The following is a 285487-nucleotide window of genomic DNA, read 5'->3' on the forward strand; positions in this document are numbered from 1 at the left end:
CTTTGTGTTCTAGAAGGAGTAAATCAGACAGCGTAGTGAGTCGGTGGAGCGCTGACTGTACAAAGCTAAAACACACATTTGGGATCTAAGTTGGTAGTTCTCAGAATAAGGAGCAGAAAGGCTATTTCTCCCTCCTGATTCCACAGATGTGAATGCTGCTTTCCCATGGCTGCATTCCCCCCCTCCTCGATCATTGTTTAGACAGCTTGAGGCCTGCTCAAGAAGGGAAAGTTGATATTTATATTGAGGCTTTCAAACTTGACCACAAGTCGGAGAAGCTTTTGCTTGGACTCACTCTGCCTCTGCTACAAACGTTCACCCGTAGCTTCCTGCGACGAGTCGGGCAGGTTCAGACAGCGGCCTTCTGACGCTACAGGTGAGGCGGGATCCACGTCTTTTGTATCCCACAAGCGCCAGCAGACAAATAGCAAGCGAAAGCACATTTTCCAGGCTGCTGCCCTCAATACTGCACTTTGTCTGACTGCCCCAGAAAGAAGTTCTGCCTCCATTTAGCTCTTGAGTGCGTTCCAGCGGTCTGATTGGCTGAAAGGGCAGTTCATCTTGGTGTCAGGGGCATCTGCAGGTGCCATCTTCCGCCCACACAAACACAGATGGTCCGACTGGTGTGTCAGACCCAGCATGATAATTGAATAGGTGATGACGAAGCTGATTGACAAAGAGCCGCCATGCAGTGAGAAGATCAGCAAAACACGGTCCAATCTCACAAATACAACAAGCTATTGACGACAATTCACCTACAGAAAAATGATGAACCGGACAGGCAAATACTTGGTCGGCTGACAGAAAACAAGACAAGAGCAACAATTTGGTAGTCAATGGAAAGCTTTTATTGTTTGAGGAAATGACCCCTGGTGGCACTTTTGTTTAAGTCTTGACACTGAGCCTCCAGTCCAGGTTGTGGCAGAAAAGAAAACTGGCATAAACATTATGGAGTGGATGTACACAGCAAAAAGCCCAGAGTTGAATTAACTCAGTGTTTGACTCAAAGAAACACTGTGGGAGTGAATTCAACTCTGGGCTTTTTGCTGTGGAGAGGAGAGATCTTACCATGACGGAACAAGAGAAACACCTAAATGTTATAAAAGAGTAATGAATAATTGTCCTCATTTAAATAAGTGGTCTTTGCAAGCACGTGTTGTTGGTTTTTTTTTTAGCAAAGACGAAGAATTTAAATTCTGTTTTAAGTGTTGATATTTTCAGCTATATTCTCACAGACGTTGTATAGTCCACATCAATACAAATCTAACTAGAAACTACATTTTTGCTGTTGATGAAGGACTACTCCTACTAAATGAATAAATGTACTTGGTGTAGTTTCCTAAAATAAGTGAAGACTAAATAATTCTTGTCAAGTGCCTGTTTCACACAAAATGTTTTTTTTAATGAAAACAATACACTTTCATTACATTTCTGGTGTGTATGTTTGCTAATATTTTTCACACCATCATCTACAAAAACATGTACCCTGACCCAGCTGCCTGCCAGTGTTCAAAGCCTGTCCGTAAGGTGACTGTTACTGAATTATTGTTTGTACGTGAAACTTATATGACTTATATAACTTAATAATGATAATGTTCAAGCAGATCAGTCAGTGGGATGCCTGGTGGCTGATGGGTGCAAACGACATGCATAAACACAAACAAGCTGTGAAAAGAAAATGCTGCAAACATGTAAACACACTACAAAAGTTGCCGAATTATTTTTCACAGATGTGCTGTCCATTCTGGGGTTATAGCAGACAGTGGAAGTTTTGTTTCCCCAAATCTTTAGGAATTTTTAAAAGGGTCATATTATCCAGCTTCTCAATACTTTCACATGGTCTTGTTGGTGTAAAAACATTATATTCAAAGTTTATTGCCCCAAATCCAGCTTTTTCTTGATTTTCCTCCATTTGAATATTGGATCATAGAAGCTTCATTCAGAATCTGCTGTGTCTGTGTGAGCTGGACTGGCTCCGCCTACATATGCCCATCTTGAGAAGAGGAGGAAGTACTTCCTCTCGTGGTGCCATGTGCCAGAGCAGGGCTGCCTAATTGAGTCAAAGGGGAGGAGCCTACCTTGATTGTAATTGGCACGGTTTTGCTTTTTTGCAGCATTTTCCCTTTTGCAGCATGTTTCTGTTTGTTCAGCTCATTGTGTACAAGCACGTTGTTTGTATCCGTCGGCCATCTTTTTTCTCCCCGGAGTTCTAAAAAAAATCCCGTCCACACGTCACTATGAACACGGCTCAATACAAGACTGTCCCTCCTGCGTGTCCGGACGGCTCCTCCTTTATGAGAGGTGAGGCAGCACACCTGATCCCCATCGGGGGCTCAATCACCTCTCTGCCACAGGCATGTAGTACACATGCCAGGCCTTTAGGGGCACTGTGACTCACCAAATACACTACAAGTGCACAAGAAGACAGAGCACATATAAATTTAGAAGTCGACTCCTGCTCACAGACGTCTATATAACTCAGAGTTGTATCGGTCTATGGCCCTGCTCCTCTTCCTGCTAGCGTCAGTGGCTTCTCCAGCTCCACCGGAGCTTGTTGTCCCTGATTGTTGTGGTTATTTGATGACCTTTCAGACTGCAGTGGGGGGGGGAGTGGGGACGATTGCGTCATCTTTTTTCTACCGATGATCGTCTTTACCAGCCACACCTCACAGCCGAGCCGTGGTTTTAGAATTTCCCCACTCTGGGACCTGTGTTAAAAAAAAAATAAAAAATTGGGCTTCTAAAACGCTGCGTCTTGTGGATGAGCGGGCCAAAGACGGTGCATTTATGTGAACTGGCATTCTCATGTGGACGGCCCCTAAATGATGTAATACTACAGTGAAACTAATCTCCTGGGAAGCTGATTGTGACTCTTCCTTCTGATCACCACACTGCCAACTGTTCACGTGATGTTCAACTACAACACAACAAATATTATCAGTTTTCACTTGAACGAAACATAATTGTACCCCTATAAGATTGCACAGATCAGGTATTTACACACTCCTCCCTAATTCCTGGGCCACATGATAGTGCAATCCAGCAGAGACACAATGTCACCCTACCCCCCTTCAGAATAAAGTAGAAAAGCTTCACAGCTTCCTGGAGGCCATTCCCCATCCAGCAGACAATCACAGCCAGGTAATAAAAGATGTACGGTGTGTGTGTGTGTGTGTGTGTGTGTGTGTGTGTGTGTGTGTGTGTGTGTGTGTGTGCGTGCATGTGTGTGTGTGTGGCTTAAAAGCAAGATCGCGTTGACTCTTCTCCCACGGGAGACGCTAAACCATTATTAACAGTAGCAGCTGACACGGCGGCCGAGCGTTTTTCAGATAAAACGTGGCGAAGGCGCTGTCAGACGATACTTGTGCGATCACGACGGCCACAAATTAAAGTTCCTAAGGTCCAGTGGCTCTCAAGTTACAGCTGCACGTACAACAAAGGTGGGTCAACGGTCTAAATCCCTCCATCTTAACACAAAGAAGAATACAGAAGAAAACGTTATTTACTAAAACAAGTTTCTTTAGGATTTTATTAGGTGATCTCCATTTCCCTCTTCAGACAATAAACAATGAATGTAACATGCTTGTTTGCGGATGATAGTCGTATAATTTACAAAACAAACAAACAAATTAATATTCTGGGTACGGGCTGGATCTTCAGGATTGTCAAAATGATATTTTCTTTGGAGATGGATTAAGTGAAGTGAAAAAAGTCTGTCATCTGTGTCACTTGCTCCACCTTTTAGTGAATGTGTGCTCATACAGACCAATCAGAGGTTTTCCCTTCATGATGTAATGAGGAGAAATAATGGCTGCCTCTGGTAGTGGATACTCAGTTTTATCCCTCATGATTGATGAGCTCTGCCCTCTAAAATCACGAGAAGGCACAATTCCATATCTTCTCGAACACCACTGGAAAACAGCCCTGGAGTCGGTGCGGACAGACGCTCATTCGCTTTTAAAGGTTGACACAATAATGGCCTGTGATCAATGGTGACACAAGAGGGACTTTTAAAGTGGCTGGATTTGGGGAAATACACTTTGATTACAATATTGTTGGATATCTGACACTGATGTAGAATTGTTGAAAAAGTCAACTATATCATATGGGACCTGTAAAATTAAATGAATGGCAGTTTTGGGAGGGGGTTGAATCCTGGTCGTAAAAAGGAGGGGCATCTTGTGATGACTGGTTGTCGAGATGACTGGAAAAAAAGATAGAATCGTTTTTGAAATACCCTTTTCTCTCATTTTATTTCTAACATAATAAATACAAAACAAAGGAATTACTCCAATGAGTACACTGCAGTCAAAACTTATAAAGCGTGTGCAAAATCATGTTGGAAAAGGAAGTAGCATACGTTTATTAATCCCCCCAATCAGTCTATTTGAACCTGTTTTTTTTTTTATGGCGGTAGCGTTGGGGGGGTGTTAACTTACAATAGTATAGAATTTTCATTGTTCATTTCACAAGCACAGTGAAATCGGGTGCATATTTTAGAAAGGTGCAGTTTTCATATTACAAGACATATAGATGAATGAGTTGCTGTTGGTTCAGTATATTCTGTGTTGCACCACTCTATGCAAACTGTTGAATTAATGAAATATTCTGTGAATTCTGTGATTTTTTTTTTTACTTCGCCTTTATTTCGCCAGGAGAACCACACTGAGACATATCGCTTTATCGTTGTGAGCAACATGTGTCACAAAAATCTGACTTAACCAAATTATATTTGAGTACTGCGCCATCAGGCCCTGCAGACTCAAAGTAACAGGATATCTACATTTATTTGTGCAATTAAATCCGATTTTCTTAATTTAAAAAAACTGTGGATGCAATGTGATGGAAAGAACCTGCAGTGAATTTGTGAGAACAAATCTCAAAGCACAACAATTTTAACATCGTCAGCATGAAGTGTTTGATTTTATTGCTTCACATGACATGGTGATATAAACACATACACTGAGGGTTGTGGTGAAGTGTTCTGCACTCCAATGTCATCTTGCCTGACTTCCTGGTTTGAATCCTGCTCTTTTCTGTTTGGGATCTGCAAATTCTTTGTGTGCTAGTGAGAAAAACTGACCTTTGAGGTGACTGGTCATTTTAAATGATGACCACATGACCCTGAGTTGGAATAAAAAAATCATAGAAAACAAAGTTAAACATTAAAGCAGTAAAAACAGGACATCTCAGCCATGTTGGTGATTTCTCTCACAGATCATTAAAACAATCTAACATGTTCCTGAGGCTACTCTTGTGATCAGATCTGTTTTGCTGCTCGATGAGATCATTTCTCTTTTCTATTTAAAAAAAAAAAAAAAACCCAACTCGCTGCTTAATCCTTGATACTTAAAACATTTCCCTTCTTAATTTCTCCTCCCTGAGCGCAAACCTGTGGGTAATCCACAAAGCAGGCGGGCCGACAGCCATAAAGCTAGTCCGTACATGTGTGTTTTCTACATGCCACTTAAATACATAGAAACACAGCCGTTTGTTTTGTCTCACCCGCCTGTGGCATTCGTTAGTGTAGAGGTGGGGGGGTTGGGGGGTGGGGGGTGGAGGTGGGGGGGGGGGTTTCTGCAGCAGAAACCAGAGTCTTACTGGTGATCCTGTTTGGCTCCAGAAAATGATGTTTGTGTGTGAGCGCTGCAGTTCAGGCAGTGCAATTTGCCAAATCAGGGATTATGCAAAGGATTTGAGTCCAGGACATGTTTCTTCTTTTTATTGCCTTTAATGAATGAAATCCTGATCAGTGTGATTGTTTATAAACGAGGAAATATAAATAGGTTTGTAGAGTCACGTTCAGTTGAAAGCATATTTCTACATTGAGCTTAAACAAAGTGAAACAAGCTTTTTTGACTGGATTTACCACTTCTGTGCGTGTGTGTGTGTGTGTGTGTGTGTGTGTGTGTGTGTGTGTGTGTGTGTGTGTGTGTGTGTGTGTGTGTGTGTGTGTGTGTGTGTGTGTGTGTGTGTGTTACCTGTGGACTCTGTAGGTATGCTTCATGCTTCTTTGGAGAATGACTCTGTTTTGTTCCTCCAGGATCAGGACGTAGATTCCCAGGATTTCTTTCTATTTTTGTTGTTGTTGCAGTATTTATTTATTTTCCCATCTACTCCCGCAGACCTACCAGATTCTGCTGCGTTTAAACTTTTAGACCTGATTCACTAAGACTCAAGATACAAACTGTGCTGAGTTGATTTGCTCACACAGAGAGATTTGCGCCTAAATGCATGTTTAAGTACATAAACGTGTTTTGAAATCCAAATAATGCAAATTGCTTGTCTCACACTGAGATGAAAGCTTTTATATTTTGCACATTTAAACTAACATAAAACATTGAGAACTGATCAAATGTTGTCTAACCTACAGAGTGTTGAGGACAGCCAGGCTCTCTGTTACACATTTTCCAGGATTGGGTAGGAACGGACTGCATGTAATGGCGTAATGTAATTAGGATACAAAAAAATGTAACTGTAATCCGTTACAGTACATAAAAAAATGTGTAATCTCATTACAGGTATATTCAATAAAAATGGGATTACTGAGGGATTACAATAGAAAATCAGATCGAATAAACTAGAACTGCAGCTGACGTGTTGCCATGGATACTGAGCCAGCTGCTCTCATCACTATGTTATAAAGTGGGAGGAGTCTCTTCACCTCTCTGTACAATGCTAATGACGCCTCCCAGCAGTGAAAGTGTTATGAACGTCCAGGAATTCGACGTCTCACCTGAAGAAACATCTGGTAGGATAAAACCTGCTCACTTCACTGAAACACACCTGGACTCTGTCAACTAGTTTTATTAGTTCATAACCTGCCAGTAACCTGCCAATACCAGTACTGGTGCTGATGGTAGGAAGACGTTCTCAATATGTTTAGAGGATCTCATGTTTTAGGGATTCATTGGGGCAACACGACTTTTTCTTTTCAAAGTCTGCTCATTGACTCAGTAGCAGGTTGTTCAGTTATTATCAATCAGTGATTCATGCTGCCAGATACAACCTCTCAAACATAGCAAACATTTATATTTAGTCCGGAAAATAAACAACATTAAAACCAATGAGGAAACGGACAAGAGAGAGAAAGCGAGAGGGAGAGGGGGAGAGTGAGAGAGAGAGAGAGAGAGAGAGAGAGGAGAGAGAGAGAGAGAGAGAGAGAGAGAGAGAGAGAGAGAGAGAGAGAGAGAGTGTTTTGGAAAAGATGAGCACATTTTGTTGAATAGAAATTCAATTGAATTGTAATAGAGTACAGTTTTCAAGTAACCTTCCCAACCCTGACGTTTTCTAATGTTGAGCAGTAATTAAGTGTTGACGGATCCACAGGCAATAAATAGTGTAACCCTGTTAATGCCAGATCGGGGATTTTCATTTAAAACCTGCTTGTTCTCTAGAGACCGTCTATGAATGTCCCATCTGTTGCACTTATTGAATTCTCATTCACTAATTACACTAGAAATCCAGTCAATGTGTGATTTAATTAATGAAGTAAGGTCTACGCTAAACTTTCCAGGGGCAGATGGTGGCCCTGTGATTCCTGTGCTGATTGCTAAAGTCGTTTTCGACTTTGTCTCAGTATGAATTTGTTCCATCCTCTCCATGTCAAGAACAAATTCATACTGAGACAAGATTTAAAGTTGAAAGATGTTCTGTTTGGTTTTGTTCAGAAAGAAACACATAATAAATATTTTACGGAATTGACAGTAAAACTGTTGAAATGAAATCCAAAGAAGGTCAACAGATCACATGAAAACACTACAGAGACAAGACAAGGATGATCCAATCCAACACCGAGCGAGGAACCTCTCCTGAGGCCACGTTTCCACGAACCCAGTATGTAAAAAACAAACAAAGTGACATTTCTCTGTTTGGGCCTTCCACACATAAATGCAGCTGCGACTCACTACAAACAATGATTCCTGAAAACTCCGGCCGCAGGAAAGATCTCTGTTTGCATGTAAAGCCACGGCGCTACCTCACTTTTTGTGCCTGGACGGGCGACACGGGTTTTCACGTGGTCGCACTGAAAAACTTGTGGATGGTCCGGAAAGAAATGCGACCACCTGCTACGATTTTTCTTCACCCCTCCGTTGAGATAACTAGCATTGAGGAACGGGTCTGCGAGGTCCGCGTCATGCTTCTCGTTACACTGACCCCTACAGGTTTGGCTACTCATAGCAGCTCTGACCAGGTTAATATGCAGGTCCATGTCAATGAAGATTGGTTTTGTAAACGTAGAGGAGGGAATATTCGTTTTTGTAAAAACTCAGTTATGTGTAAATGTGGCCTGAGTGACTAATGAGACACAGGTGAAGACAATCAACGCGAACTGGAGTTTACAGGACATGGAGCCACAGGCTGAGGCCTCGTTTACACAATTTTTCAAGTGAAAAAGCAGTTTTTGCATTTTCATTTCTGAAAAGTTTCACGTTTACACAGCAACGTCCTGAAAACGACGCCGAAAATGAAAAATAATGCAGTTAGCACATTGGGCCACTTGATGACACTGTTGATTGTATTTGTAATGAAACCACACACATGCAGCCGAGAACAATTCGCTGTAAACATTAACAATGGGAGAACACGGATATTCTAGTGGACAGACGACCAATTTGGATTGTTATTATGGTGACTGTCAAAATAAAACTACTAAGTCCAGGAGAATGTGGACTGAGAGTCAGGACACCACAGAGGAAACGTTGCTGTGACTGTCCATCATCCGATCATGAGCACAACTGCTAGTTACCAGGCTGTGGAGACCAGGACCAGGAGCAACGCTTCAGAAAAGTTGCGGTTTCCCCCATTTCCACAGAGTTGGAGCAGTTTCCAAAATGTTGCGTTTCCAGTGGCTTGGAGCACCGCTGTAGTGTAAACAAACAGCCAAAATGCGACTAAAATGTTGTGTTTTCACTTGAAAATGTTGAACATTTTTCTACAAAAAACACTGAGGTGTGTGGAAAGAAAGGAGAGTACCCGGAGAATATCCAAGCATGTGTAGAGAAAACATGCAAGCCTGACATTGGCTGAGAAGCTTTAAGGTCTGTGCATTACTCTGCAAGAAGCAGGGACTTTCTCTCTCTCAAGAAGTTCTGGCTTCTTGTGAAGAATGAACAGAACTCACTTTTTTATCATTTTTGTATCCTACTGATCTATCATAATTTAATTTAATTTAATTTAATTTAATTTAATTTAATTTAATTTAATTTAATTTAATTTAATTTAATTTAATTTAATTTAATTTAATTTAATTTAATTTAATTTAATTTAATTTAATTTAATTTAATTTAATTTAACCAATTGGTCCTTTAATGATGACAAATCATCCCTGAAAATGTCCTGAAATTTGGGGTAGTAGTTTAAATGTAACGTAAATGTAAAACTCACACATACATACATACATACAAACCAATAAATACATGCAGAAAAAACCTAACTTTCTCGGGGACAGAAGCCCACCATCCTACCAGCTTGACTTTATGATCTGGAACAAATTGTTTCCATTGACTGAGACATGAAGGATTCACTGAATCTTCTCATATGTCACAACATAAAACACCTGACAGCCCCTCTTCAGATCTGTTTCTGTCAAGCCTCCACACCCAGAGCATGTTGCCTTACAGGAACACACACGCTCGTCACACGATTTACTACACGTGGAGCTGAACTTAACTCCCAGTTAACGACCCCATCGGTCTGAGTCTGGCAGGTCGGTGGACACGCAGTCCGCTAACTCGTGCTTCCCTTTTTCAAATGGCCGCTGAGCGCCGGGACGTCCATGTCAGTGGAACAACGGCCCGCGGTGAGTTATGGCGGTGGACACGTGTTGAAATGTGCAACAAATCAAGCTTGGATCTGAAATGATGTGAGTGGATTTCAGTCTGGATGCAGGAACATGTTGAATGTAGGCAGAGACAGTTAATCCTCTGTGCGCCAATCAGGAGCCGCTTCACGGCCGTGCAGATGCTAAACAGGCCGTTGTGTTGGGTTCGACCCCCCGACGGAGGCGGGGGGGCGGTGGGAGGCGGTGGGAGCGGTGGGAGCGTTTGGGTTTCAGATTGTCTGCTGATCGAGCTGCGTGTCACATTTTTCTCCATGACTACAGGGGCTCCCTTTCACCCGGCGCCCCCAGACCCTCCAGTAGCCTGCACGCCTCGTTTGCATTCAAATGTGACAAAACGAAGAGGTGACTCCCCCCCCCCCCCCCCCCCCCCCCCCCCCACACACACACACACACACGGATTAAGACAAAGTGACGGCCTCTTGGAGATCCAGCAGCGTCTCGTGGGACAGTCACACCACAGAAGAAGAAAAGAAAAGCCTCACTAAGCCGAAGCTTTGCGATCTCTTTTCACACTTTTCCACCACGGAGACCGGCTCACACGTTGCTCACAACCCCCCAGCACCACTTTGCATGCCCAAGTATTATGATTTTGGAGTTCTGCTGATTGAGTGGAAATTTTAAAACAGTCAATCAAGAGAACATTTTTCTGAAATTACATGATTCAAATCTTTTTTTTTTTCTTTTTTTTGAGGTGGGTACATACACCTTTCCAAAATAAAGACATACATATCTCGATATTTTCATTATATCACCTGCCAAATGCATGTAAACCAAATCACCATTTGATTTGCTAACTTAACTGCTGACTGTGGATTAAACACATTCAGGGGATGAACCAATCACTTACAGGAGTCACTGACTGCTTGTCTGCAATCATTCACACTCCATGTTGACTGAACGTTGTGAAGAAGTAATAAATCATTGGTTTTGATTGTGAAATTAGTCTTTTGTATCCAACATCCAGATTATAGAGCTCATATCAGTAGTAGTTTATCAGCATTTAATCTGCAGTAACTAAGAAAATATCTACATGTTTTTCAATAAATAAAGTAAAATAAAGGACTTTCAATAACGTTTGCTACACTGCTGCTTGGACCATGCTACAGCAATAAGCACCACAAATCATGCAGAGTTGATGAATGATAGCAGTATGGAGGAAGCAGACCTGCCACATGTTCTGTTTATTTGGACATATATGACAACATTAGATGCCAGCTACTGATGTTAGAAGGAGGATATATTTAGTCCGCTGTCGTCCTGCATGGAGGTGTTTATCTTCCAGGGGATCCTGGTTCTCAGCTTGTTGGCGCTGGATTACGAGCAGCTGACTGGCCCTGAAGCACAGTTTGTTTAAAGCTCAGCTCTTTGTTGACTTTGGCTTAATCTGCTGGAAGACACAGGATGCGTCTATTTGAAAACAAGCAAACATGGCTCCGTTTACATGTTACAAGACAGGAGTTCACATTACCACATGTGCATAGCTCTTTTTGTTGTTGTTTTTGTTTGTTTGTCTTTTACACATAATACAGCACTCGATGGCAAATGTTGTATTTTATCAGAGGCTTGTACTCAAACTCCTCTTATAGTTGTATTAAAGGAAAATGTGTCGGATTGCACATCTGTTTATGAACTCTCCTTGATTCCATAATTGCAGCTTGTCTTTATGCATGTAACTTGTTTCAGACTGGGAGTTACAGGCTGTTAAGCCGGGGCGCCATCTGCAGGCCTTGTGTTTCTGAAGGGGGGGGGTCCTTTATGTCCAGGGGCCTCAAGCAGCCCAGTTTAATCCTGAATGGGCAGGGTGACTAAAAAAGTATCGGAAACACACTTCGAACACAACTCCCACGTGATTTCCATTGTTTGAGTGCAAAGGAGTGTGAGCACGTACTGAGAAGGTTCACATTTAGTTTGACATCTTTCCACAAAACCCGCAAAAGCTTAAACTTTTGAAGAGAAGAGCAGCGTCTACATTTCAAAGTATACTCTTTAGTGTAAAGTATTCGTGTACTTCATCTGCAGGATTTTTCAGCCTTCAGCATGTTTTTATAAAATCCTTATCACAGTGTGTTTTTGCTGATGCTACTTCACTAATTGTTAGTGTGTTTGTGACACTGCAACCCCATTTAATTAAATAAGAAACAACAGCTTGTGTTAATGTGATTTTAACCCATTGCCAGGTTATCCAGTCAAATAAGACCAGTTTTGGTCAACAGGTCATAAGTTGACTCCCCTGGTCACTGCTCCTGCTGCCATGTAACAGCAATTCAAGCTAGAGTAGCAAACATAGACTTCATATTTAGTTTTATTTAATCACAAAGTTTACACAATTAAATACAATCATGAAATAAGCTCCCAGACACCCACTAAAATTAACCCCCTGTGCTGTAATTTGTTAGTCTACGTAGCTTTTCTGTCGTTAAAGAACAAATAAAAGCAGTAAAAGCTTCAGAACAAACCTTTAAAAGATGGAAACATGACTTACCACCACTCTGTAATGCATAAAAGAAGAATTAAGGACGTTGTACACAATCAAGTCAACATTTTGCATAATTTTTGAGCTTTGACAATTTAATGGACTATTTGACAAAAACCTTTTAGAATTAAAATTCAACTGCACCGTTTAGGTCACAGCACAGCAGAAGATCAGTAGACCAAAACAAAACTTGTAAATAAGAAGGGTTTTGTGCAACAGAAGCTTGAAGTCGGGTAAGATAGAATGGTACTGAGGTTTTGTGGGTAGGAAAAGGCTGAAATGGAGTGTCATTTCAAAGGAAACCCCCTCTTGTGCCTTGTGAAGTTGGAGCTGTTTGTTATCGGGCGACTGACGTTCGTCTCGCCAGAAGAGCTGCGAAGGTGTTTCATGATCTGAACAAATATCAGAGGCAAGATTTCACCTCCGAGCAGCTGTGTGTACATCACCGTGTCATCACTCACACATTACCTGTCCACACACACACACACACACGCACACACACAAACACACACACACACACACACACACACACACACACACACACACACACACACACACACACACCCACTCTTTCTTTGTACATAGTGTTTGCTGTTTAGTAGATTAGATCTCCGTGCTAACTTCAGACACTATCCACTTTGAATTTCACTTTGAACTTTAAAATTTTGGGATGAAGGATATTGGATATGTGCGGATATCTGATATTTTTAAATCTAAATATTTTCGAATACTGATATCGATATAATCTGGAGTCATTGGATGTGTCAGCATCAAAATAACGTGTCCACAGGATCCATCAATGTCCTGCTTCCCATTCCTTGTCTATGTAGAACGCATGGCGTTGCATTCTGGGTGCGGTGCAGCATGCTTCAACCGGGCGCTGCCCACAGCTGCCCACAGCTGCCCACAGCTGCCCACAGCTGCCCAAACCTGCCCACAGCTGCCCACAGCTGCAAGCTCAGTTTCTATCTAAGCACGGCCCTGTTCTGTACTGTGGTTGAAATGGTCATTTCAGATGCATTGTGCTTCCGTGCCAGAAACAATGCCCCTGTAGACACAAACCACACGCTTATTCACGTGATGAATGTCTTTTTTTTTTCTTTTTTTTTTTACCATTAAAGCCTCGCATGCTCGTGGCGTGCTGATAGTGTGCTCGTGGCGTGCTCATGATATGCAGTAAAAAAAAAAAAAAATCAATCAGCATATGACCACTAGCGGTTCATGTGTAACCGCCGATGTTGTGCTGATGTCATCATTCATCCCCTTTAAAACGCTCCATTCTTCCAGTTACAGTGCCGACTTGTTTTAATGCAGAGGACTGGTTTTCATTTTTATATTTTATTCAAATAAGAAATGAATTCATTCTTGTGAGATGACAAAATGTCTTGTTTTTAATATGTGATATGTTGTTTTAGTATAAAACTGGGAGACATTTTCTCCCCTGCAGCTGAGCTCAACCTGCCAACGACTGCTTCCTCTCCCTTTAATTACTTTTTATTAAATTGACACTATTGTGTCTAAGCATATTAAAAAACTTTGAGCTTCCAAGTTTCCCTACGAGCAGTCTTTAAGTTTCTTTGAGTGAGACACCAATCTCCAACTTGTTTCCAAATATCAATCACGAACGGTTTTCTGTCTGAAGGCTCTACAAACGCCGGGGTCGTCAAATCCTTCACAACCATATGAAATTGTAATTTAAATTAACATTTTGAATAGAATAAGCCTGCTCCAGGCATTCAGGAAAAATAAAGGCGATAAACATGGATAGAACTCTCGCCCTTGTGGTATTCTTATGTTTGGAGAAAACAAATCAGCCAAAGAAGAAGAGGAGAACATGGACGTAGTTGTGGCTCTGAAAGAGACAGGAACTGGAGATGCCAATTTTGCAAAGAAAGCTTGACGTAAGTAGCATAACTAGCATTTTACGTTAGCATTCCGATGTCGCACAGGGAACTCCGTCATGTCATACTGCTCTGCTTTTCTATTGGTTTGTTTGAGCCGACGTGGTCGCAGCTGCTGCTCTGACAGTCCGAATAGCAGACACAGTCCGACACTGACCGCGGGCTTATGACCGATACTTCAGCTGTCCAAGAATTGAGCACAAAGCCCGACGGATTTGAGCCGCGACCGTGGAATTTACTAACAATTCTCCCACAATCTGATCTTTCATCTCAGACAGCCGAAAATCATGTTTGTGAGACCCTGGAGGAAGATTATGCATTTTTACTTATGTTTTGTCTCTTCTCTCAAGCATCATCACCAATTTTCCAAAACCATTCAGAAGTCATCACCTAGATCCTGAACAGACTTTTATACTGATGTAATTTCAGAGCTGGTCGGACTCTTTCACCCAAACAGTTTTGTTTCTGATGACGGATGAAAGGAAAGGATCACAAAGCAGTGCGGACTGACAACACGCGCTAGATCACTTCTAATGAGCACTGACATTAGAAGTGGCTGTAATTTAACCATTTGTCTTCAAAGTTGTGAGGATTTGAGATGTGGTCCGGAGGTATAGAGTACAACTCTATAAAATTCAGCTTTGTCACAGAGGCTTTGAAAGATGTTTGTTAAAAAAGTGTGTTTAGCCCCATGATGGTTGTAATAGTGAGGTTAATAGAAATGGTCACGTCTGACATAACTGCAGAAACGTTCATTTATATATACACACAACAAGTTGTGTCGTCTCAGTGAGGAATTTCTAGTCCAGGGGTGTCAAACTCAATTGCGCAGAGGGCCAAAATTCAAAACACACTTTAGGTCGTTAATTAAACTTAAAGTTTAAATAACTTAAAATATCTTGCTCTTTATAAAAATATATCCTGTCAAAATTATAAAGTCAGAAATATGAACATACTGCAAAAAACGTCTCAAAAAATAAATACAAATTGCGACAGTGCTTGTGCTTTAAGTAAATGTTAAAATAACAAATCAAATGAATTTCTTTGCTTTTATGTCATGTTATATAAAAAAAACGTAAATTTTTAATATCCCAAAAGATTTTACTCTCCATAAAAATATCTCTTGTCAAGATTATACAAATTCAAAATATGAACATGCTGCAAAACAAAACAAAACCTGGAACTATAAATAAAATGTGTGCTTTTCAGCAATAACAAATCAAAACATTCAGTTTTCTTTGCTCTTATGCCATTTTATCAGAGCTGGATGCTTGGCATCTTCTTTTGGAAACAAGTTGGTTTATGTTTGGTGTGAGGTCCCGCGTTGTGGAGATTCTCAGGATGGACTGCAGGGGCTCATCAGTGAGACGAGTCCTGTGTGCTGTTTTGTTAGTCGTCATCACTGAGAAGAGCTTTTCACACAGATATGTGCTACCAAACATGCACAAGGTTCGAGCCGCATGCAGACGGAGCTGGGGCATTGCTGCGGGAATGGAGTGAATAAAGGAGTGTGGACCCTGCAGTGTCGTACTTTGCCTTTAGTGTCCCATTACACTGCAGCTCAATCAGCTCCATCTGAATCTGCACAGGTGCAGTTTCCACGTCGACGGCAAGTGGGTGGCGAAGTAACTGGAAATTATTTTTTTGTTCTTCAAATTCACGCTGTGCGAACTCAGTGCGAACTCAGTGCACTCAGTTGATCAGCAAAGTGTGTATTTGGGAACACCGTTGTGTGGACTTGCTTCAGCATCACTTGGCAACAGGGAAAGTGGGGCAAGTTGCACTGGTGCATTTGTGTCTCCCATAAAAGCAGCTTCACTTGAAATGGCTTCACTGCGTCATACATGTCAGTGATCATGCCGTCACGTCCCCGGAGCTTTAAGGCAATGAGATGAGCTGTTATCTCAGCCAACAATGCCAACTCACATTTCCACTTTTCATCCCGCAAAATGGTGGAGTCTTTTCTTTTACTGTCCATGAACTGACAGATTCCATTGCTGAGCTCAAAAACTCTGTTGAGAACTTTTCCCCGACTGAGCCAACGCACCTCTGTATGATGAGGAATGTCGGCAAACTCTGAATCGATCTCCCGCATAAAAGACTGAAATTGTGATTTAAACCTTTAGTCCTGATAAAGTGTACGGTTTGCATTACAGTTCTCATTGCATGGTCCATCTTCAGGACTTCCTGGTGTATGATGCAGTGATATGCTGTTAACTCACCAGTACAGTTCTCCTCCTGCATCTTTACTCGCATTCCTTCCCACTAGTCCACTTTTTTCACCGTACATCAGTTGTAAGCCCAATACGTTTGTCCCAGGGCAGTTTCATGTCGGCTACACTTTGGCATACATTTTCAAAAATGTCTATTCCAGTCGTTGTCCTGTGCATCGATTTAATGTCCAATATTTCCTCTGTAACGCGCAAATTGGAGTCCACCCCACGGAGGAAGATGGCGAGCTGTGCAGTGTCAGTCATGTCAGTACTTCCATCCACAGCAAGAGAGTATGCAATAAAGTCTTCTTTTACTCAACTGTGTTCTTAAATCAGTGGCCACCTCACAAACTTGATTAAAATATGTATGTTTTGAAATGTGTTTTTCCACTCAAGTGTCATTTTGTGTTCATTTAGTTGCACTCTATGCTTTTTGTTCTACACACCTATGTCCATAGCTCTATACTCACACATGAGCCAGTATTGTTGTTGTGGGCAGTTACATCTGCCAGCATCTGCTTTTTGTCTGAACATAAGACGTCGCACACCTTGATCATGCAGCTCTTCAGAAATTCTCCCTCGGTAAATGGCCGGGCTGCTTTGGCGATCTCCTCTTCCACGATAAAACTTGCTTTCACAGCAGCTTCACTTTGTGATTTTGCACGGGTAAAAAACATCTGCTGAGATGTCAGGCTCTTCTTTAACTCTTCTACTTTCTGTATCTTCTGCTCTGCATTCAGGTCTTTCAGGTTATCCCGATGTTTGGTTTACCGGCAATGTCAGTAAACAAATACTCAGCCTCCCATCAGTTTTGAAAGGCTCTGTTTTAGAATCAACTTTTCTCTTGGGCATGGTGAGGGGCTAGCTTCGCAATAACTTGCAGCAACGGAAGCTAGACTTGATTGACGCAGGAAGCGTTCGGCAGGGTAGCTGAAGCGCTGCATTATGGGGTCTGTAGTTTATTGTGTTATCAGCGCTTCATATCACTGGGCCATTAGTAACAATAATATAAAATGATCTCGCGAGCCGGATATAATTGCATGTCGGGCCGGATGTGGCCTTGAGTTTGACACATAATGTTATAGTCCAACAGAAAATGTGCTCATATGGAGTACGGAGCCTCAAAACAACTGGATGGAAAATATAAACTAAAAGAAGAGCAGTGATGGAGTTCTGACCAAAACGTTTTTGCTGTAATAAAATAAAACTGAGTTTTTCCATGTTTGTGATTGGTCAGATGCTGCAAACTCTGCCCCTTTCATGCGCACACGCACAGATCCAGATAGGAAGACCCTGGGTTGGATTACTAACATGATAACCTGCTTTGTGTCAGACATCAGGATGATGTCTGGGTGAGTTAACCAGGCAACGGAAAGATATCTAGCAAGAGTCGTGGGACAGGCCTCAGGTTTGTAGTGATTTTGTTTGTATGTGTGATAGCTGTCTGTGTCAGAGTGAGTGCTTGTAGCTTTGTGTGGATCTTCACTTCTTGCTTCAGGTGGAGGGTCAGAGGACGATCAGCCTCAGAGGATCAGTCGGGAGTTCCAGTGTTTAGCTGCTTCTGGATTTGTATTTGTTTAGTGTTCAAGTGATTGTTTTGTTTGTGTGCAGTAAGATCAACCACCTCAGGACATTAACCTCAGTTCATGCCCTTTGATTTGACTCATTTTGTGGATAATATTGTCACACATATTACTTGTTTTATTTCTTTTTTCACCTTGAGGTATTTTAGGTTAATTCAAGAGAGTTGTTGACACTGCACCAGTGTAAATAGTTCAATCTGTATTTATTGGAAATAACTGTGTTTACTTGTGATTTTGGGACTTCTAAAGGAGATGGCTGTGTAACATTCCTCTTCTGGATGTTCATTGCTTCCTGTACCAGAGGCAGCAATGCAGCCCGACGGCCTGATGGTACCTCCATCATGCTTTACTGTCATAGGCAGGACTTTGTTCTTATAGACAAACTGATGCATTAAGAAGAGCATGGTTTTTTTTTTATGGAGACATTTGTGGATGGAGACATGTGTAACAGTGTGTTTGTTTCAGTAGACTTTAGATTTGTGGCACAGCCAACGAGTAGAAGTCCACATTGGTCCAGCTTGAGGTAACGCATCTGTCCAGGATAAATCCTGTACCTGAAAATAAAAGTGTTCTAGTACTTCTGTCCAGTAGATTTTGACATGTTTGACATTAAATCTACAACAAGCCCTTAAATTGATGCCAGAAACATAAGAAAGCAAGTGCTCCTCTGTTGTTGTAAGACTTCAATGAAAACCGTGGGTCACAGTTCACATCTGTACCTGGTGACCTTAAAGACATAAATTATGTGAATCATAGGGCACATTTGATCTATTCTCTCATTGCCTGCAAATAGTGGCACTTTGGAGGTGAATGTCTGCCTTTGTTAGGGTCCGTGATGAGAGAAGGAGGCTTGCAGGTGAACATACTGAGATTCCCTGAATCAATCAGTCTAATCAACGGCAGATTGCAGATCCACACCTGTTTTTCAAAGAGAACGTAAAAAGTGAAATAATTGTGATGAGTATTGCAGTCAAAAACCACAGCTTGCACCCTGACAGTAATAAACTTAATTATGTCTTCACATACACCTGATGACTCAGCGGGAAAATTACTGAGTCATGCCCATCAGTCAGAGAGTGTAAGAGCGGCGCTACATCGTGGAAGAAATGCAGGCCGAGCCGCTGCTTCCTGCTGATGGACCCTCGCTGTCCTGAAACCTGCTGAGGCTGACGGCTGAGGCGCCACAAAGGCCACCACATCAAACCTGTCAGTGTCCAGGTAAGCATGGTGGGCGGTCACATGGAGACTAGAGGAGATGAATGCTCGGTCAGCAGATTTCCAGAGGCAGGTGGGAGTGGGGTTTTGTGTGTGTGTGTGTGTGTGAAAAACAAGCCATAAAATCTCAGTAAGTGATAAATAACAGGGTTGAAATGCCAGCAGCTGGCATCAGATCAGTCAGCAGTTCACCCCAAATTGGAAGCAAAACTTTTAAAGGTGAGTTTTTTCTGGGAAGCAATGACACCGTCTCCAGCTGAAGACAGGGAAACCGTATTTACCTCAATGAAACGAGTAAATAAGCTATAGATACTGGAGGCGTTTGTAGGACGCAGGGGAAAGAGGAGAAAAATATTGGCATGAAAAGAAACACAGAGGGGAGCCGACAGGAAGTATAAGTGTTCAGCAACAGGTGAGTTACAAAATAAAACTGGAAGGGCAAAGACAGGTCAGATGCAAACACTTTCCAGAGACGTGGGAGGAGACCTGCCACTAGCAGTGTGCTAACTGCTTGAGAATCTTCAATTGATTCAAAAAGCTGCAGCAAGAGTCCTGAGAGATCACATCACAACCTCAGCTTCTCTTCATTACGCTTCAATCTACAATAGAGTTTAAATCCATCTTTTGACCTATAAAGCTCTTAACAACCAGGCTCTATCGTATCTTAAAGACAACTTGGTTCTTCTTAGGTTTTCTAAAAGTAGAATAGGGTTAAGCTTAAGACTCCTATTTAATAAAGCTTACAGTGAGGCTGATTCCGGACACCCTGGACCACTTTGTGGTGAAGCTGCTGTGGGTTTCGACTGCAGGAGGACAGGATTCAACACATCAAAGTCTCAAATTAACATTTTCTCACATTTCTCTCTTGTTTAAACACAAATTTCAAACCTTCGTAGATTTTAAAACATAAACATTTGCCTTTCGGCTGCGACCGCAGGTGCTTTTGTCGGCGCAGAACGTTTTGTCAACATTGAAGTGCTGTATGTTTGCAAGTTTTGTTCCTGATCAACCCCACAGAGTCACACTGCTATCGATCAGATATTGATGTATATGCAATGTGTATATGTATATGCAAGTCGAACGCATTTGCATACATGAGACAAGGCACGGAGATCGATTGGCAAGGGTTGACAGTCCCTTAGCCAATCAGGACACAGAACACAATGTGCAGGTTCTCCCTTAGAGAATCAAGACGCAGAACACTGTGGCGTTCATACGCCTTAAAAAAACCAAAAAAAACATGCAAAATTGCACACAAAAAAATCTGCGAAACAGCGAGGCCATGAAAGGTGAAATATATAATTATAGTGAGAGACCACTGGACATCACAACTGTGCTCAGGTTAATAAACAATAGGTACGAGTTACTCCTGGAACAAAGGAGTGTTTTTTTGTTATCAGCAAATCATCTTTTATTCAAAAGTTATGGTCTTTGCCATGATAAAGAACTTATTTATTGTGAGACCTGCAATAAAGAACATTTTGTGAGGCTACAGTTTGTTTGAGCTTTGTACTTAGCTGCTTTTTAAACTTTTCTACAGACTGTGGTTCTGGCTCAGGCTGCATGGTGGCGTACCTCGTGGACAGAAGGTCACAGGTTTGGGCCTTTCTGTGTGGAGTGTGTATGTTCTCCCTGTGAGTGCTTCTGCAGAAAGCCTGAACATACTTTTTTCTTAAGCTGGTTTCAACTGAAGTGTTTTCTGTTATTAACAGAGATTTGGATTATTTCTTTACGTTTTCTTCGTATAAGATTGTAAAACGTGAAAAATGTTGACATCTCTCCCTGTGGGTGGATGTGGGGGATGAGGAGGGGTGAAAGTGGGCGGGGCAGCTGTCACGTCCGTGTTGAATATCTATATTCAGGAAGTTCAACACCTGGTCCACGCTGCTCATTGTCACTGTGAACGCATCAAGACCCTCTCCTCAAATTATCCCATCCTGGCTGACATCCCCTCATTGATCCTGCCTCCACATTAAGTCATTAACTTCTCAACCTGAGTTATTAATAGACTTCATTTGGACTTAATTACACGTTTATAAGTCAGCAGTAATGATAGGAAGCAGGTTCTCTTTGAAACCGGACCCTCGGTGATCAGCCTGCAGATGGAGCTGATATCTTCATCCTGCAGGCTGACACGCACGCACGCATGCACACACGCACGCACGCACGCACACACACACACACACACACACACACACACACACACACACACACACACACACACACACACACACACACACACAGAAATAAGCTGTTTACCTGTTTTACAGTGTGAATGTTGAGGTGTTTTAGAGGACGCCACTTTGTCTTCATCCGTGTGTGTGTGTGTGTGTGTGTGTGTGTGTGTGTGTGTGTGTGTGTGTGTGTGTGTGTGTGTGTGTGTGTGTGTGTGTGTGTGTGTGTGTGTGTAGGGGTCATTAGTTGAGGAATTTGAAGCCCTTGGCATGTGAAGCTTCAGATGTACACACCCTGTTTGAACAATATCAGTGATGGATCATCAGATTGTGAATTCTCTGCGTGTTTCACAGAAATCTAAAAACACTTGAGTGAATCTCACACTGGCTGGTTTCTAAAAACAGAAACATGGTGACTGGTGGGGAGAGCGGGGAGTTTTGCTCAATTTTCCATTATGTGAGGGTCCGTCTGCCCTGCAGTGGTCAGACGGTCAGCCTTGCTCAGGTGGTTTTTACCTGTGGATGAACTCTGGGCCACCTCCTCCTGTAGCCAGCAGCAGCGGCTTCGCTCTTATCCGCTAAACAAACGGTGAATTCCAGGTCTGCGCCCCGAGGCTCTGATACCTCCGACAGCCTGAAACAGAGACAGACACTGTGCTGTCAAGGAAGTAGATCATGTTGCTGGTTGTCAGAACGCTCTTCTGCTTAAAGTTCAATTTAAAACACGTCAGGATGCTCGCGGTGCGGTTGATCCAGCGCTAACAGAGCACCAGGACAGCTAGCTTCAGAGGAGTTCTTCCCTCGGCCAGTTAGCACAACTTCCCTGTGCCTTTTATTTGTCATTTATGATGAGTGAAGAGTCACGAACACCGACATCGTATTATATGGCACATTGTGACTGAAAAATCCCAGATCCCTGTTTGGGAGTGTATGGGAGTACATGGAAGAACATGGTGGAACATTGGAGAACATCGGAGAACATGGTGGAGCATAGTGGAACATGGAAGAACATAATAGAACATTGGAGGACATGGTGGAACACGGGAGAACATGGGGAACATTGTGAAACATGGAAGAAAATGAGAAAAAATGTTGGAACATGGAACAACATGGGAAAATATGGAAGAAAATGGGACAACATGGTGGAACATGGAAGAACATAGGAGAACAGATGAGATGGTAGAACATGGGGAACATTGGAAAACATTGGAGAATATAGGAGAACATGGTGGAACATGGAAGAACTTTGGAGAACATGGGGAGCATTGAGAACATTAGCGGACACAGGAGAACATGGTAACTTCTGCTGCTGTAGCTGGATGTGGAGCCAACAGATCCAAAAACATGAGTATAAACACGCAACCAGGTGATTTTCTGCAGGTGTTTGAACTCATGACTGTTCATATATTCACTGTCCATTTTGAGCCGGACTAAGAATTCCCTCCTGGCATAATCTAACTGAAAATGACAAATGAATAATAAAAAAAAATCCCACTCAGATTGAGCTAAAACTTAATTTCTTAATTTTTGGAATAAAATCTGAATTCCATATCAACAGATTAAATCTGATATTACTCAATGTTAGTATCAAAAGTACACACATCTAAATGGTCAAATATTCAAATATTTCTGTATTTTGTGTTGCATCATGAAAACAATAATCACATTTCAGACTGAAAATATTACATTCATACATTAATCCCCAGACCAAAAACCTCTCAAAAAGGTTGAACAACACTAAAGTTTATACCAGAGGGGGAAACATTTATCCTCAGTAAATATTAACCCAGGTAAGGAAAAACAAATCAACAAATCCTTGGAGGCAAACAAGCTCTGACACAAAGCAGAAAATGTAGATATTTCATAAGTTGTCCGGGGCACTAATATGTATTGAACCTGCCTGTTTGTGGGAATTGGGGAATGACAGCTGCATTTGGCGGTGGTACACACTCCGTCTGGCTGATGGGGTCATCTGGTCTGGGGGAAGCCTGTTCTGCTGGACACACAGAAAGCTGTGTCAGCTTTCCAGGACCGATGCTGCAGTGTCCACACATGCTGGACAGGCACAGCCATCCATCTACCTACTAACATGCCTATCGCCCCCTCAACCATGGCTCTTTGAGTGCGTATTGACCAGGTTGTAGTGTGGTTCCTGCCTGATCTGTCGGCCAGATCATACTGTCCATGTCCACAGGGTGTGGGTTGGTGCATGTGAGGTAAATATTGTAGCCAACCTGAAGACCCAGGCCACACCCTTTGACCTTTGTGGAAGAATTTTGATACTGTGTTCATTGAGAAGGACAGTTTTTATATGCAGGCCAAAATGTCGATCTCTTGGATTTACCCTGTTGGAGGAGTTCAAAATAAGATGTTCACAGTTAATGCCAAACGGCAGACTCACCAGCTACCAATTCTCCAGCACTTTCTGCTTGGAGATGCACACCCATGGAATGTTCTGCACAATAAACAAGTCCTGCTTTTCGCCACAGCGTTAATTAGCAACTAATGTGCAACACAAATTAGCTGAACAGTGACTGAATGAAACGCCTTTCTATTAACATAATTACATTTGTTTAGTGACGGCGCTTTCATTTCAGTCTATGTCTCCAATTATGTTTGGTAATCCAGCGACGGCGTGAAATCTCCATCTGATTCAGGCTTGCTGATGCTCAGGAACCTGGATGTAGGCCCAGACCAGAGAAATGATGGCGTCCAACACTGCAGCTCTGATGGAGAAGTGATTCCTTTTGAAGTCAATAAAACTGTGTATTGTTGTATTATAATGCAACATTTTCATGCAATAACTTGCTTTAATGCAACATGCAATGCATATGTTCACAATATTATATATTAATGTGCTGATTACAAAATGTTCCTTTTTTCTATCAAGATTAAAAAATATTTTGCAACAACCAACCAGAATACATGTCTTCAGCCATAAAAATGTGTATTATTAACATGATATCATATTAATAATATTTTTTGAATTCTATCGTGAATAATTGCTTTAATATTCCTTCAATGATATATATGATAGTACTAAATAAATGGTGATTTTTAATCTTTGGTGCGCACACTGTTTTACAGTAGACATCAATATTTGACCTGGAGCAGACTCAGAGTAGAAAATTCATGTGTCTTTAAATGTGTTTGTTATTTAATGGTTGGTTTTAATATGAACAAGAATGTCTCAGTGTTTCAGCGTCAGGTTTCAGCTGTGACACACGTTCACACACCCCAGACACAATAGCAGGATTCATCCCAGTGCTCAGACGTGACAGCAGACAGGAGAGCAATTCAGGGTGTTGTGGGATGAGAATCCCTGCCGGTGATCAGAGGGATCCATTTCAAACAGCTTTACAGTCCAAATCTAATTTTTACAAGCTCACAGGAATATTTCAGGACCATTCTGCTGAATCATCTGTGTGTGTGTGTGTGTGTGTGTGTGTGTGTGTGTGTGTGTGTGTGTGTGTGTGTGTGTGTGTGTGTGTGTGTGTGTGTGTGTGTGTGTGTGTGTGTGTGTGTGTGTGTGTAAGAAGCTTCCAGTTTCCAGGTTTCCAGATTGAAGAAGACCCTCCACACACAGGCAGATTTGCCTGGTGAGGAATTCCTCAGACACACACACACACACACACACACACACACACACACACACCCACACACACACACACACACACACACACACACACACACACACACACACACACACACACACACACACGCACACACACGCACACAGTGTGAAGTGCTCATGCATCCCGGTGGATCTGTCACCAGATGCTTAGTGTGTCCTGCAGCCGCTGACGGGCCCCCCGGCTCTTTGTCTGCCCTGACACCCCTTCCTCACCCCTCCTCACCCCTCCTCACCCTTCCTCACCCCTCTCTACCCCTCATCACCCCTCTTCACCCCTCCTCACCAACATGCAGCACCATGAGGATGCCTCCTCACACGCACTCCTTCAATTTGTCATCCAGTGAAAGGGCCGCCAGTTCAGACTGGAGCGCCTGCAGCTCTGGTCAGGCTACATTTAACCTACAGTACCTTCTCCTTCGGAGGGGCGGGGCAGCTGGGGGGGGGGGGGGGGGGGGCAAGCTGCTCTGATTCGCAGGCAGCCAGCAGCTATCAGCACAGGCTGTGACCTGGTGAGGACTGCACATGGAGAAAGCACAAGAACAAAACCTTCAGTACAAGCAGACACTGCCAGTGAAACTCAACCTGTCTGTCCATTACTTTGTCCTCTGGACAATTTATTTGACCTGAAATCCATTTGTGAGCGACAACAAGCATTCCAGAGCTCATTTGTTCTGACTGTGAGGGAGCAGACAAGAAGTGAAGGCTAAGGGAGAGACCCTTTTCCATCACCACACTCATTCATTCACATTTTACTTCAGTGGTTCTCTCTGTGCTCTGGGTTCATGTGAAGTTCTTGTGAGGAGAACATGTCATCTCCAGAAAGTCCTTCTGAGATGTTTTTCATATCAGTGATAGGATAGAGTATAAAACCAAGTCAATGAAACTCTAGATCCTGCTCTCATACATGATAAAGTCTGTACTACCAGCAAATTAAACATCCTACACACCGTTAATTTATATTCAGAAGCATCGCAAACTTTGTACATAATACCTTTCTTTTTGAAGGTGCCAGCATGGTTCATGACTGGGCGTCTGTTTCACTATGATGATTATTGAAACTATAGCTTTTTAATAAACGATGTATTCATAATTAATTGAATTAAAGGGCCTGGCCATCTGAGATGAAGATCCTGTCGCCTCCGGTGAAGAATAAATTGTTATTAAACTCGTCATTAGTTAATGAAAGTGATCCCTGCAGATGCAGGTGGAGCTGCAAACAGTGTTTTACAGAATTACCTCTCTGTTTTTGCTCAGATCATATAGAGCAGGTTTTCTCTAATTCCGGGCCTCGAGGGCCGGTGTCCTGCATGTTTTACATTTCCCCCAGTTGCAACACACCTGGATGCAATAAAGGGCTCGTTACTTGGTTTGTTTACAAGTTTGATGATGACATCAACATCAGATTGAGGCGTGCTGAAGCTGGGAGAGAGCGAAAACCTGCAGGGCACCGGCCCTCGAGGCCCGAAATAGGGGAAGCCTGCTTTGGAGTGTGGAGGACAGAGGAACTTTGCAATGTGAGTTTAACATCCATGAATCTTTACACTGAAGCATTTAACAAGGTGCTCAAACCTTATTATTAAGATAAAGTGTAATTTTACAGTTGGTTTATGCCAATCACAATCACACTATACATCATTTGAGGTACTATTCACACGTGTTTCAGTTTTTACTGCGGCTTTAGACATCAGACAGTTTTTGACCTGGAGCATGACGAATCTCCCAGAAATGTCTGTATTATGATTCAAATGTGAAGAAGTGCTCTGCACTGTTGAGTAACCCGCCTGCCGCTGGATCTGAGCATGTAGCTGCTGCAAGAGTCCTGCCTGCGTGATTCACCTGAATGCATCGGAGTGTGGCGGAAATCTTTACCTGGAATAAAATAAATCACCCAACTGACAACTGAGCCGAGCTTTCAGACATAACTCTGACTTTGTGTGCGTGCGTGTGTGTGTGTGTGTGTGTGTGTGTGTGAGTGTGTGTGTGTGTGTGTGTGTGCAACATGCCACACAGCGAGCCAGTGCTTGCGTCCGTCATCAGGACCATTATCCTTTGTTGTAGCCAGACCGGCCTACGTCAGGCGATGAAAGTTCAGGTTAAAGTGCAGCCAGCCATCAGTTCTCTCTCAGCCACACACCCATACACCTTGTTACTATGGAAACATGGTGCTTTCACTACATTAATGCACGAGTGAGCGTACACAAACTTCAAAACCTCAATGGAGAAAAAAAAAACCTGCATCTACATGTACACACAGTAATAAATGGACCTCCATCTCTACAGCTGTATAAACCTGCTCACATCAGAAATGCACACAGACCCATTCCATCATAAACATACTTTTTTGTTCCAATTTACTCTTTAAGATGTGACTACATCCAGTGTGTTTGCTTATAATATATATTTTCTTATTCTAACCAAATCTAGCTTATTTTGTTGTTGGGATTCATGGTTCATGAAATTACTGTAAGTAACAGATTACTGAAAGTAATAAATCACTAGAAATAATTTATGAAAAATGTAAATTATTAATGGAAGTAAACTGTCATTCACTCATTAACAACTCCTAGAGTAATTGGGTAATTACTTAAAAGTGAATAAATTATAAAAAATAATTTATTAAAGGTATACAGGAGGATTTTCAGGAATTTTAGGAAAGAACCGCCCTCTCCACCGTTTGAAAAAAATGCGCATGCGCAACGCTGTACCTGCTCCCGAGACGGAACGCCTACTAAAACGCGTGCGAGAGACGTGCACGAGCCCAGTTCTCCTCGTGCACGCTCTGTTTACAAGTCACAAGTCGGCATCGCTCACATAAGCTCACTTTACAAGAAGATTTGCACCAGAGGGGGTGAAACTGTGTAAAAATGTCGGAGAATAATGCGTCGGGTCGGCCACCGGCATGATGAGGACCGTGTGGAGTGAGCTGCGCGCAGGGACGAGCACGTACGACGGCCTTACGTCATATATCACCAGAATGATTGACAATTGGGAGGACCAGTTATTTTGATGATCCACCCGGAAGAAGAAAATCCTCTACTATACCTTTAATGAAAAACTATTCATTAGAATAAATTGGTTATTAATCAAATAAAATGAAATATATAATGAAATTGGGGCACCACCAGCTAAACTGGAAATAGCTAATACCAAAATATCAGTCTCATTTGTAAAAAGGGATATTTAAGTTAGTTAATATTTCTCTTTAAATATAACAATCTTAAATAACAGGGAAGGCGTGAAATTCAAGCGCAGACTGTTACAAACCAGTGAATTGTCAACAATAAATACACAATAATGACCAGTGTGTGTGTGTGTGTGTGTGTGTGTGTGTGTGTGTGTGTGTGTGTGTGTGTGTGTGTGTTAATTACACACACACACCAAGTAAAGTGTCCACCAGGTGGCGGCGGACCTTTACGGGTCAGTGTGAGTCGGTGTAGTGACTTCGAACCTCCACCGGCTGATGAGTGAGTTGGGTCCTTATCCAAGATGGCAGCTCTGGCGTTGTTTACAACGAACCAAAATGGCGGATCAGTTTCCCTCCTGAGGTGAAGGCAGACATTCTCTGAGGTCACGTGACGAATGGACGGCGTAGTCCAGTCCGGTTCTAGCTGGATGTCGGAACATCCAGTTTTAACTCTGGACGGGATTGTGCGGAGGTGGTTTAGCGGCACAAGTCAGCAGTTCGGATGCTAAACGTGGCTATATGTATATTTATCTAATCGAGATAAGCCACGTGCGCAGGGCGAGGTCAGGTTAGTGAAAGAGAGAGAAAAGAGGATAGAGGAAGAAAAGTTCTGACGAGGTTTCAGGTCTGCAAGTTTTAGCTTCAGGCTAATCTAACAATGCTGCCCAGACAAAAGCTTGCTTACTGTTTGTGGCGTGCAGTTGTTCAGCACCGTTTGTGGGCAGTGTGGTGCTGTGTGTGTGGCCGCGGTAACTTGTCCGTGTTACCGGACCAGACTTCAGCGATCTGAAGTCCAGAGGTGGGTGCTCCAGCTGGTGATGGAGGCCTTGGATCCCCTGGTGCTGGAGAGCAGTGCTGCAGCTTGTGGACAGTGTCGCTGGGGGGCCCCAGTGGGAGTCACGTGACCAATGGCGAATTTTCCAGGGCTGACCATGCGGCCTCTTTGTCCTCAAAGAAACATGGTTCACCCCAACCCCCTTCTTCCTAAGGATGAGTGAACTATGGATGCCCAGGGCCCAACATTGATATTCCTTACTTAAAGCAGATATACGTACATATACAAGTATAAATATCTTAAGGAAAAGCTAAACTGAAGCAAAACTATGATCAGTTCTATAAGCTCACTCTCAGTTGAAGGTTATAACCTTTTGTAGTTAATATCAAACAGAGGCGTCAAACACATTTTAGTTCCGGGGCTACATTCAGCTCTATTTCATCTTGAGTGGACCACACTGGGACAATATTGCCACAGTCATCTGAACATTTTAATTTTGAAGTGTATGTGATGGAAATGCCAATATTTTTGCAAAACCAAGCAACTCCTACCAATTTTATTTTAAATTTTGATGAAACCTTCTTGTGGAGAATACAGTTAAATATCCTAAAAACATCTCATGTTTGACAGAATTCCCCTGACAGCTTGGCTTTCAGGCTAGTTTGGTAGCAACCAGGCAGCTTTCACAGCAGCACCACTTATATTTCAGGTCAGGTCTCGTGTTGTGTTTTGTCTACTACTCTTAAAGTGGTCTTATTGAACAGCTTTTCAACACTTTCACTTTCAAATTTTATTACCTTTAATCCAGCTTTTCCTTAATTTCCACCATTTGAGTATTGGATCGTAGGACTGGCTCCGCCCACACATGCCCATCTTGGGAAGAAAAGAAAGTACTTCCTCTCGTGGTGCCATGTGCCAGAGCAGAGCTGCCTGATTGTGGGAGGAGTCAAAGGGAGGGCACGGCTTGATTGTGATTGGCCAAAACCCCGATGACCTTTTGTTTGGTACCTGAGATATAAAAGTATGGTGTCATTTAAATTTGGATTAACATACGTTTTCCTTCACAGGGACTCTTTGCTGCTCTCTGCATGCTGAACATTCATCTGATTCTGCTTGTACTTTCTGTTCACTTTACTTCATAAAAGAGAACAGAATTAGGGCATCTTCCTCCTTTGAATGTGCCTTCAGCTGAACTTTATGAGTGAACCAGTCGCTGCACGGATAACACTAATAATAGTTTATATCTATGTCTGCATTTGATGTCTTCATTTGAAAACGACGATTGAAAGTAATGTCAAATTTACTTTCCTCTGTAGTTTTTTTTTACAGTAGTTTGCAGACAATTGTCAATATCACGAGTTTATAAATTTATAAAAGCGAAATAGTGTTTGTAAAATATCTAACCACTGAATATCTACCTTCACTGAAGTGGGACGAGATGATTTTACGCTGGAGCAACTTTCAGTATCCAAAAGTGGTTTTCTGTGTTGGCAATAGGGTTTTTGGCACTGACGCCTGTTTAATCAGATTTTTTTTGTGCTTGTTCTTTGCAATATTACTGATTAGATGCCATGCAGCTGTGAAGGTGACTTTTAAGTGCTTCTATAAACCTGTCAGACCTTCAAAATCATTTTAATGGTTCTGTAGATGTGGCCCCAACCCAAAGAGTTTCCCAGAAGAACATTACTCAAACCATCACCACGTAAACCACACACACACACACACACATGCACACACACACTACGAACTGGGTTTGTTTGAATAAAATTCCATTGCTCGTTGGTTGGTTTTACTTAACTTGATCTGTGAAATCAACAATAAAAATGCTAGTCACCTTCACGTGTGATATCTGCACAAAGATATCTGGTATTGAATTCAGAAATGTTTGTTCAAAATACACCGTGACATGAATAAATTAAGTAATTTGAGATCATCTTTTTAAATGTCTCCATATAACACTTTTTTTTTAAATCTTATTTTATTTTTAGTTATTTTTACAATGTTTCATTCGGTATTTAAAAACACCAAATACTACAATTCCCAAAAGCCATCAGCGCTCCCAAGCGCCACAGACCTATAGAATGAAGATATGCAAAGACAAAATCTAATTAATTTTACTTGGATTTTATTTTTCATGGTATAAGCAAATTAAACAAAGAACAGTCTTACTTGATCAACATAAATACATTGTGCAAAAAGTTGCTTTGTGTGTGTGCCTTTCAGGCACCCATCCATCCATCCATCCATCCATCCATCCATCCATCCATCCACTCCTCAAAGCCTCCCTAACCCTGAAGCGATACTCAACCAGGGGACTGTCTGGATTGACAAGAGGATTTTTCGGTTCCTCCTCTCAGTTTAACATCGGGTACAACAGTCAGACCTTTTACTTTCAGGACCTCGATGTGATGTTCTCCTAAAGATCATGGATTTCCTCCAGGTACAGTACTCCTACAATACTAAACGTGTCTCCGAGAACAATGTGCCATGTGATTTACTGAAAACACTTATGTTGTTTATTTTTGTGTCTGTTTTTCACACATATGAAAAGAAGTTATAAATCAGCTCAGCTTCTAACAGCTGTTTGCTGTTGTGCTAACAGACATTGACTCAACTACTCATTTACCGCTTTGAGTTGGTAACTTTATTATACGATATTCTCACTGTTGCATGTCCCATTTTGAGTTCATGATTAATCCTAATTTCTTTTCCACAAATTCAGATATATTTGCTGTCATGCTCTGATGTAATTAATAACTCCTTCAACCAACACATTCAGCACCACATGTTTGTACTTGTGAGGTCTCAGCAGTCCATCCAATCGCTCCATGGTCAACAGGGAAAAAATACAACTTCCGGCATAATGTTCTTGTGTTAAAATGGCTCAAAGCACAAAAGGCTTAAACAATGACAAACTTTACCCGTCACCTGCCAGATTCAGGACGAGGAGGATGGATCAAGCGTACAGACCAGCAACAGCAGACTGCAGTTGATTCTCTCCAAACCACAACGCAAGAGAGGCCACCCACAAAAATGTTTCTCATAACAGCAGCATTTTCTCCTGATAAGCTGAGGGCCAAGATAAATAAGAACACGTTCCTCTGCTAGCCTCCCAGTTTACTCTGTGGATGCTGCAACAGTCAGTCAACATTTCCTCTTTTCAGCCTGTCACACTCCAAATATCTCCGTTTTCAGTCTTCATTATAGGTCACGTCCAGCAGAGACGTTTCGTAACCTTCAGTCGTCTTCGACCTGACCCCCGAGAGTCATTATCACCAGCAGTGTGTACGTGTCAGACGCATGAAATAGATCCTCCAACCCTCTTTGTTTATGAAACAGTGAGCGCGGTTAAAAAATCTGCCACTTCAGAGAGCGAGAACTCCGAGTGGTCGCGTCTTGAAGGGGAATTAACAGGAAGCACCAAGTCGAGCGCCGAAAGAGCGTTGATGGAACGGAAGCTGCTACGGGCTTTGTTGACCGGTCAGGTGTCGCTTCTCTGACCCCCGTGACATTCACACACACACACACACACACACACACACACACACACACACACACACACACACACACACACACACACACACACACACACACACACACACACACACACACACACACACACACACACACACACACACACATTGCAGATTGAGAACTAATTCTCACAATAAATACAATTAATCAAACGACTTGAAGTACCAAACACATCGGAAGGACTTGAGCTCTTGAATTTCTGTCAATTCTCCCCCAAAAATCCTATTTGATGACGTTACACTTCCCACCCTGGCAGAGCATATTTGTATTTTGATTTCTTGTGCTAAACTTCTTTGAAAGCTGCTGATTTTGTTTGATTTCGAGGATTTGATCAAATCCTGAAAATATTTTTGTTTCACTTAAGTGATGCAGACTGTGGAGACATGACAGCATCAGACTCAAACCCTGACCCCTCGATCACAAAACCTCTGCTCCACTACACCACCACTCCAATTAAAGCTTCAGACAAGAACCTATTGACGCTTTAGTTCAAACTCAACCTATCTGGCATATATTGATATTGAAGGTTCCGAGTTAGCTTTGTGTGCTGCACAGAAAGGGAGGAGTTAGTTGTTTCCTGTTCGAGGTATACGATGTGTGACGAGCCAGAACTGAAGCTGGACTGATTACATCTCATGAGGTTGGTCGATCCAAACCGACTCTGACAGATTGCTCACGTCAACAAGTGTTCACAGGAAGATACACACAATAAGAGACAGAGGTAAACACTCATGTCCATGTCGTGTATTTTGTAACTTCGTTACTGTTATCTTGGACAGCAGGAGTAAAGTCTGTCCCTCAACTGTACCTCCAACAACAGACCCTTCAAACTCAAACACAGCAGTCCGAAAGGAGAAGTTTGGAACCTTCTCAGAGTGGCCTCGACGTCATCCATCAGACATTTCTTCAAAGGACCCACTCTTCAAATTCATTCAGATTTATTTGGAACACATTCTTGCGTCAGTGCCAAGCGGCCTCACTGTAAAGAGTGTTTCCATGTCCAGGAGGCGATGTCTGAACACCAACGCCAGCAAACCGGAGCTGGAGCCTTTCATCTCCTGCACCACGATAACGATCTGCAGCGTTTAGCCTGCGAGCTTCGCATCAATGCAAGCATGAGCGTGGGGAATGCCCCAACAATCCAAACACTACACTTCCTATACGAATCAGAATGGAGGTGAGTCTCTCCATGGCCTGCAGCTCAGTACCTGTCTGTCCCCCATCTCCCGTCGGACCCCTAGCGCAACAACTCAAGCAGTCGGCTGGGACAGTATTTCAACACGAATCGGAACGATAACACATCAGCCCAGTCAGACAGATCTGATTAATTTACTTTCTAATTGCTTATCTTTTCAAAGTGTTTCATATGATAACAAAACACTTTCTCTGCTTTTAGAACTGTAGAAAGAGGCGTGAGAAGGTCGAGTGTCTTACAGTGAGGTTCATGACTGGTGAGGCAGGAGCCATGTTTATATTATGACTTCATCAATCAATCAGTCTGATTGAATTCTTTCTGATTGGTCCATTTACATGAGTCATGAATGAAGTTATCAGAATGTTCTGCTGGTTTATGTGCACCAGGCTGTGACCTGATTGATTTCAGTGCATCAATCCCATAATGCTTTGCACAGAATCCCAAATCTGGCTTTACCTGGAAGCCCATTAGTATCAAAAATGGAATTACCTGGAGTGATTACACTTGAGGTGCTTCTTTTTTCTTTTTTTATGACACTACAACAACAAAGAAACTTTTACTTGGTTCAGAATATAATCTGGAAGAAACAAGGACAGGTGGCTTTTTGCCTGATGTGTCACAGATTGCTCTGCTTTGCTCCTGCCATCGTTCTCAAAACACAACCATGTGTCATGACATCACTTCACCATGTGTTCGGTGAAGTGATGTCACAGATGTGCACGCAAAGCTCAGATGAGGAAATATCTCAATGTTACGATTACATGGACAAAGATCAAAAGAAAAATTAGTACACCACCCCCAACGATCCTAGAATCATAATTTCAACCGGACGGTAAAAATAGAATCAGATTAAAGTATTTATGTGGTGAAAATTAAACAATATTGTTTTTGGCCCGAGAAACCACAAAAACTGGCTCCATCAGAATGAGATGAACAGATTAGGGATGCGCCGGTCCATGTTTTTTCACTTCCGATTCGATCTCAATACCTGATTTTGGACATCTGCCCATACAAGATACCAGAGCTGTGTTTGCTTTAATATTATTATCATTATTGTTGACTTTATATGAGTAATAATAATAGTAATGAACTCCTCTACAGTAAAGAATGAAATGTACAAATGTATGCATGTATTCTCTTAAAATACAACGTGAGGTTTAGTATAAGGTCATAAAAGGAAGCAGTACAAACTATTGTTGTTCCATGTGGACAATGTGAGGGTCTGTGTGACGTCATTATCTCATAATAATCTAGTTCTATCTTTAAAACCTCAGAATCACTTTATTAATCGTTGGGGAAATTCTTTAGCAAAGCAGCACCAACAGGAATTAAATTTTTTTAATGCAACACAAATGATTGGGACTATTTTCACTGAGTTTTACGTGGAGTAGGAGTAGCCTTACAGAGGTGTGAATCACCTGCTACCGCAAAGGAGCTGCTGTTCATTGTTTTGATGCCGCCGTCAGCGCGAGCTGGTGTTTTAAAACAGTGACGTCTGGCTGCAGAGCGTCCGCCTCGCTGTACAACGGCTTTGCAAACATCCACGTTGCTGTGTTGCCTTGCGGTGTTTTGAGTGTAAAATATGTCCAAACATGTCATCATGAAAAGTTGGGTAACACAGTACGACTTCCCGAGCCTGCTGGCTGGCTACAAACTCTGGAATGGATTTCCTCACGAGTTATTCCATGTCATTGAGACCCGCCTCCATTCAGGAAATCCATTCCACATTTTGCAGCCAGTGAGCAGAGCAGTGGGAGGGAAACACTAGTGCAGTCATTTCAGCAACAGTAAAGCACAGACACGCAATCATGGTTCGGAACTCTCCGCAGGTTGGATCTGTGAATCAGAATCAGAATCAGAATCGTCTTTATTGTCATTGTAACAGGTACAACGAAATTGCATAGAAAGTTTGGGGAAAGAAGGACAAGAGGTGAGGAGAGGAGGGGAAAAAATGACAGATTACAGACTGTGCTCTAAGGAGCACTGTCTGTAATCTGTCTGTAATTGGGAAAAAAATTGGGAAGTGAATTGGTTCATATTCAGAACCCGATACTGATAATGGATCGGATCAGCCCCGTCCCTAATAGTTACATAAACCCAGCAAAGTAGATTATTTGATCAATGTGAGTTAACCTTTTTTGTTTCACATCTTATATTAACCTGATATAAGTGCTTTTTTTAAGTGTTACAAAGTGCTTTTACAATAAAATCACAATAAAAGTACATAAGTACATAGTAACATAATGAGATCAGAGTGAAAGAGCAAAAAAACAACAAGAATTTCAGTTCATAAAAGCCAAGCGATAAAAGTGAGTTTTAAGATCTGACTTAAAACAAACTAATGAGCAGTGTTGGGCACATGACTTGAAAAAAGTAATTAGTGATAGTTACAAGTTACTTCTCCCAAAAAGTAATTGAGTTAGTAACTCAGTTGCTGCACCTTAAAAGTAATTAGTTACCCAACAAAGTAACTAGAATGGGAAAATTGAGTAATACAGCAAAAAAAGTGTCTCTTCCCAAAGATGTTCAATAGGGTTGAGATCTGGGGAACGAGACGGCCATGGGAGCACATTGATGTTGTTTCCGGCGAGGAATTCCCTTGTGACTCGTGCGGCCTGGCGTTGTCCTGTTGGAAGAGTTCACGTTGGACGTCAATAGCGGGCAGGAGGTGTCTCTGTAGCGTACGGCCGTCAAATTTCCCTGAACTTGGATAAGATTGGTGCGATCAGTGTACGGTAGCGTAACGCTGCCGCCACCAAATCTGTCCACCTGACCAACACAGTTAGGGGCATAATGTTCGTTCACACGTCTGTAAACTCGGTTTTCTTCCATCACGTCTCTGCAACAGGAACCTGGACTCATCACTGAACCAAACTCGTCTCCAGTTGCGTAGATTCCAAGCACTCGCTGTGTTACACCAATGACGTCGATCGGCACGGTGACGACGACATAGAACGTTGCTGAGGTAGAGTCTCCTGGCTCTCAGTTCATGCTCCCTCAACCTGTTCCGTGCAGTCTGGCCTGAAATTCTTCTTAGTCCGGGTATGTAGGCTGCAGTACTCTCGGCAGTAGCTGTGCGATCACGCAAATGGAGGCCCCGGATGTAGCGCTCTTGAGCTGGTGTGGTGACACGTGGCCTGCCTGAACGTAGACGGTCATTTGTCGTGTTGCTCTGGATGTACCAGGAAAAAAGGAAAAATCCTTGAAATAGTGCTCTGGCTAGCATGAAGACGTCTAGCCACCGAAGATTGGGTCTCTCCAGCCTGAAGTCTTCCGATGGCGATGTTTCTTGTGGCAGTGTCAAGACGTGGCGTGATGAATGTTCTTGTAAACAACCTCTAAACGAGTGACAATTCCGAAAGCAATCTTCCTTTTCATAGCCAGACACTGTTTGCATTTTTGGCACAACTTGCACATGCGTAATTGCACGTGTTGTGTTGTGTTGTGGCAATGCGTTTCTTTTTTTTTTTTTACAAGGAAATGAAAGCAAATTGACAGCTTAACCAATATTATTACTTATTGTGACAATGAAATTAATAGAAAAGTTTTCCTTTAGTTTTTAAGTATGAAAAAAACACCTATACGTTTCTTTTTTTGGATAGTAATTAGTATTTACAGCAATTTATAATTTAATAATATTTATAGTATTTACAGTAATCACACTGATCCAAATATTTTCCAACTGTTATGAGATTAAACCAGCCTGAGCAGCTCTATCTAGACAGTAACATGATTTTCAAGCAGGGGTATAAACTAGCAAGTAGGCAATACAACAAAACACAAGAACAAAAACAAAAACAAAAAAATATTTTCATAATTGAAAGAATAATAGCAGAAAACAAGAAAAATAAGCAGCAAATCTCATTGATGAGGAGTGGAAGTGCATGTGTGTGTGTGTGTGTGTGTGTGTGTGTGTGTGTGTGTGTGTGTGTGTGTGTGTGTGTGTGTGGTTTGTTCACTGGGTGTGGTTGAAACTGTTGTGGGGGGCCTGCAGCACCACCCCGGGGCCCGGACGCCACCACCCCAGCTGAACCACCCCAGAGAGCCACGCCCCAATTTGGAAGACACGAGATGGAGAGTGCAGAGAAGAACCCCCCCCCCCCCCCCCCCCCCCCCCCCACCCAGGCAAGAGGGGCCCACAAGAGAAGGATGTCTGCAACCATGGACTGTGACTATGGACAAGCTTGCCATCTCTTATTCTGCAGCTGTAGAATAACACAAGTCTCTGGACTCTTGAGTGCCCCCTACCATGAGGCAGAACAACTGCCCCCCCCCCCCCCCCAAAAAAAAAAAAAGCAAAACAAAACAAAATGTAATCCAGTGAAGCAGATCTCTGGTGTTTCACCATTATTTACACAAAGTAGAAAAACCACACAGAAGCAGCTCCATTTTTAACATGTTGCACAACTATTTCTTCACATCCTGTGAGGAAATGACTGAATATGATCATTTTATAAATGAAGGGTTTATAATTCACATTCAGTCAAATAATTGTATTGACTTTATTTTACTTTGACATAAAGTGACATTAAATATCATGAGAGGAATGTGTAACTTTTATATGTAAACATTTCATATTTACTGCTATCAAGTGAAACTGAGTATTCTTCACTCTTTCTTCTCACATCAACTGAAGTTCTAAAGTGTTGCTAGTTTGAGATCTACAGCTGAAAAAACAAACACTTGTATAAAAATGTGTTTGAGAAGTTAGTGTGAATTGTTATGAATCGCAGGTCTCATAAAGAGTTAAGAAAAATGGGTAAATTTCATCCTGGAAAAACAAAATAAAGCACAAAAGTTTCAGTAAAATAAACATCGTGAGCTGCAAAGAAAACAACGGTGAGTGGATTGAAGGTGCTTGATGTCAAAAGAAATCCCCGAATTAATCATCACCACAAACTCATGACAGGGAAAGACCAGGAGGATCACAACTCCACTGCACCATCAACAGTCAGTGATTGAAAACCTGTCCTGTCCCGTCTTAATGAAGTGACCAGCGCTGTAGGTGGAGGTGAGCAACAGTTCTATACATGAGTCATGAACTTGAGCTTTTTCTGAGGTTTTGACTCCTTCAGGGAAAACTAGGCTTTTCTGTGGGAGTTCGTGTTTTCTTTCTTTCTTTCTTTCTTTTGAGTGGTGGGAATGGTACGGACAAGTTAGGACCAACAGATGGCAGTATTGCAACTTCACGGATGTCAACTGACCGTAAACCCTAAAGAATACAACTTTGCAAGTTCAACTTGAGCACGTGTGAGGTTTCCCGAAACTCTCTGGCCCTTGAAAGAGCTATTACAATAAGTTCATGTACATGTAGTCTGGGGATGAGCCGGACACTCGTTTCAGTATCAGTACAGATTATACATTTTTTACGAGTACGACTATAATACGAGTTTGCTCGTCAATATCTGTGCTCGAGCTGAAGGAAAATGCTCATTTGATAACTGACTGTCTTCACGCTCTGTGATTGGCCAGTCACACACAGAGCCCGCCCCTCCCCACACACATCTCTGCAGACAGCTCGCACACACAGAAAGTGACTGCTGCTCTCTATAGTATCCTTACATTTTCTTCAGCTCGCCTCTATTTCGGTTTGTATAATATTTAAATTTCCTTGGTGACCTTGTTTCGTAACAAACGCAGTGCATTTGACAAGACAGAGCTGAAAACGCCTTGTGTCGTATCTCCAATCCGGGCAGGTTTTTTTTTTTTTTTAACCATCTGCTTGCTCTTAGTTTGGCTGGTGATGTAAAGTCAGTTGGAAAACTTTGCTCGTACTGAACGTGGTGCTTTTAAGAAGAATACAGTGAACAAGGCTGACATATTATTTCCCTGTTTGCCATCACTGGATGTTTACATGAATCACCAGGTTCACACTGATCATTAAAATATAAACAGTCTTACGGACCACTTACACACATACAGCTGAACACACAAAGTAGCCTATATTATTATGTTTATTGTACATGGCTGTTCATAAAATAAATATAATATAATAAATACTACAAATTAAGCTTTATATACTGTATATAGTATACAGTGTCTTTATACATAAAACATTGAATCTCAATTCTGAGGCTGTTGTGAAAATAGTTTTCAAATAAACAATAAATGAAGCAACTTCTGATCAATCCATATCAATTACAGACTTAAAATAATGAACCGATTTAAGCCCCACCCAGTTTCAATTGAGCCACGTCCACTTCTTGTTTAGGCCCCGCCCACTCTGAGTACAGATACGGATACAGATCATTTAGATGGTTGAACAGATACAGATAGTGGTGTATTTCCTCATCCCTCGTGTAGTCATAGTTTTTTAATTGGGCTTGAAATTTACAGGAAATGTTTATACTTTTGATATATTCTCATAAATCGTATTTCTCGTTTTTTTCCCTTGAATTTATTTTCGAGTAGGACGGTTGGAAATCCAATAACTTTAAACTGAAAACACTGGACCGTAAGTTATAAACCTGTTATTTTTCAAATGTTAGGCACTACAAATACTCCAATCAACATCTGAGCTGAACTGTAGGGAGAGAATCATCATTTCCACACCCCTGGCCCAGCAGAACCAGGATCAGGCTTTCAGTAGCCTAATGGGTAAGGCACTGGCCTCCTCAGCCAGGGATTGTGGTTTCAAGTTCCATCTGGGGTAAAACACTTAATTTGAAAGTTGTGGGTTTGAGTCCCAATACCTACTATGCAACATGTGTCCTTGTAAAACCACTGAAACTCAGACTGCCTCCAATGTGTAAACTGTTTGAGGATCTTTATATACTCTTTCTGGACTTAATGCTGGAATTCAAAGTAAGAGCCTTATGTATTTTTGGGTTAAGGAAAAAAATGAGGAAGAAGTTTTGCAGATCTGATTCCAGGTGACAAAGAAAGAAAAACTCCACTTTGTGCTGAAAATGATCTCCTTTGTGGAGCCTTTGTTTGAGAGCAGCTTTGAGCTGTTGACCACAGCTCAGTGATGACCTGCAGGTGATTTGGCTGACCCAAGGATCAAAGTGGCTCTGAGTACCTGTGCTGTGCGAGCATCACTTGTTGAGTACAAAGCCCCCGTGCTGTCAGTCTGCGCCCCCCCCCCCCACCCCCCCCACCCAGTACCTGGTTCGAACCCACCCGGCCTCAGCAAACACACAGCTGGTCGACTTCAAACACACAACTTCATTACCTCACATGAAAGACCAAGACGGGCCTTCCTCCCGTTTGATGCCATGCACTGACCGGACATGGCCGTGGCAGTACATCTCAGCAACACGCAGCACAATGCTTCTCATGCCCATTCCCACACTATTCTCCTCAGTATCTCTCTGCAGGGCTTTGACAGCGTGCCCTCATCAGGCACCACCGTGGGTGGAAATGTGGAAGCTCCCTCCCTTATGTTGCTCTCAGAGAAGCCCTTACCTGGCAGTTACTCTTCACTGAACCTGCGAAGCAAAACATATCAGAGCTGGAAGAGGCTCATTTTTCTCACTTACAGCACAGAGAAGCAGCACGTGAAGCTCAACAGCAGCTTAGAAATGTCTTTGAATTACACCGTAGCTCCACTGGTTCTTCTGCAGTTCTATATATATAGTTCTATATATATAGATTAGATATATATATTCTATATAATATAGTGCCACTATATGGAAATATTCACCTGCCTGATCATTATCTATAAACATGCTATGGACTGTAGGGATTTTAAGCCATTAATAAACAATAAGATGACATTTTATAGCGTTTCAAAAATGTAAATGTCCTATAGGACTTTGGGGAATGGCTCCTGACAATGTATTAAATTGTTCACAAATTAGGTGCATTTTCATTATGACAGAAAAAGTCCCATGCAAAGTGGATGAGAGGCTCCTCGTGGAGGAGATCAAAGGAGCCATTGTCTGTTGCCATGGAGACGCTGCATGGATCAGTGCTTCCCTACTGGGTATGACATCACTGGGTGTGGCTTTGATCTGAGGGCTTTCAACTCAAGATGAAAGTGAGACCATATGATGTCATCACATGGTCTATATAAAGGAGAGGCCAGCCTGGATCTCCACATTTGAACTGTGGAGCTGCAAAGACAAGCAAGGAGCTGCGACATTAGCCACAACGGTGATAGTTTTATTCTACTGAAAAAGATGTCAGACAATGTCTCAAAGGTACATGAGGTGGCCCTGCATGAGAAGGAGACCATCCAGACTCAGCATGAGGGGGTCCTCCATGAGAAGGAGAACCTCTACACTGAGAACATGAGGCTGGTGGAGGCCAACAAGGTCTTACAGGAGAAGCTCCAGGCAGAGGAAGAGAAGAAGAGTAAGAAAGAAGAGTGGTGGATGAAACTCAGAGGTCTGGAGGAGAAGCTCCACCAGGTGGAGGAGGAGAGAGACAGGCTGCTGCATGAGAAGGAGAACCTCCAGACTCAGTGTGAGACGGTCATGAATGAGAAGGTCAAGTCCTATGCACAGTGGGTCTTCCTGACGTGTGAGCAGGAGAACCTCCAGACTCAGCATGAAGCGGTCCTGCATGAGAAGGAGAACCTTCAGACTCAGCATGAGGCAGTGCTGTATGAGAAGGAGAACCTCTACACTGAGAACATGAGGCTGGTGGAGGCCAACAAGGCCTTAGAGGAGAAGCTTCAGGCAGAGACAGAGAAGAAGAGTAAGAAAGAAGGGTGGAAGTGGTGGATGAAGCCCAGAGGTCTGGAGGAGAAGCTCCACCAGGTGGTGGAGGAGAGAGACAGGCTGCTGAAGGAGAAGGAGAACCTCCGGACTCAGCATAAGGCGGTCCTCCATGAGAAGGAGACCCTTGAGACTCAGCATGAGGCAGTGCTGTATGAGAAGGAGAACCTCTACACTGAGAACATGAGGCTGGTGGAGGCCAACAAGGCCTTAGAGGAGAAGCTCCAGGCAGACAAAGAGAAGAAGAGTAAGAAAGAAGGGTGGAAGTGGTGGAAGAAGCCCAGAGGTCTGGAGGAGAAGTGCCACCAGGTGGTGGAGGAGAGAGACAGGCTGCTGAAGGAGAAGGAGAACCTCCGGACTCAGCATGAGGGGGTCCTCCATGAGAAGGAGAACCTTCAGACTCAGCATGAGGCAGTCCTGCATGAGAAGGAGAACCTCCAGACTCAGCATGAGATGGTCCTCCATGAGAAGGAGAACCTTCACACTCAGCATGAGGCAGTCCTGCATGAGAAGGAGAACCTCTACACTGAGAACATGAGGCTGGTGGAGGCCAACAAGGCCTTAGAGAAGAAGCTCCAGGCAGAGAAAGAGAAGAAGAGTAAGAAAGGGCAGAAGTGGTGGATGAAACCCAGAGGTCTGAAGGAGAAGCGCCACCAGGTGGTGGAGGAGAGAGACAGGCTGCTGGAGGAGAAGGAGAACCTCGAGACTCCGCTTGAGTCTTCCTGCATGAGATGGAGACCCTCCAGGGAGTCTTGGGTCTTAGGGTTAGGGCATATGGGTTAGGGTATAGGGTATAGGGGTTAGGGTTCAGGTATAGGGGTCAGGGGATAGGGTGTAGGAGTTTGGGTTAGGGTACGACTCATTTCTACTGCCAACTGTGGAGAAGACGTCCAGACGAGACACTTCAGGGACCCTGGATCCATGAGGACGTCCAGGCAACGTTTAGGAAAGAGGAACAAAGACGTTGATTCTGGTTCCTGAGGACCTTCTGGAGGAACTGAGACGACGCCTTCAGGATTTGCTCCGTGGGTCTCGCTCCTGGGAACTTGTCCTCCGTTTGCTTGGTGGAATATCTGTGGTTGATGTCAGTTATTGATTTGGACGTTGAAAAAAAATAAAAGTTCCAAAAAAAATGACTGAAAGGAGTTCAGAGTTTAACTATGAAGCAAAGCGCCAGCAGAAAAAAACAACAACCCTACAATAATGCCAATTCATTAAAAAAAAAGAGATTTTATTTTGTCCACATTTTGCTAAAAAAAAAAAAAAAAAAAGTTCTGCAGCTTTACATCTTCGTAATTCAGTTTTTACCTGGAACACAACACCAGACACTTCATACTTTACAAAACTAAGTGTGATGATAATAATAATAATAATAATAATAATAATAATAATAATAATAATAATGTTAGTGTGAAACGTATGGATGGTTGCTAGGCAACAGGGAAGGAACATTTTAAATTCAAAATGAAACAGATTCATGATTCAGCAGTAAATGTTTTTGAGTCTCATCTGTTTTTACAGAAACTTGCTAATTGAGTCCCGAACATTTCAGTCACGTTCGGTTTGATATGAAATCCTGACACCTGTTTTTAAAATGTAAATGTTTTAACAGCAGCACTTTGGGGTTGAAAATAATCGTCACTGCAGAGAATAACTTTATGTAAACTGGTGTTTTGCTGGAGAGGGTGTGACCTTCAGAAGGTGGTGTGGCCTTCAGGAGGGGGTGCGGCCTTCAGAAGGGGGTGTGGCCTTTGGGAGAGGGAGTGAGCTTCAGAAGGGGGTGTGGCCTTTGGGAGAGGGTGTGGCCTTCATGAGGGGGTGTGGCCTTCAGGAGAGGGTGTGGGCTTCCGAAGGGGGCGTGGCCTTTGGGAGAGGGTGTGGCCTTCATGAGGGGGTGTGGCTTTCAGGAGAGGGTGTGAGCTTTTTTAGCATCACAAAACAGGTTATTAGATTTATTTTGAACTGTGTTGCACATTTTTCAATATTTTACAGCAAATAACATGATGAAAGTAAAGTGGAAAGACAGGAGACACATGTCTTAATCTATAGAACAACCCTTTAATGTGCTTGGTATTTGTTTTTTACTTTTAATATGTATATTTGATATGGTTCAGCAGAAATGTGTCAAATTATGCAAATTAGGCATTGACGTCATTTAGTGACTTCTTTTACACTGAGCTGGTTCCAGGTTGAGTTCAGAACCAGATCCTGACTCTAGTCAGGCACTAGTTCTGTGTGGTTCCAGCTCCAGGCTTAAAACTGGTGCTTCGCAAGCACCAACTCTTTGCTGGTCCTGAGTGAATGCATCAGCGCTAGACTGATACGTCAGCGGCTGGGCTATTGAGACCAGTAAAAATGCAGAACTTCCATCTTTGAAACTACAGCCGAGCGTCTTCATTCATTGATTTCATTTGCAATGGACGGAGGTTGAGAGCAGCTGTAGACTGAAGCTGAAACCCAGAGCCTCCTTGGACCTGTGGTTCACTAACCAGTTAAAAAAAACTATACGGTGTTGTTGGATGGACCGCTTTGTACGTCAGTCGAAAAAAGAATGAATGTTCCTCTACCAGAATCCACATGGGAAAAATTAACAATTTAGGAGCCAGTTTGAGTTGTTGATGTTCATCTCTAAAAGGTTGTCAAAACCTTTCTGAAGGAAATTTGTCATTACACTCAGGCAAACACGTATTTCCAGCATTAAAATTTTTCCCAAGATGACGTCACTTAGCAACGCATAAACATAGTTTGATGACTTCAAGTGGTGATGGTCTGGTTTTCCTGTATTACTTTATTCTCTGTTCAGAAGTGATACTTTTTATAGGGAGTAGATTTTAAATGATTTTTTTGTCAGACTAAAGTCCCAATTCCAGCGCACAAAAAGAGCGGGAATGGACAGGTGTAGTCGTTATGGTTTGGGTTTCCACTGCAAGAATTTGTGATTTTCTGGAAACAACCGCTCCAAAGGCAGTCGCTTTTCTGCTCCCCCTCTGTTGGGGTACCAGGACCATGGAACGGGTCTGAGTTTGAGCAGCCGTTTGCTGATTGGTCAGTGATTTACTACACGCCCTTAATATTTTAATATGTAGGCTGGATGAATCCACTTCTGTTAGCGTGGTCAGCTTTGCACTGGTTGTTTTGGGTTTTTTTTTTCTTTTCTTTGCTGCTCAACTTTCGTGTTGGTCGTGAAACAGCGGATGTGAGGCGGGGGGAGACTTGGCCTCACATCCGAGCTTTCTGTTCGCAGCATTGTGTCCGTGCTGCCGTTCGCGATGCATCGCGTCCGTGCTGTCGGTGGTCAGGCTGAAGGCGTGGTGCAGGGACGGACCGTGGACGCGATGCAAAGAGACGCTCAGGGCTCCGCGCCATGTTCCAGCGTGGAGCTCCCGGCGCACGATCAGTTGCAGCTGCAGCTGCAGCTCTGTGGCTGCAAAAAATAAAAGTTAACAAAACTAGTGCAAAGCGGAGGATGTAAACTACAACAACAGAGGATTCATAAGGTCCAGATCTTCCACCTGGCTGAGACGACTGTTGTCACGTCACATATCTGCAGAGCTCAAAGCCCCGCCTACTTTTGAACCTACTTTCTGCAGTGGAAACAGCCACTGGATTTAGCTCTGGTTGCGTTTTGCCATAGCGCTCCGTAAGGCTCCGTTCCATCCATGCACTTTTTGTGTGGTGGAAACACGGCTTTTCTTTAACAACACTTAAAAACATAGTAAACACCTACAAACTGACTCGAACTTGGATCTCCCACATGTGAGGCAAGAACTTGACCAGTGTGTGTCATCAGCTTCATATATACAGTAGCTTCTTGGAAGGTTTCATATATAATGCTGACGCAGTGACATGGCTCTCACTCACTCAAAGCAACGGGTTCCAGAGGTGCAGGATTCAAACCAACTCAGCAACAGTGCCTGCACTGAACTATCACCTGGTTCTTCTGGGTGGAAAAGAGGTATGTGAGTCCTCTGTCCAATTCTCTGCTATTCTTACGTCTCCCCACTTGTTTACCTTCCATTGGCTTTTTCTCCTTGCATCCTCTCTTCCTCTCTTCCTCTCTGTCTCTTCAGTCCCGTCTGCTGATTGGTCAGTCCATCAGGAAAGGTGCTTGAAGGCTGCATCATAACAACATAATGAATGCTCCGGCAGGAAATAAGGCAATAAATTCTTATAGAAATAGAACCCAGAAACTCATACAACAGAATAAAAGATGCAGATAAAAACACAACAATAAAATCGTGCACAAAAGTAAAACGTTACTTCCGCTACCCATCTGTTTTCCTCAAGCTCTCCAAATCCTGCAGAGGAGACGGAACGCTCTCCGTCTTCTTTTGCTCTTTTAAACCTGTTGAACTGTTTCAACTGAAGAGTTGCGAACAGTTTCGTCTCATTACAAATAAAACCCGTAACTCATATGTGAATTGTTCAAATGTCTCGGAAACTGTGCAGAACACTCATAAAATCTTTACTGTGAAAAATAACATTAAAAAAAATAGTGTCTTGTACTCAGTCCAGTTCTCCAGCTTCTGTGTCTGCTCAGATACAATCGGGCATATTGAAGTGAGTTCATCTCATGTGTCTTTGAGTGTGTTGCTGTTGAAGGAATGATGTTTCTTGGAATCATCTTTATGTAAAAAAAAAAAAAGAAAGAAAAAAAAGCAGGAGATGCCAACAGCACTGAACTGTGTGTCAGCCAGCTTCCCTGGAGGCCGGAAACCAGGATGTTAAAGCGTGATGAAGAGCACTTTCAAGTCTCTGGCCCTCCTTTTACTGTCAGTGCCGAAGGGGAAGTCAGTCAGATTGGTATGAGAACCCCCACCCCCGCTCATATATCCATGTACATGATGCGTTTGGACTTATTTCGCCTAGTTTCAACATGAGAGAACTTGCAGTTCTGAAATGTTTGACACCTTCAGATCCATTGATATATTTGTAACAGATTGTTTTCACCCGTTTTCCAAAAATGATTTTTCTAGCTTAAAAAAGATCCACGGGTAACTTTGTGTCTCGTTTTTGATTGGATTGTGCACTAAATGTTCCCATCAGAGGAGCAGGCATGCAGTGATCTAGGAAGCACAAGAAGAAGAATAGCTCCTTGGCTTTAATGCAGCTCGTCTCTCGCTCTTATATGGAATTATAAAGACACTGAGTCCCACCTGGTAAAGGGCTGCATCCAAAAAACAGATAAACAAAATATGATGCACACATGTCATCCTATGATGGACACGCTCAGACTGTTTGACTCTCTGATGTGTTCCAGGTCCAACACATTATTGGGAGGAGTTCATCATAATAGATGAATTAACTCAAGATCTATTCTATAACTGCATCTGTTTTTATTGCTTTTGAAGAGGAGGCATAACTCTGCTCAGTGTTCCGCTGGCTCTGCTCGACTTTTATCTGCAGACTTTCCTACTAGATACTTTCTGTGTTGTTCTCCTCACGTCCAGAATCACTTCCTCTTCAACTAATTCAGATTTATTTGCTGTAAAGCTCCTAAATGTTTGACATCTTCCGCCACCCACACATATAAATAAACTCCATGTGTATTTTGTTCTTTTGGAGAGCCCGCGCTCCGTCAATCACTGAAACTAAACTATGTCTCTACAAACATGGTCTCATGGATCCTAAACCCTCATTTAAATCCTCTTCAACACAATTCAATCAGGATGTTAGTAAATCAGCCTCATGGCCTCCCTCCTTCACGACTTTCTGATTTGTGTTCCTCCAGCAGCATGAAATCTCAAGAATGCTAATTACATGAGTGTGAGCACGAGTCAGTTTTCAGGATGTTTAGGTCTCAGATCCCTCCCCAGTGTTGTGCTTCATGTGACTGGATCATGCTGTGAAGTCTCCAACAATAATAGTTTCTCAAAATGTTAAACATACAAACTTCAGATTAAACAAACCCAGACTGGTTTGGCTGCTCCAGAGGTCCACTCAGACCGAAAATGTTTTAAAAATGTGCAATCTTTTGTTTTTTCCATTGATCCTGATCTAATATTTAGTACATTTCTAGAACTCCATGTGGCGCAATGTTACTTTTTTTTTTTTTTTTTTTTTAACTGTGCTTCCTTACTGGCTGGTATTAACAGTGGGGAGAATATCAAAGGTGGTATGTTTCCAGTGCTGTTTTGGCTGGTCTTCTTTTATTTACCAGTTAATAGTTTGAACAGCCGTTTCAATCCAGGTCCTCTCATGACATGTTTACAATGAAAAACACAACTGCTTCATATGAGTAAACCAGATCAAAATGAAAAACTCCCTTTAAACAGGAAGGAACCTGGAGAACCAGCCTGAGATTCTGTAGAGTTGGAGTTGGAGACAATATTGTGTATTTGTCCCTTCAGAAGTGTCTTTTCATTAATGATGACTGATGGTGGATGGAAGGATGGATGGATGATCCTTCAGCTACTCAGTAAGATGGGGTAGTTAATAATCTTTAACACAACAGAAGAATGAATCACTACCATAATAAGGGTGAATCAGTGTATTAACTCTCCTGGTTGCATTATGAAATTACATGTTTAATCTTTAGTTTTTGTCTCACGTGTCAAAGTTATTTCAACACAGGTTCCACATAAAGTCCAGTTTGATCTTGGATGAATGAGAACACATTCATTTTTCAAAAATGGCAACTCCAACTAATATGCATGAAGAAAAAGCCCAAATTTAATTAAATGCAGGTGTTGTTGTGTTTTTACAAACAGTAAATTAAAGGATTTGTATTGTACTAAATCGACTTTTCTGTGCTTTAAACATCATTAAAGTGCTATTTGGGGTTCATATACATCCCCAAAGTGTTTTTTTTCATTGATTCCCTCCAGTTTGAGTTGGATGATGATCTTTCTCTGTTCTAACTGGAGGGGAAGCTCAACATGTTGATTCAATTTGATGAAGCGGCACCACCTTGCTGACGCTGCACAGAGCTGGAGAAGCCCCGCCTCCAGGAAGATTGACATGCGGAGAAACCAAAACAAGACACGCTTATGAATGTACCAAGGAGCGCAGCCTCTTCTCTTCTCTCTCAGTCTCTGCTGCTTCACATTGAACTGCTGGTTTTGTTGTGTCCAGAACTGTTTTCACCTTCATGTCCACTTGGAGAAAATGTGTTTTCGGGTGCAAGTATGTGTCCACACTATTTGGCTTCCTGAAAGAAGAAGCACAACTTTTTTTTCTTTTCCGCAAAGAATGTGTTTGTTTGCGAGCGACACTTCACCAAAGAAGCTTCCAGAACTACGGTACTTTGAAACTGGACTTACTCAGAAGTCCTCTTGAAACCTGCTGCTATTCCCACAATAAAAGACGCTAACGAGGCACCGGGATCTGTATATACATTACTATAACTATGAGCGTGAGCTGCTGGCTACGTCATCGAGCAGTGCAGCAGATAACTGCAGAATACTTCGGTTTGTGATGCAAGCATGAAATTTGGTACAAATACTCTTTGAGGTCCACTTTTTGTAAAAAAAAAAAAAGGCATTAGCCACGCAAAATTCCAAGATGGCGACCATTTTTCAAGATGGCCAGCATGTGCACCGTAAATTCCTCTTCTGCAGCAAAATATTTGAAACAAAATGCAACATTAAGGGTAAAAACCAAAGATTTTAGTGTCTAACATTTTAGCCTGATTATTTTTTGTTATGTAACATCACACAGCATAGTTGTAACAAAGATGGCGTCCAAAATGTCTGCCACGAAACCAAAAAAATGCTCATACTTCAGGAAATAATAGACATAGAAGTGATTATTGATCTATCACTGGTTTTTTGGGATCAGTTCATTAGATGGACACTATTCTAGACTCCTAGTTATCATGTGTATTGCTGAAACAAAGATGCGACAGTTCTGGCCCATGACAGAACGTGACACAAGCCTACAAACACATGGTCAGTTGGCCTACGGTGGGGTTGCCGTGGTAATGGCAACGTGGAAAAGTCAGAATTTGTCTCAGGTCTTATTCGCGTAAGCCACAAACATCACACGACTCTGCGTAATCAGGATTGGATTTCTGTGTCCCTGCCATGTTCAGCACAACCTGGGGCTTGACTCCTGCCACACAGAGCCCCACAGGGTACACAACCAGTACCGCTGTTACAGACCACAGGACATTTATGGTGGTACAGAACACAAGACATACAGGGTGCTACAGAACACGAGACATAGGGTGGTACAGAACACAACCCCGGAGTGTGGGTGACCCTGACACGCTGACACAGGGTATTCAGGGTAGGGTTTCTAGGTGCCCCGAACCTGCTCAGCACAAATTGGGGCTTGACTCCTTATATATTCTGATATATTCTGATGAACATAATGGAAGTAGCTTCAGCACAGTTGTTAAGACATTGAGATTTATAGATTTCATGGCAGCCATCTTGGACGCCATCTTTGCTTTGATCATTTGATTAGGTACTCTAGCCCAGAAAACCTTTCTTTTAGATACTTTAGTCCATAAAACCTAGATATACATGCAAAATATAATCTTTCATTCAAATACTTGGCTTGAAAATTGAACTTTTCAATCAAGATGGCGGCCATCTTGAAAAATGGTCGCCATCTTGGAATTTTGCGTGACTAACGCCTTTTTTTTTACAAAAAGTGGACCTCAAAGAGTATTTGTGCCAAATTTCATGCTTGCATCGAAAACCGCAGTATTCTGGGGTATTTTGCAGTTATCTGCTGCACTAGAGGGGGTGGGAGGAGGCGGCTGTGGGCTGGGCCTCAGTCTCCGTGTGGGTGGGGGAGGCAGAGGAGCTGAGAACCACCCGTTTCATGAGAGGTGACGTCAATCCAAGAAATAGCTATAATTTCACAAGGTTTGAGTGTTGTATATTGTATCACCCAAATTATTATCCCACATGAGCATAGGATGGACTGTGAAACATGAAATATAGACAAATATGGGTCCTTTAACCTCTTCAGCCTTCAGAATACATGCTCACAAACATCCTCATAGTTTGGCTTTGTTGATGCTAATGGCCAGGCTTGATGACATCACTGATCTGACATGTTGTTGGTCTTGGTTGATATCTGCTAATCTCGTAAGACAACAAAATCCCCATTAAATAGACAAAGAACAGCAGTTCATTTTTAAGATTTGGAAACTAAAGAGGTCAAAAGTGCCACATCAAACATTCCAAGCTGATTTTCCTCTCTGCAAAACAAACACAAATCTTGCAATTCAGTTCAAATGAGGGGGACTTTTCTGCTTTAGGCCCCTCCAAGAAAAACAGCCAATTACTTGCAGCAGCGTTTCGTCTACACTGCAGCTATAACGGAGAATTGATGAAGATGCGACGCAACATCCAGCACAAGGAGTTGGACTCCAGGATCTCTGACTGACCAGGCGAGAGCGTGACATCATTAAGCTGCTTCCTCTCCTTCGATCCACAATGGAGCTTTCACACGTGGAGATCTCCACTTTGGAAGATCACGGAAACGCTGAGTCATGATTCAACTGCTGATAGCTGGCAGGTTAATGTCTGCAGCGCTCACCCTAGCAGAGCGTGTTGGAGGCTGCAGGTGGAGGAAGAGTCAGGAGTGCGAGGAAGAGGCAGAGCGTGTTTGTACTCACAAGTATTGGAATGGAAAACGCTCACGTGCGTTTGATGTGCCGATGCTCAGACACGTTATGCAAGCATGTTGTGCAAATGGGCCCTCTTGTCAGGGGGAGGCAGGGACTGGGGCCCTCTGCTGCCCTCTGTTGGAGCTTGAAGGGAAGCAAGGTGGAGGAGAGGATTCAACACTGTCAAGTTTAGTTTTCTCTCCAAGTCTCATCAAATAATAATAAAATAAATCCAATTTATTTAAAAGAAATGACCAGGTTGTGAGAGTCAAAGCGCCGTGGCCCGTCATCACTCATCTGGTCCAATGCGTCATTTTGCATCACTTGATTGTCTGAAACGGTTCTGATATCACGGCCCAACTGCAAATGAATGAGTGAATCTATATGATTTGTGATAAATAAGGCTGGATGAGTGACAAAACCATCTGTGTACAGATCCCCAACATCTTCAAGCATTTTGGGAATCATTCTGGAGATTGTGTCGGTAATAAAATGTCTAAACTGTAAATGTTTAAAGTATATAGACATAGACCTCTTCTCCATCTTCTTTATTCATTTGGATGTTTTTCTTCTTTTTTTTTTTTACATGTTTGAAATAAAATAAATATAACAAATAAAAAATGATAAATAAAATAAATATAGATATATATTTTTCCCCATTCAACATACATCTAACATCCTGGTACAGTCAGAAGAGAAAAGTCTCAGTATGATAAAAGATCAGAACAAGCTCTATGTTTCATTTCTTTTCCTAACAAATTTAAAGAATTGACCTAAAGACAATTTAAGTGAGACTAGATACATCAGAATACTAGATGATGACTACTTGTAATGTCCTGAACTTCAAAAGGCTCCTCTGAAAAAGTGCAGAAACTGTTCATAACAGCCCCAGTAAAGTGGAATGAATGCAACCACTGCGGGGACTGACCCACATTACAATGAAAATAAAACCTCCACCGTTATCATGCTACCTTTTTTGCTTTTCCACCTTTACTAAAATGACTTCATTCAGATCGTTTATGAACTCTAAAGACTAATAATGATGTCAGAAACCAACTAAATGAAGTGGAACCTGCCTGATGGTGTGGTTTCAGTATAAAGCGCCTCTGGCCCTGCAGTTCCAGCCCATGTATGGAGGGTCCAGCACCACACAGCCAGTCAAGTGTGGTTATTTGGTAAACCTGCTCTCAGCTTAAAACCTGTACATTCTCCTCACAGCACACAGCCTCTGCTCCACTTTCTTCACGTCTCTATTTGAGATCAAAGCCGAGCCGAAGGTTCGGCGTCAGGGTCACTGATCACTCCAATGAGCTTTAATCACGGCGCTCTGAGGGCCGTCCCTGCAGTTCAGTAACTGATATTCTCATTCTTCCTCACAGGCTGGAAGCCACACACATTTCTACTCCACTGAACAAATGAACAGTCGGCTGCTGGTGGAAACTGAGCACAGCCTTCGATTCTATTAGGAAACAGAACCAGTAGCAGCTGCTGGTCATTTTCTGAGGTGAGGCTTCATTAATATTCAGTTTCAGTCTATGTTAACTTCATTTAAATACAGTGCATTTAGAAACCACATTTCAACAATCTTGTCCATATTAGATTGAGAGAGGACCCAGTGATGAAATGTATTGTAGTTTTAAACAGCCAGTGAGTAGAGAGGATTTATTAAGACTCTTTTATTAACATGCTTGTAAACAAATGCAAGCAGAAGCTTCATTTGTCCCTTTTGTAAAAATCACCGAGTTTTGAGGCTTGTTTACTGGAAAGTTAGATTGAGTTTAGGGAAAACCGAATGTATATGAGGTATATTTTCAAACAACACATCAATCCATCCTTCAAAGCATTTTACGATTGTGCCTCAACAATGGCTTGTAAAACCAAATCAAAAACTCTTTGGGCTTCTTTAAGCTCTTAGATTGTCAATCATTAATAAATATAAATATAAATATATACATATGATGCGGCTCTATGATGCGGCTCAGCCAGCTGCCATACATGTCCGATACTTTTTCACATTCAAATGAACTGAATTTGGGACTGCAGGGACTCTCCATCAATGCTTTTGATGTGCAGGACTAAATTAATGCTCTGCTGAAAAAGTTGTTATTTGAAATCAAAGTCAAGACAGGTGATGTTTCAGCTTCCCTGCTTTGGAGAGTTTTCTGTCTGACAATGACCTGGTGCTTGATGATGGAGTCAGGGAGAACATGGCTGCACCCCTCGCATCACTCAGACAACAGTTCCAGTTCTTTCCCAGTGATGGCTGAAGCTCAAGCTGGCAGCTGGATGAGAAACCCTTTCAACATTGTCACCTCTCACATGGCCTCAATGGATTGAACTGCTGTTGAACAGGAGAGTTTAATAGAGCTGTCTTGTATGAAACACTGAAGGCATCTTTCAGAAAGCACACTTTGTTGGACTTTTGTCTGAAGCAGTACAGTGAAGACCCCGTGCTTTGTGACAAGGCCGTGCGCTTTCTCCTTCTGTTTGCAACCACCTATCTCTGTGAGAAAGGCTTCTCATTGTGTGTGTGTGTGTGTGTGTGTGTGTGTTTCCATTTCATAAAGCAGCCATACAGCAGTGTGTTTTTTTACTTAACATTAACATACAGTACAGTTTTGTTTCATCTTTACTAAACTGCTTTGTATTACTTTGTTTATTCATTTATTTGTTATATATTTAGCTTTTCTGTGCAATATATTTTAATTGAATCATTATTTACTTACAGTCTTTTATTTTCCTATATTTAAGCGCAGTGTTACTGTTCAAACTCTGTAAAATGTTACAATGGTTGACAATATTAAATATAGTTCTTGAGGAATAAAACTGCTGCTTTGTTTTTGATGAATGCTGAGGTCCACTACACTACTGTATAGTGTTGGTCATTAAGGTGGTACTTGGAGAGCCAAGTATTTTCTGGGGTGGTACTTGGTGGAAACAGTTTGAGAACCAAAACAATACACCCTTCAGGGTAATTGTATTCATTCTGCATATTCTATTATAGACAATTGACTCAAATGAACATCTTTAAAACTCTTATCTCCTGCTAAACTAAAGTTTTAAAGATTTTCATTTGATTCAATTGTATTCGTTCTGCATATTCCATCATATACATCCGTCATACTTCCATCCCCGTGCTCCATCGTGTCTCCTGTTGATCACTGCACGTCTGTTTTTTACTTTTCCAGGATATGTACTTTATTACGAGCTTCTTAAAGCACAACACCTTCAGCGGCCTCACAGCCCAAACCCTGAAGGTGTGGTTTCCACTCAGCATGTGGGCGTTTCCTATTGCTGGATGTCTGCTTGTTGTCATGTCGGGGACATAGTGGCTCCTCCCGATTCTATTTAGGAGCCTCGATAAACCTTCTGAAGCCGACACTGGTAATCAGCTCCATGCCAACAGAGTGGGCGTCGCCTCCATAGAGGGACCTGCGAAGCCGAGAGATGAAAGAACGCTCCCAGTGCAGAGACATTTTACCACTGCACTGCTGACTCAGCAGTTTCCTCAACAAAGTCATACTTTATAAACAGCAATAATGTCAGTATGTCACTGTACTGATGTAGTTTTCTGACATAACCTAATGCATTTCTCTTCCGTGTTGAACACGTCAGAGATTCTTCAGTGTCTTTAGTGTCACCACCGTGGTTCAGAACATATCTGCTTCTCTTTTTTTTATTTAGCAATCTCTAATCACACTGGCACTCTGATGCGAGGCTTCACCGTCCACAGAACAGGCCTGTCGGACCTCCACCCCTTGGTGGAGGCTATTACTGCAAAATGAGGTTCCAGTAACGTTTCAGTTTAGGATTCATTAACTTCTTCCATCTGCACTGTGGAGCTCTAATGAAGTCTGTGTGGTTTCACGTGAAGAACATTGAGACTCGGATGAAGATCTGGCTACACTGAAACACAATGAAAGATTTTAACAGGCATCACAGTTTGTTATTGAGTTCTTGAAGCATGTGTCCCTCTGGAGAGACGAAATAGTTGAAACTACAGTGTGAATCTATCGAAGTCCTCTATTTAGTGAATTAACAGGCTCCAAATATCGACGTTATCTGCTGAAAACTTGCACCAGTGGTGTTTGTTTAAAGGTGGACTCCACCTTGGTTTTCCAGCTGGAAGGACACTGACTGGAGTCTATTAATAGTATTAATAGGCTGAGTGAAGCGACGCCTGCAGTTTCCGGGTGGAAAATCACGCAGGGCGGAACATTCCCTCAACCTGGAATAAAAACACGAGAGATAAGAAAAGCTCAGTGTGAGAAACATCGTTTTCTAATTGACGCAGAAAGGAAAGTCGGCCTTCATGTAGTGGATGTTATTGACCAGCAGAGGGAGACATTTACTCATCAATATCAATCCAACTGGACAAAACGCTGTGATACTAAGGGAATGACTACATTTTATTAGTCTTTTCTTGGCAATTTGAAAAAGCTGCTCCTGCAAATCGCTCCTCTTCAAATTGCACTGACTCAGTTCTGACAGAGGAAACTCTCTCTCTGTCTCTCTCCATCTATCTATCTATCTATCTATCTATCGATAATACATTTATCTATGTATCTATAGCTTATATCTATATCTATATATATATATATATACGAGTGCCACTGGCGAGATGATTTGGAAAAAAGGAACTTAATCTAGACAAAAGGATGTTTTTACTTTTTCAAGAGAATAAATACAAAAACATTGTAAAGAACAAGTGAAAAATACTATAAAGATGACCTTCTATCAGAAACACAAACTTTAACAGATTGAAAATATTAAGGCTCTCAACAGGCTAAATAGTGCAAAAAAAATCGAATGAATAAAATACAATATATCTCAACACTGTCGAAATCAAATAATGTCAAAGCATAAAACAACTTAATGCTTACCTTTCTTATAATTTACAACACACACACACACGGTCTATTTTCAAACAACACATCAATACAGTATGTCAGAATGCTGAGATAAAACCAAATGTCTCCTATCAGATGGTGATTGGAGGAGACAGAGTTACTAATCAGAGACTCAGCGTCCTCTACTGACCAGTGCTGCTGGTGGGGACGATGATAAAACTGAACCTGGACGCTGGACAAGAAGGTCCCAGTCAGAACCACCAGCTCACTACATCACACACAAAATGTACCTTTAAACCACACTTCCAATGATCAACAGAAGAAATCATGAATTTTTGAGAAGTAAAAGCTTTATTTTAACTTCTCAGCACAGTTTTTGAAACTCTGTCTTCTTTGGTCTCTCTCCTCTCGCTCTCTGCTGCCTCAGAACTTGCTCCATCATCGGTCTCGCTCTCAGCTCTCTCTCTCTAGCTGCCTTCTCCCTCTGTTCTCTCTCTCTGCGCTCTATCTCTCTGTCTATGCTCTATCTCTCTGTCAATGCTCTCTCTGCGCTCTATCTCTCTCTCTGCGCTCTATCTCTCTCTATGCTCTATCTCTCTCTCTATGCTCTCTCTCTCTGCGCTCTATCTCTCTCTGCGCTCTATCTCTCTCTCTATGCTCTATCTCTCTGTTTATGCTCTATCTCTCTCTGTCTATGCTCTATCTGTCTTTTCTCTCTCCACTCTATATCTATGCTCTCTCACTCGCTCTCTTTCCACTCTCTCCTGTCTCTCCCACTCCTCTCCCTCTCCTCCCTTTCCCTCTGGATGTCCCTACCAGAGAGCTGCCGTCGAGCTTTATTGAGGCTCTCCTCTCTCCCTCTCCTCCCTGCCCTCTCTCTCCCTCTCCCTCTGCTCCCTGCCCTCTCTCTCCCTCTCCCCTCTCTCCCTCTGGATGTCCCCACCAGAGAGCTGCCGTCGAGCTTTCTGGAGGCTCTCCTCCTGTTCCACCCGAGCCTCTTTGTGGACCTCATCCAGTGTTTTGGGTCCCTGCTCGGTCTTCTTGGAGACCCAGTTGTTCTGAGAAAAACAAATGATTTTGATGAGTCGTGTTGTTTTCTGCAGTTTCAGTTCAGATACCAAAGCACATTCTGCTCATGTTGCTCAGACTTCAGGGTTTCTATTGAAATCACACTTTTGAATTCTAAGGACTGAAAATGTTCACAACTTTTCAATATTTATCAATATTTCTAACTATAACGTCACAAAAACACTGTTTGGGTTTCTATTAGTTTTACGTGGCATCGACTCCAATCACACTTTGTTTCTTCATGAATTAAACACGACTTGGACTTCAAGTAGACGAGCAATCAAGATGTGAGCAGGACACAAATATTGTGTTTCAGGAAGTTCAAGAAATCATGAAAATGACTCAATGGAGGGTAAAGCATGAGCTTTGCAGGACTTCAGACTCCAGCAAACATGTAAACAAACGCTCACCTTTCTGAGGTCTTCCAGGTCCTGAAGCATGAATCTGGTCCTGGAGGACATCTTGTGGGTCTTGAGGAGGATGTTGATTCCCTCAAAAACCTTGTCCAGTTGTGACTGGTGGAAAAAAACACAGAGTAGTTGAGATGTACGTTTCTTTTTGTTTCTGTTTCATAACAACAAAGGAGTCTCTGCAAACTGTGCTGAATCCACAAATCCACGTTTTCAGTCTCACCTTGGTTTTCCCGGCCGGCAGTCGTGGTCCGCCGACACAGACCCTCCAGAGACTCCTCGGTGGCGTCCTGGAGGAGCCGGTCCATGCAGCCGACCACAACTGCCTCTCCCAGGAGCCCAGCCTTGAGGAGCTCCCCGATGAAGGTGAGGTTCCCCAGGGCTCGTCTCCGGTTCTTCAGGCTCCGTGGACTGAAGAAAACAAGAATTAATATGAATCAAATAGCAGCGCCACCTTCCTTCCCCTGGAAGAGCTCCAAGAGGAGGGTGCGAAACCTCACAGAGCTCCCATCATCCATCTGGACGGTGATCTGTGAACCAGAGACAGAGGTGGAGGTGAGGAGAAGAAGCGGACCGCTAATGGCGTTTAACATGGAGGACGCCAACTGGTCTCAAACTGTATCTTGTCTTTCATACCGGACAAAGACAGTGAGCAGACCAACAGGGACATGGACATTTCCTCTGAGCCAGAAATGAATCAATCCTCCTTACAGCAGCAAAGCTGCCACACAGCGTAGCGTAGGTGGAGGCGAAGCTGGGCTCCGAGATGGCCTTCTGGTGGACCAGCTCCACCACCCCCTTGAAGCCTCGCCAGGCTGGTCATGGGCAGTGTGGTCACCTGCGCTGAGAGGGAGTCCTACTTCTCCGGAGTCATCTTGTTAAGGATGCTCCGGAGTTTCCCAAGAAGCTCCTGGGGGGAAATGGATCAGAAAATACTGGTTAATAACTGAGATCATCAATCAACTGGCTTGCTCACGTGCACATTGTTGCGTCGAGTGGCGTTAAGCCAGCCCACATCTGGCCCCGTGATGAGCCCACCGTGCGCACCAGGTGTTAATTTAGGGTGGAAGCAGCTTCCGGGGGAAAGTGATCAGCTGTTGGGAGGTGAAGAGCGGAAAAACAAAGTTGACTGCCGCGATCAAGGGATCGATCAAACTGGTGAGCTGCACGGAGGATCACTCACCAAATAAGACTGGAGACGACTGCCGGTAAGAAGCCGATACCCTGGCTTTCCACACGGACATTTGGTGCCGACGCTGCATGTTGTGTTCGTGTGCGCTCAGAAATATGAACTTTTTCCAACGCGCTCGTTTCACTTTAGGTGTGGACAGTGGCTGATCCAGCCTAAATGTTATTTATCTCACCGCGGTGTTGTTGTTGTTTGGGTTGTAAAGAGCTGCTACATCAATGTGTATATACAATATGTGGAATCTATTGTTAAAGAAAATGAATTATTGTGATGAATTGCACTTGAGCCGCTGAAATGCACTTTAAAGAATGTCTTGTATATTTATATTACTTCAAATCTCATAATTATATTTTATACTGCTTAATGAATTAAATATCATGATTATTTAGGTTAAATGATTAATTGAGGAATAGGTAATAACTGGACTGAAATAGTTTGTATTTTAAAGTAAATGTATTTAATATATTGGATACTTGGTGAATTTACTATAATTGTTATGCCATATTTCTGAAATATTGTTGATTGAAGTGTTTATTGTATTTTGTATAGTTACACTGGTGTTTGCTTGTTTAAGGTTTTTCACCTGCACAAATAAATGAGGAAAAGAAATTAAAAGCCTCATCATTTGGGAGTGAATCCCAGCAGAAAACCTCCAGGAGTGTGAGAGGCGTGCACAAACAACGCCAGGACTTAACACACATCCAGTCATATTGTATTGAGGAATATTAAGTGTGTTCCTCTTGTGAACTTGTGTCAATACCTCGGTGGCCTGAGCTTCCGGCTCCAGCGCAGGGACCGGCCTTCCAGGCCTTGGAAGCTTTGTGGAGCTGAACGTCCCGACCGGACACGTCGATCTCAATCCTCCTAGGCGGACGAGCGACAGCAGTCACCCCCTGTGGAGCCACAGGAAGACACAATACACACTCAACCCACATGGAAAGAACCTATATAAACATAAATGTTTTAAAATAGGTTTTGAATATATGTGACATATATAAAATTGGCCGTTTTCCTATATTATATGTACCTATATGTCTACATATAGGTACATACATGTTTACACATATATGTACCTATATAGATACCTATATGCACATATGTTTACACATATACATGCATATAGGTACATATATGCACGTATATGTTCACCAATAGGTTTACCTATATATTAATAAAATTATTAATATCCATGGCTACGAGGCAACATAAATAAAAGCCCAAAATGAAATTTACATTATTTATTTACTTAAGAACAATCAAATAGTACAAGAATAAAAATAAGACAAAAAACTGACCAGAAAAAAAACGCAATTGATCTTGTTGATCTTAGAATTGATAGATGTGCTGATCTGCCCTCGGCTGGCTGCCGGACACTTCTTCAATGTAGCATCTAGAGAAGACAAAAATAATACGACAGTGTAATAATAATAATATAGTGCTTCATCAGGAACCCAAAGTGGTGTACAGCTGCAATCGGACATATATTTTGGATATGCTGATCACATTAAAAAACATCTCTGGGTAGGCCTAAAATGTGTATGATCAGAAATGATGATTTTCTGGCCTTGAACAGCATCAGCAACCTCAGAAATAGTGTCCCTGTGAAATATTTTTGCAGAGTAGTGGTTAATGGTGAAATAGTTCATTCACAAAACTACTGGCGTACTTTTCGGAGAAACTCGTGCACTGTCATTCTTTCTGATGGAGAGGAAAGCATTTCCTCTGTGAAGACATTCATTGTCTGTGATGTGGGGCAGGGGGAGCCGTGTGATGCAGTGGGGACCCACATGGAAAGAACCTATATGAGGATATATGCACATATATGAAACCTATATGCAGCATATATGCACATATATGACAATATATATGCTGTATATATGCACATATATGACCATATATATGCTGCATATATGCACATATATGCAGCATATATGCACATAAATGCTGCATATATGCACATATATGCTGCATATATGCACATATATGACCATATATATGCTGCATATATGCACATATATGACCATATATATGCACATATATGCTGCATATATGCACATAAATGCTGCATATATGCACATATATGACAATGTATGGGCTGCATATATGCACATATATGACAATATATGCTGCATATATGCACATATATGACAATATATGGGCTGCATATATGCACATATATGACAATATATGGGCTGCATATATGCACATATATGCACATATATGACAATATATGGGCTCCATATATGCACATATATGCACATATATGCTGCATATATGCACATATATGACAATATATATGCTGCATATATGGAAAGTCCCACATGGACAGAACCTATATAAACATATATGTTTTAATATAGGTTTTGAATATATGTGACATATATAAAATTGGCCATTTTCCTATATTTTATGCACATATAGGGACCTATATGCACAGATAGGTACATATTTATATATATGAGCAAATAACAGCATCCAGTGTGGGCCCACATGGAAAGAACCTATATAAAGGTTAGGATATATGTGGCATATATAAAATTGGCCATTTTCCTATATTTTATGTACATATATGTGTGCATACATGGGCACATATAGGTGTGCATATATGCGCATATAGGTGTGCATATATGGGCACATATAGGGGTGCATATAGGTGTGCATATATGGGCACATATAGGTGTGCATATATGGGCACATATAGGTTTGCATATATTGGAACATATAGGTGTGCGTATATGCGCATATAGGTTTGGAATATATGTGACATATATAAAATTGGCCATTTTCCTATATGTTATATACATATATGTGTGCATACATGCGCACATATATGTACATATATGTACATATATGTATATAACATATAGGAAAACGGCCAATTTTATATATGTCACATATATGCCAAACCTATATCAAAACCTATATTAAAACATATATGTTTATATACGTTCTTTCCATGTGGGGAAGTACTACCAAAAAGTGAAACAGGACATCTGCGGTCCATTTAAGAATCCTTGTTATTTCATCCCTGTAGGGAAAAGTCTGGGGCCTTTAGTTGCTATACAAGCGTCTCAGATAAAAGAAAAGTGTCTGTTCGTTAAAACTGCGAACAGAAATGTTGACATTGTCTTCAAATCCGTTAACCACAGTGAAATGCTCAGATAGATGTGGGATGATGATGAAGATTACTTGAATGTATGTTCTGTGTACTTTTTTTCCCTTGTTGCTACATTTAGACTGTAATGACCTTTCAGCCATATTCATCTAAAAACTGCATTAAGACAATACAGAAAACATTGCATTTGTTATTCCTCTGGGGTTCAGAGGGCATACATGTGAATGTGTGAAGCAACCAGCCTGTCTCTGTGATAAAGAAAAGAGAGAGCACATGCGTTACTTCATGATAGAGGATGTTTTCTTCCTCTCATACATCAACAACAGTAATCCAGAACACAACATGCTAAATGGCCTTAAAGAGTCCAAAAGTCCAGGTGGTCATAATTAATAAAACTTACTCACAATCAACTTACATTGCAATTCCACAAGATAACAGAAAATACAAACTTACATACCTTGTCCTTTAAACCATGTATTTTACTGTATCTAATGTATGCCTTTTAATCATTCAATTATCAATGAATTACTCTTTTAACCTCTGTGTAAACACAAAAGCTTTTCACTTGTACAGTATTTAGATATTTTTACAATGGAAATATGAAATCTGGTTTTAACCAAGTCACCATGCTTAAAATGTGATTAACTAAGCTCAGGAGGCAGTGATGGCCTTCAACCTCGAATGTCTGTCCTGCATCCAATACAGTTTTCAACAGCAATACTGGTATTTGGTAATAAACTATAAAATATGCACATTTAATCACACATCAAGCCCAGTAAATTGCACATTGTATGAAAAACGTTTCAAGATTTCGTGATCAAGTGGTTCTTTGTACCAAACTGGTCTGGATGAACTTTTATCCACATTGTACGTTCCTTATACTTGTCAATTATTAGCTTAGCAGGTTAGCATCAACACGGTTCACATTTCACTCAAAAACTCCGGTACAACTCAGTTTTACGACTCCTTACTCACACAATATTATCCTGAACATACTAAAACCCAGATAATATTCTTTATATTTGCGAATCTTAAGTATTTACTAACCTGTGATAAAGAAAAGAGAGAGCACATGCCTTGAAGCTGTTTAGGATGTTTTCTTCTTCTGCAGCGCCTCATCTGATCTGATCTCTACCAACACGCGACATGCGCCGTCTAGTGGACAGTATAGGAATTACACTTGACTCAAAAGAGCTTGTATTTGAACGAAATGATTCTAAACAAATAAAATAAAAATAAGTTTTATGGGTGGGGTGTCTATTTCCATTCTTTCTATAACATAACTATATTAAAGCCTCTACACATTTGATGGGTGTAACGGTGAACGTGTATGAGCTGGAATGTGAATCTGGAAGTGACTTGAAATTGTAAAAAAGGCTTGATTGACAAAATCAAGAAAACGACAAACCATTTTGTTATACATTTCCTTCTTTTCATCTATCTTCATACAAGAAAGAATTGTCCTTATAAATGTTTCTGGAAAACATGTAGACATCATAGCTGTCCATCTCCTCTCACTTAATTGCCATAGTTAAATTCCATAACATGCCAATTACATGTGATACCAATTTCATGTGTTCGCATATACATAAGTTCTTCTTGCATAATTGTTTTTTAGTTAGTTCTTAGTTATTGCCTTGATATGACAGTTGCCAAAGTGAGATATGGGCTATATATATATGTGGAAATAAAGAAGCAGTAAAGGAGACCTACAAGGCCTGTATATTCACATATATGCACTCCAATTTTGCCTATATGTGGCATATATACACATATATATGCATATATATTGTCAAACATGTCCATATATGCAGCATATATGTGCATATATGCTGCATATAGGTTTCATATATGTGCATATATCTTCATATAGGTTCTTTCCATGTGGGAATGTATGCACAAACAAAAAAGGAAAATAAAACAACTTTGAAGCAAATGCCTGTTTTTATTCCTCAAGTCATAATATAATGAACTCTCCTCTACATAAGTGCACAGGAGAGTATTAGGACCTCTGGTGAGGAGGGAAAGTATAGTTAGATATTGTTCTGATTGATAACTTGCCTATTGTTTTGTATCTTACGTATGGGTTTATAACGTATTCATATTATTTTATAACTTGTTCAAATAAATCTCGTGCGCCATCTGGTGTTGATTAACGTCTCCGACGTCAAACACACCCAGCGACCGGACCAAGATGGCGGCAGATTCTCGTCATTATAATGTCTGATTTCACCACTATAGTCACACTTTTCTGTCATTTTTCTGCAGCGCCTCTACCCGCGGGGGCGTCGAACGTGACGTAGCGAAGCAAACAGTCGACGGCGACACCGGCAATTACCGTAATACTGATCTACGTTCTGTCAACACCTGATGTGGTAGTAATAAGTTGCATTTCTTAAGTTGCAATTATTAAATTCTAAGTCTTCAAATCCTAAAAATTGAATCAACTTGTCTCACCTGTTGGTTTTGGAGGTTGGTCATCCCAGCTGCAGCGAGAGTGATGGAAGACGATCTCATCGTTGCAGTCAGTTGTCGCAAAAATCCAAGAAATATCCAACAAAAACTGAATAAATCCTGGTTCGCTGAGACACACACATGAAGACACACACTATGACACGCACACACACACACACACACACACACACACACACACACACACACACACACACACACACACACACACACACACACACACACACACACACACACACACACACAGTATGCAGGAGAGCCAGGCAAAGAGAGAAAGAGGAGAAATTAATATTATTATACTTGGCACTATGCTGCTCTGGAGTCATGGTGCTGCATCCAGAGACGCTGCACATACTGCTGCTCTGGTAAGGGAGTTTAAAAAAAAAACTAGAAAATTCCCGCGGAAATTTTATTGTGCCTGCCACCTGCTGCCCCCTGCTGCCGAGCGAGGCCCCCTAAATACTGCAAGTTAGGTTGCAAACAAAGCACACATTAGCCAGTCCAAAAAGCACACATAAGCATATAGGTAGTCCATAAACAGCACATTAGCATGTCAGGTAGTCGAGAAATTACACATTAGCATGGCAGGTAGTCGAGAAATTACACATTAGCATGGTAGCTTGCGAATAAACCACACATTAGCATGTTAGCTTGTGAACAAAACACACATTAGCATGTTAGCTTGTGAACAAACCACACATTAGCATGTTAGCTTGTGAACAAACCAGACATTAGCATGTTAGCTTGTGAACAAACCACACATTAGCATGTTAGCTTGTGAACAAAACACACATTAGCATGTTAGCTTGTGAACAAAACACACATTAGCATGTTAGCTTGTGAACAAACCACACATTAGCATGTTAGCTTGTGAACAAACCACACATTAGTATGTTAGCTTGTGAACAAACCACACATTAGCGTGTTAGCTTGTGAACAAACCACACATTAGCATGTTAGCTTGTGAACAAACCACACATTAGCATGTGAGGTGAGAAAAATCATGGCATCCTTGTTATGGGTGGTAAGAGCCTTTATGTGAGGGACTTTAGTGTGTGAAAATCTTATTTTGAAAGGCAAAGTGCAGATTTCCTGTAGGATTTAGGTGAAGGGTGTGGGTGCAGGATGTGTCGGTCGTGATGACAGGAACAAGAGTTTTGGTTTGAGTTCTCCACGACACGACTCCAGGCCGTGGTGGTCATGTCGTTGGTGCTAGAGAGCACATAGTGGCCATCAGGGTGGTAATTGTTTACATTTTGTTCAATATTTCCCCCAGCCTTGATGAATGTACCAGAGTAGTAAAGCTGTTGAGCATGTTGAGGGCTCAACATTGGAGCTGATAACACATTGAGTGTAATAATAAAGAAAGAATCTAATACAATAGAGTGTTGGTGTTTTGGGCTCGGTGCCTAATAGCCTGGAACAATGAGTCTTGTTGTTTTATTGTAGTAATACTCAGTGAAGTGAGGATGAATAAAACTGCTGCTCTAAAGTTTGCCTTCAGGGGTGCTTGTGTATCAGAGAGCTTGTGTGAAGAGTTAAAATGAGATGAGATGAAACGCTGACCTGAGAACGATGAGGTGATGAACTGCAGATCAGTGGATGGTGGTGATGGTCAACGGTGATCTGATGATGAAGGTCGGTGACGATGAGGAGTGTCAGGAGGATGAAGGGTGTGTCTGTAAGAAGACAGACATTAGTTAGAATGACAGACATGGAATATGACGAGTTCAAATGAAGAAACGTCATCAGATGTGATTATTATGACTCTCAACAACATCAAACATTAAAATCCTAAGCTGGAGAAAGCTGAGCAGTGATTGTGACTCAGTATTCTTTACAATAGAAGCTACATATTAGTGAAGTACAAGTTATAGAGTTGTAGAAGTAATACAGTAGTAGTATCAGTGACTAGTATCAATGAAGTAAATGTTAGTATTAATATGCTTTGTCAGTGTTTTGATCCAGTCGTGCCAATAAAGAGAAATGAATAAAGTAAAATGCACAGAGAGAATATTTCAGTATTAATGTATACAAAAGAGGAATACTTGAGTCATTAGCTGCAGGTTGATTGTAATACTCAGTGACAACATGTACACACAGACTGGAGGAAGTAAAGTGACAGAAATGAATGAAGGCAGGACTTCAGGTGAATCACTGTTGTTGTTGGTGAAAGAAGTAAAGAAAGCAGTGCAGTTGTGTGTAGTCAGAGACAAAATGTGTAATGTGCTCAGGAAATACACACTGTGGCAGTCACCCCGTCCTGCCTAACCCTGATGTAATGTAGTAGAATTGAGGGAGATGCAGTACTTGACACACATTAAAGTGAAGGTACTGTGAGAGCAGCAAGTGATGGTGCTGATGGTGCTGATGGTGTGGTTCCACTCACCTCGAGAACTGCTCAGAACTGTCAATGTGTCAACCAGCTGTCAATCTGTCAAACCTTGGTGCTGCAGACACTGTATGATAACACACAAGTCCCTGCAGCTACACAACACACACATGACTTGATACAACTCCCTCCAGCTACACAAAACACACATGACTTGACACAACTCCCTGCAGCTACACAAAACACACATGACTTAATACAACTCCCTGCAGATACACAAAACACACATGACTTAATACAAGTCCCTGCAGCTACACAAAACACACATGACTTGATACAACTCCCTCCAGCTACACAAAACACACATGACTTGATACAACTCCCTGCAGCTACACAAAACACACATGACTTGATACAACTCCCTGCAGCTACACAAAACACACATGACTTAATACAAGTCCCTGCAGCTACACAAAACACACATGACTTGATACAACTCCCTGCAGCTACACAAAACACACATGACTTGATACAACTCCCTGCAGCTACACAACACACACATGACTTGATACAACTCCCTCCAGCTACACAAAACACACATGACTTAATACAAGTCCCTGCAGCTACACAAAACACACATGACTTGATACAACTCCCTGCAGCTACACAAAACACACATGACTTGATACAACTCCCTGCAGCTACACAAAACACACATGACTTAATACAAGTCCCTGCAGCTACACAAAACACACATGACTTGATACAACTCCCTGCAGCTACACAACACACACATGACTTGATACAACTCCCTCCAGCTACACAAAACACACATGACTTGATACAACTCCCTGCAGCTACACAAAACACACATGACTTAATACAAGTCCCTGCAGCTACACAAAACACACATGACTTGATACAACTCCCTGCAGCTACACCAAACACACATGAGTTGATGATAATACACAATCAGCCACAAATCTCAGCAAATATATAAAAGACATGCAGCATCTCACAAAGTCACAATAAACTCTATGGTAGTGTGTGTGTGTGTGTGTGTGTGTGTGTGTGTGTGTGTGTGTGTATGTGTGTGTGTGTGTGTGTGTGTGTGTGTGTGTGTGTGTGTGTGTGTGTGTGTGTGTGTGTGTGTGTGTGTGTGTGTGTGTGTGTGTGGCCATTCTGATATTATACAATAATGTGTGTGGATTGACAGCAGGAGTTTGTAGTTGTAGATAAATGTATTGACAATGTATTGTGAATAATCAATCAATCAATCCAAAAAGTAGTAATACATTGAGAGTAGACAGTGGAGGATGTATTCTGCTGTGATATGAAATTATCAGAGCTTGTGAGCAATCTTCCAGCTGAGCAATCTCAGAGAAGAGCAACAGAGCAATCTGACAGCTGAGCAATCTCACAGGGAGCAATCTCAGAGAAGAGCAACAGAGCAATCTGACAGGGAGCAACACAGCAATCTCACAGGGAGCAACAGAGCAATCTCACAGGGAGCAACACAGCAATCTCACAGGGAGCAACAGAGCAATCTCACAGGGAGCAACACAGCAATCTCACAGGGAGCAACAGAGCAATCTCACAGGGAGCAACACAGCACTCTCACAGGGAGCAACACAGCAATCTCACAGGGAGCAACAGAGCAATCTCACAGGGAGCAACACAGTAATCTCACAGGGAGCAACACAGCAATCTCCCAGCTGAGCAAAGGAGCAATCTCACAGCCAAGCGGGCAACAGAGCAATCTCCCAGCTGAGCAATCTCACAGGGAGCAACAGAGCAATCTCCCAGCTGAGCAATCTCACAGGGAGCAACAGAGCAATGTCCGAGCTGAGCAATCTCACAGGGAGCAACAGAGCAATCTCCCAGCTGAGCAATCTCACAGAAGAGCAACAGAGCAATGTGACGGCAGAGCGGGAAACACAGAGTGACTTGATGGTGAACAATGAACGATGTGAATATTAAACATGAAGCCGTCACACAGTGAGAAACCAGCCAAACTCTCAGCCGGGAGTGAAAAGAGGTTTGTTCAGCTATTTGGTAGCTGTCGGTGGACGGGAAAACCGTGAATATGAAATGAGAAGTGTGCGCAGCAGCGAAACACACCCGGCCACCTCAATACCACTTGTATTAAACCAGGTCAAGAGAGAAAACTATGAAGAAAGTTTCCACCGTGAGCTTAGCTTAGCAATTAGCATAATTGTTCGTGTCACACAAAACTGCGGGAATAAATGGTCCGTCCTGAAAACGAGCAGCTTCAGTCAGACACAGAGCGTCACGGCGGCTTATTAACCAAGAATGAGGAGTAATAAAGCAACAATGAGCAGACTAACAGGGTGTAATAGCATGTTAGCAGCGGGAACAAGTGGAAACAGGTCCGTTACTTGCCGAACCCGGAGCAGAGAGAACGAGGTTCACGTGGGTCCGGAGACAAAATCAGTGTTGAGCCAATCAGAGTGAAGCAGAAACCATAGCAACGCTAGGTGATTGGTCGTGTCACTGTCCAATCAGCGTCCGTCCCTCCACCTGGACAACTTGTGAAGAGTCACTTGGAGGAGTTTGACAGTTTGACAGGAGCCATTTTGTCCCGCTGAGCCGGTGAAAAGGTAAGATTCAATATATTGAATATAGTTCATATGTCAGTGAGCAGGCAGATAAAGAGGAGATGAAGAAATAATGTAGTGATGGACTTGAAGTTCCTTCTGGTCCACATGTGATCTAAATGAAGAATGTTTGTGACTGTGTGACGTTTGTCCTCAGAAAGAAGAAATGTCTGTGAGGACAGTAGAGCAGCTGCGTCCACTGGGAGACACAAGTAAGTGGACATGTTCTTCAGTTCATGCAGTGAGGAAATAAAGGCTTGTCTTTAGGGATTCCAGCTGCACACATGGAATTAAAACCTGCAGATGAAATAAAAAGCACACGTGTGAAACTCACCGTCAGAGGCTGCATTGTGGCCATGAATGAAGTAACTTTGACCTGCATCATTATATTTATTAACCATTGGAGGTGGGCCGCGGCAATATCAGGCTCCACGACTACAAATCCCACAATGCACTGCTCATGTCAGCGCTGAAAGGCAGAAGCTGTGTGTGCAGCCTCATGGAGGAGGAGGAGGAGAATGAGGATGATGAGGAGGAGGAGGAAGGAGGGGAGGAGGAGAAGGAAGATGAGGATGATGATGAGGAGGGGGGTGATGAGGAGGAGGAGGAAGGAGGGGAGGAGGAGAAGGAAGATGAGGATGATGATGAGGAGGTGGAGGCAGATGATGATGATGATGATGATGATGAAGGAGGGGAGGAGGAGAAGGAAGATGAGGATGATGATGAGGAGGGGGTGATGATGATGAGGAGGAGGAAGGTGGAGGAGGAGGAGGAAGATGATGAGGAGGGAGGAGGAAGATGAGGATGAAGGTGGAGGAGGGTGATGATGATGATGAGGAGGAGGAGGAGGACGATGAGAATGATGATGAGGAGGAGGATGAGGAAGATGATGAGGATGAGGAGGAGGAAGATGAGGATGAAGGAGGGTGAACCAGGTTGGACACCACAGCAGCACAAGGGTTGAGGTAAAGGTGATGTTAATTTATTTCACATTCAACAGGAGCCCAGGTCTTCATCATTGGAGACAGCTACGTCCGGCGTGGAGCAGAGCGGGGGAGGGGGACGGTGGGGACCAACCTGGGTCTGGACGCCCAGGTCCACTGGTCTGGAGCAACCTGCTGCCCTTCTTGTACCAGTGCCTGGGAGGACGTCCTGGTGGTCCACTGTGGAGGAAACCACCTGGGCTCCACCAAGGGAGTCCGGCTCAACAGTGTGATGGACTTCATTCATGTCCTCTATTGATGGAGTCATGGTGTCTCACCGTCAGACCAGGTTCAGTGATACTCACCATGTCTTACGTGATGGACTTCATTTGACCCACTTGGGCAATGACATGTTTTTAAAAGATATTGCCCTGAGTGTGAAATACCACATCCAGTAGGTGGAGTCTGGATTTGGATTTCACACTAAAGCTTTGGGAGAGAGAACGATGAGGCACTTTGTTCTTTGTCTGATGGTTGGTGTGCAGTGTATATATTTGTATAGATTAATTTTGTTAAAGTATTTTCATATACAGATGCAGCCATCACACTGTTGTGTTCCATCCCAGTTCTTCCCTCTCCCCTTCTCTCTTTTTACATGTGTGTTTTGTGTGTATTTTGTAATAAGAATAGTTACTGTAGCTGAAATAAATGTATGTTTGGACAGTGAAATGCATCCGTGTGCTTGAATGTAACATTACACACTCCAACAAAGAACACAGTATGTACCAAATCATTCCAGAGAAGAAGTTTATAGTGAAGAAACAGACATGTACCTCACAGTGTAAAGAGGACAGTTGTCACAGGGGACGTGTGGAGGAACATGCTGGACACAGCTGGTTGAGGTATTGTGTTTTATTAGAAGGAGAAACACATTGTGGAGCTAATCCAGAGTGGTGCAGGCCAGGCTCACATCCTGAAGGTCAGAGGAGGCTGGACAGGAATGTTGGAGGGACAGAAGAAGGATCAAACACCTTGAGACAAGAAAGTGAGTGACAGGCTGGAAGGACTGGTGGAACAACACAGAGGAAGTGGCAAGAAGACAGAACAGAAGGCCAAGTGAAAGAGCAGTCACCTGGTGAAACAATCACTAATCAGCCACAGGTGAAACACATCAGGGCAGGAAGCAGCGTCACACATGAGGAGGGGAAGTGAAGGAGCCTCAAACCAGAGACGGCATGAATCTACAAAATAAAACAGGAAACAGACGAGACACAAATGTGCAGTGAGTGAAATACACATGAAAGAACTAATGGAGTACATTAGCACAATGTGTGTGTGTGTGTGTTAGTGTGAGTGTGTGTTAGTGTACTTGTGTTGTGTGAAGTGTGTGTGTGTGTCTGTTAGTGTGCTTGTGGGTGTGTGTGTGTGTGTCTGTTAGTGTGCTTGTGGGTGTGTGTGTGTGTGTGTCTGTGTTAGTGTGCTTGTGTGTGTGTGTTAGTGTGCTTGTGTTGTGTGGAGTGTGTGAGTGTGTATGTGTGTGTCTGTGTTAGTGTACTTGTATGTGTGTCTGTGTGGTTGTGGTGTGTGTGTGTTATTGTGCTTGTGTTGTGTGCAGTATGTGTGTGTGTGTGTCTATTAGTGTGCTTGTGGGTGTGTGTTAGTGTGCTTGTGTGTGTGTCTGTTAGTGTGCTTGTGTTGTGTGTGTATGTGTGTGTGTGTGTGTGTGTGTGTGTGTGCGTCTGTGTTAGTGTGCTTGTGTGTGGGTGTTAGTGTGAGTGTGCTTGTGTCACATTTAGAGGAAAAGAGCGAGTATACCTCCCAGGTGTGGCTGAGCTGGAATGTGGAGTTATATCACATTCTGAAATGCTGAGCTAACTAGCTTAGCGCGGCGGGTAGTTAGCTAGTGCGCCATGATCGCAGCGCCACCACGAGGCCAACCTCCAAATTTCAGCTCATTTGAACAAAGTTGTTAGCATGCGATGCTAACACCTGTGATTTGCCTGAAAAGTGCAGAGGATACCTCCCAGGTGTGGCTGACCTGGAATCTGGAGTTATGTGACATTCTGAGATGGCAAGCCAATTAGCTTCGCGCGGCGGCTAATTAGCTAGTGCGCCGTGATCGCAGCGCCCCCTTGAGGCCACCGTCCAAATTTCATCTCAATTGAACAAACTTTTTAGCATGCCAATTGGCATGCTAACAAGTGTTGATGCTAAGGCATTAGCATCAGCCTTAAAATGCATTGAAAAGTATGCTGCCTCAGACATTGTATATGTGTGAGCACTGTGTGGTCAACCATCATGTTACTGGTCCAGCCAATCAGAGGAGCCGTGTGTGTTGCCAGGCAGATTTGCTGCTTGAGTCTGTGATGTCATCCTGATTAGGTGCAGCTTGTGTGAAATGGAGTTTGCTGAGTCACCCACATAGGCAAAAAAGCACAAACGCAGGTCCCGAACAACTGCTTATAGTTGGAGAACCGTGACACTTGGGTGAAAAATTTCTTCCCCGTGGGCGTCGGGAGAAGTTGAAGGACGTACGGTGTGGTTTTCATGTCCTCACGAGGTTCCGTCTCCCCGTGAGGACTTGAAACAAATGGCTGAACTTTGGGGATTTGGGGAGAAAACGTCTCCCCAAAATACATAGGAGCGGGTTACAGAAAATCCTGCGCTCCCTATCAATTAAGTCCCCTGGAGGGAGAACCGTGTCTCTCTGAGACAAAAGTGTCCCCTCGTGAGAAGCACAGCGCCTGTAGCTACATTTTGATGTATAATATGTTGAGAAAGACGAAGAAATGTGTCTGTGGTGACGAGATAAAAACTTTTTTTTGTTTGTAAAACGGCAGTTTCTCTCACTCTGACCGAAATCTCCTCACTCTAACATTTCCACATACACACCCATACAAAACTGGAAAAAGGAGGGAAAAGTTGATGACATTTGAAGGCTTACAATGTAAAATTGGTGAAACTTTTGGTAATTCCGAGAACATATCTGAATAGAGGACAAGTGCGGCAACGTTTTAAGAATAAGTTGGAGTCTGTAGCTGAAGATTTGGCGACGTGATGTGGCGTGGAAAAAGTGTGATTTTTTTCTGTTTTTTCTTGGCTCCCATGTTAAGCGGATTTAAAAATCATCGCCGTTTTTTACGTGTTGTTCGGAAGCCGTTTGCGATATCCATAATCCAAATGGATGCACAGGATTCCCGATAATTCCCTACGTAGCGATATGCTTTTTGTCTACGTACTCCAAACGGTGCGGGACTAGTAGTCCGGCAAATTTGTTGGCAGAGGAAGAATAAAAAAAAACGGCGCTTTCCCAGGATTGTAATAATTGTGCGACGCCTCTTACAGAGGCAGGCACAATTAATAACAATAACGGAAGTTCACATTTCACTCAAAAACTCCGGTACAACTCAGTTTTACGACTCCTTACTCACACAATATTATCCTGAACATACTAAAACCCAGATAATATGCTCTACATTTGTGAATCTTAAGTATTTACTAACCTATGATAAAGAAAAGAGAGAGCACATGCCTTGAAGCTGTTTAGGATGTTTTCTTCTTCTGCAGCGCCTCATCTGATCTGATCTCTACCAACACGCGACACGCGCCGTCTAATGGACAGTATAGGAATTACACTTGACTCAAAAGAGCTTGTATTTGAACCAAATGATTCTAAAAAAATAAAATTAAAATAAAGTAGTAAGTAAACAAAATGTGTTAATTACATTAAAAAGTGCTTTTAATGAGTTAACATTTCAAATAAATTAATTAAATTAACGCATTATGTTTGACTGTTGTTTCTCTCCTTTACCTCCTCATGTGGATTATTTAGTTGTTAGTTTGTTTAAAAAAAAACAAAAAGAAAACTACTTTTAGCCAGTAGTACACCACAGCCATTACCAAACAGATTTCCTAAATAACACTTGAGGAGAGCTTTTCATAATAAACAGTAATAATTCTTCATATTAGCTCAAATGCAAACTTTTTCCATTAATACTTTGAACTCATACTAAACTCATTTGTAGATTTAGATGTACATTTTCTCTACAATCCACTGGGAGGTGCTTCCTATATTTTTGCAAATACTAAATATTTTTTGAACGATACAACTTTGAAATGGTTGCTAAATCAGACACAAATATATCCTCAGGTACAAAGTGGACAGGGACTGAAATGACCAGCAGTGACCAAGAGATTTATTGGAGTGTGAAGCTTAACATTTCTGAGTCCATCAACAATTCTTGGAGCTCATAAAAAAAAACACGATGCATTAGCTTAGGAAATGAGGAATTTCATTGGAACAACACTGAAAATATTGATACAAAACAGACAATATTATAAATATGTACAGCATCCTGGGTCAAGACAATGTGCTGCCGGTGTGGAGGCTGCGTGTTCTCCCTGTTCTTTCTCTGGATTCCTTGATTCCCTCGTCTCGTCCACAGCAAGGGTCATCAGGTGGACGTGCTTTAGTGTCAGAAGATTGTCTCTTTGGAGTTTATAGTTACATGAAACTGTATGAAAAGACAAATAAATCCAAACCAAAACAAGAAAAATCAAATATAATAATCAAATGAAGGTAGCAATACTTGACGAGAACAGACGTGGAATATTTAAAGTAACTTCTGCAGGTAAGTTCCACAAAACCATTAAACTTTCCATTGTTTGGCAACGTTCTACACAATCCCGCCATCATGTAAAAAAAAACCAAAAAACAAACAAATGTAAAAAATGTGCAGCTGTAGAAGTTGAGCACCATCTGAAAGATCCAGTGTGAGTCTGAGTGCTGGTCACACAGTGCTGGGCGTGATGAAGACGTAGATCTTTGCGAGGAAGGAGGTGAGCGAGCCCTGTCGCAGCAGCTTCATCTCCACGTCGATCTGGAAGTCTCTGGGCTGCCGGACCTGCCGCTGCAGGTACACGGCGCCTGTGAAGCCATTGAGCTTGCGGGTGCTGAAGTAGCCCTCCCGGTTGCCCTTGGTGATACTGATGGCGATCTGGTCGCCCGAGTACGCCGGCGACGGGCCAATGCGGAAGATCTGTGCCGGGATGACGATGTTGGTCTGAAAGCTGAGCTGGTAGAAGGTGATCCGGACCGGAGAGTTGTGACAGTCTCCAGAGTTCACCGGACAGCTGTTCCGCTCACAGCGTCTGGAGAGAAGGAAGACAGAAGACACGATGAGTTTTACATTTTCCAGTGAAAATGACAAACTTATGTTGTGGTTTGGATGTTCATCAAAACATTCCAGAAATGGGAAGGGAAACTAAAGTTTCTTCATACGAGGATCACAGTCTTAATAAATAGTTGTAGTTCTAGTAGATTGACAATACTACACCATCGTCTGCATAAATACAGACACAATTCAGATACTGACTGTGTCTAGACCACAGGTCTGCAACCGATATCACCAAAATGTACCAACATTCTTTGTGGACGGAAACGCTTTCATTTTCTTTTCTTTTTTTGGGGAGAAAAAGTAATTCATTTATTGCCGCAAAACAAAAAGGAACCCTCTGGACTTGTGGGACAATTGTGGTCCCTGAATGTAAATTAATTGGACACTGTAAAAATCTAAAATTTGCAGGAATCAGAGAATTTGAGACGAGAGCCCATTCAGACCAGGATCCATTTTCTTCTCATCCAACTGAATGTTTCTGTTCTGTCAAGTCTTTTCTCGATTAACAAATGCTTCTATGGCAGCCGAGGCAAAGTCATGCTGAGGTTCATAAGTCAAAGTCAAGTCAAAGTCAGCTTTATTGTCAAGTGTGTTAATATGCATGACATACAGCACAGATGAAATTTCAGTCCGCTCGGACCCACAGTGCTAAAAGGCAATAAGGCAATAAGGCTGACATCACTGGGAACATATGTCTCTCGAGTGTGTGTGTGTGTGTGTGTGTTGTGTACTGTTTCTGTCCAGAACAAGGCATGGAGTACAAGAAAGACAGCTGATCAAAACCATTCAACTTCAATGTACGGCTCAATGAGAGTCGTGCTCAGAGACTCACTGTGTGTATAGAAGTTCACACTCTTGATAAAAAACCTTGAAGAAAACAAGTCCTTCAAGCGTACATGTCTGTGGGTGCTTAAAAGAAAATGAGAGTAGCGTACACGCTTGATCACTTGAGCATAGCCATGCACAAATTCAACTTCACAGTATTCACCACTGCCTGAAGAAGAAGCTTCATGTCTCTCTGTGACTTCACTTCCTGCAGTCCAGTGCTGAAGTCTGCTTCACCCTCAAAGATGCTGTAGTTCTAAGGTCCACAATAGACAGTTCTTCAATAATCTCACATCAGTGTCCAACAACATTGTATTCAAAGTGTATTTCCCCAAATTAATTTCAGCCAGTCTCACAGTCCCTCTTGTAGTGAGAACAGACTGTTTATGCATCTGTTCCTTTAAATTTTAATGAACTGTCTGTCCATGCATTCTCCAGGTATTTTTGCCAGCAGTGTTTGCATGGAGAAGAAAATGGCACCCGCTCGTCATTTTCAAGAGCAGAGCTCATCTCCCTGTGGAAGGGTTAAAGTGGGTGTCCACTTCCAGAGGTAGGGGTTATTTCCCTGCATGATGTCATGAAGGGAAAACCTCCACTGTGCGCGGGAAATGACAGACTCTCTTCACTTCTGGGGGCCTCATACACAGGCTATGGTGTCACTTATTACCGATAGAAAACCATTAGAAAGTGAATGTTTCATAATTTGGGACCGTTAAGGTCAGAGGGAGTCACACCATCCAATGGGAAACTAACTTCAACAGCAAACTGGTGAAGATCTGTCAGATAAATGAAGAATGATAGAAGCTAGTTACCTGGATTATCATTTTTCAAAAGAGTTTCAATTGAAATATGTATATTTTTTGTCATAATACTGAAAACAATTGCAAAGCTAAAAACTTTTAATGTACAGTACTATTCAGTATGGCCAGCTTCAATACCTCTGTCACTACTTCATCATACGTGTTTGTGAAGAAACCCCCAGAAAGAAGATTTCCTTTCCTATTGAGGCGAGAAATTAATCTACATGAGAAAAAAAAACCCCAAGAAACAGAATGAGAAGTCCTTACGTGTCGGACACCTTCCTGTAATTGTGAGGACAGTCGTAGGACAGACACCTGAACGACCCCTGCAGGTTGTAGCAGGTCTGTGTGACAGAGCAGTTATGGGTTTCTGCGGTGCACTCGTCGATATCTGGAAAAAGAGCCGAGAAATATGAGGAATTATGGGAAAAATGAAGCAGGATGATTTTTATCATTATTGGATTAAGTTGAAACTATTTTAACTTATTATATTATATTCCTACATGTATGATCCTCGAACAGTTAATTAGAGACTTCATCGATATGTTCTGTTTAGAAATTGTCCAGTTTTGTTGAGATTTCAATAAATATTGCAAAAACCAAGAGAATGACATTATTTACAATCTTGTGTTTCAAAGATAAAGAAGCAGAATCTGAACCTTTTTTCAAAAAGACCCAGAAACTCACTTATATATATATATATATATATATATATATGTAAAAAATATATAAAAATTCCCCTCTCGCCCTCCGCCGGCGGTCACCTGTTTTTCTATTCCAAGCTCGGGTCCTCTACCAGAGGCCTGGGAGCTTGAGGGTCCTGGTCCTCTACCAGAGGCCTGGGAGCTTGAGGGTCCTGGTCCTCTACCAGAGGCCTGGGAGCTTGAGGGTCCTGCGCAGTATCTTTGCTGTTCCAAGTACTGCACTTTTCTGGACTGAGATGTCCGAGGTTGTTCCAGGGATCTGCTGGAGCCACTCCTCCAGTTTGGGGGTTACTGCCCCGAGGGCACTACTGTCACCTTCACCTTCCAAGCCTCTCCAGCTCCTCTCTGAGCCCTTGGTATTTCTCAAGTTTCTCATGTTCCTTCTTTCTGATGTTCCCATCACTTGGTATTGCTACATCCACCACCACGGCTTTCCTCTGCCCTTTATCAACCACCACGATGTCTGGTTGGTTCTCCATTACCATCCTGTCTGTCTGTATCTGGAAGTCCCACAGGATCTTGGCTCGGTCATTCTCCACCACCTTTGGGGGGTCTCCACTGTGACCTTGGGGTTTCCAGCCCATACTCCGCACAGATGTTTCGGTACACTATGCCAGCTACTTGGTTATGGCGTTCCATGTATGCTTTCCCAGCCAGCATCTTGCACCCTGCACTTATGTGCTGGATTGTCTCAGGTGCCTCTTTGCACAGTCTACACCTTGGGTCTTGTCTGGTGTGGTAGATCTGGGCTTCTATGGCTCTGGTGCTCAGAGCCTGCTCCTGTGCAGCCAGGATGAGGGCCTCTGTGCTGTCCTGTAGGCCAGCCCTCTCTAGCCATTGGTAGGACTTCTCGAGATCAGCCACTTCAGTTATGTTATTTATATTATATTTATATATATATATATATATATATATATATATATATATATATATATATATATATATATATATATATATATATATATATATATATATATATATATATATATATATATATAAATAACATATTACATATCGACTTCTCCAGCGCCTTCAACATCATCCAGCCCAGACTGCTGAAGGCCAAGCTGGAGAACATGCAGGTTGGTGCTCCCCTCATCACTTGGGTGGACGACTATCTGACGGGCAGACCGCAGTTTGTGAGATTACAGAACTGTGTGTCTGGTGGTCTGATCAGTAACGTCGGGGCCCCCCAGGGAACTGTACTGTCCCCCTTCCTCTTCACCACATACACATCTGACTTTAAGTACTGCACTGACTCGTGTCATCTGCAAAAATTCTCTGATGACACGGCCATTGTGGGGTGTGTTGGGGGCGGGGGGGAGGCGGAGTACAGGGTCCTGGTTGAGCGATTTGTGAAGTGGTGTGGGGAGAAGCACCTGCTGCTGAACGTGGAGAAGACCAGGGAGATGGTGGTGGACTTCAGGAGGAACAAGCCCCTGCCCTCTCCAGTCAGCATCAGTGGGAAGGACGTGGACTTAGTGGACTCTTATAAGTACCTGGGTGTCACACTGGACAATAAACTGGACTGGTCCACCAACACACAGGTTCTACAAGAAGGGCCTGAGCCGGCTTTACTTCCTGAGGAGGCTCAGGTCCTTTAATGTCTGCAACAAGATGCTGCAGATGTTCTATCAGTCTGTTGTCGCAAGCACCATCTTTTTTGCTGCGGTGTCCTGGGGTGTCCTGGGGTGTCCTGGGGGGTCCTGGGGTGTCCTGGGGTGTCCTGGGGGGTCCTGGGGTGTCCTGGGGTGTCCTGGGGTGCGGGCATCAAGGCAAAGGACGCCAACAGACTGAACAAAGTGATCAGGAAGGCAGAGTCTGTTGTTGGCTCCAAGCTTGTCACCCTGGAGGAGGTGGTGGAGGACAGGATGCTGGCAAAACTGCTAGCAATCATGGACAATTTCCATGGGAGCTCCAATTTCCACTGCTTTAATGTGAATGGGTTCTTATATTGAGCCAAAGCCAACCTTTGAATAATTGAGAGGCACCACGCTGAATGCAGAGGCCTGCATCTACAAATGCATTTAAGTCTATTTAGTATTTAGTCTCGTCTAGTTTTTTTTTTTAATGTGGTTCATCAATAAAAGCCATAGTGGAAGACATAATTATAATTAGTTATTAATTACACAAACTCTACAGCACTGAAATGTTTGCATTATTTGAAGGTCTATTATTATTGGTCCCCACGAGGCGGCTGCTCCCCCAGTGCCACCCAGCAGGGGGCCTCACCTGTGCAGGTGCGTCCGTTGGCCGACATCACGTAACCCTGAGGAGGACAAGCGCACTGGTAGCTGCCCGCAATGTTAACGCACTGGAAGGAACAGAGGTTCCCAACACTCTGAGAGCACTCATCGATATCTGGAAACACACACACACACACACACACACACACACACACACACACACACACACACACACACACACACACACACACACACACACACACACACACACACACACACACACACACGCACGGTTAAACAGAGTGGGTGACAGAAGTGTCGCATGTGTACAGTGCATAGTGACTTTACACACACTATCTCACATTGTTGCTGGAAATCATTCAGTTTATTTTCTCCGTTCAGTTTTTAATATTCATGTTCCTATAACTTACTAATTGAATGTGAATCTTGTGATTTTTAAAGAGGTAACTATTTAAATTTTTTAGACTTAGCAATATTCCAAATAATGTGTTTAGAAATTTGTGGAAATACCAATGCATTCATTCATTCATTCATTCATTTATTTTCTGTGTTCGAGGGGCACCCATAATCTTAGTTAACCATGTTTTTGTGGGGTTGTTTTATTGCATGCATGATGAAAAATACAAAAAACAACTACATTGATAGAAAACGCTGATTGTAATACAGAAGACTGATACAAAATATTATCATATTATTATTATTATTACTATTATTATTATTATTATATCATATATTATTGTCATTTTGGGGGTTTTATTGTAGTAAAACCTGACAATCAGCAATTATTTGATTGGTAGAAGATGAATTATTCAGGGTTTTTTAGATTTTATTCCAAGTTTCTTTTGGAACATTGGCAAATAAAAATCTTGATAAAGCATTTTTATTAACTTTTTTGCAGCCTCACTGATCTTGTAGCTTTAGTTATTATGTATAGAGTATTTATGACTGAAATAAAACACCTTTATAAAGTAAAAATCATTTTCATTTTGTAATATTATTTTATAAAGAGCATTTCATTGTTTTGATTAATGTCTGTTACACCTGCAACACATTCTGTAGTAAAAATGTTGCTTTTTAATGAAATTCTTTCTTTTACCTTCAGATTACTGCTTTTTATCATGATTTCTTTCATGTTTTCTCCTGGTGTGCTCCAGCTGATGCTAATGCTAATGTTAATGTGAAGAGGTGTGAGGGTTGGTTATGAGCTGGGGTAGAGACGGCGGCTCTGCAGCTCTTCTTCTGGTTTAACAAGTAAAATCCAGAGTAACACAGGTGTGATCTGGCCACAGCGACATAACGTTTTCAAACTGGTTTTGTTCCCGACATGAGCGGCACATGTTGAGGGTCTCCGCTGCTATGAGTCAAACAAACCATCTGCACAAAGCCTCTCGTCTTTCACATGACGGACTCCAAGACATCGTTGTTGATGCACACAGTTATTGGACAGCCGGTCCTGAGACGGTTATTCCGTCATTGATTCTGCAGTCAGCTATCGTCCATCACTTGTTTTGTCTCTGAATCCGAGATCGGGGAACAGGAAGCAGAATCGTCACTGCGGTTATGGTCTCATTTATGGTTATTTAATATGACTGCTGCTACTTCTGTTTTTGTTTAGTGGCCTGTCAAATCAGCAAATTTAGGACTGACTGACTGTTTCAGGCTCACTTCAAATTTAATTTAAATAAGATCAACAAACCAAACTGTGAGTGCACAACATAAGAATCTGCACAAAAACCCAAAGTAGCCTCTTTATGGTGCACTCTGAACAACAAATTGTTAGATTTCACTCCTGCAGAACCTCGGGGTCTCGCTGGTCTTTAATTTTTTTTAAAACTTATTAATAATAATAATAATAATAATAATATTAAACAAGTATATATATATACACACACACACACACACACACACACACACACACACACACGCACACACACACACACACACACACATAAATATATATATATATATATATATATATATACAGAGCCTTTCCAAAAAATTAGAATACGATGGAAAAGTTTATTTATTTCCATAATTCCATTCAAAAAGTTAAACTTTCATAGATTATAGATTCAGGGCCCACAATTCAAACGATTTCAAGTATTTATTTGTTTATTTTTACAAAATTTGGGCTTCCAGCTCATAAAACCCATGAAAACAGGAATTCAAAACATTAGAATACTGTGAAGAAATCACCATTTACTTCTCAGTTTTTGCAGAAAAAACAAAGAAATTAGATCATATCAATCAATCAAAATATGGTACTTTCAAAACAATATGTCAATCTTCAATACTTGGTTGGGAATCCCTTTGCCTTAATCACTGCCTCGATGCGCCGTGGCCTTGCCTGTGAGTTATGGAAGCCCACATTTCCTTGATGCTTGCTGTCAGCTCTTCTTTGTTGTTGGGTCTGGTGAGCCTCATTGTCCTCTTGATAATACCCCATAGATTTTCAATGGGGTTTAGGTCTGGCGAGTTGGCTGGCCAGTCAAGCACTGTGATGGCATGGGCATCAAACCAGGTTTTGGTGCTTCTGGCAGTATGGGCAGGGGCCAGGTCCTGCTGGAAGATGAAATCTGCATCTCCATACAGATCCTCAGCAGAAGGAATCATGAAGTCCTCTAAAACATTCTGGTAGACTGTTGCGGTGACCTTGGATTTAAGAAAGCAGAGTTTACCAACACCTGCACCGGACATTGGACCCCAAATCATGACTGACTGTGGATATTTCACACTTGACCTCAAGCAGCTTGGGTTCTGTTCCTCACCCGTCTTCCTCCAAACCCTTGGACCTTGATTCCCGAATGACAGGCACACTTCACTTTCACCGGAAAACAGGACCTTGGACCACTGGCCAACAGTCCCAGTCCTCCTTCTCTTTGGCCCAGTTGAGACGCTTCCTGTGTTGGCTCAGGCTCAGAAGTGTCTTGACCCGAGGAACCCGACCGTTGCAACCCATCTCCCGGATGCGTCTGAATGTGGTGCTTTTTGAAGCTGTGACTCCCGCCTCATTCCACTCTTTCTGAATCTCTGCCAGATTCTTGAATCTTCTCCGTTTGATGATCCGCTGAAGCCCACGGTCATCTCTTTTGCTGCATCTTCTCCTGCCACATTTTGCCCTTCCACTAGACTTGCCATTGATATGCTTGGACACAGCACTCTGTGAACAGCCAGCCTCCTTCGCTATGAACTTTTGTGGTTTACCCATCCTATGGAGGGTATCAATTTTGGTCTTCTGGCCAGTTGTCAAGTCTGCAGTCTTCCCCATATTGAACCGAACTGAGACAATTGAACCAAACTGAAGCAATTTAATGACACCTGGGGAAACCTGTGCAGGTGCTCTGAGTTTAGTAGATGATTTGTATGTGACACACACAATTTGGGCAGATTTTTTTTACAGTATTCTAATGTCTTGAATTCCTGTTTTCATGGGTTTTATGAGCTGGAAGCCCAAATTATGTAAAAATAAACAAATAAATACTTGAAATCATTTGAATTGTGGGCCCTGAATCTATAATCTATGAAAGTTTAACTTTTTGAATGGAATTATGGAAATAAATAAACTTTTCCATCGCATTCTAATTTTTTGGAAAGGGTCTGTATATATACAGGTTTTTTTCTCCACAATATTTCCCTGCCAGCTGCTCTGCTCACTGGCTTCAAACTCTGGAATGGATTTCCTGACTCATTACTCCACATCTCATTGAGACCCGCCTCCGTTCAGGAAATCCATTCCACATTTTGCAGCTAGCAGAGCAGCCGGTGGGGTAACACTGTGGAATAATTTCAGCAGAAGCACAGATGAGGCTTCATGGATCAGAAACCTCCACAGGTTGGATTAGAAATTTCCGATCTGTGAATTCATATTGGAAACCGATCGGCCTCGTCCCTAATAGAAACGCATACCAATACACATTAGTCTGATCGTAAAAACAGTAGTATCATCATATCACATACATATGATCATATTACCGACATAGAAGTGTCTGAATCAGTAGTATTTTATCTTAAACATGTCTCTCAAAGTGTTTATGGCCATTATTAATCAGCCCAAAAGTGGTAAAAAAGATTGCTTGTAGAATTTCCAAACTACTAACTTATATGTTTAATTCAACATTGCAAAGTAAAAGATTCCTCAAAACACTTAAGTTCGCTGAAATCATTCCTTCAACTTTAACTTCCTCTCTAATGATTTGGATTCAGAGGTAGCTGCAGAAATCAGACACTACATAATTTTGTGTCACTTGGAGTTTCTATGGAGTTTCTACTCATTTAATTTATTAAATGAATTAGACCTGTGTGGAATTCAGATGTTGCATTGGATGAGGTGAGAAGCAAAATAAACACGTGTTTTAAAACATCATAGTGAGACGTTTTTTCCACTGGCTCCACGTGACTTTACTTTGCAGACTTTAATGTTTTCTCATAGCAACAAAGCTGTCAATGTATTTCCAGTCCAGCCTGTTGGCCTGCGATCGGCTTGCAAACCAGCGTACCTTCACAGGTGTGTCCGTCCTCCTTCAAGTAGTAGCCCTGCTGGCAGTAGCACTGGTAGGAGCCGTAGATGTTGGCACACTCCTGGCTGCAGGGCTTTTTCTCACACTCATTCACATCTAAAGGTAAAAAGCAAAGAAAATAGTTAGAGCGTTCATGCTCTCACATGGGAAAATGAGGACACAGCACTCGGCCTGTCACGATAACAAATTTTGCTGGACAATAAATATGCTGCGTGAATCCAAAAAGTTGGATAGCAGCAATGCTACTTCCATAGCCTCCTCGCTGGCTGCAAAATGTGGAATGGATTTCCTGACGTGAAATAAATGAAAATTTCGGAGATGACAATGGTTTTAAGAGGATATTAACCAGACGAAGAGCATTTTTATCTGTAATGACCGACTGTCTGACGTATTTTGCGATCACTGCTTCTCCTCACGGGGCTCTCATGCTGCACTCGTGGTCGCCAGGAGCCCCGCCTCCCCACAAAAGAGTGAACAAGTGAGTTCATTACGCTGAGGAACTGAGAGGAGTCAGTCGAGACGGAAGCGGCAAAGTTAACTCATTATCCAGTGTCTTTGGTAAATGAAAAATTATCGAGCCTGGCAAACTTATCCAGCTCATTTTTAATTATCGTGCAATTAATTGATTTATTGATTATTGCAACAGCCCGACATGGCACAGGAGCAAAATCCCGCCTGCCAGAGGTCTGATTCAGTCTGAGGAAGACGTCATCATGTTGCATTTTTTAAATTAAATGTAACACCATTAAATTGAGCAATTTTTGGGAAAAGTTGTTTTTGTAAGAGTAGCTGACATAATATGGAGAGCCAACCCAGTCTCACGGCAGTTCGTCAAATGGTCACGATATGGTCAGGAAATTGAATCTATTTTTCATGTTCTGTGACACATTTTCCCCCTTTTTTCTTGTTACACATAATAAAGTTCTCGCCACATGTGAGATGTTGTGGGATCACCTCAAATGCATGTTAATGTCAAGGCTGTATTTTGCACCATCTGCACCATGTGAATGTACATTGATATGCATATATATGTATCTGTGTATAATATTATCTGATACTTGCGATATTGCACTTCTGGTTAGATGCTAAACTGCATTTCGTTGCATTTGTAATGACGTTGAATCTAGTCTAATCAATGCCGTTTTTTCAGTATAGACTGACTGACAAACAATAGCATTTGCAGTAATGTTACTGATCTCCTTGAGATAGAACTGACCTATGTGTGACCTGGGCTAAAGACAGCTTGACACCCTAGATGTAGGTTATTATGGAGGTTCAACTCCAGTTTTTTCAAATAAGGGTATTAAATCCAAATAAGGGCAGAAGGGCTGGAGTCTCCCACTTCACCACACTGACCTTCCTGGAACTAAAGTTCATTTCTCAAAGCTTAAAATTCAAAGTTGCACTTCGTCTGTCACTTTAACGGCACATGTCTAACGATAGGCGTCATTAACTTTCCTCCTGCAGACGGACCCGCCTCCAGTGTGAGGAACGAATTCATCTGAAGGGTGCTGGGCTTCACCTTTGGGCTGGGTTATAAAAAAAAACCTTTCCATTTGTATTCAGCTGTCCTGCAGTACAGAACCTACAATACAGACTGAGTACTGGTCAGCGTCGCTCTCTGAGGCCTCGCTGTCAGCTTCACGTACCATAAGCACCGTCAGCACCGTCAGTGCCATCACCAATGCCCCAAGACAGAGGATGAATTAAACCCCAAGAGAAAACAGTTTCCACTGATAACAGCCTGTGCTCGCCATTTCTATTGTGGGGAGTTACAACCAGGAGTGGATCGTACCTTCACAGTTCTTCCCATCGAAAGCGAGCGAGAAGCCAGTGGTGCAGGAGCAGTGGTACGAGCCCGGAGTGTTTTCACAGGTCTGAGCACACAATCTGCTTGGGTAGCGCCAGCACTCATTTACATCTGTCAGAATGAAGAGAGAGAGAGAGAGAGAGAGAGAGAGAAAGAAACAATTGTTTAACCTTGGCGTCCAGTCCAAATGCTTCTTTATAAGGATCAAAGGCAAAACGTTTGGCGAAAGAATTGAATGAAATCGCTTGTTTTAAAAGTGTAATGTGCTCAACATCCTTCACCGTCCCATGCCTGTCTAACAAGGACATGAAGAATATATCTGAGGATGTTCAATGTTGTAACCATAATGATAAGAACCACGATGACGTTTCCTCAGCTGGCTTTTATTTCTGCACTTTTTATTAGAACATATTTCATGAGTTTCTTTCTTACTTCTCACAGTCTTCCCTGAATCTCTTCTGTTGGAGGTGTACATCTGCTCAGCCTTATGCAGAGATTATTGAGCTGAGAGAGATTTTCTCGGCTGGACTTCCATGACTGGAGATGGGAATGGAATTCCTTGGAATGGTTTGCAAATGATTCCATGATCGATTCCAGAAGACAAGAATTATGCCACCACGTACGTTGTGTAACTAAACAAAGTTGATGCTAACTACCTGTTTGTTCTCATTCTCTCCAAATGACAATTGATAAAATAATTGATGAAGAACTGAATCATTAAGAAGAATCGAACATGGAATCGGAATTATAAACATTTTCTCGATCCCCCTCCTTATCCATGACTTTTATTTGCTGACTTTATTATCTATCTAATCCACCCCCCTACAGCATTGACTTTATGACCAGTCATCTCCCACATTTCCTTTTTTTTGCCAAAGTTAGATTTATTTTCGGTGAATCTCCAATGGGTCTGATCATTTTATCCAAGTCCAACTCTGTGGTGTTACGTTTAAATTTCCTTCTCATGCAAATAAAGCCTGACAGAGACAAATCCCTCATTTAAATTCTCTTTTTGTAGATGATATCACTCATGGTTTGATTCTTTGTTCACTTCCTGCAAAGCGAATTCAAACAAGTGATGTCTTAATGAAGCTTCAATGAAGATTCATGAACTCCTTTCTATATTTTCTGACTCCACCAGATGGCACTCTTGGTTTGAAGATAGAGGCTGAAAGACTGTCAGTGAAGTGTGTTTTCAAACATTTATTGAACAGACAGTGCCATCTCATGGCTTCAGAATATATAGAAAGTGGTTCATGAATCTTCATTGAAGTTTCATTTGGCCATCACTAATTCAAACCACATATGAACCATTTTCTCATCAATGATACACTCGGCACATCCACACAGGTCTAACTCATAAGTTAATTTTACAAGTTTATTGGCAGGAATAAACTACTTCAGCCACAGTAAATCAGCTCCTCAATGCTGAACCCCAGCAACGAAACGTACCCACGCAGAGTTTCTGGATGGTGTCATACTGGTAGCCTGTCTGGCAGTCGCAGCGGTGCGTCCCCGGGAGGTTGTGACAGATCTGGCCAGCTCCACAGCGGTGCGTCCCCATCAGACACTCGTCAATGTCTAGACCGGACCAGAGAAGACACAGCACCACAGTCATGATACGACCCGGATTCTGAAGACCAAGCTGAAACACTGAATGTCAATCACATGACCAGTATGGTGATTAGAATGTATGAAAACACCATCAAAGGCAGTGTGTGTAATGTATTGAGTTTCTTTAACATATAGCACTTATGAAGAAATTCAATTGATTGTGAAATATTAAATCATTACAGTGTGATTTGATGCACAACTACAACCTGCCCTATGTAGAGCGCTGACCATCGCCAACTCCACATTTCTTTGAGGAGCCGAGTTACCATCACTAGCATGTTAGCTGTTAGCGCATACTGATGACAACTCACCTATCATGGGAAAAAACTGAGCCGTGGCACACAGATAAACCACGACCTGAGTTAATGTGCTGACACTGGTGTTTGGATACTTTCCAAACCGAAATGTTAGCTGTGAGCGCCGAAGCGGCGTTAACAGTGTGCTATCAGGTGGCTAATGGCGGCTTCCTTACTGCAGCCCTGAGTGACGGCTCAAAGCGGAGCTCCAGTGTTTTGACAACGGAAGAAATATCTTCCTCTGGGAGCTCTTCATCCCAAAATCTAATGGATTGAATGTCTTCGGATGATGACAATAATCAATAGTCAATAGTTTTTTGAAAAGTTGGTAAAATACACACATTAGGGCTGCAACTAACAATTATTTTAATAATCGATTAATCTCTCGATTATTTTTTTGATTAATCGGTTAAAAAAAACCTTTCAAATTGTAGGACCAGTTGATATTGAACGAACCAAACATCAAATATGTTATGATTATTTAAAAGCATATAACTGAACCAATACAAAGATGTATACAATATAAATACACACGTATACATAAATTATGTATATAAGATGTATACAAGATAATTATTGAATAAGATTTAATGTACTTCAGGGACCACATACAGTCCAGTTTCCTCCTGAGTGACCAGACTGGTAAAATATTGCTATAATAACCTTTAAATTTACACTTCAAAGTTTTTCTTTGTTGTGGTCACAGTGTATGGAATGGAATTTTCTATATTTCTGCAAGATCAAACAGCGGTACGGAGCCGTAAGGCAAATCAGAGCCAAATCTGGTGTGTTTCCTCCGCAGAAGGTCGGTTAAAAAGTAGGCGGGGTTGAGCGCTCCACAGATATGTGACGTTACAAAAGTAACTTCAGGGGCGGCACCTTTTGAATCCTCTGTTGTTGTTTACATCCTCCGCTTTGCACTAATTGTTTTGTTTTGTCAGCCCGCATTACCGCTTAGCGGCTACCCTCCGGAGCACACCCTGGTGATGTCTTCCCGCGGCTAGCCGGTTAGCTCGAGTGCAGCGAAGCAACTTTGGTATTGTTTCCAAGAGCAAACACCAGTCAGCTTCGGTGATGTCGCCCCAAATTGGAGCGTGCTCTGCTGGCTAGCCGGTTAGCCGGAGTGCTGTGCCGCAACTTTGATGTTACCGAGAGAGCGAACGCCGGACAAGTGACGCATAAATCGTGCGACACAACAAATCAGCGAATTTAATCGATTTAATCGATTCGTTGTTGCAGCCCAACATACAGTACATACAAACTAATACATGTGTAAATAGACCAAAACATAACCTTTAACACCAATGTTTGTTGGTGAAGGTTGTAACTGAATCCTGAGGCTAAACAGAAACTCTGAAAGGATCAGAGACTCAATTCTTGTTCAGTCACTCATTTTCTTCAGTGTAGCATTTTTTTTTTTTTTTTTATCATCTTTTAAATTGTTTTTTGACCAAAGCTAAAGAAAAATACAATATTTTACTTCAGCTGAAGTAATTTCCTGTCATGGAACTGAAATCTCAGAAGTTCTCATCTTCTACTGATGTGCTAGTAAAAATTATTATTATGGATAAACACAGGAAGCTCGAGGTGTCGCTGTTGGTACCTCTGCAGACCTTGTTGCAATGGTTTATGGGAGTTGCACTTTATGGGAGTCCTGCTTCGTAAGAAGCCCAACAGTTCTCACTAAATTCATTAGTGTCTGCTAATTGAGAACATCGTGGGGGAAAGTAGTGCTGTCAAACTGTTTAACACAATTCATCATAACAACCATCATTTCTGTAGCTTTTATACACATTCTATACAACGTCTGCAGTTTTCTGTGGTCTTTGACAGCGGTAGTGTGACGTGTACATGCGTGAGAGGTGAAGCTCACCGACACACTTGGCTCCGTCGGGGCCGGCGTGGTAGCCATGGCTGCAGGTGACGCTCTTCTTCTGGCAGGTGTAGGAGCCCACTGTGTTGATGCAGGTCGAGCCCGAGCTGCAGGGCTCGCTCAGGCTGCTGCACTCGTTTATATCTGTAGGGTCACAAACGCTCCATCAGGCCTCAGAGCAGCTGCATGGAGACGCACAGCAGCTTCATATTTGGACCTCAGTTTTCTGCTGAGCTGGTTCCAGGTTGAGTTCAGAAACAGAGCATGACTCAGCACCAGCTCTTTGTGTTTCTGGCTCCAGATTCAAAACTGGTGAGTGAGCACCAAGTCTTTATTGGGCCAGAGCAAAGCACCGATACACCTGGGGGATATGGAGACTGCTGGAAACACAGAACCACCATCTTTGAAACCACAGTCTTTATTAATTGATTTAATTTGCAATGCACAGATGATGAAAGAAGCTGTAGGCTGAAGCCGAAACCCAGAGCCTCCAGGATCTGTGGTCTGCAAACTGGGGTCCAAGATATGTTGTAGGGCGCCTCTGGGACCAAGTCTGTGGAGTCTGAGGAAATCCAGCATGAGATGGCTGCAGCAGAGTCGTCACCAGCTCCTCAACTAGAACAAGTTATATGCTATGCCTTTAGGTGGCGCTATAACTCAGCCTCAGAAATAGTCCAAAAATGGAGAAGAAGACACTGCTCCTCCTCGTATTCAAGAAATCCAACATATGTATTCCATATGTAGTCCACCGTTTTATTTAAGTGAAGTGACGGGGAAGTTATCGACGGGTCGTTCTATGAGGCGGAGCTGCAAAAAGTGGAAATGACTGAAGACAAGGCTCACCACGTGGAGGAGATTTTAGTTTTTTTTATCTAAGATTTGAGCATTAGATTAGATTTGAGCATTCCCGCGTTTGCAGAGCACCACGGAGCAGACTGGTCACGGAGGGTTTTACGTCACCCTGCCCTCTCACGCCTGCAAAAGGCTGGTTAAAAACAAAACTAGCTCAAGTTGCACCGTGGAGCTGGCTAAGGCCACTGAGCTGCAAGGGGAGTTGTTAGTGGGTCTGGGCTAATCGAGCCCCGTTCCCACCACACAAAAAGTGCTGGAATGGACAGGTGTAGTCCGTTACGGTTCGGCTTTCCACCACAAGAATTTGTGACTTTCCGGAAACAACCGCTCCAAAGGCGGTCGCTTTGCCGCTTCCCCTGTCCTGGTATCCGGGACCATGGAACGGGTCTGAGCTTGAGGAGCCGTCTGCTGATTGGTCAGTGATTTACTACACACCCTCAATATTTTAATATGTAGGCTGGATGAATCCTCTGCTGTGAGCGTGGTCAGCTTTGCACTGGTTGGTTTTATTTTTCTTTTTTTCTTTTGTTTGCTGCTCAACTTTCGTGTTGGTCGTGAAAGAGCAGCCATGAGGCAGGGGGAGACCGGGGCTCGGGACTTTGCATCACGTCAGAGCTTTCTGTTCGCAGCATCACGTCCACGGTTGCGCTGCCGGTGCGCCTTGCCGGGTGTGTCTTTGCATCGCGTCCGTGGTTTCTGTTCAAATGCGATGCAGCAGTGGTCAGCGTTCTGTTCAACCACGGTCAGCGCTGCTGCATCGCGTTCGAACAGAACGCTCGGCGTCTGCGCTGTCGGTGGTCGGGCAGAAGGCGCGGTGCGTGGACGTGATGCAAAGTGACACTCGGAGCAGCCTCCGCGTTCCGGTAGTGCGATCAATGCCGGAGTGGCTGCTCCGGCATTTGAGCTCAGGGCCACCCGTGTCCCGGTGGCTCTGTGCTGCAGCCAGCCGGGATGCGCTCGTTGTTTCGCTTAACACAACTAGTGCAAAGTGGAGGATGTAAACAACAACAAAAGAGGATTCGTAAGATCCAGATCTGCCACCTGGCTGAGATTATTGTTGCAACATCACATATCTGAGGAGCTCTAAGCCCCGCCTACTTTTTAACCTAAGTAAGTAAAAAAACTTTAATTGCTGTGACGAGGGTCTGTGAGCACAACTGACCGTCTGCTTCAGATTGAAATGGGGAAATAGAACATAAGGTTAAAGCAACAAGATCAAAATACAGATACATCTGTAACCAACCATCCCACACCAGAGGTCCGTTTCACGAAGCAGGTTTAAGAAGCCCTGAGCTTAACACCGAGCTCTGAGTTGAGTCACACTGAGACAGAAAACGCTGAGTTTTCGGTTTCACAACACCGGATTTTGATCAGTTTGATGAACTCAGAGTAGTTTCACCTGGAGTCAAGCGCGTGCACCACGACTCTAAAAAGACCGCATCAATGGAGCCCCGATTCAACCAGTCACCATGACAACTGAGACGCGGAGGGCGGAGTTTTTGACGCCAGTGGAGCAGGAAGTATTGATCCCATCATATGGCGAATATGAACATATTAAAAAAAAAAAAAAATAATGCAACGTTGCAGCGGCTGCTAAAGAGAGGGAGGCGGCGTGGAAGAAGATTGCTGCTCAAGTGAATGTGTAAGTTCAAACGTCTTTGTCATCACAACATTATTGCAAGGGAATACTGCTTGATGGTAGCTTATTAATTTATTTCTTTTAGGTGCAATTCCGCGGGGAGAAGCCTCTTGGCAGCAGCTGAAAGTGAAATATAAAAACATTGTCCAATCGGGTAAGACCGCTGCTAATTTAATTGTTAATCAATACATTTCTTAACGTAATGTCGATCATGTGTGATGATGTACAGTAAATATCAAGTGGCCATTTGACTGTGAGGTGTTTTATTCCAACATAATGCTGTTTTCAAACACATAAATGTCTTCTCACCCATATCATGTGCTGTCAAATAATTAAGGCTAAACTAACGCAGACTTTACTCAGCCAACAGAAAGAAGGCAGATGTAAAACGGGTGGTGGCCCAGCACCTCCACCTTTAACAGAGGCAGAATGTTGGGAGGCCAGTGGCTGAGGGAATCCCTGGAGGAGCTCCTCTTCAGACCTCACCCCTCAAGATACCACTTCCTTCATAATATATAATGTGTCGAGGCCTATATATCTCTTTAAACCTATTTCTGTTCATCTTTATTTCCCCATCATGTCTTTGTTTTTGTCCCCCAACAGATTGTGATGGTGCTCTCTGCCTGCTGGACCCCCTCATGCCACAACAGACCTTGTAAGTAGGCAACACTCCAAAGATCTTGCAAAATGGTAGTTTAAAGATACTGAAACATATTCATGTAGGATGAAGAGTACAGGAAACCCTGTCTGCTGCCTTTACAGAGGAGGATCCACAAAGGCCTGTAGAGGTATGATAGTTCTCATCCCGTTTACATTTCTGAAACATTGTGGTGGAATAAAGAGTGATATTTTGTCTACACTGAAGTATTGACACATTATTTTTAACAGGGCCTGGCTGGGCAGCATCAGGAGGGTCCCTCAACATCCACTGCAAGGACTGACAGTGAGACAGATGTTCAGTAAACACCAGAGGTTCATTCTGGGGAATTCATGTCCAACTGTAATAATTGAATGTCCTCCTTATGTCTTCCCAGTTATCTGTAAAACAGTTCTATAGACTCCACCTGCTCCAGAAGATGGAAAACACTGCTAAGGAAATGCAGTAGTTGGACCACCAGATTAGAAATGCAGATCTGTAAATGGAACTACTGGAGCACAAGTTAAGGGTGGGTGTGCAGTCCCAGGTCAATTATGCTAACTACTAACTACATTAACTAAACTAGCGCTTGTATTTGTAGGAAATAAAAAAGACCAAATATTAACGATTATACGCCTGGGAATGATGATGATGATGCTGGGACCACTTTATCTACGACGACTACTCCGGTCAGAGAGCAGATATGGACACCAAGGTGGACTTTATCCCTTTTAATTCAATCAGCTGGCAGTACAACGATGAATGAATGAACGAGGATGAATGAACGAATGAACATATACACGATGAATGGTTTTCTACAACACAGAAAGATGTACAAATCAATAACTGGTGGCAATGCTACTCCACAAACCGAATTAAATCTCTTATAGTATCATACACACGCAGTTAGCCGATTAGCATTAGCGTCATCCACACCCGAGCTAACTGACACATAACTACAGCCAAACACACATCTACCGACCTATACACTTAAAATGAACATATGTAGGCATGCTTGGTGACTATTAAAGACTCACTTCTTCACGAACACATTCACGGCGTAACGAGGGGTTCACTACCGTCTTATTATTACACCAGAAAAACTCCGTCCACCGGGACGTAACGCGAGGACCCCACCACCTGACTGGGCTGTCCAAAATAATGCCTGACGAAAACCCCTAATTTAACACAACACACACCATACTTCACAGGGAATTTGTAACACCAAATGAATTGTGCATCATGTCTTTATTTGGTGGTGGTGGTGGTGGTCAGACCCCGAAGTGATGATGGCATATAGTGTCTCTGACAGCTCTGCCATTTACGAGGAAACGCAGCACAACACACAATATCTGCTATGACGTCAGGGCAAGGCTCAGCTGGTGATGTTGCTAATGTACAGAGCGATTAAACTGTGGATGTACATAATGGTCTCTGCAGTAAAATGTACCGCTCAAAAAGGAAGGTGTCTGCAAATGCCAGTACATCTATGGTCTGATGATGCGAATATTATCTGCCAATATTAAATTCTCGGCGAAGTAACGCTGCGCCTTCATCAATCGGATCATTATCAAAAGCACATTCCATATTGAGGGAATAAAGTTGACGTCTAATTTGCCTCTGGAATAAGGCACTGCAGAACTGTTTCACCAAAACTCCCCCGCTGAATGAGGAAATGAAATCCCGTGTCCGTCTGAAAGGGGGCGGAGCCAGAGCAAAACTCCAGGTTCACTGACAAAAACCTGCTCCCGACCAGGTTAGTTCTAGAGCGTCTGTTGCCCCGGTAACTGACCGGGAGTTGACGTTACACCACTTCGTGAAACAGGCTTGAGTTACCCCGCTTCCTCTGGTTTGAGTTACCTCCCGTCGTGAAACGGAAAACCCCGCATTTCCCTCAACTCGGTGTTCAATAACCTGGGGTAATCCTTAAACCTGCTTCGTGAAACGGACCTCTGGTCGTTGTAGCATTGTATGTAATTAGGGCTGCAGCTCCCTAAGATTTTTTTTCAAGTATCAAAAAACATTAATAAATGCTGCTTTTAAATTATGCACTGTCACATTCAGAATGTGATATATATATATATGCAAACAACACAATAGTTAGACTGATATAATGCAGAATGTAGATCATGGAAACACTGAAATGTCTCTTACCGATACAGTTTCCGTGGGGGTCCTGCGTGAAGCCACTCATGCACTGGTGTTTGGCAGTGCAGAGGAAGGAGCCCGCCGTGTTTTCACACACCGTGCCCACACCACAGCTGTGGCTTCTCAGCGCACATTCGTCCACGTCTGAGGACAGAAAATAACAAAAGCATATCAAGAGTATCAATTTTGACCAGGAGACTGCAACTCTGGAGCCACATCTGGCTCTTTAGCACCTCTGCAGTGGCCCCCTGACATTTTCAGAAAATGTATTTAAAATAAAAAATTTGCTTAAATATTTTTTTTTATTTCCGTACCACCCTGGTTTTCAAAAATTGTTAAATAAAGGCTAAACAAAGTAAAACAGCCAACCTATTTAGAATTGTAAAAAAAAACAAAAAAACAGAATAACTAAAATGACTCAATAGATAGATAGATAGATAGCTAGATAGATAGATAGCTAGATAGATAGATAGATAGATAGATAGATCGATCGATAGATAGATAGATAGATAGATAGATAGATAGATGATAGATAGATAGATAGATAGATAGATAGATAGATAAACACAGTAAAAATGGGTAAACTCTAATTATTAATATTAGGGTTTTTTTTCTTCAGGAAAACTTTTTAAAAAAGTTAAAATCTCTAAAAATGTCTACAACAGCTAAACATTAGTGCTGTCAATCGATTAAAAAAAATTAACTAATTAATTGCAAAATTTTCTGTAATTGTGATTCATCGCATTGTTTTTCTGTTTGAAACTTGTAATGGATATTTTTTCAGGGAAAACCACGGAATTAATGTCGACTCGACACACAGAGGCTATATTTAAATTAAAAGACTTTTTAAAACGTGCTTTTAGCGTTTGGTGAAGCTGATACTCGCCAAGATCAGCAAAATAATGAAAACATAAACAAATCAATTAAAAAACGTCTAACATAAGTGTGGGTTTTGTTAGACTGCAGGTCCACCACTTTGACAGTTTTAATATTTCTAGAAACAAAGTTATTAACTTATTAGATGAACAAAGGCACTGGCAATAATATACTGTAACACACACACACACACACACACACACACACACACACACACACACACACACACACACACACACACACACACACCAAAAAATAACCGAAGTAAAACAACTTTTTAAAGAATTAATAATTTCAAATCAATCAACTAAATTATTATGCTGTTATTTTGGCAACACTACTAAACATGTAAGTTAACACATCTAAACTGTACGTATGGCACTTTATCAATGAAACCTATATTTCTTTACAAGCTTTGCAGCTTCAGAGAAATTTTACGTGGTGGAAAATTGCAAAAAACGTCTCTTTAGGTGATAAAAGTTGCAGAGGCCTTAATGTTGACTGACCACTTCCTGTGCTGCGGGACCTGGAGCAGCTCCTCCAGATCGCCAGCAGATGGCACTGTGGCTCAAGATAAAACCAAACCTGCACTCCAGCTCACACTGTCAGTGTTTAACTGGAGGTAAAATCCCAGAATATAAACTCTCTTCATCCAACTTTGCAATTAACGAAGTCGAGTAAAACTTCCTAAATGACATTTATTGAATCTGGTGAGCGATGGACGGAGTCTCGCTCTGTTCCTCCATCGTTCCATCACGTCTTCATTTCAGTTTTTCCTCTTCATATAAGGGATCTCATCCCACCTTCCAATCGGCTAATTGCTTTCCCTCCTCGATGGATGGTCGCTCTAAATATTGTCTTCATCATCTGCCCACACAGACCGGCCTCTCCTGTGCCAAGTGCTGCCTGAACCTCGGCATCTGCTCCAGCAGCGTCATCACTAACGTACCCAATTGTCCTCAATCAGGTCAGAGTCGCTTTGGACACTTGTGTCTAACATCAATACTGCGCTCCAACAATATTGATGCTCTGCTTCAGTTCCTTTAAGGACACGTGAAGATCATCTTTCAATTATTCAGAAACTTACAACACGGAGAATCGATCACCAACGCAAACCTCTGCCAGGCCTGGAGCCAGATCAGCTTGTGTGTTTGTGGTGAATCGTTGTTTATGGGCACAAAGTCACAACCACGTGCCACAGGAAGAGGAGCATTGGACTCATTTATTGTACAGATTTCTTTTTGATATTTCTAAAAGCCTGAATTAATATGGGTACTGCTGTAAGAAGACATCAAATTCCCGTTTCCACCGCACAACAGTGCAGGGATGGAATGGAGCGTTACAGTAAAGTGTAAGCGGAGCCAAATCTGGTGTTCTTCCTCTGCAGAAAGTAGGTTCAAAGTAGGTTAAAAATTAGGTGCGGATGAGAGCTCCACAGATATGTGACGTTACAACAGTCGTCACAGCCAGGTGGCCAATCTGGACCTGATGAATCCTCTGTTCACACTGGGGCTCGACTCGGCTCCGGTGTCCTTGCGCACCGTGTGTGGTCGCGGTCCAATTCCGATCATCACGTTGCATCACGTTGCACACACTGGCAGGTTCCAGAACGGCCGTAGTGTCAAAACAAGAAAACAACCAGTGCAAAGCTGAATATGTTAACAACAGAGGATTCAGACAGACGACATATTAAAATCAGCCTGACCAATCAGCAGACGATTCCTCAAAATCAGACCCTGAGGTTCTGTTGTCCTGAGTCCCCCAACGGAAGGGTGGTGGAAAAGCGTGAACCTTTGGAGTGGTTGTTTGCAGAAAATCCATGAACATCCACTCTATCCCTTCACTTTTAGGAACGAAACTTCATAAGTTAATGATTTGAAACATGTTAGATAATAATATATTACAGCATGAATTTCAAAAGTTGTAATGAAGAAAAGAAATCAATAACATTTTGGGTATTAATTCTAATGCTTTCTTCCTAAAAATAGTAAAAAAAAAAAAAAAAAATCACCAAACAACAATGAGGACGCGGAACAAAACTGACAAGCTCACTGAATTCAATGTGTTTCAGGCTCATTTCTTAGTTTTCGGACTAGTTTCCTGAAAGAGTTGAGCTGTTACAATATATTGGAATGATGTTTGCAATAGTTTGATTTTATTCCTTGTGCTGGTATGATCTGATCTCTGTTTGTTAGTTTGTGGATTGTTTTCAGTCTCGTTCTAAGCGGTTCCTCTGTTTTCGAAAGTGATTTAAGGTGGTTCCTTTATTGGCTATTTGAACCGTGTTAAGACTCATTTCTGACTTTTTAAGTAGGTTTTTGTGTTTTGAGTTTAGTCTGTAACTGGTTTTAACTGTTTTTTCACTCCTCTTTTGAATAGAATTTTTCTGGGGATGCCCCATCACACTGTATGTCCCGTGTCACCGATGGACTGATATCGACACTTTCCCCATCCGATATTTACATTGCTTTTAATATATTGTGACTATAATTAGAGTATATTATAGTAGCAAACAAGCTTGATTGGGAGAAGCTTTGCTTAGTTAATATTATTGTATAACTCACATCAACAATTTTCTGACAAAGATGTAAGAACTTATTTTAACTTTATTTTGTCACAACAGCAAAAATCACAATTCCACCCTGAGCTGCATCTGAACTAGGGTTGCAAAAGGGATGGAAAATGTCTGGTACATTTCCAGAAACAAGTTGGGGAATTTTGGAAATTCTCAAAATTAAATAAGTATCTATAAATTAACTGAATTGTCACTGAGCTGACAATGTACGTGTCCACCTGAATAAAATGGTTTTTAGAACAAACGTACTTTCAATAATAATTTTGAAAAGTCACTTAATTTTACTTGATAGCTGCAATGCTATCTCCATAGCCTCCTCGCTGGCTGCAAACTGTGGAATGGATTTGCTGACTCATTACTCTGCTTCTCATTGAGATTCGCCTCCATTCAGGAAATCCATTCCACATTTTGCAGAGCAGCTGCAGGGACACACTTGTGGAGTCATTTCAGCATACAGTGACGCACAGACACGACTTCACGGATCTGAAATCTTCACAGGTTGTATTGGAAAAAATTTTCAAAATATCGCAAAAAAATCCATGAGCCCATTCGGTGGGTAGATGATTCAGTTACCCGAGCAAAGCTTTTACTAGCCCCAGACGTTCAGGCAAGCCTTAATGTCCAGCTCTGAGAGTGACAAACAAAAGATTCAGACATGAGACCAGTTTTAAGAGGACATTAACTGGACCAAGGGCATTTTATCGGTAATGACCGACTGCCCCATGTATTTCGTGATCACTGCTGGTTGTTTGGAATACATCATTGCCTGCACATGCTACTCTTCTTTAAATGTTTAAAAATTTAATAATTTATGACAGTTATATCCTTTCCATTGATTTGATCAACAAAGAGGCTTTATTTATCTCTTTAATCACACTATAGTTTCCGTTAAATTTGTCAACATGTGAACGGGTTTGAGGAAAAGTCAGAATTTGTCTATCTGAAAAGTTCTTACTATCTAGGAATAAGTACACTCATTAAACTTTAGCATCACAGGCAGTAGTGCTTTCTGGAGGGCTGTAATTAATCACAATATAATCAGCTTGTGAGATAAAAAGAACCAGTTGTATTTGTGTAATATACAATCTGCATAATTAGAGGAACTACTGTGCTCCTTTTTGACAACTTTAAAATGCACTTCGCTACCTAATTGTCACATTTATCTGTAAACAAAATCACTGCATCAAGCATCCAATTTGGCTTAATAAAATACACAAAGGGCTCAATTTTCCAAAGAAATGACAGATTTAAACCGAAAGCACACGGTGTCAACTCTTGACATGGTGATAAACATTTCTGTAAGCTATTACTATTTGTTGCTGTTTTTATTTTGTTTACACAAACCCTATGTGCACTTTAGTTCCCTTTGTGTGCCCAGTGTGTTCAGTGACATACAGCATATATTCATGTATATAGGCTTTTTATGTTCATACCATCTTATGAGTTCAATGTTCAATCAGCGACACAAAGGGAGAAACAATATTGGCATAACTCAGGGTACTACGTACGTCCCTCATGTTTCAGTTACTGTGTGGGTCAGTTGAAGGTATTGCAGGTTAAAATGTTGTTATTGTTCTGTTCAGGCAAAGAATTATAGTCACTTTTACACATTTACAGTTGTCTCAGTTGCAAGAAAGTATTTTGTGATTTCAATTGCAATTGTAACCACATTTTAATTTGTTTTCCATTGAAACAGATTTGCATTGATTTTCACAATAAAATGTTATATTTTGGCTTAATCTGTCCTCTGAATGAGCAATATCATTTGATGCATACACAGTAGCATCCATATTCAATATGTTATAGGTTTACAAAGGGCTAGGATAAATAAGTTTATACTTCTTCCTACTGCTTGTTGATCATGTAAACACAAATTAACACGTCAAGGAGAGATGATGTTATATCACATTGTGACATCATATCATGATATCTTGATTCATATCGTCAAACTATTGTATCAGGACCCAATGATGCGTATGGTGAGGTCCTTGCCAATACTCACCCTTATGGTATACATGATATATGAAATCAGAAGTCAAATTATTTTTCTAAAACGTATAACATTGTTGGTTGCCACAGGAAGTGATGCACAAGAGGAGAAGATGGATTATTGTTGTTATGCTCCAGGGTGGTATGGGTGTAGTTTTACTGTCTTCTTTCTCATTTCTGTTCTCTGGCTACTGAAACGGTGCAAAATGCAGCGACCTAGACCTTTACCTTCCGACGAGCCGGAGATGACTGTGGGTTCAATTGGCTTAATGAAAGGCACCAAGAACAATGAACTCACCCTCACACATGCCGCTCCTCAGCCGGTAGCCTGCAGGACAAGTGATGTGCAGCTCGCATACGAATGAGCCCAGCGTGTTCGTGCAGCGCTCGCCGGGCCGACAACTGTGGGTGTTGGTCAGGCACTCGTCCACGTCTGCGGGAGATGAAAGGTGACGGAGGGTGGACAAACATGAAGCAGTGTGACTTCACAGCCGGTGTTGTGACGGTGTGTCTGTGGCGTCATGAGCTGGTGGCGAAGGCTAGAGTCAGTAGATGAAGAGGCCCTTCATGTCGCTCCTCCCCGCTCGTCCTTCCACTTTCACTGACAGTCAGCAGTGCGAGGACATCAGAACAAATACCCTCAACTCGGAAGAATCCATTTTTTGACAGTAAGAACTGATATAAGTGCTTGCACTCTGACAGCAGGAAGAGGTTGGATTCCTGACTTGAGTATGCAAGTTCCCATGTGCCTGAGGTAGTTTTCCTCCTTATAAATGAACTTTTATCATCTTGGTATAGCACTTTTTCCACTGACTTAACATCCCCGTAAGCCTTTTACACTGTCAGTGACATTCACCCATTCATTCACAGCCATTCAAAGTGCCTCCACTGGGAGGGGTTTGGGGTTCGGCGTCTTTCTCTGTCAACATTTGGACAGACAGAGAATCGAACCTGCAATCTTTCAAATGAAAGACAACTCTACCGGTAGTTGGGTATTTAAATACTGTGAAACATCTAATACTTGGATGGTCACAAGTCAAAGGGAAATGACGGAGACAACAAAGAACAAAGAACTTAATTTCAGAAATGTTGTTAATGCGTGGGGTGTTGTCTGCCTCTGTGTTGATCTTGTGAAACTTTATGACATAGTCAGAACTCACCCTGCTGCTTAACAAACACCAGAGAGGATACGCTGGAAATACATCAAGTCGAGACGCTGCCATGAAAGACTGACATGAACAGCCATGGGCTTGTTTGACAACATATTTGCCATTTTTACAGATATACACAAATATTGCCATTCCATCCAGCGTCACCCCGACTGTCATGGAACTTGAGTCAGGACTTAAACATTGACGTGGGGGATTCAAGTTTGTATAATGAGGTGGTTCACATCCGTCATCAATGGAAGATCAGGCAGGTTCATAGATACACCACTACTATTGGTCGTATTTAATGGGCACAGCCATCTAAGATGAAACTCAAAAGTCTTCCAAGACTTTCTATTCAACAAAGGAATTAGAGTTAGACTCTTACTTAATCAACGTACTTTGACTGTACTATCAGTGTGGGTTTTGAAAATGTACTCATTTTGTCATACTCGGCATTTGAACAGTCATTGAGTTAATGCTGGAAGTGTGGCCATAGTTTCTCACAGCACGCATTTCAAAACCTTTTTCTTAATTAGCAAAAACACAACTTTATGGTCCCTTTTTGCTCAGCTATGACCTGAGCAATCCTTGTAATAACAAAACTGTAATATCAAAACTAAATTACAGTGAAGTAAGATGAATTACTCCTGATAAACTTACCAGGCCATCTTTAAAAGACAAGATGATCCAAAGAAGTTCTTTGTTCAATGAATTTCTTTTGTAATCATGCACATAATGGTTAAGACAGTACACTAGGTTTATTGAGTTTTGTAGCCCATTATATTAACAATTACACTTTGAGTGTATAACCTAAATAGTTTTTTTTAATCTGTTTAAAAAAAAAATCATTAGAATTAATGTATATAGTTTAACGGATCATCTTCACTTTCCTCAACCTAACTTATTCCAAGCTAAACAAAAGAAAGCATAAATAAAGACTGCTTCAGTTTCTTAGCTCGCCTGAGTTGATGAATGAGTGAAACTACAATAAAATACTTTGTTTGTACTGTGTGTTCAGAATATGAGGCGGCATTACAAATAACCTCTGGCCCCAGTTACAGACTATGAGTGTTTTACAGTTTGGTATTAAATTATAACGTCGATGTTGCGTAAAACCTAAATATTTACTGAATTAGTGTTACTGCCAGAACATCATTATCCTCCAAACCAAAAAACTACAAGTTCAGAAGCATGAAGGAACCTGAAATGCAGAAAATGCTCATTATTTCTAGGTTTTGACACTCACACACACCTGAAACTTTGCAGTGTTGTCAAGTGATTAGTAGCCAGCCTCGCGACTTCAACCAACCCTGACTATGTTAGAGAAAGGATGATTTATAGGGAGCTGAGTTTGTTTCTCGACGCTGTACAGTCAGCAGGAGACAGACCTCAATAGAAAAGCCAGACTCGCTCCTGTTTAGCCTGACAGTGCAGTGACGTTACCAGCTAACTGTTATAGTGCACGTGTCAAACTCAAATGTGGCCCGACACGTTGTTTTTTGTGGCCCGCGAGGGCTATAAGGGCTGATTGTCTTTTAAAAAATACTGTGTTAGGGAGTGCACGAGTGCAAGCGTTGGGGTACGTCTACTGGGAACATGTGAGCGCAGGATCAAACATTCTATAAAATCGGGTAATTACATGTCCCTTTGTTGATACAGAAGTAGGGCTGCACTTGAGGCCCCTGGTATCTTCACATATCCAGTTTCCCTTAAGTTGTCTTGAATCAAATCTTAGAATTTATTAGGAAAGAAATCAAACATGGAGCTTGTTCTGACCTTTTTCAAACCGCAACTCATCTCTCAAGAGTCCATGTGAGATTTTGACTGGTATGGATGTAAGGCACATGTTGATTGGCCGCAGCATCTTTCCATCATGGTTAGCATAGCGGTCCTTTGCTCACATGAAAAATAAAGATAAAGAACGATGGTGGAGCCGTCTTCAAACATCTGTGCTGCAGAGCAACGCACTCCAGAGATTTAAATTGAAATACAGGGTGATTTGTAAATCACATGGTGTTCAACGTTCGTACCACTTCTGCTAGTGAATAACTGCTAAATTTAACAGGCAGATTTGTGATATTGGCCTCCTGTGTTGACAATAATAAAAGTCGCCCCTTTGTGGGCATTTCTGGTTTGAACCAAGAGCAAAAAGAAAACAAAAGAAAACAAAAGAAAACAACAAAAAAAACTCAGCCACTTTCAAACTCCAGATTTTCAGGCAAGTTTCAACTGAGGTCCAAAACCTACTGTTTTTCTGTGTTTTATCAAGGAAATATGGAATTCACTCCTCTAACAAACTCAAAAGTAAAAACTTTTTTTTAAAAATATACTTTAGACTGGGTAAGGGAAGGAAACAAGTTTGTTTTGGCTTAACTGAGTGAAGATTTATTTTAGCACCATTGACAAGGCGCACCCAACACTCCAACTCACTGAAATGTGTTTTAGCGCCGTGTTGGCAGGACCACTGAGTCATCTCTGAACTGCCACAGCTTTGTAAATCCCCCAACCATTTGGAAGTATCAGATCTTGGCAAAAAGCTAAGTGATGCTCTGCTTGTTGTGCATGTTTGTTTGAAATAGAACCCACAGTTGCGGACGTTAAAATGTTGATAAGTTGAACGACACCACGGGCCGGTAAACAGACGCTGTTGATTTATGACACGGGCCAGCTCGTGGAGCGCTGCTCTATTGTGTCTCCTATTTATCAAACGGCTGCATTCCCTTATCAAGCACTGTGCTGCATAGCCGATTAGCTGGGCGAGCTGATAGGGTTGCACTGGGATTATCGCCTGCTTATGTGAGGGTGTGACAGCTGTCCAGATTTTGAGGATCAGCCTCAAAATATCTACAAATCCAAAGGGAACATGGTTAAAAAAAAACAACAAAAAACTGCCTTATAGGAATCTGCCTGAAGGAAATAAACCTCTGGAACAAGAGAGGGAACAGTAATCTCCTGTGGTGAACGTACTCTACATCCTCGCTGAAGCACTCTTGTCGACTTTCAAAGTTTGCGCAGCAGGGAGTACGAAGGAATCATGTACTTTACATCGTCTTCCCACAAGGAGTGTGATGAGGGAAGAACACTTAGTGAGCCCCGTGTGCACCTCACGTCCTCCTGCTTTGTTTCTGCACAGTACACCTTTAAAAACGAGAAGAGTGTCACCCCTCACAGCGGAGAACGTTTTCCTTTATTGTATAAAACTAAGCCTCCGACGGGCCGCAGCAAGCACATTTGTGTCACTCACTAAAACTACCGTCGTATTCTCTTTACACTGTGGCCTTGGTGGGACGTGTGCAGCGTCGTTTGTCTGAGACATCTGTTATCTGTATTTCCAGGGGCAAATCACACCCCGGCTGAAACCCGCCCTGTCCACCGCCCTGGGACGGAGGGGAGGGCTTCCAGGGTGTGCAGAGAACCGGTGGTGCAGAAAGTGGCAGAGCTCCAGTGACCGGTGTTGTTTTCCAGTGCGTCACTGGGAGGGGGGGAAAAAAAGCTGGTATTGCCTTGGAGTGCCGACACTTTCCCTAAGCAGGTCCTCTGGAGACGGCGGCATCACACAGCAGTGAGGCAGAAACAAAGAGTTCGTTTTTGAGAAATGCCTGGATGGGCCGAGACGGCAGATAGAAGTCTGAGATAAACTCCATCAGCAAAGCGCAGGGAGATGTCAGACCGGCAGCAGGATGGGTCAGAACTAAACACACACCCTGTTGTTCTCACAGTCGACCAGGGGCTTTTCTCTGCAAGTTCAAGCTGCGGTAAATGAAGTCAGCTTTGGCTTATTTAGACAAATTGGTTCTCGTTGTACAGCCTTATACAGCCGACTGGGACAAGGAAGCTGTGAATGCAACTTCTGTCATCAGCACGTGACAATGAATAAAGAAGGAGCCACACTGAGCCTGCAAGAGGACTCTGGTGTGTAGCTTAGAAATATTTCTTTAGGTTTATTCCACACTGAGCTAAGGTTATTATCTCAGTCTGTTCTGACTGGTAAAATGCAATAACTCAATAATGTAATACAATTTGAAGATGCTATAACTACAGTGAACTGTGTTCGGCTGCAAGGTAAATGATTTCAATGTTCAAAGCTTTTCTAGAGATTTCAAGAAGAGAAAGAAAGAATTGCTCCTGTGACGTGTGCAGTCAAAGGGCAGTTTTAGATGTGCTTTCATTAAAGTGAAACTGTAAAAGTCCATTTTTAGGAGGTATTACATTTAACAAAATGATAGAATCAACTTCACAATGATATTTATCTTGAAACTGATGACTTCAGGTTGGATTCACAATGGGTAGTTTCAAAGATATCAACTTTCCCAATATTGAGTTTGCATCACTACATTTGGAAGCTTTAGCATCAACAATACCAAGAGAGAAACAGATACAAATGTTTCCATCCTACAGCTGCTTCTAAAAAAAGGTCACAACAGCTGTTGGGCAGTTGGTGGTGCAATTGTTAGCACATATCTGCTATCAGTCCATACTTGGAGCATTTTCCTGAATAATTTGTATGTCTGAGGTTTAATAGAAATTGTAAAATTGCCTCCAGGTTCACAGGTTGCTCCCTGGACACAAAGGTTGGATATAGTGGTGCTGAAGACAGATGGAAGTTCAATAACGAGTCTGAATATACCTGTAAAGAATTGTTGACTTTTCATGAAGACATCAACAGCACAGATCATGGAACGGCGAGAGCCTCAGCTGGAAGGACCCACTCTTTGAGACTGGTTCTGATTATTGGCTATAAAAACATCCTGATAGTTGGAGGAAGGGGCATTAACTAGGCTGGGAAACCATCCTTGGCTGTTGGGACTTCAAGCAAATGTTCAACCACATGTTTCCAAACAGAGGAAATTCCTCACAGAACAGCAGAGGCCCGAGAGGACTGCGAACGTCCATCTACATTTCAACAGGTCTGCAAATTCATTCAAACACTTGCCTCCAATTGGTTAATTCTTGGCAAGTATCAAGTTTGAGCTGCAAATATATCACAAAGTGAAAGTGGGCATAAGTTTTAAAAGGAATAAGAAATGCCACTCTCATGACTATGAATGACTCATAGAAGAAGTTGACCTGGGCCCGGTTCCAGGAAGCAGGTTATGTGAAAATGCAGAGTAAGTTGAGGGAAATGAGGGAAACTCTGATTTTTCCGTTCCAGAAAGGGCTTAATTAAGCTCAGGGTCAATCACCACAGTAACAGCCTCTGTGAACTGAACCTGCTGGCTGGCAGGTTTAGTAGAGGAAACCCTGAGTTTCTACTGTCTCCTCCCACCTGAAGCAGGTTTAGTAGAGGAAACCCTGAGTTTCTACTGTCTCCTCCCACCTGAAGCAGGTTTAGTAGAGGAAACCCTGAGTTTCTACTGTCTCCTCCCACCTGAAGCAGGTTTAGTAGAGGAAACCCTGAGTTTCTACTGGCTCCTCCCACCTGAAGCAGACTTAGTAGAGGAAACCCTGAGTTTCTACTGGCTCCTCCCACCTGAAGCAGGTTTAGTAGAGGAAACTCTGAGTCTCAACTGTCTCCTCCCACCTAAAGCAAGTTTAGTAGAGGAAACCCTGAGTTTCTACTGGCTCCTCCCACCTAAAGCAAGTTTAGTAGAGGAAACCCTGAGTTTCTACTGGCTCCTCCCACCTGAAGCAGGTTTAGTAGAGGAAACCCTGAGTTTCTACTGGCTCCTCCCACCTGAAGCAGGTTTAGTAGAGGAAACCCTGAGTTTCTACTGGCTCCTCCCATCTGAAGCAGTTTTAGTAGAGGAAAACCTGAGTTTCTACTTGCTCCTCCCACCTGAAGCAAGTTTAGTAGAGGAAACCCTGAGTTTCTACTGGCTCCTCCCACCTGAAGCAGGTTTAGTAGAGGAAACCCTGAGTTTCTACTGGCTCCTCCCATCTGAAGCAGTTTTAGTAGAGGAAAACCTGAGTTTCTACTTGCTCCTCCCACCTGAAGCAAGTTTAGTAGAGGAAACCCTGAGTTTCTACTGGCTCCTCCCACCTGAAGCAAGTTTAGTAGAGGAAACCCTGAGTTTCTACTGGCTCCTCCCACCTGAAGCAGGTTTAGTAGAGGAAACCCTGAGTTTCTACTGGCTCCTCCCATCTGAAGCAGTTTTAGTAGAGGAAAACCTGAGTTTCTACTTGCTCCTCCCACCTGAAGCAAGTTTAGTAGAGGAAACCCTGAGTTTCTACTGGCTCCTCCCACCTGAAGCAAGTTTAGTAGAGGAAACCCTGAGTTTCTACTGGCTCCTCCCACCTGAAGCAGGTTTAGTAGAGGAAACCCTGAGTTTCTACTGGCTCCTCCCATCTGAAGCAGTTTTAGTAGAGGAAAACCTGAGTTTCTACTTGCTCCTCCCACCTGAAGCAGGTTTAGTAGAGGAAACCCTGAGTTTCTACTGGCTCCTCCCACCTGAAGTAGCTATGAGAACAGGGTTGTCCTTTATTTCCAAATCTGATCGACATCAAAGCACAAATAATCTGAGACAACTGATGTCGCGAGTGAGTCTTCTGGCCCATGAGAGCTTGGTTTGTGGTGGTGGGTTGAGAGTGCGCATTGAGTGATTCCAGTGTGACGTCATTGAGTACATCCCAACATGGTGACACCCAGGCTGTAAAGCAAACTTCTCCAACCACCAAGGGAAAAAAAAAAAATCCAAAAACCAAAACTAAACTAAACAAAGAAACAATGGGTAAATTAAGCTAAATTATAATTCTGGAGGAGGACACAATAGAAGATCTTCAATTCAATCCTTGAGCAGTGATGTGTTAAATCTGCATTATCGAATAGGAGGGGTGATTGTTCTATTAGTGTCATAGTGACAGGTGCATGGTCACTAGTAATACTTGTGCTCTCATTGATGGGCCTGACAGAGTTGTACTTTTAAATGAACTGAACAGTTTTTTAAGATAGATAGATAGATAGATAGCTTTATTTGTCATGGTACCGGGGAGTACAATGAAAATTGGGGGGTACTCCTGCAGAGCCACCGTGCACCACAGGACATACAGACAAGACAAGACAGGTAAGAAAATGCACTGTGATTCCACTGACTTCTTGTTTTTAGGGGGATTTTAACTGTACTCAGGATGACCTTTTAGACAGGAACCACAGGGAGCCTCACAAACAGTCCCAGAGAGTTTTTAACAGCCTGGCTCAGACACATGACCTGGTGGACGTCTGGAGGAGGAAGAATGGCAGGACCTGGAGTTCTTTTTGTCAGGATGTAGGCTGAGGTCCCCTTTAAGAGTGGGTGGGCCATAGGTCTGGGCGGTCCAGCACCACACCTGTGGCCACTTTCTGTAATCACCCTGCCCTATATATGTCCTGTCTGTGTGTTTCGTCCGTCCGGTCCATTATGTCGGAGTTCAAGTCTGCTGCGCTCCTCAGGTCCAGGAGCGACCTACAATGCATCAGTCTGTACAGTCGTCGTTAATAAAAGACTTGTTTGAACTCAGCCTGCCTCCAGAGTCCTGCACTTGGGTCCTGTCCGTGATCCGTGACACTTTTAGAGAAGGCTCCATCTCACTGGCCAGACTCGACAGGTTTTATTGTTTTACCCACCACTTTTGGGGCAGTTCAGGAGTGTTTTATGTCACCTGTAGGTTTTATAGATCACTCATTGGTTCTTAGGAGTGTTTTTAATCACTAATATTAGGCCACGGAGCGCATACTGCGTTTTTAACACTTCGTTACTTGCTGACTATAATTTTAAAGACACTGTACTGTTTTTTTGGTAAAGTTTTAGGGGTGAAAAGGAGGATTTTCACTCTCTGAGGCAGTGGTGGGACTGTGGCAAGATCAAGATCAAACAACTCTGTCAGCAGTACACTCGAAATGTCACGAGGGACGTCACACGATCTCTGAGAAATCTAGAGATTGACTTGGTGAACCTTCACACTGGTTCTACTGGAAATCCGGAGCATTTTGAAGCTCTGAAGACTAAAAGTAACATGATGGAGCGCCTGCTGGGCATACAAGCCCAGGAGGTGCTGGTTCGCTCCAGGTACCAGGGGGTCAGTCTGATGGAAGTGCCTACTTTGGTCTGGAGAAAAGAAACGGGCAGAGTCGCTTTCATTCACTCATTGAAGTTGGCTACAGGAGAGGATCCAACAGAGTCTGGGGAGATCCGGAGGGCAGCAGCTGATCTCTCTCCTCTCAATCTTCTCTCTCCTCTGTCTCTATACGCGTTCTCTCCGGTCGTGTATGGCAGCCATGCCAACTTCTAATAAAGGCAGCGACATGGCTCCCCATGTTTCTGCGTCTCTTCCTGTTGCAAGAGTAAAAGCTGTTCTGACATCAGAAGGCTCTCAATCACACTATATTGTCTGCCCAAGCTGCTGAACAGGACAAGGGGGAAAAAAAAGAAGAAAGAAGTTTGTTTTGTTACCGTATGAATTCCTTCCTGAATCGCCCTGTGTCTCACATCAGAGCACATTTAATACACAGCGTTACATTTTTTTGTGAAATGGAAGTTTTCTTTATAATATTGGCAAAGCAAAAGTGTGTAGAGCAGTTAGAGAATCACCCTCACTCTGAAACAAGTGACTTTCTTTTGGGGGAAGAAATGCCTATAAGTGTGTGTGTGTGTGTGTGTGTGTGTGTGTGTGTGTGTGTGTGTGTGTGTGTGTGTGTGTGTGTGTGTGTGTGTGTGGTATTGTATTAATTTATTGACATTTTAAATGACTCCACTTTAATAAAAATGTGTAAACACTGTGTTAATCTACTCAGTAGGATATTAGCAGAGGACAAGTTCAAACAACATTTTGTCACTGGTTTAAATTACTATTTAAAACAAATTTAAAAGCCTACATCAATTCAAATATTAAAATTAAAATCAAAATTAGGTACAATCAGAGCATATATACATATAAGACTTTTTATTCTGAAAGATGTCTTTCTATTTCATTTTTAACTGCTTCCAAGTCCAAGTCGTCTTCCTCCTGTTGGATGCACCTCAATGAAATTCAGATTTACGCGTATTTATTATTTGTACCTGTTATTTCTACTGCGATCTTAAATTAAAGGTTAAGTCAGTGTAGTAATGCGTTCAAACTTGTGCATAAACTCTGGCAGCAGTTTTCTCCAGTCGCCTCTCTGCTGCTGCAGCGCCGGGACTTTTTCAGCACAATAACTGGGTTTTCAGTCTGTTGCCATAGTGACTCATGATATCGAGGCTCCATTGATGATGGCTTTTTACTGTGGCTGTACACGCGCTTAACTCAAGATTCACATACTCAGAGTTGATTGAACTAATTCAGATCAGTTGTTCTGGAACCGGAAACTGAATTTCCATCTCAGAGTCAGACGACTCAGAGTTCAGGGAGAAACTCAGAGATTGTTGAACCTCCTGTCTGGAATACCCCCCAGCTTTGAACCAAGCAGTCAAATCTGTGCACAGAAAAACCGCCAGTCAAAAGCAAAAATGAACATGAACGTGGCCACAAGGGCCAGAACTTTAAAGTGTGTACTGAGGTTGGTAAAAAGGGGTCCTTGTCTCTTTATTTTTGTTTTGTGAATTGAAAGTTTGAGAACATACTGGAGAGACCTTTCATCACTCAGTTGGATTAAATGTATGAGGTGCTGTGTCTGCAGCAGCTAATGGAAGTGACCTTTGACCTGGACGGGACCTCAGTGTGTCTGTCTGGGGGAGGCCATAATTCAGAGAAGTTAGGTGGAGCACAATTAGGTATCTGACTATCTCAGCCATGGAAACCAAACAGATTGTTAGCAATGTGACCACAGAGAGGATGAAGGCAGCAGCTCTGATTACTATCGACTGGAAGAGCTCTTCCCTCGTTGATTCATTTAATGACTTTAAGCTCTCCATTTCTAGGCAACTTTTGGAGGAATTCAAAACAAACCCAGATCTTCCTGAGATGGTTTTGATTTGGAGGTGAAGTTGGTAACGTCATGCTTCAGAGCCCAGTGTGTCTTTGTTCAAACCTGACTCTCTCTCTCTCTCTTCCTCTGTGTGTGTCGCTCTCTCTCTCTCTTCCTCTGTGTGTGTCGCTCTCTCTCTCTTCCTCTGTGTGTGTCGCTCTCTCTCGCTCACACCTGCAATTATAAAAACGTGCTTATGTGCACATTTGGCACTCTTCAACAGTGCAGACTGGCCGAACTTGTGATCTACAGCCATCTTGTCTTCATCCTCCTGCCCCCACTGATGAATAATTTAAGAAGAGATACATTTTGTCAATAAACACTCGTTAGCAAAATTGATTCCTGGTGGTTTTTGTGTATTTGTTGTAACACTCAAACATCAAAACTCCTCTTTCGTTGAAGTGTATCCTGGTAAAGAATATAAACAAACTTTAGTGAGTCCTTGCAACTGAAATGGCCAGACTGAGTGTTAGTCCCTGATTCCAGCGGGGTGCCCCACAATTATTAATAAACAAATGACAAATTTTTTATGTTTGCATTTCAGCTTTTGACTTCCTGTGCAGTCTGCCTTTACTTAATACACGTGTCCATGAGAAACACAGCATGTTCAGACTATAACATTGGTTCCTTTTCTTCAGTGTTGCCTCTTATTAAGCCATCAAGCTGCGGTGAAGTCGGCCGGACCACAGCGACATCTCTGCCAAACTGCTGCTGCTCCAAGGTGTTAATGTTTTTAACTGGTTTCCAGTCCATACCATCCGTACGCCTTCAACCAGTTTATTTCACAGTCTACTTATGTGTCTGTGAAGTGTTCACCTCTCGTATTGTTTGCTTTGTTTAACTCCAGCCTAAACCCAACATGGGCCACCCACACATCCACATGTGGGAACACTTTCGGGGAGGGAGTGTTCACTGAACGAGCTGATAGGAGGTGAAACTGTAATTCTTGTACGGTGCTGAACTATCCAGAGGGATTATACCGTCTGCTAACATACTGACTGATTAAATAAACTCCGACACGTCTATTCACTGAGGCTCAGCTTGCTCGGTCTTTCACTGCAGCCTTCTGGGCTCCAGGGTCACATGATCAGACTATTAAACTGTTTTCATGCCTGTATCTGGTCTCCCTCTGTCTGCTCACCTCCGTAATGCCAACGTGGAATGTATTGAATTCCACTGGTGGCCCATAAATCACTTCCACAAACCAAGACTGCTGCCAAGATTTCACTCCTTTCACAGATCCAAGTATCGATTTCCTAATGACTTCATGGTAAGGGCATTCCCGGGAAATTGACCGTGACATGATAACAGAGCTCTTTTTGGGGGGTTTCACATCCATGACTGGTGAGATGGTTTTTATGTCAGTAAAATATGAAGTTGGAGCACATGCAGGGCTTCATTTGCCCCCCCCCCCCCCCACACACACACACACACACACACACAGTTATTGGTTATCCAGTGTATGTTTTCTAGCACCTGGTTTAAACCATTCATCTTAAATGATAGGTTATAGGTACAGGTTATGCGTACGTTTTTGTGATAAAAGGAGCTCAGCTTGACAATGTGCACAACTCTGACACTGTTTCCTTTTCATCAGGAACTGAGATTTCTACATCACACTTATTATGCTCACCAGTGTCTTGTTCCCTGATGGGCAGTAATGCATTAGAATCAACATATTACTTTTTTCAAGTAATGAATGGCGTAAGTAATTGGAAGCAGTAGATACTTTTACTATCTTGCAAGCAGGCCGAGGTACTAAACTGTGGTATTGTTTTGTGACACTGACTCATGACATCAGTGGTAAACAACAGACATGGTGACAACATGGAGCTTTGGAGAGAGTAAGACCTGCAGAGTGTAATTATTGAATTAAATAATTACTTTTCAAAATAAGTAATAAGTAAAGTAACTGCATTATTAGCTTGAGATTCAAGAGATTCAGATTCAAATGCTTTATTGTTACTGTCATAAATACAGTGAACTTCTGTGAGAGCATCACAATCTAACATAGTGTGTTGTAGGGAAAAAAAAGTGTATTAATGTTGCAGAATCCCAGGAATAGTCTTTATAATAATAGAGTCCAGTGCAGGCACAAGATATAAACAGTCTTAGTTTTAGCAGCACGAGGCAATCAGAATAACAGATAAGGACAAAAACAGAAGCACCAAAAAGAAGTACTCGGTAATCAGTAGCTAATTACTATTTCCAAATATCTTAACACCACTGGTCTTGTTATCACCACAAACGATCCTGCTGTCTGTTGTCAGTTCATGTCAACTAGAAAGACTCACCTTTGGCTTACTGGAGGTGCAAATCAGCAGCTTCATCACAACATGATACAATGTCGACGTTTGGATGACGATATGATGTTTGCCGATATCACAAAGTCTGTCACAATGCAATTTTAATTCAATTTGATTCACAAGCCTACGATCGATATGATGTGATATCATCTGCCCATCTCACACAATCATTTACATTCATATAAACTCAAAAAAACAACTCAAATATGATTTGAATATTTTATTTCTAAGGTCTTTCAGGTATCAGGAATTTAAATAAACAGTGTAAACTGTTAGGGGTGTAACAATAAAGCACTGTAAGGTCTTTACAGTATCTTTACAAATGAAATATGAAATGTCACCTGTGATACTTATACCAAACATACTATTCATTTCACAACATTCCTTTAATGCTTTGTTCACACTGCAGTTCCCCAGGCTGTGTGCTTTGTGGTCACAGTGTCGTTTCACATCAGACCGCGGCTGGGCAAAAATCGATTTAATCAATTCATTGAATTGATTAAACCTCCCCAACCCACACACACACATGCATTTTTTGCATTCCGTTCTACCATTCCCTATGGGTTTCTGTAGTTGCTGTTGCCCTTTTGCTTAAACCTGGGTTAAAGCTTGAATTTGTTGAAAGACTCAGCCTCATTTACTTTTTTTTCTGGGATCGTTTATATGCATTTTAGTTCTGAGGACAATCAGTCATGTCTGCAGTCATTTTTAAGTGCATGGAGAAAAACAAATCAAAAATTGAATGGAAGTGAAATGTTTCTTTAAATAATCCAAGATCTTAGTTTTTAGGCCAAATCATCCAGCCCTTCATCAGACCATAGATTTTCAACAGAGTTTGTTCAATGTCTTCAGAGCCATCATTCAGGGGAGTCTCTTCAATAATAGTGTGTGATGGGATAACATATCTTCAATATCTTCAACACCCATCTTCTGTCTTTGAAGGTACTTGGGACAGGAAATTGCAGTGCTAACCAAACAGAGGAGCCACTGGTTGTACTTAAGGTACCTCACAATCTAAATCCTGTTTTCTACTCTAAATTGACCTTGTAAATGTGGTGATTGTCTGTGTGTGTGTTAATCCTGTGGCATACTGCTGCACAAACAAGGTGTACCCTTCATTTAACCAGTGTTTGCTGGATCGGTTCCAGCTGGATGTTACAGGGGAAAACGATTGAAACAGTGCAACAAATATCAGTGGAAGTCAAACTATGTGTGGAATCATCAATGGTTTGATTCTTGACTATGCCTCTTCATGTGTTGGAGTGTCTTTGCACAGAAGCTTTACTGGCAATGAATGTTTGTAACATAACTTCAATGATATTAATGGCTTTCAGGAAACATGGAAATAAGGTTAATTTTAATGGTTTTGCTTGGTTTAGTGTGCAAACATTGTGATTAATAAAGAAGGTTTAGGTGTTAAGTGTACAATTCCCTTTATAAATGAGCATCAGGCAATAATCTTTAAATTTATTTAGCTAATTTCTATTTCACTTCATCCACCTCTCTACTCAGCCTCGGTTGTTTCCATTACAATATAGTACCACCACCACGTAGGCGCAGTCATCGGAGATTTTCCTTGTTTTGCACAAGTACACCCTCGACATGATGCGGAGCGAACATTCATTGGATATCAGCTCAAGTAATAGATTAAAGAGTATATATTTTTATCTGTTTATTAATAATAAATATTACAAAATGTGCATCGTTACAAATATGCTTCACTGTCCGGTGGTTTGGTTTCACTGGTGCCCCTGTTAACTAGTGCCATCAGTCCTGAGCAGCAACTGATGTGAAAATAATACAAACAAATGCTACAATACTTTAAACTTTAATAGAAATGTGGTTAAATGGCATCCACCAGGACAGCTACGGATTGTGGTCGGGATTTTAGCATCGAGGGACATGGAACATCAAAGGAGACGCTTGAGGAAGCCAGTCACCAGTTAACAGGGACACCAGTTCATCCAAAACAGCAATACTCGTAGCGATTTGCTCCGTCGAGCTCCCGAATCCTCTGGTCGTCGCCAGACAAAGAAACACCTGAGCATCTTTGTTGCTCCATGGGGTTAATTTCTGTGCATCTATTTCTGTTGGTGAGCATTCTCCTGATCGGGTTTAAGAAATGGCGGGGTGATGATGAGCCATCCTCTGACTCATCTGTACCCGGTACCGGGTACCAACATGGAAAAAGCCTGAACAGCTCGTAAAGGTAAAGTCAAGTTGAGTAGGGCTGAGTAGGAACTAGTGGAAAAGCACCATTAGAGTGACCATTTACTTTCCATTTAAGTATTTACTACTTATTTAATTTCAAACAGACTTTAACCAGAGACCTTCTTGTCAATACGTGAGAGTGAAATACAGTCCCACCGTTTCACTACATGTGTTCGCTTTAGTCATTTCCCAGTATTACAGGTTGTCTCTGAGCTGTCAGATTGGACTCATGCAATCACACTAAAGCCTCTGAGAGGAAGCCGCTACATAAACAGATGCTGCGTGTAGAGCCAGATATTGATTCTAGAGCTGCCAGGCGGTAATTGGCTATGGTTGACTTGTGCTCCAGGCAAACATCTCCATCACAAGACCCACATTTTATCCCATCTTGTGCGAGTGAATCCAATTAAAAATGGAGAAGATCTCAGTAGAGATCACTCCTTTCCTCTGGGCTGCATGTCCTTGTTTGTTTTTGATTCAGCCAACGTTGACTGGTACGGTCAATAATGGTTTGTTGATTTGTGTAAATGCAGGTCAAGAAGGGCAGTCATAGGAAGTTGTTCCAAACAGTGATGACGAGGAAGGAGATAGCAGTCCCTCTCTCTCTTACCTTCACATGTGCGTCCGTCTGACTTCAGCCTGAAACCCGGGAAGCAGGAGCAGAGAGCGCGGCCCGCCAATGCCGTGCACTGCTGGCTGCACCAACCGTTTCCTGCAAGAGACACACAACCTCCATCAACTCCACAATATATGGACATCCAGCGACACTCGGAACAATGCAACAACATCGGCTTAAAAAAATATGAAGGTGTGACTTCATTGGAATGAGCTGTCAGAGCATTAGAAATGCTCCAAAGAGCAACATTCATTCACAGTCATCCAAGTCTTTAGTTGCTTCCTGGAAACAGAATAAGTTTAATTCTGAGCTGAAAGAGTACAAAGTGTTGTTTTCAGTTTGCATCAGACAAAAAGTCCCCCAAAAACCAAGCAGGATTCAGAGAGGCACCACAAGTTATTGGCGATAGAAGTTAAATTAGAGCTACTTGCAAAGACACCTAGCCTAAAAACTGTATAACATGGTGGGGGTACATCATGCTTTTGGGTTGCTTCTGTGGCAAAATGAGACTTGTAAAACAACATTCGAAGGCCATTTTAGAGAAAACTGTGCTTGTCAAGCCCAGACAATGTGGGCCAAGGTGAAGCTGTTTGGTCCAGTAGCACTCCAAGAAAGAGGGCACACTTTCAAGTGGCTATTAATGAGCTTCCATAGGTGAAAACCACTGAGTGTCACAAACCTGCAGCCTCAGGAACCAGGAAGTGTGTAACTCCATCTTACCTGAAAAATCTTCAGGAGCTACAAGTCTTTATATTTAAAAGTAAAGTGCCTGGACTTTGCGTTAGAGCCACTGCGACCAGAAAGTTTTCATCGATCACAGAGCTTCGTCCTGGATTTAACTTTTGACTGCGAGACAACAGTGGCCCTGTCAGCTTTCCTTGGTCGAGTCAAAAGCAGAAGAGCTGATGTCTTGAGCAGACGCATCCGGCCTCGAAGGCTTCCACTAAGAGGTGAGCAACTGTACGTCATCGCCTGGAGGAGCCTCAGCCCCGAACCTACAAATCATGTCCGGTATTCCTGCAGTCAGGCACCGGGGAACGCCCCGATCGCAGCTCCTACCGACCGTCACACAGTTGCTAATGCAATTTAGGTGAATCGTTAATCATGGAGACTTAAGATGTACTTTCACAGTTTGACAGTGTCTCTGCAGTGATTCAACCCTCAGAGACTGTTCTGCAGCTGCTTTCAACACAAAAGGTTTGGATGTCTGCCGCTCAGCTACAGTAGCTGGACTGTTACTGCTCTTTAACAGGTGGGATTACAACCTGACACTTCTATGACTAATGGCTGACAAGAGTATGTGTGGTACCGGTACTGCTGTAAAATGCTGCACAAAGCCTTTGTTGGTCTGAGTTAGCTCACCCATTTCTGGTGTCGGTCTTCTTCTACTCACAATTGAAAAAGGAGCCCAAAGGCTCTCACAAAGTTTCACCTCTGAGCACCATTGTTGTGTAAAACAGACACCTAAAGCACAAGAAACGTTTTGCGTTTTTGCTTGAAAACAAGGCCTGAGCCTGTAAAAAATCCACAGAAATGCCTTTGACTTTTTAAAAGAAACAAAACTCAACTGATGAGGTTTATTTGATCACGTTCAAGAGTTAGCTTGTACTGTCTTCCATTGGTTGCTAAATATTGTGACGAGAGCTGAAACGATTCCTCGAGTAATTCGATTACTAAAATTCCTCGAAGCAAAATCCTATGACTCAATGCTTCATTTAAGCAACTTACGCTTTTCATGACAACATGCAAAATGAAGGAGACAGACAGAGACAAGCGACAGGATGAGCAAAGAAACTATGTAAACTGTTGAAAGTGTGGGACTCGGTCTGCAACAACGAATTGATGAAATTGGATTATTAAAAGTTTTGGCAACGAATTAAATCATCGATTCATTGTGTTGCGTGATTTATGCGTCACTCAGCCGGCGTTCACTCTCTCGGAAACGTCAAAGTTGCGGTGCAGCACTCGAGCTAACCGGCTAGCCGTCAGCGCGATGGGGGGAGACGCCACTGAAGCCGGCTGGCGTTTGCTCTCGGAAACAAAAGTTGTGGCGCAGCACTCGAGTTGCCCGGATAGCCGCAGGAGCGAGCTCCGATCCTGGAAGACATCACCCGGGCTTGCTCAGATGCGGGGATCAAAACAAAACAGCTAATGCAAAGCGGAGGATGTAAACAACCACAGAGTCAGAAGGTCTGAGATGACTGTTGTAATGTCACACATCTGTGGAGCTGGGAAGTGTCCATTTAAAGGTTATTATAGCAATATTTTACCAGTCTGGTCACTCAGGATGAAAGTGGACAGTATGTGGTCCCTGAAGTGCATTAAATCTTATTTAATAATTATCTTGTATATATCTTATATATGTATATATGTAGCTATATTGTATTGGTTCAGTTATGTGCTTTTAAATAATCACAACATATTTGATGTTTGGGTTGTTCAATATCAACTGGTCCTACAATTTGAAATGTTTTTTTAACTGATTCATCGATTGATCAAAAAAATAATCGACCGATGAATCGATTATTAAAATAATTGTTAGTTGCAGCCCTAATTGTGCCTTAACAGTCTTAATCTGTTAACCAGTTTTTCTTTAAATTGCAGAATAAACTAATCACCCATCCTCCTCCAATCTCACAACAGTTAGTAGACTTTGATGAATGTCAGAGTTCCTTAAATTTTTCACATTATAAAATGTTTTCACAAAATACGATTTTCAGAAAACAAAAAACATTTCTCTTCTTATGCTCGAGATTTTTTTAAAAAAAGGAAGTGAAATATACAGTAAGTCTTGTCTAAAGTCTGTTACTGTTGTTAAACTCTTTTGAGCACAATCGTATCATACTTTGAAAATAATTTTCACACAATAAAGGCAAATTACGGCCCAGACTGTTTTTCCAAGGCTTCATCAAATATTTCCTGAACTTTCTCCAATTTGTGGTGAATGTGAAGGTGCAGAAGCAGACTGAGCCCACCGTTTTTGGACGTCCTTCTTCTTGTTTTTGTTTTTACAACACTTTTCAATGTACAGTTGGATCCAGACCCTGTTCGGATTATTGCGGGACATTTGGAGCAACTACAAGAACGCACAGCTGGTCAAGCATGTCTCTTTTCACATGGTCTAATGTAATGTTTGCTAAAAGACTGACAGGATTTCATGTATTTTAAAGGACAAATTGGCAAACTTTGAACATCTATGGAGACCTGGGTGGATCTTTCTTTTGCTTTGTGTTTTTTTTGTTTTTTTGTGTGAATGTCTATCTCTTTTTTGTGTCCTTTACTTGGATGTTCAACTTTGGCAAAATGAAGCCATGACATCATTTTAACCGATATTTAACTCCTATTCCCTGGCTTCTTAATAAGACATTGAAAATGAAGGTAGTATTCTGTTGTACAAATATAAAATCAGTTTTTTTTCTGGAGACATTTGTTTTTATTCCTCAAGAAATATTAATTAAAACATATAAAATATAAATGAAAAAGACCTTTCCCTGAACCTTGGGTGTTTTTCTGGGGAAACGTCCACGATGAGATTATCAGATCATTAGACCATTATGAAATACCTTCGCTGTTTAAAATAGCTGCTTTATGATGGAGGCTTTTCATGCTTCTGCTCAGCCACGGAAACTTTTACTCTGAAGCGTGTGAGTTGATGTTGAAACCAGGAGAGGTTTGGATCTCTGCAGTGACCGAGTCAGCAGAAACTTTGGGACCTTGACGCGGTCCGACAGACGAGGAGCTGCAAATCTACTTAGCGGCATCACGGCTTCAAGTTGAAGGTGGAACATGTGGAAGAGTGAAAAACAACAATGACCTCTGAGCGACACGTGAGGAAGACTTCTACCTGGAAACCAATGTCTGCCATCAGCATTTGCCTGGATTACCTGAGCAGGGGTTCACCCTGATGGTGGTACTGGTGGGGGGACTGGGTCTGGTGGTCCACACTGGTCCTGGTGCAGGTCTGGTGGTCCACACTGGTCCTGGTGCAGGTCTGGTGGTCCACACGGGTCCTGGTGCAGGTCTTTCCACCTCTCGGACTCGGTTGTCCACATCAGGATCCACTGTAGAACACAAAGAGACACTTTGGTGAGAATGAGGCGTGAACCAAGGAGTACGTTTCCACATCACCTCAGAGTAATTCAAAAGGTCTGAGCCCAGACCTGCCATGAACCCTGCTCCATGTTTCTGTCATGTGTCACTCGTGTAAAGGCCAGAGCGAAGCCTTCCAATCAATAATGCTCTCATTTGAGGCTGTGTGGAATTTTGACGAGGCTTTTTAAATGCTTTTCCACAAGCGCCTTGTGAGAAGTGTGACGACGGTGAAATGAGATGCTGGTTTGAACCGCAGTCTAACGATCGCATGATAACTATGAAAACACACACAATGTCACTGAAAGTTTCTTTCTTTAAGTCCATCCATCCATCCATCCATTGGCTACCGCTTTATCCGGGGCCGGGTCGCGGAGGCAGCAGTCTGAGCAGAGTTGCCCAGACTTCCCTCGCCCCTTTAAGTGTTTATTGAAATTTGAGGCACTTGAGTTTAATTTGTCCTCAGTTGCCTTTTTCAACATAAGTAGATTCCAAACACATCTGACTACTCTTGAGGAAAAATAAGTGAAAGAGGAGTCAAAGAGAAGACACTGAGAGAATTCTGAAAAGGCTCAAATGCGTGAATTAGACTGGATTAAGAGTACTATTAGTCGTAATATTGAAGTACAACTGAATTCCTGAGTGCTATAAGTAAATCCCTTTTCACCAGAAGTCACTGAACTGATGAGATTGTTTGTGATGCTGTGTTTTGTGGGAGTGCTACATTTCAAAAGTACTACATTTGTGTGTGCTGACTGCAAACAGCAGTATTCACAGTTACACATTCAAAAGGTGAAGTCAGCACTGCCACAGAAAGATGAGAAGACTGAGAAATGTGTCACCGAGATGAGGTGCAGCATTTCTCCTCCCGCCTCCTCCAAACAAGCACTTTACAGGCCAGACAGCAGCTGGAAGGACCATCCAGATGTGCGCCTGGTAAATCGTGATTGGGTTTGTAACTGTCCACATACTCATGGTGTTTTTCGCTGGGTTTTGTTATTCGCTCTCCTGCAGACCTACAATTGATGCTCTCGCGCAACATCAACACTGTCACTCCACTTGGCGCTGCGCTACAGTGGAGGATGCCCAATAGAGGGCGCTGCCCACACATCAAGAAGGTGGATTAAAACATTTCTTTATTATAATAATAATAAAATAATAATAATAATAAAATAATAATAATAAAATAATAATAATAATAAAATAATAATAATAATAATAAAATAATTATAATAATAATATATTATAATAATAAAATAATAATAAAATAATAATAATAATAATAATAATAATAATAATAATAATAATAATAATAAAATAATAATAATAATAATAATATATTATAATAATAAAATAATAATAATAATAATAATAATAATAATAATAAGCAAACAATGGTCCCGGAATTGGATTAATTTCATTTTATTCAATAATCTTTAATAAAAGAGAGGTTTTCTTGATTTCTCTCTCTCGTAGTGTGTGTGTGCGTGCGTGTGTGTTATTTTTAAATGCACACAAAAAGAAATGTGTTCAGAATTTTGCAAACGTGTCCATGTTTGTTTATGTTTGTAAATGTTTAGGTGGGCTCATATTTATGAATCAAGGAAAATCTAATGGCTGAAAAAAAGCACAGGGTTAATTTTGAAAGTCTTTTTGGAGGCACAATCCTAAAATGCTTTGCAAGATGGATTGACGTGTTGGTGAAATTATACCTGAGGTTGACTTCAGCTTTCCCTAAACTCAAATTGTCATTTCAAGTAAACCCACCCCAAAACACATCCATTTTCTAAAAGGGAAAAACTAAGCATCTCCTTGTATCTGTAAGAGCACCTAAGAAATGTACAATCACTGACATAACACTGCTAATGTTTGAGGTTAACTAACTTTATGATGAACAATCTTCAGCAACATTTTTTCCCCCTCTATACTGTTTTTATTGCTGAGGTAACAAAGCAGTGACATTCTTTATTCACTATCAAAATACAAAACAAATGGAACAAATAACAATATTGTCAATGAGCACTCATGTGTGTTTGTTACCTAGAAATCAATACTGAATTCATGTGCAGGTAGAATATGTCATTGTCGTATTGGGACAAAACCAACTTGTCAGGATCCCGATGTGTATTAATAATATGAGGAAATATCCTTACAATATAATAATATAATATATATTATAATGCTTATAAGTCCCCAAGAAACAAGTACTTTTAAAATGATCATTGATTCTGCCTTTTGGGCGATTATTGATTTTACAATAAAACAAACAAAAAAATATTGTACAAATATATGTATTGTACATCTGAGGGTGCAGTGTGTCTTACTGATTTCTTCAAATACCTTATTTCTTGTATCTACGACCAATGATACCCAAAAAGCAGAATCTACAATATTCGACCGTTTCTTAAATGCATGATGTCACATGACCTTCAGTGTGTAGTATGAGATGAATACATAAAGCCGAGGTGTCCAAACTATGGCCGCATTTTTCACCTCCATGTGATTATACTGCTAATTATATGATACTACAGATACAACAATGTATTTCTCCAATAGAGGTCCTGCTCTTTGTAAGCAGAAAAGTTCTGAACGTCCCTGACAGGAGTCCAGATGTTTGACTGAAGTTCCTCTTTAGGTTATGACAGGTGAGATGTATCCCCCTTAAAAGCAATAACTTTACATTTCCCAGCAGGCGAGTCTTGCTGGCAGTAAACACTGGTGCAATCTTTGTACTCTGTGCTGTTTTAAGTAAGCATATGGCTCCTCTGTGCCTGGAGAAGACAAGTTGGATAAAGTTGAGTTTTGCCGAGGAAATAATGGACGATGTTTTCAGACTGGGAGATTTCTGGCCAGAGAGTATTAAGATGGACATGAGGGTCAGCCAGGAAACAAATCTTCACTGTGGGGAGTTTAAAATAAAGTGTTTTTTTTGGGAAATCTAATAAAAAGTGAAAATATCTTGAGGGATTCACAGGCTTCAGAAGACTTTTAGCCCAAATGAAACACAAGAAAGTGTTTTATTTTGGGTAGAAATATCACAAAGACGTTTCCAACACATCTTAAATCTTGGACTCTTTAAAGCGACCTGTGGACTGGATCCTGCCGGGGGGGGGGGGGGTACCTGGAGCACAGGAGTGTCCGTCCGGCTGCAGGATGTAGCCCCGGTGGCAGCCACAGCGGTACGAGCCCCACGCGTTGCTGCACGTGTGCTGGCACAGCTGCGCACCGTACAGCCGGCACTCGTCCTCCTGCTTCTCCACGGCGTTGGCGACTTCGTCCGTGGCGCCGATGGAAAAGGCCTCTTTGGGGAACTGGCTGTCTGAGACTGGAGGGGGGGGGGGGGGACAGGGGAAGCGGTGGGCGTATTAAACAGGAGAGAGAACCAGATTGTTGGTATAATTTAGCCCGAACACTCACACGAGGGAAAGCAACTCTAAACAACATCTGCTCCTCCTCTGTGTTTACATCGAGGGCTTCAGCCGTCCTCCCAGAAAGAGCCTCCCTTCTTGAATTAGCATAATTGCAAGACGTCAGTGAGGACAAGTGCATGGCAGCAGTGACGACGTGTGTTCCCATGAAGTAGGCTGCTTATTCTGACACTATTCTCACTCTTAAAAAACATTTTTAACACGTGGTTTATTATTGTATACGTATGGGTTTGATATGATGTTTATTATTCTGTACAGAGTTGTAACAAAGCACTGATCATGAGTCATTATGTTGGACCAGCCATAATATTGACATTTTGAAGTTCAATGCCATTTTTCATCTTGTTTATTTTCTAAAGGTTCATTTACAACATCAATTCCCCATATCATTTATTTCTGGTTCATTTATGTGTATATTAAGTGATTTATTTGAATGTGAATAGCAGTTTTCCATTCATTTAAGGTGTTTTACACGTTGATTCTGGGTTGATAGCTAACAACACTAAATCGGTAGTTCGATAATGCCAAACATGTCTAAAAGTAAAAAAAAAGTAAAAACAAAGACTGACTGCTTTGAAATGGAGATATTTTTCTCGATCAAAAATATTTGGGATTCTTTGGTTTACATAAACCAAGCAGGCTCTATTTGTGACATTTGGGCCCAGTATGAATACACTCTGCATGGCGTAAGTTTGAGTTTACAACTTGTGTCGACAATATGTGATATTTGTTTTTCTCCTCCTCTCCACAATGTTAACAAAGCCATTATCTTTAGCTTTTAAAGTCCTCCAGTATCCTTTTAGACCACAGGATGGTGATAGTCGGAATCCTGTATGCACCATGTACACAATTTTTTTGAAGGTGTAAAAAAACCAAAAACAAAGTTAAAGCCTGGACTTGTTCAGTTTGTTCATCAAGATTGATGAACAAACTTGAAGCTCGAACGATTTGAAAGCATACAAAAGACGAATCACCAAAATCTGACATGACAGAACTATAAATATATTATCAAGCTCAGTTTGATGTCCGGACATGTGTCTTCGTAAAGCATCGATGGGTATAGTCCAGATTTTTTGCCATTAGTTGTGGTTTAAATTCCAAGGAGCAAGGTGATTAGCAGTTTCGCATTTTAATTAAAAGGCAGCGACTCGAACGAGGGAAAACATTTTTTCCCCTTGGAAATAATTACAGTGCATCTCGTCTGTACTTTACAACCATGAAACTCTTGCAAAGCATCGAGAGAAGGTTTGTGTGTGTGTGTGTGTGTGTGTGTGTGTGCGTTGTAGCTTTCAGCAGGTTAATTGATTTTCACTTCACGATGACTTCATACACATTTCCTCTTTAAGAGCTGAAGGGAATGAGCTGCAGACGACGTTAGAGTGAGAACTATTAACAGGCTGGATTAGGAGGAATTCCTCTGATGTTGTGAATGAAATAACAGGCAGAGGCTTTGAGGAGACCGGCCTTACCTCACCATCATACTTGGATACAACGACTCCCATTAAAGACAACCGCTGAGGCTGCCTAATGAAGAACTGCAGTTCACAGCGTAAAAACCATGAAAAGCTCCGATGAGGTCTGTGCTTTTTGTAGCAATGATTTAATACTAATTTAAAACTGCACAATCGAGCACAAATGTGGTCGTCATTTGATCCAGGCGCCTCACACAAACATGGATGTGCCTTTTGGAAGAGAGCTCAGAACTACAAACACAGAAGACGTCAAACAGGTCTGAATCACACTTATTGAATCCAGCGGTCGTTGGAATTTGCTGAGCGTTGGCTGCTGGGATATCTACAGTGGCATCGGGCGCTTGATGGATCGGGGACGGAGGCAAACACAGCTGGCACAAGTAGAGAGGCATGCATTCTGAGCCGCCATCTGTTCCTGATTCGCCACAGCTCGCACACATCTGCCCCGGTTGCTCCCGACAGTAACGTGACTCCTTCGCCCATCGGCAAGCAGCAACCAGAGTTCACAACATCAGACTTCTGACACAGTGTTGTTCCAGACACTCGACTTCCACCAGTTCCCAGTAACAGAGTGGCGTTCAGAGGAGTTGCTGAGTGTTCATCCTGGAGGCACAACTCAAGTTAATGTAGTAAAAGTACGAATGTTAAAGCCTTTGGAAGGTTTTGTGTCCCTGTGGGTGGCACGGTGCGTCACTGCTTCGTACTGATGTCACACTAATTCAATCCAGGAACCAGGAACTTTTTTTTTGTTTGTTTTTACAATTCTGTTTATTGAATTTTCAAATATAACGAACAACGAACAACAAACAACCCCCCCACCACCACCACCACCACCAACACCACCCCCCACCCCGGCACATACCTCCTCCAAGTCAAAAGCTGGCCCAAGAGACAAAATGAAGTCACCACAATGAAAGCTTGAATATATAAGGTAAAAGATAAAATGCAATGGGGGAGAAGGAAAAAAATAACAATGACAAAAAAGAGGAAAATAAATAAATAAATAAATAAACAACTAGGACCTACACAGTGCTCAGTCCACAGGGATATGACACACTGTGCTATCAATATAAGATAAAAAGGGTTTCCAGGTCTTTTCAAATTTACTACCAGTACCAGACAGGGTCAGCCTGATTTTATCAAGTTTAACAAAATATAGTACCTCTTTAATCCATCTTGAGAAGATGGAACTGCAGATTTGCATTTTAACAATATCAGTCTCCGAGCCAATAGTTTGTAAAAGAAGAGAGGTTAATCGAATAGGGCAACACACCAAACAAAGCAGTAAGCACATTAGGAAGAACACTTCTCCCAGTGACCTTAGATCAGTGCTTCTCAAATGGTGGGGGCCCTGGGGGGGGGCGTGGTGGGGTGTCAGGGGGGGCGTGAGGCGGGCGCGACTTTCAGTATTAGTGTCTTTATTCATGCTTGAAGGATTAAAAAAAGGGCCTCCAGCCACTAGGTGGCAGCAGTGCTCACACTAATCAACAGGCTGCCTGTTCAACCAGTAGAGTAGAAGAAGTACTACACATGAACACCGGTGTACAGAGCTGGAGGAGGAGGAGGAGGAGGAGGTGGAGAAGTTTCTGACAGGAGTGAAAAGAAAAAAGGATGAGGCGTCAGAGGAAAAGAAAACAGGTGAGAGTAAACATAAAGCTAGTAAGAGCAGGAGATATGACGATGCTACATCGCCCTTGGGTTTACTGTGAACACGTCGGAAACCAGGAAACACCCGTTTGTGTTTTATGCCTAAAAACTCTGGCAGCGGAGCATGAAACCAAATAAATGAAGACGGTACCTGGAGACCATACACCATACACCTGGAGACCATACACCATACACCTGGAGACCATACACCATACACCTGGAGACCATACACCATACACCTGGAGACCATACACCATACACCTGGAGACCATACACCATACACCTGGAGACCATACACCCGTTATGTCAGTAAGCCACTGGAGTTGTTTCATGGTAAACTCCATGAGTATGGCCAACAAGCCGGTCATTGTGTCAGCGCGGCATCAGTAAACAAAAAAGCCTGTTAGCCTCTTACAAAGTTGCCCACCACATCGCAAGGTGCATAAAACCTCACACCATAGCAGATTTATTTTGATAATCAGGCGATTGTATGCAGAATGCTGGTGCCAGCAACTCATACAGTGGTTTATACAGATAAATAAATAAATATTATCAATTCTCAATGGTAGTACAATTCGGGGGGGGGGGGGGGGGCCTGAAAAATATTCTGTCCTCTAGGGGGGGCGTGACAGAAAATAATTGAGAACCACTGCCTTAGATAGTGAATCAAAAACTTGAGACCAAAATCTCTTTAAGAGGAACAACACCAAAACATATGTCGACATGTATCACACAAAGGTGACACTGTTTCAAACATTCTTGCAAGACGAACTTTGGCATAATGAGTGAAACTGTGTTTGGCACAAATGGATGACCTGTGTACTGTTTTTAAGATCTCCTCCCAAACATTGTCTGGAATTATCTCTCCCAAACAGTCTTCAGCCCAGTAGAGGAGCCTAAAGAAGGCTGTGAATATTTGAATAAATGGTAGAGATTGCCACCTTCACTGGCAATAGGGGCTCTAAGAAAATGTCTAACAATGAAACCTCAGGAATGACAGGGAAGTCTGGAAATGAATTGCCAACGAAGTTGTGAACTTGAAGATATCTAAAAAAATGTGTTTTTGGAAGTAGGAACTTGTCAACTAGTTGTTGAAAGGATGTGAAAACAGCATCTCCATACAAGTCCTTCACAATTTGTATGCCCAGCCTTGCCCAGACACAAAAGGTATTATCTAATAAAGATGGATGAAATATATGATTTGCTTCAAGTGGTGCCCTGATAGAAAGCATTTGTAGGCCAAAGTAACACCAGAATTGGATCCAGATTTTAAGGCAAGACGCCACAATCATGTTTTTAGTATAGCTAGGGGTCGAGGAGAGAAGAGGTGAATGCAATAAGTCTTTCAATGTTACTGGATGAGTGGAATTTGTCTCTCGTTTCAACCATGATGAAGGGGTCTCACACCGAATCCAATAACTTATATTTGTAATATGTGTTGCCCAATAATAAAATAACATGATGCCATTCCACCCAGGGTGGAACCTGGGTGTCTTCTTATTCCACACTAATTCCAGAACTAATTAATCGACTTTGCAAAAAAAGGAGAGAGGAAGACAGATTGGGATACACTGAAACAGATACAACAAATGTAGGACAATATCAATCTTAACAGTGTTAATTCTAGCAGCAACAGACAAATGGAGAGACAACCGTTCAAAATCTTGTTTGATTTGTGCAATCCGAGAAAGAAAATTTTCCCGATAATTATTTAAACTATCCACCACATATACACCAAGATAAAAGAAACCAGAATTTGAAGTCTTAAATGGCAAATTTGTAAGTGGATACTCTCTTGCATACCTGTTAACAGGGAAAATTTTCACTTTTGCTAAGCTTTAGCTTATATCCAGAAATCCTGCTAAATTTATCTAAAACTGAAAGTGCTGCCGGAATGGAACATGATAAATCGAAAGCCAGCAACAACAGGTCATCTGCATATAGGGAGATCTTCAACGCTACATCATTTCTAATTATGCCTGAACAATCTGGATGTGACTTCAGAGCAACTGATAATGGCTCCATTACAGTACCAAATAAGAAAGGACTTAAAGAGCAACCTTACCTCGCAGAACGATGTCGGAAGTATTCCAAATTTGTGCTGTTTGTCCCAACAGATGCCATCCGAGACACATATAATAGTTTAATCCAGGAAATGAATTGTTCCCTCAGCCCAAGTCTTCCTAAAATATACAATAAATAATCCCATTCTACCCTGTCGAAGGCCTTTTCGGCATTTAGAGCTATCAAGGCTTTGGGGTGAGAAGTGGGTTAAGGATTATAAACCACATTAAATACCCTGCCAAGGTTAAAGAAGGAATGTCTGTTGCGGATGAACCCAGTCTGGTCCAAAGATATAACAGAGGGAAGAATGGGCTCCAAGCGTCTGGCTAATAGTTTGGACAATAACTTAAAATCAACATTTAGTAAACTAATAGGGTGATATGAGCCACACAGTAAGGGGTCTTTGCCTTTTTTTTAGGAGTAGCGAGATACGAGCCTGATTTAAGGTTTGTGGGAGTACACCTGAATTTTAAGTTTCAGTAAACATTTCTAACAGATGTGGGGCAAGCTGCTTCCAAAATGTTTTTTAAAACTCGGCCGGAGAGCAATCCGGGCCTTTATAACTTTGTAATGATTTGGCTGCCGCCTCAAGTTCAAGCAGAGTAATAGGATATTCCAATTCCTTAGCTAAATTCTGATCAAGGACTGGGATATCAATTTTACTAAAAAAGGACTAGAAATCAACTGAGACCAAAGAATGGTCCAAAGAACATAGCGACTTGTAGAATTGGATAAACGTTTTGTTAATCTGTAGTGGGTCTGACGTTACACAGGTCCCTGTTTGGATTTGTGGGATTAGCTGAGATGCGGATGTTTGTCGCAACTGATGAGCCAATAACTTACTCGTCTTCTCTCCCTGCTTATTAAATTTGGACCTGGAGTGAAGTAAGAGGTCAGTGGTATATTGTGACATGATAGTGTCATATTGTGTCTGTAAAAGCATTCACTCCTTATAGACCTCAGGTAATTTTGAAACTGTATATAAAGAATCTAAAGCAGCTATACGTTGTGTTAACTCACCCAATTTCTCTCTCCTGAGTTTCTTTTCATGTGCCACATATGAAATGATTTCCCCTCTTATAAAAGCTTTCATTGTCTCCCAAAACACAGAGGCCTTTATGTCTGGAGTTTAGTTTAGCTGAAAAAAAAACCTAAGCACTTTGAAACAACTTTGACAAAGTCCTCCTTCAGTAATAATTGTGTATTAAGGCGTCATGGTGGCTGTGTATTAATACATTTCTGAAAACAGAGTTTTATAGACACTGAAGCATGGTCTGATACAACACTTGAATCATATTTACAATTGGATATGGATGTAAGTAACCTGTTGTCCACCAGAAAGAAGTCAATGCGGCTCAAAGTGCAGTGAACATGTGAAAAAAAGAGTATTCCTTCTTATTGGGATTGAGAACTCGCCGGGGATCAACATTAAACTCATGCATAAAGGATTTGATTACTTTGGCCGATTTAGATTAAATAGCTGTAGTCGAAGAAGAGCGATCTAGAGAGGGACCCATCCAACAATTAAAATCTCCTCCCAGAATTAGATGTTGAGACAAATCCGACAATATTGAAAAGACCCATTTATAAAAGGCATCATCATCCCAGTTGGGAGCATACACATTTACAAGAGCTACCTTAGCATCATAAAGTTGCCCCATAACAATAAGAAATCTTCCAGAAGGATCAGAGATTGTTTTATGATGAACAAAAGGAATAACTTTATGTACAAGTAAGGCAACCGCTCTTGCCCTACTGGAAAAGGAAGAAAGATATACTTGCCCAACCCTGGTACGTTTCAACCTGGAACTATCAATATTTCTCAAATGAGTTTCCTGCAAATAAATAACATAAGCATCAAGGTGCTATAGATAATGTAAAATTTTCTACGTTTAATCGGATTATTCAGGCCTCTGCAATTGAAGCTCACGAATGTAATATCTCCAGCTACTATGGGCGATGACATGTTAGGCTGGGTCATCAACTAGAAAGGACTTTGGTATGTAATAAAAGAAGAGATTAAAAGAATGGGCAGATAGTTAAAACAAATGTAGTAACTATGTTCAATTAGAGAACATGAGATATGCGCCACCCCGTCCGTATCAGAACTCAACGAACAACCCCCCCTCCCCAAAACCTCACTGAGCAGAAGCATCCTTAAAATGGTGAGCGCTCTCTACCCCCAACTAAAACGACACCTGTCGTTACCTGTAGCTTGAACACACTACTAAAACACCTTAGGGAATGTGCAAATAATTTGTCCTTGATAACAGAACACAAGTAGTAATGCTAACAATAGTAATAGAACATGGTAGGAAATTTGGTATTTTCATATAACTAAAATTAGTGCCATTTATCAAAATATAGTTCAGCACTACATCCTTGAAACTAATAATACAAGCTTCAACAGAAAGAAATCAAGAAGAGACAAAAACCAGCCGGCTCAGCAGTTAGTTTGTCTCTGGGCTTGTCGTCGGCTTGAGCCTTTTGTTTACAAACTTGAATGTTTTATCTGGATCATCAAACCTGTGCGATTGGCTGCTTGACATGGTGATGTGTACAGTAGCCGGGAACCGGAGACCAAATTTGACGTGAGCGCACAAATGAAGCGCCTTCTTCACTTTGATGAATGCCACCCTCCACTTGGTCACTGCTGGGGTGAAATCTGGGAAGATATCAGCATCTTCCCGCCGTGCGTCAGAGGGGACAGCGACATTAGCTTGTAGGCTAGTAGGCTGGTCATGATGTTCGTGAGCTGAGCGTTCCAGGTCCGAGATAGTCTTGCTTTGTGCACTAACCTTTTCATCGAGTTGTGTCATGGTGGTTGTCACTTCTCTCTTTACAGTTTCCGATATTATACGCTCCAATTTTGTGAAAATTTCGCCTCTGTGGATCATCCATCATTTACTTTATACAGCGTGCTGCTCCAGCGACTCGGGTTCCGGGGATTGACGTGGTGGCCTACCGCGGCTCGACTTTGATGGTTCATTTTTCAGCCGAGAGCTCACCATTTATCTTAGTTTGGCCACCAAAAAGTGCAACAAAGCAGAGTTAGCCTGACACGAGGCAAAAATGAGCGTTGTACAAGAGTGAAAAGTTAATAAGTATAAATAATCAGCACATTCCCGGGGAGCTACCGTAAAACACGTCCTACATCGTCCGCGCTTACGGGAAGTCCCCAGGACCAGGAACTTGCTGAAGTGAGTTTGGGTTTACTCAGTGTTCCTACAGATTCTGTTCTTTGCTACTCACACATCCTCAGACATCCAACATTCGGTTTCTCTGTGAGGGACTGGTGATCCGTCCAGGATGTACTGAAGCCAGCAGGGAGGAACTCAAGATATCCACACTGCAGCAAAGCCAGTGTAGCAACTGTCGCTCACATAACCACTCAAGAACTTTAGATTAAATGTGAAAGCGAGAAATAAACAATCATGGTAAAAAAAAAAAAAGAAAAGGAAAAAGAAAAAGAAAAAGAAAAAGGAGGGTTGTAGTTTGACAAGTTTGATAAGCTTATTTAGAATGTGCAGCGTTTTGGTCAAGTCAGTTATATGAGGAGAAATATTGCTGATGTGGGAGAGGGTGGAAGGTTACACAAAAAGCATCTCAGTGGCAGAACATTTACATTTATCCTAAATTGAATTGTTCTGCTTCTGAGATATAACATGTTATTATATTTGGTCCAAAACATCTGAGAGAGAAATGATCTCTACATATAGTACTGGTTTTACTTTGACCTCCAGTAGTACTGTGAGGAATGTTTCACTAATTTGGGACGATACCAGGCAAAGACACACCAACCTGTGTTTGGAAAGATTCCAGCTGTCAGGGACTCAACCTGCAGGTCAATCAGTAAGTCTCACTACTTGTGTAACGTTATGCTTTATTGTGTGTGAGACCCTAAAATTACGGTAGACAGGCAGCAGCTAACTGCTAACTGGGCTAGCATTAGCTGCTAATAGGACTAGTACAAACTATGAACCCCATGTCATTTTATAAATGACCCAGTATTTCATTTTAGATTTCCGGTGCTCTGAGGTGTGGATGTTTGTGGATGGCTCCACAATTGCTTTTTTTGTCTTTATGTTTCATTTCTGAGGAAAGGACTGCTATGCTATTGCTTTTCATGATTGACAGTTTATGCAGCCAATCAACACATGTCCAACATCTGTTCCAGTCAAAAATCTCACAGCTACACTTGCGAGAGGTAGTTGTGGTATGAAGAAGGGTCAGAACCTGCTCCATGTTTGATTTTTTTCCCCGAATAAATCTTAAGAAATGATTTGAAGACAGTGAGTGAAACTGTGTTTCACGGGAGAAGGATACGTGAGAATACCAGGTGACGACTCCTTTTATGAGTCAACTGATTCAAAATGCTGCATTCCGAGTCCTGCCAGGACCCAGCAGGAGAGATCACATCACTTCAATATTAGTTTCTCTCCAGTGGCTTCCTGTTAAATCTAGATTAAAATATAAAACCCATCTTTTAACCTATGAAGCTATTAACAACCAGACTCCGTCATACCTTAAAGAGCTGTGAGTTCCTTATCACCCAGAAGGACAGAAAGATGGAGTTCTGGGCATCTGCCACTGTTCCAGCAGTCACAATAAGACTCCTCGGGTAACACACTGTAAATGCTTTCTACTGAGAGAATTCAATGTAGGATCGATGAACAGTGAAGGGAACCCTCCTAAAAATCAAGAATATTATTTCTGTTTGTAGACTCGAGGTCACAAAATTCAAAAAAGTCATGTTGTGTGCAGGCTATGAAAACATGGCACCATTATAACAAAGTGTCATCCAAGTAGTTCTCCCATCTACTGGGACTGTCTGGGAAGTAAACAACCTTCCTCAAACTTGGTTCCAGGAACCAAGGTCATAAATTAAGTTGCTCAAACAACTTGTTGCCCCGAGGGGAAAGCTCGTGTAGTGGACTTCCTAAAAGAGCATACATTACTTTATACATTTCCTCACTTTCTGAGCACTTTGTACTGTGATCGCTTGAAGACTATTCATGAAATCTGGAAGGACTTGGCAACACAAGACATCTAGAAAGACAGATTACAAAGACTTTCAATAGCAAATGTCAGAATAATACCTCCTTTATAACAGCCGCTCACAACTGGTCCAACTTAAGGAAATCAACGTCACACAATGAAAACCCTCTATCCAAATTAAAAATACTAAACTTTTAATATCCATTGATTTAAAAGAATTTGGAGAGGAGATAATGAAACAGAACATTACAGGTGCCAACAAAAACACAGAAAAAAACTCTTTAAAAAAAGCTTTAATGGCAAATGACGAAATGGCGACCAACAGACGACGTACCGATGGGAATATGATGTTTAAAGGAGTCGTCACCTGGTATTGTCATATATCCAGTGTCCTTTAAATTGTCTTTAAATCAATTCTTAAAATGTATTAGGAAAATAAATCAAACATGGCGCTCATGCTGACCCTTTTTCATACAACAACTTCCACTTGTGAGAGTACTTTGCAAGATTTAGACTGGTACAGATGTTAGGCATGTGCTCATTGGCATATAGCAGTCCTTTGCTGACACAAAAAAATATGAATAAAAAATGATTATGGAGCCACACCACAGACCAACGCACCCTGGAGATTAAAATGAAATACAAGGTCATTTCTATATGAATTTGAACATTGCAGTATTGTACAACCCACCCTCACACAACTCATCATTTTATAATGAACGAAGTGATATGGTTAAACAACTTGAAGATCACAGAGAAACAATATTATTTGGTGACTTCAATATTAAGTGGTCTGATAAAAATAACAAACAAAAGTTGAAAAGCATCATGACTAAATTCCATTATCAACAAATGATCAAAGGACATACCAGGATAACCAAAAGCTCTAAAACACTTATTGACATGGCATTTGCTAATAAACCAGAACGCATAACTAGAACTTATGATCTGGTAACTGGTCTTTCGGATCAGAACATAATTCTAGCTGTAAGAAAACTTATAAAAAAAAGTGACTGCAGTATTTTGGAGGTGCTGATGATAACAAAATAAAATTAATTATTCCTCAATCTAAAACTGTGGAATTTGAACATTTAAATAGTCAAAACTGGGAGCAGCTCACATCAATATACGAAGTAGATGATTGTTGTAATTCTATATCTGCAACTGCAATGTCTATAGAAACATTTACAAAGCAAATTCAATTTAGACCAAAGAAAACCAACTTACCATGGCTAAACAATGAAATAAGACAACTTATGAGAGGCGAGACTCTGCATTGAAGACATCACTTACCTCTAAACTACAAACTGATCACTTAATTTATAGACACTTAAGAAATAGTTGTTCAAGAGCTGCATAAATCCAAATGATCATATTACAGCAAACTGATAGAGCATGCAAAAGGTAACGACACTTGCTTATGGAGGCAACTAAATAACTCAACTAAAAAACAAATAATCAGAAGAAGGTAAAGGAACTTAGCATTAATGGCAAGATGATCAATGACAATGCCACATTGGCAAATAAATTGAATTGCTATTTTGTGAACTCGGTGGTAGAATTAACTAAAACATTTGTGTTACCAAATATATTAAACAATACAAAATCAACACTGTCAACAGGTACAGTTAACATTAACGTGGTAAATGAAGAACAAATTGCTGGCCTTATTAAAACATTATCCAACTCGAAAACTAATGATAATTACAATATGAGTACTTCTTTTCTCAAAAAACACAGCAAAATATTAATACAACCACTGACTCATCCCATTAATCTTTCCATTAAGTCCGGCACATTTCCAACTGGCTGGAAAAAAGCAGTCGTCAAACCAGTTTTTAAATCAGGTAGTCATGACAATATAGCTAACGACCGCCCAATCTCCATTTTACCTGTCTTATCTAATATTCTTGAAAAAGTTGTAGGAACTCAGCTGATGGACTTCCTACAAGACAGCCAACTTCTCCATCCACACCAATTTGGCTTTTGACCAGGCTACTCAACTGAGATAGCAAATTGCTGTCTTGTGGAAAATATCAAGCAATCCTTGGCTAAGGGTAATGTGGTGGCTGTATTTCTTGACACTGTCAACAACCACTTACTTTTATCCAAAACGGTATCTTTTAATTTCTCTCCTGATGCAATAGAATGGTTCACATTATATCTCCAGGACAGAGAAAAGTGTGTAAAAGTTGGTCAAGACAAATCATCCTTTGTAAAAAATTACATGGACATACCGCAAGGGTCCATTCTTGGTCCTTTACTTTTCAGCCTCTTTATTAATGACCCGCCATTACACTGCTCAGCAGCAACATATCAGCTTTATGCAGATGATGCTGTTATATATACAGATGCCAGGACTCCAGCACAGGCTGCACATGTCCTGTCTTCATACATGTTTGACGTCCAAGAATGGCTCATCCAGAACCATCTATTGCTCAACCTTCAGAAAACAGTGTTCATGTGCTTTTCAATTAGAAAATGTAACCTGCGACATTTCAACGTTAGTATTCATAACCAAGACATTAGCTTAGTAACAGAATTTTAATATTTATGAGTGGTATTAGATCCCCAACTCAAATTCACCCACCACATAAAGAAGATATCAAAAACAATTAAAACAAATCTGAACTATTTTAAATTAATCAGACATTACATACCACACCAAGCAGCCATACTGTACATGCACCCACATATCGTATTGTCTGACAGTATGGGCTCAAGCGGCTCCTTCCATAACACAACACATTTGTTCTTTAAATAATCAAACTCTTAAAGTCCTGGATAAAAAAACCAATTAGGCGGCATCACTGTAAAGTCCTGAAAAAGTATAATTTCTTGAATTTTGAAAGTTTCATCGATTTCTGCTTTCTGAAATTAATCTTCAAATGCTTCCATGAATCAGCCCCAGAGGTATTCTCTGGCTTCATCCCAAAACAGGACAGCAGCAGACTCACCAGGAGCTCTGTCAATAACTACTGTAAAATACCCCACTGTAAAACCACACTCGGACAAAAGACATTGTCAATAAAAGGTAGTCATACCTGGAATGCAATCCAAATGAAATAAAAATGATAACAGATCCCAAACTATTCACTTCAAAAGTTAGAAATTGGCTGACAACAAGATAAGAATGTACCCACTTATGAAATACTTGTATGTCTACAGGGAGGGAGGGAGGGGATGGGTTTTATGATAACAGGTACATGTGACTCAGATATTTATTGTTGTATTCTGTGTATTGGTTATTCTGCTTGTATGATGCATTTTGGTGTTGTATGTACTGTTGTTTCTTCTTTTCTCCAATGAAAAGCCCTTCCAGGGACGAGAGTTGCAAATTAGTGTAAAGCTATATGCTCTATGTGCAACATATTGGATTTTATCTATGTTTATTGCACTGTCCCTGATAAATAAATAAAATAAAATAAATATCACATAGGGTTCATAGTTTATACTGGTCCGATTAGCGGCAAAATTTAACAGAGGTAGGTTTATGATATTAGCCTTCTCTGTCAATGACAATCAAAACCTCCTGTTTTGGGGTGCGCAGCTTTGTGGACCATTATGGTTTGAACAAAGAGCCCAACAAAAACACTCAGCCACTTTCAAAATTGTGAGTTCCAACACCCATATACATGTTTTATTTTTTAGTTGATGAGTCCTATAATGCTCCATTATTTTGGTTTCTCCATGCATTTTAATTCAAAACAAAACTCCTCACAACTCTGCAAGAATAGAAAGTACAGTTGTCCCTCAGTATAACATGGTTCACCTTTCACTGCCTCGCGGATTTGTTTTTGTGCAATTTTGCATGCTTTTTTATTTGTGTTTTTAAGGCGTATGACACAGTGTTCTGCGTCCTGATTGGCTAAGGGAGAACCTGCACATTGTATTCTTTGTTCTGATTGGCTAAGGAACTGTAGACCCTTGTCAATCAATCTCTGTCCCGTGTCTCACGTAGGCGAATGTGATTGACTTGCAAATACATATACATATTGCATATACATCAAGGTCTGATCGGTAGCAGTGTGACTCTGAAGTGCTGTAGGTTTGCAAGTTTTGTTCCTGACAAACCCCACAATGTCGACAAAACCTTCTGCACCGACAAAAGCACCTGCAGTCACAACCAAAAGGCAGAGGTATGTTTATGTTTTAAAATCTACGAAGGTTTGAACTTTGGAAGTGTTGAAACCAGAGAGAAACGTGAGAAACTGTTAATTCCTGTCTGAGAAAAGTGTATAAAGTGTGTGGTGATGGGTTTTACAGCCTTAAAACATATATAATACTTGTAAAAAAAAAAAAAAAAGTTAAATCCTTCGCAGATTTTACTTATTGCGGGTTATTTTTAGAATGTAACTACCATGATAAACGAGGGACCACTGTAATGTTAATCTTTATAGTATCAATCAACAATTTACTGCACAAAACACATGTTTTGTCCTCAATATGACAGTGCAGAACACAAAGTGGTTTGAGTCACAGGAAGCGTCAGTCAGGATGTTTCAACATTCAAGAGAGTCATGTAGTTCATGTTCATAACATTTCAGTCTTGTTTTGGCTTTTGTGCGATCACACTACTTCAATGACTAATACTGATTACTCCTCAAGGTCCTGATTTGAATCCCTCCGTCCACCTCACGCTCCTCTATCCTTTCAGCTGACATGCTGCATCACTTATCTTCTGTCCAGTTCTCCCGGCCATCGTCATAGGCCTGAACATTTCTAGTTGTCAGTTTGTAATCCACCTGAGCAATACAATGCATGAAGACAATGGTGATTTAACGCGGTAAAAGATTTCCGGAAGAACTAACACCTTGTAGTATTTCAGAGATTATCATTGAAACCTACATTATGTTTCAATCAGTTGTCTTAGAAACCTCAGCAAAAGTTCACACTGCTACTTCTAATTCGTTTGTCAGATTTAGGAGAGATGCATCAATGGGGCAAATTGCTAATCTGAGTGCTAATCTGAGTGTTCAGAGGTAAGTGTTGACACCAGAAGCAATAAATTGTTTCAAAAGCTTCCAGTCATTATAAAGGCATTGTCATTTACTTGTTCAAACGAATCAAATCAAAGTTCTGTGCTATTTAAACAAAGGTTTTCTGGCTCTGTTCTGCAATGTCTACATTTAACTAACTATATGTAAACTACAGGGAAATAAAGATTTCTAATTCTCGTTTTAATTGCAAACTCGATTATTTTTTCCAAACTTACCTCCCAGTTTAAATTCGCTAAAAAGGTTAAATAGCAGAAACTGCTCAAATAGTTAAAAACTGTTGGCATAGTTAAAACCACTACATCTAAACATCTCATCGTTAACATTTAAAATAACTAAAAAGAGCAGAAATAACATAATCCAGCGAAACTGCCAAAAAGATGAACAGGACTAAAAGAGCTAATGTTGCTAGAATGACTCAAATCAAACCACTAAACTGCTAAAACAACCAAAAACAATGACAACAATAAAAACGACATGAAAAAGGCTAAAACCCACTAAAAATAAATGTGCTATTATAAACCATTATACATTCTAGTGATGCAACTTTAGAATCAACTCCTTAAAAAACAGTTTTCATGGTACAGCAACACTTCAGACGAGTTTTTATGTGGTGAAAAATTGCAAAAAAGATTTTGGTCATAAAATTGAAATTAAAAGTGAAGTTAATAATTCCTCACAAGTCATTAAACATGCAAAAAAAACCTATCTGTATATTCTGTACAATTAATGTGACGTACTCCTGAATGATATAAAGCACTTTAGATATTCTACAAAATACTAGTTTGTTTTATTGTTGTGAACGCGTAGGAAAAAAAGCTTTTCGGAGACATTCAAGTTCATTTGTGTCCTTATTTTCTGTTTCAGTGGAGAGTCTATTCCAGAAGCACTTCCTTGACCTTTTTTGTGTCTCTTGCAGTGAATCCCAACACTCCCAATGTGTGCCGGATGTATTTTTAGTGGTGAAGCTCCACTTGAAGAGAGCTGGCTGATAGTAACAGATACCTTTTCTCGCTGTGCGTGAGAGTAACGGATACCTTTTTTGGGCAGGGCGGTGGGCCAAGGCCTCTGCTTCCTTCTCAGAGAGAACTGGCTCAGATGCTCGTCTTCCTCACAGCAGGTGAGGAAGATGTGGCCGCACGGGTAGCCCAGGTACTGGTGGGCATCGCAGCCCCGCCCCTCGGCCCGCAGGCGCAGGCCGAGCGCACAGCAGCTGCAGCACACCTGAAGAAACCAGCAGAGCTTCGTTACCTTTCAGCCTCTCGTCAACCGCCGTTGTTTTAATAGTGTGAAGACGAGCAGGCAGGTTCATCCTCAAACTAAACCACGTCTTACTTACAAACCAGAACCCCCCACCCCCCCCTTGTGTTACTGAAATGTTCATGTGTGAGCCAGTGTTAGCGGAGGACCTGGCTCCATTCTTTGGCTTGGCTGCCTCGACACATGAACATTTGGCTCACAGGCCAAACCGCTGAGTTTCCTCTTGGAGCAGAGCCCCGTTTCCATATGGAAGCACTCGCTGCTTTGAAGGATGCAAATAGTAATGAGAGATTCGGGCTGATTTGGTCTCTCGCTTGCCAATAAATACAAACAGGCTGTGCGACCTTTAAGGAATCCTCTCTTCTGGCAGCGGAGTCTGAATCTGAAACCTCACTCAAAACAAGGAGGGGATGTTTAACACACTGGCAGCTCCAGCCCGCACTTTGTTATTGTGGCATAGGATTTACCCTGCTTAACTTCTTGATTATAGCTTCAGTCGTCTTGAATCATTTGAAACAATGAGTCACAACCTACCTCACTCACATAAACAGTGCACTTTCTCTTTGAGAGCTGACTTTCAATTGATCTTCTGTGAGCTGAAGCAGTTTAGGCTGTGTGACGTAAATGACCACAAGTTCATCAAATGTTTTCAATATTCAGTTTTGAAATGAGTAAAAGTAATGTTCTAATGACACAAGCTTTTTATCTGATCTGGACAGAGCCCGTTTTATCGTTGAAGTTAAGTTTCCTATTGAGAGACGGGCCATCCAATGACTTTCAACTCAAACTTTTGTGTGAAGGCGAAACAGACTTCCACAAAACTCTTGAACCTAGATTATAAACCTTGAAAAACCCACATCAACATCCAGCTGTGATCAACTCTGCGAAGAGAATAATGATTTGTGTGCATCTAATCAAATGGCCCTTATTGCCTTCAGCCTGTGTTTAATTATTCTGTTATTGAAACAAATAAGAAATTCATTTCAGTTTCAGATTTTGGTCAGATTGATGATATTATCATTGACCTGGCCTCAGAAGATTTAATGACCTGAAGGCTTAAAGTGCAACTTTTATGAGCAAAAGGGACTTTTTTGTGATTTTTCACCAATCAAATTTACTTGAAAACATGTTTAGCCTTTAAAATGAGATCAACACAGCTTCTAATGTTCCATATAAACCCAAACAAAAACTTCATCGTATGTTGTATTTATGAAGTTTCAATTACAATATAGGATCGTAAACATTTCAATACTTATGCTATTATTTCAGTGATTTCATCTGTCAAGAATTTTCACTCCTTCATTTGGTTCAAGCAGCACTTGAACGCCGGTCCGGACCAGACCGGAAACAGAAGTCCTGCCACTTTAGCCTGTGGTGGCTAGGCTCGTTAGCTCATGGCTAATGTGTAGCCACAAGCAACCGTGATGTATAGTCTTCAAACCAGATATCAATGTGAGTCTTCCTCACTACTTCTTCCTCACTGCTCCACATCTGCTAGCGAAAAATGTTCCAACTTTTTCGTTCTGCGTTTTCTTCTGATTCGCGTGGTTAGCTTAGTTTGTTTACTGCCCGGCATGTACTGTGCACTACGTCAAGTCCTCTCACTCTACCCGCTGGAAAAACCATTTGTATGAGAAGCGAGAAACACGCTTTCAAGGAGAGTAGATCCGGTTCAGAGTTTGGAGCATTCGAGACGCCCAAAGGAAACGGTTTGTCACAGAAACTCCACGAAGAGAACTCTGGTCCGGATCACACAGGGAAATGTGAACACGCCCATAGAGTCTCATGGCCACAGGAAGAAGGAAGGACATTTTTAACCATTTTATCTGTTTTTTTTGGTTTTAAAGATTTTTTTCTCCCTTCTTGAAATACGAGTAATTTTAGCATTTATTTCCCATTGTGTTATTGTGCCTCTTTTTTTAAAAGTCTTTTTCATCAAGCTGTTCTGAAAATGGCTCTGGTGCAGAAATGAAAATGAAATAAAGATCAAAGTTTGTTTATGCCTAATTTAGTGGAACCACTACAGAGGGTCTGTAGAGCCACATGTGGCTCCAGAGCCGCAAGTTGAACACTCCTGCTTTAACGTCAGGCCTCCAGTTTTCTACTGAGTGTACCTGGTAGTGGTCAGCGCAGGAATCCTCCTCGGCCACTTGGCAGGTGTCTCCTCTTCTGGCTGAAACCACGCCGGTTTCACACTGCGTCTCCTTCAGAGAGATGAGGCAGCATTGCTGCTGTGCAACGCTGAAACACACCCACACATCCAGGATGTTAGTATTGGACTGTAAGACACACCAGCAGTGTGGAACCCGCAGCTACCAGAGGTCTAGTATATCACTTAAACATTCTGAACTCACTTTTTGTCCTGCATCTCTCTAGATCGGACATTTTTGCCACCAGCAGGAACATCTTTCTTTTAGACCTGTTTCAGTGAGAAGCTCACTAAGCCTTCGGGCCATGTTCTGGAAATCCTGTTCAGTTAATTGTTAATTATTGAGGGAATCTGTTGAAGGAATTCTTAATAATAATCAGTCTGTAACTTCAAACTGACACTGTTTTCATAAGTTGACGACCTCTGATCTACTCTGTGCCAGTGTTCAAACTCAGGAGTACAAGTCAGCTGAGCTTTATCTGTTGGCCATAATAAATGATGGTTTTGGCTGCAGGCAGTAGTTTGGACATCTCTGTTGGAGAATCACATCATGTTCCTCAGAATGTATTTCGGCAATTGTTTATCTGAATAAATGTGATTGAAGTAACACTCCTGCATACATCAAATACATCAAAACTGTAAAGCTCAGTAACTCCAAACGACACATCTCCTTTTATTTACTCACGACGGACACTTTAGATTCAAACCAGGGTTTGCAGCCTTCATATAGAACTGTTTGAGGGAACCAACCATTAAAGTGCAGTTATTCCTTCTGCACAGAGTTAAAACTGATCAGCCATTAAATACGTCTCCTCTGGTCTCTGCCTGGCAGGTCAATTCTAGTTCGAGTCTCAGCTGAAGTTGGGTTCTATTTGGTTGATGTCTTTTATGGCTTCAGCACTTCAAACATGTTTAATTGTTTGTGTCACACTGATACTGTTTTAAGATTTAGATAAGCAGTTACTAAAATGTCTATAACTCATGAATGTTGTCATGGGTGGACAGTAGTTGAAAAGCTGCTCTCGCTGGATTGCGGCCTGGACTTTCATGGAGCATGACAAATTAAGTTCTGAAGAAACTGTTGAAGATTGTATTCCATCAATGGAAGTGTGTGTAGAGGAGAAATTGCAGTTAAAAGTACTGGACCTTAAGAACCGATTGAGTCATTAAGCATGCAATACCATCTGACTTCTAGCTAATTGAAAATACAGCTTACAACTATGTGTCACAGCAATATAACTACATGTATATGATTCAGACAACTGAACGTTTTAGAGAGTAACATTTATTGTAAAAGTAAGCATCTAGTAAATAGCTGCCATACCTTTGAAAGAACTTATTAAAGTACATGAGTTACTTAAGGCCAGTTTTATGTAAAGTATGTAAAATAACCACGGACGAATAAAAAAACAAAACAAAACCTCAAGGAGCCTTAAACATGGAAAGACTCATTTGTGTTTACTGGCAGGGATGCTGGTTGGTCTTTAATCAAAGGAACGATGAAAGATCTGCGACTGAAAACAGCTCTGAAGTGCAGCCCTTCAATTTCAACATGGATTGCAGTTTAGTGAGAGTGGGTGGAGTGGGGCCAAAATGTTTGCCTGGACAGTGCATGAGGCACACTGTAGGGTCGTGGCTTCTACGTTTGTCTCATCTGTGTTGTCCAGGCCGGAGGGTTGTTGTCACGTCTTGGAAGGAGCTTCATTGAGGGAACAGCGTGAGGAATCGGCAGCGAAACCTCTTCTAAGATAGGTGACAAAGTCCAGTTGAGCTCATTTTTTTGCGTTGACATATTTTGTGTCTCAACAAGAATATCGGCCTGACTCCCTGTGCAGTTTGCATGTTTCCCAGTGTGTTTGTGGGTTACTGCTGTTTCCTCTCAGTCCAATGAAGTACATCTGAAGTAACATGTCGCCACGGAGGGAGAAATCCCACAAACAGAAGAAGAATATGGACGACTCAGGAATAGAGACCAGCTGAGGATGATCTGCAGCATGTCTTGTGTAGCGCCTCTCGTGTGCGGTGCTAACCCACACATAGGCAGGATGAGTTATGAATAGAATTCCCCCGTCATTCCTGGCACATTCCTAACGTTCTTTATGTGACGTGATGCATCTGAATAAGGTTCTGAAATGGGCATAACGGTGCGTGACATTCCTAATATTCGTGAAACATGTTGTTGGCTGCCAAAAAAACTGCCAAGAATAACAAGACTTGCCTCGGTACATGAAGTTTGCAACCGAGCATGTGGATTAGTTGATGCGTTGTACAGCGTCACAGCATTCTCTCCCCTGCCGCATCCTTCCCTCTGCACAACTCTATGGTCTTTCTCTGGATGTGGAACGATCTGGAGTGTGTCAACTGTTCAGCAGCTGATGGTAGAATGACTGGGTTGTGTGTGGAGCCATATATATAAACCCAGTTGTGTACCTGGCTTGTTTTACGACACACCTGAGACAGGTTGATTCCCATTCCCTCTGGTGCGCCTTCACAGATGGAGCCCTTAGCAGCTGCCCACGTTGCTCATAGCAAAATCCACCACCATATATACCAAATCCTCCTGATTTGCCACATTCCTGAGAGCTTGGTGGGAGAAAGTGACGATACGTAATGCTGCACAGTAGCACGTAACACCGTGGAACAAAATTGGTGACTCGTGATGCTATTGATTGTAATGCATGATAACGGGTCTTGACTGTCTGTGAGGTCTCTGCCCTGAATCATATCATTTCAGTTAAAATCATGACCCGTGGTCAGGGATTAGTGCATTTCGTGACTTGTCGTTGTGATGTGTAAACGTAACGTATCTTGTGTAACAGGAGTTTTGGAGCAAGTCTTCTGTAGCCAGTCTTATGTACCACATCCGGTGTATCAGCCAAACTCCTGCTCCCGTTCCGTCCTCCAGTTCAGACACTTGTTGTCTCTCTGCACTGTTCTTTCAGCACCTTAGTTCTACTGGCCGTCGGTCCATCTCGTCCTGCTTGGTTCCGTGTTTTGGCGTCTGGTACAGACTGAAAGCTGCTCTGCACATTGTTCCACCTCAGCCTGAAGTTGTTTCCATGTCCTGCAGCTGTTTTTAACCTTCACATTCTTCTGTAAACATCTGTCGTCTTCCATGACTCTGAAGTCATGAAGTATCTGATACTAGAAATGTTTTTTGTCTTTGTTGTTGTGGCAAGACATGTGTAACTGACTGTCTTACACCTGCTTCATATAACTGCTTTTTATCCAATTAGTTTTTTTCAATTGCTATTTTTGACCTTGGAAAGTGTCTTTGAGTATCTAAAAAAGCTTTACAGAAAATATTATTATTATTATTATTATTATTGAGTAGTAGTAGTATTAAATAAAGAAACCACTCTCATTGATTTCTTTTAAAGCAAAGTCTCATCTGTATTTTATTGACTCTGACCAACTAGTTGAATGACTTTCAGTCCCTCTTCAGAGCACAGACAATGTTCTACTGCAATCTTTTTCTTTCCCTTTAAGTCAAGTCCTTCCATTATTCTGACATTGCTATGTATAAAAGCAATAAAATGATGGCTGGCATGGTTTCCGAATGGCGAGAAGCTCATTCAGTTTCCACTTTTAGGTCTAATTTGCAACAAAACAAGGTAGATTGGCAGAAGAATACAAAAAATAATTCCAACAACTTCTCAGTTATTAGTAAAACTCTTCTGTTTTTGATGAATTCACTAATCTGCCTCTAGATACTAAAACTCCAGCTATTCTGCTTCAAGCAAGCCGACGTTAGCTAACCACACTTGAGTTGGTTTTGTTTTTACCTCTGCTGTACCTCTACTCCCGACCTCATCCATCCAACTCCACATTTAAAACCTCTGCCTCAGCTCACAAATTTGTGTTGCCTTTGAGCTATTTCATTATATTTTCAATTTGTGTTTTTTCACTTCATATTGAGCTTGGAGTTCTTGTTTCAGTGATGACAGATGCGGCTTTTCCATTACGTGTTAGTACCTGGTACCAGGTACTTTTCTAGTACCTATTCCACCGCGGTTCCAAATGAACTGAGTTGAGCCAAAAAGGTGACGTCAGCGGACGGCAGGCCACTGATTGGCCGGCACGTGATAATACCAGACGAGTATGGCGAGTGGCTCATTCATAAGAATGATCCCCGCCTTTTTTTAAAACCCAATAACAATATAGAACAGAGACAGATGCACATAATTCAACCCCATGGAGCAATGATGAGATTCAGACATTTCTTTGTCTGGTGGCGACCAGAGGATTCATCAGGAGCTCGACGGAGCAACACACTACGAGGAAGTGTATTTAGTGTCTCCAAGCTGACGGCCACCCACGGACACCTTGCTCTGCCAACTCCACCCACACCGAGGTGCTACTATAGTGCAATAGAAAATTAGCAAAACTGAGTCGAGTCGAGTCGAGTGGTGCTCGGACTGTAATGAAAAAGTGCCAAAAGTGACTCATAAGGACATGAGGACTGCGTGTAGCGTCACTGACCTGCAGACAGACTGTTTGTCCAGGTCCAGCAGTGCGATGTGGTCACAGTGACGGTGCTGGGCGGCCCAGGCCTGACCGGCAGCGCAGCAGCTCCACACCAGGTCCTCCCCCTGGACCCCCGCACCTGCAGCAGGAAGACAGGGCGGCATGCACACATCAGCCAGACAGTCATGTGCTAAAGATGCCACGTCTGCTGAGCCACACAGTGTTCAGCGTAAATGAGCTGTGAGACAGAAACATATGGCGGACTGCACCCGGCCGCAAGACGCCTGAAGACGTGCAGAATACACTAGTCCATTTAATGATTGGAAATGTTCTTTTTTAAACACAGCTCTTTGGGGAGACAAACTAAAAATAGCCTCTGAACAGAAGTGGTCTGGCAGAGTTGTGAAGGAGAAGTGTGACAGATTATCAAGAAGTCATGTGTAACTTGTGTCGGTGCCACGAGCCAACGGAGCAGCAGGGAGGACATCTTTCATCACCACAATCATTCTCTGCACTCACAGTCATCACAAAAAGACTGAGTGAATATTTAGATACTGCTTGTTAATTCATCCATCTAAGGTGGATGACTGCTATTTAATAGTATCGACTGTATAATGTATGGTTTTGAGAGATAGTACTTTCTCTGTTAATGTAGAATGGTGAAAATGACAGGTGGATTTGTTGGGTTTCTCTGTTAAAAGTACTTAAGAATGACTGTGTTGTATGTGGTGCTATGAAAATAAAGTTGAATTGAATTGAATTGAAGCTTTGTTAACTGAAGAAACATTGATGTTGAAACATTGGCAGACACATATGTGCAATGCTAGGCTTGAAAAAACACACAGGCTTCAATGAGAGTGCAACACTGTGGTTTGGAGTCACATCTGTATGGCTTCTGATCATAGTTCATATTTGGGTGGTGGTGTGTTGGACCACAACATGATAAGCGCCAAGCTTTTTTGGGTGTCCATTTTCTAATAATTTTGCATAATTCAGACACAAGTGAAAATGTTTGTATGTGTGAAATTGTGGAAAATAAATAAAACATCAGTCAGTGATGACGTTCCGAGACCAGGGGTGTCCAACTCCAGTCCTCGAATCTCCATCCTGCAGGTCTTCAGGAAACCTCAATCTAATGACGTAGTCATCCAGCTTATTAAAAAAAAGTCCAATCATGAGCTCCTCATTGAAATCAGGTGTGTTGTAACTGGGAAAGACCTGCAGCATCTCAGGACGCTCCTGTCCAAGATCAAGAGTTTGCAAGTCGTGGATCTGGAGCCACATGTGGCTCTTGAGCTTCTCTGTAGTGGTTCCCTGAATCCATCCACCCATCTATTCATCATTGAAATGGCTTATCTTGTTCATGATGCGTTTTCAATTGAACTATTTAAATGGGCCCTGAGAAAATGTATGGAATTTACTGTAATGAACGACCCATACATGTATCAGAACACAAATAATGCGTCTTATATTTCAGTCTCGTGAAGTAACACACACACACACACACACACACACACACACACACACACACAATCACACACACACACACACACACACACACACACACACACACACTCACACACACACACACACACACACACACACACACACACGAACATGAGAACTTTTTTAAACAGTTTCGATCGAGAAAAAGCAGCAGAGGTGATTATACGTCACCGTTTGAATCGTACGTTCTTGACTTGAAGCTTATTTCTCAGTATGAGAAAATTCACCACTCAGCCCATAAAATGTGGCTCTGTGATCAGATTTAGTTGCAGATTTACTTCCTCGAGGCGATACAACAAAATCACATGTAATACGGTGTAATACGGTGAAACTACGCTAATCTCATACAGCAGTGTACATTCAGATTAGGAAAACAAACTGGAAAAGGCGTTTAATGCTTCTTTGAGCGTTGCTTTTCTCAACCTGTGAAGATCGACAAACAAATCATTGTTTACACAGCAAATCTATATTAAAAATCGATTGAAATGAGACAAATCTTCATAAATAGTATGAAACCTATTTTTCAGAAGGATTTAGTTTTTTTTTGTAAAACTGCTAACTTCTCAATAAATCCTTTTTCTCTTTGGTGTAACTATCCAAAATTCAGCAAAATAATGAGAAATGTACCAAAGACAATAATAAAATCACCATTATTAAGAGTGTTGGAACAGTTGAAAATTCTTTAAAGTTAAATATCCCTCATAAATCCTGTCATAAATATATCTGCATTTGATTGACCAATGTCAAGTCGATCATCAGTGGCCTCTTCTGCCATGTTTCATTAAATGAGACAAAAACAATCCATGTGACACCCAGGCCCCGTTTACACAATAACATTGCAAGTGGCAACACCTTGACTGTAAAAGGATCCATATTTGGCTATATTTCATGTTTCACAGTCCATCCTATGCTCATGTGGGATGATAATTTGGGTGATACAATATACAACACTCAAAACTTGTGAAATTCTAGCTATTTATTGGATTGAGCTGACGTCACCTCTCATGAAACGGGTGGTTCTCAGCTCCTCTGGCTCCCCCGCCCACACGGAGACTGAGGTCCAGCTCACAGCCGCCTCCTCCCTCCCCCTCGATGACGTAGCCAGCAGCTCACGCTCGTAGTTGTAGCAACGTACTTCAATGTGGGAATAGCAGCAGGTTTCAAGATGAGCTTCTGAGTAAGTCCAGTTTCAAAGTACCGTAGTTCTGGAAGCTTCTTTGGTGAAGAGTCGCTCGCAAACAAACATTCTTTGCGGAAAAGAAAAAAAAGTCCAGCCACATTCGCCGCTGTGCTTCTTCTTTCAGCAAGACAAATAGCGTGGAACCATACTTGCACCCGAAAACACATTTTCTCCAAGTGGACATGAAGGTGAAAACAGTTCTGGACACAACAAAAACAGCAGCGTTCAATGTGAAGCAGCAGAGACTGAGAGAGCAGAGAAGAGAAGAGGCTGCGCTCCTTGGCACATTCCTGGGCGTGTCTTGTTTTGGTTTCCCTGCATGTCAATCTTCCTGGAGGCGGGGCTTCTCCAGCTCTGTGCCGTCATCAAGGTGGTGCCACGTCATCAAATTGAATCAACATGTTGAGCTCCTCCACCAGTTAGAACAGAGAAAGATCATCCTCCAACTCAAGCTTGAGGGAATCAATGAAAAAAACACTTTGGGGATGCATATGAACCCCAAATAGCACTTTTATGATGTTTAAAGCACAGAAAAGTCGATTTAGTATAATATGGAACCTTTAAAGAAAAGCGTTGCGTTTACATGACACACGTTGACGATTTAGTAGTTAGTAAGACACGCCATGAGGTGGTGCTGTTGGTTGTTTTGGTCGTGAAACCACACGAGCCTACGTGCAGAGAATAATCCGATATAAATATTAACATAATGGAGAGAAGCTGACATTTGGAATTAGATGCTATTAGAGGAGAGTCTCAACTATAAAACTAGCAATATGGACGATAAAACTCGAAAACGGACTGAGAGTCGTTCCACAGTGGAGGAACCTGCCATGTTTGATACTTGTGCATGAGCAGAAGAACTATTTATTATGGCATTGGTGCACATACACATTAACAGCGCTCCGTATTCTCTGGCTGTTTCTGTGGGGCAAGGCAAATGTCTTTATAGCATTCAAACACAAAGCAATACACAGTACTTTACAGAGAAATAAAATAAATACATAAAAGCAAGCAGTGAAGAATCTTAAATTCCAGATTTGTTTTATATTTTCCCGAGGCTTCCCCATTACCACTGAACACAGTCGCCTTTAGGACCACATTGAACCTTTGAGTCAAAGTTACTCTGCGCTTTTCCCAAAGGGTATTTTGGGTCCAAAATCACTTACAAATAATACGTCTCCTTGTCAGAAGACACCGACATCACACTGATCCAGTTACTTTCCCAAGCAACAGACTCGTTCTCTGCTGGCAAAATATGCCATGAAGCCTCAAATCACGCACAATATCTCACTAGTCAGTGGGTTATCGTGAATAACATTTATATACAACAATCCTGAATGTGATTTAATCTATATTTGAGCATCAAAGAAAAGTTCCACCTGTGGGGCCCCTATGAAGAAGTGATGGTTGCAGGAACTGCGAGCCCTACTGTAGTGTAAACAAACCCCCAAATGCTACAAAGGCTTTGCAGTTTCCCTCATTTTCATTGTCGCATAAACAGGACCTAAAATACTTATTTCATGACAAAAAATGACTTCTTGTCCATAATCCTGGAGTTACTGTACCTCTTACAGGAGATAGTAAAGAGACTAGATAGTTAAAGAAACATGTCCAATTGTCTTCTTCAGTTAGTCGTGATATTGTGGTATTAGCATTAGCATTAGCATTAGCTGAGCTGACTTACTCAGTTTAATCAGATGAGAAAGGTAAAGTTGATGGCAGTGGTTCATCTTGTGTAGCTTTCAGGAAAAGCTAATTATATGTTTTCACTGGTTGTGCTGTTTCTGTGTAAATGTACATCCTTTTCAAAATGTTACAGTGTAAAACACAAACCTTTTCTGAAATTAAAACACAAATGATGCGTTTTCACTTTGAAAGCTGTCCTGGAAACAGGGAATATAACTTCAGTGTACGATGTAACTGATTTATATTGTAATCAGCTGCTTGTAACTGTCCCCGAAACACACCGACCCTTTTATTCAGTTAAACATAAAACCTGTTTTTAACCCTTTCCAAGGCAAGAAACTATCGCAATCCACTTCCAACTTTTCCTTCTTTCTTTTTACTGTTATAAGTTAAAATCATGACATAACACCTCAGTTAGTATGCCAAAGGTAAACTCAACTTCCTGCTATAAATGTATTTTCTTCGAGACATTTCAAATACAATCAAAAAATCTACATATCCAAAACCTAAAACAATCAAATCAAAAGTGGACTTACATGTAGGAATGTGCAAATTAGAAATACACATACAAATGTTTTCTATGAATCAGCATTTTCACAAATGTCTGACAATTCAGCCAAGTTCTTGGGTTTAATTTGCAAAATTTCAGGAAAAGCCTCCACTGTTATTTGTTTTGCAGTGACAGGAAAATGAAGCTTCATTTTCATTTCCTCCCACTGTGACTCTAAAAGAGGAAAGTTGGATGGGTGCAGCGTCCCAGAGTTTGGAGAAGTTTTCTTCAGGAGTGTTTGTCAGAGGCCAATCACGAGGACGAGCCAGAGGGTGAAACTTAGCTTAACAAGCAGGAGTCGCCCTGTAATTACTGCAAAACAATGGAAACAATGTCTATTTACAGCTCAGATTCCACACTGTTGTCGTTGTTCACAGAGTTGTTGTTATGCAGATAAGGGAGGATAGAAAAGACATCCATCCTCCCAGCAGCTCCAAACATTAGACCGACGTCACACTGCTTCTCCATCATTACTCTGTCTGGCCAAACAGTCGACTGAGACGCATGTCAGCACATCTGCCCCGGATGGTACCTCGACGTCCCCACCGACTGCACCGGGCCACATAATGAACGTCTGCAGCCGGCCGTGTCTTCCAGCTGCTCCGCGGGCTAATGAGGTGACCAGATACCCAGTCAGAGATTTATCACGCCTGTCCAGCAACATCAGCCAATTAGAAGTGACCACATCTGACATGCTGGAGAATTTACCTCCAAATAAATCTGAAAACTGCGAGTGACACCAGTTGAGAGATGGAGCATCCATTTCCAATGTTGTTTTAATTACTTTTTAATTGGTACACTGATGAATACCGCGCCTCACATGAAATCGATGGACACGTGTTAAGGCTGCATATATTTGCATGTCTTATAGGATCCATCTATCAATGTTGTGTGATGAGAGGCAGGGCAAACCCACAGAGAGCCAGCTCATATCGAGGAATCACTGCGGCGAGTTGAGCTCATCTGATGCTCGTCCGGGACGAGAATGGTTTAATCTCAAATCTCGAAAATAATGCTGATTCTCCTCAGTGCGATGGGTGACAAAGGAAGCCATTTTAGCAAAGGTTACATGCAAAACAATTATCTGCACAAACTCATTTAAATATGCTAATTCCACATCAACTGTTCAAAGTATAGAGGCGCCAATGCATTCATTCAAAAGGACGAGTACGAGTACCTTCAGATAGCGGTATCGAGATGAGTACTCGCTGAATGCTATTAATTCTTCTTCATACTCTAGTAACAATATGCAAATGTTGTGCATTTCCCTGAACCACAGCTATGTTGATGCTGCGTCACGTCCAACAGCCTTGAAGGATGCAGGAGACGACTGCATCTTCAGTACGTAGAGTGCAGTGCGTAGCAGCTGTCTACGTACTACAATATGTGTACTGCAGACTAGACGCGGCACCGAGCTCACTGTTAATGACTGAATCCGTCAGACAGGCATGTTGCATCGCTGGTGCGTGAGCTCCCAAACCCTTTAGCATGTACCATGGCTTGGAGTGAAATCCTCCTGATCCACTGAGCAGATGAACAACTGAGCGACGTCGTTCTAACTCTGCTGATGATGAAGTTGCTGGTGTTGTAGGAACTTTCTTTCTCCTCCTCTTGTTATTTTGTCAGAAAATAAATGACAGTCTGTACCTCAGTAATATCAACAAATCTCCAATCCGCCAACCGCTCTCTTCCTCTCTTGTCTACCAACTGTTGCATTGTTGACTGATGACATCACATAATAGCTGTCAAGTTATATTGAGGATCATTCACGAGTAAGAGTGTTTCAGACTTGATATCCAACATTGACATCGATATGGATGTGTCTCTAGTTCAAAATTAAAAAAAAAAAAAGTACCCCATTATAGATATAGAATTTTTTTTAAATAATGAAATCTATGGTACAGTATGAAACTGAAAAAATTTAAAATGCTCCATGGATTACTGTAAAACACTGGCTCTATCCTATTTGTTATGTTTTTAACACAAAAAGCAGCTGTTAACAAGCAGCATTGGCTGCATCCTTGACACAGAGCAGATGTTGAAGCATGTTTTCTTTTGAAACACGCAAGTATTTAGGTGGATGCATCAATCAGAGGCTCTGACTGGGAAAGGAGATGCAGGTGGAAAAACATTGCTCCTCAATCAGCATGAAGATTTATTCACAGTCAAAATGATACAATTTTTAGTTTTAGGGAAACATGCAGAAAATGGGAAGCGACCAAATAAAAGGACGCTGCCAGCAGAAGCTTGCATTTTTTCACATCAGGTCACAAACTTATGGATGGCTGACGGTGCCAAAAGGAAATAATTAAATATGCCATTAAATAATTAATTAAATGTGTCATTAATTAATTAAAACATGAAATCATTTTATGTAAACACATATAATTATTTCACAATGTATTAAATAATTTCATGGTCCGGTGTTGTACTGCTTCATGAATTAATTTTATCTGTCAAACTCATGGAGTTTGATGAGTTTGATGGGTGATTGACTCAAACCATTGCTTTGGTCTGAAGAGTTTCTGCACATGGTGGCTCTCCTACAGGAGGTTCTGCAAGAACTTTCTACTGAGTTGGTGAGAGACATTTTAGACCTAGCAGAGAATGTAGAAGCAGGACATGCTGACCCTGACCATGTAATGTGTAGAGCAGAGGAATTTATTGGAATTATTTCTGCTCTTTCTGACCGAGATATCGACTGTAGAGCGACTGTAAATTTAGATGAAGTCCTCCACCGCTTCTCTGGTGCTGGGGTACAAGAGACACAACACACACAGGGACGAGGGCGTTTGGCGTTTGACACACCGACTGCAGCTCTGGAGCATCAAGTTCTCTGTGGATTACCAGCTCATCAAGTTGCAGAGATGTTGGGAGTGCCAGAGAGGACCATCAGGAGGCGCTTGACACAAAGCAGCTTAAGGTATTTTACACAACATTTAGGAGTTTTCAGTTTATTAAACGTCTCATCGTCAGAAGGGGTAATATATCTATGTGGCATTATTTGACAGTGCTGTTTTTTGTTTGTGCAGAAGGACAGACCTCTGTTCAGATGAGTGATGAGGGGTTGGACCGTATTGGAAGTGAAGTCCACAGACGCAATCCAAACACCGGCTAAAAGCTAATGCATGGACTTCTGAATGCAAGAGCTGTTTGTAAGTGACTTTAATAATATGGGTAGCATTTACATATATTTTCCTTGTAGGCCTATTTATTATCCAAATGTAAACAATAAAGTCAATTACCAAGCCGAGCTAATTTTCAATGTTAATTTGCAATACATCAGATGATGTAGTTTGCATTTTGCTGTGTTCTTCAAGCCAAACCAATAAAATATCATGTCATCCATTTTCAACTTTATTGTTTAGAGTGAACTTTATATTTTTGAGGCTGTGGTGGTAATGTAGTGCAGTAGTTAACTGTTTAACGTATGTCGCTATATTTACCTTTATCATGAAACCACTATTTGCTCAAGTAGATAAAACGGGTGTTTCAAATGAAGTTGCCCGTGAGTGTATGTTTACTTTATTTTTCCTCCACTCAGCCTCAAGGCTGCAAGAGTCTTTACGCAGAGGGAATCTACACGAGGCGTCTGAGGCTGTGTGTATTAAGACGACGGCAGTATTCTGTCCCTGGCCCAAACTCTTTATGGCATATAGACGGCAACCAGAAGCTCATAAGCTCGGTGATATTAACAGATAAACATGTATCTCTCTATCATTTTCTTTACACTAAATATTTGCTTTTTTTTGTTTTCACAATTGCCTGACAGATGGAGATTTCTCATCCATGGAGGGGTGGGTGGATTCAGTCGTTTAGTGGTCTACCTGACTGTGGCTGGAAATAACAGAGCTAGTACTGTCTTGCAGAGCTTTATCGCTGCTGTCCAGCAGTATGGGCTGCCATCCAGGTTACGATCTGATCAAGTGAGGGAGAATGCAGATGTAGAAGAATTCATGGTCAGGAGCAGAGGGACCAAGAGGAATTCACACATCACAGGTAGAAGTGTCCACAATCAGTGGTAAATAAATGTTTTGCAATTAGGCTCACACAACAAACATACCAGTTGAATGTACTGCCTCAGGATATATTTAATTAATACTGTCAATTTGATCTTAAACACAGAATAGGATGTGGAGAGATGTCTGTGAACCTGGACCTCTTCTACCAGATCTTCACTTCATTGGAAGACCAGGGAACACTGAATCCAGACAATGAAATCCATCCTTTCACCCTACACTGGGTCTTACTTCCACCGATTCAGCGAAGTCTTGACTCTTTCAGAGATGCTTGGAACTTCCATGGTCTTAGAACTGAAAGGAATCAGACACAGAGAGCAAGGCCCTATGGAGGATCCTACTGAGGTTAAAGATACATCTTTAACACTTTCAAACTGTTTTTTCAAAGGAATTGTGGGAAACAATGTGCTACCTTAGATGAAAACTTATTGTCTTTAAATAACCTCAGAGCAGACTTTTTGGAGCATGCTGTGAATACCGACTGAACAACCTGAATAGGCAACATGCTTTACTCGATAAAATGTCTCACCAACTTGAAGACCAAAACTTATCTGAACCCTTTGCAAGGACAAGACTGAGCATGTGTTTCTTTCATTCAGGTTCATGAAGACTATGGGATGGACTGGAATGGACCTCACAGTCTTCATGGAGGCGGTGTGACAGTCCCTGAAGTTCAGCTGGCCCCTGAGCTCTCGGATGAAGAAGTTGCAAGTTTGACAATTCCTGGAGTTTCTATAACTGATGCACTCAGATCATATGTAGAGACGGTGCACGTTTAGTCAAGAATCATGGAGTGACGTCCAATCCATGCTTTTATTGAGCAGGACAAACAAAGCAATCATTTAAACACTTTCCATAAAAAATAAAAATCGTACTTTGAAGCTTTGTCCATTTTGTCAATACTGAAAGCTGAAGATGCTGAACTGTTTGGCTTCTGTAGGTGGAAAAACGTTTTGAATAAAACAGTCAATTATTGCACATTGTGAAACTATTCAAAGACACTGAACCTGTGTATATGTACCTACTGAACAGAGCATGTGCTGACATCTGTCTCGGAGAAGAAAAAGAAAAAACTTGAGACAAGTCAAAAGCCAGTGTGTGCACTATTTATGCAGAGACAAGCGAATCCTTGAAGTCCGTGTAGGTCTGGAAACAAGCTGGCAACTTCCGTGTTTCAAAGCACGTGGAGGATGTAGGAAGGGTTCCCCCAGAAATCTCCACTTTCAGTTCAGGAGGAAGCGTCTCCCAGCCAACTCAGCTGAGTCAGTGTGCCTGATGAAGCTGGAAGTCACAAAACAGCATTTATTTAATCTTTAATTGATCATAAATATCCATGGGACATAAGGGCATTTGTAAACAGAGCAATTCATTTGACAAATAAGGTTTCAATGAACATCCTGAGGAAGCCAGTGATGTGGCAGGTGGACTCAGTGTCAAATTCTTCATCCTCACTATTCTCAACAAGCCACAGGATTTTTTCGAGGAACATCTTAAAGAACACCATGATATTTTTAAAGACATCTTGTTTGGGAGAAGGAATATGCAGCTGACACTCTTGGCAAATGGAAAAGTAACTAGCTTTGTCATTGGAAATGCATGTACATTTATCAAGTCACATTAAATGACGTACCTGGTGGTGTAAAGTGCATATGTGCCACTTTGGGGAAAAGAAGTGGGACAACATCTGACCTAGAATTCAGCAGGGGCCATACCACTGAAATATGTTTCAGTCCCTTCCTCAGCTGTTTAATCTGGCGCATTGTCCGCCCAATGACCTAAGACACAGAGCCGACTCATATTACAGACCAACCCTTAATGAGACATTTACACATTTTACAACATGTCCTGCCTACAGTCCCAGTTTGCCTGTGATTGAAACTACATGGTGCTTCATGCACATTTGACATTACTGTTCTGCTTAAAACATGATGGATAAATGTGGAAACTCCACTTTGTGAACTTCAGCAACTGCTGTCTTTAATCAATCAATCAATCAACTTTATTTATAAAGCGCTTTTAAGCAGCCGCAGCTGAAACAAAGTGCTGTACATTGTAAATAAAAATATAAGTCGCAAAAAAAAAACATTAAAACAATAAAAACAATAAGATGTTAAAACAATAAACAAAACATAAAAGGTTAAAACAACAACAACAAAAAACCGAAGGCACTAAAACCAGACCAGAGTCTGGTTTTAGAGTTTAATGTTTAATGCTCAAATGCTTAAAAACTGGACATGAAGGAAAAGGTAACAGTGGTGAAGATGTGACTGCATCACATTTTTATAAAGTACATTATCAAAATGCAAATTCACAAAACCAGATGTCCATTATTGAGAAGCTCCAATTATGCCATAGTGTTGTTTTTCTGTGAAGGATTACATTTTTGTAATTGTTTTTTCCTACTGTGTCAATGTGAAATCAGGGTTTTGTCACTGTTCTCTCAACACTTGCAGCTGTGAGAAATACTGTGGAAGTGCAACTATTTATGCATTTTCTAGTTTAAAAGAACTTCAACATGACTGTGGGCAAAGATTAAATATCATGTTTAAATTATTCTAAAATCAGCATTCATAGCATGAATTTCAGTTATAAAATGTGACCATCTCTTCCATCTCTGCCAGTGTTGACATAGCAATCCAGGGTTCACACACTTTACATGATAACAACTTCAGCAATTAACTTAACCAGCACTCACCGCATGGAGAAGAAGTTTATGTCGCCATCACCTATTCGTTTTGGTGACTGGTAGAAGATTCCAAGACATGGAAAGATCTGAAATGTGTGTCCTTCTGTTCCAGTGTAAGTTCTTCATGTTCAAGCAAAAATCAAGACCATACAGGTAATTAGACAAAAAAACTATTTTGCAAGGCTGAGTTTTGTAATGTTACATAGCAGGTTTATGATATTCCTGACATGCAGATCAGGACAGTGTTCTGCAACAACAGTTGCTACTTCAGGTTCCCCATTGAGCAGTCCATGAATCCCAGCAGGACTTAATCCAGTGACATGGGGGCCATCGTGCAGAAAGGAGAGGGCCAACATCCTTCCTGCAACTCAGAAGAGGTTGTTTTCAATAAGGGCCTCTGATGCTACTGGAACCAGGTGGTCAGGTTCACCCTCAAACAGCAGTGTTCGGCCCATTCCTCCTGTACAATACCAAGAGAGCAGGGGATAGAGTCACAATAATTCACCTCTTAAACACATTTAAAAATGTCCTCATATTAACCTTTAAACTAAAAAGAGACCTACCAAGATCGAGTCTGAATCCAAACTGGAGTTTGGAGATTATTGTGGTCATAAAGTACCGCATCGCCCCTTCTCCGACTGCAACATCACCTGAAATAAAAGACTGGAAAAACAGTGGCTGGCCAATACAGGCAACAGGATTGGATAATATTTTAAAAGCAAGGAAATGAAATAGTCAATATTCTCTTGGCTGCAGTACCAGAAGAGCATTCATTAGCACTGCCTATTTCTCTAATGGGAGAAAATTCTGCACTTCATGTTTTCATTAATGGTCATCAGTTACACAATGTTTCGATCAATGATCCCATTCGCCAATTTAACAATTCCATAGAAGGTCCTTGAGTGGTATAGACTTTAATGATACATTTGTATTACTTACCAAACAGAGTACATGGAAGTGGACTTGCCCATTGCTGTTGCTGTTTCTAGAATGAGAGAAGTGCCACTTCCCCATCCTCTTCAGAGTCCCTTACATCCATCTTCAGCCAAAGTGGTTTCCCAGATGCATGTTCGTTCCCTGAGGAGATTATCTTTGAAGACTTTGGCAGCTTGAGCCGGTTCTTCAAAAAGCTTCCGATCTAAACAACAACAATTTATGTATCCATTCTGGATCGACATGTTGGGAATTGTCATGATCCCTGCAGATACAGATATACTTTCAGTCAACAGATTCTATCCATGTCATTGATAAACATGTGACACCCAACATCTTCAGTGTCTGTTGCAATAAACAAACATTAGCAGGATAAATATTACTGCTTCTTATATCGAAGCTGAGTTGATGCAAAAAGAGCATTCTGAAAAAGACAACTAAATATTTTAACAGAATATGTAACCCAGTAGCACATTATTTTGTATAATTATAATTCTTAATCTAAATGTACATTACAGGTATTATTTTTCTATTGACTAGGGTCAAGTTATGTACATCTTATAGCAACTCTACTGCGATGACACAAATCATTATCTTGTTTCTTTATGAGGAATCTCCTCCTTGTCAGCCTCTGCTGGTGCAACTGTCCTCTCAGCAGATGTTCCAGGCCTCACTTGAACATCTGCTGGTACAACTGTCCTCTCAGCAGATGTTCCAGGCCTCACTGGAACATCTGCTGGTACAACTGTCCTCTCAGCAGATGTTCCAGGCCTCACTGGAACATCTGCTGGTACAACTGTCCTCTCAGCAGATGTTCCAGGCCTCACTGGAACATCTGCTGGTACAACTGTCCTCTCAGCAGATGTTCCAGGCCTCACTGGAACATCTGCTGGTACAACTGTCCTCTCAGCAGATGTTCCAGGCCTCACTGGAACATCTGCTGGTACAACTGTCCTCTCAGCAGATGTTCCAGGCCTCACTTGAACATCTGCTGGTACAACTGTCCTCTCAGCAGATGTTCCAGGCCTCACTGGAACATCTGCTGGTGCAACTGTCCTCTCAGCAGATGTTCCAGGCCTCACTTGAACACAGTCACTGACAAAGGCCATCTTGCCATCATTTCCTTCACTTTGGCCTCTCTCTTGCTCCCTGTTGGATTCTTGTGGGAGTGTCCTTGAAGTTAACAAAATTTTAATTATGGTCATACTCCCTTATTTGTGTCCTTAACACTCGAAGAGAGAAAAATCCATATGCTACTGTTGCATTTCTTTAGAAAATACTGACTCATTGCAGCTCAATCGGTGAAGCTTCATCTCTGAAAACGCAACTTCTTGTTGGCAAGTGGTGCAGGGGACGACTGGAACAGAAGCATGACTGGAGCTCTCCTGACAAACACAAAATGCTTTAATTAAAGATTCAAAATTACCACTGAGCTTTGTTTTGAATATGAAGTTTATGTAAGTTTATGTACACAATCTAAGGATTGATCCTGTTGAAGTGGGCTTATGTAGTATTTCGCTTGTCTAATCATCGTTGATGGATCTTTCAGATAGACAAGGGTGTATCCAGTGCTGGGACACTGAAGCAATGCAAGATTTCGACTGCGAGTAGATCCTGCAATTTTTAGAAATTCAAAGCCTCCTCCTTCTTGGAGCTTTGGAAACACTTCCATCAGTTTATTTGATCTAACCATGGGATCGTTATCACTCCCTGTATAACAAACAGAAAATAGACATGACTCATCTGGAAACACCTAAAACAAACCAAACCTAAGCAAGTTCAGTCTGTGATATCCATTACTCACACTATGAGTATTAACTAGGTTTGAGTTAACTATTAATATTTGGAAGTACTTGTGATGATTAACTAAGTACAACCACAAATAAGTGTGATGAGCTCCAGTGCAAACGTTTTGGGTGGTAAATTCCTTCATACAGACCTGAAAATATCACTTTTTACTCTCCAAGTCCAGCAGTCAGAAGGTCCGCTTCAGCAGTACGTTTGGAACTTTATTGGCCTTGTGGTCAGCCCAACAAGAGGAGGTGTGTGTGCAGCTTCTTCCAGACACTTGCACTTGTGCTGATCGTCTCATATTTCTTCTGGCTCCACTCCTATACAGTGCAACGAGCCTTGCTACCTCGGCTGCAAACAGACAAATGTCACAACTCAATGGTCACCAGGCAGCCAAATAGCCTCAACTTCTAGCCAAGACTATTTTTTGCACATTAACGGGCTAGTTGTATACCTCCACCTTTAACAATTGATGTATTAATCACAAAACACAATGAGCCTGCCTCTTACAAATACAATTTGGGATGCGACATCAAAGTATCTAATTTGACACACGTGTTCCGAGTCATTGAATAGTAGTAGCACACCTGACTCACATGAAATGACTTGGCTTACCTTGGATAGGTGTGTGTGATGGAGCAGAGGAGTTCTGCTCAGAGCTTCCTCAATCAAATGTGCTTCTTCTCTGAGCAACTCTGGGTGAGTTTTTGACATTTTGTCCTGCAAACCACATATGTATGGGGGCTTTTCCACCGGAAAGGACCAGGGGCTAGTTCGGAACCAGGGCCAGAGTTGGCACCAGTTGTTTATCTTTCCACCGCCAAAACCAGTTCTTAACGAGGGCTAAACTGGGGCTATGATGGCTCCACTTCATTCCTGGGCCAGAGAGGAACCAGGCTGGGGCCTGATGCGTCATCAGGTGGGGGCAGATCTGTCGCTGGAGTTATCGCTACTTGCAAGGCGGAAGAGACGCGAACCGGCTTTCTGAAATCTACAATAACCACGGAGCCCCGGGGTAGGTATGGAGGAAAAAAAGAAAAAGAAAGCATTGGAAGGATGTAATCAATCGCTCCCTGGGAATGAGATAATAACCTTGATCGCGGCGCCATGGCTCTCGAGGAGCAGAGCTCCTCCACTGCACTCTCAGCTGCAGGACATATATACTATTCAAAAAAAAGAAACGCATAACCAGATTTTTTTCTGAGAAAATGTTATATTTTCAAACACAAATAACTTCATAATGAATGAAATTACACGCGTGATTTTTTACATCAGATTTAAAGAGATATCAATTCACACATTGACGTCAAAAACGTTAGATATGGCTTTCGCAATATTTATCAAACATCCATAGAAAGTCAGTATCTGTTGTGACCACCACGTGCATGAATGACAGTTCTCACACGCCTCGGCTGGATTAGACGCTGTATGACTCTCTCTCTCTCTCTCTCTCTCTCTCTCTCTGAGCGCTCTGGTTATCTGGGATTGATCTGTTCTGACTTGATGTGAAGGGGAACCAATCAGGTGTCATGATCCGCTCACTGAGTTTGACATCAAATTAATTCATGAAGCGGTAAAACACCGGATCATGAAATAATTCAATAACCATGAACTAATTATATATGTTTTTACATAAAATGACATTTATATATTTAATTCCAATTTTACTTAATGAATGACACATTTAATTAATTATTTAATGGTGTATTTAATGATTTAATTTTGACACAGTCTGCCCTCCATACAAACTGGTGTCTTTTGAGGAAAAAGAAAAAGAGGTTGTTACATGTTCTACAATAATTTTAGACAAATTAAAGCTCTGGTGTTTCTATCTCTTCTATATATGACCTAACAAATGGTTTTATGGTGGCTCCACAATAACGCAAAAGAATCATCAACATATGATGGTCAACAGGACAAGCAAAGCATGTACATAGAATTTTCCAGCTATATTCTATATCCATTTTTAAAAAGTATTAAAACAAACCACGGAATGTTGCTGCCACATCTTGACGTTCATGAGTATTTATTGCACGATGTGTTTAAATTTCATTCATTGACAAAAGAAAAAAAACTAAAATCACAATAGTTTCCAAACTTCTGAATGAAAGGAAGCAGAAAGAAGAATGAACTTGTGTAATCTGCTCCTTTATATCAAACTGTTAGTTTACAGTACACATAATAATCTTACTTCCTTTCTTTTCATTTAAATAAAATGCTGGTTTTAATTACATTTTTTATTCTTCCTTGTGATTTAGTTTCTTTTGATTCCTCATTGAGATTGTTCACAAGTTGACCCATTTTACAGAAAAGCAGAGTTCAATTACCATATTTTCCAGACTATTGAGTGCACCTGGATAAAAGACGCACCCGCAAAATCTAAAAAGAAAAAAAAAATTACATAAATATTAGGCTGCACTTGACTATAAGCCACAGGTGTCCACATTGTAACAGGGCAGGGATTTCTCATATTTTCATCAGTTCCTGCAAATCTGTCTTTCATAGTGCTGGAAATGTTTGTGTGTCGTTCACTTGTTGCGGAGATGCCCAGAGACAGAGAGCGAGAGAGCGAGAGAGCGAGAGAGAGAGAGAGAGAGAGAGATACACAATCTCTGAGGGTTTTGCGGGGTGTTCTATCTCTGTTGATATCGGTTATTTGCTGATTGTGATTCTGAGGTGGAAGATTCATCAACCACCGAGTCCAGCAGGGCGGCTTTATGTGATGCACCTGAACGCATCATTCACAGCAGTCAGCTGCTGGAGCTCCGGACCACGGGAAGCAGCACAAGACGAGGTCACGAAGAGCAGAAATGTCACTTTTAAGGCAGGTTTTGGAGAAACAGAGGTTCAAAACAGCATTATCTACATGAGGAAGTAGAATCTGGCGGCACGACGCCTGTTAACCCGTAAAAATCCATAAATTAGCTGCATCATGTTTGTTATAAGCCGCAGGGTTCAAAGCGTTAGAAAAAGTAGCGGCTTATAGTCTGAAAATTATGGTAATTTGTTCCTGATTCTTGGTTTTTTGAAGATTTATGTTGCTTTTAAGTTTTACTTACTTTCTCTTTTTCCAAATCTGTGCTGAACATTGACTGATAAGGTTTCTTTATGCACTATAAACATAATTTGCAAAATACTATAATCTACTATGTCAAGAAATGTAAACAATTTTAACTAAATATATAGTGGCTCGTTGGATCTCAACTTTTTTTTCCACTGATTATAGTGGATTATGAATGAAGACTGACTGGATGTCGACTTCACTGCACCTACTTCTCACGTTTTAGTTTTACAAGTCCTTGTGCATTTGGTTTTTATTGTTTGATTTTCTGTTCATGTATCTTGTTTCGTCTTCTTGTATGCCGCCTCTTCACCTGGGCGCTAAAAACTAACGTAACCTGGTAAATTCACCTGATGAAATGAAGGTTAAATAAAAACATAAATGAAATTGTTATATAGGCATTTTCCCAGACTGCAACACTTTATATAAGATGTACAATGTTTTGTTGAGTATTAACATGAAAAGAAACTTGAGTTTGACTGAAAACCAGGGTCAAAATATGAGTTTGTGGCAATGAAAGTATTTGTTTTGTAAGTGTTGTAATTGATTTTTTTCTATATTTTCTCAAACCTGCAAAATGTTTTACTTTATAATCAAGTCTGTCTATTTGGTCACTGGCACAGTAAATGATTCTATTGGGTAGAAAAGTATAACCATTTAATGCTATTTTGCAATTATTGGTCACAGAAGAGTTTTACCTTTGGAACTCTGCTAAATGGAGGTGTAATGGTGAAATACTGGAATATATGTGAGGGACGTCAGTATGCACCCAACCGTTCGCCCAATCTTTTCAGGAAGAGCTTTGAAGCCTTTCACTTGGATTGACGGATAGACAAATATGAAGTATTAAAATGAAGACATTGTCTTTACAGTTTCCCAAAGTCTCCTTTGTTCTGGTTGAGCTTTCACGCCCATAAAACATGATTGATGATGCTCTTCTGAGTGCTTCCCCCCCTCATTGTGTTTGTTTGTGCAGCCGGTGTGAATGGGCTGCCAGGGCTGTCGACGAGTCCCACATTTACGCTGCAATAATAATAATACGAGCGGGCAGTGGCTTAGAACAATGCAAGGATGCTAACGACCTCAGTCTCCAGCGCTCTGGCACAGTGGGAGGCTTTTCTTGCCCTGGAAACACGACGGCGACAGCCATTCATCAACATACTTCCTGTGCAAATAAACTAGAAACACCACGATTGAACATCTCCTCCAAGACCACAATATGAGCAGACTGCCAAACGACTGAGCAGAATGTCACTCAACTAGCACCAGTTCTCTTGAGTACTGCATGCAGACTGTTAGCAAAGGATGATTGAAGAATGTTTGATCCATTAATGTGATGGAAACTCTTCAATCTGCAATAATCCACTCAGTTCTAGTTTTTCTACTTTACATCTTGTGTCCATTGCATCTTTCTCATCTCCACCAACATGGATCAGGTTGGTTCCTCAGCCAAATCTATAAAATTAATATATGTGGGATACAAAGATATAGTTAGAAATTAATTCTGGCACCAGGAGAAAACAGCAATACAAGTGTTTTGCTGACAGGCTGTCAGTAGAGGGATCCCATCCATCAGAGTTAATGACTCAAAAACAAACCCATCTAATCCATATGTGGCAGCACCAAAACATCCATACAATAGAGGAAAGCAGATAAAAGACACAAAGTGAGAAGATGCAGACTCCACACCGTGAGGCTCAGCTGTGAGCCAAGAGCGCTCACAATGGAAAATAGCAATTGAATAGACCATCTACACTGAAATATTACATCGCTGCTGTAGCGTTTGGTTGTTTTCAGTGCACAGATATTGTGTGACATAGTAATTAATCAAATGTTTAAATTGACTTTATGATCACTTGCGTTCATAACAAGTTGCTCTTGCAGCTGAAACACGTTGTTTTCCACATTAGGATGTAAAAAAACAAGCCCAACTACGTAAGTATAGTAAGCTCCATTTTATTTTCGTCAAAGGCCAGTTTAACCAAATCAAACGTTTTAAACAGGGCAAAGCAGAGTTCTGGTCAAGTCATTCACTTATGTTGTGTTTTATGGGAATTTAAGGACGTGAGACTTTGTGTGGTGTGATGTAAATGGACACGGAATGATTAATGTGGTGTTTTCAAAGGGTCCATATTACGCAAAATGGACTTTCTACTGGTTTTCAAACGGCAATATGTTTCCACAGCCTGTGTATGTGGCCCAGAAGTAAAGAAACACTGTCATTCTCCCTCACTTGCTTCACTTTTCAGTCAATGTCTGCTCACACAGGCGATTTGAGAGTTCCCCATCATGGCACTATGTGGGGAAATAACCACTTCCTCTGGCAGTAGATAATCACTTTGACCCTCCCAGAGGTACATGAAAACACCCAAAGATTACTGATCTACAGCAGAGCCTCTGAGGAGTGGACCCGGTAAGAGCAGACCACCTGTACTGAGCGGACACATATTTAACCGTTAACACAGACAGACAGACCGACGGACTGTATGAAGCGGCCAACGGACAGGTTTTCCAGGCAAATGTCAAGCTGAGCAGACACTGAGATGGCCAAAATACTTGGGCCGAACCCGATTATGAGAATATTCAGGCCACGGGTGATACACGTTTGCCTCCATGCTACACTCTGGCTTTACCTCCATGCGCGCTCCGTAACGTAATGCAACGATCCCGTTAATCCCCGCAGAGGGTCAGAGCCCAACGCACAGGGTAGATGACGAGTTTGAGGTCACAAGTACTTAAGGCCTGTAGGCCAAAACCGACCGCAAGGGTCTCCAAACTGATCTCACCAAACCAATCTTTTTCTTTTTGGCCATTTCATTGTATTTTGCACCAGAATGTTTCATTAAAATTGACTTTATGTTGAAAATGTAATAATTTTCAGTACTAACTGTTTGAAATTTTGACAATTTCATTCCATACACTGTGGCCTCAACAAAAACAATCTTTGAAATGTAAATTTAAAGGTTATTATAGTAATATTTTACCAGTCTGGTCCACTCAGGATAAAGGGTTAGTTGTATGTGGTCCCTGAAGTACATTAAATCTTATTTAATAATCATCTTGTATACATCTTATATACAGATGTATATATGTATTTGTATTGTATACATCTTGTATTGATTCAGTTATTTGCTTTAAAGTAACCATAACATATTTGGTGTTTGGTTCATTCAATATCAACTGGTGCTACAATTTGTCCTTGTGACCCGTCCCTCTGAAGAGAGGACACCTGTCTTCAGGGGACACTTGTCCATGGATTGTAAGGTGTCCCTCGTTCAGAGGTTTTCCTGTGATGAATAAAGTCAGTATAATGTGAAAAATTGTAACGGTGAGCAGGAGCTCGTGTTAGCTACTTGATAGTAACTGTAATGACATGCCAACGAGTCTGAACGTCTCCAGAAGTCTCTCCTTTGGGTCAGATTCTGGTTCAAACTGATTTGGTTGAAAACTGCATTTCTACAAGGCATAGCCATTAAATCCACCGTAAATGTTAGAGCATGGTGCCAGAAAGCTGTATCTTCTAGCAGGATGCCAGATCTGACTCGGTTTCCAGTCCAAACAATGTAAAACAATGTAAAACCCACCCACCTCAATAAAAACCAGCCCAAATCTCAAACTCTGTAGAAACTCATGGTAAAACCATAAAACCATTATAATAAAGAACATGTCATGAGCACACAGCTGCACCAAATAAACAAAAAAAGGAAACACAAACAAGTTTCCCAAGAAGCCTAACTGGGTAGAAACCCCAAATCTGGCAACACTAATCTTTTACCTGCGACCATAGTCGTCGAGGACCGACACAGCTCATTAGTATTTAAATGTACAGACACAGAACCAGCTTGTTCTCAGTGGAGGCACAAGAGGGACTTTTAGTCTACATTTCACACTGCAGGTCTTGATGCTGAATTCTGATTTTTTGCTGGGATACAATTTCTTTTGCGTGATCATTTCAAATGCATCCTGCTGTGTGAACGTGATCTGACTGGGTGTTTTCTGGCCTCAGAGCGAAGAAGACGACATGAAGTCACGCCGGTCAGCACCAGGGTTTGCAGATGTGACTCACTGTTTCCAGCCAAAACAATGTAAAACCCACCCACCTTTATAAAAACCAGCCCAAACTTCAGCCTGTGTAGAAATCATGTTAAACCCATAAAACTATTCTGTGTGTGATAAAGAGCATGCCATAAACACACAAATGCACAAAATAAACAAAGTGAAAAGGTAAGAGAGTTTGGCTCCCCAATCAGGGGACGGTTGTACCGTCATGTCTGGTAACACTGGTCAATGTGTGTAGATCCATTTTCAAGTGGTTAAATATGAGCCGACAAAATCTAGACAATGTGAGGATAAAGGAAGTAGGGGAATGAAGAAACAAAAGAAGCACAGCTTTTAACATTTTGGGGGGGGGGGGGCGCTTCCTCCAGAGCTTATTCGTGACATCAGTCACACGTCAATGGCGAAGCAGTCACATGTAGAAACATGTCCGAAGTGGCACCATATATGAATGAGGGCTGAGTCTGGCGTGAGAAAAATCTGAATTGGCGCCTTCACACGGGTCGGGTATGGGTCACTTGTGAGTCAAAAATCTGAATTGGGTCGAACTTCATAGCAGTGTGAACAAGGCCTTAAGGCCCATCTATGCTACCAGTGTCTGCCAGTGTTGCAACTACGCGAGTGTACGTGTGTGAACATCTACGCGTCACAGTTCTCCAATCAAACCCCATTTCAAGCTCGTTGGCATAAAGGTCCCGTATCATGAAAAATTGACTTTCTCATGCTTTTCCTGCGTCACCATACCTGGAAATGACACTCCAGAAGTGTTGAAAGTCTGCCATCTTGTTCTCTGGCTTGTTTGATTACTTCTAAAGTGTGCGCTCCAACGACCGAATTGGAAAGCAAACCATTGGTGGATTTTAGCCAAACCCAATCCAGATGGACCCTCCCTTTGTCCCGCCCACAAACAGCACACTCAGTGCTGTTTTTAAACCTGGTGACAGCTGCAGATGTTTACCTTCAGTGGAGAAAGATACCAGCTAAGATACGAGCTAAACAATCCAGAAGCACAGTAATTAATTGTATCGAGCAGAGGAGCAGATTTTCACTGCCTTCGTCTGAGCCTGTGAGGACCCAGTGGATTCATTTCAGTTTTAATGGGAATCTACAAGACTTCGCAAAGTTTTATATGTTGCTTCCCACTGCAGTTCACAGAGGGGTTTTTTTTCCACATGTCCAGAATGATGCTGGATTTGCTGCAAAACTTTGAATAAAACAAATGTGGGAGCTGTAAGTAAATTATTCTGATCTATATGCCTTTATATGACTTTTCGAAGCACCAGGCTGGTTAGTTTGCAACAGCTTATCCCATGTTTTTTTTTTTTTTTTTTGAGGTGTTGGGATCTTACAAGACCACAGAAAGTTTGTTCATTTCCAAGGAAAGACAATTTTCATTTGTTATGATACAGTCATGACATGAATTCTGACTCAGGAATGTGACTGAGTATAACACAAAGCGGGGGCCCTACAGACACTGCAGACCTCAGCCTGTAAATCCTCCCTCATTTCTGCACAACGGGACTGACACTTTCCCACATGCACTCATCCAGTCACTGATTGGGTGAGGCTCCCAAGATTTCATACCTTTGAATCCTCCAACCTTCATCAAAAGAGTTGGCGCGATTCTCTCAAAAAGGCTTTGCTCCTGTTCTTCAGCGGAGGGAGGTTGCTGGAGGCAGCTCACCCAGCGTTAGCATACAGCTAACACCAGAGGCCTGCACCCAGGGGCCTTCACTCCTCCCCTGAACCAGAGACCAGCACTCAGAGTCTGACCACCAATCAACCAGGAAAACCATCACATCTCTCTCTCACACACACACACACACACACACACACACACACACACACACACACACACACACACACACACACACACACACCCAGCTGTATATAGGTAGTTAGAATCTGTGTTTTATTTGTTTTCATTGTTAATAAATATAATATTGGAATCATACTTGTTGTTTTATTAATGAGCACAAAGGTGAATGAAATGTCGACCTCTTCTGTGTCAAGAACTCCAAAATCCTTCAAGGTTTACTGTTAATTCTGGTAATTGTAATTAATTTAACTATTAATTCAAATTCCTGATAAACTGTTTAGTATATCTTATGAGACTGATAGAACTGAATTGGCTATCATTTCCTGTTACGACAGGTGGAGCTCCGAGGTATCTGATACAGATCAGATTACATTTTTAATAACTATCTTCGATAATTATCAATCATTATCGATAGCCAACCACAACATAAATGGTTCCTAGTGATCCTTATGAGGTACGAAATCCCAATAGAAGTATTGTTCATGTCGGCAAAGTTGTGCTGATAGAAACTGTAGATCAAATGTAGGCTTTGCAGAGTCTGAGGTCTGTGTATGAGCTTGGTAATTATGAGGTGAACTTTGTATTTATTTGTATGATTAAATGGAGGTTCAGGATATTCTCCTGTCTATTACTAATTATGATCATTAGTAGAGGATCATTAAATTATCTGATCTCAGTGTGGCATGCACAGAGTTAGATAAGGTCAGGGCCATAATTCTGGTTCTTATTGGTTTGGTTGAACAGCGTTTCTCCATAATATTCAACTGGCTGAAAATCAAGGACAAGCTGGGTTTGGGGCAAAAAGCTTTGAATACAATGTTATTGGAAAAAATAAGAACCATGTGAAAGTGTTGAAAAGTTGTGTGATATGACTCCTTTATAGGAATACAAAATGAAGATTGACACTTCCATTATGTCATTGTTCTGTGATAAAGGACAAAACAAGGGTCTTAAAATTCAGAATCAAGTCCGAACTCTACCTCTTCCTTGGTTCCTGTGAGGTGAGAACATTGTTTATACAGTCAAAAATCAAACCTCTTGCACTACTTTTGGTTGGCATGAGAGCCACTTCTCCCTCTCGTTTGGAGGAACAGGTGTGTTCTTACATGAGAAACCATATTTGTATTGCAAATAGTCAGTCAGTGCATAGCTGTGCAGACTCCGTAATTCTTCCACATCTCTTGGTGGATGACCGTTAGCAGCAAATTCTCTGAGGTCAGTGCAAGGCTAGTTTCTAAAGCACAACCACAATGAGGAAGAACAATCTTACTTTTAGTCCCCCGGGGACTTATATGTAAAGTAGATGAGGATGTCATGAAGTGAGTCTCAATACTCTGAAATATCAAAGAAAGAGCTCTGCCATTAGGGCTCGAGAAAAATGAGGGATTCTTTCTTCAAGGTACAAACAACAAGGAGAACGCAAACCTGCTGTGATGTGTGAGAGCCTCTGTTCTCCTATCATTCACCAATCATGCCTTCCTCCTCCTCCCCTTTTACTCCCCCCTGATTGCCAATTGCCTGCCGGCCTGTGAAGGAGGGAACAAAGGGTGAGGAGGAGGAGGAGGAGGAAGACACAGGAGTAAAAACACATAGCAGCAGACACACCTCTCGTTGTGTCAGCAGGCACCTGCCCACACATAACGATACTTCAATGGCTTTAACTTTTCCTTTGATTGCTTTTTAATTTAATCATAGCAAAGAGGATTTTTCCAACTAATCCCTGGAGACAAGTTGTACTGCGAAGATTATTTGAGTTTCAGTTCATGGTAGGGCTGCACCGATCCACATTTTTTCACTTCTGCTCTGATCCCGATACCCGAATTTGGATATCTGCCGATACCAATCTGATACCAGAGCTCTGTTTGCTTTAATATTATCATTACTGTTGATTTTATATGAGGCTCTAATAAACTCCTCTCTCCAGGCAAGTATGAAATATAGGAATGTTTGCATGTATTCCCTCAAAAGACAACTTGAGGTTAGTAGAAGGTCATTAAAGGAAGCAGTACAAACTATTTTGGTTCCATGTGGACAATGTGAGGGTCTGCGTGACGTCATCATCTCATATTAAACTAGTTCTATCTTTAAAACCTCACAATCACTTCATTAATCGTTGGGGAAATTCTTTATCAACGCAGCACAAACAGCAATTTTTCCAGCTCTAACGCCACACAAATGATCGGGACTATTTTCAGGGAGTTTAGCGTGGAGTAGGACGCAGTTTCACGGAGGTGTGAATCTTCTGCTACCGCAGAGGAGCTGCTGTTCATTTTATTCTATGCCGCCGTCAGCGCCGTTCTCGTCGGCGAGCTGGTGTTTTAAAACAGTGACGTCTGGCGGCAGAATGACGCCTCGCTGTGCAACGGCTTTGCAAACATCCATGTTGATCCTTTGCGGTGTTTTGAGATTAAAATACGCCCAAACAATGACATGTTGTCATGAAAAGTTGGATAGCACAGTGCTGCTACACTAGCCTGCTAAGCTGGCTGCAAAGTGTGGAATGGATTTCCTGACTTAATACTCCGCGTCTCCTTGAGATCCGCCTCCATTCAGGAAATCCAGTCCACACTTTGCAGCCAGCGAGCCGAGCAGCCGGCAGGGAAACACTTGTGGAGTAATTTCAGCAACCGTAAAGCAGACGAGGCTTCATGGATCAGAAATCTCTGATCGGTCAATCTCGTTGGTATCAGAACCCGACACCGATACTGGAATTGATCAGCCCCGTCTCTAATTCATTGTTGATGATGTGTTGAAGCATGTTTATACAACTTAACAGAACTTCACTTGTTTGAGGTCCAGACAGTTTGGTCGAAATACATCGAACCAACTCATTTTTTAAATTACTTTATGTTTTATCAGAATTTTATGCAAACTTTGACAATAAATACATGAAATAAGTAAATAAGTGAATAAATAAATAAATAACAATACACTCATGAAGCAACTAATTTTCATTTCAGATTCAACTCTTTTCACACAAGTGCTCGTTTCCCAGGTCGTCACTGTTTCACACACTCTACTTGCTATTGGAAGACGTCTTGTTGCCTTCATTAGTTGTAAAAAAAACCACCAGTATTTTGTTGCCTTGATTACCGCCACTCCTACTTAAGAGGAAACAAAGACTTCTTTTCATCACTCGAGCGGCGGATCCCAGTGTTTGTTGACTTTGTCCCAGGAACGAGGAGACAAACTGCACGATAAGCAGCTCGAAGCCCCACTTTACTGCTGCCGGCCAAATCAGTGCGACTGGGTGCAAAACAAAGGCAGAACCAGCTGTCCCTCCACACTCCGAGATAAGAGCAACTCCAGCGACAGACGAGGGAAACACCCACTTCATTATTCACTTTTATTTCGAGCGTTTACTTCCTGCTGTCGAGACCCTGCGAGCCAAAGGGTCTCGTGTAACGTCTGAGAGCAGCGAGAGGCAGATAGCATGCTGAGAGCCACGAGCGTCCACAGATCCACTTGAGATTTGGAAAAAGAAACCATCAAGTCGAGTTACATGCAAGAAATGTAACCAGAGATGAGAATCAATATCATCCATTATTCACCATATCTTCGCTTGCTGCCGGTAATGCAGACATCCTGAAAGACAAGCTCTCCATTGTTGGGAAGAATAATAATAATGGTCGTCAGTCAAATAAGAGCTGAGCTTCTCTCGTGACACTGAAGGAAGGAAATATACAAATAATGAAATGGCGCTTCCTTTTGTACTTTACAATAACATAAATAAGGCTAGTCTGACTGAGAAACTGTTTAATTTTTTGCTATTTAAATATTGGAACACTCTTTGGCTCCAAACGCTGCATGTCTTTGGTGATCATATTTTCCCATCGATCTGCAATCTGCCTCACTCGTTGCTGAGAACTCTACATTGTTTGGATCATATATGTCGCACTACGACATGTAATATAATACATTTTCAACTCAATATGTAATACCATTGCATTTTGTAATATCTGATGACATATTGCAACAGCTATTACAAAATGTGGGTTAAATGATGCCTTCTACCAGTGCTATCTTGACAGGACATGAACAAAAGCAAAAAGTGACATAATTCCAGCTTAATTCCACATAATCTTAATCCTTTTTCCTCATTATTAAACATAGAACCGTGTCTATGGATAAAGGGTCAAATGTATTACATAATGCACCAAATTATTACATTTTCATTAAAAAAATGTTGTAATAACTTTTGCAATATGTAACAAGTTATTACAAAATGTGTTTAATAATTTTACTACAAAATGCAGCATTATTACATAATCAGTAGAATATATTACATATTATTCGATATTGCACCATTATGACACAATGTGGTGCTACACACTATTGGTTGCTGAGTTGCTGTGTTGTTTGGATTCTATAAGGCGGGCTCAGGCTCTTGAAGATGGAGAGGTAAAACGTCACAGGAGCAGATTCACTCAGGGACTAAAGGTGCCTGGAGAAGCTGGTACTCCAGAACTTGCAACCAAAAAGCAAAAACACAATTTATTTATTTTGACATTGCTTTGATCCTTTACACTCTGAACAATCAAATCCAACAATAACATAACCACCAAAAAAGAGTGGTTGTAGATGATATTGATGCCAGATGAATCCTAAAACTGATAATCAGACACAGTTTCGGTCGTAAATAACTGACGTCCCTGGTCTGGAGCCGGATGATGTGTGCCTGTTGTGCAGCCCGGCTGACGTCATTTAAAGGCTTTTCCTTGTGATCCTGTGACATTAACAGCTTGATCGGGGGAAAACATCGATCTGCCATGAGAAACTTCCTTTAAGGGACTCCAAGAAGCAGCTGGCAGTTTTTCTCACACACAAGATTTGACTTAGGAAACAAACACAGAAACAGCTTCAGAAGCAGTTAGAATGAATGCCACTAGATTGGTTGTTGAGATCGTTTGTTGGCTTCCTTGCCCCAAACATTTAACTTACAGGGCGAGTTTTTAAATATCTGGGAACGTTGATCGACACCGATCAGGCTGACTCAGGGGCCGTCCACACAAGCTTGCCGGTTCACCTAAATAAGCTGTTTTTGGCCTGTCATCCACATGAGGCACATTTGAGGAGCACGAAAACTGTTTTGTTTTTTTTTTTAACACGGATCCTAGTATGGGGAAATTCTAAAACCCCCAGCTGTTTTACCCATCCTGGGATGTGGAGGGCAAAGATGATCGTCTGTGGAAAAAATATGACGTAAAATGCACCTGAAGCTCAATAGCCCATAAATATTAATAAATTAGCCGTGTCATTGTATAAGCAGCAGGGTTCAAAGCATGTGAAAAAAGTAGCAGATTATAGTCCGGAAAGTAAAATAGCTTATTTTCAGACAGAATACCTGGAGAAGTCTCATGGAAAACATGGAAATTGTGGACAGAACACAGCATATAGGAAGTACATGGAAGTTATTAGAAAGAGGGACAATCATAGCTGCTATGTGATGAAAACAAACCGCTGATGATCTGCAGCATCAGGTGTATTTGAGTTGGTCAGCTGTAGTTTAATACATCTTACAGGACCTGGAGATCACTTGTTCTCCACGCTGCCCTCTGGAAGAAGACACAGACTCTTACAAACAACCTGAAACCAACTGACTTATCTCTGACAGGTAATATTCTTATATTGTCAAGTATTTGGAAGATGGAGATTTACAGTCTTATAAGACAACAGGTACAGATTTTTTCCTGCTGCCATTTCTCTTTTTAATGAGTCTTAGTACCATTTACTTTTGGAACGATTAACTAAAATCCTCTTCTTGTTCTGAAAACACAAACCCTGAAATTGGACCTCAGAAGCAACTTGTTGGTTGATCTCTGTAAAAGTTTCCTGAAATGATGGTGTTTTATTTGGCACCACATGAATAAAGTTGAATTGAATTAAATTGTAAGCTCCTTATTTCCATAGAATTTGAGGCAAACCAGAGCTGGTTAAATGAAAATTCCTCAGCTGGATTTCTTGTGATGTCAGTAACATCACTGTGTTGTGATTTAAGCTGGACATAAATCACATGGTTCGGTTGGTCCGGGGTCATTTTTCAATCTCAAGGTTACAAGTTCCATTCCCCATCTCCTCCAAGTGAGCAAAACACTGCTATGGCTCCCAGTGGATCCACTCAGTGCCTTGCATTACCAGAGAGTAGGCGTGTGGAAGGCTGAACGTGACAAACAATGTAGAGCACTTTGCGGAAATCTGAGAAAGGTGAAATCCATTGACCTTTTGCCAAGACCTCTGCCTCATTTGTGACAAACCTTGGAGATTGTGAGCATAGATCCTAAAGATCACAAGCTGGACAAACAGGCTTTCGCTGGGCGACACACTCTGCCTCACTGTCTTCAAATTGATGGTTTGGAACAAACATTTACGCCACTGCACCTACACTTAGGAGCAAACCTCTGAAACATACAGAACTTTTTTTCAGGGAGACTGACAAAAGAGAGTCTCACTAAATGCCGGGTTGCTTTTTGTGAATCCACGACGGAGATTTGTTAAATGTCTGCAACCTTTTAACGAGCTGATCATCACGCAGCATTGGGAAAAGCACATAATGCCGCACCTGAAAACCATTACTGATATGCAGATCTGTGTAACCAGTGAGGCTGAGACGGAGAAAAGTGCCCTGCTTGAGAGCGCGAGAGAGAGAGAGAGGGGGGGCTGAGCCAAAAGTGCCCAACAAAATGCCGTTCAAATCATTTCAGATAATGAGAGATGATTATAGCACCATCTGGAAGAAACCAAAGTGAGTTTGTTTTCCTGTGTTTGACTTTTTCGAGTCACTGCAGTTGGAGGCTATTCCTGAAATTCATCATTGTGATGCAGAGACAGTCTTCCTCTCAATGCCTCTTCTCCTACGCTAAATTCTGCAGAGATGTTTTACAGTCATAGCAGGGTTTTCATGTTTTACTATCAAGTCTATCAAGTATACAGTCTCTTGAATCGCTGTTGTGTAATAATTTTCTGGAGCAAGGGACAAGATCACAAGGGTGGCCAAAGCATAATAGAGCTTATCGACTTCACTCAAGTTGGTTTTCTTTGGCCTATTGTTGCCCTCTTACATACAATAAACTACCCATCAGATCCAGCGAGTATAAGCAAAACCACAAACTAAATCAAACTTTTTCTTTCTAAACTTGTACAACTTGTATATTTGTAGAACCGATGCAGAGCAGGCAGCCAGAATGTGACACTGCAAACTTCACTTTTTCAAGCCCAAGCAGGATTTTTGCTTCAGTTTTAACCCATTCTTCATAGTTAAACAAACTTAAAGTTATTCTACCAGAAAATAAATCTTTAAAATCTACTTCCAATCAAAACCAATACAGGAAAACAAGACCATCACCACTCATTTCCACAAACTTCCCACTGCCAGTTTCCTAAACTGATCAAACCAAAGTCAATCTGTTTCCCAAAAAAAAAGCATAATTTGTAGCTATCAAACTGTGTTTATGTTTCTGGGACATCAAAGATGGCGTCGCGACAGCTCAAGCAAAAATATCAACATTCAACCGATTTAGTCCCCAAAAAATAACAGACCTTCAAAAGAAGAGAAGAGGAAGAAGAGTCTTCAAGCCTCAGGAATCGTGAAACTGATCATTGATCATTTTTTCCAGTGTGAATCAAGATCTGGCAAGATCGAGTGAACCAATGTGATCTTGCGTTGGGAAAGTTCATGAGTTTCCATGATGCTAAGATGTCAACAAACCAGGGGATGTTTTGCAAACCTTTAATTGTGGAAATACAGTACGTGTTTCTATGAGTGTAATGAGAATTTCCTTCAGAAAGGTTTTGACCAGGTATCAGAGATTAACAACTAAAGCTGGGCCCTAAATATTTTCATTTTCCCCGTGTGGATTCTGCTCGAGGAAATTTAACTGCAATGTTTTGAGAACGAACATGTTGATTCTGGTCAAAGTCATTTGACATCTGGTGTCTCAGTCAGTAACATCAGCCTGAGGGAGGAGACGTGTGTTTCATTGTGAAAATCTTGTAAAAATGGTGATATCAACAACCATTGCTTAGTTTAACATTAAAATCACCTGTCCTTTAGATGAGGTTACACTCTACGATGTAAAGACTGAGAATAAATCCAAACAGAAGCTGCAGGAACAGATATTGTTGGTCTGCCTTAATGAATCCTGTCGGTCAGCAAACATCCTCCTTAAAAGCGGCTGAATCTGGCTCAAGTGTTTACCGCCTGCTCTTCATCCGTTCTGCCAGAGCTGCTATTTGCTATTCATGTAAATTACCCAATTATTCCAAAGTACTGGGAAACATAAAACTGATGACCTTATGTGCACCAATAGTTTAGTCCAAGAATACCAAGCTCACAGTGTGTGTTTTGTAAAAGCCGATGTCAGAAAATTAAAGTGTTTTCAGAGAGGAAAATGGTGCCTTTTTAATTATTTCTGAATAAAAAGTGTTTGGATAATGTGACCGTTTCTGAACTACAGTTTCCCCCTCCACCTCCTCTACATTTCAATTAGCTATTCTGAGGTAGTCTGTATAAATAAGCATAAAACAAAAGCCTGTAATCAGCGCTGGTGCTGCAGGAAGTGTGTGGGTGATAAAACTAGCCTTGGTTTAGATAATTGCACGCCACAAAGTCAAGGACAGTGTTGTAAATGGCTTTAATGACTCCAACGAGTCTATTTGTTTATACCTGCAATGAGAAAGTGTAATTTGCAAAATATAAATAGGTGACATCAGCGTACTAACGTGAGTTTATTTTAATAATTGCATTGTTAGTGACTGGCAGCAGGTGCTTGTACTTACAAATGTGATAAACTTCCTTAAAGGAGCAGAACACAAAGCAGAGCAAAGCAATTGAAGCTGCATTTCGGAGACTGTCCAAGATATTTAAACAAATGTTGTTTGACCACCTCATATGAGCTGGTCATGCACAACAATGTTTAAAGCTTCTTGTATTTTTATTCTTTTTTTTTTTGCACACCATCATAGAAATTCACTTTGTTAAATATTTGGCCATAAGTCATCATTGCCATTCAAATCCCAAAACCCACCAAGGCATTCTTATGAGCAGTGCTTTAAGTGGACCAGTATGCACCGGTCCGCAGTACCGGCACTTTTGTCTAGCGTACAGTGCGTACTGGAACCATTCGGAATGTCCGGGTGATCAGCCGCTACTTTTTCCAGACACTTTGAACCCCAGCGGCTTAAACAACTATGCTAATTTATGGATTTTTATGGGTAAACAAGCTTCATGCAGGCGCTGACAATACATGGGTGTTGCGTTCAGGTGCATCACATGACTCTGCACTCCGTGGCTGCGCTCCAGGGCTGAGCATTCGTCCTCAGAGGAAAATCTCTCCTCAAAATCACAATCAGCTATTACTTTATGACCAGAGATAAAACCCTCAGTAATTGTGTATTGGAGCAGTGATTCACTTGCCCTCCCTCCCTCTCTCTCTTTGCCTTCAGTCCAGGCCGTCGCCCACCACGGAAGCAGTGTTTAAAAATGGTTTTATTTCTTTTAATAACAGACAATGATAATTGTATTAATGATTCTTTATAATTAAAGAATTCATTATTAATAATTATAATTATTAATAAAGAATTATTTTAATAATGGACAAAAAATATATACACGGACCATATACGTACTGTACAAATGCATTTCTTCTTTTTAAATTTGGTGGGTGCAGCTTATGTTAATTTTTTTAAATAGTTTAGTCAGTACTGTCTGTGGCCCATATTGACGTGATCATGACAACATCATATAACCCACCATAATGTATAGAAACTGACTGCAAACAAACCATGTTTGACCACAAACATGACCTATCCTGTGCAGAGCTGAGGCACGACTCTCATCACGGAGGACACACTGAACACTTCCTCTCTCCGTGCTGAAACGTAGTCCAGACCTGAGGGCAGCTGGACATCATGATGCTGCATCCACTGTGCATTCACTACTTTTTGCTTCAACATTTGTATAAAGGCTAACTGTGTTGCAAATTCTCATGTATTTGTTTGAGCCACCAGGCCTCTAGGAGGCATGATTGTGTATGACTGCTTTGTCAGCCAGCAGTTTAATGATGCTGTGGTCTTTGTGTGAAATCTTTTCAACGACACCACTGCCCTGTTACCAATTAGAGTTTAGTTACACTGAATGTAGCTGTACAGCGAGGCTGCTCGATTAATTATTTACAAGGGACCATGTTAAACAAGGGGAAATGTATGTTCCTTCTCACTGGGGTAACCAGGGCATGGCACAGCTCCCTCTCATACCTTTGGGATGTGCGACTATGGTAAGTAACCTGTTCCTGTCTGATAGCTCAACAGAAATGAAAAACCAACAGGGCATCAGCTGAAAGGAAATGTGATTTCATCTGAAGTCAGTCGGACAAAGAGCAAAGTTTGTTAAAAGGCCGTGAGCAACGACCAGCTTGTGTCAGCACGCGGTAAAGAAACATAGCGAAGTGGACAAGGACCCACGTCACTCAGCACACCATCCCTTTACACAAACTGGCTGGAGACAGACAAACTGGGGTTTCTTACAGCGAGCTAATAAGTGCAACTTGACAAATGTAATGAGGGACTGAAACAAACAGAGTGTGTGTTGCCTCGGGGATACATTTCATTTCAAGCTTTATTTGCTAAAAAAGACAGAGAAAAGAAAATTACACAAAGTATTTTTCTGGGGACACACTTCAAAATAAAAGTTGAATGAGTCCTCTAAGCCTTTCCATGATTATATCAATTTCATTCAGATAACTGATTCAAGAATAGTTGGAACTTGTAAATGACAAAAGATTCAAAGATTGCTTCTAGTTTTATAGAAATCCCCAATATTTGATAAGAGATCTCCTCAGAGATCATAAGGCTCGAGTGCTGTATACTTTATGCAAAGAATTTATGGTTTTCTAAGTTGCACATGTAAGTGTGCGTATCACAAGGAACTTCTTAATGTCTATGATATAAATGTGGGCAATAGTAAACACACCGCAGTTGATCCCTGTTACCTATGTGGTTTAAAGCCCTTAAAGTACAAAACCAGCGTCAGATTTGCTTGAAAATCCAGTCACTTGTTCTTCAGGCAACAGGTGATGAATCATTTCCTCCATACGGCTCAGACTGAACTGCTTAGTGGACATTCCTTTGAAGAGCTAAAACATTTCTATCAGCAGTCCAGACACACAGAAAGTGCATTTCTAAAGCTTTGAGCACACACTTGACTGCTTGGATCTTCTCCAAAAGGCCAAGTCACATTTTTCACAATCACACTGAAAAAGGTTGGTCAAAACCAGAGTCGAAGCAGTGTTAATACACACACACACACACACACACACACACACACACACACACACACACACACACACACACACACACACACACACACACACACACACACACACACACACACACACACGGAAAGTTTTGACTTGAGTTTACGTGTGGAATACCTCGACAGGTCTGGGTGGAGGAGACTTGGTGGAAAGTATGATGTGAAAACCGTTTCATGTGTGGACAGTCCAGAGTGTGTGAAGCTAACGCTAGGACCGTCCCGCCTGTCAGCCAGTGTCGCCACTGGCGTCTTGATCGTAGGTTTACTCCAGGAACCGTGAATCTGGACCACATGACAGAACAGGCTCCCTGCTGTGGAGAATTACAGTCCGTCATGTATCGCCTCTCCAAAGTGTTCAGTAACTAATATTTTACAGCTCTGTGGCATATGCCTTTAATAAACCCTGGACTCAAGCAACGGGTGGTGTGGTGACTCAACAATGACCTCACTGGGAGCTTTTGAGGTTTTCCAATACACTCTGTTTATTAGAACAAACATTTCCCTGTAATTAAAGTGTGGACTCTTAGAAGGTGTTTCTTTAAAGAATATGAATATTGAACTCTTTAGTGTGTGATTCACCTGTTTGGTGAGGTGAATGTTTGTTGTAATGGAGCGTCTCCAAAGCCACTCTGGTTCCTGTTGTTGATCAAGTCCTAGTATGTGAGACCGAACTGCTGCAGCTTTCTTCCTGCCTGCTTTGTCTGGAAGATTACATTTGCGCTTAATAAAGTGCTTTCCATTTCCCGCCTGCCGGGTTGTGTTCCCACTTGTTACAGCTTTGCAAGACGATATACACTACATTTTGACACACACACGGACGCATGCACGCACGCACACACACACACACACACCCACACACACACAGCTGTTAGAAAGTTAGCTGTTTGCTGTTAACATCCACACCGTGGATCAGTCTTGGCCGCAGCACTTCAAGAGCCTGAAAAACAAAGCCTTTTTGGTTCCAGAGCGGAGAGATGTAAAAACACCACCTTGACTTTATCTTTATCTACATTAGCTGAAAACGATGATGTCATCACCGCACAGCTCGACCTGATAACCCAGCGACCCCTGTGATGTCACGTAACAACAACAGTGGCACACTTCCTGCTCCAGATCGAGCTGCACAAGCTATTGATGATATTTGCTTTCAGAAAGTGATAGATTTGTCAAGTTTTTAGTTTTTGCATTCTCCATTTCTTCTTCTTTGTTTTTGTTCTATTTCTGTACAGTGAGAGTTAGAACATTGTTTCAAGTAGCTTTCATGGTGTCGCATGGATGCAGATGTTTCCTCCACTGATGCCATGTGGACTGGAAACATCTCCTGGCTGTGAGTGTGAGGGTGTGGGGCTGTCTCGCTAATCTATAGAAAGCCAGGGTTTGCAGGGTCAGATTGATTATATGTTATGCTTTCACCCAAAAGACTGAGGTTTGAGTGAACAACTTTTAAATAGAGAAAACGAGTCATGTCAGCTTGACATGACAGCCTCACACAGTTGCTGCACATCCCCAATGTGAATCTTCCCTTCAAACGCGTGGTCAAAGAGCTCTGTGATGCTGCTGACTGACTGTGGAAAGTTGCTCGGGTCCAGTGAATTCATTTCAACAAAGCAGTTTAAGATGACCAGAGATTATAGTGTGTCATCCAGCTGGAGTTCTCCATCACAAACTACATATTATGCTGATACAGGTCTGGACATGACAAGGTACAATACTCAGGAAGGCTGTGGGGTTCAAATCACACTCAGTCCAGGTCCACAATGTTTGGTTTGTGGCATTTGCTACCATTGAGCCATTGAGACTATAGTTCCATCCACCAAAAACCTTAAACCAGCAGCTTCAACCTCCTGGACACCAGTGGATGGATCCGTGCTGTCAGACAGTTTCCACCCAATTCTAAGCAGACCATCTGAATGTCCCAGCAAAAATCTCTCCTGATCACACAGTGATCTGCTTAGCTTCTTTATTGATTCTTATTTGGAAATGAAACCTGCAGTATTGCCAGCAGAGGACACGTTAACGTCGTCACTGCTGCTGGGTTGAGATTCACAATGGAGCAGATAGAAAACACAACACTGATTCAAAGTTATTGCTGCTGTGTGAAAATGTTTCTGGACATTGTTTGTATTTCCTCCCTTTGATGAAACAGTAAGTGTTACAAGTTGCCCAGTTCTCATCTTTTCTCCTGAAATAGAGCCAAACATTCGAGCCTTTGTACTGATTGGGCACCATGTTTCCGAACGGCTGCACAATTGACAAACGGTTGAAAGGATATTGAAACACTGAATCAGGGATGTGATTCAGTGTACTATACAGAAATGCCTCTGAACTGATTCTCCCTCTGGTTTACCCGGCGTTGTGGTGTTGCAATGAGAAGTGACATTAGCAGGTGTGCTGGCATATCTGATGTCTTGGATCAAACAGGGTCGAGTTCTTTGTCAAACATTTCTAAGTGTCTGCTTTCAAAACTGCTTCTTACCCCCGTCAAGTCTCCACAACTCACAAAACACAGATGGAGATCAGAGCCACGTACACTCCTCAGACAGCTCTCATCACTGTGCCTGATTTATCTCCACGCCAGCCTTTGAAACGCCACATCAGGGCCGACTCACATGGATATGGACAGCAGGAGTGCAAAGCAGCTCCCTGACAAAGAAATCATCCTCGTTTGATTCAGCAGCTTCTCCATCACCCCGGCTCCTTCTCCCAGGCTGGCAGAGTGCGTCTCACAAAACTGAGTGCACGCCAAATACATGACAAGGACGGGCCGAGACAATTCCTTTCTCTGCAATCTGTGTGAGAAAATGAGTGAAACTGAACAGTGTAATGATGAACCTGTAAAATCCATTAAGCTGGAGTTTTCACATTTATCCATCTATTTGTCGACATATTGTTTTGGAAGGTTTCCACAACTTAACACTGGCACAACACTGTTTCAAATGTTGTTGCATGACGAACACTGTGGATAAAATAATAAAAAAAATATAAACCTCTGAATATATAAGTAATTTAAGGTCTTCTAACTAATCACAACTATCAATTCCACCTGTTCACACTGAATTCAAATCAACTTATGCAGGGGCGTCATACTTCATCAGATTACTGCAAATCAAGTGTGTGAATCGGGAGAAAACGGCTTCATTATTGCTGCTTACAGCCTCAAATATTCCGCACTGCAGCCGCTGTCTGGGGCTGCGACATTCACACATCCTTTTCTTTATGCTTTACCATTATTTTCTTGAATCCTCGGAATTGCACCATCACACCATCGTTACAATGATTGAACAGGGGTTTAAATTATAGCAACATTTACAACGACACACACAGGCCCATGGTGGCTCCAGTTTGCCTAAACAATATCTTAACCCTAAATCAATAGCAATTATTTCTTGAACACCGTTCTACCTCGATTATCCAGACAGTGTTTGGCAGACGCACTTTCTCATGTGTCTGGATGATAAAAATGATGGAACAGTGTGTAATAAATCAAAACATATAACAACAATCTTCACAGTCTTTCGCACCACTTCCACAGTACTTCTTCCTCTCTACTTCTTCCTCAATACTTCACGTCTGCCCACAAGACATTTCACAACTTTTTCTTTCTACACCTGCTTTGCACTGTTAAGTTTGTTTGTTTGTTTGTTTGTTTACTACCCACAATGCACTGCGGTCTACGCCATGTCTGTTCCCTCGGTCTGTTGGAAAGTCCACTGATAGTCCCTGACACGTTCACACAGTCCGTGAACTGGACCTCAGTTCACTTGCAAGAGAATCAAGACCCACATTTTCAAGAGGACCAGAGTTCACTTGTTTGATCTGGATCAGAGTTCAGGAAGCTTTCAAATGAAGCAGACTTCCCTTGAATGAACTCTGATCAAACAGTGCTGGTGTAAACACACCATCATCTATAGATTTGAATTGAATACAGTCAATTTAAAGTTATTGAGCGACACTAAATTTATTTATTTCAATTACGGTAAAGAAGCAACACATGAAACTAATTCTGGTTGGTGTTTTTCTTTCCATACACATGTTTTTTCCTGTAGTTTCTGTCCACAATACAACAGATTTGGCTCCAGTGGACTTGGGTCATGAACTGGATGAAGCATTGTGTAGTACAGGAGGAAGTATAGAAGGAAAGGCACCTGGAGGGTTTCTTGTGTGAGGCCAGGTGAAGAAACAGTAATGGCCCCTGCAGACTCCCTTTTGAAGCCATACCAACAAGAACATTCAGCAGTGACGTCAGCCAGCTGCCGAAAAAAATGCTTTTTCTGCAGGACTGTTCATACTCCAATAAGAAGCTGTTGAAGTCACAAGCCACGCCCCCTCACAGCAGCCACATGGCTGTGAAGCTGCCTTTTCACTTTTCAGTAATAAAAGAGAGAGTTTTTGTCCGAGCCGCGATGTTGGTCTGGTTTTCACTGCAGGAGCTGACAGCACCTGAACGCATCACTCGAGTGATGCGTTCAGGTGCATACCGTTAGCCACTCTGACTTTTTAACAAGCTGCGGGACTCATGCAGTAGCGATGTCACAAGCGAAATATGATTAAAAAATGACTGATAGTGATTAGTGAGCTGGAACACGCATGTGCAGCACATGTCTCGAGTTTCGAGAAATGTGTTTGGCCAGAAGGAGCTGGATGAAGGAAACGACTTCATTTCGTTCGGCGGGACTTCGCACTACCCAACTTTGGTCTTGTTCTTCTAGAGTATGAATTGGCCTTAACGGATGCTACAACACTCTCATGAAATCCATGCAGACAATACAAGACACAAATGTTCACCTTCATCTACCAATAAGCACTTTTATGAAAACAAGTCAGCCCACTTGTGAGTGAAGCTAACAAGATCTTGAGGCGCGCTCTTTTCTCATCGCTCTCCTGAGACGGCGCGCCATCGCTGATAAAACCTCACTATCACTTGTCTCGGGCGAGACATCCCCCTTTCTACACTGGAGGACTTCCAGCAGCCACCTGTCTGTCATCCACGGCAGGTCTATCTGTGTGTGAAGCACTCTATCTCGAGGGAGGGAGCACCCTGCCAAACTCTGATAACTTAACCGTCTGCAGACACGACAGAGGAATGGGCGATGTGTTATTGTTCATCTGGTATCAGCTGGTATCCAGCAGCCTGCAAACTGCTCGCTCATTCCAACGGAATATCAAAGAGTGGACACAGAGGTCACCTGAACATGTCACCTCGTAATAAGTGTGCTTGATTTAAATGGAAAGTTAGTACTGATCTAAACTCCATTTGCATTGAACACAATCAAGCCTCAAATAAGGATGGGAATAGAAAACTGTTTCTTGTTGAGAACCGGTTCTCAGTGGTTCAATTCCTTGGAATCGTTTGCCAATTTAACAAACAATTCACTTGATCAATTCCAATGGGCGTGACTGACGTCACCATGCACGTTGATGTGTGGTGATGTCATTCACCAGTGAAGCCAGCAGGAAATATGGCGCCAAAGTGGCACAATGGCTCCAAGGTTTGGTTCCATTTCAGGACAAAGAATGACAACAGGGCAACTTGCAACACTTACAAAGTGGATGTTTCATCAAAGGGAAAAACAACTAATATGCAGAAATATTTGCACGCAGCAGCGATAACTTGGAATGAATGCCACGTTTTTGATCTGCTCCAAAACGAATCTCAACCCAGCAGCAACGGCAACATTAGATCATCCTCGATAATTGATAAAGAACCGAATTGAAAATGGAATTGAAATCGTAAAAACCTTATCAATTCTCTTCTCGAGCCCCACATGTCAGTTGGAAATAACGTGTGTGATTAAACAGTAGATCAAAGGAGAACAGATTCCTCAGTGGTTGTTTTTAAGACATTTTGAAACCCAAATGCAAAAAAGTATGTCCTTTTAGCCCCTGAATTCAATGTAACATGTAAAACAAGCGGTTTTGGTTTGTCTCTGAGCTCTCTTAGTGGTGACTGGAGCTCAGCAGGTCGAGTGGATCACCAACTAATCCAAAGGTTGGTGGTTCATTCACCCTTTCACCCCTGTCTGTACACACTGCATCTCAGCTAGCTCCAAATGGAGAATGAGGAAAAACACGTTCGCATGTTATTTATGAAGGTTTTACTCTGGTTTCCTTCGAACGTCAAGAACAAATGTTGGAGGTTTATAAGTGACTTAAAATGTCATGTTGATGTGTTGTGATGGACGCGTGCTCGTAAAACCATGCTTTAAAAGCATGTAAGTAAGAGTTTGCCCAAGTCGGACACTAAAGATCGTTAATTGAAATGAAAGAGGCCAATAAAACAACCGGTGAAACTTTGTAGTGTATGAAGCAACCAATAACGTAATCATTCTGTCTATTTTAAATGTAGTAAAGGAAATAACAATTTGCCAAGTTTTGGGTGGATGGGTATTATCGCAACAAGTCCAGCTACATGGCTGTGTATTACATGAGTGTAACGGGGACAGAGAAGACGAGATACAATTTACAGACACATGTCTGAATGTCTGAATATGTTGAAGCTCAAGAAAGAGAATAAAAAAGGAAAAAGTAATAACTGGAGTATTTTTGTAGAGAAAAAACATGCTCTTTGTGCCCTGTGCTTTTCTGGATACCCTCCCACTTATGGTTGTAAATTATTTCTGCTATTTCTAAGATTTATATTATTACTTGCTCAGGTGTGCTTGTGTAAACACAACTCTTTTCTTCTGTGCACAGCAGACTCAGTGTATCTTCGTCCATCTGGAGCTACTGCACACACACACACACACACACACACACACACACACACACACACACACACACACACACACACACACACACACACACACACACACACACACACACACACACACACACACGCTCCCCTTTACAAAACTTGACAAACAGCTCAGCTCTGTATCTCGGTTTACATCATATGAAATGCACTGACCTGCTAAACTACTTAAAACATGGTGACCTATAAATAGTTGTCCTGAGCTCCTCGCTTCATCCTGAAACACATTTGCCTCAGGAATCTGCTTCTGATGAAGAAAATAATCCCTTTAGTTGCTCAAAGCATAGCTCTCAGTGAAGCACTTTGTAAATCTCTCAGATGAAACATTCTCCATCCGAGAAACACCTCTGAAATAAAATCGGCCGAAGTCTGGAGGCCCAGGATTTATGAGTAGGTCCAGCTGGCGTGTCTCCGGAGGCCCAAGTCTCGTGAGCGGCTGACGGATGTGTTGACGGGTGTTAAGGTAGCTGGATGTTCACCATGGGAGGGGTATTGAACTCCAGGTCCAGACAGACTCCCAGCTCACTATTTATGTTCCTGTCATCGTGTCGGGGGAACCGTGTGGGCTTTACGCATGAAAAACACCCCGGCTCAGCATTCAGAGGGTAGTGGGAAGAGAAAGGTGGCTTTGTTCTGAACGGACGGTTTAGAAGAGCTGATCATTTTCATACTTTCATCTAGAATTGAAAATGTGATGCGAATTTTTCACTCAAATATCCCATGATAGCTTCCTCATAGACTTTATGCATCTTTTTTTTTTTTTCAATTAATCTTTTTTTCATTTGGGAATACAATGGTACATACAAACAATATACAACAGATATAATTTCCCAGTCCCCCCCCCCCCCCCCCCCACAATAAAAATAAAATTTAAAAACAAAAAAAAATTAAAAAACCCAAGACCCTGGAACAAGGGTCAGACTTTATGTAATTTTTATACTGAACATAATACTGCAAAATAGACTTACTGCTGTATTGGGTTCACAGACACAAGCAGAGAGACAAAAGCTACATTGCTCATGTTAGTGTGACAAGAAACAAACCAGAAGGGATTTCAGATCAGATCGTTCATTCGACTTGCCAAATGAAAATGAAAATCCAGTCTTGTTTGTTTTGTATTTCATCAATGTAATAAAATTCAAACACAAAACCAGATCCTCAAATGGGAAACATTTGCCCCTTTTCAGGTTCATGAGAACATTTAGAATTTAATGCTGACAACTTCATGGTATACTTTTCCTTTTTTGATCTCAAAGACAAATACTTGGGTTGTTATAAGCTCTTACGTAATAGTTTCACACAGATGTGGCTGTGTGTGGCCCCTGAACTAAAATGAGCTGGCCATCTGTCCCCAAGACAGTCTTAAACAAGGCTCACCTCCCATGGATTTACCGAATCATATAACACTGATAGATACTGTACGAGTTAAAAAAAAATGTCCCCCTTTCCTCATTGCCTTCAGTATGTGAATGAAATACATGGATGTGATCTGCAAATCCAATCCCCTTCTTGGGGAAGGATGAAATACGAGATGGTAATTCCACCTTACAAGGACATACTCTAGCGCATACAGAATAAATAGACTGAATTGTGAGAGGTGACACTGACCCAGGAGATAATAAAACTCACACAACCTTTGGATTAATGTTTGGCAAGCACGCTCCCATGTTGTTTTATTTTCAGTTACATATTGTCAAAGATACTCCTTGGAAAAGCTGAAACTGAATACAAAACATTTCTAAACAGCTGCCTAGAACACTTTTGCAAGGGATGAACTGATACCAGCATCAGGTATCGGGTTGATACTACATGGAGTACTCATACTTGGGAAAAGATACTCGATACAACCCAGTGCGTACTACGTGACGTCATCCATCAGCAATGTCTCTAACGTCAGCAGTTTGTAGATACTTGAATATTAATGAGAACCATAAAAGTAAGACCGACTGTAAATCATGTTCTGCCAAAATATCAAGAGGAGAAAGAGTTCATACAACACCAGCAACGTCATCACCAGCAGTTTGCCCGACGTCACTCAATCGTTTAGCTGCTCAGTGGATCAGGAGGATTTTACTTCGAGGCGCACTACATGCTACATGCTAAAGAGTTTCAGGCTTACACACCAGTGATGCTACTTTACATGCTAAACATGATAACATACTAACAGCGAGCTCAGCTCCTCTGTCTACAGTCTACATTACATGCAGCGCAGAGCGTAGATAGACGCAATGTGTACTGCAGGACTGTTGGACGTGACCTCGAGTTGATGCAGAGGCTGTGCTGAAGTGATTCACAGCAACACATAGCCTTTACATCTCAATACGCAAATCCGTTATATTGGTACTCAGTGTAAGTAGCCAAAGCTTCATATTGGTATTTTCAAGTGGCATCAGTGAAACCCATTTTCACAACTAATTGAGGTGAGAAAGGTGCCAGCTTGATACAGCAAATTGCAACAAGCTGAAGCAGAGACGAGCTTGTCAGGAACATGGAAACAGGTACTTTAACCAACCTTGGTTCACTTCAGCTTACACTCACTGGAGAGACGATAAACAGGAGAAGGCAATGTGTGATCTGCTGAGGATTAATGATAACCTTCAGTTAATGGCTGTTTTCTACAGTTTGTATCAGTGTTTGAAGTTTGAGTGGGACGCTGTCAATGACATAATGTCATACACCTAGGTACAACTGGAGGCACCATCAGTATCACGTGACAAACCAACAACTTATAACATGGAAACTCACTTTATACAGCTTGCATTTTTATCAAACATTTGCTTGAAATTCATATTCAATAGGTTCTGGGGAAAACACAATACATATATTGGCTGTAAGTATTTATGAAGGAGTAATTTATTCTGAGAGTCACAGACAGATGTGATTTGATACACTCCTCTGAGTTACGTATAATAGTTCATCCTCTACCGTCATTGAGATAAACAGTATCTGGTGCATCTATTGCTATAGTACCAGCCAGTGGACTTTCTATAATAATATACACCAAATCCCCGAAGAGGATTAGAAGGGCTACTCTTAGAAACAGCTAATCTTAATATTTTAATGAAGTTGGTGTAAGTCTAGTGTGATGTGTTGTCGGCTCCGATTGACTTACCTTCCTCAGCAGGGTGATGCGCAGTCTTTGTCGCTTCCTCCTTCACCTTTTTCTCCCCACTTGGACTGTGAATGTTATCCGGCCTCTCTCCAGGCTCCTCACTGGGCTGACTCTCCCCGGGTTCGATGCCTGCCGATGTCTGGACAGTGGTGGAGCTAAACTGGACGGCTGGGATCGTCTGGTACTCAGACATCCTCAGGGGAGGCATGCTTGTTTCATTTTCATGACTTCTCTCATTGTGTGGCAACTTCATCCTGTCAGATGTTTCATTTCCGTTGTGCTTGGAGAAAGTCTGAATGGTCACAGTTTCTTCTTCCTCCTCCTCCTCAATCTCATAAACATTTAAACTTTCTTTTTGACCAGTAAAATGTGTGTGGAAATGGACGGGCGGTTCTGTGGTTATCAGGGCATATAGTGGAAAATGTACCTCAGCTGATGCTTTTTGTTGATCAGTTTGTGTATCTGTACTTGTTACTGGATGGCCGACATTGATCAGAGTCCTTGAACCTTTGGGTGTTGGACTATCAGATGAATTGTGAAGGTGTGATTTGGTCTCAGTGCCTTTCAGAGGTGGAACGGCACTTTCACTATTCACATGCAGATTTTCTGGGTTCTTATGACTCACTGTTTCTTTGATTAATGGAAATATGACACTGCTGCTCAATGTCTTTTTTGCATGTGATGAAACTTTGGTATTAGTCTCTGTAATTACGTCCCTGAATGAGACATGTGCACGTTGGTCAGGTGTGGCGGCATGTGTACGTGACTCGGCAGTGCTCTGCTCAACACCCCGAGGATCTTCTGTCACTTTCACACTGCCTGCAGGATAGTCATGAACTCCGTATCGCTCTCTCAGCTCCTGCTTGCCTTGTCCGAGGGAACTCTGGAGTTCAAAGGTTCTGTTGGGTTCGATAGACTCTTGGTACAAAGACACAACCTTGTTTAATGGGTAAGACGAGGAGGAGGGGGAGGAAGAGGACAGAGTTGGGAGGACTAATGATTGAGGAAAGGTCTCTGGAAAGTCTGTAGTATCATAGTCGTAGTCCGGCTCTTCCTTATCCATTGGTGACAATTTGAAGAGAGGAAGGTTTCCATTAGCTAGCGGGCGATAGTCTGTGGAGGTTTGATCTGTGTGAGGATGCTGATCAAACCCGTAAGGGAAAGTATCCCGCCTGCTGGCTAGATTATCCTCACTTGGTGCAGCTAACATGGATTCATCAACTTTCTTGGAATCACAGTTGGGCACAGGATAGCACATCAGCTTCCCCCCTTCATTGGGGCAGTGACAGACTCGGCAAGGGTCAATGTTGAAAGAGTGTCCCGCCTCATACTTCTTCCCATTCTGAACACAGCCGATATGTTCGCACTGCATGCAGCCATCCACCGGCTCTAATATCTCAATACAGTTGGGCGGCACGTCAGGACAACTGATGAAGTGGCAGCTAATCCGTCCCCCTCCAGTGGGACACAAGCACTCGGTACTGCCATAGTCGACAAAGTAAGAATCGCCCTCGGGCACTTTGCCATTCTTGAACCCAGCATTGATGCAGTCGTAGTACTGGTAACCCTCACATGTGCAGCCCTTTTGCAAGCATGAGGCACAACAAGCGCCGCTCTCCAGTGCCTCTTCAATACAGTGGTCCAGCTGAGGACAGTCCACGCCAGTGCAGTCCCGCTGGCACACGCACAATCTCAGGCAGAGGAAAAGCACAGCACAAGTTGAAAGTACTCCCCAGGCTTGAGACATGGTGTCCAGTGAAAGTAATCAATCAATGAATGATAGGTAGCATCCAAGGCCTTAGGTTTCTCCTTCGAGGATGGCGTCTTCTGCAAAGAAACAAACACTAGAGTTTATTTCTAAACATGTAGATCAACATCTGGCTCAAGCTCAGTCACTCTATTACAGCCTCAAAATCCTCATCACCATCTAGGGAACAGTGATTTAAATCAAAACGTAGAATTTCATAATGAAACCTGGATCCTGACAAGCTTCTTGTCTTGTGTTGCTATTGACCCTGAGGTCCAGCTGCTGAATATGAAGGCTTCAGATTGCTTTAGTTGTTAGGTTTATTGGAAACTGAATGCACTCAATGGAAAGTACCTTCTCTGAATTAATAAAGACCAAATGACACAGACTACTTTGACAAATGTTTTTCATGCTACATGAAGTGTTTAGAAGTAAAACAGACCCAACAACAAAGCATCAAAGCACAGATCCTCCTGCTTCCCATTCCTGCTCCGAATTGGAGAATAATCCAAAAATGACACATTATTCTGGTTGAGAAAAGACTTCTTGACATATGTGATTCATCAGCAGTGATGCGAGGCATATTTTTCTCAAGCCTTTTGGATTGTCTCTGTAAGTACACACCCCCCGCCCCCTACCCACAAACAACTGAGGCTGCTCTGTTCCTGGAACGACCTCCACAACAAATAGCCAAGAGCTGAATTTGACACGGGTTTTCCATGAATTCTGCTGTCAAAAGTCAATAAAGCTGCTCTGAATGAGTGAAGCTTTCCTCATCATGTTGTCATCCCAGCTCAGCCGTGAACAACACCAGTGTTTCTCAGGCACAGTGCTGGTCTGCTCGTTTCATATCCCCTCCCTGCTTGAGGATCAACATGCCGGATGGCTCATCGTCAAACTCTGCAGCAGCCCGATAACGTGCATTCATCTGGCTCCTGTGTGAGTGCAGGCAGTTTAAATACATGCAAATCAAGCATGGCAGAGGACTCCCAGGACCTTCTCTGACAAGCACTGAACCCAACTGAACATCTGACCAAACTGGGAATGAATTGCTTCTTTAATTTGTTTTGTTGCTGCTTTGAAAGTATCTCAGCAAGAACGTGTGTCCATCGTGCGCCATGAACTTCATTAGCCCCAATGAGTGACTCCCTGCAGCTTTTACTAAAAGAAATATTTTTGTCAGATTTTGAATGTTTCTTTCTCATGAGCCTGAACATTTGAGTTTTCAAATATAAAATGCATAATATTCTAACGTCACTAAATAACACATAGTAAAAAACAATGAGCAGCTAAAATGAAAAAACTTCCAAAACAACCTGAACCATTGAAATGGCTGAAACATCAAAAGCAACTAAAACAGATTAACAGATTAAACACAGATGATAAAAAAAAAAAGAAAAAAAAAGCTGAAATGGCTAAAGAAATAATCACCCGGAAATCAAATTTTTGAGTTTGAAAGTGGCCGAGTATTTTTGGGCTCTTTTCCAAATAGAATCATCCACAAGGGGGCGCACCCCAAAACAGGAGATTTTGGTTGACGTCAACTCAGAAGGTTAATACCATAAAGTCATCTCTGTTAAATGTTTATACAACAACAATTTTCCAGCAATGCTCCCAGTGTGTGTTGAACATTTAGCGCCTGAATGTTTCTCTGATTTTCGACGATATCCGAAGAAGATGCATCAACCTGGATGTTTGAAAGATTTCAGCTGCCAGGGACTCACCTGAAGGTCAATCGCTAAGTCTCGACAAAGGATGCTATCAGGGGTGAGCCTCAACTATTAAACTACCAACATGGATGATAAAACTAGAATACGGACCGCCAAGTCAGACCACTACGACTCCACCATGTTTGTTTGCACATGCATGTGCAGAAGCAGCTATTGATCACAGGGGTGGGATGTGCATGTGCAGCAACAGTGCTCCATCGCCTCAGTCTCTGCAGGGGGGAACACCAGATGACCCCCCTCTGAAATACACATAGGAGCTAAAACAACTAAATCAAATGATTCAGCAAAAAGTTTTAAAACAGTAAAAATGCAAAAATCCTGAATTTCAAGATTTGGCCTGTGGGATTAATACAGTATTTGTATTGTATTGTATTATTTTAGCCAATAACTACACTAAAATGGCTAAAAGCTGATAAAACTGTTAAATACTTTAATAAAAAGTCATCAGTTCTGAATTCTAGTTTGTAACTCAACAATAACTACAGTTTTGTAAATGGAGCAAAACTATATAAGTCTATCAGCCAATTCACATTTTGTGGCTCCAGCAGGTTCATTTAGTGGGAAGTTAGTAAAATAATTGTCTCTTTTTGTCATACATATTGCAGGTCTCTGACCTATGTAACCAGAAAAGTGTTTTCATTAGTCTTTAAGAAGACTTGTAACTTTTATGTCTTCAAATATTGAAAATTTGACACGAGTGAGAGTCCAGATCTTAAATGACCTAATCACTGGCGGCTTTGGTCTGGATTAGTAGTATAAAAGAAAGCAGAGCTCCAGCAGACGACACAGACATTGGAGTAATTAGCTGTTTGATGTCGGAGGCTAATGAATGGACCATTCGTCATGTTCCGGCACGTTCACAGTGAACTCAGGCGTCACGCCAAATGACTAAACAAGCTATTTCCCCTCCAACAGCAGGATGAAATCATGAGGGTTTACTACCTTCACCTGCAGAAGTGCTAATCTGAGCTGAGTTTCAATGGTTATAGTACACCTTCCATTAGTACAGTGAGTTTATTTAAATCTTAATATAAAGCTTTTACAGATAGAGCAAAACTCTGGGAAAAAGACCTGAGTGGAAACAAAACATATTTTAAAATGGATGTGTTTTAAAAGTGCAGTGAGATCAGCTGGTGATGTAAAGTCACTGCTTGTTGGACAGTGTGACCGCAGAGCCGCAGCCATCAAGACCAAAAGACACTTTTTCACCACTTCCTATCAAATTAAATTAATTTGGAGCCACAAAACGTGTTTATCCTGACGATAACGAAGCTCATGAAGTTGCAACGCCAAAATCGGTATCAGATTTATGACGTTTATGAAGAACAATGGAGAACATTGTTTTTATATTCAGTTTTAGCTCGTTCCTTTTCAGGAGTAAAATCATCATCAACTCAATTATTCCACATGAGGTTATTCCAAGTGACAACACCTCATTAATTTCAGAAAAAGTTTTGCACTTACAAGGTAAAGGCAGACACTGAATACTATGTGGTTAGCATGTTACACCACGGGGGGGGGGGCGGTTGTTGGCTTTTGAAAATGAAACCACATTAAAAGTATAATTTCTTGAGTTAATGGAATTTAGTCATGACCCACATTTCCATCTATTCAGAATAAGGCCTGTTTACACGACAACGTTTCATGTGACAACACAACCTGTTAAAAAAAAAAAGGAGTGTGTTTACACTGCAGCAGCAGACACAGGGACAACGGTGTAGTTCGTATGCCGGGCCATGGGAGGGCGCTGTTGCTTGATTTTGTAATGAAAGCACACAGACATGTGTGCAGAGAAGAATACACTGTAAACATGAAGATAATGGAGAGCACCCAACACCCGCATGGACTGATGACGCATTGAATGCTATCAGGGGTGAGTCTCAACTATAAGAGTACTGATATAGGCGATCAAACTAGAATACTGAGTCACACCACTACGGGTCGCCATGTTTGTTTACAAGGGTTGGAAGGGGAAGGGAGGGGAAGGGAGGGGAAGGGAGGGGAAGGGAGGGGAAGAGTTGCACACGTAACAGCCTCACAATCACTACAACAGGCTTGAGCGGCCGTGAAAGAAACTTTCCACCTTGGGACCCGGATTAAAAACTTTGCCGATACGGTGAATCCGCACACTGGTATCATGTAAACGAACCCCCCCCAGAAGTGAAGAAAGTCTTGTGGATAGACTCGTAAAGTTGACACAATGGAGAGAACCCCACATCCATATGGAGAAACGACGAACTGGATGCAATTAGGGTGAATCTCAACTATAAAACTACCAACCTGGACGATACAACTACAATCCAGATCGGGAGTCATGACACTATGGAGGTCGCCGTGACACTATGGAGGTCGCCGTGACACTATAGAGGTCGCCGTGACACTAGGGAGGTCGCCGTGACACTATGGAGGTCGCCGTGACACTATGGAGGTCACCGTGACACTATAGAGGTCGCCGTGACACTATGGAGGTCGCCGTGACACTATAGAGGTCGCCGTGACACTAGGGAGGTCGCCGTGACACTATGGAGGTCGCCGTGACACTAGGGAGGTCGCCGTGACGCTAGGGAGGTCGCCGTGACACTATGGAGGTCGCCGTGACACTAGGGAGGTCGCCGTGACACTAGGGAGGTCGCCGTGACACTATAGAGGTCGCCGTGACACTATGGAGGTCGCCGTGACACTATGGAGGTCGCCGTGACACTAGGGAGGTCGCCGTGGCACTATGGAGGTCGCCGTGACACTAGGGAGGTCGCCGTGACACTATGGAGGTCGCCGTGACACTAGGGAGGTCGCCGTGACACTATGGAGGTCGCCGTGACACTATAGAGGTCGCCGTGACACTAGGGAGGTCGCCGTGACACTATAGAGGTCGCCGTGACACTAGGGAGGTCGCCGTGACACTATAGAGGTCGCCGTGACACTATGGAGGTCGCCGTGACACTAGGGAGGTCGCCGTGACACTATAGAGGTCGCCGTGACACTATGGAGGTCGCCGTGACACTATAGAGGTCGCCGTGACACTATGGAGGTCGCCGTGACACTATGGAGGTCGCCGTGACACTATGGAGGTCGCCGTGACACTATGGAGGTCGCCGTGACACTAGGGAGGTCGCCGTGACACTAGGGAGGTCGCCGTGACACTAGGGAGGTCGCCGTGACACTAGGGAGGTCGCCATGTTTTTGACTCGTACATGAACAGAAGAACTATTTACCACGGCAGAGGTGTGCCAGCGGTCTCTGTGCGGGGGAATCGTGAGCATGAAAGAAAAGTTCCACCTCGGGAGCCGCTATGAAAAAGTTACGGATGCAGGGATTCAAAGCACCGCTGTCATGTAAACAGACCCTTACGAACGTGACGGAAGTTTTGCGGTTACAGTAATTTCTGTTGTTGGGTGAAATTCCCAGCCTCAGAATCTCAATTCTGAGGCTGTTCTATAAATAGTTTTCAAATAAAGAATAAATAAAGCAACTTCTGATCAATCCATATCAATTTCAAACTTAAAATAATGTACCGGTTTAAACCCCACCCAGTTTCAATTGAACCACGCCCATTTCCGGTTTAGGCACCGCCCACTCCGAGTACGGATACAGATGTTTATTTAGATGGTTGAACAGATACAGACACAGATAGTGGTGAATTCGCTCAGTGGTGCACTGTTTTAACCCGAATTGCATGAAATCTTCAGGGATGATTTGTCATCATGCAAAGACCAGTCGATTACATTTTGAGATGTCAACAGCAAACCGTTTCTGAATAAATCCCAAAAAAGTGCGAAACAACGTCACATATAAAGCGGATGGGAGAGGCACCTCATGGAGATCAAAGTCTGCAGATTGCAGAATGAAAACTCAAGCTGAATCGGAGCCCACAATAATAACACGCCATACACATGAATGGAGAATATGTAGAAAAGTAGAACTTCCTACACTTGCAGCCATTCAGCCTCTGTGACACAGGATTTATACTGTATTGAAGTTTGCTATGCTAATACCTGAAAGCTCCCCGTGTTGGAAACATGACACTAAACAACTGTTTCTGATCCTGAAAAAGCCTTCAAGGGCTTTGTAAGACTTTTTATGTTCCCCATACGTTCCCATACAGTCTGGTACTGATATGCTTCAGCATTCCAGCCAAGATATTTGTAACAAAGAGCAAAGAAAAGGAAGACAAGACAAATCATGCAATTTAAAAAAAAAATCCTGGTGTACCTACAGCATCTATGGAGGAAAGTAGTGGTGGGTGTGTGTGTGTGTGTGTGTGTGTGTGGGGGGGGGGGGGGGGGGGGGCAGGTTTCCATCGTCCTTTCATTCAAACTGATACAACCCCACCAGTTAAGAACTCCACAGGTGAGATTCTCCGTCACACACACACACACACACACACACACACACACACACACACACACACACACAGCTGATCAGAAACAGTGCCTCATGTCATGCCGGTCTGCCCGCATGAACACAAAGATGATTCTTTAATTCTTTTTGCACACAAAAAAAGCATCCCTTCATACGCTCGCGCAAACACACGCACGCGCATGGAGATTAGTTCTTATAAACAACTAGGCTAATTGCAATGCGAAAAGTAACTCCACTTCTTCTACATCTGCATGCAATCAGAGAAACTTCCAAAAGTTTGCTTCTTTGACTTGACTATTTCACCTTCCGTCACCTTGGTGCCAACAACTTCACAGTGAGAGAAATAAAGTTCTAATGGCTGCAGGAAAGTGCAGATTTAGAGCAGATCGACGTCAAAACAAAAGCTGCACACGCAACGTGTGCTTGTGCGTGCGCGTGCGTGTGCGTGTGCATGTGTGTGTGTGTTTAACAGAGGAACACCGTGATGAGTTACCTTCTGCCTGGCGCGTCCCGGTGCGAACAGCCACAGTCGCTCCTCTCAACCCGTCTGACCGGGGAGCGCTGTGAGATCAGGAGGGAGGGAGGAGGGAGGAGGGAGGAGGGAGGAGGGAGGGAGGAGGGAGGAGGGAGGGAGGCAGGGAGGGAGGGAGGAGAGGAGGGGAGGAGAGGAGAGGAGGGAGGGAGGAGAGGAGGGAGGAGAGGAGGGAGGAGGGAGGGAGGGAGCAGAGGAGAGGAGAGGAGGGAGGAGAGGAGGGAGGGAGGGAGGGAGGGAGGGAGGAGAGGAGGGAGGGAGGGAGGGAGGGAGGGAGGGAGGAGAGGAGGGAGGGAGGGAGGGAGGAGAGGAGAGGAGGGAGGGAGGGAGGGAGGAGGGAGGAGGGAGGGAGGAGAGGAGGGAGGGAGGAGAGGAGGGAGGGAGGGAGGAGAGGAGAGGAGAGGAGGGAGGAGAGGAGGGAGGAGAGGAGGAGAGGAGGGAGGGAGGAGAGGAGAGGAGGGAGGAGAGGAGGGAGGGAGGGAGGAGAGGAGGGAGGGAGGAGAGGAGAGGAGAGGAGGGAGGAGAGGAGGGAGGGAGGGAGGAGAGGAGGAGAGGAGGAGGGAGGGAGGGAGGGAGGAGAGGAGGGAGGGAGGGAGGGAGGAGAGGAGAGGAGGGAGGAGAGGAGGGAGGAGAGGAGGGAGGGAGGAGGGAGGGAGGGAGGAGAGGAGGGGAGGGAGGGAGGGAGGAGGGAGGGAGGAGAGGAGAAGAGGAGGGAGGGAGGGAGGGAGGAGAGGAGGGAGGGAGGAGAGGAGGAGAGGAGGGAGGAGAGGAGGGAGGAGAGGAGGGAGGGAGGGAGGGAGGAGAGGAGGAGAGGAGGGAGGGAGGGAGGGAGGAGAGGAGGAGGGGAGGAGAGGAGAGGAGGGAGGAGAGGAGGAGAGGAGGGAGGGAGGAGAGGAGGAGAGGAGGGAGGGAGGGAGGGAGGAGAGGAGGGAGGGAGGGAGGAGAGGAGGAGAGGAGGGAGGAGAGGAGAGGAGGGAGGAGAGGAGGGAGGGAGGGAGGAGGGAGGAGAGGAGGGAGGGAGGAGAGGAGGAGGGAGGGAGGGAGGAGAGGAGGGAGGGAGGGAGGGAGGAGAGGAGGGAGGGAGGGAGGAGGGAGGAGAGGAGGAGAGGAGGGAGGGAGGGAGGGAGGGAGGGGAGGGGAGTCGCTCCAGAGGAGTTCCATCATAATGAGGAGCAGGCGGAGGAAGGCCCACCCTGAGGACTGAGGATGAGGAGGATGTATGTAGAAAAAGAAGAGATTTGTACTAAATTAGTAGAAACAGTAATGGCGTTATTTCTTAGTAGGAAGTAGTTGGACCAACTTAATTGAATTGCTGCAATTGGTGACATCTAATTGAATCGAAAAAAGTTTATTTCAAAACAAATGTTTATTTGAAAGTTATAGTATTTTATTATCTTGTTTTATCATTTCATTATTATTGTACATGTACTTTCTAGTGAGCATTACATTTAATCTCGTTATTTTTTCATGTTATTATTAAGTTTATTTCGAAATGGATGAAATTGTTCAAAACAACAACAAAACTAAATAAAAACAAAACAAGCAAATGTCATTAACTCAAGTTCGAAGAACTTGATTAATTTAGATGTTACCAATTGAAGCAATTCAATAATTTGGTCCAACTATTTCAAACTTCCAATTTATTAGTGTAAAGTAAAAAAAAACATTTCTTAGTTTGTCACTGTTAATCGTATCAAAAGCAGAGCCTTATTCCTGTTTTATTATTTTTTGGTTGTTGTTGTTATTATTCTAATATAATTCAAGTTTTTTATTCAACTATTTTGTTTGTTTAATTTAATTTGATGTTTGAAAAGTGTATTTTGGACAAGTGAGAAACAAATGAAATTATTCAAAACACAACATAACAAATAAACTTAACAAACCAAAGGAAAAAATAATAATAATTACGGCCTAACTTATCCAAAAAGGAGGAGGGTGAAGCATAAGATTATTTCCTCGTTCTCCTTCTCATCTCAACCATCAGTGACTAAGTTGCAGTGACTTGGAAGAGCAAAACACTACAAAATCAAGAAAAAGCTTGAAACTAGAGAAAACACGACAACACTGTACTTCCAGGCCACCATAGCAACTCCCCAAAACCAGGGTCTTGAATAGAAAAGGCTGTTCTTGTCTTGCTGGTCTGATATGTGAGACACAGGATCATTAGGGCTTTTCCACCAGAAAGAACCAGGTTCTAGTTGAAGGCCAGTTCTGAAATGAGCAACGCCAAAGAACTGGTTCTTTTCCCACCGTTAACAGAGTCAAGTGAGAGCCACGTCATTGACGTCATACCTCACTGATTTCACCAATTAGCGCTGACAGCACTCATGGAAGTAGTGTTGAGAAACCTGACTCCTTGAACGGACTCACGGGTTTTTGAGTCGTTCATCCAAGTGAATCGGTTGTCTGAGTCATTTGAGTCATTTGATTCAGTTGCAATACATAAAATAAATGGTTAAACCTGGCATCCAGAAGGGCAGATATACAGTATATATTAATATATACATATTATTTTATAGTTGTTTTTTTTTTCCTACCAACATTCTGATTTTCTTTTTTTACTAGTGTGAATAAATAATGTGACGTTCATAGGGCAGAACTAATTATGGGGGACAATATTAAATGTAACACAATACCTGCTACAGTCATATTTTAACATTGTTTATTGTGTATTTATTCATGTATTATTCATGTATTTATTTCTACAAGCTTTGTGAAACAAACAACGTGTTTTTTTTTCTCTGTGGTCACTCTTTTCTGAGCGCCGCGGCAGATTTTCAGGTGAGGGAGGGGCGGAGGACTCGCCGCTCACCGCTCACGAGGTGAACCATACGTCACCAGAAGTCCTACTGACCGATTAAGTAAATGACTCTTTCGAGTTTCGAGCTGACTCGGGCAAGTGAGCTGAACGACGGAAACGAGGTGAGTCGGTCATTCGTGCTGTACTACACCTACAAGCTGACTCGAGCTGCTGAAAGCCTCATGTGGATGTAAGGAGCAGGAAGCTGCTGTGCTTAGCAGCTAGCGTTAGCGGCTCAGCTACAAGCTACTTTCAGCAGCTCTTTTAGCATTACAGCTGCTTTTCTCACAGGGCGACTAAAGTGAGTAATGGAGTCAGACGAGCTGCAGAACAGTGATATATATATTATCCTCTCTGTAGCTGGAGGCTGTAGCAAGAATGACTGAGTGAACGAGTTAATGAACGTGATAACTCGTGAATCATCATTCAGTAAAGTGACTCGCGGATTTTGAACGATTCGTTCAAATTCGATCATCACGAGTGTCCTCGAATGTCGCCAGACTCCGATCAGGGGAGGTAATCTGCTAAAAGTTGCTCCGGTTCTGAGAGCTAAAACATAGTTCAAAACAGTTGATAGTAGTTCAAACTCGTATTTTTAAGCTCACAGATATTATGCGAACATTACGGTACCTTGTGTTGACTTTTTGGGGTATTTTACGCTTTGTACAGTGGGGATGTCACATGTTGGAAGATCTAAATTTGAGCTAGGAGTAGAGCACGTGCACGTTTTTTTTTTTTTTTTTTTTAATTACTTCTGCTGGAGCTCCTTCTTTCTCTTACAGATGTGCATGTGAAAAACCAGAGGTTTCACTGTACTGATTTAATTTAATTTTGCACAGCAGCTGGTTCCAATAAATTCCGCTCCAGTGGTAAGACAGGGTCTCCCGTCTCATCCCGTCACACATATATAAATATATATATATATCAGTGGCCGGCCATGCATTTCCACCCCAGGCCTTCACTAGTGCTGGTCTGAGTCAATCCGCCCCTCAATAACTTTTTTATGGCGACTGAAACCATGTTACAATGCAGAAATACCGTATAAAAAGCCTTTGCATCACAGACAAATACTCATGTAGCCAGAATAAATACCTTGAATGGCAAAAAAAATTGGCACTGACATGAGTCCTGATATCCAGCTGTATTTGTGGTTCTAATCACTCTTTTCTGCAATTTGACTATTGGATCTAAGTTAGTTTTATATGTATTTCCCCATATTTCCACCCAGTATATCATATAAGGCAGCACAAGTGGACAATAGCATAAATGTAGACATTTATTATTGAGAAAGTCTCTAGTTTTGTAAAGAGCAGAAATAGACTTGGACAATTTTCATTTTTCATTTTTTCTATGTGGGGCTTCCAACAAAGTTTGTCATTTGTTATTACTCCTAAAAATGTAATTTCATAAACCATTTCAATTTCAATATATTTCAACATTATTTAAATAAAGTTTTACCTCAGCATCTGCCCTTATTCCACCAAACAACATACATTTTGTTTTACTGTATTTAATGACAACTAAATCAAACCATATATTTAACTTGTTCTATTTCTATTGTTTTCAACAGTTCCTTAACGTTTCGTCCAGAAAAAAATTAATTAGTGTCATCAGCAAATATTGTAAATCATAATGCATCACTTACTGGAACCGTCATGGAACGCGAACTGACTATGGATATTTCTCAGGCTATAAAGTAAACATAGACAAACTGTGGCTATGGACATAAAGGGAAGAATCATACAAACAACCAAGCTCCAAAGTGAATTCAAATGGCCGAAAGAAGGCATTAAATACTTGGGTATTCAAATCCCCCCCACTCCTGGAAAATCTGTACAATGCAAATTACAAAGGTTTAATTTACAATATTAGCCGAGACCTTGAACAATGATCAACTCTGCCGCTATCACTGCTGGGCCGAATTGAAAATGTACACAAGATGTTCAGGCAACATTCAGATGTGGCCTATTGAAATCCCGAAGTGAACACTTGATAAACTGGATAAGCTTATCTCAGAATTCATATGGTAAGGAAGACGGCCCAGAGTCAGACTAAAGTCACTACAACTAGCCTAACTGTCTGTATATTATTTCTGGGCTGCACAATTTTTACACGCTGAATATTTTTAGATGTTGATAAAAAATCAGAAGCAAAAAAAAGATAGGTACTTGAATTTCGACACCTTTTAAAATTCAAAGTCTGATTTTAATAGTAAAAAAATTCAGAGTTAGAAATTCGAATTCAGAATCTGATGGCACAGTTTTACTTCCATATAACACCAATATACAAGAAGATGAATGGGAAAAAATGTGTGCTGAAGCCCATAAAGTAACCAACTCTGATATGTGGAGGGAATTTAAATGGAAAACACTCATGAGATATTTCCGCACACATAAACTGATGGCAAAGATGAGTCCACAGTATCCAGACACTTTCCGCAGTAACTGTAACACGGAGATGGGGAATCACACTCGTATGTTCTGGACCTGTCCTAAATTACAAATATTCTGGGAAAGAATGTTTGAGGCATTAAGAGCAACATTTCAACAAAATATTACAAAAGATCTAAAAGTGGCTTGTACCAACAGGTATTAATAATAAAGCTCAGAAATATCTTTTCCAAATTCTGACTACAGCAGCGATGAAATGTATTACAATTAAATGGCAAAAACTGGAGCCACCAACATACAATATGTGGAGGGAGAAAGTCTGAGAAGTCTTCCAAATGGAGCAAATAACATATTGTCTAAGGCCACAAAAAGACGTCTTTGTTGAAAGATGGAAACAATTTTGCCGCTATTACCGTAGGTCCCTCTGCTGGACGCTCTGTGATACTTTCACAGATCCGACCACCTCACGGAACTCCACGGGAAACAGATATATGCGTCACATATTTCAATGATTTCAACAGACAACCCGTGAGACAATACCAGTTCCAGTGTGTGACCTTTTTCATGAGTCGGACCAGTGACCGACTGAGTGAGATTAAAAGAATCAATTAGACTCAGAAACTCTTTTACCAGGGGTCTAGACTCACAGCGCACATGAATATTAAAAACACCAACGATTAAAAACCTGTCATATTTCAAAACAACCTCTGCCACAAAATCAGTAAAGTGGATAAGAATCATTGTTGAACTTTGGAGGACGTAGACTACAGCACACAGAACCGTCATGGGGAAATAAATGTATCTCAAAGAGCTGGAGCAACTGTCAAATGGAACTTTATGTCAGAGAAAGGTCGACTCCGTCATGGAACGCGAACCGACGTGAACCCGGAAATGTAATATAAAATGAAATTCATGGTCTGCGCACAAGTTTGAGCGTTCTGTTTTCATGATGAACCAGCCTCCATCCCTGCACTGCTTGAAACACATGGGTTTTTGGAACAAGGTCAAATGCGTCTACGCACACGATCTCTGTTGAGAGGCAGCTGATCTATAGAGGGAACGTCCAGGTGATCGAGTTGAAGTGAATCGCTGACCTTAATTTGATTTTAAGGTCGGGGAGTCAAAGGTGTCAAAGGACAGTAGAAATGGGAGAAATCCTCTGTTGATGGTGAGTTACATCATCCACGCTTGCTGAAGAAGCTGCTCTCGCGTTGATCTCTCCATCGGGCTCACGGCCAAACACTCCTCCAAGAAAGGTCGACAGTCTGGAGGGAAAGGAGTCCAAAATGAATCCAGGAAATTATGTTAAGATAATAAAAATAAAGAATTTGGGAGAATTAAAAACTAAAGTATCATGAAACTAAATGAAAGATTTTGGATACATGTATGAATGCATCCACATAGTCATGAACTTAAGTGGTGAGGCTTTTAAAAACTAAACTAAAGCTAAAAGTAGCGTCTGCGGCTCTCCTACCTTTAGACAGCCCCGTGCGGATTCTCTGTTGGTCGCTTGTGAACAGCTTGGTATGGAACCTGGTGTATTCGTGGAGGGTATCATACAGTAGGGCCCCCAGCTGCCACACCGTGGAACAATCTGATGCGTACATGCCGTAAGTTAGAAACTCTGGTGGGATGTGACGCCTCGTACCTGAAGAGAACACAAGAAAGAGATGGAGAACGGCTTGATGCACCTTCATACTGAGTGACTTCTGCTCTGGTGACGGGTCACATGTAAGACTCACCACCAAAGCTGCAGAATGGCCTCCATCTCCCCGTGATGATGCTCAGCCTGAAGTCAATGATCTGCACTCGGGGGACGTCTCCTCCGGTCTCGATGAGGATAATTTGATGTCTCTATGGAAGACATTCTGACGCTCCAGTTCAAGGAGAGCAGCCAGCAGCTGTTTGATGATGACCTGGGAGAAGAGACCATTTTTTTTATTAGGAGAATGTTCTGGACCTGGACTGAAAAATTGTATTTCACCATTTGAAATACAAATTGAAATACATATTGTTTTTCACCATTTGAGCTGGTCTCTTTGTTATGCTGACGACATTCAGATTTACCAACGTGTGATTATTTATGTAACCCACACAAATATAGGTTTTTTTGGCTTTTGATAACATGTTTTTTATTCTTCTTATTCAGTTATTTTGGATGCATGCTACATTTTATTGCATTTGAGCTGTAAAACACTTTAGGTAACGAGATCTGGCACTCGGTAGAGTGCAGACCTTCGCCAACGCCACATTTGTTTGTGGAACCAAGTAAGCATTGCTAGTGGGATAGCCTTTAGCTCATATGGATGGTCACTGGGTAGGACAGGTCGCGACACCAGTGTGAAACACTGAGCGGGGAGCATCTCCATGGCAACAGATGCTGATCTCCTCTTTGAGGTGCCTCTCCCATCCACTTTGTTTGGGAAATGTTTTCACATAAAGTAAAGTAAAATACACGCACGCGTGCTCACATGCATACGCAGACGAAAACGTAACCTTCTCAGCCCAACTTTCTTTGGCGAAGCGAACTAGGAGTTATTGTGAAGTGCTTTCAAAGTACAATTTGAATGACTTTGATTCACACAAGCAAACTCCTCAAGTTGTGACTAAACTGTTCCTAACGATTCAACAGGATGTTGAAAGCTTGAAGAAGCAATTCTCTGGATATCTACCTGAGCTTGCTCCTCTGTCAGTGAGCCTTCATGTTCATCAATGTAGTCCACCATGTCCATACAGGGGACGGGTCGCTCCAGGACTAGGATGAGCTCATCTTCCAGGTCGTACCAGTCAAGACACGGCATGTGACCCAGCATGACCAGCCATGAGCCTCTGCATGACGGCCACTTCTGTTGGGATCTCTGGCCCGTCCTGAGAGCACCAAGGGAGGGACGCAAAGCTTGGAGTGAGGAGTGATACACATAGTCTGAAGGTCAGTGCAGATTTATAAATAATGCACACTTACGATCTTTGTATAATACACATCTTCTTTAGATGTGTGTTTGATGGCGACCTGCAACACACAAATGAAACGTCAGGTTTTTTTTTTTCCAGCTTTCAGACTTTTCCTGACTGAAAATCTAAAATTGCACTTTGTTGTTTCAGACACCAGCTATTTGTTTTCCTCAAAACTTCAAGACATCTTAGATTAAGTGACAGACATTACTGAAAACTAATACATAAATGTGTGTGCACATTCTGAAATGACCACAAGTAAAACAGGATGAAAAAGTAACTTTGATACTTACAGGAAGATCATCTGCCCGGCGTGATCCAACAAGCACCTGCCCAAAGCCTCCACTTTAGAGCGCCTTCTCCTGTCTGTATTTGGCCTTAAAAGTTGCCCCAGGTTTGCTGATCTGTGGCTGGCCGTCTTCTCTCGGAGCAGCTTCCTCCCTACCAGGAAGTTTATCAGGACTCCTGCTACTGATGGTAATGAAGCTATTCCTGCTGCTGCTGCTGCTGATTGTGAAAACACCTCTGCTGCTGCTTCCTGCAAGTGATAAAAACACAAAAACATGAGCATCATCAAGGAGAAGCTGAGATGTTGAAACATGACCAGACAAACCAGCACACCAGGTCAGGAAATACATGCTGGTGTTTATGTTCAAGGTCATTGAAAATACATGATTACACTTATTCCAGCTCATATGTACTCAAACCATTTTCCATATCTTTAGATTGAGGTCTTTCAGACTCTTGAACTCGCCTCCTTTTACTATGAGGCGTCTCCAAGTCGTGACCGATCTTTCTTTTAACTGCCATTCTCTGTATCTGAGGTTGCATTGCAGCGTAAGTGTGATCTGTGAATGAGCACAACATGATTGGAGACATGCAACAGACAAACAACTGCAAAAAAAACACAACATTACCACAGAGGCATATAAAATGGCCTGTCTTTTGTAGTGTCAGAAGTTTTGTTGTTTAAGTAGAGTATGTATTGTACCAGATAAAGTGACAATAAATTCAAGTGAGGCTCAAACAGAGATCTGTACAGCAACCGTTCATCTCCTCAATGAGGTTCCCTCTCCCACCTGCTTTTATGAGGATTTTCTTTCTGAAACTGTGAACCAAACCATTAATAAAAATTGTATCAACCTATTCCCAAAAGTTCTGCACGTTTTGATGGGCTTTTGGTATCCTAGGATAGTAATCGTTGCTTCTCACACCTTAAAGAGGCTGGCACAAGAATAAATGGCTCACAACTGACCAAAACACTAGAAAAGGACAATTAATTTCAAAAATGGACAACAAAACATGAAATTGACATTGTACAGTTAAAGAAACCACACATTACAACCAAATCAAGACAAAAAAAGAAAACAAACACTTTCCCTGGTGATAGCAACCGTTGTTAGGGAGCAGCGCATTATGGGCGGGGCCTAAAGAAATAAAAAAATCAAAGTGCGAAATAAACTGCTTTTTTAAGCTCCTAGATTTTAGCTAATTCATAAATATGAGTATATCTAAATATCTATATACATTAACAAAACTTTCACTGTTTATTTATTTGCAATTATTTAATTGATTTGTATTTGTATCTTATTTTGAAACCTGATGTTTTATTTTGGTCACTTCCTGTTGTTTTGCGGGTGTCCTCAGATGATGGAAGAAGGAGGAGACTGACTGTATTCATCGGTTTGGTCTGGATCGCGCCATCTAGTCTGGCGTGAATGAGCCTGGGGCTTATTTTTCAACATTTGGGCATCACATCGTGACTTTCTGCTCCTTTCACTTTATTTCTGGATGTGTCTGAATCAAATGCTTCATCATCAGGAGGAATGAAGGTGTAGAGTGATAGAACGCAGCTCTACAGCCGTTTATAATGGAAACCTGTGTAAACACACACTGATTAAAGTTCTCTTTCACATGAAGCCATTAAAAGACTTATTTTATGGTTAAAAAATCCAAGCTTTTATTTACAGTAGTATGTAGTTTGTTTTTTTAGTTACTGATGAACCTAAAGTTCATTATAAAGTTCCGTGGTAAATAATATTGGAGCGTCTCGTAGCGGAGTGCAACGCTGCCTCACACTGCCTTGCTCAGCGGCTGCATCGCCTCAGCCTGTGGTCAGAACGTGAATCAAGACATGAAAGTGAAGTTAGTTACAATGATGTTACAATGAAAAGCGTGAAAACAATGGAGAACTGCTACTAAATGATATCAGCGCTGTGGAGGAGCTCTGCACCTGAAGAGCCGCAGCGCCACGATCAAGGATTCAATGATCTCGTTCCCTCATATTGTTAACTTCAGAGAGCGACTTATTACATCTTTCCCACGCTTTGTTTCTTTCTCTATAGCCACTCTGTGGCTCCGTGTTCGTTGTAGGTTTCAGAAAGCCTCTTCCGCCTTGTAAGTAGCGATAACTCCAGAGATAACTCCGCCCCCAGCTGATGACGGGTCAGGTTCCAGTCCGGTTCCTGTCTGGCCCAGGAAAGAAGTGGAGGCAGCGTAGCACCGGGTTAGCTCCTGTTTAGGACCGGCTTTGGCAGTGGAAAGACAAAGAACTGGTGCTAAGTCTGGCCTTGGACCAGAACTAGAACCTGGTTCAAGTCTAAAATCAATCCAGAAATCACACAGTAGGCATGACGTGATACTGTGGTTATGGTTGAGAGCCATGAACCATATAGTTGAACTTAATAAACAAGAGATCTGAAAATCAACATGCGAGTGTAATAAAACATGTAACCGTTCAACATGAATGTCTCTCTGGATGGTCTCTTGTCCTCTCCTGGGTGGATGACAGTTTAATTGGAAGAAAGAACAAGAAAAAAAACACATCATTCAATTAAACTTTTTTTTAATGCCAAATACAACACAGTAACCGCAAAACAATTTCACAGAGAAAAAAAACAATTCCACAGGAGCAGTGAGGGGAGACAGAGGGAGGGAAAACGTTTTTAACAGGAAGAAACCTGCAGAACCAGACTCAGGAGGAGATTTCCTGCTGTTCCTGTTCAGGTATGGAGAGAGAGAGAGAGAGAGAGATATGTTAGTCACATGTAATAATAACACATGGTGATTGACAGAGGAAAGAATCTCAGTGCAGAAAAGGTTGTTCAGAGCTTTATAGGCTAAAAGAAACATTATATTTTCTATTCTAGATTTAACAGGAAGCCAATGAAGAGAAGCTCATGTTGGAGTTGCGGTCGCGACCAATCAAACCTGATTTTCAGCCTATTGGGTTTTCTCTGCTATTAAATTCTGTAGATGGAGTAGCCAAAGTTGATCACTCTTCAAGCTTATAGTTGTTTCTCTCCTTGCTTTTGCAGTCTTTCGCAGGAATAAACCCAACATTTTTATATTTAAGGAATTCAGACTTCCTGTGATACAATTTTTCCATCCATACATTTATCTTTGACAAGGCTCCATTCAGCTGAGGAGCAATGGAGCCAATCTAAGATGAATATGTGTGCATGCAGGGTGCAGTCTGAGCTGCCGTCTATCACAGACCAAACAAGTCCAGAAAGAAAAAGCTCCACAATAAAACCCCAGAAATCCACACAACACAACAACGGCCCCAATCATTTTCACTCTCTGCACATCGATTGTCTTTTTTTCTATTTTTGAAGTAATAATGAGGTTTGAATGAGTTACGCATCAGTGCTTTCTATCTTTGTTTGAATTTTATACAAACCTACTGAGGTCAAATCAGATAATTGACAGAACAATCTGGATCTTGATTAGAAATGACTATTAATAACATAAACAACTCAGCTAGATTATTAACTAACAAACTGAACTCAAATTTATTCGAGACTGTTCATGCATCACAATGTTTCTTATAGTTGGACATGTTGCTGTCAGGAGAACATACTTGTTTAAAAAAATGACGCTCCTCTTTCAGTAAACAGGAGTTTGATGAAATAGTAGCAGAGCAGGTCATCCAGGGCAACATCTTTAGGTAACAATGAATAATTTCATTAAAGCTTAATTTCTTCAAACGATTAGTGGCACAACATTAACAAGTGTCAATATTTAGCAGACATTTAAAGCCTGTGTGTGTGTGTGTGTGTGTGTGTGTGTGTGTGTGTGTGTGTGTGTGTGTGTGTGTGTGTGTGTGTGTGTGTGTGTGTTGGGGTTTTACTGTCCTCCCACACCTTGAGAAACCCCTGATCTGAAAGAATCAGTGTTGAACCTGGACAGGAAGATCAAAGTCTCTCTGAACAGAGCAGTGCGGCGAGGAAACAGCCACGGGGCGTTTCAAGGTTGTATGCAACCACAAGCAATTTCTCACTGTAACCTTTACTGCTTGAGCCTCAAGGCCGAGGTCAGAGGAAACTTCCTCCCCAGGTCAGACACAGACACTCATTCAAGACTCACTGAATTCACTGAATGGAAAAGCAAACACAACTGAGTTCACTCTGCTGTATTTCCTTGTTTCCTTCCCTTGTTGACGTGTTGTCATATAACTATGCCGACCATCCTGCTGCATTCTCCTAATGATCCTTTAGAGTCTTATTGTTGGCCCCCAAAGCCAACTTCACCCGTCACCCGTTGCTGTATTTTGAAAGATCTTGCATGTATCTCTTAAATGGAGGGTCACAAGCTTGGCCAAACAGGAGGTCTGTACTTGAGTCATTACTCTTATTGCCATGTGTCTGCTGCCAGTTGCAGCCCTGCATGACACGAGGGCAGAGGCTATCCAAACTGCACGCAGAAAACAGTCCAAGCTCTTCCCAACGCAGGCCTGTTTTTCATTTGGTCTCTGATCCTACGCTGAGCCAGGCACCCCCGGCGAATATAAAGATGCTTGTCAGTCAAGTGAGCGTGTGGCTCAGGAAGCACTTACCTCCAGATAGTCTCAACTCTGGAGGGGAGAGCAACTCTGAAAGAACAAATGGCCGACAGCCTTTATGATGTTCGGCTTCGCTTGAATCTGTCACAGCTCTGCTATTTTCTTGGGGAACAGCTCCTTTGAAGCGGGTCATAAATTTGTCACCTTCGGAAGATATCCGAGTTCAAAGAGCACGGGGAGTGCGAGTGCGGTTTGGAGTGAGGTTGTGTTGGAGCACTACCAACCCAATCACCGGCGCGGATTATTCCCAGCAGCTCTAAATGAGGCGCTCCCCGGACCCGGCCAAGTGGCGGCTAAAATCCTGATAAACAGAGAGACCCCGGTCACTGGCCGTGGGACTGACGGCCAGCTTTCAACCGGAGATGAGAGATGGGGTAAAACAACGGATTTGGAATGTTCAAGACTGGGTCACGGAAAGGACATGTCAAGGCTTGCTTGTTGGCTCACGTTTTTATTGAATGTACTGAAGTGTGGGGCGAGCTGCCATATTTTTCCCCGATGAAAATAGACTCTGTGGCAGCGCTGCTCCTTGGAGTTAATTGCAGTTTTGTCTGAAGTTGCTTTGATGACACAGTGTCAGCTAGCAATATCAGAGACAGAGGGAGGCGTCACTGAGATATAGCGGAGAAATCTCCCATCGGGTTCGGCCCTGCAATAAAACAGTGAGTGGGACTCATCAGCGTCTGGGTGAGATTTGTGGGATCTGAGTGTGATCTCCGGGGGAAAGTTGTCAGACACAGACGAGCCTCAGGGAGCTGAGCTTCACATGACAGGTCACTGGTGGCATGGCAGGGACTCTCACAACGAGATCTGTAAGATTTGCCGGATTGTTCAGAAATCCAGTTTATGTGTGGTCATTGGGGTGTGCCGGTCACTTTGTGAAAATTCCTAAGCTGATGAAAAATACTGCAGCAAGGAACTTGCATTGGAGAAGAAGTTGCTGCCGTAATGGCTGAAATCCCCTTTCTGACAGACAAAAATCATTCGATCTGGAATTATTCATCAGATCTAGGCTCAAGTATCAGATCTAGGACTGATCTCATCTCAGCAGAACGCTGTGTTCTCAGAATGCTGGATGATTTTATGTTTCCTGGGAGGCAGAGTAGTCAGCTGTCAGACTCTCTTGTGTAAACTGACATAATAAATGCATTTAAGAATGGGATCGGTTAAGTATTAGAGTTGGACTATACTCAAATCTAAAACATTGGATTTTGTCTGAATGGTGCCTGATAAATAAAGTTGCCTTGCCTATAGAAAAGCTAACTGCAAATTCAAACTGCTTACTATTACTTGCTAATAGAAGAAAACCAGAACAACCCCAGATTTCTCCTCAGCACTGCAGCCAGACTGATAAAACGTCATAGCTCTGTTAAACCTCATATTACTAAAACTTTGAGCAGCAATGATTTTGTAAACTTATTTAACGACAAGTTTCTAACTGATAATATTGAAGACACAAGGCCCAAAGCTGTCTCAGACCAATTAACCATTTCTTGAGGTTTGTCAACAGAAGCTGATTCACAGTCATCCAGCTTCCACCCTATAGATCTCTGAGTTCTCCTCAAGCAAGGCTTCATTTAAACCAACAACCTGCCTGTGATATCCAATCCCCACTAAACTGTTTAAAGACTTTTCCCCTGTGATCAGTACATTGATACGAGATCAGAGTTGCTTTCAGCCTGGTGGATGTGTTTCTTCATATTCTCAGAGAATAATCGATCTGTGCTGAAGGGTTTCTCCATATGTGTGATTGGTCAGACCCTGCAAGCTCCGCCCCTTTCACGTGAACGCGCACACGTAGGTCTGGTTTGAACTCGCAACTTGATAACCTGCTACATAGTAATGGTTATCAGGGTCGCACGTGTTTGGAAAAGTCAACCAAGGAAACAGATCCTGGATATGTTTCTAACGGTTTGTAGCACAGGCCTCTGACCCGCCTTGTACTCAAGAAACACAACGTTTCGCCACATTGATTATTAAGCGACGCCACAGAGAGATTCGTGGCAGGGAAGAGGGATGCGGTGACAAACTTGTTTTCTGCAGATGTGTGTCTTGCTCGTCCACACTGCAAAGCCGAGTTGTTTCAGTATTTATGCCTGTGTTAAAGAGTAGAGTAGAGTAGAGAGCTTTATTCCTCCCCAGAAGGAAACACAAACTTACAACAGCTCAAGGTAAAAAGGTGCAGAAATTATACAATTAAGGAATTAAAATATGTAAACATATGCAAATATTCAACAAGAGCAAAAAAAAGAGCACAAAAAATAGAATATGTAAAAATTTAAAAAAAACAACAACAATCCAGTAAAAAGAAAAAGATCCTCTAAAAATAGAGTAAATTGCCAGGATTGCTATACACACAGTGTAGATAGGTAAAGAGCAGTACTCAGTGCAGGTGTGACGCTACATGTAGGACATTTACAGTGAGTTGTTAAATATCCTAACAGCTGTTGGGATGAATGACTTCCGGTAGCGTTCTGTTTTACACTGCGGGTGTCGGAGCCTGAAGGAGCTGCTGAGCTCCTCCACTGTCGGGTGCAGTGGGTGCATTAACAATATTTCCAGTTTTACTCTGATTGCTATCACAATGTTCAGCAGACCAGCTGGAGGAGAGGGGGATCATGCTAACTTCTTGCAGGATGTACATATAATCAGTGTTCTCACATGTCACAGCCACAAACTGTCCTCATTGCAGCACCAGCGAGGTCCTGGTTCACCTTCCTGTCAACCACAAAGTGAAGGAAAGGCGCTCAGGAATCTGGAGGCAGCACTAAGTGAGGCCTCAGCAGTCAATCAGTATATCAGATCTGGAAGCTTCCTGGTGGGCCTGAGGCTTTTCTGGGCACGGCCAAGTAGAAGGAAATCACCAAGCACCCCTAAGAGATTGTCTATCTCAGTGTTGCCGGGAATGGCATCACGTAGACCCCCACTGGATAAGATGGAACATTTTGCTCCTTATTTAGAGTCCTGCCTCTTGGACCTGATGGCGGAACGAGCAGAAGTGAACGAGTGTTAGAAAACGGATGGATTAGATATTGTCATGATCATTTGCCATTATGTGTTTTCACAAGTTTCCATGTAAAGTGTTTAAAATACAGAGGTTTTTTCCAAGTTAAATTTAAGACCTTTGTAAGACTTACACCAGGATTTAACACTATTCAATATACTCAAAGTATATTTCATGGTCAGAGCAACTTGGTTCCTAACGAACCGGTACACTAATGTAACTTTCTTTGTAGCTAATATACAGTATACAGCAACAAAACTAATTGCTGCCCCTAATGGCTAATTGTGTCAAGATTAATATTTTGACAAATTGTTTGGTTAATCAACGACTCATTTAAAAAAATCAAATGGTTGTTATTTATTTGTGTTCATTTTATTTTGAGTACAACTCAGGGGCCAAAACATAAAAGCTCACCTGTACCATAGCAAATGTAAATCATATAGTATTACCAAATAAATACAATTAAGTAAAAGAAAGAGATATACAATTATAGACATTGTATATCAATGAAAACTACTGCTAAACAGTCTAAGTAGCCTTTTTATTGCCCAAAGACAAAACTCATTCTTCTGAAGTCCATAAGTCCTTTAGGTGGCATATTGATCCTGGAGAAGTGGGTTCACACTCAATTTTGGCTTCTTTAAAATCTGTTTTTATTTATTTATTTTTTTTAGTTGAATTTACTTTAGTCATTTCTTTCATTTATTTTAGCGAGATGTTTTTTTAATTTGTTTTAGTAATTATTTTGTTGTTGGAGCATTTCACTGTTAGAAATATCTGTTTTTTTCCAATTTAGCTGTTTTAGTGTTTTGTTTTTATTGTTTTCACTTATTTTTAGCTAGATGATAAAAGTCTCATGCAAACAAAATGAGGTTAACTTTCTTCAAACAAGATATTTTCTGACTGCTTCAGGGAGTTATTACAGCTAAAGAGCCACATGTTGCAGACTCCTGCTTTACAGTCATCCAGCAGGCCACATCCCTGACCCTAGCCCTTCAGCAGCACAGTCTCAGCCCCAGGAGATGATGTTTGACAGCCCTGATTGTTTACCATTGAAGTCATCAAGAAGCTTTTTTTTTCTACCTTGTACTTTAGAGAGCAAATGTGTAGAGCTGCCATGGTCATTACAACGTTTAGAAACATGTCAGATACAAAAACCCTCCATTTTCCCCATTTGTAAACCCGTTAAGAGTGAAATCACCGACTTTCTCTTCTGCCCAATGGCCAAAGATGTTTTGCTTTTATTCGTCTCAATTTATGACTTGAGGTACTGCAGCGTTTCACATCCAGCAAACCACAAGTAGTGATGCTGGAGCAACTTTGTCACTGAATGCGGTGAAGTGGTGTGAGAATGTTTCAACAAGACTGTTTGGTTTAATAGCATATCCTTTCGAGTTTAACTGCAACAAGTCCATACAACCAGGGTTTTCATTTGAAGTCTCAAGAGACATACAGCAGTCTTCTGTATGAAAGTATGTATAAGTGTTAGGGCTGAGAGCCGGTGCGTGGAGTTTCTGGATACCCAAAAGCAGACCAGGTGGCAGAGCAGGTACAATTCGCAATAATTTATTTCTATTGCAAGATCTGGGAGACGAGGGAACGGAGACTCTGGGATGCAGAGTGCGGAGGCACGCTGCACAGCGAGGAGGTGTGGCCGAGGACTCCTGAAGCAGGGAGTCGTGGATCTCATGAGAGGAGCTGGTGACTCTGAACAGAGACACAATCTTCTGGCACCGGACCTCCTCACTGCAGGGCTTAAGAGGTGGAGCAATCAATTAGCTGATTACCTGCAGGAGTGTCTGTGAGGGAGGATCCGGTGCTGGAGGAGGTGTGGATCCTCACAACAAGAATCCTATACTGACTGATCCCTGACGCCATCAGATCCTCTGACATTCCTGACACATGCAAGTACTGTACTACAACTGTTCTGGCATCCAGAAGAACAACAGGCAATAACTGTTAGGTTTACTAACAGATGTGTTCGCCAGTCTTGAATCTTGTTGTATCTGACTGTTTCTGTTCAGTGTCAGGCTTGTTGAGTGTGATCCTTCAAATCACATCGGATAAAAATAGAAGTAAAAAAAAAATAAAACACAACAAGATGTAAAGCCTGGTCACAGAGAATAATAGGATCTTATGACCTGTGTTGACTTTTTCCTGATTATTGGTCCTTTTCCTACTTTGTTTTGCTGGAAGTCTGTCCATACAGTGAAGTAAGTGTTTGAATTTACCACAGACACTATTTAGGTTCAGGTTAAAGCTCATATGGGAGAGATTTCAATCTGAGGAATCTCAACCGCAATGTTTCTTGGAGGGAATCTGTGGGAGAAAAGGAACGACTCCAGCTGAGGCTCGATATCAATATAAAAATTCTCTGACTTACATTGGGTTCTTTGTCGAAGTTCAATACAACAATTGTCCTGCTGTTCATAAGTAAAGAGTTTTAAACACGAGGTTCGTCTTTCTCCTTTTCATTTCTTTAAGGTCTCTATTAGCTCATAATGAAAGGAAGTTACTGAACTCTAAGTGCATCCATAACTCATTCCTTTGTTTGACATGCTGATCAAAAGTGGAGAAAATATTCATACAATGTCACACTGAGCAGCTTTAAATTGTGATTTTAGTCTGAAGGCAGCCAAGGCGGTGATGAAGAACACCAGGAGCAGAAAAGTACAGGCATTTCCGAGTTTTGTAGAAAACATTCTCAGATTGTGGACCATGTTTTCTATTTCGATGTTTATCAAAGCATGGAGACTTCTGAGGGATTAGTTTGCTCATGGTTGATTGATAAAGCAGAATATCTGCAGTGATTAAACTTGCCTCGGCCAGTTGGTGGTACGTTATCTCCAGCGGTTGGGGGGGCCTGTCCCCTGTGGAGAAAGAGATGGTAAACTGTGTGTGAAGGAGGAGATTGCTGGATGACCCTGTTACTGCGGACCAGACATCAGTCTGCGTTCACACCACTGGCCCCATTTTCACAACGTTTCAAGTGACAACGCCTCGTGAGACACTGAAAACAATGGAGTTAGCATGCCAGGCCACAAGGTGGTGCTGTTGGTTATTTCTGTACTAAAACAACACGTACATTTTTGCTGAAAACAATATGTTATAGTTGTAAACAATGGAGAGAACCTGACATCCATATGGACAGATGAGGAATCGCTATTGGAGGTGAATCTGAACTAAAACTACCAATATGGATGATAAAACAAAAACCCAGATTGGGAGTCATGCCTCTCCGGAGGCCACGGTGTTTGTTAATCAGGCATGAGCAGAAGACCTGTTTACCGTGGCGTGCAGGGGGGCGTCGGGATCGGCAAAGACAAATTCCACCTTGGGAGCCGGTTTGAAAAAGGTTGCAGTAATTCCAACCACTCGAGAGAACGAACCCACCAAACACACTGAAGATATTGTGGTTACACACATTTTCATTGGCGTGTCAATGGGGCCTAAGAGGAGATATAACAATGTGGAAAATCCATGATGAGTATCTCAGTCCTTCAGTCTATGTCTACATAAATGTTGTGAATACTTCACTTGCCTTGTGACTGACAATTACAGTACAAACAGCTCACAGAACAGCGATGAATGTATTAATTTAAAGAAAGTAGAGAGCAGATCATTCCTGAGATTTAAAATCCTGCCATTTAATATCTATGTGCTCCCTTCTGAAAGGGAAAATGTCGGATTTCACATGTATTTTACAATCAGAAATAGAAAACATATGCCAGATCACCTTCAGAAACAGGAGGGGGACATTACCCGCCTAATGATTCTCCAATTTTCTGTGCAAAGGGAGCAAATCACATTCGGCTCACCAGCATCACCACCATCTGTTGAGCAGTTCGAACCCAGGCCACCGATATGCTGCTTGGCTGCTCCTGACACAAGTATCATGCACACAGTTAGCACGTTGCATATTTCACATACTCATACTTCTAGTGCATCATAATGCAGAGCACATTTGTACCCGTCTTGGTGAGCGAACTTTGTACTTGAATGGCAGAAAGTAACTGTGGTGAAATATAGTAGACATATTTAATTTCTGGGAAGTTATAAAGTCTGTGTGTTGCTGGCTGAAAACTGTATTGAATCAGTAAGTTAAATTGCTTCCAGACTGCTTGTAATCAGACTGTAATATGTGGTCAGGTGAAAGTATGAATGGAATACTTTGGGCAGTTTATTCCCTCATGTCTCCCTCTGTGTGAACGGCTCGGCTGCACATTGTGTTGCTGCGGATGTGAAACTTGTCCAGCTCAGGACTCACGGCTTCAGAGAAACATGCAGACTTCAAAAAGAGGCGGTGCTGGCCTTGGTGGGGGTTCAGGGGAGTCAACCTCGGCGCGGGCCTCACTTTGCAGGGTTGTCCACTGTGATTTTTCAGGACGACAGTGAGCTCTGTGAGGAGAGGGGAAGTGGGTGGTGTTGCACTCTGGAATCTCCATTAAGCCCGCCGACACTGCAGGGGACGGAGCAGCCCGGCCCCGCCACTCCCGTTCATCCAACACAGGGCAAAACGTGGCCGAGGGCCCTTTTAAAAGGTAATGCAAAGCAATGGACTGATTCTAAGAATAATATATGCTGGAATCTCAACTTTAAAAGGCTGAGCTGAACCCTGACTGGACTGCATACATGTTGAGCTGCATCTGTGTTTGCACAAGCACACGGACAAGCAGAATCAGAAGTAGAAACTGTGGACTCACATCAGAGGGGAAACTTTCAGCTTGGAAGAACCAAAACAGTGAGTCAGGAAGTTGAATGTGAGCCTGGACAAACTGGGCAAATGGTGGTATTAATTTGTTTGCCAGTGTGTGGGATTGTCCACATCACTGGCTGACCCGTCACATGTGTCTGTGCACTCTGTTTGGATGAAACCCAGCGAGCTGACAGCGAGGCGCCGATGGACATGAGGTCAGACTGCTGCCTCCGCCAGGCAGCAGGAGGCCCTGCACTTTTAGCCAGATTATTATCGGTAAAATATATTTAAAATTTGTATTCAAGAATTTCTCCTTCTCAGCTTCCTGTATTGTTGATCGCATTTGCCAAAAACAAGTCGTTATAGTGGTTTCTGTCTTTTCAGAATGTGTTCTAAAAATATCTCCATCACATCCCGTTACAGCCACATTTGATCTGGATGTGCTGCTATAGCCATGGCCAGACAGTTGTCTGCCACAGAAAACCATCACAACACGGGTTTCACTGTTATGTTCATATGATATCATGTTTTACCTTGTGGACACCTTTTTTTAATGAATTTGTTCACCTTCTGCTTCTTGTTTACACACCGATACACAAGTTGCAGCCTTGAGCGTGGGGCTCCTGGGCTGCGGTTTAAAGAGCAACCGGCATGAAAACTCACCAAGTCTGCGCTACAAGTTGTAATGACTTGCTGCGAAAAAAGAAATAGGCCCATAACCTGTAATGCTCCATCAGTATTACAATGTGGGTGTAAAATATGTGAGGTCAGTGGTGTAAAGGATAAAGCATTCAACTTTAGCTCAAGAAGTGCTAGCTTCAATGTCTGGTGAGCTGAAAAAAACTCTTTAATTCAAATTGTCTACAACAAAAAAAACATTCACACACTGCTCAGGTCAAGAGGCTACAGATGATGAATGCTGATATGAGCAGATTAATACTCTTGAATTATTGTGTTTGCACTAGATTAATAAATAAACTGGCACCTGGTCCAAATTCACTGTACCTGGTCCAAAACCAACTACACTTGGTCCAAAACCACTGTACTTGGTCCAAGTGTAACAACAATTTGACATTTCTCTGGACAGGGACCTCGTATAAGTGGCCAGCAGATCTGCACTGGTACCAGGCCCATCAGGACCATGTTTGACAAGGTGTTGGGCTGTAAATGCAGGACTCCCCTCTGAGATCGGTGACCCCCAACTTCATGAACCCGTCCGCAGTGTAAATAACTTACGATGTGGCTGTGAAGCTCAGGTTGACTGGGACCATGAAGAGTCTGAACCCAATGCGGCCCAGCGTCCTGATCCCATCCACAGCCACACCACCTCCTCCACAGATCCTGTCCGTCCGCTGGAGGGGGTCGCTGTACTTGATGGACTGGGAGAACTTCAGGCCGGAAGAACTGCGGTGGTCCTGCAAGCCACCCAAAAACATCCTTGATCCCCCAGCCAGGTTTCCATCAGACACATCCGGGCCGGCCTGGGTCGCCGGGATTCGGCTCAGGCTGGAAGTTATCTGACCTGATGTGAACAGGGTCTATTGGGTCTTAGTGGGTTTGCTGAAGTTACAAACTAAACTTTATGACGACGTAACGCATCACTTTAAAGTCCTAGTGAAATGTAACACACTACTTTGCAAAAAACGATAGTTGGGGTACTACTTATAAGGTTTCTCCGACTCTGCCCCACCACTGTTGTCGCATAACAAAGTTATTTGAATTTTGAATCTCCAGCCAACGAAATCGTGGGAATCCTTCTTCGTGGCCATTGTGGGCGGAGCCTATGCGTGACGTCACGAGTTGTGCAGATCTCAAGCGGTTGTGTTTGTATTGGCTTGCGTTGTTTCCCTCTTAAATATCAAAGTTTTAACAGTGTCTTGAAGTTATAGTCGGCGTTTTATGAGCCTTGATGAAAGATTGAGCCTGGAAGAGACCAGAGAGAGGAGAAAAGGAGCACAGGCGGCGGAAGCCGCTAGCTGGCGTTGCTAGTAGACGATCAAGTAACACCTGGACTCATCTTCGGTGATTCCGCGCAGTGGGAAAAGCACTTCGACATGATCCACGAAGTCAGGTTGTTCTGCCAAAAGTCAGGACGCCTCAAAGCCTCAAAGGTGAAAACTGGCGGCTGCTGAGGCGAGGAGACGAGGACGAATGGAGGATGAAGCGTCTTCTGCTTCCTCAAACATGTTCCAGACGGGGTCACCGATGGCAGAACCACCTTCTGTGTCTTCTTCATCAATCACTGGGTTTGAAATGGCGATGATGATGAAATATGGTTCAATTCAGCCTCTTCGTCGTCAAAACTCTGATCCTCCATAATGTAAACACAACTTGGGCGTGTGCACAACTCGTGATGTCACTCTGTTATTGTCAGAAGCTCCGCCCAGCAGAGGAAATAGCGCCGTTTATCGGCTTTTTTCTCGCAGATTGCCGTGTTTTAACATTTTACCCTCGGGCCAGTTGGCATAAAAACTGTCCCTAGAAGCGACAGCCAGAGTGTTCTGGAGGTGGAATTTTCATTTCACTAGGACTTTAAGGGTGTCAGCAGTCGGTATTCCATGAGGTTTAATGAGGAACTGATGAATGTTCTTTTAATTCTTCGTGTTACACAGTGGTCTGGGCTCTTCTGCTTTCTCTTAAATTACATCCTATGAAGAGAATTGTTAGTGCCATTATTCATTCAACTTCAGTTTAGTTTTTCAGCACTGAGAAAAATACTCCAAATGAGCTTTTCTTTGCTTTAAAATGTTAAACCGTCGCTCCACTCACACAGTCCGTAGTTACACATTCAAATTTATGCACCACGCCGTAAAATGTCACATCTCATCCCAAACTTTGCTCTACTTATATTTTAAGTAAAAAGATATTTCCTTATATAGAGTGATTGTTTTGATGAACTTGCCTATTCGCACCCATTCAGTTAATCAGCTTCTGATTTCATGAAATATGCATGACAACCAGCAGGCGCTCGCAGGGGGCTTTGGTTTCCAGGGGATTCTGCTCGATGTGGAGGAGGCTTCCAAATCATGCGTCACTCCAAATTGGCTCCCCGTGTCTCCAGCCCCTCTACGCTGCTGCAAAACAGTCGAGCCAATGCATCCCCAAATGTGCTAGCATGGAGGAAGTGTCAGGGGCGTAGGCAGGATGTTGTAAAAAGGGGTCTGAAGCAGCCATGCCAAGTTTTGAGGATGAACTTTCGGGTTATCAGTAGCATGGGCCGAAGGGCCAAAGCCCTCGTGGTCAAGAGTGTGGAGGCCACTAATGTGACAGTGATTGTTGTAACTCATATGAGGTGAATTTTCAACTTTTGGGGGAATTTGGGAGCTTTGCAGTACTCTTAGAATGTATATATTTATCTGACTAATATTAGATAGTAATTGTCATTAAATATATTATATATAGATAAAAAAAAAAAACTTTTATGATAGAAAACAAGGGGAAAACGTCAACCATGACATTACAAAGTTAACAAACAAACATACATGCAGAAAAGTGTGTCAGATCCAGAAATATTACAGGCACTAACATTAGGTATGCTCCTGAACTGTGAGCGTGGAGAGCAGCACGCTGGCCTCAGTGTTTCCTATCTTAACGCTCGGAGTCAGACTTCCAGCACCAGCACTGATCTGATTCATGCGCTGTCTTTCTTTCGCCAGTAGCTCTGAGGAATTATGAAAAAGAAATAAGCGGAAATGAAATCATGTAGAAATGTCATTAAAAGTCCAATTTTTCACTGTACCTAAATAGTTTTCACATAAATAGTGCATGTCCACTGCATAAGCAGCCCCAAAAGTGCTTTACATTGTTGGTCATATTCACCCATTCACACACATTCACAAACCGATGGTGCTTTGACCATCCATTGGGATGACAGATAGGGTATCGAACCTGCAACCTCCCGGTGGACACAGAGTCTGCTCTACGAACCAAGCCACAGCCGACCCTTAATGTACAAAATGAAGGCAAAGTTAAACAATATTAGATCAGGATATTAGATTGCTCTTTGTTGTGTTGTCCTTCAGTATATACCTTTAAGTCATTTCTTTGAGCACATAATCTGAGGTTGAAGCTGATACGTTCTATCGGGAGCAGCTGTGGTTTAAGGCCCCAGTTACACAACAGTGATTACGAGTGTATCAAAACTTTCTTCACTTCTGAGGCGTGCGTTTACACGGCACCAGTGTGTGGATGCACTGCATCCGCAAAGTTTTTATCTCGACTGCCAAAGCGGAAAGATTCCTTCATGGCCGCGAATCCCTCCTGCAGAGATTGCTGGAGGCTACAGAGTCGGTTAGTGCGTGTGCGCAACCCCCCCCCTTCTATTCCTTGTAAACAAACATAGCGGTGCTATTAGTCACGGACAGTATTCTAGTTTTATCGTCCAGATCAGTAGTTTTATAGTTGAGACTCACCCCTGATAGCATCCGATGTGTCATCAGTCTCTATGGATGTTGGGTTCTCCTTCTTCTTCACATTTACACATGTTGGTGTGGTTTCATTACAAAATCACGCAACAGCGCCCTCCTGTGGCCCGCCATACTAAACACATGGTTGTCTCTGTGTCCACTGCTGCAGTGTAAACACTTCTTTTTTTTAATGGATTCGGTGGTGACGTGAAACGTTGTTGTGTTAACGGGGCCTAACTTAGATGGGAAAGAGATCAATAGACTCACTACTTTGGTGATGAGAAACAAAAGGCTGAGGACAGACTGTGACTCCAGTAAAAAACTTGATTGAGTTACTTGAAGGACACTGATCAGATGTTCCTGCTGCTTTAACCCATTTGGATTGGTTTAAGTGAACATCCTGTGTTGTCGCAAGAGAAACAAATCCTTTGGCACATTTGCATTGAACATATCTATGTAGAAATTATGATGAAAGGATTTTTTGTACCTCCTGTGATTTCATTACTACAGCTATTGAAAAGAGTAGCCCTTACACTCTTCAAATGTCATGCTGAATATCAACAGTGTGCCTTTTTTTTTTTTTTTTTTACAGACAAGCAGTGATGGTGAGACATTGTAAGCCACAGGCTCTCTGCTTGTACCGACAATGAGGCTCCTCCCTACATTCAAGCTGACGCTGTCAAGAGACTTACCATAAACTGCAAATCAGAGCTGCTGTGAATAGTCGACATATGCTCCATTTTTCAAAGTTGAATCGTCATTGTACTAATAGACCACCTATTTATTTTTGATCTCACTTTTCCAACGATTCACCTGGTTTTCAAGTACTTCCCCTCCACACCACTGTGTGTTCACGCTGCTGGTTAAACCTGCCGTCCTCTTTCTCCCCCTTCACAGGTTTGATGTGAAATTACCAGCAGCAGGTGCAGCGTTTCTGCCAGAGTGTGCATGGCGTCTATATAAGCAGTGCCGTGGACTGCCACACATGGTCCAGCTTGCTAATGGGTGTATGAGTCATACTTTAATCATGTTTAGCATGTAGCATCACTGTTGTGTGAATCCTGAAACTGTTTAGCATGTAGCACGGTGGAGTTAGCTGCTGTGCCTCCTTTGGTTCCACTACCACTATTTTAGGAGTTTTACAAACATTTTGTGATGGGTCTGAGCTCCGCTCCCCTATGGCTCATTTGCATATACTTGTTAAGATTCCACTTAATGAATTTTTTCCACGAGCAGCTCCAGGGCAACGCAACACAGCTCAAAACGCATCGCACTGCACCCAGCATGCACCGCAGTGCTTTTCATGTAGACAATTTATGGGATGCAGTAAATTGTCTGCCCTAGTTTTGCTTCATTTCATTTATTTGTTTATACTGTATAATTTATTGTTTACATTTGTCATGTTATAGGTGAGAATTTATGTTTGGGCCCCTGAGTTGTAGTAAAAATGAATCAAACACAAATGAAATAGCAAAAACGTGATTTTTTTTTTTTTTTTTTTAAGAAGTCGTTTGGATTGGTAGATTAATCGAAAAATTTGTATCAAAAACATTGTTTGAAAATCATTTGTTAGTGGTAGCACCATGGCAAATGCTATTCTATTGTCTCCATCTTTATTGTGGAAAAGACTCAAATGCAGACGTCATAGCTCCGTCTCTTCCTGTGTCTCCTTCATGTCTTCCTCTCTTAAGGCCCGTTTCCACCACAAAAAGTGCAGGACTGGGCAGGTATAGTCCGTTCCAGTTCAGGGTTCCACTGCAAGAATTTATGATTTTCTGGAAAGAACCGCTCCAAAGGCGGTCGCTTTCCCGCCGCCTGTCCGCCGGGGTACGCCCTCAAAGTTTGAATATGTCGGCTGTATGAATCCTCTGCTGTTAGCATGGTCAGCTTTGCACTGGTTGTTTTGTTTTTTTCTTTTCTTTTCTATGCTGCTCAACTTTGATGTTGGTAGTGAAAGTACTGATGTGAGGCAGGGGGAGACCGGGGCTCAGGACTTTGCATTGCGTCCGCACTGCTGGTGCGCCATGCCGCCATGCTGTGCCGGTGCGCCGTGCCAGGTCTGTCTTTGCATCATGTCTGAGTTTTCTGTTAAACCACGGTCAGCGTCACTGCATTGCGTTTGAACAGAAAGCTTGGCGTCCGCACTGAAGGCGCGGTGCGGGGACGGACCGTGGACGTGATGCAAAGAGACGCTCGGAGCAGCCTCCGTGTTCCAGCGCGGCTCGGTGCCGGGGCCAGCCGCGGTGCACTCCGGTGTGGTCCAGAGAGAGTTCGCTCTCTCTGGACCAACACGGAAGTTGCAGTTGTGGCCGAAAAAAATAAAAGTTAACAAAACAGCTAGTGCAAAGTGGAGGATGTAAACAACAACAACAACAGAGGATTCATAAGGTCCAGATCTTCCACCTGGCTGAGACGACTGTTGTCACGTCACATATCTGCGGAGCTCTAAGCCCCGCCTACTTTTTAACCTCCTTTCTACAGTGGAAACGGCCACCGGATTTAGCTCTGGTTGCGTTTTGCCATACCGCTCCGTAAGGCTCCGTTCTGTCCCTGTACTTTTGTGCGGTGGAAACACATCTTTATTTTAGGTGTCTGTTTGGAGCGATGTTACTGCGCCACCACAGGCCTGATACAGGTACTACGGCATTCTCAGTAGTTTAATGTGGACACGTTTCTTGATGTAGATTTGTAAATGGACAGTTCCTGGTGGAATGTTTCACATGTAATGAGCGACTTTGCTGCTGAGGTGCTCCATTAATAATTTTGAACCCACAGAACTTTATAATGACGTGATAGTTTTGGTTCTTCAGCAACTACAAAACATACTACTGTAAATGAAAGCTGGATTTTTCAACCATAAAATGTGTCTTTTAATGGTTTCATGTGAAAGAGAACTTTAATCAGGTTTCCATTACAAACGGCTGTAGAGCTACGTTCTATCACTCTACATCTTCATTCCTCTTGATGTTGAAGCTTTTGATTCAGACAATCCAGAAATGAAGTGAAAGGAGCAGAATCACTATGTGATGCCCACATGTTGAAAAATAAGCCCCGAGCTCATTCACATGTTTTTTCTCTCTCTCTGGCCACTCCGGGGCTCCGGAATAAAACAAGACAGACGTGATAAAACACCAATAGAGCGACGAGGAGACTCAATGTTTTCTCTCTCTTTGGTCTGAATCTGAGGTTCAGGACAGACTAGACGGAGCGACCAGGACCAAACAATGAACACAGTCTGTCTCCTCCTTCTATGAGCGCTGTCAGCATGACTGATGAAATGACGTGGCTGGGACTTTGCTCCGTTAACGGTGGAAAAAGAACCGGTTCTTTGGCGGTGCTCATTTAAGAACCGGCCCTGAACTAGAACCTGGTTGTTTTTGAAGGAGAAGCCCGAACACACACACTGCACCAACACTGCTGTAGCTTTCAGCCAGGGATGGTGCAATTGTTTTATTTACCTGCTTTTATTTATTTATCTAAAACTTTTTAATACTAATTTTATACAAATTTTTATCTTCTTCCTATTTATCTGCTGCTTGAATTAGAAGTCTTATTGCACCAACAAAGTTTTGTTTTTATATAGCAATGACTGTTTCTGAGTTTCATACTGTAGTTCCTCATGAAATATGGAACATCCTGATAAACATACAGAAACATATTTCTGTTGTCAATGTTTGGAAAGTTCCGTTTCTACATGGTTCATATACAAATTCAGTTCACAAATTTTCAAATGAACTAGTTCAGTTTAAAGTTCATAATCCAGTTCCCCAAAATGAACTACTTCATTGTTCTTTTTTTATTTCCAGTATGTTGCTGTGAGCTATGACCTTCACAACACTGGCCTTTCCCTCTTGTTTCACCCGTTCAGTCCCACTAGTAGCCAGCCGCAGCTTCCACCCCTGCAGTACACACTGGTTCCTCACTATAACGCGGTTCACCTTTCGCGGCCTCGCTGTTATTTTTTGTGTGCAATTTTGCATACTTTTTTTTTCTTTTTTAAGGTGTATGAGCGTGCAGTGTTCTGCATGCTGATTGGCTAAGGGAGAACCTGCACATTGTATTCTGTGTCTAGATTGGCTAAGGGACTGTAGACCCTTGTCAATCAAATCTCTGTGCCGTGTTTCGTGTAAGCAAATGCATTCGACTTGCATATATATATTTACATATTGCAAATACATCAATGTCTGATCGATAGCACTGTGACTCTAAAGTGCTGCATGTTTGAAGCTTGCAGATGTGATACCTTTCCTCGAAGACATTCAAATAGGATGATACAAATAATTTTGACATGGTAAATTACAAGCCAGCAGCCATATTGGAGTTCCTCAACAATAATGCATCTGCTTGTGTCTCCAAATGACTAATCCCAGCAGGAGCTGATAGTTATGGCTACGGATTTTAGCTGAAAGTCACAATCTGTAATGAGACTCCAGACACTTCTACTGTCAGATCCTCGTTTGGAGAAAACATAATGATTTTTTAAAGAGTAGATTATCCAAACATCAACATAAAGCCTTTCCTCAGGAGTGTGTGCTGCATAAGGTAATAAAGTCTTCAACATAGCTATTCAGAGAATCATTCGGCAACAGAATGCAAAGGTCGGCAAACCATCTGTTGGCCTCTTGAGCTATCTAAGAAAGACTGGCAGCTAATGGATGTGTTTTACTTGGTTTAAGCTGATCACAGCTCACAATGTGTGAAAGGTAGGGTACAGCCTGGACAGGCCATCAATCCATCAAACACACAGTGACAGAATCACACACATTCACACCTGTTGACACTATGGTGATCACCAATTGATCTCAAACACTAATTTAGACTGTAGCAGGCAACCAGGATACCCAGAGGAGGTCTACACTGACAACATCCAAACTAAACAGAGAAAACCCTCAAAGTTCAGTTCAACAATCCAATGTTCCTCGGTTCTCTGGTTTCATCCCCGATTTAAAAATGTACATGTTGACCCTGGATTGTAGAGTTCTTCTTCCTCCTCTTTGCTGCATGTTCACTGAATGAACATTTTCACTTATACTCAGATATAATACATGCTGTTAACAAGGGTCAGTCAAGCTGAATGGAACTGCTTGACTCTAAATGTTTTCCATTTACCCTGCATGTTTCAAAACCGTGGCAGGCTCAAGACAACAGACCTGAGACAGTTGTAGTTTACACAAGTATTTATTAACAGAAACATATTGACCATGCAGTTCACACGGGTCCACTGCAGTGCTCTCCAAACACTGATGGTCAATGAAAGAGGCCGATTGCACACGTACTGAGAGTCTTGTACTCGAGGGGCAGTCCTCCGTCTGGACACTTCCTGTGACCAACGTGACTTGTGAGAATAGTTTAACAGCAGAATTTGTTGAATCTGAACTGGCTTATGTATTTTTTTTTCGTTTGTTCTATTCATTGTGAAATGCAATGCAATGCAATGCAATACAATCCAGAACAAACATTTTAAAAACCCCAAATGAATTGGAGCAGAAATAAGTTTAAACTTATATCCTCTGCCCCCTTATCTCATATAATCATTTCCATAGAAAATTAAAAGCACACAGAAATTCCGTTGTAGGAAAAAACAAGAAATCACAATTTACTGCTAAAACATAAATATTAAGCACTGTGTCTACCGTTGAAGAGAGGAGCATTAGACTCAAGTTCACCTCATCACAAGAGTTTCTTTGTTAAAATGACAATACTCCTGAATGATCTATAATTTATAGATTTAAAGAAAATCTCACTGAGTTGAACTGAAGCAAGCTGACCCAGCTGACCTCCACGAGCATCAACACAGCCGTTTACTTTTAATTTAAGCTTCCCTTGCTCACAATAAACTCAAAATCACAGGTATCCAGGTGTGTTGTCTATAACTAAATGCCAGTAGGACCTTGTCAATACAATGCATGTTAGCATATGTGAAGCTACACCTTGTTGGATCCTTTGTTGGAGAAAAGATGCAGGACACATTTGTAGTCTGCTACGGAAGGATGTGGTCTCTGAGTTTGGACTCATCTTGTGACTTGATGGTTTTAAGACTGTTCAAAAGCATGACGGGAATCAATGTTTCACATCAACACCACAAGAGGAAGAGAACCTAGAAAGACGATGCCAAACAAGATTCAGATAAAGGATACTGCATCTGTAACATCAGTTAACCAAGATGATCCGTAAGAAAGACTGTGAACCCAACAGCATCATTGATATGTTGCTCCTGGTGCCAAGAAAAGTTTTTCAAAAGATTTACACCACTATGATTTATGATATTTATCAACAATAAGGACATAGTGGCGAGTGTATAGACTGGGGTTACATCTGGACCTCGGTTACAGCAAATCATCAGAACATTCACTGACTTGGAGCGAAGAGCCTGAGGCAGAGTGCCAGTCATGTGCTACATAGGGAGGAGAGGAATATATATAAGTCATAAAGCGTTACTCCAGTTTGGCAGAACTTGGCTTGGCACCACAAAATATGTGAGCCAGTATAACTCTTACGAGGTGACTGTCAAATCATACAAATCTCTGTACATATGTACAAAGAATCAGCCAGTAAAACTCAAGAGTAATGAGGTTTAACCTTGTGAAAAGATGTTTGAACACGAGTGGAGAAGAAGCTGACAGTCTGGACTCGTAGCACCAGACTATGTGGGAACATTTCCCAGGACCTCACGTCTGAAGGAAACTGATGACAGCGCTGATGCTGCCAAACTTTAACAAGCAATCTGATATTCAACAGAGAACTACTGTAGATTCACGAAATGTTTCACTTATTTAAACTTATATATTAGCCAAGCAAAAACACTAAACGCATTAAAGTAGTGGGGGCTATTTTGGATGTTGTGAGACTATACACTGAAACTTCTTTGGCCCCCAAAGATCCAACGGTCGTCTCACATGGACCTTGTTCATCACTTCACAGATTTTCAAAACCCCGTCGAGAAATGTTACCTTCGGTCTCGTGAAGGAGATTGTGGAGGCTGTTCTTCATCAGGAATGTTGTGTTACTGCTTGATTTGCTTACAATGATGCAGTTCTGCTTTTGACTGCTTCAAGTTCTCTTTCAAAATCTTCAGATTACTTTTATTTCTTCCAAATGACCTCGTTAATCCTCATGAGATTTCCAGATTCTAAGCATCATTAAACACAGGACATGGTGTCAACCCATAAAGAGTAATTTGTATATATACTAGTGCTGTCAATCGATTAAAAAAAGTACTAATTAATTGCTTAGTTTTCTGTAATTAATTGCAATTATTCACATTGTTTTTCTCCTGAAAACTGAAGCTTGTAATGGATGTTTATTCAGAGAAAACCGCAGAATTAATGTCGACTCAACAAAGAGACTATATCTAAATTAAAAGACTATGTTTATAACATCCTTTTAGCTTTTGCTGAAACTGTTTATCTCCAAGATTAGCAAAATAATAAAAACATAAATAAATGAATTCATAAACATCAATCAATCAATCAATCAATCAACTTTATTTATAAAGCGCTTTTAAGCAGCCGCAGCTGAAACAAAGTGCTGTACATTATAAATAAAAATATAAGTCGCAAAATAAAAACATTAAAACAATAAAAACAATAAGATGTTAAAACAATAAACAAAACATAAAAGGTTAAAACAACAACAACAAAAATGAAGGCACTAAAACCAGACCAGAGTCTCACACTGAGGTTAGGGTTAGTCTAACATAAGTCTGGGTTTTGTTAGAATGCAGGTCCACCACTTTGACTATTTCTAGAAACAAAGTTGTAAACCTATTACATGAGTAAAGTGGCAATAATATATTGTAATATCCACACACACACACACACACACACACACACACACACACACACACACACACACACACACACACACACACACACACACACAAAACGAAATTAAACGTTTCAAATCAATTAATTAAATTAACGCATTGTTTTTGACAGCACTAATATATATATATATATATATATATATATATTTCTTATTTTTAATATATTTTATTTTATTTTACGCTGAGTAATAAATGATTCAACTGGGAAGTTGATCCCCCCCTTTTTTTTTACTTGTTTCATCCTTGTTCTTATTTGAAATTTTTTCTTTCTTTCATCATATTGTTTCCTTTATTTTTTCCTTTTTCCGCAAAAAAAATACACCTTTATTTTCCATAATCTAAGTTTTTATTTGTTTTTGCTGTCAGATGTTGTATATTGCATGTTTCTGGTAAAAGGATTGCTGAAATGACCCAACATGGAGTTTTCCATTTGGTAATTGTGGAAAAGGTTCAACCACCACAGTTAAAAGTTAAAACTGTTCACAGATGTGTTCAAACTCAGCAGATCATACAAGTTTGTATAAAACTAAAGACCACATTTGCTGACAATCTTCAAAATGCTTTATTCCTGGAAAAACTCTGATCTTGCTTGATGTTAAGCTCTTCTTCTCAGTTGCCCCGCCCCCTCAGTTACTGTTAGCCACGTTGCTCCCAGCGGCTAACATCAGTGTTCATCAGTTAAGCTTGGTGGCTCGGTTAAGGAAGCTCATCACTGGTCGCGGGATGTGATTGATAATATATTATTAGATTGCTAAAATTAGACAAGATGTCTTACTTTGAAACAAATGTAAACATCCCGTTTCTCGTTGAGGTGTTGAGTTTAGCCCCGTCTCCACCGCACAGAAAGTACCAGCCTAGACCGGTCTAAACCGCTCCGGCTCGCGTCTCACGACATGTAATGCAGTCTAAACCGCTCCAGACCGCTCCAAAGGCGACCGCTTTTCCGCTCCCCATCCATTGGGGTACCAGGACCATGGAACGGGTCTGAGGTTGAGCTGCTGTCTGCTGATTGGTCAGTGATTTACGACACGCCCTCAATATTTTAATGTGCTGGCTGGATGAATCCTCTGCTGTCAGTGTGGTCAGCTGCACACTGGTTGTTTTTATTTTCATTTTCTTTTCTTTGCTGCTCAACTTTAGTGTTTGTGGTGAAAGAGGGACTTGAGGCAGGGGGAGACCGGGGGGAGGGACTTTGCATCGCGTTGGAGTTCTCTGTTTGCAGCATAGCGCTCGCCGTGGCGCTGATGTGCGTCCGTGACACCGGAGTCTGGAGCTCTCGTCTCCGGCGCTGACCGCGCTCCGGCAGCTCCGCTTTCCAGAGGCGGTCAGCGTTCTGTTCAGCCGCGGTCAGTGGCGCTTTATTGCGGGGACGGACCGCGGAAGCCATGAAAAGGAGCTCGGAGCTCAGCGCCTCCGTGTTCCGGCGCTGCGCTGTGGCGCCGGAGTGGAAAACCTCCTGGGTTTTGAGCAGAAAGCTCAGACTCCCGTGTCTGTGCCTCAACCAACCGGGGGGAACGCTCCGGCCACTTGCCCCGCACCCGAGCGCTCGAGTGCGGGACACGTCGCCGGCAAGCGGCGGAGCGACTCGCTCTCTCAAAACAAACACGGAAGTTGCGCTGCAGCTCTCCACTGCAAAAAATGACTGCTGCAAAAAATAACTTTTTTTTTTTTTCCCGCTGCAAAAAATAACAGTGCAAAGCACATTTCTGCGGAGCTCATAAGCCCCGCCCACTTTTCATGCTCCTCTCTGCTGTGGAGACACGACCCAAAATTTCGGTCGGGGTTAGTGCTTCCGAACTGCTCCGTACCGCTCCGCTCCGCCCCGGCACTTGTGTGCGGTGGAGACGGGGTTATGTGTTCTGACACTCAGCTTCACCCACGGGAGACATTTGTCCAGGTTGTCTTTGGGTAATAAGATGAAGTAACCCCATTCAGATGTCCTTGTATCTCTGTTGCCGGAGCCTCAAGCACTTTATTGTGTCAGAAAACAACAAAAGTGTCTTCAGTGCTATTGTTTCTCTCCGGAGTCGAGAATGTTGCTCTGACTCCGTGCAGTCAGTCGTTGACTGCTATTCATTCCTTCATGTTCATGCCAAAGATCAATTGGAAGTTGGAAGGGATATTGTCACTTTTGTTTTTGATAAATACTTTTTCATTTTAATGTAACTTTTATTGAATGAGGGAAGACGGCCTGTTGAGACTGAGATCTCGTTGGCCAGGTGACCCGGCCTGCAGCAGACATCACATCCTCACATTTTAAACATTTGAAACTAATTAAACACATTCGACAGCATTAAAAAGGTCAAATGCAGGTTTCCATAGACACATTTCAGATAAAAGGCAGATTTTATAAAACAGATTGGAATAAAGCTAATGATAATATATAGGTGCATTTGTTCACTGTTGAAATAAAAAAATAAAATAAAAAACATTAATCCAACCTCGCTCTTTGAAGAGAAATTATTTTAAAAATCCAGTTTGTAAATTTTGGTTTCTATTTTATTTCTTTATGTGTGTGAACATTTGGTTTTCAAGGGTTCCACTAAAAAACTAAAACCTGAAAACTGTCAGAAAGTAATTACTGGAAAGTGATGTGTGATTGTTAGAAGGTAGATTTAAAGCCTGAGCCTAAAACTTACTTAGGCTGAATCCTTGTTTTTGGTTGAAAGCATTGTGATTAGTTGTTTTCTTTGATTCTGAATGATTAAACAGAATAATTCAATTGAATTGGCTTCATGTAAACCAGTTCAATTTTGGCCAAACTTCTTGTCAGTGTTTCTGCGTGATGTAGTTAGTTTATCTGAATCCCAAGGTCACAGCATGAAATTAAGCTGTTTGTTTATTCTTGTCCAGCAACATGTTTGATGTGTTGTTGGTTACTTAAACTGTACGAGTTTGAATATTGAGCACATTGTGTTGGGAATAAAGAGGTTTGAGGCTCTGACAGATATATTCTTCATCTGGAGCTCGTGTTCTTCGTCACCACCACCATTGTTTCTGAGGGACGCTGGACGTGTGTCTGGACCGTAGAGCTTTTTCTTCATGTCAGGAGATCAACTGCCACTGGGACTGAAGATGTTTTTAAGATATTTCCAAAGGTGTGGAAACTTGGAGGCACATTATGACCTTTTACATAAAGCTGGTGCTTCTCCACACATTTATTGGTGCCGTTGGTGATGTTTGTCAAAATGTGGTTTTCAAAATATAACACACACAAAAACACACAGGAGAATGTGTGCGCGTGTGTGTGTGTGTAACTATCCTAACTTTCTTGATCTATTTTTTCAATTTTTAGCTGCCAATATGACAGACTTCCGTATTAAAATAATAAAGTCTAATCTAATCCAATCCAATCCAATTTAATTTAATCTTTTATTCTCTTTTCCTTGCCCCAAGCTCATGCACAACAAATGCTTGCCATTTGACTGTTGTAGATAGATTCTTGATGATTTGACCAGTGTAAATAAGGGATAAAGATGTTCACAACGGCGTTTTGAAGTGTGGGCACATAATTGTTTCTGCATGCTGTTGTGCTGGTGTACAATTCAATTCAACTTTATTAATATAGAGGCAAATACATCACAGTCATGTCAGGGCACACACTACCAATATACTTTGCGGTTTTAAATGGAGCTATAAATACACCCCGAAATAAGAAGATAAAAGTTGTGGCGGTTCACAACATCAAAAAGATTCCATTTGCATTTCAGGAATAACAAACAGAAGATTTTGAAGTTGGGAGGTTTGTCACTCTCCTCCAGCTGCTTTAGTTTCCAGATTGAGGAATTGACGCTGTGGGGATCAGCCGAGCTGAGCCAAGGCCCCCAGGAGCCGCCGCCGCCGGCGGTCTGCAGGATATCACCACAACACAGCTTCCTCCATCTGTTCCCTGCTGCTTCCCTTCAGTCTCCTCCCGGGGTGCTTTCATAGGCCTGGGAATCTTTCCCTCTCCTGACGTCTCCATCAGCTCCCACCTGCACGCCATCAGCTTTCCTTGTGTTTGACGTCTCCTCCTTGATCTGCTGCCGGACGAGCTGTGACGCACCGGGCGGGAAGAAGGGTTCAAACACTGGAGAAGACGTGTTCGCCGAGCACCTGGAGCACACACTTCACAGATAGAACGCTTCTGCATTCAATCTTCTCCCGGAAATATTTTGAAGCATCAGCAGTGACTTTGATAACTGTGCTTAAAGTCCCTTACTGTGACTTTATTCTCTCCAAAAGAGAGGATTTTTCAAAGATGGCAGACACAGCAGGGCGCCGACTGGCAGCTGAGTCAGGGCTCACTCCTTCGTTTTCACACAAGTACACAAATGAGGATTTGTGTGTTTGCAAAACTTACTGATGGATCCTCTTCAGGCCTTATTGGTTTAATCCAACTTCATCTCATTTAATGCAATCTCCTGCCGACAGGCTTCGATTTGATTGGTTTCATTTGATTTTGTTGGGATTTATGGTTGGTTATTAGCGTTAAAATTACTGTAAGTAATAGATTAATGAAAGTAATAAATTACTTACTTACTGAAAGTAATCTATTACTGGAAGTAATATATGAAAAATTTTAATTATTAATGGAAGTAAACAATCGTTTATGCATTAACAACTCCTAAAGTAATTGAGTAATTACTTAAAAGTGAATAAATTATCAAAAATAATTTATTCATGAAAATTATACATTTGAATACATTTGTTCTTTATCAATCAGGAATTGATCAATTCAGCTAAGGGGCGTTTTATTCACAAAAATGCATTAATTCAGAAATTATTCAGAAATTATTTCATATATCAACACAATCAATTAACAAACGTCATCTAACACCGCGATCTAACCTGCTAAACAGCAAACACTATGTACAAAGAAAGAGGGTGTGTGTGTGTGTGTGTGTTTGTGTGTGTGTGAGAGAGAGAGAGAGAGACTGAGTGGGGATGTAATGACCACGAGTGTCCACCAGGTGGCGGCGGACCTTAGAGGGTCAGTGTGAGTGGGTGTAATGATCTGAACCAGACGCCAGAGGGAGTCTGGCGTCTGGTTCAGGGCGGTGACCTGACGACCACTCGGAGTGCGCGGCGGTGCGCGGAGGAAGAACGCAATGACTTGTTGTGACCACCAGGTGGGCGTAAAGAGAGATTGCGATGACCCACGCAGCCACGAGAGGTGTTTGACTCGCTCTTTCTGGGGACGCGACAGTTGCTCGGTGACCAGTTAAACAAGACGTCCATTGCGCGGCTGCACAGGGGACGCTTGGGGCAAGCGGTCTCACCGGGGCAAAATCATTACTGTAAGGTCAGAGTTTAACTGGATGTTGAGACATGCAGCCAAACTCCAGTGACGATACGGATGTACACAAGCTAGCAGTTCGGATGCAGTTCTCTCGATCACTTAACAATTTTATTACCTCCAATAGTGTACCATATCTCGCCTTCTATTGCATATATCTTTATTTTTTTTAACATAATCTTGCTTTAGATGTATATTTATTTTTTATTGTTTTATTGTTTTTAACCGAGCTTGTTTTCAATGCACCATCCAGTGGCAACCATTCATGTTTTCGTCATGTCCTCATGTTTAAGGACAATAAAGCTATTTATTCTGTTCTGTTCTATTCTATCCATGGTTCTTGATATTTGTTAACATTAGAGTCCCCAGTATAAACCAGATGAGATGGAGGAATAAACACAACAGAACCACGGAAAAAGACCATGGATGTCCTTCAGGAAAGCGTTTGAGCGCTCGCTGCTCTGCTGTCAGTGTTCAACTCCACAAACTCAACTGGACCAAGCAGACAGATGGCTCGGCTCACTTTATTGGCTGAATATCTTATTTCATACAAACCGCCTGAAGCTCTGACACATGCTTAGTAAAATGTCAAGGCTCATAAAGAAGCCGGAATGTGCGATGGACCAGTTCATGGTTCAGTCTTCAGGTATTCAGAGAAACTGTGCAAATTGAATTCAATGTTCCAGTTACTGTGTGGAGGCTGTAATCCTCCTCGGACTAGTGTCGTTTCACTACATTTAGCAAACTGCATTTAGTAAAGTCTGGTGAGGAAGACATATAAGCCCCGTTTCCACCGCACGAAAAGTGTGGGGCTCGACCGGTTTAGTCCGCTCCCCTTCCGTTAGGGTACCAGGACCCTGGAACGGGTCTGAGTTTGAGGAGCTGTCTGCTGATTTACTACACGCCCTCAATATTTGAATGTGTCGGCTGGATGAATCCTCCGCTGTCAGCGTGGTCAGCTCTGCACTGGTTGTTTTTCGCCGTGGCGGGGGTGAGCCGCGCACCGTGGCGTGGGGGCACGGCTCCGGGACACGGGGGCCTTGAGCTTTCTGCTCAAACGCAGGAGCAGCCACTCCACTCCGGCGCTGATCGCGCTCCGGCAGCTCCGCGCCGGAACACGGAGGCTTTCAGGAGGGACTCTGTGAGGCATGTCTGCCTTTTGTTTTTGCTTTTTCATTTTAATTAGGTTTTTAGTGAATAAATACTAGATTGTAACAAAACAAAACAAAAAGAAAAGAAAATGTTATAGAAGTAAGTTTAAATATGTGAATTTGACCTTTGATCTCCATCAGTTGACTTCCACAAAAGCATACATGGATGAAAATCTTCATAGAAATCCTTCAAATTCTCATTTTAAGACTGTGGAGTAATCCAGACTAAGGTTTACGGTCAGCTGCTGCCAGCAAGTAGAAATACTCCCTGCAAACTGAGTCTCCTCACTGTTTTCTCAGGACTGGGCAATAATACAGCCAGCCTTGATCGGAATAATCCATCTTTAGTAAAGCCACTAACACTTGTTGTTGATTAAAATCCTGTCGAAGTTCAAATAATCCCTCCGATCGTCGGCAGGTTCAGCTGTTCACATTAAGCTGCATGAAAATCCTGAGCAGCGACAATGTGGAGCTTTAATTCATCACAGAACTCATTCGCCTTTTAGTTTATGTCGTGATGCCAACAAACCTGAGGAGGAAGTTTTGAATCATCAGCAGCAGCAGGAGGAGGAAGAGAAGGAGGAAGAGGAGGGGGAGGAGAGTGGAGGAGGAGGATGAGGAAGGCAAGGAGGAAGAGGAAGATAATGAGGAAGAGCAAGATGAGGAGGAGGAAGATGAGCAGCAGGAGGAGGAGAGAAGAGGAAAAGGAGGAGCAGGAAGAGGAGAGAGGAGGAAGATCAGGAGGAAAGAAGAGGAAGAGAAGGGCAAGGAAGAGTGTAGAAGAGATGGAGGAGGAACAGGACAAGGAGAGGAGAGAAGGAGAGTGGAGGAAGAGGAGGAGGAAAACAAGGAAGAGGAGAGTGGAGGAAGAGGGGGAGGAACAAGAGGAAGAGAGGGAGAAGGAGTGTTGAGGGGGAGGAGGAAGAGAAGGAAGAGCAGTCACATCTGGATATGTTTGACTTCCTTTCATCACTGACGTGTAACACAGCGACTGTTACCGTCACGTCACCGAGCTGAAAACTGAAATGTGTTCCTCGTGTCTCAGTCAGGATGAATCGGCAGAAATGTGTCAACAGACCGGCAGATAAAAGAAAGGACGGAATGTGAAAGAGGCCTGGCTGCCAAAATAGAACTCTGACGGCCGAGTCATTCGAGCTCATCTTCATGTAACGTTACATTCAAGATGAATCTTTTCAGAGTTGTGGCACGTCTGTGGTCAATAAGCAGAAGTGTGCTACAGTCTCTACACTCTGATGTGCTAAAACAATCTTCCTGAGTCCTTCTGATAAACAGGTTCAAGGTGCACTTGTTGATAGACGTTGGTTTGGTTAAGTTAAAGTTCTAAAGCCTCACAAGAGTTAGTTTACTCTTATTGATGTTTAGAACAGAGGAATTCCCCATTATTATATTGCGAGTCATGCCAGGAAAACAATAAAAAAATATATAATAAAACATATCTTACCCATGGAATCTATTTTTGAAAAAAGTATTTCTTTTAAGAGAAATAAAATGGCAGTTATTCATATTTATGTATAACGGCCTTCGGTAAATGGACCTCAGTTATGTAGTGCTTTATAGCTGTGTGAGCAGCCCCAAAGCGCTTTACATAGCTCATCACATTCACCCATTCACTCACACATTCACACACAATTGGAGGCTGCAGCCATGGAAGGCGCCGTCACTCCAATGGGAGCAGTTTGGAGCTCAGTGTCTTTCCCAAGGACATTTCGGCATGTCGGCAGGCGGAGCTGGGAATCAAACGTGCAACGTTCCAATTGGAAGACGACTGCTCTACCAACCGATATAGTGAAAGTAGCGTCCCCTAGCCTTACCACCTGATAACTACTAAAATTAGCATGCTGACATTCACCAAGGTTTGGCTATAGTCACCTTGAATCTTTCTGATTTACTCATGTGGAGAGAGTCGACCTGAAGATAAACATTGGCAACTTTTATTGCCCCAAGAAACAAATGTGTGGCAATACAAAAACACAACAGAATAAAATATGTAATACACAAATACAAAATAAAACTTTTACAAGAACTGATGAACTGAAAATAAATAAAGCAAAGTTGAAATAAAAGAGTCCTTTCTTTGTGTAATACTCGCAATACTACAGTGTTTTTCAACCTTTTTTGAGCCAAGGCACACTTTTTTCTTTGGAAAAATCTGGAGGCACACAATCACCCGACAATGTTAAAATGTGAAACTCTGTAGCCTCTATTAACAAAATAAAGTCTTTCTCATCAATGCTTTAATACAGAAAAAAGTATTTCCCAATTTCTTTTTTTTATTTGTACTCCCTCAGTGTGAAACCTGGACCTGATGGATGAAGAGCTGAGATCCTGGTTCACATTCTTCCTTTTCAAAAACTTCTCCATCACTGTCACTGACACAGTACTTTGATACAAGATGGTAGCAGGAGGTGGAGATTAACCACACTGACTCTGTTAAGGTTCATTTCACCAGCAACGTTCTGTGCTGCCCTCTAGTGGTGAAGAGTATTGTAGCATCACGGAGTTGGTCGCTGCAGGGCATGATGGGAGTTCATGTTATGTGTTGTCGGAGGTTATTCAGGGTCATTGTCGGGGTTGTTGTGTGTGTTGGTTTGCGCTTGTGTTGTGTTTTTGTTCCTCGGTTCAGATAGTTCATTATTTCGTCTAGTTTGGTTTGGTTTGGTTTGTTGGATGTTGGTGGACAACCATGCGTGGGAAATGTGTTGTGTGGAGTCTCATCCTGTTATGAAGTTCTAGTTGCGTGTGTTCATGTCAAAATAAAAGCCTCTTGTGATCAGCTGGCAGTAAAGAATATCAACTCAGAGCAATACTTCCATGCACAGCTGACAGCGGCTGTGAGAGCAAATGTTTTTGTTTTTTTTTAAATGTGAAATTGGATAATTTCCCACAGCACACCTGACTATGACGGCACAGTGGTTGAAAAACACTGCTCTATTACACAAGAGTTCACATTTGATCCCCTTTTTGTGCAGTTCTCCTTTAAGGGAAAGGAGATAGGATGTCCTTTTTGCGTTTGTGGATTATAGAAATGTGTCTAATTCTACCCGGGTAGTGTTATGTGTGTCTTATCTGGTTTTAAATGAAAGAATAAGTTGGTGATCCAGATGTCTTCTGAGGCAGACCCACGGCTGGCGACACCGGGGTTCTGGTCCAGCCACAGTCTTCATCTCTGGTTTTGGCTTGCCACTGAACCCAGTAGGGTTCAGATTCCAATTCAGTCCGAGAAAAATAAAAAAACAATGTACACACACAATGCAGAGATCTAATGATGAACAGAACAAAGAATAGTAATGTATGCACATTACTATTCTTTGTTCTGTTCATCATTAGATCTCATTCTTTACATCATTCAAATTATTCTTATTATAAGTATTATTATATTATTATTTTCAGGTTATTCAGATTATGAAATACTCCAATCGTTGTAAAATGAATTGATATGCACAATAAATGTGTTTTTGTGCTACAAACAACGATTCTTCATGAATTACATGTTGAATGGCCTATTTTAACTAAACAATGACTTTCTCATTATTTAAACACTAATTACATCTTCAACAACTCTTTCATGAACTTATTCTCCTTAAATGCACATCATTGGTTTTTTTAACATTAGATTAACTACTTTTTCATTTACAGGATGTGTGCATTGTCATAACCCAAAATGAATTAAATCAATATATATATATATATATATACACATACACACACATATAACAGAATGATGAAACACTCGCAAATTAATTTCAACAGAAATTTAAAGTACTGCATGTTTAATAATGCCTCGCAGCCATTAGCATTTCGGCTAATGCATTTAGCAATATCCACTAGCTTAGCGACAAGCGCTATTAGCTACCTTTTTAAGACCAGTAACACAACTTACTGTTACGGCTGAGAGCCGGTGCGTGGAGTCCTGAACCCCAAAAGCAGACCAGGAGGCAGAACAGGCGCAATTGGCAGTGATTTTATTGAGAACCAGGACCTGGGAGACGAGGAAGCGGAGACTCCGGGATGCAGAGTACGGCGGCGGAAGGACGGCAGCAGGGAGGTGCGCTGCACCACGAGGAGGAGTGCTGAGGGTGCACGAGGAGCGCAGCTGCACGGCGAGGAGGCTGGCCGAGGACGCTTGTAGAGGGAAGCTGTTGAGTGCATTCGCAGAGGTTACTCGTACAAGGGACACAATCTTCTGGCACCGGACCTGCCTCACTGCAGGGCTTTAGATGTGGGAGCAATTAAATAGTCGATTACCTGCAGGAGTGTCCGTGAGGACGGATCCGGTGTGGATCCTCACAACTTACCACTGAATTGTGCAGTGCGCGTTTAATGCTACACCACACTATCATCACTGGGCTTCTAAATTGCTTAAGATGGCAGTATTAGTATTCTTATTAAACAGTATTTACATGATGAACGTTAGCATTGTGGCTAGCGCCGTTAGCATAGCGGCTAATGCAAATCACGACCTTTTTTAAGGATCTTCAAAGTGATTACAGTAATACAGTCTGTACCGTAGTAGTGCTAAACATCAACGTACATCTCCGGTTGGTTTTAGGACGTTACCTGAAGCATTCGTCATGTCGTCATGTCATTGCATTAAACTAACATGGAAGTTTTAGCCTATTAGCAATACATGGCTGGGCCTGGCTTACCGGAGCTCACCACGAGAGGCCAGCAAGACAGATGCAGCTCCTCGTGCTCACGTTCACAGGTATGGATCAAATTCCTGACAAGTCATGGTGTTAGTCATGGATCTTTGGCGTTTTAAACCGTGTTCCATGCACGGGAGTCTTCAGGTTGTTCGGAGCCTCTGCCGGGATAATTAGAGCTCTTGCATCCAACACTAAGCACCAGGGTAGGTGCGCCACCCTTTGGTCCGGCATGAAACTGCACCTCAATCTTATAAATTAGATAATCACTCTCTATATTCATGTGGGTTACGCCTTCTTTTTTCTTTTTTTTAAAATAAAATCTAACTTGAAGAGCTGACTGTCACCTCAGCTCATAAACATTGTAAAACACTGATATATACTGTTCTAGCAAATGTAATAGTTTTACAATACTGTTGACAAATGTACCTGTGGGCATGTACCTATATCGACACCTCCGTGCAAAAGGGCAGGGTTTCAGGCTGCCTATAACACTGCGGTGGGGTAACATAGCTCATTGGAGAGGCACGAGTAGGAAAAGGTGACCTCGCAGTGCTATGGCGAGACCTCACCAATGTATTTGGATCTATTCCCCACAAACTGGTCCAAGCAACATTGGAGTGTGACCACATCCGAAGCTCCATCAAAGATCTCATCCGAGATTACTACAACACCTTCAACCTGAGATTTACGTCTGGTCCTATCACAACGGAGCGGCACCGTCTGGAAAAAAGCATCATGACTGGCTGTACGATTTCAGTGACCCTCTTTGCCTTGACTATGAACATGCTTGCCAAGTCAACTGAGGGAGATTGCAGAGGCACAGGGATCATGTCTATCAGCGCTTTCATGGGTGACTTGACAGTTACAACCCAGTTACAAGGCAGTCCCTGGAAGCAGATGGATTCTTCAGGGCTTGGAGAGACTTACCACTTGGGCCCAGATGTCCTTCCAACCAGGGATATCTAGGTCTCTATTATTGAAGAGAGGGAAGGTCACTGACAGGTTCCGCTTCTCCTTCGACCGTATCCAGATCCTGTCAGTGACGGAAAAGCCGATAAAGAGTCTTGGGAAAACCTTCAGCTGCTCCCTGAAGAATACTGCCTCTATAAAGGCAACCCACCAAGAACTGGAGAGTTGGCTGAAGACTGTCGACATATCTGGTCTACCTGGATATATATAGTCAGAATATAACAATATGGCATCTTACCCAGAATACTTTGGCCATTGTTGGTGTATGAATTCCCACTGTCTACGGTCTACTGCAACACAAAATGTAGCATTTAAAAAAAAAATCAATTGTTTGTTGAAGTATATTTTCTTATATCTTCTCATATATGTTATTCCTTGTTTGACTATCATATTCTTCTTCTTGTGACATGCAGCTGGCCCTAAAGGGTCTAGATAAGGTCATGGGATAGGTCACAGCATATCCTTCCCAGAAGAAGCTGAAGATTGAAAGAGGCACTAATTAGGACCAGACTCAGACATAAGTCATCTTTATTATATTATGCTAAGTAGATATATGGTCTCGGTGACCAATATAAGCAGCAAGGTTTTCTTTGTTTGTCAGAGTTGCATATTGAAAATCACTTCTCTCACTCTGTCATGTCATCAGCTCTTAATTTTTTTCATGTCCTCCTATTCGACATTAAACATTTTTAACCAAACGAAGAAGCGTCGTTGAAGCCTGTTTTATGTCCAGCTTCAATCCATACTGACGTTTCCGTCATTGTAATTTTAATATAACATGAACACAACTGTTTTTTGTTTAACAATATATATTTCACTGGGTGTAGGACTAGTGCAAAGTCTGCAGGACTAGTGCAACCCATGACTCACTAGTCCGCTCGACCAGTGGGGAAAGATCTATCCCTGATATACATATATACAGACTTTATGAATGTGTTTAGAAGAAAATGGGTGAATTCACTTAAATGTGCAGTGAACTTTTCTGGTGTTCGGTGGATGACTGGGAGTTTGGGACAAAGTGTCTGGGACTAACTGGGACTAATGTTTTTATATTGTAACACACATACTTTACACACTCTCACTTGCCAACATCACGTTTTTCTTTTCACCCTCTTCTTGTTTTTCATTTCTTTTCGTTTCATCTGCCCTGAGAGATTTGTCCACTTCATGTTTTCGGTGTGTTGATGCAGGGTAGTAGTGAGGCCCCATTAGGGAGGTTCCCAACGTGTCATCAACATGTGCCAGTGGCTACTCTGAAAGAGCCCCGTGCGGGGGATTTTCGATGTGCTGTCGTTGCAGCGTCTAAAGCAGTTACATTATTTTGTCATTGAAATTGACTAATGCTAGCCGTTCCGCGGGTCCCCCTTTAGTTAGGGGCCCTAGGCAACTGTCTGTGTTGCCTACCCCGCTGTGACGCCTCTGACTGTGATGACTCCTTTAACTTTTTGAAGAGCACTGGATGGGAGAGTAGTAAGTGTGAAACAACAAATGTAGTTGCACTGTTCTTTGAGATAGGGTGAAAACTCAGGGGGGAAAAAACACTTCCCTCTACACCTTGTGATATCATGTTGAGCTTATTATTTCATCTTGCAAAAGTAACTGTTCATGTGCTCTTGATTAGCTTGAATCAAATACTTTCAGTGAACAATCACTGATCGCAGAGCTCCATCACTCAGGCTTTCTTCCAGATTCTAACAGTACTGAAGTATTTGGAGCACAGTGAAGCTCCAAAACACTTCAAAAACACTGCACAGTGATGGAAGTCCTATTCTTTGCCAAAGTCTTTGGTCCTAATAGATAGTGGCAGCTTTTATGTGGATAGCGCTTTCACCACTTGTTCACGGTGGTTTTGGAGCCTCCTCTGACAGGCCCGTCTGGGACGGATGAATGAAAATGCCCTGGCTTCCCTCCGAGGCCCACCAGAAGCTGATCAAATGAGGGCTTGAACATGATTCTTCTGCTGCGTGCCCAGGCAAGAGCAGCCTGTTTTCCCCAAGGACCTCTTTTAATGGGTCAAGTAATCAACCTCTGATTCACCAAACAGCCTCCTCCTGTTGCCAGTCCGCTCCAACATCACTCTGCCCTTATGACAGTCTGATTCTTACTACGTTAAAACCATTGCTAAAATTTTACTTGTTCAGAGACAAATCAGAAAGAACTTTTCTGACAATGTGGTTGGTAACAGAAGCTCCTGATCTACTTTGAAAACAAAAAAGATCCTCCTTAACAGAACCTCTTTCCACCTGGTGTTAACATGTTTTTCAGGTGATCAGATCACATGTGGCAAGTCCTGAAGCAGACTGTTTACATTTGTCTGTATCCTGCATTCCGGGCTACCCACTTCACATGGGACTATGTTACTAACACTATGTCACTTCCTCTAAATGGCCCTGCGCTCAGCTATGAGTAATCCAGCTTGTGCAGGAGGGATCCTCTGCCCAACCCTCTAAATGTGTCCCTGCGGACCCCAGGTCTGAACGGGCCCTGATTCTTTCTTAAGCCAAAATATTTTGCTCATACATTGAGCTAATGCTGTTAATCATCTTTTGACAGTCATCTACAGAAGTGATTCGTGTCTGATGGGATGGAACCAAATGTTTCCAAGATGCTCTGAGGACAGATTGTGTTCCGGCAGCGAGACACTTGTTTCTGAACGTATTGACACACTCTGAATACAGGTATGGATGCAGTTGGCTGGCTAATGCACAACTGCTAATGGCTGTTGAAAGCATTTACAGCAGCTGTAGTATTAATGCTACTGTCTGTTCAAACTATTGCTGGCTGGAGTCTTCTGAAACATATGAGGAGCTGACGTGGATCTATGGATCTACATACCCATGTGTTGATTTGAAATATATGTGATTTATGAACATGCTGTAACTGTCCAACAATGACATTATAAAGGTTTTAATCAGACCAAAGGACAGTAGTGTTAAGTACACATCTTCACTTTGGAGGCTCTGGCGACAGTGTTTATATGGGTCTTAATATGTTATGTTATTGTTATTGTTGTTGTCTGTTTGCTGATTTTCTGATATTGACCTTATTCCGGAAGTTTACATGGGCGCCGCCATGCGCGTAATCACACTTCCGGTTTAGCCCCGCGCTACTTGATTTGCGATACCAGTCTCTTGAATTGTTTCCAATTTTAAGGTACTTTTAAGCTCATTTAAAGCTATCAGAGATGGCCAGGGTTAATTGCGCAGTGCGTGGTTGTCACAATAGCTGGATAAAAAGGAAGCTAACTCTGTCGCAGCTTTGTTTTGAGCACCAGAAGAAGAGGTCTGAGTGTCGTGGTCCTGTGTTTACCTTGCACTGCCCCCCTACCAAGGACGAGGATCGGCGAGCTTGGCTGAAGGCACTGAATTTAAACAATCCGCCGAAGTTACCTTTTGTCTGCTCTTTTCACTTTGTGGATGGTAAACCTCCACCTGAACATCCTTACCCAGAGAAATGGTTGGGCTACGTCGCTCCTCTGAAGAAACCTCGTCGGGTGCTTGTGAGACCATCACGTAAGTTGATATCGACTTTAAACAAGCCGTTTGACGAGGCCTGATCTCCAATCAAAAACAATCACTTCATTCTTTGATTTGTTCAAATTATGTTAAGTAACTATGTGATGTGTTTTATGTAACATTTTGTTAAACTATGAAAACCAGAGGTGGGCAGTACACTGTTAGCTAGCTACATTCACACTAGCTAGCTACAGTTAACTTGAGCAACGTTTTCATAAACTTGTACGTTTATGAGTCATTTTCTGACACCCTAAAGTAATACACCTGTAATGCATTTAAATAATATTTTTCAACTGTCAATGTTTTTGTTAAGCTTTATTTTGACAATATAAAACCACTTCTGTGTCTTGCACTGCTTCCAAAATGATTGTTTTTCTTGCTTTGGTGGCGGTATCACAGTGAGTAACCCTGACTATTGTTTTGTAATAACGTTACCGTTAAGTATACATTTTTATACTCTATCCACCTCTGGTAAAATAAATTAAAAAAAAAACTACTCTGGTCAGTGTGCTTTGTCAATAGAAATTAGAATTTGCCCCTGAAATGTTGTATAATTTCTTAAAAACTAATTGAATGTGTCTGTGTCTTCAGCTGCATCTGCCACCTGTGCTGTGGAAGACGATACCCATGAAGAAGAAACACCTTCACTTCCTCCTGACCACCACTATACAGCTACTGGGCCAATATTAGACCAGCCACTTAAATGTGATCAGGCAACACAGTGTTCAGGTCCCCGAACTGTACAGACAACTGCTACGCTCTGATCACTGAAGCCTGCTGTACACTGGTTTGCCCTTGGAAGGTTTTGGTTTTTTGGCTGATCAGCTGACAAAAGATTACAAAAATTCCTTTCAGATGGACGCTCCTGATCAGATCTTTATGTCACTGATGAAGCTCCGCCTAAATTTGCTGCAGGACGACCTTGCTGAGAGATTTCACGTATCACAGTCACAAGTCAGCAAGATTACATCACTGTGGTTCGACATCATGGAGGAGAAGATGAGGAGTTACATCCCTTGGCTGCCCAGGGAGACAATTCAAGCAGCACAGTGTTTTAAAGATCACTATCCAACAACAACCTGTATCATTGACTGCTCTGAAACCCCCTACAGAAAGCCCATAATCTTGACTCAAGAGGGAGTCTTACAGTCATTATTACGGCCAAAATACAATCAAATACCTGTTGGCAATTGCTCCCTGTGGTCTAATAATGTTTGTGTCCGCTGCATATGGAGGCAGATGCAGTGACAAGTTCATCACAGCAGATAGTGTCTTTTTGGAGTACCTGCGCCCAGAGATGAGGTCATGGCGGACAGAGGATTTGTAATTTCAGATCTCCTTCGTGAGCGAAAAGTGAAGCTGATCATGACAGCATTCACCAGAAAAGGGATGCAACTGTCTGAAGAGGACACAACCAACACCAGACGCATTGCCAATGTGCGTGTCCATGTGGAACGGGTCATCCACCATATGAAAAACTTCAGAGTCATTTCACAGACTGTACCGATTAACCTGGCTCCCACATTTGACAAAATCTTGAGAATTTGCGCTGCTTTATGCAACTTACGTGGGGAGATGATTCATGAAGATTAGTTGTGAATAATTGTAAATATTTGTAAATACTTTGTTACAATGCTATGTTACCATTAATGTTTCAACAGGACTTTCTCTATTAACCTGTTTTATTTGTACATTAAAAGAATTATTAACCTCTCATATTAAGTGTGAATTATTTTGCTTGTCGTTTAAATGAAAATATTTTTCTTTAGAACACCTGGTACAAAAAGCATATCAACGTAAATACAAAGTAACAAATTCCATTTACAAAAGATTACCACAAAAATATAGAATATCCAAATATCAGAAAAGTATTTAATAACAGAATATGAACGTATGTACAATAGATATACTTTGATTTGTATAAGTCAACGACAGCCCTACCACATGGCCCCAACCTTAACAAAATTGTGCACATCATGCACAAAGCACCAAATGACCCTCCTGAGATTCAGCAACTACATAAGGCAGAAGATTCTGGAAATAAAATCTTTTGATCCTGGCAACAGTTACTGAGCAGAACTCCTCATTGAAGGGAACATCCACCACTGCCTGTTGTGAAGACGACCAGATGAGGAGCTTGCATGCTGTTAACCCTGCACACAACATGGTGAGTTGGACCTGGATAAAAAAACCACGAGGCCATTTAGTTGAAGCTGAGGCACCCCATCCACCAACTCCACGTCATAGTTCCTTCTCTCCATCAGATCGGTCAGCGTTTCCCCAGCCTTCAGAATGGGACACTTAACTTCCAGAAGGACATCGGGGTATAAAATCCCATCAGGACTTGCTGACAGCCAAGGCTCTCCAGGACACAGCATCCTACCCCTTTGCGCAACGGTACAGCCTTGCTGCTCCAACCACTTCACTGCTTGACCTTCACCCACCACCACATGCCTGGTAGCAGCACTCCCTTGAAACCGGGGATATACATGTGTTTTTAGAAATGCATCCGGGCTGGTTCTAATAGGGACTTTTTTGGCTGAGCTTGCGGTGATTCTTAATTTTCGTGAATCATGCCAGAGCTGGGACCTGCTCTGCTCCCCAGTTGCCTCCTCTAACCTCTTGCCATCAATGGCCACAAAGGTGTTGTAGAATGACATGCATCTTTGGCAAGAGTTGGATCCATGATGGTCGGTATGTGGCGGGAGAGCAACAGGAGGTTCCGTTGGTGGTTCAGATGGGGTCGCGTTGATGCACTTGAACAGCAAGCTGGACATGGGTAAGGCCGCATTTTGGAAGGCTGTGTTTAGCTGCTCCTGGGTATGAAAAATCGGGGTGGAAGGGAGAGGGTCCACTCTTGATCTTGGGGCTTCATTAAAAGTGTCAGACACTTTATGGTGGCAGAACTGAATATCCCTCAGACGTTTTGGCTCCAGCTTCCTCTGAGTCCCCTTGTTCCACTGGCGTTGTTCATCAGTGCAGGCCAGTCCAGTGCGCCCACTGGACACGGCATTCTCCACCTAACACAAAGAACAACATTAAGCAATGATAAATAGACACTAATTATATTTATTAAAAGAAATCCGTGAGGAAACCACAAAGAGGAGAGACGGACACAAATTAATTCAACTAAAAAATATCGTAGGCCTACATTAACTTACGTTATGAGATGATTATGAGCACACAAAAATGAAAAGATGCCCCTACATGTGGTGAATGAAGGTGATTGAATGAAATGTTCATGAAAAAAAGTGGAAGCTGGCCACATACTCACGATTAGATGTAAATTCAGCAGCTGTTACTGTGACCCCCCCAAAATAAAAACAAGTTAACATTTTCAGAAAAAAAATTAAATACACAGCATTATAACAATTTAAACTCAAATACTTACCAACATATATGAATTGTATTTAGATTTATTCTATTTCTGTATTCTTTTATGGCAAACATTTCCACATTGTTTCAACCACCTTCCACAGTATTGCTGCAGCATGACTGCAGGATCTCCTAACCCAGCAATGCAGGTGCATCCTGTCGTCTCCACTGCTCCATTAGTTGAAGCCAACACCCAAGCTAAGTGAGCTTGTGCACTGGCCTGGCTTGGGCTCACATCGGCTTTCAAAAATATATAGTCCTTCTCCTGGTGAACCAACAGACGACCAACTTTACCACTGTGCAAATATTGATATGCCTCAGTGCTTTTAAAGTTCCGCATAGCAGAACCATCTACCCCAAGCGACAAAACAAAATAATTAAAAATGTCGGCATATACTATTTCCGGCCATCTTCTCATGTCATCCACCCACTCTGAAATATCTCTTGGGTGAGCCAAAGATATTCCTCCTGAGCTCCTCAGTGCATGTGTGGTCTCTTCCCATGTCGTTCTCTCCATGTTTCTGTGACAGACGGTGAAAGACAAGTCATTAGCAGAGTCAGAGAAACAAAGTTTTACAAATGGAAATACAATATAACAGAATATTGGTGCAACAGAAAGTATAATAAGAGATAAAGTAGCTGTACTTTAGTTTTTACATTCATGCTTTACTGTTCTCAGTTTTAGAATAGACTAGACTACATTATCATCATCAAATGTCTGGGCCTAAGGTGATGGTAGTGAGCATTAATTAAAATCTTTTAAAACAACACAACTATCAAATTATTTAACAGCTGTCTGTGTCTTTCTAGTGGCTACTAGATGTGTGAATATTACGTACAGACACTTACTACTACGTTTGAAACATTATTACGCCACCATTTGTTTGATTTGTCATCTATAGTTATTCATTTGCAGGGTATATAGCCAACATACGTTTATTTTGTTACAGTATTTAGATAGTTGCTTATTACTACTGCTACTCGATTGGCCTTTATGTGTTAATCTGCTATTTCATATTGATTTTGTTGTGTCTGCTAATAGCAAATAGCTTTATGGTTATTTCTGTTCCTGCAGCAGCTAAATATTTCCCGACATGGACATGCTGCATATCTTTACAAAGCATGTTTTGGGTAGTTTTTAGTCACTGGGTTTGTTTAACAGATGCCTTAATTTCCGAAGCAAGACGCGGCTTAAGAATCCTTAGACCGGCTGGAAGCTAACTAGTTAGCAACGTTAGCCTGTCGTCTTGTAAACACTACCAACTCCGCGCTGCGGCACTATAATGACAGCATTTAGCACTGGACACACTCTGATTTAGACTGTAGTCTGTAATAAAGTCAGCTCTATATGGAATATTGTGTTTCCACACTGAAGAATCCTCCAGATTGTTGTTCTTTGCTCTCCTCAGTGAAGAGGAGCTCCGTACTGAGCACACAGAAGGGATGCCATCTGACCGGCAAACGGGCTCTAGAAACACCTCAAAGTCGTTTTCAAACTGTCAACACAAGCAATGCATCGTTTACTCGTTGGTGTACATGATCATAGCACATTTGACGCAAAATAACCTACCTTATATGATATTTTAGATGCAAGTCTTCCCAGTAGTTCTTCGTTGAAATGAATGCGATTTCGCTGGAACAGGAAGTGCGTTTCAAACAGGAAGTGAGGGACAGAAGTAAAAGTGGGCGGGGCGGAATAAGGTGGATAGGGTTGTCATGATCCTGCTTTCTCTCCTCCCCTCCTGTGTTCCCCTTAGCTCCGCCCCTGTGCTCTCCTGCTTCCTCCTCCTGATCACAGCTGTTTGTTATTGTCGTTAGTGTGTATTTAGTTCCCTCTCTCCCAGCTCCAGTTGCCAGTTCGTCTGAGTTCTTACACCATTCGTACCCGCATTTTTCCCTCGTGTTGCCTTCGTGTGTTTTTGACCTTCTGCCTGCCTGCCCGACCTTGCCTCCTGGATTTCCTCCTCCATTGCCTGCTCTGGTTTTGATCCGGTTTGGACTGCCTGACTTTGCTTCTGCTGTGGTTTTTTTGAGAATAAAACACTGTTGAACTGAGCTTCTTGTCTGCCGTGCAATTGAGTTCACAAACCCTGACAAGGGTTCACTGTTTGTTGGTGGGTTTTTTTGTTTCTGTTTTTATACAGACCAAAGAGTCTGCAATATAGATTGATTTGATTTGATTTGGTACAGTGATCATCAGTACCTATTCATTTCCAACACCTGGACAGGATCACTCAAGTCGCTGCAAATGTAGTTGTTCATTTCTCTTCATTTCACGGGAGCTGACTAAGTGAAACACTTTACTTGCTCCACTGTTTCCATCATCAGTCTTGAATTTCTCACTGTCCTGCGTTTATGTAGATCTGGCCTTAGATTAACAAATCATCCAAATCTGTTAAGAAGACTTAGTTTTATGTTATGAACACATTCCTGCGAATGATTAAGTAAAAAAAAAAACCTGCTTTAGGACATTAAAAAGGGCCCACAGTCTTCTGCTGCAGAGGTTCCCATCACCCTCCTCACACAGCAGACAGTGTTCCTGTATCCAGATGTTCCTCTGGACAGTGGTGGCACTGACTACAGGTCAAGGAAAAGCAGCTGCATTAGTCAGGATTCTTCTCTGCTTTCGTCTTTGGCATTTCAGCTGTAGAAAATGGTTTCTCCCCACACTTTAAGGAAATAGAAGGTAAAGTAATAGGCCTTTTTTTCTCCATTGTTTGCTTTTATTTGTTGCTTTTTGGTTGCTTTTCCCACAAAACATGCAAGCAGAGCAAAGTAATATGTAGTCAATATGGCCACTGGAAAAACGAAATGCAAATGTGAGTGTATTGTGATGAGGCTCGACTCATGAGGAGGCAGGAGGCTGCTTGGCGGCAGGTTCGGTTCCTGCTTTAGTTGTGTGTGGTCAGTTCTCTTGCTCTCACTTGTTGGTAATGGAACGCATGGAGAACCTAGTAATACTAATCTGGGTCAATTGAATACATTTCATGTCAACCATCTATCTTCTAAACCAGTGGTTCTCAAACTGTTTCCACCAAGTACCACCCCAGAAAATACTTGGCTCTCCAAGTACCACCTTAATGACCAACACTATACAGTAGTGTAGTGGGCCTCAGCATTCATCAAAAACAAAGCAGCAGTTTTATTCCTCAAGAACTATATTTCATATTGTCAGCCATTGTAACATTTTACAGAGTTTGAACAGTAACACTGCGCTTAAATATAGGAAAATAAAAGACTAAGTAAATAATGATTCAATTAAAATATATTGCACAGAAAAGTTAAACATTGTACTTAAATAACTGAATAAATAAACTAACACAAAACAGTTCTTAAAGATGAAATAAAACTGTACTGTACTTAAATGCTAAGTAAATAAAATGTACTGTACCATATTCTCCGCACTATAAGACACACCAGATTATAAGGCACACCTTCCTTGACTGACATAATTTACAACTTTGTTCATATATAAGGTGCACTGCATTATAAGGCACATGGAATAGACCAGTGGTCAGCAACCTTTATAGCTCAAAGCCATTAGGTTACATTTTCCACTGATTCTAACACCCAGAGAGGTGCACACACTTTATTTTGATAGTCCTACCTGCAGCCTATGCCAGGACGACACTACACACAAAACCTTCTTCACTACTGGTTGACAACTTACAACTACCGGTAATAAACTAAACTACATGAACTAAGCAACAAAAACACAACACAACACAATTATTACCGACACCACAAACCAAATAGAACCCCCAATAATTGCATTTAAAATGCCACAAACAGAAACTCCCATAATTCATTGCAGCTATCGGCTGCACTGAGGAGCTCAGGATGCAAGGCATGATGGGAATTCATGTTTTGTGTTGTTGGAGGTTATTGTGGGTTGTTGTTGGGCTTGGTGTTGTGTTGATTGTGTTTATGTGTTTTTGTTCCCCAGTTTAGGGAGTCATTATTTCATCTAGTTTATTTTGGTTTGTTAGAATGTTGGTGTGCAACCATGAGTGATGAAGGTGTTGTGTGGAGTGTCGTCCGCTCTGAAGCTCTGGTTGAGAAGTTAGAGTTGTCAAAATAAAAGCTTCTGGTTGTTCAGCTGTCAAATAGCAGTCTCGAGTAGAGCAATTCTTCCACATATAAGGTGCACCGGGTTATAAGGTGCACTGGCAGCTTTTGAGAAAATTTGAGGTATTTAGGTGCCTTATAGGGTGGAAAATATGGTACTTGATTAAAAAACTCAAAACAGGCTGACTGAACTTCACACACCGCTGTATGGCTGCTTTCAGAAATTGAAATACACACACACACACACACACACACAGTGCAATGGAGGTCAGCTTCAGTCTCAGGTTTGGCTCAGCATGCACCCTGCTTCTGTACTTTATAACAACAAGTGAAGAGAAGCCTTTCTCGCAGAGATAGGTGGTTGCAAACAGAAGGAGAAAGCGCACGGCCTTGTCACAAAGCACGGGGTCTTCACTGTACTGCTTCAGACAAAAGTCCAACAAAGTGTGCTTTCTGAAAGATGCCTTCAGTGTTTCATACAAGACAGCTCTATTAAACTCTCCTGTTCAACAGCAGTTCAATCCATTGAGGCCATGTGAGAAGTGACAATGTTGAAAGGGTTTCTCATCCAGCTGCCAGCTTGAGCTTCAGCCATCACTGGGAAATCACTGGAACTGTTGTCTGAGTGATGCGAGGGGTGCAGCCATGTTCTCCCTGACTCCATCATCAAGCACCAGGTCATTGTCAGACAGAAAACTCTCCAAAGCAGGGAAGCTGAAACATCACCTGTCTTGACTTTGATTTCAAATAACAACTTTTTCAGCAGAGCATTAATTTAGTCCTGCACATCAAAAGCATTGATGGAGAGTCCCTGCAGTCCCAAATTCAGTTCATTTGAATGTGAAAAAGTATCGGACATGTATGCCAGCTGGCTGAGCCGCACAGCGTCCTCAGTAATGTCTGACAAAGGGAAATTTGTGTCCTGCAAGAACATCTGGACCTCTCTGTGTAATTCAAAAAGTCTTGAAAGCACCTTTCTTCTAGGAAGCCGCCTTACTTCAGTGTGAAGCAAGAGTGGGACATGCTCACTACCCTTACACCCTGGACAGTCCTTCACAGGGCAAACACACAAAGACAAACACCACATGCATGTTTTTGAATGTCGAATGTCGGGTCCTCTTCATGGCGTTATCGTTCATAGGGTATTATTCTCTGCCCACATGTATGTGTGGTTTCATTACAAATACAACCCACAGCACCACCTCGTTGCCTGACATACTAACTACTACGTCACTGTCGTGTAACTTTTCTGAAAGGAAACATGGAATGTTGTCGTGTAAACGGGGCCGAAACCTACAGCAGCTTCACTAGAAACTGAATCCGGCCAAACTGTGAGCTTTATTAAATAGAAAGGTCTTGATCCAAACCTTCATAGTGGAAACTGTCTCAGCTTCCCTAACTGAAACTGGGAGCTGCTTCTACATGAGAGGAACTTGGAAGCTGAAAGCTCTGCCTCCCATTCTACTTGTAGAAAACCTAAGAACCTCCAGGGGGTAGCACTCTGAGAACCAAAACCGCTATTCCACCACACAGTACGTGGCGAAGCGGGGCAGAGCGGGAGGTTACAGTACAGCAAAGGACAGTACCCTAACCCTAATCCAGGACCAACTCTGTCTCTGGTTTCACAACAGAAAGTACAGTAAAAACGACCCGGAGAACACAGAAGCGGCCGGCGGCCGTCAAGTCCTTCTCTTGTGACTCAGGTTCAACTTTCTCATTGTGAACAGCAGCGTCCAGCTCCTGTGGAAGCTTCTCCTGTTCCTGAGAGGAGTGACACAACACTGCAGTCTTTAAAATACCGCCATGTTGTGTTTCAATAAAGCCAGTTAACAAATCAATCAGTGAGCACAAAGCGCCGCATATAAACAACAACAAAGGGGTTTACTGCAGATTAAATAATTAAATATTGCGAGCAAGTTGAGAGTGACGATCGTCACTACTAATCAGCAGACAGTGGCTCTGAGTATCTCAGCGGAGGGGTAGCGGAAAGTTGTACCCGGTGGTTGCGGATTCTTTCCGTACCATCCACAACTTTAAATTCAGGTCGTGGGAAAACCTGTCCCGTTCCGTGACGCTCTGCGTGGAACTGTAGCTCAACAATTGTTTAAGATAGTTTAAGTGGACACTAAAAGCATGTTCACACCAGCAGTGAGGTTCCCCCAGAGAGGGCCACATGTCGGTGGAGATCACTTTCATATATTATTATGTTCATACTGGCATATGTTTGGATTTATGGTTGGTTATTAGCATTAAAATTACTGTAAGTAATAGATTACTGGAAGTAATTTATGACAAATTTGAATTATTAATGGAAGTAAAATATCATTCACTCATTAACAACTCCGAGAGTAATTGAGTAATTACTCAAAAGTTCATAAATTATGAAAAAAGATGTATTAATGAAAAATTATTCATTTGAATACATTTGTTATTTATCAAATTATAATGAAATTGGGGCACCACTAGCTAAAGTGGAAATAGCTAATACCAAAATATCAGTCTTGTTTTTTAAAAAGAGTTTTTTAAGTTAGCTAATATTCCTGTGCAAAATATAACAATCTTAAATAATATGGAAGGTGTGAGATTCGAGCGCAGACAAACCAGTGAATTGTGAACAATAAATACACAATAATTATCAGGAATCGCTCAATTCAGCTAAGAGGTGTACAAAGAAAGAGGGTGTGTGTGTGTGTGTGTGTGTGTGTGTGTGTGTGTGTGTGTGTGGGAGTCTGAGTGGGGATGTAATGACCACGAGTGTCCACCAGGTGGCGGTGGACCTTGGAGGGTCAGTGTGAGTGGGTGTGATGATCTCGAACGGACGCCAGAGGGAGTCTGGCGTCTGGTTCAGGGCGGTAACCGTGACGACCACCAGGGGCGCGCGGCAGCGCATGGAGGGAGAACGCAATGACTTGTTGCGTGTGTAACCCACCTGACAGGTAAGTAACACTGGGCCAGAATATTCTAGATTTGCAGGGAGGGGTGATGATGAGGATAAAATTAGACACCGATTGAGTAAGAGGAAAACACACAGAAGTCAGTTTTAACAATGTATTAACACATATGAAAATAGAACACTTTTACAAATATGGCCAGCCTTCAGTTTGCTTTCTTTTCAAATTGTCTTTGAATTGGGTGCACCCTTTAAAAAAAATAAAATGTCTCTTGTTTTCCAAGGAAGAAAATAAATAAAGATAGTCCCTTGAATCTTTGTGAGTCCTACCACACCGACAGGACGACAGATGAAGAAGAGATGGTCCTCTTCGGTCCAATCCAGACGTTCACATGGTTAGCTCGCCATCTCCCTTGCCAGGGAGAGAATCCAGAATCCAGGGCACTCAACAAACCCAGCCGGGAAAGAAAGGAATAAACAGGTAAAGTTCCCAGGTGGCTTCTCCGTGGTCCACCGGACGCTGAAGCATCGGCTCAACACAGTTCCTCTTTCTCCACAATATCAAGTATTTTCCGACTTCTTTCACTCCAACTTCTGCGTGTCTGCTCTCGTCCTGCTACCACGTGGCGCTCTGTGTGCGCATCACTGCACCTCTCACTAACCTGCAGTAAGGAGGTGGGACATGAGCCGGTCTCTCCAATAGCAATGTAGCTACACTCTATGAGCCAATTAGATTCCTTTCCCTTCACAGAAACACTCTTAAAGCAGAAGTATACCTCTGGGATGAAATAAATAAATAAATTAAATACAGAATGAAATAAAGACTACAATTAGGAATTAAATGAAAATTATGCTCAATGAAAAAAATATATAAAAAAATTAAATATTTCTGATTCTCTTTTTCCAACGGGTTACACGTGGGTCACCGAGGTCTCTCTTTGTGCCCACCTGGTGGTCACCAACTAAGGGCGTTTGACTCGCTCTTTCTGGGGACGCGGTGGTTGCTCGGTGAACAGATAAACAAGACGTCCGTCGCGCGCATGTACAGGGGACGCTTGGACCAAGCGGTCTCACCGGGGCAAAATCATTACTGGATGTTGAGACATACAGTCAAACTCCGGTGACAATACGGATGTATCACTGCGGCACAAGTTAGCGGTACGGATGCTAATTGTGTCCATAAACACCAGTCCATCTCCACCATGTGGAGAGCTTATCTCGATCAGTTGACACAAGTGGCAGGGGATACGCATGGGGCGTGCGCACGAGGGGTTAATTAAGGAGAGAGAGAGGAGGAAAAGAGGAAGAAAGTTCTGGCGAGGCTCAGTTCCGTGACTCGGTTCTCCACACAGAGATCCAGTGGGCCGGAGGTTCACTGGAACTCCTGTTCTGAGTTTGAAAACCAGAGTGCCAAACTTGCGATGGTGTGCGTACACAACAGGTTCTTAGCAACAGCACATGAAACACAACTGCAGGTTAGCTTCAGGCTAATGTCGCAGCGCTGCCCAGACAAAAGCTCTCTTTCGGTTCCGTTGCACTGTGTGGTACAGCACCGTCTGTGGGCTGGACGTCCGTAGGGCCTTGCTTCACTTTAAGTGAGCTTCAGGTTTGCAGTGGTGTGGGAGTGCAGGCACGGCCTGGTCTTTCTGCAGGTCCTGGATCTGCATCTGGCTCCCAGGATCCACAAAAACAAAAAGAGAAAAGAGAAAAAGAATCGTCCAAACGGTGTGTTCTGCTTGCCAGCGGGCTGAAACTTGGTTTGGTTCATGTGATCCACTTTGTGCCCAACACATATTTTGTGACAAAGCCTTACTCAGTATATTTGTTAGAATATGCTGGGATAATTATACGAAAATGGACAAATCCTTCATATATATGTTGGGATTTATGGTTGGTTATTAGCATTAAAATTCCTGTAAGTAATTGATTCCTTACTTAAAGATTCTTCTCTTTGAGAAGATTGAGCTTCTAAGACTTCTCAAACTCCATATTGGGAACTTTTAAGTGTTTTATTGTATTCATACTTGATTGTAACTGAAGTAAAATATATGTTGGAGTAAACAACAACTGACTTGTCCAGGGTTTCTGGCCCCTTTGTCTCTTCCCAACCAGCAGTTTAGAATGTACTCACACTTCCACAGTTTGTTTTAATGGAGAAAATGTGAACACACCCTTCCAGGATGGATTTGACATTGAACTTCCTGAGACGTTGTTCTCCTCTGAGTACATTATAAACAATGGCCTTAACAGGAGTTGGTGTTCGGGCCAAAGAAAGCCAGACTGGGCAGTTTGTCGTCCGGGCTCTGGCTCCTGCTCTGCTACGAAATCATCACATTACATGTTTTTCAAAGTAGTGAAGCTCAGAATTTCCAAACACTTAACTTCTCACTGTCATTTGTAGACATACACATCGAAAAACATTATTCCAGAAGTTTTCTTTTTCCAGGGAATATTCCTGCAGAACTGTCCCCAGGGCAGCAGGAGAGATTACAGCGTGAGAGCAAAGATACAAACTCATCACTTACTTCAGACGTGGGAAACACTGCAGCCTGCTTTCAGTGCGATATGTCAGCTGCCTGATTGATTATTGTTGGGTCTCCGTCCAGGCAGAGGGCCACGTTTCTGTGGCTGCTGCTGGATTGAAGGATGAAAGCTCCGTCTGGAGCCCTGTGTGGTCTGGCAGCCGGGAGGCCCGCTGCTCTGGCAGCAACACGCCTACATACATATCATGTCTCAATCCATCGTTTTCCACACAATGCACTGGACAGGGGTTCTGAGACGGCTTGAACAGCAAACAGTAAACAATACTTTTGTTCTATCTTTTTCCGTTTGTAGTCCAGTAAGGTAAGAAACCCCATTTATACTAGCAGCACCAACAACAACACTGATTTAAGATTTTTAATGTGTTCGAATAAAAGTTGGGCATGATGGGAAGAGGAAAGCATTTTCATTTGTTTTACACCATTTTAACTTCAACTCTGAGGATGAATTATTGTGATATTTTTGGATGGTTTCCTACTGAATCTTGTAAGTTACTGCAGTGTACGCTTGAAATCAGTGTTTTAATGGAGCTCTGTGCAGGTGCAAGCAGGTAAGTACAGCCTCTAGTAGTGTTACTATAAAAATAGTTAGCCACGTCATCGCTGAATAAAATAATACTCCAATGGTCAACCTCATTTAGTCATTTACGGGGAAAGTGACATTAATTAATTATCCTAATACATTTGTACCCAATATATGATGATGTGAGTGCAAGTTTAGTCCTGAATATTTTTAGTCTGTAATGTCAGCAAGAGTGGTTCGAAGAGGGAAGTGGGGTGATGTGATTGGTCACGAGCTTCTCTTCTGCTGCTGCAGCTGAAACAACTAACCTTTTCTTCAAGCAGGAATCATGCATGGTGTCACATTGGAAATGTTAGGAAGACACATCTGAGGCAAAGAGGTCAATGAGCTGAGTTGAACTACAAATGAATCAGATCGGAGATCAATCAATCTGTGCCACAAAAACAAAATCAATCAACAGAGATTATTCAGAACTAAAGTAGAACAGTCATTTGTTCTACAACAGACCTTTGTTGGAACACATTTGTCACCATGGAAACCAATGGATTACAAGGTTATTTGACTCACCATTCCTTACATCATTTGTCATGGTCGTTTCAATTGCTTCATCAGCGTCCGGCCCTCTCTGCAGGCCAAAGACAAAGAACTGAATCACAGACTGATGTTGATTCTATTTTGTCCATGAATACTTATTAAATAATTCAAAATGGTCTGTCTGCTTCTTCTCAGAGCTTCTCCCTGGCTGTGCTGCTTCTAGACACCTACTTTGACCTTAAAGCTTTTAACCAATCACATTTTAGCTATCATCTGTTGCCGGGTAAAGAAATCTGACTGAGGCCTTCAGATTCAATTCTGCAGGCGTCTGCAGTGTAAAACTAGTGTCGGTCACACTGCTGCTTCAAGCAATCAGATTTTGATATTGGGGAGGCTGGGCCTTCTAGAAAGCCTAGCATGATGTCAGTGTATTCAAGCTCTCTGATTGGATGGTCAGAGAGTTCACTCTCCAGCGCAAGCTGGCTGCATCTGTAGCGAGCTGCACAAGCAAAAATATAGTTGTGTTTATTTAATAGCGGTTATGTCAACCTACAATGACTAAAGGAGAAGATAAAAACATTTGGTTGCAGATTTATTGTCAAAACCATTTTCAAGCAAAAAAAAATGTTTTTTCATCCGTAAAGATGTTTACTGTGGCTACGCGATATACTGCATTTCTGCATGATCACATGGTTTTTGTAGCCATAAAAAAGTTTTTGAGGAGTGAATTGATTCAGACCAGCACTAGTGAAGGCCCGGGTCTGAAAATGCACGGCCCGTCACAGGTGCTAGCAAATGGCTAATGGCCGTTGTCAGCCCTAATGGACGGCTCACAGTACAGCGCCGGCGTGTCTACAATGGAGGAAATATCTTCTGGACCCAGAATCGGTTCGCTCCCAAAATCTAATGGATTGTTAGATCAAAGAAACAACTGATGATGGCAAATCATCCCATAACTCTTCATGCAATTCAGGTGAATATTTTTTGTGAAAAGTTGGTAAAATACATACATACATACATACATACATACATACAACAACTGCACACAGAAAAAAACAATAACCTGTGCCCCAACTTTCGTTGGCAAAGGTAACAATACTGATACTGATGCATCCGTGCCTTATACAATTTAATGCTTCAGAACGTCTGGGGGAGTCAAAGCCTTTTTTGTGTCAAAAGGGGAATAAGATGCTAGAAGACATCGATTGATCACGTTCCCAGTCTGCATTTTGTTGAGTTCAGCCCAGTTCTGCTGTTCTTTCCTCTGAAACTCTTCCAAGTAGGCACTTCCTGGTTACGCCTCCAAAAGAAACCCAAGCAGAGGTGATCTTTACCTGCCCAAACTGACTGAGCTGGGTCCTTATAAAGCTGTGCAGCCAGAAGGAGTAACGTAAGTGTCAGGAGTTATTCACCCAACCACAAAGGACTCAACACCCTGTTATAAAAGGTTTACGTTTTTTATTTGTATGGACAATCCTCTTGTTTCAAAAATCAGAAAAAGTATTTGTCATTGATTTTACTGCTGTTTGCAGTAAATTGCACTGTGTAAAGATTTGCAGTCGCTTTGTTTTCATGATGTTCTGCTTTACAAATGAGCAAATACTCAGTATCAGTTCAGAAGTAACGGAGAACAGATGCTGCTTAACCTTTATATTTCTCTGCATCAAACTCTGTCATGTTCCCACTACAAGCAGAACAATATGCTTTCATAGTAATGATGTTTCACGGATTTAATGAGTGGCGTGAGCAAATGAGGGTCATTACTGAACAGAAGTCAGAAGCGTTAATTACTGTGGGATGTTTTTTGTTGATGAAATGCCATCCATTATTCATGCTTCCTGCCGGTGGTTTGTTGCTTTTTCTGAGCCTCAGAACTGCCATAAGCCAAAGTAAGGAAGTTTCATGTTTTGATAAGACACAGTAGAAACCCAGCCCTCATCCAGCGCAGTGACTGCTGACTATGTACCCTGAGCACAGGACCTACCCCCTTTACATGGGGCCACCTGCTGGTGAGGGCCACAATTACAATTCCAACTCATGATTAATTCATCGCCATCTGTAAGGTGGGCAACTTCAGAGAGAGCCAAACAGGACGGCAGCCTGAGTCAGAGCATTGAAGACATAAACAAAACACACACACACACACACACACACACACACACACACACACACACACACACACACACACACACACACACACACACACACACACACACACACACACACACACACACACACACACACACACACACACACACACACACACACAAACAGCTCTGCCAGCTGCTTGCGTTTGGATCAACTCCACAAACAGCATGAACCACAAACGTCACCATGACAGGAAAACTCAAGAAGACAAAGTTGGAGCCACTATGAATGAATAATTATTTATTTCATTTACTGTTTTTTTACTGTTTGTGTGTGTATACATACACACACACACACACACACACACACACACACACACACACACACACACACACACACACAGTGGGGAGAACAAGTATTTCATACAAGGCTGATTTTTGACGTTTTCCCACTGACAAAGCATGTAGAGGTGTGTAATTTGTATCAAAGGTGCTCTTCAACTGTGAGGGACAGAATCTGAAAATGCAGAAAATCACAGTGGATGATTTTTAAATAATTAATTTCCATTGTATTGCGTGACATAAGTATTTGATCGCCCATCAACCAGTAACAATTGAGGCTCCCACAGACCTGTTAGTACTTGTTTAAGAAGCCCTCCTGTTCTCCACTCATTACCTGTATTAACTGCACCTGTTTGAACTCGTTACCTGTATAAAAGACACCTGTCCACACACTCAAAACTCCAACCTCTCCACAATGGCCAAGACCAGCCAGAGAGCTGTGCAAGGACATCAGGGATAAATCTGTAGACCTGCACAAGGCTGGGCTCCAGGACAAGAGTCAAGCAACTTGGTGAGAAGGCAACAACTGTTGGAGCAATTATCAGGAAATGGAAGAAGTTCAAGACGACGTTCAATCTCCCTCGGTCTGGAGCGCCATGCAAGATCTGTCCTCGTGGGGCTTCAATGATCATGAGGACAGTGAGGGATGAGCCCAGAACCACACGGCAGGACCTGGTCAATGACCTGGAGAGAGCTGGACCACAGTCTCAAAGAAAACCATCAGTAACACACTCCGCGTCATGGATTAACATCCTGCACTGCACGCAAGGTCCTCCTGCTCAAGCCAGCGCATGTCAAGGGCTGTCTGAAGTTTGCCAATGACCATCTGGATGATCCAGAGGAGGAATGGGAGAAGGTCATGTGATGTGATGAGACAAAAGTGGAGCTTTTTGGTCTAAACTCCACTTGCCGTGTTTGGAGAAAGAAGGATGAGTACAACCCCAACAACACCATCCCAACTGTGAACATGGAGGTGAAACATCATTGTTTGGGGATGATTTTCTGCAAAGGGGACGGGACGACTGCACCGTGTTGAGGGGAGGATGATGAGGCCATGTATGGTGAGACCTGGACCAACAACCTCCTTCCCTCAGTAAGAGCATTGAAGATGGGTCGTGGCTGGTCTTCCAGCATGACAACGACCCGAAACACTCAGCCAGCGCCACTAAGGAGTGGCTCCGTAGGAAGCATCTCAAGGTCCTGGAGTGGCTCCGTAGGAAGCGTCTCAAGGTCCCGGAGTGGCTCCGTAGGAAGCGTCTCAAGGTCCCGGAGTGGCTCCGTAGGAAGCATCTCAAGGTCCCGGAGTGGCTCCGTAGGAAGCGTCTCAAGGTCCCGGAGTGGCTCCGTAGGAAGCGTCTCAAGGTCCCGGAGTGGCTCCGTAGGAAGCGTCTCAAGGTCCCGGAGTGGCTCCGTAGGAAGCGTCTCAAGGTCCCGGAGTGGCTCCGTAGGAAGCGTCTCAAGGTCCCGGAGTGGCTCCGTAGGAAGCGTCTCAAGGTCCCGGAGTGGCTCCGTAGGAAGCGTCTCAAGGTCCCGGAGTGGCTCCGTAGGAAGCGTCTCAAGGTCCCGGAGTGGCTCCGTAGGAAGCGTCTCAAGGTCCCGGAGTGGCTCCGTAGGAAGCGTCTCAAGGTCCCGGAGTGGCTCCGTAGGAAGCGTCTCAAGGTCCCGGAGTGGCTCCGTAGGAAGCGTCTCAAGGTCCTGGAGTGGCTCCGTAGGAAGCATCTCAAGGTCCTGGAGTGGCCTAGCCAGTCTCCAGACCTGAATCCAATAGAAAATCTTTGGAGAGAGCAGAAAGTCCATGTTGCCCAGCAACAGCCCCGAAACCTGAACGCTCTGGAGAACATCTGTATGGAGGAGTGGCCTGAACCCTGGACGCTCTGGAGAACATCTGTATGGAGGAGTGGCCTGAACCCTGAACGCTCTGGAGAACATCTGTATGGAGGCATGGCCAGAATCCCTGCTGCAGTGCAAACCTGGTGAAGAACTACAGAAAACATCTGATCTCTGTAATTGCAAACAAACGTTTCTGTACCAAATATTGAGTTCTGTGTGTCTAATGTATCAAATACTTATGTCATGCAATACAATGGAAATTAATTATTTAAAATTCATCCACTGTGATTTTCTGCATTTTCAGATTCTGTCCCTCACAGTTGAGCACCTTTGATACAAATTACAGACCTCTACATGCTTTGTAAGTGGGAAAACTTCAAAAATCAGCAGTGTATCAAATACTTGTTCCCCCCACTCTGTGTGTGTGTGTGTGTGTGTGTGTGTGTGTGTGTGTGTGTGTGTGTGTGTGTGTGTGTGTGTGTGTGTGTGTGTGTGTGTGTGTGTGTGTGTGTGTGTGTGTGTAATACATAGGAATCAGGAAGAAGGATGGTCATAAAAATTGACCATGTAATATTGGAGAATGGAACATGTGTTTTACTTCTTGCACCTTTTCAGGCATGTTAATCAGATATATGATGCATGCATGTGTTGGGATTTATGCTTGGCTATTAGCGTTAAAATTACTGTAAGTAATAGATTACTGATAATAATAAATCACCAGAAGTAATTTATGAATAATTGAAATTATTAATGGAAGTAAATGATAATTTACTCATTAACAACTCCTAGAGCAATTGAGTAATTACTTAAAAGTGAATAAATTCTCAAAAAATAATGTATTGATGAAAAAATATTAATTTGAATAAATTGATTATTTATCAAATAATAATGAAATTGAAATCTAACATGGAGAGCTAATCTACTAAACAGCAAACACTATGTACAAAGAAAGAGGGTGTGTGTGTGTGTGTGTGTGTGTGTGTGTGTGTGTGTGTGTGTGTGTGTGTGTGTGTGTGTGTGTGTGTGTGTGTGTGTGTGTGTGAGAGTGTGTGCTTTGGGAGTCTGAGTGGGGATGTAATGACCAGGAATGTCCACCAGGTGACAGCGGACCTTGGAGGGTCAGTGTGAGTGGATGTAATGATCTCCAACGGAGGCCAGAAGGAGGCAGGCGTCTGGTCCGGGGCGGTGACCGTGACGACCACTAGGGGCGTGAGGCGCAATGACTCATTATACAATGACTCGTTGCAACCACCAGGTGGGCACAAAGAGCGTTTTAAGGGCGTTTGACTCACTCTTTCTGGGGACAAGGTGGTTGCTCGGCAACCAGATAAACAAGACGTCCGTTGCGCACATGCACAGGGGACGGTACATATATGTATATATATGTAACAGTATATGGATGGATATAGGTGCATCAGTGTGCATTTGTTATTGCACACGTTGTAACATGTTTTAAATTAACTATTAATAATAACTTGGTGGGGTTCCGGTGACGTCACCCTACCGAATGGCTGCATAAGGCGATAGCTCTCCTGAGATTTGGATTATTTATCCCGTAAAAATATTCAATATTTCAATACTCCTTGAGAAAAGGGCAGAGATTAACGGGGTGATCATGGGTAGAAGAGACACAAAGCAGAGAATGGCTACAGAGGATTTAACGGAAGGAGAACAGGTGATGGAGACCAGGCTGCCCACAGGGCCTAGCAGAGAAGCTAATGCTAACGAGCCAGTAGCTAGCTTAGCAATGGTACTCGGATAAATACGTGAATTTCGTAAAGAATTCCAAGACTTCAAGACAGACCTGACCAGAGTTAACAATAAGATAGCAGAAGCGGAGACTCGAATCATGAAAACTGCAGACCGGGTCCAAAATATTGAAGGAGTGATGTCAAAATAGCTACGTATTATGAGTGAGCAAGAAAGCAAACTCCTGGACCAGGAAAGCAGGTCCCGTCGGGAAAACTTAAGACTATACAATGTACCCGAAGGAGTGAAGGTTCATCGATGGTGATTTTTGTGGATGAACTACTGAAAAAGTGTTTGGAGATCCCCGAGACCACGAGCCTGGGCATTGAGAGAGCTCACCGGGCACTGGCCCCCAAACCACCGGGAAGCAGCAATGAAAGGCCTCAGTCAATAATAATAAGATTCGCCCGCTTCGCGACGAAAGAGGAAGTTTTACGTAAGGCATGGGGCAAGAAGACGGTACTCCTGGAGGGAAGGAAAATATATTTTGACCAAGATTATCCCCTGGCTATCCTACAGAAGCGCAGAGAGTATGGGGAGGCTAAACACGTTTTGAAAAGGCAAAATATCCGCTTCCAGACCCCTTTCCCTGCTAAACTGAGGGTGTTCTACCGAGATCAATCAGCGGAGGAAGCGACTGCCGACATGAGTACCCGGGGATTGTCAGTCACTAAGGTAACATCAAAGCAGAGCCTGGCGGAACAGCTGTCTCGTACCGCCTGGACGCCGCGGGAGCAGGGAAGAGTCAGCCCGGGAGAAGCTGCAGGTCTTCAGGAGACAGAGTAACAGTGAGAGCTCACAATGTTTATGATAAACAATGGGGTAAGCTACAAGTTCCTCTCTTAACCCACACCAAATGAGGAAAAAAGTGCGGCGACACAATTACGTTTCGGAATGGACGCATTGGACTGTTCCAGGGGCCCTCATCCCTTAGCGAGGAGAGGCTCCCCCTGTCGGTAGAGGTTGGACATAACACCTCACAGGGTCTAATAGATAAGACCTCTACCCTGGGACCACATCTGTATTTATATGTTCTTGTTTTTGTTCACAACGGGAGTTGACCATTTATTTCTCTACATTAACATGTCATATTTTTGGAAATTAAGCAATGAGTAGAGGTGTAAGATTTGTTTCGTTTAATGTAAATGAGCTGACAAATCCAATAAAATGAAATAGAATTCTAACCAAAATGAAAAAAGACCAGGCACAAGTTGTGTATTTACGAGAAACCCACTTAAATAATGATGAACATAAGAAACTAAGGCGGACGGGATTTACAAATATGTTTTCCTCCTCATATACATCTGGCCGTAGATGAGGAGTAGCAATCCCTATCTCTAAAAACCTTAATTTTGAAAAGTCCTTTGAAACGAAAGATAAGGAAGGGAGGTTTGTATTAGTGCGGAGTAGTATTACCAAAATTATAAATATAATGGTAACACAAACGCAGGGACTTTTGATATGCGGTGCGGATCTAAATATCTGGCTACAGCCAGAATTAGATAGTTCCAACAGAAAAGTCCCTGAATCAAATACTTTATACAAGGAAGTCACAGCGTTATTCCAGGAAGTTGGCTTAATTGATATCTGGAGAGATCTATTTCCTCCAAGGCGGGACTACTCCCATTATTCAGCCCCACATTCTCTCTATACCAAATTGACTATTTCATAACTTTTGCAAAGGAAAATGACAAAATTCAAACCTGTGAGATGGGGACAATAGACGTGAGTGACCATGCACCGCTATATCTGTCAGTCGATTTAAATGTATACCCCAAAGTGAACACCTGGAAACTAAATTCATATATGCTTAAAGATAATGACTTCAAAAATCAAATCAAAAAAGAAATAAAGGAATTTCTCGAGATTAACGATAATGGAGAAGTTTCACCTACAATTCTTTGGGACACATTGAAAGCTGTTATAAGAGGGAAAATTATAGCATTAACCTCATACAAGAAAAAAACACACAACAAAACAATGGACGACTTACAAAAACAGTTAAAAGAATTAGAACTAAAACATAAACAGACCCCTATACCAGATATTTTAAAAGAATTAAAATTTGTTAGAAAAGAAATTAACTGCCTGAATACACAAGAGGTGAAAAAGAAACTCACGTTTTTGAAACAACAATATTATGAAAGTGGATCAAAATCAATGAAAATATTAGCATGGAAATTAAAAAAAGAAAATTGCCGACAATACAGTGACAAAAATTAAAGATCCAAAAACCAACATGATAAAAACTAAACTGTGTGATCTTCACAAAGTGTTTGAAGAATTCTATAAAACGCTCTACTCTAAAGTCCCTGGAGGAAATGAAATTGAAATCGACAACTTATTGAACTCAATAAACCTACCCACCTTGAGTAAAGAACAGAATGAACAGATGACTGCAGATGTAACGGAAGTGGAACTTAAAAAAGCTATTAGCCGACTTAATTCCAACAAGTCACCAGGCTCAGATGGATACACTGCGGAATGGTGTAAGGAGTTTAAAAAAGAGCTAATACCATAATTACTCCCAACTTTTAGTTGGGTATTGAAAAAAAGCAGTAGCTCCCCCAAGCTGGAAGGAGGCTCTAATCACTGCTACACCTAAAGAAGGTAAAGACAAAACAGTGTGCGGCTCTTATAGGCCAATATCAGTCCTTAATATTGATTATAGATTATTCACTTCTATAATGGCCAGACGGATGGAAGAATTCTTGCCTGAGTTAATACACAATGACCAAACTGGTTTTATTAGGAATCGTCAGACTCAAGACAATGTGCGCAGAACCTTACATGTTATAGACTATATACAAAAGAATAACACTGAAGCCTTGCTGATGAGTATTGACGCAGAGAAAGCATTCAATTTGGTTAATTGGGATTTTCTCTATAGAGTGCTTAAAAAAATTTGGTTTCCACAATACAATTATTGAGACAGTATATACTAATCCCACTGCAAGAATTAAAGTTAACGGGTATCTCTCAGACAGTTTCATATTGCAAAGAGGCAACAAACAGGGCTGTGCCTGGTCTCCACTCCTGTTTGCACTGTATCTAGAACCACTAGCTCAGTCCATAAGACAGAACCACAAAATTAAAGGCATAACTATTAAAGGAAACGAGCAAAAGCTGGCATGTTATGCCGATGACATCATACTTTTCTTAAAACAGCCTACAAATTAATTGCCTGAATTGATGCAACTGTGTGAACTATATAGTAAACTGTCAGGATATAAAATTAACATGAACAAAACGCAAACCCTCTCATACAATCACCACCCACCCCCTGAAATAGTTACAAAGTACCCTGTGATGTGGCAGTCCAAACCTCTGAAATATCTGGGAATTAATATACCAAAGGATCTATACAAATTGTTTGAAGCAAACTACACCTGTTTAAATAAGACACTATCAGATGACATAAGACGATGGAATTTGATCCCTTTCCTCAGAAAGGGATCAAATTCCATCGTCTTATGTCTACACTCACAAATAGAGTCCATTAAAATGAATGTCTTGCCCAGACTACTATGTTTGTTTCAGACATTACCTATACAAATTGATCAAAACCAATTTAATGAGTGGGACAAAATGATATCCCGTTACATATGGGGTGGAAAGAGGCCAAGGATCAACTTCAAAACAATGCAATTGGCTAAAGAAAGAGGAGGATGGGGAGTACCATCCCTACAAAGGTATTACTGGGCAGCACAGATTAAGACGATTATCAACTGGTGTGATGTGTCTTCCAGCGCTCAATGGAAGACTATTGAGGTGAAAACCTTCCCCCTCCCAATTCAAGCTACTCTTGCAGACCCAAACATTAATAGACACAGCAGGCAACCCTTGGGTTAAATGCACTCTGTATGGGAAAAGGTAGTGAGAGAGTATACATTGGCTAAAGATATAGCTACCATAAAATGGTATGCATATGACTGGGACTTCAAGACAAACAAATTGGATTCACGTTTTAAAATCTGGTGTTCCAAAGGAATAACAATAATAAATATATTGATAGAAAATGGAAAATTAATTAGTTTTGAGATACTCAAACAGAAATATAGTTTAGAAAAACAGGATTTTTATAGATATCTCCAAATACAGCATTACATAGACAAAAACATTAAAATGACACCTGAGATGAATAAGGATTTGATAAAAATGTTTATAAATGCATATGACGGAAACACCAATAAGAACATTATTTCAAGTTTGTATACATGTCTAACAAACATTAAGCCCCACTCAACTACACATGTCAAGGCGTTGTGGGAGAAAGAAGGAGGAGTAAATATATCAGAAGATGAATGGACTTTGATATGTAAATATCAGTGGAAATGTACTACTTCTACAAGATGGAGAGAGTTCGGGTGGAAAACCATAATCAGGTATTTTATCACTCCATCTCAGAATCACTACGACGGAAACACCCTGCCTGCTGGAGACGATGTGGAAATCAACGAGCAAACCACACACATGTTTTTTGGGACTCTTCATCACACAATACTGGACAGACATTCATGGAACACTGCAGGAAATTCTTAACTGGACATTTGCCTTTGAAATGAAAACTATGTTTTTTGGATGTGTACCACAGAACTGGGGGAAAAAAAAGATAAGTGTTTGCTTAGTGCCTTGCTGGTAGCAAGCAAAAAAACTATAACTAAGAAATGGTTCTCCTTGGACATACCAACTTTAACATTATGGTGGGAAACCACATTGGAAATCTACAGGATGGAAGAGTTGACTGCTTTGGTTAATGATAAACATGGCTGGTTTGACGCATGTTGGGGTAAGATGGTGACACATACTAATGCAAAAAGGCCCAATTACAAACTCAAAATGTAGACTATAGTTAGTCTTTCTTTCTCTCTCTCTTATCTTTATTGTTGACATCTTTTCTTTAATTAAGAATTAATTGTTTTCTACTGGTCGCTCCCTGTTCTACAATGTTCACTATGTTTTATTGTGCCAAAATATAAAAACTCATAAATAAAGAATACAAAAAAAATTATAATAACTTGGTAAGACTGGTAGATGAGATTAAACCTCAAAAAAATCTGTAATTCTTTCAATAGAGTGAAATCTGGTATCCAGAGCCAGTGGGCCATCGTCCATGACCCAAAGGAGCTACATCGGTGAAATGAATCAACCACAGGATGTAGAAACTACTGTATTTGGACCTTTTCATCTCTTCAGTGGTGTTGATGGGTGGAAAGAGAAGTCTTCAAGCAAGTTCTCTGCTGGTGAAGATTGACCCACACTAATCTCATGAGAGTAATAGCCCAGCATGAAGCACTGCTGTGGCAGTTGTTTCAATGTTGTTGTGTAACAAACCTCTGTCTGAGATCTACTTTGTTACATCTGTTGGTTCACTGTTGAAACCACAGAAATGAAGCATGCTGGAGGAACCAGAGGAGAAACTTTCTTACAGCAGTGCAGGACTACCTATCTCTGACTTTAGCTTCACAACTCATTGACAAATCATTGATAAGCCAAAGTACACTCAACAAAAATATAAACGCAACACTTTTGTTTTTGCTCCCATTTTCCATGAGATGGACTTAAAGATCTAAAATTCCTTCCAGATACACAATATTACCATTTCTCTCAAACATTGTTCACAAATCTGTCTAAATGTGTGATAGTGAGCACTTCTGCTTTGCTGAGATCATCCATCCCACCTCACAGATGTGCCACATCAAGATGCTGATCTGACATCATGATTAGTGCACAGGTGTGCCTGAGACTGTCCACAATAAAAGGCCACCCTGAAATGTGCAGTTTTGTCTCACAGCAAAATGCCACAAGCATTGAGGGAGCGTGCAATTGGCCTGCTGACAGCAGGAATGTCAACCAGATCTGTTGCTCGTGCATTGAATGTTCATTTCTCCACCATAAGCCGTCTCCAAAGGTGTTTCAGAGAATATGGCCGTACATCCAACCGGCCTCACAACCGCAGACCAGGTGTAACCACACCAGCCCAGGACCTCCACCTCCAGCAGGTTCTCCCCCAAGATGGTCTGAGACCAGCCACTGAGACAGCTGCTGAAACAATTGGTTTGCATAACCAAACAATTTCTGCACAAACTGTCAGAAACCGTCTCAACTGCATGCTGGTCGTCCTCATCGGGGTCTGGACCTGACTCCAGCTGGTCGTCCTCATCGGGGTCTGGACCTGACTCCAGCTGGTCGTCCTCATCGGGGTCTGGACCTGACTCCAGCTGGTCGTCCTCATCGGGGTCTGGACCTGACTCCAGCTGGTCGTCCTCATCGGGGTCTGGACCTGACTCCAGCTGGTCGTCCTCATCGGGGTCTGGACCTGACTCCAGCTGGTCGTCCTCATCGGGGTCTGGACCTGACTCCAGCTCGTCGCCGTAACAGACTTCAGTGGGCAAATGCTCACATTGGACGGCGTCTGGCACGTTGGAGAGGCGTTCTCTTCACGATGAATCTCGGTTTGCTTTGTTCAGGGCAGATGGCAGACGGCGTGTGTGGCGTCGTGTGGGTGAGCGCTTTGCTGATGTCAATGTTGTGGATGTAGTGGCCCATGGTGGAGGTGGGGTTATGGTATGGATGGAGTGGCCCATGGTGGAGGTGGGGTTATGGTGTGGATGGAGTGGCCCATGGTGGAGGTGGGGTTATGGTATGGGTGGAGTGGCCCATGGTGGTGGTGGGGTTATGGTATGGATGGACTGGCCCATGGTGGTGGTGGGGTTATGGTATGGGCAGGCATCTGTTACGGACCACGAACACAGGTGCATTTTATTTATGGCATTTTGAATGCACAGAGATACCGTGATGAGATCCTGAGGCCCATCGTTGTGCCATACATCCATGAACATCACCTCATGTTTCAGTAAGATAATGCACGGCCCCATGTTGAAAGATCTGTACACAATTCTTGGAAGCTGAAAATGTCCCAGTTCTTGCATGGCCAGCATCCTCACCGGACACGTCACCCATTGAGCATGTTTGGGATGTGCTTGACCGGCGTATACGACAGCGTGCACCAGTTCCCACTAATATCCAGCAACTTCTCACCGCCATTGAAGAGGAGTGGACCAACATTCCACAGGCCACAATTGACAATCTGATCAACTCTATGCGAAGGAGATGTGTTGCACTGCATGAGGCAAATGGTGGTCACACCAGATACTGACTGGTTCTGAGTCCCCAGACCCCCAATAAAGCAAACAAATTCACATTTCAGAGTGGCCTTTTATTGGATTACAGTACAAAAATACAAAAGTAACTAACTTATATTCAGTATAATTCTGACAACTATTTGATGCACCGATATCCCAGGACAAGTAGAAATATGCGGACTAACCTTTAACTATTTGCCAATAGGACTGAAAAAGGATCATTGATATCTGGTCTGAAGACCTTATGTGGTTATATGTGGTTGTTTGTGGCTACCCATTAGCCACAAGCTAACTCGCCTAGCCACCACAGGCTAATATGGCAGGACTTCTGCTTTTGATCCGGACCAATCAATGAGCTGTGTTTCTTCTTGATTTCCTCTCTGGTCAGTGTTTGTTCTGGGCAACAGCGCCCCCAAACAAGCAGCTGCTGTAATTGACATTTTCCAGGTGGTTTGATCCGTTCTCAAAAGTGAATGTGAACGCCACCCGAACCAAACGAAGGTATAAAAATTCTCAGCTCGCCTTCCTCGGATGTGAACTGAGTCGCAAATCCATACACTATGCAAATGATATATGAAGGCTCCATGTTGCCGTGAAGCACCATGTGAGGTTCCAAGGCGGACACCCCGACTCGGGGTGTGGTCGGCAGGTGTTGGGAGAGAGGATGTGGCAAGGATGAGAGGGGAGACTGTGTTTTCCAAGAATTAACTTGATTTATTTAAACTTTTCTCTTTACAACCGTTCACTAATTCTTTTCACTTGCAGCCTCAAACAGGCCAGCGGACAAAGACTCGTCTACTCTCAGTCTCTCAGTCCTTCCAGTCATTGACAGCGGGCCTCTTTAAATAGGCCCAGCCCCACCCTGAGTTGAGCCAATCAGGACGTGCTGGGCTGAAACAACTGTCTAAGGGGTGTTTAACTTATTCTAAATTAGCCTAACCAAAGAAATATATGAATAAAGTACACCTCCATCAGACAAGCATAATTACATACCAAATATATACATTACATTACCAATTCCCCACTATACATATTTACACCCAAAAATACAAACAGTGCACCCCTACACCCAGTGGACTGTTCCACCTGCCGTCTGCCCACTGAAATACAGCTCCTTCTGTGGCACTCTGCTGAGGAGTAGGCTGACGGGCAGGAGCAGGAGGTGCGAGGTGAGCTGTGTTGTGTTAACGTGAGAAAGGGCTGTCACTTTCTCACACCCCACTGCACAGCTTCTGAGTTGACAGTGCGCACACCTCCATCAGACTTGAAGGCTCCAGGATAGGACTGTGTCTACTGCAGTGTTTTTCAACCTTTTTTTTAAGCCAAGGCACACTTTTTTCTTTGCAAAAATCTGGAGGCACACCACCACCCAAAAATGTTAAAATGTTAAACTTTGTAGCCCATATTAACAATATAAAGTCATTCTCATCAATGTTTTATCAACAGGAATCAAATAAATACAGAAAAAAGTATTTCCCAATTTCTTTTTTTTATTTGTACTCCCTCAGTGTGAAACCTGGACCTGATGGATGAAGAGCTGAGATCCTGGTTCACATTATTCCTTTTCAAAAACTTCTCCATCACTGTCACTGACACAGTACTTTGATACAAGATGGGAGCAGCGCAGGTGGTGGTGATTAACCAGACTGACGTCTGTTAAGTTTCATTTCACCGTCAACGTTCTGTGCTGCCCTCTAGTGGTGAAGAGTATTGTAGCATCATGGAGTTGGTCGCTGCAGGGCATGATGGGAGTTCATGTTATGTGTTGCCGGAGGTTATTGAGGGTCATTGTCGGGGTTGTTGTGTGTTGATTTGTGCTTGTGTTGTGTTTTTGTTCCTCAGTTCAGAGAGTTAATTATTTCCTCTAGTTTGGTTTGTTGGATGTTGGTGGACAACCATGAGTGAGAAACGTGTTGTGTGGAGTCTCATCCTGTTATGAAGTTCCAGTTGCTAGTGTATATGTCAAAATAAAAGCTTCTGGTGATCAGCTGGCAGTAAAGAATCTCAACTCAGAGCCGTTCTTCCAAAGCGCCAGCCACAGTATTTATACATGATTACTCTGTACACTTGCTCTCACAGCTTGCAGCGGCTCTGAGAGCAAGTGTCTTTATAGAAAAATTGTGAAATTGGATCATTTCCCACGGCACACCTGACTAGATCTCGCGGAACACCAGTGTGCCGCGGCACAGTGGTTGAAACACACTGGTCTACAATATGCAAAGCACACAGTGTAAATCAACACTACGCACTGCGATATGTGTTGTGTGGACAGAGGTACTGAGCTCACTGTGTACCACCACATGCTCCAGCTCGCTTGTTGGCTGCAAGAAGGAAGGAATTCTTGAGACCATGGAGGGTTTGGTCCATTCAGAAGCACAAGACTTTCATTCAAAACACTGAGGTCAAAACCCTGTGGGGAAGCAGAATGATCATTAACATCACCTCAGAAACATATTGAAGTCCTCCAGGTTCACTTTGTTTCTAGAAGAAAAACATTTAAAAATCTGAAATTTCATTGCAGTGCTCCACAAATAAACAGGAAGCAGGAGAAACATTGACAGAATATATAATTAGTAGAATAAAAAATAAATATGTATAATTAGAAAGTATACAAGATATATAAATAAAATCTTTGGAAACATTGTAAACACATTTGACAAAATCCTTTTAGATTCTATTGATAGACCAACACTAAAACAATATATTAACATATTAAAAGAAAAGAAAACATGTTGATGGATTACTTAATGAAAAGGTATTTGTGGAACTTTCTTGTTTCATGAGATGGAACCTGATGGAAACACGTGTGTTGCTCTTCTGTGTTTGTTTTTTCATGTGACTTTAATATGTGAAAAACAACCAGAGTGATCATGTACATGAGAAAACATTCCAAATGTCTCACTGCTGGTAATGTACCAATGATAGCAATAGGGATGAAAGGTGGCTGTACTGGTGTGGTGGATAACTCTTGCTGAACAGTGAGCAAGTCCCCAGCTTCAGTGCTTCTGTGAGTTTGCAGTGTCGACCTGGGAGCTCTGATTTCCACCAACATTGTCCAAAAAACATGCTTGAAATAAGTTGGCCTGTAAATCGCCGGTTGTTTGGTTGAGGATAGTTGTGGCCTCGAGGTTAGAGAGGCAGACTTGGGTCCCTGAGCATGACCCTTGCCCTCCATCAGCTCTCTGGGGCGCCACATTGAGGCAAAACAAAACATTCCAGAAACAGGATGTCTCAATCTGAGTAAAGGGGAATTTCCCCGATGGGGAAATAGTAAAGCATGAATAGGCTTATTAGCTGAACTATGTTCATCAACATTGTTTCTTTTTAACGGAGAAACTAGTAATGAAAGATGTTTTACCCGACTGACATGTTTCGACTGCGTCTGCAGTCGTCTTCAGACCGTCACCTGAGACCGCCTCTCTGTGAGCCCACACACTCTGGGTTTAGCTCCAGGACCATTTTTTAATTTATAACAGCTAAATGGAACTCGCCAGTACATATTTAGAAGATGCATGGCTGGCTGGAAGGATGGATGGATGGATGGATGGATGGCCTTCTTATAGTTCAAGTTCTTTTTTAAACGACAGATAAGTGCAGAGAAAATGTTTTACCTTGGTGACATGTTTCCTCAGAGCGTCATCTGACGTGTGACTGGCCTGACAGATCGGTCAGACTCTGTCAGGCCAGTCACTGTTTGAACTTGTTATCTTCCGATGTGATGCCTCTTCCGTCATTCCAGTTCATGGTGTGCTTTTGCCTTCTGCAGTGGTCCATGAGGCTGATTTTACATTTTCTTGTTCTGCTGTGCCTTTTCTGATCTAGTGAGTCGTCCTGCTGTTTCTTTTTCACATTCTGTTTGATGTTCTTTCTTTCCTTTCATGATTTACATTAGATTTCATATATTACATTGCATTTGTTCTCCGGATCTATTTTGTCTCTTGTCGGAGTTTCACTGCTGTGCTGATGTTGTGTTGGTTCTGTTATTCCTCGGATGTATGGGATGATGATCTTGTTTTTGCTCTTATCTGATTTTTCTGTGTGTTTTGTTTTCATTTCTTTTCTTTTCTTTCCTATATTATATTATACTTGTTGTTTTCCTTTGTTTAGGACTCATTTGGGTATTGACACACTGTGAGTGCATTCTAGATGTGTTTGTCCTCTTCTTTTTTTGTCTATGTCATCTGTTATAATGGCGGCCTTAGTGGGGCAACGGAACGTTTGTGTGCTGTGGGGTGTTCTGACGTCCAGTGGAGGTACTGGTCCGTGTGTGTGGGTTTCCTGTATACTGGGATTTTTATGCTGCCGTCCTGTTGGTGGTGAATGTTCATGTCCAGAAAAGAAAGGGTCTTGTTCATTTCCTCTTTGTGTGTGAACTGTATGTTCCCAGTGTTGTCCATGTTGTTCAGATGGTCTGTGGGTTCTTGGGTATGTCCAGTTTTTATTATTTCCAGGATGTCATCTTCATATCTTTCCCAGAGGGGGGTCGGCTGTGTTGATGGCTTTGGTTTCCAGGTCCTCCATGAAAAAGTTACTCATAATTGCAGATAATGGGTCCCCCATTTCAAAACCTTCTTTTTGCCTGTATATTTTACCTCTGGGTGAAATAGGTGGGAAATAGGTGGACTTGGCAACGAAACCCAGTAGTGTGATGATGTCTTCAACTGTAAGGTTTGTGCGTTTATTGAGAGTCCTGTCCTTTTTTAAGCCTTCTTGTAATATATGTAATGTGACATCAATGGGGGTTTTTATGAATAATGACATCATATGAAATGAGGATTTCGTCTGTTATTAGTGTAATGTTGTTAACATCTTGTGCCAGTCGTTTTGAATTTTTACAGTGATGTTGTGCCAAGGAGGGTTTAATGACGTCTACCGGGACTTTGGAGAGGTTGTAGGTGACAGATCGGATGCTGTCCACTTGGGGGCGCAGTCTCTTTTGTGTATTTTCTGGCGTTCATATATTCGTGGGGTGATACTTACTTGCATCTTGTGTTATTTTGTGTGTTTCTCGTCAGGGTTTTAGCAGGGTTTTTAGGATCTGTGTCTATGATGACAGTTCCTTCCTTTATCAGCCGGTATAATAGTGATAGCTGTAGCTTGTCTGAGTGCTGAATTGCCTTTTCTTGTTCCTTTGTGATGTTACTGTGGGAGATCCTTGCTGATTTTAATATACCTGCTACGGTGTTGCGTAGTTCAGCTTTGCTTCCCGGGTCCTGTATTTGTTGGCATACTTGTTCTGTTGCAAGGATGAATTCTTCACGTGGTATCTTTTTGGGTGTAATAGTGAAGTCGCGAAGACGTTCCGTACCCATTTCTCATTAGTTGTCGTGTGGTTGTTTGTTTTTGTTTTTTCTTTCAGTACTATTTTAGCTTAATTTTTGGATGTGGTGATTTTTTGTTGTGGCAAATTCTTCTTCAAAAGTGCTTTTCAGATGCGTGTTTATCTATTCTTGTATGTCAAGTTCCAGTGGGAAGTGTTCTTTGAGTCTAGTCGTATCCTCTGTTATTAAAATGTCAATATTTTTTTTTGTTTATTTGCTGTTGTCTTTGTTCTCTCTCTGATTAGGGCTTTTTTGATTGTGTTCTCTGCGTTTCCTGTTGGGATTGGGTTCTTGATGTTGAGGCTTTTCGGTGTTATTTCCTCGTCATTGCACCGGAGCTTGAATTTAAGGTAGTTCTTGAAGCGGGCTCACTTTTTCTGCAGTTTCTGCAATCGGTGGAAGGTCTTGACAGTCATTTCCCAAACTTCCTCGTAATACTTGGATTATCTTAATTTTGTCGTTGTGACGACATATAGTTTGATTTCTTTTTTTAACGACAGATAAGTGCAGGGAACATTTTTTTTACCTTGCTGACATCTTTTGGCTGCAACTGCAGTCTTCCTCAGAGCGTCATCTGATGTGTGATGACGTGTCAGTCGTTATCAGGTGACAAGTCGGCATGGTAAAAACGTTTTCTCTGCATTTATCTGTCGTTTGAAAAATAATTCACAATGTCACAATGACAAAATGAACATAATCCAAGGGGATGGACTTCTGGTAGCTGCAACAGCATTAATTGAAAATTAAAAAAAATATATAATCAATTGAAACTTATGAATTGAACCCATGCGTTTGCAGGTGTGAGAGGAAACAGGTGGGATGATGTGTGTGTCATAATGGACAGCTCCTCTCCTGAAGGAGTGACTTCATCCTCAATCTCGTCTGCTGTAAATGTGGGCGGTTTTGTAAAGTTGTGGAAACACTTGTGCTCTTAAACCACTCCCTGCTAGAGCACCTGCACTCTACAACTAAGTAATTATCCACTTTATGTCTGTGAAGGTTGCTGCTTTGTCCTTGTGCTTGTTCAATACACTGGGAAGTGAAAAACCCAGTGGCACCCAGCCTGCTGTGTGTGTGTGTGTGTGTGTGTGTGTGTGTGTGTGTGTGTGTGTGTGTGTGTGTGTGTGTGTGTGTGTGTGTGTGTGTGTGTGTGTGTGTGTGTGTGTGTGCGTGTGTGTGTGCGCATGCGTGCATGTGCAAGTGGCTCTTTATGCAACTCAGCTCTGACAAAAACGGCACAACTCAATATTCAAGCTGCAGAGCAGAAATGGAATAATCTATCAAACATTAGCCTGTAAATAAATTTCACTGTGAGGCATTTTCTGAAGTGGAGGAAAACAATGAGAAAAAGTCGGTGTTGGATCCCCGGGAGGTCTGTCTGACACAAATCCCTCACTGTCACCGAGCTCAAAGGCATCGGCGTCACGCAGCACCAGCACTGAGGAGGGGAGGGCTCGGAACGGAAAAGCAGACCTGCTGTTTGGCGGGCAGATATCTCAGATACCTGATGTTCACTTGCTCTAGCAACAACATATTTCCCCCGAAGCAGCCTCACTTGGACTGACACTTCATTATACGCGCTGGGACAAATAGTAATTAGACAGTCGGGAAGCTGCAGAGACATTTCACGAGTCCCCAAAGTCACCAAAATCACTTAGAAACTGAATTTGGAACATTACTGAAAATCTAATCTTGAAAGCTGCAATGGGGTTGATGTATCAGTCTACGTACACAATGTGGGGCATGTCTGTTGCGCACACAGCTGACATATGGTGGTTTCACCATGACTGGTTTCCTTATTGAGACAATAAACAGCTTCTCAGAAAGTGAGAATGTAACCAGCATATCTAAATCATAGGTCATTGTTTTTATTAGGATTAATTAAAGTATGAACAGGTGTGTCATTATTGTACTTGTTAAGGATTCTGGTTTGTTCAGTATTTTTCTAATATATTTTACATGTGATGTGTGTTTGTATGTGTGTTAAAGCTGTACAGCCATGGTGGAATAACTGATTTGTAAAGTGAAAGGGGAAGTCACTGTAGGATCAAAGTCTTGAGATCATCATTTGTTTTCAGTGTTAAGAAAAAGTGCAAAGTATCCATTTTAGAAGATGGAAAAAAGGTTTTGATTATGTTTCTGTAGATTTCTAAATTGTTTTTCAGCTGAAACAAAAGGACTAGAGCAGTGGTTGAACTATTACACCCATCATGGCCTTTGACTAAAACTCCTACATTCCGACAAGAAAGAAAAGCTTTATGAAAGTGACACTGTGACAGCACTATGGCAGAGGTTCCTCACCAGGCCACTGGGACTTCTTGTAGAAGTGCCAGAGATCACAAAGGGTCTCAAACTGATCCCGATATGAGGATATCACACTTTCTCCAACCTACAAGAGAAATGTGAAACTCCCCATTGCTCTTGAAAGTTTGTGTGCAGTGTGTGGCTCTGCTAGTGGAGCTGGTTGCCTCTCAATCGGCACTACAGGTTCAATACCACAACTCCCCATGTCCATATGTTGAAGAATGGTCTCTATCGCCTCCTTTCCAATGAACAAAAAGTGCCGTGATGGAGCGGAACGTTCCGGAGCAGTACGGCAAAGCATGACCGGGGCCTTTAGGGCTACGTTCATCCTAGAGGTCTCGATGCTCAATTCTGATTCTTTGCTTAGATCTGATTTCTCCTCATGGCAAGTTAACTGAACCGCATGTGGAAATATGAGCAAATAACTCCTTTAAACCTGTCAAAGACCACAAACGTCTTTTTACCACTCTCAAGTATGGAAGTGATCAGCTCCAGGCACAACCTGAGACAATGCTGCCATCGGCTGCACGCCGCTCTGGGCTGCTGGTCGGGGGTTCATTTGGTGCCGGTTCGTCTAAAATGGTGAAAAATGACTCCTCTTCCAGCAGATTGTCCTGCACGGTTCATCTGTGGTGAGGTGGCCATCCAGATCCCAGGTGCATCGTCTTCCTGCAGTAATCCAGTATGCCGGCACACCACGACATGGTCCACATGAAACAGTGTCTGGGAGTAAACACTCTTGAACAATGAAGCCTCAGGATAACATCCGACTGGTACCATGGAGCCTTTTCAGTTACACTTTAGTGCTCCTACGTCAGAACCTACTTGAAGTATGCTGCGACTTATGACATTAACAGAGACATGAATGAGATGGAACAATTCAAAACGGAACATTTTAAGGTGTCTCAAAATGTGGCTCTTTCCAAATCACATTAAAACAATGCAATTTACTGTATTTAATCTCCGAGATGACTCCCGTCCCGAGGCGGCGTCCTTGTCCGAGGAGCGCACCGATATGGCTGAAGACGTACTACTAAGGACGCAGTCCAGATTAGAGGTGAATGAAAAATGGGATAAAATGGATATTGATAATGAACAGGTGATCACAGAGCATTGTTTATAGGGCATTCATTGAATTGTGCAGGATATACAGTCAATCCATCTACTGTCTTTCATACCCACTTCTTCCAGCGGAGGGTCATGGTGAGATTATAAAGTTAATATAATTACACAACTGCTGCAAAAGGTGTCAATAATTTAAAGGAAACATTAAT

The 285487-nt window shown here is 42.1% G+C and overlaps 1 protein-coding gene and 1 long non-coding RNA gene across 2 annotated transcripts; both read right to left on the reverse strand.

The window, feature by feature from the left end:
• Window positions 1-75104: 75104 nt before the first annotated feature.
• fbln2 (fibulin 2) lies at window positions 75105-201032 on the reverse strand. Its single transcript, XM_080495668.1, has 17 exons — window positions 200971-201032; window positions 192642-194468; window positions 148199-148322; window positions 143682-143808; window positions 141345-141531; window positions 124823-125026; window positions 121497-121673; window positions 117607-117708; window positions 101768-101902; window positions 96036-96173; window positions 90754-90897; window positions 88423-88551; window positions 86956-87081; window positions 85140-85256; window positions 80669-80797; window positions 78000-78123; window positions 75105-76081 (listed from the first exon to the last, which is right to left on the reverse strand). The coding sequence occupies exons 2-17, from the start codon at window positions 194386-194388 to the stop codon at window positions 75721-75723; spliced, it is 4071 nt and encodes a 1356-aa protein (XP_080351794.1). The 5' UTR covers window positions 194389-194468; window positions 200971-201032; the 3' UTR covers window positions 75105-75720.
• LOC308129669 lies at window positions 158768-160509 on the reverse strand. Its single transcript, XR_013936609.1, has 3 exons — window positions 160374-160509; window positions 159820-160270; window positions 158768-158899 (listed from the first exon to the last, which is right to left on the reverse strand). It is a non-coding gene; the product is annotated as an uncharacterized lncRNA (long non-coding RNA).
• Window positions 201033-285487: the final 84455 nt, after the last annotated feature.

The sequence above is a fragment of the Blennius ocellaris genome, assembly GCF_963422515.1.
Source record: "Blennius ocellaris genome assembly, chromosome: 4".
Taxonomy (NCBI): domain Eukaryota; kingdom Metazoa; phylum Chordata; class Actinopteri; order Blenniiformes; family Blenniidae; genus Blennius; species Blennius ocellaris.

What these genes read in the sequence shown, in the direction of transcription:
- fbln2 (XM_080495668.1), bottom strand. Translation starts at nt 194,388, where the DNA reads ATGTCTCAAGCCTGGGGAGTACTTTCAACTTGTGCTGTGCTTTTCCTC. An exon ending in CGACGGAGCCAAGTGTGTCG is followed by an intron (nt 88,552 to 90,753) that starts GTGAGCTTCACC and finishes GGTCCGGTCTAG; the next exon opens with ACATTGACGAGTGTCTGATG. An exon ending in CAACGGACGCACCTGCACAG is followed by an intron (nt 78,124 to 80,668) that starts GTGAGGCCCCCT and finishes CTCTTTTTCCAG; the next exon opens with ATATCGACGAGTGCACCGCA.